Source organism: Balaenoptera physalus (assembly GCF_965194825.1).
Source record: "Balaenoptera physalus genome assembly, chromosome: 19".
NCBI lineage: Eukaryota > Metazoa > Chordata > Mammalia > Artiodactyla > Balaenopteridae > Balaenoptera > Balaenoptera physalus.
Window position 1 is genome coordinate 36,224,748 of NC_138900.1, and position 288,358 is coordinate 36,513,105.

General features: G+C 41.0%; 1 protein-coding gene and 1 long non-coding RNA gene across 4 annotated transcripts; one reads left to right on the top strand and one right to left on the bottom strand.

The window, feature by feature from the left end:
• Positions 1–19,661: 19,661 nt before the first annotated feature.
• On the top strand, positions 19,662–34,279 carry LOC309649193. 2 transcript variants are annotated; one of them, XR_014256979.1, is made up of 3 exons: positions 19,678–22,270; positions 26,507–26,613; positions 27,740–34,279. It is a non-coding gene; the product is annotated as an uncharacterized lncRNA (long non-coding RNA). The 2 variants fall into 2 exon arrangements; XR_014256978.1 differs by having other exon boundaries at positions 19,662–26,613.
• TOX3 (TOX high mobility group box family member 3) lies at positions 33,985–167,947 on the bottom strand. 2 transcript variants are annotated; one of them, XM_082438907.1, is made up of 7 exons: positions 167,662–167,947; positions 92,894–92,959; positions 88,560–88,811; positions 72,367–72,636; positions 68,049–68,276; positions 66,328–66,408; positions 33,985–62,347 (listed from the first exon to the last, which is right to left on the bottom strand). In XM_082438907.1, exons 1-7 carry the CDS (start codon positions 167,746–167,748, stop codon positions 61,616–61,618), a joined length of 1,716 nt encoding a protein of 571 aa, XP_082295033.1. In that variant the 5' UTR covers positions 167,749–167,947; the 3' UTR covers positions 33,985–61,615. The 2 variants fall into 2 exon arrangements, with proteins under 2 accessions (XP_082295033.1, XP_082295032.1); XM_082438906.1 differs by having other exon boundaries at positions 88,560–88,814; positions 167,662–167,945.
• Positions 167,948–288,358: the final 120,411 nt, after the last annotated feature.

Sequence of the window (288,358 nt, forward strand, 5' to 3'; positions counted from 1 at the left end):
AAACACAAACACATGGAGGCTAAACAATACGTTACTAAATAACCAAGAGATAACTGAAGAAATCAAAGAGGAAATCAAAAAATACCTAGAGACAGATGACAATGAAAACACAATACAAAACCTATGGGATACAGCAAAAGCAGTTCTAAGAGGGAAGTTTAGAGCAATACAAGCCTACCTCAAGAAACAAGAAAAATCTCAATTAAACAATCTAACCTTAAACCTAAAGGAACTAGAGAAAGAACAAACAAAACCCAAAGTTAGCAGAAGGAAAGAAATAGTAAAGATTAGAGCAGAAATAAATGAAATAGAAACAAAGAAAACAATAGCAAAGATCAATAAAACTAAAAGCTGGTTCTTTGAGAAGATAAACAAAATTGATAAACTATTAGCCAGACTCATCAAGAAAAAGAGGAAGAGGACTCAAATCAATAAAATTAGAAATGAAAAAGGAAAAGTTACAACAGACACCACAGAAATACAAAGCATCGTAAGAGACTACTACAGCAACTCTATGCCAATAAAATGGACAGCCTGGAAGAAATGGACAAATTCTTAGAAAGGTATAACCTTCCAAGACTGAACCAGGAAGAAATAGAAAATAGGAACAGACCAATCACAAGTAAAGAAATTGAAACTGTGACTAAAAATCTTCCACCAACAAAAGTCCAGGACCAGATGGCTTCACAGGCAAATTCTATCAAACATTTAGAGAAGAGCTAACACTTATCCTTCTCAAACTCTTCCAAAAAACTGCAAAGGAAGGAACACTCCCAACCTCATTCTATGAGGCCACCATCACCCTGATACCAAAACCAGACAAAGATAATACAAAAAGGAAATTACAGACCAGTATCACTGGTGAACACAAATGCAAAAATCCTCAACAAAATACGAGCAAACAATCCAACAACACATTAAAAGGATCATACACCATGATCAAGTGGGATTTATCCCAGGGATGCAAGGATTCTTCAATATATGCAAATCAATGCCATACACCATATTAACAAATTGAAGAATAAAAACCATATGATCATCTCAATAGATGCAGAAAAAGCTTTTGATAAAATTCAACACCCATTTATGATAAAAACACTCCAGAAAGTGGGCACAGAGGGAACCTACCTCAACATAATACAGGCCATATATGACAAACCCACAGCAAACATCATTCTTAATGGTGAAAAACTGAAAGCATTTCCTCTAAGATCAGGAATAAGACAAGGTTGTCCACTCTCGCCACTATTATTCAACATAGTTTTAGCAGTCCTAGCCATGGCAATCAGAGAAGAAAAAGAAAGAAGAGGAATGCAAATTGGAAAAGAAAAAGTAAAACTGTCACTATTTGCAAATGACATGATACTATACATAGAGAATCCTAAAGATGCCACCAGAAAACTACTAGAGCTAATCAATGAATTTGGTAAAGTTGCAGGATACAAAATAAATGCACAGAAATCTCTTGCATTCCTATACACTAATGATGAAAAATCTGAAAGAGAAATTAAGGAAACACTCCCATTTACCATTGCAACAAAAAGAACAAAATACCTAGGAATAAACCTACCTAGGGAGACAAAAGACCTGTATGCAGAAAACTGGAAGACACTGATGAAAGAAACTAAAGAGGATACAAACAGATGGAGTGATATACTGTGTTCTTAGATTGGAAGAATCAATATTGTGAAAATGACTATACTACCCAAAGCAATCTACAGATTCAACGCAATCCCTATCAAATTACCAATGACATTTTTTACAGAACTAGAACAAAAACTCTTAAAATTTGTATGGAGACACAAAAGACCCCAAATAGCCAAAGGAGTCCTGAGGGAAAAAAACAGAGCTGGAGGAATCAGACTCCCTGACTTCAGACTATACTACAAAGCTACAGTAATCAAGACAATATAGTACTGGCACAAAAACAGAAATACAGATCAACGGAACAGGACAGAAATCCCATTAGTGGGAATGTAAATTGATACAGCCGCTATGGAGAACAGTATGGAGGTTCCTTAAAAAACTAAAAATAGAATTACCATATGACCCAGCAATCCCACTACTGGGCATATACCCAGAGAAAATCATAATTCAAAAAGACACATGCACCCCAATGTTCACTGCAGCACTATTTACAATAGCCAGGTCACGGAAGCAACCTAAATGCCCACTGACAGACAAATGGATAAAGAAGTAGTGGTACATATATACAATGGAGTATTACTCAGCCATAAAAAGGAACAAAACCGGGTCATTTGTAGAGACTTGGATGGATCTAGAGACTGTCATACGGAATCAAGTAAGTCAGAAAGAGAAAAACAAATATCGTATATTAACGCATATATGTGGAACCTAGAAAAATGGTACAGATGAACCAGTTTGCAGGGCAGAAGTTGAGACACAGATGTAGAGAACAAACGTATGGACACCAAGGGGGAAAGCGGCAGGGGGGTGATGGAGTGGTGGTGTGATGAATTGGGAGACTGGGATTGACATATATACACTAACATGTATAAAATGGATAACTAATAAGAACCTGCTGTATAAAAAAATAAAATATCAAAAATTCAAATAAAAAAAAAAGGATCCACATTGATACATGAGATTAACACGATTTGCCATCCCTGACCAACCTTTATCTAGAGATAATAAAGGAGAAGTTCAGAGGGGGAAATGAGTTTTCCGGTAGCACAAAAGAAGTAAGCATCAGAGCCAAAGAGAATGAGGCAGAGAGGATTGGAAAAGGAAAAGAAATTCAATTTATTGAGTGTGTTTGTGCCATGTTAATTGAGGCATTGCGCTTGCTGCTCTGCACATATCATCTTAGAACACAACTCAGGCCTTGTGAGTGTACTGTATCAGTTACTCTCTTGATCGATGTCCTTTATGGACAACAGCACAGGTATATAAGACAGAGTACTAAGATGACAGCTCCAACTGTGGCAGTGGGCTGAGCAATGTTAACTAGGTCATGGGTGCAGTGTGATGAAAGCCACGACCTTGCTATCATTACCCCTATGCTCTAATCAAACATTTTCACCTTAGCATTATGACTTTGGACCTATGCCCAGAAAGCATGGCACTCTTAAAGGCAGCTGCCGTGCCTTATCAGGCGACAATCTCAGCTGTGTCCTTAATATGTACAAGAACCAGTTTGCTTGGCACAGAAAAATACTTGCTCCAGAACCACATGCTGTATTCCCACATGGGAAGCACTGTGCTTTCCCACCACAGCCAAGTGTTACCCTTTTTCACGAAATGAGCCAAGTTAAAATATGAAAAACTCAGGCCCTCCCCAACACACACACTACCACCATCACCACTGCTGCCACTGGGCAAGATTATGGTAAAGACATAGGATGACATCTTTGCCAGTGAGGATGATGTTAAAGTTATCTAACTATTAAGACACTACTTCACTGTTCCATAGAATTTAGTTAGCATTTGTCAAATCCTCTGGGATTTCAGAGAAAAAGATTTGGGGAAACACATTCAACAGCACATATTCAAAAACTACATTTTCATATAATGCGGCGCCAACTTTGCAGTCTGACAGACATGGGTTTGTGCCCTGCCTCTGTCACTCAATTATGCGACTTTCGGCAAGTTACTTAACTTCTCTGAGCCTCAGTTTCTTCAACTGTAAAACTGAATGTGAATAATAATGAAATAGAAGATAAAATATCACCATCCTTGGCACATAGTAAACTTTTAATAAATATTTAATGTTATTAAATATTTTAATAATGTGAGTAATAATAATAATGATAATGATACCAACTAGGGTTCTTGGCCTTCCCCAATCAATAGAAATTGACTATAGGCCAGACAAGGCTTTACTGAGGCCCCTGCTGCAGCAGGGGGGAGGGAGAACAACAGGTTCCCCTGCTCACTCCCTGAGGCGTGGGGTGGGGGGGTAGGAAGGAGCTGGTTCCTTATATGGGGTGAGCGTAGGGCTGAGTCCAGGGGTCAGGCCGGAGGGGTGGCTTAGGTGTTTTGCCCACCCTTTAGCTGAGTGCAAGAGGCATGCACAGTATCCCTGCTTTTGCTCCTGACCCCCTGCTGTTGCTCCTAGCTCTTCAGAAGTTGCAGTTGGGTTTTTTGGTCTTTTTTTGTATCTTTTGTCCAGAATTTGCCCCAACTGCACACACACGCAGTGATCTTTAGTCCCTTATAGTTTTTGTATTTTGTTGCTCGGGGCGATGTTTGTCCAGGTGCAAGCACTGCAGCACTGCAGCACAAGGTCCCAGATCCCAGCCTATCTCATTATAGAGGATTACTATCTCTGCAGTCCCCACAATCAACCTCACCCCTCTTTTAACCCATTCTCACACTCTCCCAAATGAGACCCCTTACAGAGAGCTTTTGTTCTTTCCATTTCCCAGGGAAAGGCCATCCCTTGTCCATCTATAAAAAATTTTCATCTTCAGAGTCAAGTTACATATCTCCTTCTTCTGGGAAGCTCATTCTCACTACCTAAAGACCATCCTTTGTCTCTGACCTTCTGAACACCTACACTGTACTAAGATCTTTTAATCACACTGTCTCATATTACATAGGATTGCATTTGGGTCTTTGCATTGGCTAGTCCCTCCATCTGCCATGTTTTCTTATTTCCCCAACAATGTCACATGATTAGATCCTCCCCATTTTACAAGTGTCAAATCAAATACTGTCTCTGCAGAACAGGTTTCATTGTTTTCTAGTCGCATCCTACCCCCACCAGTTACTCTTCAATTTGTTTTCTTCATTCGTTTACACAATTTCCATATTCCTCCCCTGTTGGAAGATAAAATCTATTAGAACAGGAATTCTGTCTCTTGTGTTCATCGCTGAACCCCCAACACAAAGACAATTACCTAGCACATAGTATGTACTCAATAAATATTTACTAGATGAATCAATTTTTCCTTTTTTCTCCAATAACATTAGAAGCGTCAGGGAAATATCTTCTAGAGCAGATATTCCTTTCGTAATCACTTTACTGTGTCTGGGACAGTATTACTCAAGAGTTGAGTAAAATAACTGGCAATACACAAATTCAACAGGAAATAGTATTAGAGTGTGTGTCCTTGTCACATCCTCACTAGAATATAAGCTCCTTGGAGGTAAAAGTCATCTCTTTTTCATCCTGTGCTTCACATAGTGCCTAGCAAGCACCACGAAATGCACATATATAATAAGAGCTTAGCAATGTCAAATGGAATTGAATAGAATAGCACAAGCGTCTGCAGAAATGTTCAAACACACGCAAGAGGCAACAATAAAACTGCAAACTCATACCCGGTTCCTCTGCAGCATTGGCTCAGATCTTAGAAAAGCACTATCTATAATTAGGCATTTTGTTCTTTTTATATCAGAGGGATGAGAAAGGAGCTCTTACTTTCTGGGTGGCTGGGGAAGCAGAAAATAAACTACTGTCTGAAACAGAAATGAGGATGCTTCGATTCTTTCTGTTTTATCACCAGAACCCTGATTAAATGTGCCAGTCGGCATTTCCTCATTCTTAAATGGACCCTCTTTCCAGTCTAAGCCCTGTAATACCTGACCAAATATATCTCTTCCCACTGGAAGTCTGGGCTGATAAAAGATTAGACACATTTTGTGTCTAGGAAACATCATGTAGCTGCTGTGGCTAATGACCTTCTCATTAACTCATATATTAATGAGGAGGAAGGTAGGGGCTACCTTTCATTGAGTGCATATTACGTGGTCAATTATACGTTAAGTGAGTCACATGTGTTATGCTGTGTAGTCTTTATAAAAACCCTATGGCTAGGTGTTACTATTATTGTTGCTGTCGTTTCCTTTTTTTTTTTTTTTTTTTAGCCACACTGTGCAGCTTGTGGGATCTTAGTTCCCCACCCAGGGACCGAACCTGTGCCCTCGTCAACGAAAGTGCAGAGACCTAACCACTGAACCGCCAGGGAATTCCCAATGTTTCCCTTTTTTTTTTAAGCCAAACCTGGGAATGGTGAAATCTGAATGGCCTGTAGTTTGGTCGATAGTATTGTATCAATGTCAACTTCCTGGTATTGATCATGTTGTTTCGAAGCTAAGATACTGTCACTGGGGGAAGCTGGGTGAACAGTGCAAGTGAACTCTCTGAACTATTCTTACAACTTCTTATGGGTCTAAAATTATTTCAAAATAAAAAGTTTTTTTTTAAATAAAGAAGAATGCTGGGACACAGGGAGATTAAATAGCTTGCCCAGATCACAAAGTTTGTATATGAAGAGATGAGTGGAACCCATTTTCTTCCAGTTCTAAAGCCCACGTCTTAACCACCAATTCCATGGCGTATAGTCCATGCTCCTGGTTTCTCACCTGTTTTCCTCTCAGATAACATGAGCCCTTTAGCACCATGTTGTCCTCCTTACCTCAGCTACTGGGAAGCTCAGAGCTAGATGGTGCCAAATTGCAACATCTACTGTTTGGAATATCTACTTCATTCCTCTCAGGTCTATTTCCTTCCAGCATTTATCCACCGTGGTCTTTCATAGACTCTTTTTTTCACTTTTTTTGTCTTTAGGTAAATTACTTAAATCTTTTTGGAAAAGATTCCAGGTTATAAATAAAGTTAAGGCTCTTTCTCCTCAAAATTCAAGAATCCTCTTACCCTCAATTTCCTGAACCTAGAGATCATTTGCTACCACTCAGCCAGCATCCCACAGCAGAGATCCTAAAACTAGGGAGGCACTCAGGCAAGAGATGAGATATAAAACAATGGCTTCAGGTTGCAAAAGGTGAGAGACCTTTCTTATCTGCATTTTATTTTCTGAAAATTAAATACTTGGCAGGGTTTTCCTTCAGCTAATTAGCATCCCTTCTTAACATTTTAAGTAACTGCTCATTTAGAGTAGTGAATGATTGCTCTGAGATTAGAGTATAGGGAAAATCTTTCTGTTGGGAATAATCCACTTATGCGGCTGTTTGTTTGAAGCAGAGATAAACAGAGATTTTTTTTTTCCTTCTTGACATGCCAGGCATAAGAGAGAACAGAGTGATTAATGAAACTCTGCTTTCTGCCAATAAATTTCTGACTTCAGATACAAACTCATAGCTGTTGAGTTTTCTGGGGATGTTTTTTCTTTTTTTTTTTTCTTTCTTTTTAAACCAGAGGAAAAAGAAAATGGCACCACCCAGATTCTAGAGCCTGTTTAAATCTGTAACACTGTGAACTATTTTTGGTTTTTAAAATGGTTTAGGTAATTTTTCATTGGCTCTACTGGGAATGCCACTTTGTGCTCTGTTATTTATAATCTGCAGAAATTAATTATGCTGCTAATCAACAGCTTGCAAACAAATTACTGGTCAAGGAGTTACTTATTCAGTTATGAAAGCACAACTTCAGGGTTCTATGTAGACTCTTTCTGACAGCTCTTTTATTTCTTGCTTTTGTTTCTGAATTTTTCTGCTTCTAAGGTTCAGTGAAGGTCTGCTTGCAAGGGATGACAATTAGTCAAGATATCGGTAGCCTGGAACTGCATCAGCTGCTCTACCTGGGGGAGGAAAAAGGCAGGAGGGTTGCACAGCTTGTTCGGTGTGCACCCAGAAATTGATAGAAACATTCCTTACTGGAGTGGTGGCTCTTGTAACAACCACCACAAAGTTTCACATGCCCATTTTTGCACGTCCAAGACTCTTAACGAGAGCCCTGGAGACAATGCTGACATCAGACAAGGAGGAAGGCAGGAACGTAAACACATGCCATGTATGCTACCATTCTCCATCTCCATGCTCATGGCAGACAACAATAATGGATCACATATCTACTTCAGTCTCTGAAAAATTTTCAGCACAGTCTTCCAAGTAGGCATTGCTAACTGTTGGTATCCCTGGTAGGAGGAAAGGGCTGGCCAAAGTGAGTGCTTTGATATTCCTAACTCATGTAAACAACTCTCCATTGCTAACCAGGCTGTGGGACTGGACAATGGGATGGAAGAAACTGTAGCTAAGAAACCTCTTTCTCCCTTGGCAGGACCTCAGAGGGGCATTCAGGACACAATCTGACTCTAACTGACCCCACCCTGCCCAGGAAGACACCAAAGAACTGCTCATAGGCAAAGCCACAGATTGCCAGCTCTGCATGAAGGGCCACGTTGGACAGTTCCTACACGGCAAGGAGTCCATCACAAAAAGAAAAAAGAACACGGGCAGGGTTTGGTGTACCTGGTTCTGATTCTTTGTATTCCATTCAGTGGCTGTGAGATCCTTAGTGAGTCTCTCTCTCCCTAGTCCTTAGACTTTCATCTGCTAAATGAAGATAGTGCGCTCAGGGTCTCTGAGATCCTTCCAGCTCTGGCTGTCTAATGTTCCAATGCTGCTGTCAGTGTTAGATGCACATGGAGCCTCCCAAAGTCAGGTCTACTCCAATTAGAAAAATGAAGATGCCAAGGGACTCACTAGACCATTCTCACACCCAGCTAAGAGGGCAGAGCTGGGCTTCAGGATCAAACTGAAGAATGTTGAAGAAAATAATAGGAGAAAAACAAGTGTGAAAGTCACCATGTTGGCATTTGATGGCTGGCACACACCAAACAACATTTATCCCTAAGTTCAAAGGAATCGAAACCACCTTGAGGCTCTGGAGACATTCAGGCCCCCAAGCTCCCCGCAGCATTTCAGCACTCCTAGAAGCCCATCTCCCCCTGTCTTAACTCACCACCCCACCTCTCTCACATTCCAGACCCCAAGGCCTAGTCCATTTTCAGCAAATGCAATCACTTTCTTTAAGCCCCTCTTCTTAAGACTAAGAAACAAGGACCCACATTTATCTCATCAGAAAAGCCAAGCCACAGGCCCTAAGTTCTACAGCCCAGAAGTGGCAAAGCTTCGCCCTGACCCCATGACTTGTAATTTATGGTCGTCAATCCTGTACCACCTCCACACCACTGGGTTCCATGTCATGTCTTTGCTTAGTGATCAGCATCAGGAAACTGAAAAGTAAATCTCAGGCCAATCCAATGAGGCACCCATGAAGCTCCCTTCCTCAGATCCCCCTCCAAGCAGTATACCCTTTGTCTGAGAACCCTTTGGCCTTCGGGGGAGGCTAAATGCAGCAAAGGACAGAACATAGGCTGAATCTGAATTCTGGCCCTAACCTGACTAACTCTCTGACATCAGGTAAGTTCCCTAGAGTGCTCTGAGCATCAGTCTCCTCAGCTGAAAAAGGGCAACAATAAACTCTTACCATGCACAGAGACATGTGCAAATATGTTCATCACAGCCTGGTTTACCATAGTAAACACAGGAAAGAACCGATTATCCATCAGTAGGAAAGTGAACAAAGAGACCGATGTTTAGTCATAAAATGGAATACTTCACCACAGTCAAAATGAACAAATTAGATACACCTATATTAAGGTGAATAAATTTCAAAAACTAAGAGTAAAGTAAAATGCAAATGGATGGGAGGTATGTAATACACAATACGGTATGTATTCCCTATTTTTATGTTTGTGTACCTATGTACTAAAAAATAAAAATATACTTGGGAGTGACACTCAGCAACCTCAGAATATTGTTTCCTCTGCGGAGGGATGAAAGGGAAGGCCTGTGAGTACAAACTTCCGTGTTTCTGATATGAGTACTACGTGACTGCCTTTAGGTCCAGTTCCTGTTTCTAGAAAAATTTCAGTAACTTGGGGTTTTCCACAATGAATCCTAGTTTAGGTGTACTATGTAGGCTCAATATTTAAGGGAACCTTTGATAATCTCTGCTTTAGCAAAAGATCCTTCTGTTATGTAACTAGTCAATCCCTAATTCCGTTTATAAAGTAGACTAGAGTTTCGAAGCTGTTTTCTAAAAGACGTTCATTCATTCAACAAAAATTTAGTTTAGGTGCCAGTCACGGTGCTACGTGGAGGTATACAGAGGCAGGCAAAATAAACATGGATCCTCCACTCTGAGAGTTCACAGCATGGGAGAAAACTAAAGAAACAAACAAACTGTGCTAAATTCTGTGTAAGAAATGAACAGCATGTTCTGATAAAAAGTAAGAAAAAAGAGGCAGAGTGTTTCAGTCACCTGTGGGGTGTAACAATCAACCCACAATGCAGTGTCTTAGAATACCAATAACTTACTATTTCTCACAATTCTGTTGACTGACTAGAAGGTTCTTCTGCTTCCCATGGTGTTGCCTGGGGTGCGGCGATGGCTGGAAGGTCCGAAGCGGCCTCACCCAGGTGGCCATAGTGGGTGCTGGCGGGGAGCTCGACTGGGGCTATCAGCCTGGGGATTCGGTTCTCACCCACACAGGCCTTTCCACGAACGTTCTAGAGCTTCATCCACATGGTGGCCGGGTTTCAAGGAGTGTTCCCAAGTAAAAAAGACGGTAACTTCAGAGCAGGGTCACTTCTGCCTCATTCTGTTGGTCGAAACACGTCATGGGGTGATTCCAGATTCAAGAATAGGAAAATTTGACTCCACTTTTGTTTTTTTATTTAATTTATTTTTCTTAGAAAATTTTCAAAATATGAGCATTGGCGGTCAGGGCCAGGGCAAAGCCTGGGCTGCCTTCAGGCTCATCGGTCTGCCTCTCGAGGGGTCTCGTCTGAAGTGTGGCGGCCCCCTCCCACCGCCTGGCCCGCCACCATCGCTCCCATGCCTCCCGCCCCTCCGCCGCGCCACCCTAGCCAAGGGGGAACGCACCGCGCGCGCCCCCGTCACGCTCGCAGTGATGACGACCGCGACGAGCAGGCACCCGGCCCCACGAGGGGGACAGGTGTGCCTCCCTTACCGTCTCGACCCCAACCCCACCACAGCTGCTCACCGGAAGCACAGCCGCAGTGGGACCCGAGGAGGTCGCTGGGAACCGAAAACGACATCACTGCTGGGCCTTGGGCCCTCGAGGGAGGGCCCCCAGCGCTCCGTGGCCACCGCCCAGGGCCTGCGAGGCGTGCTCACGCGACGACGGGCAAGCAGCGCTGAGGCAGGAAGCCCCGAGCACGGCGCGCGTGAGGGGGCGGGACGCCCCGAGCACGGCGCGCGTGAGGGGGCGGGACGCCCCGAGCACGGCGCGCGTGAGGGGGCGGGACGCCCCGAGCTCGCCGCGCGTGTGGGGGCGGGACGCCCGGGGTCTGGCCGGTTGCAGCACCCTTACCTTCCACACACTACACACAACCCACGGGCCGGGAGGAGAGTCTGGGGGCCCGGACAGAACGGGAAGAGCGGCCCGGTTGGCCATGCATGTCGGTCTCTGGTCTGACGCGGCTTAGGCCCAGCCCAGGAAAGTGTGAAATCACCACGTCAGTCTGACCTCACTTCTTTTTTTTTTTTTAGTTTCTTTAAATCTTTTACTTTTTTAAAAAATTGACGTACAGTTGATTTACAGTGTTGTGTTAGTTTCAGGTGTACAGCAAAGTGATTCACTTATACGTACGTTTATATCTATTTTTTTCAGATTCTTTCCTTCTATATGTTGTTATAGAATACTGAGTATAGTTCCCTGTGTTATACAGTAGATCCTTGTGGTTGTTTCTTTTCTATATAGGAGTGTGTATGTTAATCCCAAACTTCTAATTTATCCATGTCCCCCTGGCTCTACTTCTTGATGGGAGGATTGGTGAAGAATTGACTGCTGTCTTTAGTCCACCACGCAGAGGCAGGGACTGACTGCAATTAAGGAACTGCTGTCTACCATGTTTTTTTCATAAACATTCACTGTGCCCATCATCAAAGCAAAGTCTCTAAGAAGTCCTGCAGTAAAGAACATGATTTCACTTACCTCTTAAAAAAATGTATCTTTATTTATGTCTGTGCATATTTTTCATTTATATTAACCCAAGTTTCTTGCAAGTAAGTTGACCACAGGTACTCTTTTTTCAGAGAACTCCTGGAGTTCTCTGAACATCTTTGTGTTCAGTTTGGGAAGTAAGTGTTCTAAAACGAAGTTTTTTTTAATAGATTGGAGTTGCTTAAAGCAGAGTCCAAAATGACAGGTATCTTGTGTTCTTTGGAGAAGTTTTTCGTGTAAATCAGAAAAATTAATAAACACTCTGACACAGTCTTTGAGACACAGCCCAGGCCTGAGTGAGGAAGGGGGTCCAGGAGAGAGGGGAGGAAAGAGATCTGGATTCTGTCACCTGCTCAGGCCTCCCCAGACCTTCAGCATTTCCCTATTAATTCCTCCACTCTAGGAATGGCAAACTCTGAAATTTTAATTTGCATCTAGAATAAAAATCTACAAGTAAAATGCCATCAACCTGTAATACTACAACCACCTGGACAGATATTAGAGATGAACTGCTGTGAATTACATGAAAGACCAAAGTACCCCTCTTGAACACAGTCCAGCATCCAGCAGACAGGCTGTGATGTTCAGCAGCCTTGGCGGTCGTGTTACGATTGAATTACAAGGGGAAAACAGCTCTGTGCTGATTTCATAATTATCATGATCTACTATTAAGATCCATCACCAACAGAGCAGTTGGTGAAACCACAATAAATCACCATTATTTATATTGTAACAAATCACAGGGAAGTATCATTGAGAATCATAATTGACATTCACTTCAGATAGTAATTACCTGTATATGACTGTCTAGGTATGTCACGAAGGTAGCATGGAAAAAAATTATAAACTGCACTGCCTTGAAGCCTTGGCTTCTCTAAACAAACTTTTAAGCTTTGTAAGGAATGAGAAGACATCTTGCTATTTTTTCCCCCCACAATTATCTGTCCTGGGCCTTCTCAGATAATACCAAAAGTGGGCTAAGTTCTAGGGTCCACCTTTAGGGTGAACATTAGCCAACTTTACAACCTTTTGGCTTGACACATGTCCTGTGACATGTTTTAGACAAGATTAAGGATCCAGACAAAAGTTGGATTTAGATAAGCCATACCCATATTTTTGCCATCCATCAAATTCTTAGGATCAGTAAGAGTAATAGACTGTTCCTTTTGGGACCTGAGGCTTTGCTCATCATGGATTGTTTGATTTCATTCTTATTTTTTAAAATATTCCATTAAGGGACTTCCCTGGTGGTGCAATGGTTAAGAATCCATCTGCCAATGCAGGGGACACAGGTTTGAGCCCTGGCCCGGGAAGATCCCACATGCCACGGAGCAGCTAAGCCCGTGCGCCACAACTACTGAGCCTGTGCTCTAGAGCCTGCGAGCCACAACTACTGAAGCCCGTGCACCTAGATCCCGTGCTCCACAAGAGAAGCCACCACGAGTAGCCCACGCACCGCAATGAAGAGTAGCCCCCGCTCGCCGCAACTAGAGAAAGCCCTCACGCAGCAGCTAAGACCCAGCGCGGCCATAAACGAACAAATAAATAAATAAATTTTAAAAAAATATTCCATTAAAATATTATTTATCTCAGTGGCTGAGTATTCTGTATTCTAAGTGCGCTCTTAAATTCTGTGCCCTAGAAGAATGCCTCAACTCCTCATCCTAATCCCACCCTGTGTAATTTTCTCAATTATCCTATGAGGTAGGTACAATTATTTCTGTTTTAGGGATGAAAAAGTAAAGCTCAGTGACTTGGGCAAGTCATGTTCTGGACAGGCTTGAAAGCTCACTGAGAGGAGAATAAGTTACTTCTTTTATCTTCCCCTTCACTCATCCGACACCATAGCATTGAATAAGGAAGCTGAATTAGATTGAGTTCTAGTCCAAAGGCAGATACCTGCAGTAACAACTTTCTGTAACAGAAAGGAGAGTGGCCTTATTGTTAGGGAACCATTGACCGAAACCACCCGGCTTGACCAGTCACGATAATAACCACTTGCATGAGTTGTCTCACAACAGGAGGTCCCGATAAGGAACATGGTGCTGCTGCTGAAAAACTAACCGGGAGAATTCAGGAGGGGCCGAGAGGAGGGAGACGCCAGCCCATGATATGTCCCGCCAACCTCCCAGAAACGCTCATGCTAGAATCGGTCTTGGCTGAGAGATGCACATGCCACCAGGAAGGACCCTGAGTCAGACCAAATATGGGCACAAGCAAGCTGATTGGCCAGAGACAACTAGAAAGCTAACCCCATTACTATAAAACCTGAGACTGCGAGCCACATGGCAGAGCAGTTCTGGGTTCCCTTACCCTGCTGCTCTCCACCCGGGCACCCCTTTGCAATAAAGTCTTTCTCTTTTGTCAGCACGTGTGTCTCCTCGGACAATTCATTTCCGAGTATTAGACAAGAGCCCACTCTTGGACCCTGGAAGGGGTCCCCCTTCCAGTAACATTATGTGCAGCCCACTTTTTTATTCACCTGAGAGCAAGAACTCTTAACAAAGGGACTACAGGGGTCAGCAGGCTTTACAGGGGCCACAAACTCCCTCAAAGTTATGTGAAAAGTTGTGGGTGTGTGTATATACGTGTGTGTTCTGGACAGAGGATCTATAGGTGTTATCAGATTCTCAAAAAGATCTCTGATTCCCCCCAAAATTCAGAACTGCTGCCTTATGACAGCTCAAGAAACTTTTAATGTGAAGTCTTACAGTAAGTGATCCAGACACAATATATTAATTATATTTTTATCACAATCAAAGAGGCTCCATGAAAACAGCATGCAGTTATTGGTACCAAAGGTCCAACAGAAGCCTTACATCACATTGTCCCTCTCCAGAAGCTTGGCTGGGCATAATTTTTTAACAGTCCCCAGTGAAAGAATTTTATAGGTCACCCAGTCCCAAATCCCAAGCTGAACCCCATTTTATTTATATGCTGACAGCAGTGAGGCTCAGAGAAATTGTATGACCTGTCCTTTGTCCCCCTGACCCACAGCTGGGTCACCACAGGCCAGGGGTTAAAGCCAAAGCTTGTCTCCTGAGCCCCTTTCTCCACTGAGCAGTTGGCTTTTGTTGGACGAGCACACCTAGGACCGTCACTTGGCTGGCTGCCAGCACCGGCACACTCTGCTGAGGTCCAAGTTCCTGATACACAGAAGTTAATGCTACATGTATCCTGGCTCCAGCTCATCTGGAACGCAAATCCCAAACGCCCACTTTTTTGCATCTACTTTGAAATACGAACAAAAGAGAACATTTTGTGGTGACCTTCTGTACTAAGCCAGGGACACGCTCTAGTCTGGGATTCAGAATTAACCGGCACCACTCCCCAGAATCTTATGACCTCTCTCTCTCAGGGCCTAATTTCTAAAAGAATTTCTCTCTAAAGACAAACATATTTAATGGTGATCCTTCTTTAAAAATAAAGAGAATCTGGCTTTGGAGAAGTCACGTGACACCTGGCCTCAGAGATGGTAAATGATCCCATTTGGAAATAAAATGGCTTTATAGCATGGTTTTCCAATAATTAAATTAGGGGAAGCAAAGAGAAATGGTGCTAAGGATGGCGGGGCTGGATAGATAAGCTCTATGGGGTGTCAGGCCTCAAGAAAGAGAAAAGACTCAACAAGGTAGAAAGAAGGTATCAAGCGAAATCACTGATGAGTTTCCACCAACAATTTTAAAGTAGTGAAGGTCCCTTACACAACAGCCTGCTGTGTGTTCATGCTCACTGAGAGCCATAAACTGGGCTGGGAACCCTGTGGGACCCAGGGAGAGGGAAAAAATAGCCACTGTCTTCAAGGAGTTTACAGTCTAATTGGGGAGCTAAGCATAAAACATAGCAACCAATCAATGAGTAATGCAAGATAGGGTGTAAACAGGGTGCCATTATTTTGATTTTGGAGAAGAGAGCTGCCAGTGTGAGTTGAAATAGCAAGGGGAGACTTCCCTGGCGGTACAGTGGTTAAGACTCTGCGCTTCCAATGCAGTGGGCAAGGGTTCGACCCCTGGTCGGGGAACTAAGATCCCACATGCCACATAGCGCAGCCAAAACATAAAAAGAAAAAGAAATAGCAAGGGGAGGGAAGGCCTCCAATTAAGTGAGCACCAACTACAATCTGTAGGAAGTATTTACCCCCTCCCCTCTAGCACATGCATCTCGACATTCTAGTGCAGTCAAAAGATGTCTTGTAGCATCAGGTTAATTCAAAGTGACTTTGTTGTATATCCAAAGGACAAATAGGTTATAAGGCTAAGGATACCCTAATAGGTGAGGCTACATAGAGACTCAGGTAGGGCATCAAGCACTCAGAAGTATGTTGAATTTCTTTTTCAGATGCTTCAAGATGATGAAGGAAAAAGAAAGTCAATGGCACATCAGGAATAGGAAATGCCCCCCAACATCCATCTGCCTCTTCTACAGCAGTCGCGGCTTAAAATGTGTCCCCCACCCCACCTAGAAGTAGAAATGTGTAAATGAGTTATAGATACCAGAGGAGGGTTGGGGCTTATGACATCTAGGGGGAAAGGCAGCAAACCAGGAAGGAGGAGATGTTGGAGAAAGTGGAGCATTCTAGAGAGTGAGAGTTAAAAGGCCAGAGGCATTAAGAAGGCAGAGCACGAGTAGTGGGAGGACTCTGAAAGGGGATGCATTAGTCTGAGTTCCTGGTGGTAAGGCCCCTGTGCACTTGGGGAATGCAAACTGACGGCATAGAGAGCTGGTGCACCGTCATGGGCAGTTTTATCTCTTCTCTCCCCTCCCCTCCACCATCCCACCTTGACTCTGTATGATTTGGATTTGTATCCCCAGAAATGCCAAGTGAAGAGCTGGCTGGACCTCTGTTGGTTTTTGTGCCTACTAGCTGAAATCTTTATTGAGTAAGGTAAGTGCTTTCAGTGAAATAACTCATTTAATCCTCACAGAGATCAACAAAGGGAAGAGGCAACTCCCTCCCTCTTCCTCCACCAGTGAAAGGGAATTGAGACCACTTTGGGGGGAAAAGGTTCCACTCCTATAGGAACCTCAACTGGAAAGGAAGAAACAGTAAGGTGATTGCCCTCTCTTCGTTATTCCTTCCTTATCACCTCCCCTAAGCATCCCCACCAATAAAGAAGGACCGCAGAAACCATGGCCCAAACATAAGGAGGCTGGCACCAAGTTAGACTCACAATTCAACCCATCTGCTCCACCCTGAGCCTGAGTAAGTATTTTCCTAGTTTATGGAACAAAGAAACCAGCAAATACCCTTGATCAGGACAAAAATAACTTGTAAAGTGGAAAGAAGCAGGACCCTATGAGGCCTTCCCAGACAGACCCCACCCCCATATCCTCTCCTTTATCTCCTCTCTGAAGCACCTAGATAATAGTATCTGATGCTCATTTCCTGAGTTTTTCAGATGCTAAAGCTACCACCAAATGGAAGAAATTTACTACACGATGATCTTGAGCATTAGCCCCCAGACCTTCTGGCACCTATGGATTGATGATGTTAACCCCTGTGACAACACCTTGTTACCTCACCATCAACCAATCAGAATTGTGCACGAGCTGATCACATACCCAGGGACGCCCCTCCCTCACTTTGCCTTTAAAAATGCTTTGCTGAAACCCTTCCCAGAGTACCAAACCACCTGTTCTCCTCTTATTGGTGCCTTACAATAAAGCTACACTTTCCTTCACCACAACCCGGTGTTAGTAGATTTGCTTCACTGCTCATGCGGAGGTGAACCCAAGTTTGGTTCAGTAACAAAAGTTTCCTTGACACAAACTCAGCTTTGCCTTCCCCATGGGTATAAGAGCTGCTTGTGCATGTACACACACACACACCACACACACACACACACACACACACTCACCTCCCTTATTGGATAGGAGCATCCTTCAGCCCCTAGAAATTCACTCCCACTATAGCTCATCTTTTCTAGTATCTGAACCCTCCCAAAGTGGTCCTTCTCGTTACCTTGCAGATAATTCCAAGACCTTACCAGCCCACTCAAAAGGTAGCATCTCAATCCCCCATCTCTTTTATACATCCCAAGACTCCCAGCTAACACTGGGCACTGCACAGTCACAAATGAGTCCAGTTCATGTTCCTGACCATTGATCCACCATCAATTTTTTCCAAGCCCTAGGCATGCGATTATCTCGACTTACAAGATAAAATCCCCAGGCCTCTCCCCTCCCCCTCCTCCTCCAACAAGCAGACATTGATTTTACACAGAATGTGCATGGCTTTGATGGTGTTATTGCAATCAACATGAAAAATACCACCACAGTGCTTATCCGGATGTCTCAGTTGTTTTGCCTCACAGCACAAGTGATTGTTTAAAGAGGCTTGACACTGTTGGAGTCTTTAGTTTTATGGATTTTGCAAAGCATTGCTCTTTGTCTCCTGGGCTGGCAGGGGAGAAAGCTCTTTTTTCAAGGGAATGGGCAGTGCTTTTAGAAAATAGGATCCAAGGTGAGGGCTGATTCTGGAAGTCCCTTAAGCTCCCGCATTTAGGTGGCCATGGTTCCACAGGAAAGGCCGCACCTAACTGGTCCCCTGCTTTTAACTTGCTTCCTCTGGCCAAGTTACCCCTGATCCGTATCACCATCTCTTTTCCATGGTGTTCTGCCATTCTTATTCCACGCTGATCCTAAGTAACTAAATGGGTTTGCTCCTTCTCTTACCTGCCTGCCTCTCTCTTTCCCCCACATGGCAGCCGAGCAATTATCCAGCTCATCTGATGCCCAGCAAAAGTCAACAAAGAAACTTGAAACACACACCATTTCCTCGATACTCCTCCCACACAAGACAAAGATCCAGACACCACCCCCCACCAACCCCGCTCGCTGCAATCTCTTCTCTCCCTCTGCCTGTAACGACACAGTCATTTGTACCCAGTATGCCCACCTCTCCCATCAAAATGAGACACCCCCCCCAAAAGGCTGGAACTCTTCAAGATGTTTGCTGTACCTACCTATGGCTTATTGTCCAATTTAATGCTGAGTTTTCATTATATTGCGAATTAAAGTGCAGATAAGGATTTAGTTGGATAATAATGAAACCATGTATTTGAGAGTGATTGCTAAATTCTCAAGCAGGTTATCTCAACCTGGGCACTATTGACATTTTGGGCCAGATAATTCTTTGTTTGGGGGGGATGTCCTATGCTTTGTAGGATGTTTAGCAGCATCAAAAGTCTGCAGATGTTGCCGAATAGCCCGTGGGTGGCAAAATCATCCCAGTTGAGAACTATCCTAGGGCATCACAGGATGCTATGAGACTAACCTTAACACAAGTTCATGAAGAGGTGATGAACTGTAGGGCAAAGTGAACTGCAGAATTTAAATTTAGGCTCATTTACTCACCATGCCTTTTCCTACCTCTAGTCTCCTTGGCACCCCCTACCAAACCTACACAATGATATTGTCTGGCAAAATCACTGACCTGTGTCTTCTGAGGGTCAACATGAAACTGTACATTTCTATTGGCCCATCAAATCTCCTGGCTTTAAATCTAATTGCTGAATTTATTAGACAATGTTTATGCCCAAGCTGGGATTCTCAGCTTATTAGAGTACATAGAACAAAACTGAGCAATCGGGCTTCCCCGGTGGCGCAGTGGTTGAGAATCTGCCTGGCAATGCAGGGGACACGGGTTCAAGCCCTGGTCTGGGAAGATCCCACATGCTGTGGAGCGGCTGGGCCCGTGAGCCACAACTGCTGAGCCTGCACGTCTGGAGCCTGTGCTCCGCAACAAGAGAGGCCGCGATAGTGAGAGGCCTGTGCACCGCGATGAAGAGTGGCCCCCACTTGCCACAACTAGAGAAAGCCCTCACGCAGAAATGAAGACCCAACACAGCCATAAATAAATAAATAAATAAATAAATAAATAAATAAATAAATAAATAAATAAAATTAAAAAACAAAAAAACTGAGCAATCCTTGATGACACCCTTAAAGAAAGGGATCTAAGCTTAGAGTTGGGACGAGTGGGTTTGGGGTCCAGGTCAGCTGGGGGCCATTGGGTGACTCCCTTGCCCTCATTGGCTTCCTTGTTTGACTTTCTTTCAGTAGAAGAGCACAAAAAGAAGAGGATGGACCCAATTAAGGATCTTCAAACTGTTGTGTGGATTTCTAAAGTTTAATAAAAGTATTGCAGGAACCACCTTGGGAGACGAGAGAAAATGAGATGAGGGGTGCCAGCCTGCTGCTCAAGTGCTGAGTCAATAAGATCCGTTTTCCTCTTATCTGTTCTTCATACTGGGCTTCTGGGTTAAATTTCCTTCCTGAAAGAATGTTTCAACATCCTGCACACGCATATGTGTGTTTAATGAAAAAAATTCAATGGCACTTGTTAAAGCATGGTAAAGAAGAATTCACTCAAAGGGGGAGAGGCTATCTCAATAGTTATAACCACACTAGTGGGATTTTGCAAGAGGGAGAAAGATTGCGCTCAACTCTGAATATGGCACGGACAAGAGGGAATTTATGGGCAAGTGCATGGGGTCAGTGGATGGAAAATTACTAAGAGAAAACATTAAGGGTAAAGGGGGTTCTGTCTAAACCAAGCTAACATGATTCTTGCTGAAAACTGGCCAGTGTGGTCAGACATCACCTGGAGGGGAGGTGTGGTAGAGAATGAGGAACCTGATCAGATGTCAAAGGTGATCAGATATTGAGGATGGGGGATTCTGATTAAACTGAATCAGTAGTATTCTTGCTAAGACTGGATTTTACCCCCAAAATGCACAGATAGGCCTAGGAGAAGTTTCAGGAGCCTGACTAAAGTTTGATCAAGCAAAGAATCTTCATCAGTGTGTATAATTGTTATTAAAGTTTTAAAATCTCTAGGCTACATAATATCAATGAACCATTCTCGTTCTAACATTCTAGAAAAACCCTTAACATAGACATAATTTTGTGTACAAAAATACTTGAATGGCCACTAGAAGCCAGACTTAAGGAGAGCTAGAATTTGACCCTGTAGGGGTTTCCTCTACCCTTCTCAGTTCTCGGCTGGGGCCCCTGGAACAAAAGACAGATTAATAAGAGAGAAACGTACAGATTTACTGAATATAAGTTTTATGTGACTCAGGAGTTGTCCTAAGGAAATGATCACCTGAAGAAACAGTCAGAGGAGTATTTTTATATTAGGTTTGATGAAGAATGGAAAAGTTGTGGCGAAAAGTGATAGGACAAAATAGGGTATGAGGTCATCCTGGTAAACTGGGGGAAACTTAGCAAGGCCTGTTCGTTCAGATTACTGTTGGTGTCCTTCCACCTCAAGAGATAAGGATGCTTCTGTAGGAGAGCACCTCTCAACTGAGGGTCTTACGATCTGCTTGGGGGGAAGGCCAGGAAGTCCTTCCTGCACCTGCTGTTTCTCAAATTCCTTCAGCTTAAAATATTTGCTATGCCACAGTGCCATATCTTGGGGTAGCATGTTCTGAACCCTGTCAATCCATTCCTCCTTCACTTCGCCGGTACCACATAACCGCCATGGGAAAGGACTAAAGAATAGAGTACATTTAGGAGAGCCTGAATTTAAAGGATATGTGAGATGGTAGCAAAGGAAAGGGGGGAAGTTGGGGTTTAATCATCTCTTCTCTCCTCAACCATCGCCTTCTCCTGCCCAACCCCTTGCCTCTTTGCTCAGGGCTTGCTTGCAGCCGAGATCTACCAGTGCAGGCAACCGTCTCAGCCTCTCCCAGCCCTTCTGAGCCTCTGAGGAGGACTGGAGCCCTCTGACTTTATTTCTGAAGGCTGAGCCTTTGACAGCAGGCCAGCCTGGCAGCCCAGCTCTGCAAAGTTTGCCCTGAGCCCGCAGTGCTCCTGTTTTATTAATACTGCACAGAACCAGAAGAACCAGCCTGAGTGGGAGCTACAAAGACACTCGTCTCCTAAAATGTGATATTTGATCACAAGAGGATTTTGCGGTGGGATAGTTTATAATCCTAAATTTAAATCCTTCCTGAATTTCAGACGTTCCAGTACCAAAATCCTTTTAGGATTTTTCAAAGTGTGTAATCTGTTTATAATTTTTAAAAAACTCTCTGGTCCATTCTTTCTCCAAAAATAGGCTTGCTACATTTTTAACTTCCTTTAAAAGAAAGAAAGAAATGCCTTTTTAAAAAATTAAATTTGCTGTTTATTTGACTTCAGGGGCAACTGTTTCTAAGACATCCAATGAAATATCCTTACTGAAATAAAGTGGGATTTGTTTTTTCAGTGACTGCAAATCAACCCAGAAGAAACATTTATTTTAAAAGGGATTAAGGAGGGAAAGAAACAAGCTGTGTTAAGGGAAAGAAACTAGAAATACACAAGAAAAAACCACAAAACTCTATTCTCTTTCCTCCATACCTCCAGCAACCTAGGAGAAAACAGGCTGGTTGCTTATGCTTATTATAATTTAAATGAGAGGGTGGAGAATAAGTATTCCCTTGAGTGCTGGAGGTGGTGAATGAAAGGGAGGGAAGAGGAAGTGGGGAGGGCAGAGAAGGAAGCTGAAAGGAGGGGGAATGAAAAAGACACTGAAGGTATGTGCCCTGCTCCGCTTCTGAACAAGCCTTACTCTCTGGGTAGACCTGGGACCTTTCTGAGGGTTGAATAAAGGTTGAAGTTAGGAAAGGGTCCCTAAAGACAGTCCACAGGTAGAGATTGACTCAGAATGGCTGAACCTCCTGGACAAATTTTTCCATGTGATTTTCATTCCATTTTCATCATCTGTTATAACATAAAATTTCATCAACTGTAAATGTCAGTTCTTCCCTTTATTATTTGCTAATGTCATAAAAATCTGAATTGTTTGCTTTGTTAAAGGGCTTGCTGGGCATTGACTTTTCCTTATTTGTACTTTACTACCCCAAATGTGTGGGGTTTATTTATTTTTTAAAGAAAATAACGTCCCTTTTGAAATGGGATTTAAATAACAGAGCAAGGTTTGCCATTATCATAAATGTATAAAGTGCTTTGTGAGTAATAAAATGGATCATGGATTCAGGATAATTCAAACTGAAATGTTATGTTCAGTATCAAGATTAGATTACGTTAATGCAGTTCCTTTTAAATGGTTTAAAGGCCATCAGATGCATGTGAAAAGAATCTGTATCATAACTTAGAATAAATAGACTGAGACATTTGTTTATAATGTCAGTGCTAAACAAATCTATTACTACATTTCTGCATGTAGCGTTATATTACCACTGCTATTAAACAAACAGAGCATGAAGATAAATTATAGCTTTAATTATAAACATTACCTTTGCGTATTTATTAATTTAAAATGGAACAATGTTCAATAACCTTAGGTTATTTATATCAGCTAACATTTTAATTAACTTTGTTGTATTTATGCGTCTTGGTAATTGTTGCTACCAGGCACATGGAGCTCCTTGAATAATGGAAGCAATCTAACCTATCCCTGTGCATATTACCCATTAATGGAATGGTAACATTGTAACTCCTGCCAGAGAGTCAGACTTTGCTGCACGAACTTCTGGGGTGAGAGCCTAAGGCTCCAAAATGTGCCTTTCTCCTTGGAAACCACCACTGAGGGGCACCAGGAATTCCTGGACAGGCTGTGGGAAAGGCTGAGCAGCCAGGAATTATCTTGTGAAGTAAATAATCAGCATCTTTCAAGAAGGTTGAGCTAGAGAATCAGCATAGTAGAGCATATGGCCAGAGGCCATGGCCCTTCCTCAATAGTGCTCCAACTGAATACGCCCAGCACAGACATGAATCTCGGTTGTTAAGATTCAGACAGGCAATAACACAATTCTTTATTTTTCATTAATCAACTTAATTTTTTTTTTTTTTAAGTCTCAGTTGCAAGAGGTTGATGGGAAATCCTTTCTCAGTCTTTATTGGAGTTGTACTAAAATTCAGAATGCAGGACAAAAAGAGGGGGAGACCTCTAGATCCCCCTCCCACCACATTTTTTTTTTCTTTTTATTTATTTATTTATTTATTTATTTATTTTTGGCTGTGTTGGGTCTTCGTTTCTGTGAGAGGGTTTTCTCTAGTTGTGGCAAGCGGGGGCCACTCTTCATCGCGGTGCGCGGGCCTCTCACTATCGCGGCCTCTCTTGTTGCGGAGCACAGGCTACAGTCGCGCAGGCTCAGTAGCTGTGGCTCACGGGTCTAGTTGCTCCGCGGCATGTGGGATCTTCCCAGACCAGGGCTCGAATCCGTGTGCCCTGCATTGGCAGGCAGATTCTCAACCACTGTGCCACCAGGGAAGCCCAACTTATGACTTTCTTAAGGGAAGAGATTGTGTCTCATTCACTTTTGCAGCACAACACCTGACCCATTTTTTTTCTAGACACTGAGTAAATATTGTGGAACTGAACTCAGCCTTTGTTTCAAGATCTTCTTTTCTTTAATTAAATAAGTAATACATGTTGCTTACAGAAAATTTAAGTGATGTAGATTTTTTGGATTGTCTGGAAGGATGCTTTCGAACAAAATGTAGACCATATGATATGTTTGTCCCTCTCAACAGTATATCTTGCATAATAAAAAGCTTTCTTCATTGTCATGTTTAATGGCCATACCATGTCCTACTGAATGGATGTCATAATTTATTTAACCTAAAAGCTCAACACTAAGGAAGTGTTTATTTTCAAGTTTTCAGTGTTGGAGATGCAAGTAGAAATAGATAGAAACCTATAATATATGACTTTAACAGTGTCCAGTTGGACCTAAAATAAGTAACAATATAAAAGGCTTGAAAAGCATAAGTGTAAGGAAGATCAGATCTTGAGGGTAAACATTGAACTGTTCTCCCCAGCCACAGAGAATTTTTCTTCCCCCTCAAGCACACAATGAATAATTTATGAACATTGAAGATACATTATTTCACAGGAAAAAAAAAATAGTTTCCATAAGATAAAAGGAATACAGATAACATCCTCAGAACTTCTTTCAATAAAACAAGAAATTGACAATAAAAATAAAAAACAAGTCCTCCTCTCTCAAATTAAAAAACACTCCATTTAACATTCTCAGGTGAAAGTTGAAATATAAACCAAAAGGGCATAAGTCTTCATGTTTTTTTTTTTTGGCCATACTGCACTGCATGTGGGATCTTAGTTTGCCGACCAGGGATCGAACCCATGCCCCCCTGCATTGGAAGGTGGAGTCTTAACCTCTGGACCACTGGGGAAGTCCCAAAAGGTCATAACTCTTTAAAAATTAAATTACAGACAATACTACCTGTCAGAATCTCTGGGGTACAATTAAAGTGGTGATCAGAGAAAAATTTGTAGCCTTAAATATTTATATCAATTAAAATGATGCCATGAATAAATTCCCATCTCAAAAAAGCAAAAAACAAAATGAAAAGAAAGCAGAATAGCATAATAAATGAGATAAAACCCAGAAAAACAATAAGTAAATCAAGTATGATTTCCTTTTTAAAAAAAACAGATACACAAACCACTAGATAAGCAAATCATGATGAAAAGGCTGGTGGGAGGATGTGGGTTGGATCCAAATACATAAAATAAGAAATGACATGTGGGAAATAATGAATTAGTTCTGGGCATGTTAACTTTGAAATACTTGGGGGACATCCAAGTGGAGATGTCTACAAACTGTGGGTATGTGTGTCTGAAGCTCAGGAAAGAGGTCCAGGCTGAAAATAGGAACTTATCAGCCCACATAGGTGAGTGAGTGAGGTAGACTATTGTCTGGCTATTTCCTGTTCACTCTTAGGTCCATTCTTCGCCCCTTACCCTCTAGTTGTAGGACATTTCCTGAGTGTTGTTGACTACTAGCTTCTGCCTGGCTTCACCCAGTGGGATACCCTGGAGGAGACAAGGAGGGCAGAGATGGGAAGAGTCAGGGTATTGGTGCCTCTGCTTATAGTCACTTCTTCCACAGTGGTTGCCTCTCCCTCTGTGGCTCTAGCTCCCAGCTGGGCAGCCTCTGCTATGGCTCCAGCTTCCACGGGCAGCCCTGGCTCTGGGACGTAGGTATTGCCACCTGCTCCCATGATGCCTCTGGCCCTAGGAGTGATGGAGGTTTTCCACTGTTGCAACTCTCTGGGTTGCCTCAGCTCCCCCATTCAGCTTTGCTGTTCTCCCAACCCTTTTATAACCAGTTGCCCTTATTAACTTTTCTTCTGTTGGACTATCTGGTATTGCTTCTGTTTTCTCAGTAGAGCTTCAGTGTCAACTTCCCACTGCTGAGCAAAAAGGGAAGAATTAAGAATCCAAATTGAGGAGCCCCAGCATTCAAGGGTCAGACAATTGTTCTTGTGATTCTTCCTCTTTCCCCCATAACAAAGTTGTATTTTAATTGGTGTCTCCAAGAAACAAAATGTTGAGTGCCAAAGGAGAAATGGCAGGGAGATACTGGGGGGCTGCCTCTCAAACTCCTTCACAGCATCCAGGGCACTAGCTGTCACTTGGAAAAGGGACCCTCAGCCAGACAAAATATTCCACTCAGTGGCTGGACTGGGTTGTATTTATAATCTTAATAACACATCAGCTAAATCAAGTCAGCCCTACTACCTTAGTTATCATTTAATTGCCTGCGGTTTATATCTTGCATATTCAGTGGTTATGTGATTGAAAACTTAACCATTAAGCCACTTAAATAAGAAAGAAGACAAATATTAACACACACTGCATGAGAAACTCGGATTAAATAGAGTGATTTTACATCTCATCAGATTTTTTTCCACAAACTACTGAATAAAGCTTGAGCACACACGCTGAGGGCGAATTCTCTTCAACCTGAGCTTAACTATGATTTTTTTCCCATCGATAGATCTGCTTACAAAATCATCTATCTAAATGTGCCTCATTAACCTGTATTTAACTGTGTTGAGTACCTGGGGATCCCTGATGTTTCTGGAATTGATTATCTCCCTCCAGGTGAGTCTCAAAGAGCTCTGGGCCAAGGAAACTTTAATGGATCTGTTGACGTTTCCGAAGATTTTAAATTCCAGTCCCTCTTCCCTGACCACTAGTGCCCAACCATTTTACTTTTCCTGAGGGAGTTACAAATCACTTTATCTTTGCCTCCAAGCAGAAACTATGACCTAACAGGGAACTTTGACCTCCCCAGAGCTGCCCCAGAGCTCCTGCAGCCCATCAAAGGGGTCTGGTGGTCTCAATGACAGATGACACTTACTGCAGTCAGGAAGTGAGTAAAAATTAATTGTGCTTTCAGGAACTGTGCAATGTGGTCCCTGAAGGATGAGGAGCAGGCCCTTAAAAGGCAGAGACCATAGGACACCCACTGGCTCTGTTCACAGCTGCCCAAGCTTCCTGGGCAGTGCCCACAGGTGCCTTGGTGGTGGACGCTCCATGAGGGCAGCGGCCCATTCTGCTTCAGTGCTTCCAAAGCCTGGCCCATAGCAAGTGCTCAAAAACTATTTATTGAATGGCTGAATGAATGAATCTTGAGCGACACTAATGTTACTTATTTATAATGGCACATAGAGACACAAACTTTCAAATCTGAAGACACTTAGAAATCGTCTCGTTTCCTGCCTTCCCTTTGGAGGCAAATACGGCATCATAACCAGCCTCTGGAATCAGATGACCACTCCACATGTAAAAATGTTGACTCTGAGTGAGTGACAAAACTTCTCTAAGACTCGGTTTCCTCATCTGTGAAATGGGATAATACATGTAAGTACATTACAGGGCTGTTGTAAGAATTAGATGATACACCACACATTATTAACTAAGAAGAGTGGCCAGTCCTCAATATATATTAGCTCTCATTACTTAGGTCAGAGAATTTGGTTTAAGTTTAGTTTATATTTTTTTGGAAAAATGGGAACTTTTTTTCCAGACAAAATATTGATAGAAACCTCACTAATATAGAGCAGATTGGGCCCTGGTAGACTCTGATGGGACTGGGGAGTCACAGATCTCTAGTCAGTTTTCTTCTTGTCCCCGGAGGTGGCCCCAGAGTCATTTCCAGTAAAACCTAAGTTTCTGGAGAAAATCTTATACTGTATTTATCTGGATCGCTCTTCTCATTCCATAGACAAGGACAGTACCCTCAGAGAGGGGAAGTGACTGACCCAAGATCACACAGCAAGTCTCTGACCCAAGTTTCCTGGATTTTCCTCTCTGCTCTTCCACTGCCTCCAGACTCCAGACCGGCAGGACCCTTGAGAGTAAAGCAACTTAATCCTTTCCCTCTATAAATATCCCTTGTTGGTGTTAGACCAGCTCATTTAGGTTTCTCCGTGATTAGGAGTCCTAATGCTATTTGCCTGCCTGCAATGTCCACTCATAGTTAGTTATTATTTCAGTGTATTATACCAAATAACCTCCTGAGATGCATAAAGACAAGGTAATACCTCACATTTGGCATTGAGGACACATCCAGTTTCAGTGTGGTCACCTGCCCTTTTCTGGACTTTGTAGTTTTGAAAATAAGTCAGAAATGTAAGAAATCTTTAGGAAACCTCGCAGTAATGGTGACTTACAGAATGCTTTCCTCTAAGATCACAAATAAAATAAGGATGCCTGATATCACTACTTCTACTCAAAATTGTAATGAAGTGCCTGGGTACTGTAATAAGGCAAGAAAAAAAAGGATAGGAATTTAAAAGGAAGAACTAAAATAGTCACTATTTATAGATGACTTAATTTCACATAAGGGAGATTTTTTTTTTTTAATTGACAAAGCATTAGAATTAATTAGTGAATTTAGCAAGATCTCCGTTCGCAAGGTTGATACACAAAATTCAACTGTATTATTAGCTACCAGCAACAAAGAAAAAGAAAATAAATTATAAAAAATTGACTGAAAACTTCAGGACTTAAGAATAAATCTAATAAAAGATATGTAAGACTCCTGTGGTGACAACTACATGACATTGAGAAATAGTAAAGATAATCTAAAAACAATGACTTAATGAGTACTTTGATATTGTATGCCAGCCACTCTGGTAGACTGAGGATACAGTGGTGAGTGAAAATTAGACAAGTCCGTATGCTCTTGAGCTTGCACTCTGGTGGGATAACCAATAACCATTAGATAACCATGCAAATAAATGTGTCATATTGCAAATGTGGGAAGGGCTACAGAGGAAGGTACATGGTGTTTATGAGAGCTTCAGAGATCTGCCCCAATCAAAGAACTAGGGAAGAATTCTCAAGCTGAGCTCTAAAGGAAGAAAATAAGTTAAATAAGTGAAGAGAAAAGAACATTCCAAACAAAAGGAGCAGCATGTGCAAAAACTTTGTGCAAAGTGCAAATATGAACCATAATTGAATCAACCATTCTTGGTATTGATGGTTATTTAGGTCATGTGGTAGACTGCCAAAGAGATTGCAAAGATTCCCCTCCCTTGGGTAGTACTCTATTATATGGACTCTGGGCTACGCCATGCAACTTGCTTTGGTCAATGGGATGATAGCAAACGCTGATGCAAGTGGAGACTTAAAAAATGTGGTACGTTGGGGCTTTGTCTCTCTTGTTGCACTTAGAACCCTGAGACCACCATACGAACAAGCTCAGGCTAGCCTACTGGAGGTTAAGAGACTGCATGGAGGAAAGAGTAGCTATCTCAGCTGACCATCCAGCCTGCCAACCTCCAGACATATGAGGGAGGCCATTCTAGGCCATCCAGCTGCAAAATGCCAGCTGACCTCAGACATAAGAAAGTCGAAAAAGAGTCAAAAGCCAAGTCAGCTGAGACCAGAAGAACGACCCAGCTAACTCACAGAATCATGAGCTAAATAAAATGGTTATTATTTTAAGCCATTATATTTTAGAGTAGTTGTTAGGCAGTAAAAGCTAACTGATGCAGGTTGCCTGCAGTTTTCTGTTCTGACCAGCAGTGCTTTAGGAAACGTCTTTGCATATACATCTTGGTACACCTGGCACATAGCAAGCCCCTAGTAATTGGTACTATTATTGTTATTTAGATAAATTAGGGAGTTGCACAGATGAAGAAACTGAGATAGAGCTAAAGTAAACTGAAATACCAAACTCATACATGGGGAAGGAGATATTTGAGATTAGTAGCCAGGTCTTCAAATCCAATTCAACATTCATTTAAATCCATCATCGTCTTATCTTGCTAAGTGGAGAAAAAGCAACACAAATTTCAAAGTCAAAGATCAAAAAAGTTTGAATTCAGTTTGCTGGGTTTCAACCAGTCTACATTTTTTAAAACGTGTGCTGTTTAATCCTGACAGCAAACCTTTCTTGTCCGGAAGAGCGTTCCAACAAGAAAGACCATTGGGAAGGTTGGGTTCAGTTTCAACAGAGAAATATTGCTGTGTCCCGGGAAGGAAATGTAGACAAGCATTTTCCCCAACCTGATTGGTCTAATAGTAGCCACAAATCATGAAGGGGTAAACAAAGATAATGAATTCTCTTCTGCAGGGAACGGTAAAGTTTATTTTTTGTCCAGCCTGGGGAATTACAAAAATATTATTTTCCTGGAACTTGGAAGGAGAGTTCGGCAGACAATATGAACTTCAGGAAAATATTTTTGCCATTAATTATGTCATAAGCAAAAGAGTAAAATAAACTGTTTATTATCACATATAAAATGCTTTTGATCAGTCAACTGAAAAACTAATTTCATTTTCTCATTACACTGCCTCAGGCATCCTTTAACATCAATTTTTATTATAGCAAAAGCAAGGAAATTAAAATGATCAGTTAGGGTGCTGAGAGAAACATTTGCTTCAGAATTTTTAAAAGTAAGAATAATAAAGCAATGAACCTCTTTATCCTTCATAATAATCACAACTCATCTGGTGAGGGAGGAATTCTGCTCCAAGGGTCTAGAATACCATCCCACTATAACCCTCTCCTTGAGTCCTTGGAACCCTCAGGGTTGCTCAGCACTGAAAGAGATGGCAGGGGCCCTGTTCATGTATCTTGGAGAGACTGTGTTGAACTTCCAGCCCAACTGGCTTGATGTTTCACAGATGGAACCAGGTGGGAGGGTGCCCTATTTTCACCCAGAGAAGCTATGCCGAGGACTGGGGAAGCACGAGCTTGGTCTCAATCTTTTGGCCCAGAAGCTGATATTATGGAAGAAAAATAACTTGATAAAAAATAAGTTAGGAGACATATTTTCTGAATGTGGCCTTGCCCCTTACAAACTATGTGATCATGGGCACCATTCACGAGCTGAGTGTCCTGACTCACCAAGGTGTTAGAAAGCATTAACAAGGTATGTATGTGAAAGGACTTTGTAAGTAATAATCGAAGCCCATTTTACAATGGTTGTTGAGATAACAAGGCCTTGGCTGGGGTGGACCTGGGACTTGGCTGCTTCTAGTGGAGGATCATTGAATATGTACAGAGCTCTTGCTTTTTGGCTATAGAGGAGGAAGTTATTCTGGTGTAGCAGTGGGGTGAGAAGGGAAGAAAGAAGGCCTTGGCAATGGGGTGATGACAGAACCTCTGGCCCCTCGTCAGCTGAACAATCTGATTGAGGGCCCCACGGAAAGACAGACAGGGAGAAACTAAAAGAGCCATGGCTCCATGAGACTTGTGTGAACGTCCTGGCCCAAGGTCTGGATAACAAAGCTGTTGAGGGGTCTCGTCTCTGACCCACTTCTCCACACACACAGTGCAGCGTCAGCAGTCAGATGCCGTTACATTTCAGGAAACACAGGTGGTGATGCAAGCCTTGACAAGATGGCAAAGGCAGAAGGAAATGAGGAGACTGGCTCTTCAGTACACATAGCCTTCTCTGCCACCCAAACCCCCCAAACCTAATATTTCCCTTATTATAACTGCTGTGGCTGGTAAGAATCTTAGCTAAGGCAAAGCACTCTGGGTACACACAGGCCCAGTGGAGAAGCACTGTCCTCTGAGAGCTGAACAAACATCCCCATTTTCCCAATAGTCAAGGCAGAGATAAATTTTGAGCCTGTACAGCCTAAGCAGCTCTGTATGCCAGGTAGGAGCCAAAAACAGGACAAAACCCTGCCCTCGAGGATAAGTCAATCTACGAGGGAGTCAAAACTGGGGCATGACATGACTTCAAGAGCAAATAGCAAATATATAACTGTGTGTTTCCTGTTAGGAAGGATAGACAATGCAGAGTAGGGGACGGTATCTTCTCAGAGGAGGACAAAGCACGCTCCAATACATGAGACCTTATTATTGATGTCTCCTTTATTTTACTTTTGTCCCACTCACCTCTGAGAAATGTGTGTTGGTTGTACTCCCATTATAAACTCCAAGGAAGGACTTGCTGATGGATCACTATGTCCAGATGCTCAAACAATATGGCCAGTGAGGTGTCCTTATCTCTCAGCTTTGCTTTCCTCAGCACTGGCTCCATTCTCAGACACACGCTCCCATGTGATTGGCTAACCAGGAGTTCCAAACTTACATCCTTCTAGCATCATTCCAAACTTACATCCTTCTAGCATCAAAGAAGACTTCAAAGCAACCCAAGTGCCCATCAACAGAAGATTGGTTTAAGATGTGAGATATATATATATACACACACACATATACATAATGTGGTATATATATATTATATATATATATATATATAAAATGTGGTATATATAATGTGGTATATATAATGGAATGTTACTCAGCTATAAAAAAAGAATGAAATATTGCTATTTGCAGCAACCTGGATGGACCTAGAGAATATTATGCTTAGTGAAATGTCAGACAGAGAAAGACAAATACTATATGACATCACTTATATGTGGAATCTAAAAAATAATACACATTAATCTATATACAAAACAGAAAGAGACTCACAGATATAGAAAACAAACTTATGGTTACCAAAGGGGAAAGGGAGGTAGGGAAGGACAAATGAGGAGTATGGGAGTAACATATACAAACTGCTATACATAAAATATAGAAGCAACAAAGATTTACTGTATAGCACAGGGAATTATACCCAATATCTTGTAATGGAATTTCTATAATGAAGTATAATCTGCAAAAAAGCAAAACAAACAAACAAACAAGCAAGAATCACTATGCTGTACACCTGAAATTAGCATTAACACAGTGTTGTAAATCAACTATGCTTCAATAAAAAAAAAGAAAAGAAAAAGAAAAAAGAGAAAGAAGGCTTCCTTCTTCTCATAGTTTAAACTCAAGTTCTAGAATTGAGTCTTTTTGGCCCTGGATGGCCTGGCTTGGGTCAGGTGCCCATAAGAACCAGGACAATACAGTATTCTGATTGGCCAGGTTTGGATCACATAACCTTTCCTGGGGCTGAGAGAAGGGTGGTTTCTCAAGGTAAATAAGGTGCCCTTACTGGTAGAGGATATCATGAAGGCAAAAATCAGCAGATGGCTCTGTAAGCACCAACAATTATGCTTCACCCTTTCCAAGTTTTCATTAGGGCTCGGTTTAGAGCCTGAAGTTCATTCAACAGGCACAAGCAGGTACGGGGCAAGGACAAAACAATCCTGTTTTTCTCCAGCCAAGATCGCCCAACCTGATGAAAAGGATGATTAATCCAGCTGCCTCCCAGTAATCCACCAGCCCATTTGGTAACCATCTGTCCACAAGGCAGCCCCAATTAAAGAGGCTTGTATTTGTTTTTTTGGAAAATGTTATGATTTTTCAAGTAAACAGTAGAAACTTCATAAAGCCATGAGATTTATTGAAACTGCCAAACTGTCTGGACTTGATCAAACTGGTTTATGCTGGTTTCAATGTGTGCTCCATTCTCTCCATTTTATTATCATAAACAACAATTTCTATTTATTTACATAGGACCAGAACTTCTCTTTATGTTTTTCACATATTATTTCATTTGATCCGCACCAAATCCATGTGTGGGTAAGTACCATTGTCAGGCCTGCTTGACCAAGGGAGACACTGGCAACCTAAGTGATGAAGGGTTTCCAGATCTCAACTTGGTGCCAGGCATGTGCTGTTTGGAGCCCAGTTCGCCCCACTGAAAACCATGTTTGTTCTGGTGTAGTCTGCTGTGCCTTGTAACACCACTCACGTACCCTCTGGCCTCATTCGTCACCAGTACAATATTAAAAAGAAGGAATAAGTGAAAGAAACACGTGCTCAGTTTCCACACTTGGGATTTGTGCTACTTCAGACGTAGACAGCCAAGGTCATCATTATATTTCATTTTAATCAATCAGCAATTTATTGTTTTTATGGAAAAAAAAAAAAAACACTGTCCTAAACACTCTGGTAGGATACACAGATGAATAAGAAATATTACTTATCCTCAGAAAGCTTGATGCCTAGTTGTGGACGCAAGACAAACTTGAGAAACATTTATATATGCTTTTGTAAATTTTATAAAAATGTAGATAGATGATAGATAGATAGATGATAGATAAATAAATAGATACATATGGACAGGTAAAAAAGTTTGAGAAAAAATAAGTGAAAAGATGGCCCTACACAACTCACAATAAAAATTCTACACAAACTGTACAGAGGACAAATGAAAAACGGGTTCAAAGAAAAAATGGCATCCAAAAAATTCACCCTTTAAAGACCCTTCTTGCCAAGTCAAACCTGTTAAATGACAGCAAATTGCTTGAAGTTCAGGGTTTCCCCCAAGACCAGGTCAAGACTTGGGTCCTCCTAAAAGTATCGCAAACCCTATCCCTTAGGCTGTTTATGAACAATTAGACATTGTATTTTAAGCAACGAGTTAATGATGAACTGAAACTGTTCTCAAATTTGGAAGTGCACGGGCTTGTCTTTACTAGTTAGTCATAAGCCTCGGGAAGACATAAACCTTGTTTTCTACCTTTTTCTTCCCTCCTCACCATGCCCAGAAAGAGTCTGTATCCACAGCAAAAGCTAAATTCTATAAGACTGGTATTGAAATAAATCTAATTCAGCTAATGAGCTCTAAGTACACGGCTGCTTTAACCATGCAGTGTTTAGGGAAAACATTCCCTGAGAGGCTGGCAGAGCTCAGAGCTCAATGGGAAGCACACCATCAATTCAGCTACTTCCAGTAGCCTGACTCTCATTTGGTCTCACCTTGAATTTTCCACCTAGCATACCGTGGATTACCTTAAAAGAAAGGGAGAGATGAGTAGCTTGGTTGACGAGAGGCTTACTCTAGACCCTTGGGGTGGGGAGATATCTTTAATCTCGGTGGTCCCCACCCTACCCTTAGACACCTCTCCTTCATGGTCATTTGAATCAAAAAGGGACCTATTTCCCATGGACAGCAAATTCAAACAGATTCGAGCACCAAGGACTATGGGAAGATGCACCTGAATAGTGCACAGAATAAATAAAATAATTGGACTCTTTTTATTAAATTCAATGCTTCAGAAACTTCCATTTTTTTCTCCTCCTGTACCCTGTTAAATGCTTCCACTTGTGCTTGTAAGATCTGTGCTGAAACTGCCTTAATAAATTATATCTCTTCCGAGCAATGAGTTGATCCAGCCTTGTTTGGTACATCTGTTATAACACATCACAGCCTCCCATAATTACTCTTTTATTTAATTCTACACATTCTGATTAGCTGTGTCGGTTCCAGGCGAGCACTAGGAGTGTGGTAAGTGCCCTTCATTCAAAAAGAGTTCTTCAGAACAGTGTGAAGTGAAATTAAAGTAATTATTAAGTCATAGAAACTAAATGCAATTCCACAATCGGCAGCAGGGCTGGCAAATAGCTAGCACGCCACAGTAAGAAGTGTTCAAGGCCTCTTTCTGCAATAACTCCTAGTATCTGGTTCTCGACAATGACATGCAGTGAATGAAGAGGCAGGAAAACATAGAGTTGAGGACTGCTTGAAGATTTAAAAGGAGCCTTCTCCGAAACACTGATGGAAACCAGAAAAGCAGCCGTCTCAGAGATAGAGCTGAAGTGATGTGTGTGATACTGTGGCTGGACAAGCCTGCCTTCTTTAGCCCTTCTCTTTAGTTTCATGAATATTCTGTGCGCCAAGAAGCTTTTAGTATAGAAGAGACAATTAAATTCAAGCTTTTCACCATTGTATCTCTTGCACCAGAGCTAGTAATAGGGCACAGGGCAATAGACTGAAATTAGATTGTAGCAGAACATGTGTACTGACCTTTTCTCAGAGCAGATCTATTTACTTTGTGCTGCAGCTCCACTTGTAGGAACTGATGTACTCCTAGCTGGAGTAAAGGTTAAGAAATATGTGCATCTTAATTCATCTGGATTTCAACTCTGCTCTAGTCATCTGCTTACCTTGTAGACCAGCATGGATTGGCTTCAGTGAAACTGAGCACACAAAATTGTTTTGAACTTAGTCCTCCTCTGATTCTTCTGTTATTGTGTGCAGTGGTTCTCAAAGAGGGGTCTTCAGAGGCAGCGTTAGGGTTACCTGGGATCTTGTCAGAAATGCAAATTTTGAGGCCTTAGGCCAAACCTATTGAGTCAGAAACTTTTAATTCCACAGGCACTGCCGGTGATTTTTTTTTTTTTAATTAATTTATATATATATTTATTTATTTATGTATTTATTTTTGGCTGCGTTGGGTCTTCATTGCTGCGCCCGGGCTCTCTCTAGTTGCAGCGAGCGGGGGCTACTCTTTGTTGCGGTGCGCGGGCTTCTCATTGCGGTGGATCTCTTGTTGCGGAGCACGGGCTTTAGGCGCGCGGGCTTCAGTAGCTGCGGCATACGGGCTTAGTTGCTTCGCGGCATGTGGGATCTTCCCGGACCAGGGATTGAACCCGTGTCCCCTGCATTGGCAGGTGGATTCTTAACCACTGCGCCACCAGGGAAGTGCCGCTGCCAGTGATTTTGATGCACACTATTGTTTGAAGACTCTGTGTGTGTGTGTTTTAACCCTTCAAGTGCTTTTAATGTGCAGCCACTGACGTAGTTCACTGTTTTCTAAAATGTGGAATGCAGCAGGTACCACTGGTGACACACAAATATTAAAGATAAGACGCTTTGGGTGGTCTGGAATATGTGATTTCAAATGACACTGGAATGCAATTTTAAATAATATTGAATCTCTTAGCAAAAAGTTAATCCTTTTCAAGCCTTCTCACTACTCAAGAAGACTCAGTTTAGTACTAATAGGCTCTCTAATATCTCTCTAACACTTGATAATCTCTCTTTTAAATAAAGACGTACCAGGACTCAGGCTCAGAACGTTTAGCATTCAATAGTATCAAGAGAGAATATGATTAATATCATTATATTTTATTTGGGTTATCTGTATAGGTTGCTTTCTATTTATCTCAAATGATACCAGTTTTTATTGTGATATAAATTTCCCTTTCAATTATTTTTTCTGAAAGGAGAGTAAACGAATTTAAAAAGAAATACTAAGTAAATCATTTAAATAATAGAGTACGAATGACTCTCAAGAACTCACTTATAGGACAGGGAGGGCAGGCAATTTCCGGGGCTGTACTCCATCAGTAGAGATTAAGCCTAATTTCCAATACCAGCTCAGCCTGTATCTCCAGGCCTTGACCTTCAGAAAGATGACCTAAAGCCTGAGGCATTTGTCATCAGTAAAGAAAAATTCCATTCTGGTTACTACACAAATTACTAAAGTAGAAAAGTGACTCACATATTTCAGAACAACTTCTAATCACAACATTTGAAATCAAAAGGGTTCTGGATTACCCCAAAAATTAAAGTATCAGCAACAGTCAATTTCTCCAAATTCAGATTAATTGAATTTGGGTTGGTCTTGAAGAGAAAACTTATGTTTTCTAATGTTTATAAAAGCTACAAGTTTTTCAATATACACCTTGGAAAAAAACAGAAAGAAGAAAAGTATCACATCATCTATATAAATACAGATGTCCCTAAAAGGGACTATTAAGATTTTGGTCAATTTCCTTCTAGTCTTTTTTCCTCCATGAGATTATAGGACCAATATACATATAATTCTGTGCATGATAGTGTAACTTTTTCTTTTATATTTTAATGAGGATTGTATTGTGTGAATAATAAAAGAATAAATAAATGACTTTATAATAAGGGTTTCTATGTCTACACTTTCTATATATAAAGTATATCTCTCAGCTTTGCTTTGGGCTACAAATAACAGAAAACCTATCTCAAATTGGCTAAAACAATAAAGACGTTTATCAGGTCACATAACAGAAAGCCCAAAGTAGAGCAGACTGCAGGACTTTGACATCAAGTATCCAGGTTCTTATGTCTTCCTAGCATGGGCTCCATCCTCAGACTCGTAGTAAAAAGTTTCAACAGTTCTAGGTATCAAGGCCAGCTTTCCACGAAGAAGAAAACAATCTCTCCCTTTAGACCTTTCTTAGGAAAAAGAAAACTTTCGGCAGAAATTCCTCCAATAGACTTCTCACTTCTCATGAAATGGAGTTGGATTTCATGCCCACTTTTGACCCAGTCACTCCCTGGTCAAGGAAAAGGGCATACCCTGATTGGCTCACGCCAAGCTTCTTGGGCAGAATGTATTTTGGTGAATCAACTCCCATTCCCTTCAAAAAAGGAAAACAGGTAGGGAGGTCTTTTTAGTATATTGACATAGCAAATAGTGTGGTGCAATGTTTAAAGAAGATATTTAACCTCTCAATGGCTAATTGCTTTTGCAAAGGGCATAAAATTTAACTAGCCTCTAGATAACTTTGAATCCCTCTCTGCTTTGGTCCACTCTGTTTCTCTAGCTTTATTTACTCACCATTTCCAAGATATTTTTACATTCTAATCAATGTTTATTCTCTCTTGTTCCGTGAACACAGCATTTTCTTCCCCGATGATGTCCTAATCAAGTTTTACTTCAACTGCCACTCCATAACCAACCGCTTATACTTACTCATATTTATAGAGCACCTCTTAGTTAAACAGCAACCCCCCCGTCCTGTACATTTGTTGATTTACCTCCTACAGCCATGTCTTACATTTTTCTATCTAATATCTACTCTCCTGTGTGTCTTGCTGATGACACCCTAAATTTCCATGGAGAAATACCCCTACCCAACTGTCAATCCATGTGACTCTAATCTCTGCTCAACAGAGAATAAGGACCAGGCAGCCCCAAAGACTACTTTAAAGAGGGACACATGACCCAATCAGAGTCCATTGGGCTGAATCCCAGAAATTTTAGAACTGTTTAGAAGAGAGAATTTGCTTTTTGTTGGGATTGCTGATGAGATTTAAATCTGGAAATCCTGGCAGATATCTTGCTACCAAAGAGACAGCCTATCTGGGAATGAAGGCAAAGCAGATGTAAATCAAGAGATGGAGAAGATGAGGGACTTCCCTGGCAGTCCAGTGGTTAAGACTCTGTGTTTTCCACTGGAGGGGGCATGGGTTTGATCCCTGGTCGGGGAACTAAGATCCTGCATGCTGCACGGCAGGGCCAAAAAAAAAAAAAAAAGAATAACACTGAACATCCAGGATCCAGCTATGCCTAACACAGTACTACCTCTGGGCTTTCAGCTGTGAATCAAAGCATTCCCTTTTTCACTTACCCCAGTTTGAATTTGATCCCACCACTTGCAAACAAGACAACCATGGCTGATATGGCCCCTTCTTCATCATTCTAATTCTGTTCATCCTTAAAGCCTTAGTTCAAGTACAGTGCCATCTCCTCCAAGAATTCTCCTCCATCCGTTCTAAGCTTCACTTTTCTCTCTTCTGAACGCATAGCACCCAACCCAGAAACAGTTTCAGCTACTTATGGCTTATTGTGCCTTTTATTAAAAAATGAGTTTTAACCCTAAGTAAAATATTGCAGGCAAAAGCCATGTTTCAGTGATGAGCTTTTGTATGCATATCAAGACTTGAAATAGAGCTTAGCACATAGTAGAGGCTCCCTAATTTACTGTATGACATTTTTTTTTAATAAGCTAAAGATGCTTGCTATGCATAGGGTACTTGAGAAGGGACCAAGATGTTATTGGACTTTTCAAATATAATGTGAGTTTCCTGCTATGACCCAAGAGGACACACCTGTTTCAATCTCAGAGGGAGGTCCTTGAAAATAGAGGCCCCAACCACAGCTGGCATCTACGTAAGTTGAAGAAACAAAAAAGATGAAGGCCAAAACATCCCTCTTATGAAATTAATGGAGACCAAGGTGGAAGATGAGCCATCAGGAATGGCAGTCCCATGAGTTCACTAACCCTAAAGCCCACATCAGAAAGAGTTAACTATCTAGTCTTGGCAGCACTGGGCTGGAGACGCTTCCCTTGGAGTGAAAGGAGAAGCAGAGAAATCATGCTCCCTGCGGACAGCTCACTCCCAAGAGGAATAAAGTCAGATTTGAGCCTACCGTAGCCAGTTATTGCCTTCATATTTACAATCAAATATGTCACTCTCCCTCCCCAAGGAAGGGATGGAGAGGAGAAAACCAGAGGTGCCACATCTGAAGCGTTCCCTCCACCTTGAAGGAAACATCAAGGGCAGGAAAGAAGCATTCCCAGCCCCAAAATGTGCTCATAGCCACTTACCTTGCTCAGACCTTTGGGGCACGTGACTGATGGTTGCTAATCTCTCCTCTTATATTCCTAGTGGGTGAAAAAGGTTCTCCAAGTGATTTTGTGGAACTAGTCTAAGAGACCGGGTGATACCGATGAGGAGAAGTAGACACAGTGTCACTTCATATGAAAAATTTCTCCTCTTTCATTATTTCCTGGCTTTTTCTCCTTCAGGGTTTGCTTTCTAAATCTTTCTTTTCCATGTTTTTGGGACTATGCTGAAGTGGAATTTTATGCTTCAAGAAGAGACTTGATGAATCATGGAAAGTGTAATTGACAAAGAATTGGCATGTTTTTCACTCTTCTTTTTTCTGCATCAGCTGAATAAGATTAGTGTCTTACATGGATTATTTTTTCAATAATAGGGAAGGCTATGTTGGCAACAAAAATTGCAAAACAGCAACATCATAAGCTTGCCTAACCATCCAGTGGAAGAGAATTTCAACTTGAAAAGCACTCTTGGTCCAGCAAACCAAGGACCTGAGTAACAATTACAACTGACATCATTAAACATTCACTTTTTTTCCTATGGAAAAATCAGATCCTCTAGGATTCTTAGAGGGAAAAGCAGAAACATTAGGGGAAGACCTTACATAAAAACCTTTCTGTAAAGCTTGGATGGCACACATGATTTTGTGAGACATCCGAGTCACATGTCATTAATCAGAAATGACAGTCTTTATTCACATATATTTGACTGAAGCTGCATAATTTTAGACTCCAATAGGTCCAGATAAATGACCCTAAGTATTGTACTTTTTCAAATTGACAGTGATTGATGATAGAGGAAAAAAATAAATGCTGAAAAGGAACCCTGAAGTAAACATTGAAAATCAGTTACACTACCTTGGGGGAAAAAGTTTGGGGATTTTCTTCACGACTTTTCCTCTTTCTTAGCATCTCTACCTCTTTAATTTTCAATTTCATCATTTGTGCATTGCCAAATGATCCATATTACAACTCAAATCTCAATGAAATACTGTGACTGATTTAGATATGCTTGTTGAAATAGGAAGGAAAGATAATGACTAATAAAAATTCATCCACTCAACAAATATTTCCTGGGACTATTCTATATACTAGGGATTCAGGAGTAACTGAGAAGGATACAGTTTTAGTTCTTTGGGAGCTCACATTTTAGTGGAGAGAGACAGGCAATATCCAAGTAAACAAATAAATAAATGAGATCATTTCAGAGTGCTAAGTTGCATAAAGAAAATAAAATAGAGTGATTTAACAGAAAGTGATGTGAGATTTTGGCTGAATAGGAGCCAGGTTTTTCAAAGAGCATATTATGCAGAGGGAGTAGCAAGTGCAAAGGCCCTGAGGCACAGACAAGCTTAGTACTTGGGAAGACTAGAAAGGAAGCCAGCATGGCTCCTTTAGTGAGTAAGATGAGAATGGTAGTAACTCAGGATGGAGAGGTGGTCAGGGTTCAGATTATATAAAGCCTTTTAGGTCATTATAAGGATTTTGGGTGTTAGGCTATGTGAGTTTTTAATAAAGTGGAAGGAAGACTCAATCCTATTAAAATAATATCTATAAACCATTGGACCTTTATGTGCAAGGCATTGTGCCAGATAACACTACATTTCCATTATTGTATTACCTCCTTGCAAAGAAAGGGTTATCATTGCCTTTTAGAGATAAGGAAATAAGCTCTGAGTAAGATCACAGAGCTAGTAAGTAATGAAGGCAAGATTCATATTCAAACTTCAATCCATCTAGTTCCAGAGTCAAACACTGCACTACCCCACACTGAGTCCCATCATCTCTATTTTCTTATTTTCACAGAAATATTAAGGAACTAATAACACACATATACCATATTGTTGCCCTTAATTAATATATAAGAATGTTTATGGACGTGGATAGAGTTCTCTTTATCCCCTGAAACTAGTTAATAATTATTTACATTAAACCTTCCCATTTCAAATTACTCTATGGCTTCTGTCTCCTGACTGCACCCCGACTAATACCCATACCGTTCATAGCCACATCGCCCATCCTGCCTGCAATGTCATATTGTTCACTGGTGTAATAAAGGCTCTAAAAAGTACCAGTTCAATTTTGTTTAACTATCAATAACTTTCCCAGGTTTATTTGACCATGAGACCTTTTCAATAGCTGAATACTTGTTACTCAAGTACCTTAAAGTGCGCAGTATTCCACAATTCAGTTTCAGAAATGCTGCTTTGGGGACTCATCACTAATCTAATTAATGTTTCCTAAGAAGGTAAAAGTGCTCACAGCCTCCAAAGGTATTAATTTCAATTTAATACGTTACTGAATATCTAAAATGTTCAGGATACAGAAAGCTTAACAATAAATGGAGATGGAAATGTGAAAGGTGAATGTGAAAAATGCCATAGAGAATTTTTGGTGGAAAAAGAGAGGAGTGAGCAATTCATCTTGACTAGAGGAAATATCAGGAAAACATGCTTTTTGGAAGCAGGGATATGTGAATTCAATAATAGAGAATGAGCAGATTTTGACAGAGATGCATACAATGGATTGGGAAAGGGAAGGAAAAGCTGACATATGAAACAGGATGAAAAGAGGTATAAGCATTAGTCAGGACTCTTACGCTACAAATGACAAAACCCAACTCAGTGGCTTCAGGAGAAAAGGGAATTTATTGGCATGAAGACTTGAGAAGTCCAATCTACGATGCAGGCACCTGGATCCAAAGACCTACATCATGTCACCAGACTCAGGTTGACTCCCCCATCTCTTGGCTTTACTTTCCTTGGCTGGACATCATTTTCACCCCTGGAGTGTCTCTCCTAGAGCTAGCTGCAATAAACTTATGTTTGTTCCTGAGCAACCTGAGTTAACAAAGAGATTTTTCCAACCCTAGAGATCTAGACTGTGACTGAGTCACATGCCCATCTCTAGATCTAACCCTGTGACCAGTAACGTGTGATGGTCTGTTTGGTCAGGGCTGCTTCACATGTCCATCTTTGGGGCAAGAATGGAGTCACTAACACCCATACCACATAGAAAAGGGAGAACCAGGATTCAGTTACCAAAAGAAGAGGAATAGCTACTAAGCAAGCAAAAAACCTTACAGAGTCTACTTCACTACAAATATAGGAAAGAATAGATGAAATGATGCTAAATTTGATACTGAGGCTGATGACCCAAAAATTAAGGTGAGTCTTGTCCATACGTGAAATCATGATTTAACACGTGAAAAATAGAAAAGTCATAATTCACTCTAAGGCACACATCAACTTTCTCAAACTACCAACAAAACTGGAGGTGGGAGGTGGGGGAATCCATAAACGTAGATTAAAGACAGTTTCACGACAGCAGAAGAGACATCGAGATTTGAAGCTTTTCAGAAGTCATGGGGTTAATTCCACTCTGGTATTTTTTTGAGCAACTTTGACTGATGACACTTTTATGGGGAGGATGATAGGGACTTAAAAGTAGGACAAGATGATACTGCTTCCTGACAGTAGGTTCATAAAGCTGATATTACATATGCAGGTGCAATACAAAAATAAGGACAGCAAATATTGCCCCATTTGAATGTTCTTTCCTAATTCCTCATTACCCAGGAGCCTTAATATTAGATTAACAAACTAAAGCTGCCACAATGCTGATGGGCCCTGGTGAGGAACTGCTAACAAGATGTGAACACGCTTAATAAAATGACCAACTCTTGCTGATATAGAGCCAACTAATTACCTGCCACATAGCCAGGCTGTGTTCTCCTGGCTGGAATTGATAGCAGGCTGTCAGTGTGAGAGGGGACAAAAAAGCAGTTCAGGGCTAAGGAATAAGAAGAAAGGGTTGATAGATTACAGTGGACACTGTTACTTTATATCAAATTATCTTGGTTTGCCAAGAGCCACACTGTCAGGCAAGTCCAAACTAGTATTTTTAGGGAAATCTAGAGTGACTTAGAATCCCAGCCACACACCAAATATTCGAGAGGGGGTGATGAAAGCTACTTTAAAGTTTGGCTTTCAGGAACAGAGAAAAGAGAAAGTATACTAGTGCTGTAGAACTCAATTCAAGAAACATATCTTTTTGCAGATATTCTGTACTCTGGGATCCTAAAATATGCATACATTACATTCCTGGTATAAAGAGATTCCTTCTTACAAAAATAATGTCCATTTGGGAAACCTCTGCTTGTTGCATTGCTATTAATTTGAAGATCACTGAGTTGCAAATCTTCTGGTGTTTAAGACTGAAGTTTAGCTAGAGATTTCTGCTTAAGTAAAAAAAAAACTAGCCAAGTAACATGACCACTAGAGTTTGCCCTTTGGCAAGAAAATCCATGTGCATTTAGTAGACTCACCTCACTTAAGTAGGCAGAAGCTACCTCCCAGTGCCTGGGAATTAAGAAACTTTGAATGAAAACAGAACAACCCACTGACTATGTGCTCAAGTCAAGGCATTTGGCCTGCTGGCCTTTCTTGACCCAGCTGTCAAACAGGGGACCATGGTGCTTTTTTTCAGCCACATGTTTATCTCATACATCAATGTTACATCCAAAGATGAACGTTCATTCTCACACAAAGGGGATATTGACCAAGAGAGCCTGGGGCATTGGCAACTTTCTGAAAATAAAATGATAGGAAGCAAAATAAGGCAGCAGGCACATAATAATAGTTCACATAGGTCTGCAAAACAATAGCTACAGTTTGTTCATTTGCTTAAAGGGTCAAAGTCCCTCATTTATCATGTTTTTCTCCTTTCCAGGGCAAATGAATGGAGGGCATACTATAGAATGGAACCTTCTTTAACCAACTAGTGGGTTTATTCCATTAGCCCATCTACTTCATATTCATCGGTAACGTCTTTCCTCCTCCAACTTCAGCATGTAATATCCTTTGGCTGGTCCCTCAAGACACGGTATATTTCCATATTAGCAGCCTTTCATTGTAAGTAGTAAAAACTAACTCTGATCAATTAAAAGACAAAGGAGAATGCATTAGGCTTATTTATGGAATGAAGTGTTGAACATTCACAAGACTTTGGCAAGGAAGAACCAAGCCTACTATGGAGATCCCATAGAGGAAGTTCCAAGACCTTCTCTTAACAAGTGTTTTCTAAATCAACGTGATGATAGGAATCACCTAAGATTCCTTGTTAAAACTACGATTCTCGGGTCCAATCTGGACCTCCTATATCAGAATTTTTCAGGGAGTAGCCTGAAATCTGCATACTTAACAGAAAAGACTAAGAAACACTGAAAACTGGTAATATGAATTCCACTCCATTGGCCCTCTGGCTCTGTTCCAATTGGCAGTTCCAGGAAGGGATAATCTGACTGGCTTACCTGGGGACAGGTGTCCCTGATCCATCAGCTATAACCAGAAGGGCTGTGTCAGAGCACTTTGTCCTATGCATCAAGAGGCAGTTCCAAAGAAGGAGAAATCGCGAACAGCAGGGAAACCACCACTAAGTCATTCTACCACCAATAAAATAAGCCAAAGTGTGTAGAAATTCATTATCAGGTCTTTACAATGCATCCAGAGTTCTGAAATATTATATCAACAATTTTTAAAAATTATGAAACAGAACTGTGCTGGAAAGTTGGAGGAAATGTCCCATTTGCAAATCCAATCTGGATTAGGAGTTTGGATAGAGCAAGTGGAAAGAAATCAAAACATAGAGACTTACAGTGACCAATGCAACATCGGGGACATCATTTATGTTATGTAGGACCAACCTCTCTCCCCAGTCCCCAGGCCCACACCCTGAAGTGTTCCCAAATAGGAATGCCTCCCTACTGCGCTGTATGGAAAGCATCAAGTCAGTGGACAAGCCTGGGACAGACCCAACACCCCACTCTCAGCTGGGTTTAGGGATGTTACCTTCCATGTCTTCTGCTCTTCCCCCAGGAGGCCCCACAAAGACTGATTTTGCCAATAATGGCAGCTTTACAGTCTTCTTTGTTCACAAGGTCTTAGTCACAGTGAACATTCAATAGATGGCTTTGCTGCAGGCGTACTTTCAAATGCCAGAAAAGCATCTGACGATGTTGGATGTTTGGAGAGCTATTGTTTGGAAGATTACGTGCTGTCCCATGTTCAATCATTTATTCGACAGCCAAACAGGGAACCTAATGGGAGGAGGCAAGTGAGGCCTGGGTGTTTCAGTGGATGTTGCAGGGAAGAATTTCTCTCCTTATTTTATACGAAAAACCAAGGACAGGGAACCTGAACAATCTGCAGGTTATATGGCCTCACTTTGAGGGACAGGCTACTGGAATAGACTCTAGGCAAAGTCCTCCCTTAAAAGGCAGGCTGAGGGCAAGAGGCTGAGGGCACATTCCCGAAGCCAGAAAACTAATTTTGGCACACAGCAAAAGCAAGTGTACCCTTTCCCTGGACTCCTGCTGGATGCATTGTATCAGCCAACTCTCTGAAAAGAATTTCCTTTGCAGAAAGTATTTCACGTGCACTGTTCATGCCATCCAGTGTGCACTCTCTCCTTCTGGCAACAGTACTCTGATTTTCATAGGGGAACCACCTCTCCCTGTTCTCAGTCCATGTACTGATACTTCTAGGGGAGTTGAATCTATCCTCTCCAGGGATGAACAGGTGACTTGAGCTTAACCATTCAGAGCAGGACATTGCGGTAGTCCACAGTGATTGGTTTATGCTCGGGCACAAGACCCAATCAGAACCAAATTAACGCAGTGAGATTTTCCTGGGATGGTGAGAGGGTACATTTCTTCTATTGAGAATGCCAGCAGTAAGGATATCGTGAGCTGGTACTTCCAAGAGTCAGTGAGTGGAACCTGAGGATGCAGATGGCACAGTAGACGGCAGAGCAAAGGCACAGAGAAAATGAGCCCTGACTTGTCTATGACTTGTTTGTGCTCTTGGCACCAGCTGAGCCTGAAGCCAGTCCTGTCCCTGGACTTTTCATTTACTCAAGCAAATAAATTCCCTTATTTTCCCTTGACCAATTTGATTTTGGGTTTTTATCTCTTACAACTGAGAGTCCTAATTAAAACAGGAATGAAGAGAATAATGCACTTTATTAATCCTGTTTCTTTAAAAACTATCTATTAAGCACCTGTTCTGGGCTTCTAAAGAAGTAGAAGGCATCGTCCTTCCACCAAAATTTGCTTTGTCCCTGAAGGAAAAGACAATGTTCATGTGTGCACAAGGTATGGGGTCATTTCTACTTAAAACAATGAAGAGGGTCACTATACCAAATGATATACCAAGGGGTTGAGGTGCTACAAAGAGAAAGATCAACATGGAAGGTAAAAGGAGGTTGTCTTGGAAGTGAGATAAGCTGGGTTTCTTCCCCCTTACGGGCCTGGCGGAAAGGGCCTAAGTTTGACATAGCATTAAGTGCTTTGCTCAACTCTGTAATCCTCTTTGGTGCCACTGAGAAATCTAACGAATTCAGCTTCCCCTTCTCATGTGCTCTTTGGTAAGTTGGATTTGGGGAACCATTCCAATGCTCCAGAGGCTAGTTCAGATCAGCTGAAGTCATCTTGTCATCCCTCTGCAATAACTGTTAGGGAATGAACTATTCTTAAATGTCTTACTATTGATTTCTCATGAAATTATCTAGAAATCAGTCAATCAACATCTTTAAGTATTTTTTGTGGACCTAGCACTTTCCTTGGTGGTGAGGGTATACAAATGGTCATGTGTAAGACATGACCCGTGTATTCCCTGCGATGTAAAATCACTAGTGACCTACACAACAAATTAAAAGAATCTTTAGGTGCTTATTTCGTATTAACTAAAGAGCAGAGGTTGGTTCAAGGACAGGGAGGTCAAAATGTAAGCTCCCTAAAGACAGGGTTTGCATCTTAGGCAACTTATTCCCACTCAGTACAATTCATGGCCTTACAGAAGGCACACTCAGTGGATGGATGTGGATTGAACAAGGTTTATTGAAGGTTTGCTGAGAGTAATATTTGGAAGATACAAGCCAGGACGATGGGAAATGCTCCACTTCTACTTGTGAGATTCTGTCACATGGGAAAATATGCTAGACTGTCATTGAAAGACTGATTGGCTTGGCTGAACTTCCAAACCATTCTGTACATTCACAAGTGAGTGAAAGATGGTTTATGAGATGCTAGGTTTCTCCATATTGGACTCCAAAAGCATTTCTTCTTTCTAACCTTTAACTTTGCCCTTCTCATTAAAGATCAGAAATAGGGCAAAGATTGGAAAAGTAACTGGGACATAATTGCCTCAGGTAAAGGAAGTCAGAAGTCTTAAAGGACAAGTGACTTTCTCCTGCTGTGGGATTTTCCCTGGGTCATCTTACACTCACGTACTGTATTCTAGCCAATACCTGAATTACCATTACCCTTTCACAGTAAATCATCCTAGCATATTTTGGAATGTCCCTCGTTGTCCAGGAGTGGTTGGGTAGAGTGAGAATATGTGTGCTCAGCCTACCTTTCTATGTGTCCAACATTCTACTACAGCCCTCACCAAACTGTTTCATAATTACTTTTGTCTATAATTGCCTAGATCTCCTTGCTTCTGCCCTTGCTGCCCTATAGTTTATTCTCAACCCAGAATGATCTGTTTCAAACATGTCAGGTTGTGTCATTCTACTGCTCAAAATTCTCACTCCCTTTTTCACTCAGAGGAAAAACCCAAGTCCTAATAATGGCCTAGAAGATCCTGTACCAGTTATTCTCAGGGGAATAGGAAATTAACAAAACCTAGGGAGGCTTAAAATAAACAAACAAAAACAACATCTATGCTGTACGCCAAACCACTTACACCAATCACTGGAGCTGTTATTTGTTTTTAAAGGTTCCCCAGGTGGTTTATTTTTTTGTTATTATTACGGTGAATTTTGAACGTACACAAAATTAGACAGAAAGTATACTGACATCCATAACTCAGCTCCCACATCTCGTAACCCATGGCCAAAGATGTTCCTTCCCCATCCCCATCCACTTCCCCCATCTTGCATTATTATGGAGCAAATCCCAGACATCATCTCATTCTATCTATAAATATTTCAGTAAGTAGCATGAAAAGCCAAGGACTCATTTTTTTCCAACATAAGCACAATACCATGATCACACCTGATATTGTGTGATCAGGAAAGACATTAACAGCTATTGTGATCCACTGTAAGGACTGAGAACCATCACCCTACACGGCCTGACTCCCTGCTCCCCGCTTGGAGTTCATCTGCTTTCTTCCACACTCATTCCCCTGCAGCCATACTGGCCGCCTTGCAGCATCTGAAACACACCAACTGTCTAGAGCCCTTGCACTGGCCATTCTCCCTGCCTGGATGCTTTTCCCCCAGATGGACATCCATTTTTTCCCTTGCCCATCATCACTCTCTCTGTGAGGCTTTCTTTGACTACTCTATTCATAACTGCCGTCCATCCTCTACTCATCCCTTGATACCCTCCCTATCCCCCTTCCCTGCTTCTCTTCATCCACTGCATTTGATACCCAAATTCTTATTGAATTAATAAAACCATATCCCCAACACAATGTAATTCCATGAGAGAAGTCACCATGTAAATATTTGCTGAACAAATGCACGAGTGAATGACTCAATTGGGTAATATTATACCTACCGGTGAACCAATGAGATGGTGGGATAAAAGGTAAGAAGTAAAATAAATACTCTATTTCATAAAGATTAGAGAAAACCCATACAATTTGTAAACATGAAAAGGTAAGACTGATTAATAGGTAACGCATTCACAGAGAGCTATTAATGGAAGGTAGGGTGTTGGAAATAAAATCCTAAGCTCTGAGGTTAACATCAGAAAGGACAGCTGTCTCTTTTACTAACAGTCTCTTGGGCTGCTTATACCAGAGAATTTAGCCAGGTTGGTAAAAAGGGACACCACACAAGACAGTCATAAAGAAACAGTTGGGACTTCCCTGGCCGACCAGTGGTTAAGACTCTACGCTTCCACTGCAGGGATCACGAGTTTGATCCCTGGTCGGGGAACTAAGATTCCTCATGCCGTGCAGCCAAAAAAAAAAAACAACAAAAAAACAGTCGCGATATATTGATCAAGCTTAGCAGTACATATGCACGTGTTGTTATACGTTCTACATAGAAATAAATGGAGTGTGCAAGACCAGGTCCAAGTAGGCAAAACCCCAGCATCCTTGCTCACTAAGCATTCATATTCTCTTTTGCAGGAGAACCTGATCTCAGGGCTCATTGTACGGGCTGCTGCTCTCATGGAATCAGGAGCATTCCTGGTCATCTTCCAGGTGTAGGAAACAGCAAGACGGTTGAGAATTTTTGAAAGGCTGGGGCTGCACACAGGCATAATACAGTACTAAAGCCATACTTCACTACCTTCCTCTTCTAGGGCCAAGGAGGACGATTGGAAGCAGTCCCTTTGGAAACCATACTTAAAACAGGTTGTTTCAATCCAGACTTGGAACATTAAGTATTGGCTGCCGATATAACAAGAGAGGTAACCCTTACTCTCCCTGGCTGCTAAGGCACAGACGTCATGCTTGTTGGTACCTGGCGGGTAAATATTCAAGGGCACCATCATTAGGGCAACAGGTGGTGGATGTGCACGAATAATGGTCTCCCGCCTGGCACCCACTCCTCTGCCTTAGGAATCATGGAAACTAGAGGGGTGTCCAGACAGGAAAGATGCTTCTCACTTCTCAACGATAACATGGTGCACCTTGGAAACCTGTGATCCTACTGTAATAAAGACTCCAGTCATCAAAGCGCAGCAGTTACCTTTGAGAGCCTCAGGCAAAAATTCAGCAGTGGCTGCACACCCATGAGTCGGAGAGAGGGGCAACGGGAGAGCTGTATTCACTTCCATGCCCAATACACGTGTGTTGGAAAACAAGTCTCTCACCAAAGTCTTTTGTTCTGTAATTTACTTTCCATGCTCTACTGTTCCGTGCAAGAAGAGCCGCCGAGTTCTTTGTAAATGCAGGTCTGCTTTGTAAATGCAGTTAAGAGGAAATGAAGTTTCTCTTAAAACCCTAATGAATTTTCTTTTTGGTTGCTTTGCTTAGGGGTGATAGGGACCTAGGCTCATCATTTTTTTCCTTTTAGAAGACATGGGTGTTTATGTGTATAATGATGGGATGTCTGTAGATTCACTAATTCCATCCAGAAACATTAAAATAAGCATTGGGCTGATGTGCAATGGCCACAATTTGGCCCAACAGAACTTTCTTTTGCTGGTTTGGAGAAAGCTGAAGAAATGAGTACTTTCCACAGAATAGACCCATTTTTTTTTTCTCTTCTTTTACCTGCTAAAATAGTTATTTGCGTCTACCCATTCATCTGGGTGGCCTAATGCAGTAAGCTCCTGAAGCCCCGTGGGTGACTAGAAAGTGAACTTACTGCTGGAGGTGAGTTAGGGTAAGTGGGTCTCCCAAGGATGCAAAAAAGAGAACCTGGCCTTTTATATTTGCAATTTTGCCAAACCTTGTATAAGTTTGTAAACATCATAAAATACGTTACAATGTTTATAGCATATGTCTCTTATTGTTAAGAACTATTGTGAAAGTAGGAGCAGAGTCTACTTCTTAAAATATTTTTATATAATAGTTATGGCATCCAATTATACAATAGTAATTGTGAATAATTATACCAAACCCCAGTCTGTTTTATGACTACTTCTCACGCTGAGCTCGTATACTCTATATAAACACCATCTGTATCAAACATAAAACTCTTAGTTGTTCTAAGAACACAGGCTTACAAAACGTAGCTTATTAGTTCTGGAGCCAAGTAGTTTCATGGCTATTGCCTGGGTGCCCACAAACCCCATGAATCCAATGATCTCCTTCTTCTCGGGCTCCGTTCTATTTTTTTGACTCAGAGCCTAGTTACCTATGTGCTCAGGATCCTTGTGGGAATCTTGGCCCACGTGCCCAGACCACTGACACGCTCCCGCAGAGGTTTTGCTTATCATTCAATGTGCTTACTTTGCTCTGCAGAGTTCTGTTCGTTTTCTGTATATGAGGTGGTGATCTAAGCACTTGAAGTGGGTCAAGAGCAGTGCTTCCTGAATTTCTCTTGGTCAAGTGGTATCGAGGTCTTTGGGTGCCAGACTGTTCCTCCAGAAATCTCCAAATGAAGCTTTCCCCTGAAGATGCTCCTCACTATGTAAAAAGTTTTTAACAATGAAAGGGAAGAGCAACTTGAAAAAACATGACTCTGGGCTCTGAACAGTTTTTGGTTCAAGAATTTAAACCATAAGATCCAGCAATCTCACTCGTGGGCATATATCTGGAAAAAATTATAATTCAAAAAGATACATGTACGCCAATGTTCATTGCAGCACTGTTTACAAGCCAAGACATGGAAACAACCTAAATGTCCATCGACAGATGAATGGATAAACAAGATGAGGTATATATATACAATGGAATATTACTCAGCCATAAAAAAGAATGAAATAATGCCATTTGAAGCAACATGGATGGACGTAGAGAGTGTCATACTGAGTGAAGTAAGTCAGACAGAGAAAGACAAATATCATAAGATATCACTTATATGTGGAATCTAAAAAAATGGTACAAATGAACATATTTACAAAACAGAAATAGAGTCACAGATGTAGAAAACAAACCTATGGTTGCCAGAGGTGGAAGGAGGGGGAGGGATAAATTGGGAGACTGGGACTAACATATACACACTGCTAGATATAAAATAGATAACTAATAAGGAACTACTGTATAGCACAGGGAACTCTACGCAATACTCTATAATGACCTCTATGGGAAAAGAAACTAAAAAAGAAAGTGGATATAAGTATAATTGATTCACTTTTCTGTATACCTGAAACTAACACAACATTGTAAATCAACTGTATTCCAATTTTAAAAAATGAATAAAAATAAAATAAAATACTAAATTAAAAAAAAGAGAAAAGATAATGTGCACCCCAGTGTTCATTGCAGCAATGTTCACAATAGCCAAGACATGGAAGTAACTTAAATGTCCATTGACAGAGGAATGGATAAAGAAGTTGTGGTATATATATACAGTGGAATATTACTCAGCTGTAAAAAAGAATGAAATAATGCCATTTGCAGCAACATGGATCGACCTAGAGATTATCATACTAAGTAAGCTAAGTCAGACAGAGAAGGACAAATATCATATATCACTTATATGTGGAATCTAAAAAAAAGTGATACAAATGAACTTATTTGCAAAACAGAAACAGACTCACAGACTTCAAAAACAAACTTATGGTTACCAAAGGGGAACTGTGGGGTGGAGGGAGGGATAAATTAGGAGTTTGGGATTAACATATACACACTACTATATATAAAATAGATAATCAACAAGGACCTACTGTATAGCACAGGGAGCACTAGTCAATATTCTGTAATAACCTATATGGGAAAAGAACCTGAAAAATAATGGATATATGTATATATATAACTGAATCACTTTGCTGTACACCCGAAACTAACACAACATTGTAAATCAACTATACTCCAGTATAAAATAAAAATTAAAAAATTTTAAACCTCTTGTAAATCAAGTATACTTCAATAAAAAAATTAAAGAAAAAAAAGAATTTAAACCTCTATAGACAATTACTTAACCACTTCAAGAATCTGACTTTCATATTTTGTCCAAAATATGAACAATGTATATATTTTGTCCCCAACAGACAAATAAGTTGTTATTTGGCAATAAACAAACTTCAGACATGACCAACAAATAAACAGAAATTTCTTCACAGTAATTAAGCCCAATCCCAAAAAGATCATTTGTTCCCACTCTAAAAAGTCATTCTGCTTTGACTGGTAATTTGTGTCCAGCAGTTAAATCAGCCCCAGATGCACATTTCTGGGCTCTTGAAGATCTAGAAGCAAATATTATTGCCACCTTTTTAACATACTAACGTCTTGCAAATTTTCCCTGATAGAAAGTCCTGATCTTCTTGCTAAGATTATAGAATTTATGCTGCAAGAAAATGTAATAATTTTTTGGTAAGAAGTTTTCTCCAATTAGCATAAACAACGATGATTTTATTTTCTACATGCAAAAGGATAGTGCATTTCCCCCATGGAATTAGGTTCTGCTTTGGAGAGAACTGTAGTTGTACTTACATTCCTTGACCAAAATATTCTGAATATCATTAAAAAGTTCCATGCTAGGTATGCCAGCCTTCGGACACAATTTATGAAAATGGTGCAAGTCTTTCCAGGTAACTGTCCAAATGGCCAAAGATGGATATCTTAATTTGGCATCCAAAAAAGCACACAAGAGGTCAGACTGTATGTAGGTAATTTCCTCAGATGCTATTATTTGTCCCCCGGGATTCAACATACTCAATATGAATTGCAGAGGAGAGGATTAAGAGTGGGCAGAAAGGGTGAGGGTGGAACAGCAGGCCTGAATGATTTGGGCAAAGATCTTGTATCAGATTTGCAAATTACCAATGAGGACAGGTTTACAGCATGACATCATTTTTACTCATTGTGACAAACCGGAAATTAAGGTTCCCTCTGCATGTCAGAGGGATGACATTTAACAAGGAATGTTATCAAAAGACTCTTACTTGGTAACAATAGATCCTTGGAGGCAAGGCAGACTGACCAGAAAGAAAAAGTAGGCCAAAAATCTGAAAATAAACATAAGACCTGGATCTCAAAATAACCATGATCCTGTTGACTCTGTATAAGTCACTCAAACACCTTGTGAATGAAAGCCTCAAAATATTCGTTCACCAGAATGCTGGCGCCTGGTATTATGGTTGAATATGTTAGAACATTATTCATTTTTATTTAACCTTAGCAAGTGATTGTTTTCAAGGTATCTTTAGAACTCTGTTCATCTAAAGTTAAGACAGTAATAAAATCTTGTGGACAGGGGACATAGGATTGGAAGTCCTTACTCCCATATTTCCTTTGACAAGTGGCGGCCTGTAGTAAAACACACCCTACTTAGCAAGGGGCCTTGGAAATGAAGAGGTAACTTATGAAGCAGGGCACAAGGTCACTACCCATAATCCCTAGGGAGACGCGTTCCCTATCCTGTCATTGATTTCCCGTGTTCAATATTGATTCACCAGATTCCTTAAATAATGCGTAACAATGCACACCTACCTGGTGTTTACCCATCTCAATCTTCCCTGAAACCTGCTTTTTCTCCCTTTATAAACACATAGAAAAATATTATGCTTCGGCACTTTTGTGGCACCTCCAGCCCCAACATTCGAAGCCCACAAGTCAAAGCTGTTTGCCCGAATACAAAATAATTACAGAGAGATCTTGGTAGGGAAAACAATCATATTGGAAGGTATTCACACTGAAAAAAGTGCCATGTGGCATTATGCCCCATTGAGAACACAGGCTAGGGGGCATTCACTTTGGTTTACTGCCTGACTAGCCATGAGGAAAACATGGATTAATTATTCTCTTTGGTACTGTGATGGATTTCTGCCATCTATCTATCTATTATCTATTTATATTTATCTATCGCCCATCTATTCACACACACATATTTATTTACACATCCTACATACAAATATATGACAGTTATAAATACATGTCAAATATATACACCATACCTATACAAATATTAGAAGGTAAATGAAATAACAGGTCTAGAAGGAGAAGATTTCCATTTCAGTTCTGACTGTGTCTCTTATAAGCAAAGAGATACTGGAACAAGTCACAACCCTCTCTGTGCCTCAGTTTCCTTTTGTGACATGGGGTTCACTCCTGTCCTATCTAGAGAGGGAACTAAATGAGAGAATACACAGAAAACTGCTTTGAAAAGTACAGAGTGCTATATAAATGCTGGGGATATAATGAGATGTTTTACAAAAGAGCATTATTCCTCTGCTAAGAAGTGCACATCCACATTCACGTTTTCTATCTGTGAACGTTCTTCTTTGAAATTAAATTGGGACCAGAACCAACATCCCTCCCAGTGCTGCCTGAGGTTTTACTCAAGCGAAAAAGCAAGGCCTTCTTTTTATCATTCATTGCATTTGAGTTCAAGCACCGAGAGGTACTTTTTACCAGTGGTGAAAATAGCTTTCTTTTCACAGCAGAAACACAGAAAAGGATCTCCCTCTGGATGTGAATATAAGGATGAGGTTTATTCTGCAGTTGTCACCAAAGATGCCTTGATTCGGATTTGTCGATGGTGTGTTCCTGCACCAGGAAGTTGGGAGTGGTGTGAGAGCGCGCGTGAAGCCATCATTTTATTTATTTATGTGAAAAATTAAAATATTGGGATACATTTTCAAGTGGGTATCTTGTTCCATTTTTCATTTGGCTTTTAGTGCCAACCGGATACCTCCTTCTCAAAAGTGAGTTAAAATAAAATCCTTCGTGCATTCAGTCAACTCTGATCCTACGTTCCTTACTCAGACACCTTCAGTGCTTTTTGAATTAAGCACAAGTCCCCGGCCGGGCGTACAAGAACTTCTACAAATGTAATCCCAAATCTCCTTTCTAGCACTTTCTCCTGCTCACCTACCCCCAAAGCACTGAGTGTCCAATTTGCTGTATTCTCTCTCTCTTTTGTACTTTTGGCCTCACCGTGTGGCTTGCGGGACCTTAGTTTCCCAACGAGCCCCTGCAGTGGAAGCGCAGAGTCCTAACCGCTGGACCACCAGGGAAGTCCCTATTTGCTATATTCTCTACTGCTGTTTTGATGGTGCCTGTGCTTTCAACCCAGGTGGCTCTTCTCCTGTTGCCCCTTGTCTGGAGATGCCTCCTTCTTCTACCAGGATAGGACTTCCATCTCGGCCTGGTGAAATTCTACCTAACCTTTAAGGCACATCTTAAATGCCAGTAATCCCATGCAGCTTTTCCTAATACCCCTAACCAATTGCAGTCTCTTCCCTTTCTAAATAAATTGTGATTTTCTCAGATTACCAAAAAAAAACCCAAAAAAAACAAAAAACCCACATGCGTTCTATACTGGCACACTGATCATCGACTACTGGGTGCTTTCCCTCACCACAATGAAAAAATAAAAGCTCCTAAAGTTAAGGATGGCTTTTATTTTATTTTTTTTAACATGTATTATGGAAAATTTCAAACATATACAAAGTCAACAGAAGGCCCTGTTTATTTTTGCATCTCTTTCGGGACCTACCATAGTGTTTTGCATGTAGCAGAAGTAAATTTAAGTAATTAGGGCCTTAGGCAAAGAGAGCTGTCGGTCTGCATATCTGACTCCATGTTTGCTGGATGGTTAAGCTTTTCCTCGGTAACACACCAGCACATACAACCCGCACACCTGTAGGATCACAGTCAACATGGGTTAAACCCATTCACCAACTTTCGAAATTCAGGGAAAGTGCTTATTCTCAGGGTTACGTCAGAGAGTCAGCAAAGCGAACTGTGTCTGAGAGGATGAGGAGAAACACTTCTACGGTTAAGAATATTTTCTAAGAGAATTCTAATCTGGTTGTGTACCTGTGTGATTTTCCAGGTGAGGCACATTTCTTGTAAATGTGAAATATTTGACAGATAACCTACAAGTGTTAGGGCTCTCTCCACATATCAGTCTTAGCCTTTCTTTACCTTGCATTATTAACTGGCACAAAATATCATCTTGAAGAATCCTCCCTTTTTCCAAACCCTCACCCCAGACCCTTAATTCTACTATTTTAGACAGACTTTTAAAGAAATTTTGTGCCTACTTAGCCCATTAATTTTTGCTATTACTGTGCGTGTGTGTGTTTCGGGGAGCAATGAAATCCTCCAAGCAAACCAGAATTCTAGAGTGATAGCTTACATGCCCATGCTGTGTCATCTCCAGTTAACTCAAATTGACTGTACACTTTGTTCTTCTGTGAGTGCGTGGAAGATCAATAACTACGGTGAAACTCCAGCCCAGCTCCCCACTTCCCCATCCGATGCGAGTAGGTCTGCGGCGGATCACGCTCCTGCGATGTGTGTGCCACAGCTCAGGCAGGCAGGTGGTGCGGGGACACCACTCCAGCTTGGCCTATTCAATCCCGAGTCCTGTACCGCGCATTCATGCATAGCAAAACACCATCTGGTCCTATTTTGCCTTTAGCAATCACAGCTGACCAAGAACGATAATAACAGCTGTTGCAAAACAAAAGCCAGACAAAGGGGGTGGGGACGGGGGCGAAGGAAAGGTTAGATGGAAGTCCAGTGCTGAAAAATGCTCCATGAAGTGAGAAATGGGAAAGAAACCATTCAGATGTCTGAATGGACACAGCAGAGGACTGCTACTTAAACTTGAGATATTAATCCATCTGTCTAGAACGCTTTCAACCCTCCGTCGGGTGGTAATATATTGCAGAAATTATGCTGCACGAAGGCATTTAAGCTTCGGTTCTTTTGAGTCGGGAGCTAATGACCCCGTGTCAGCTAAAAACGAAAACTCCTTATCTTCTTTCATCATAAGGCAGGACAGGTTAATGCAAAAAAGAGAGTCTGTTTAGCCAGAGTAATAAAATAGTGTGCACATGGCAGGGGAGAGAAAAGGTGTGCGGTGGAGGACGGGTTGAGGGGGGGGAGCCTCGTTAATGTCTGTGGACCACTTAAGAGGGAAAGCAGTTAGGCCGTTTAGGTGTCCCGCTAATCAGATACCACATTACTCATGCCTATTTTTCATTACCCTGATTCATTTCTGACCTGTAAAAGTACACCACGTACTTACTTATGTCTCAGAAATAGGAACCAATCCTGTGTACAAAGTGAAATACAAGTTGACTCATAATGTGCTTTATCGGATCCTGAGAATAATATGGTAACAAGGTTGGGGAATTCTTTTCATGATTCAAGCTTTTTGACATTTTCAAGACATAGTTTTGCCTGGTGATTAATTCTTTAAACTGTAGTAATTAAGCTATTTTTTTTTCTTGAAATTGGCCATCAATGGCTTAGCAGTGTTTAATCAGATGTGATAAAACCCAAGATTTATAAAAATCATTTAATAGATGATACAACACCTGCTTCTAACTGCAAACAGTTGAAAACAGACTTCATTTGCAATTCAGTCTTATCACTAGTGACATTTTTTTTCCGAGCAATACTTCATGGGTTTTCAAAATGACAATTACAGAACTAATACACAATTACTGTCACATGTAGTTTAGCAATTAATTTTGAAGACATTTGTCTAAAGGTTTCACAACAGAATATAAAATGGTTCTTATTGTTATGTAATGTTAGTTTCAATTCACAGAAAATCTTTTACCATCAGCTCTGCTTCTGATGGGTTTGATGCAAGCAGCTCATTTCTTTGTGGAATACAATTGCTCCCTTGTAGATGCGATTAGGCATCATTCTTAGACTGTTTGAACACTGGTACCTGTCAACTAATACATCTTATGAAAAGCTTCAATTTAGACATAAATTTTCCTACAGCCAGAAATCTATAAATTTATAATTAGAATCTCTTGCTGTTCAATATTTGTACATAATGCAGGGGACGAGAAGATTATGAAATATTGAAAGCTGAATTCATTATTCATAGCCCACAACATACAGTAAATATTCTTTGAAATACAACAACAACTTTGAGGAATCCATATTCCATTATTTTTTGAATGTCTTGCACACAGTAGCCATGGATACCACTACTCACACCCTCATTTTTTTCCAGATTAGGATTCTGGTCAGGGTTGACACTTGCTGTTTTTAATTTTCATTTTATCATAAGCAGTTGAAGACTGTTGCCAGTGGTAATTTGCAATTTTTATCAAGACCTCTTCATTATAGCTTCTGACAGGACAGATGCTGTAATTAATCATGCAGGACAACTGGGGATAGTGGTCACACTGTTCTCAAAGAGGAGTCACTACAGAGCAGGAAAAGGGGGGAAGAAATGGGCACCGAAATAATTATTTTGGCTTAAGAATTAGCATTCACCATCTATTTTAACAGCAATAAAAACAGTGCCAGCTAGTCCGAGCCCCAAATAGAAGACAAGTGCTTTTTCCTCTATACTTACCTTGCCCTTGCATCTTAACAAAAGGATAATCATAAAAAATTTCTAATGGTTCTATTTCTTTTCCTTTTTTTTTCTTTTTTGGCCGCACTGCTCAGCTTGCGGGATCTTAGTTCCCTGACCAGGGATCGAACCTCCGCCCTCGGCAGTGAAAGCAAGCAGTCCTAACCACTGGGCCGCCAGGGAATTCCACTAATGGTTCTATTTCTAATGGTTTATTTGTTTTTTTACAGGCTCTGGTTAGGGGCCATGCAATCCACATTCTTGGCTATGAATCTCTTATTTCCAGTTGAAAATGGAAGAAGATGCTTGGGCTCAAACACAGGTTGGTACTGGGACCTATTTCCCCCATCTTCTACATACTCAAGGAACCAAAAGTGAAATTTGACATATTTTATTTTGAAAAGTGAACAGTAGTTGCCTGGTTGTTGCATCAAAATACAGTCTGCAGTTTTTACTGAAATGTGTTTATTCTATAGCAAGATAAAAGCATTTTTGTTTTAGTTAAGCAAAATACAAACAACTTAATTGCTGCTATCATAACTCATAAAAAAGTATAAAACAGCATAAAAACACAATAAGCAACGTAGCAATCAATGGTTTATGTCACCAGTGTTTACGTTAAAGCCTCGTTTATGAAAACTTTACAACACATGATATGAAAACTTACAACTTTGAAAGAAAATATTTACATTGATTATTCAGATGCGGTGCGCCTTTTAAATATTCTACCAGTATTACATCATAATAAAAACTCTTGCTCTTTTTTTTTTTTAAATCTTAACTTTTGTAATAACTGTCTCCATTTAAGTGCATTTCCCTTTTAAAAATACAGTGTTTTTCATTTTCGAAACTTGTCACTCAAAACACAGAATATAATATTCACATTCTTTTCTTCTAATTGGAATGAGTATAATGGGCTAACAGTGGTCATAGATATTGTTACAACATATACTGTGGCTTGATTTGGAGAAGTCATGGGTAAAAAGTGAAAAGGAGTCAATAATTGAAACTAATCACTTGCATTTTTTTTTTTTTCTGGAGAGATTTAAGGAAAAAAATAAGAGCTTTGGCAAAAGTCTGTGATTTACATTATTTTTTTCATGACAAAAAAATGCCATCAACGATTGACGTCATACAAATGTTTGTATGAAACTGGATTTTCGTATTTCAGGTAGTTACGACTGTGCTTTTTATTTTTAGGGCTTCGGAAGTTCCAATCGCCTTGAAGTGTGGTTTCTTCACTTCGGGAGAAATAAGGCCATTTGCTATGACTCAGAGAGGCCAGTTTATTATAATCATCAGTATGTCCCAGGATTCATTAAACGGTTTGATTCACATATTGTAGGTAGAGCCTGAATAAATAAAAAAAGGCATCACATAAAAGAGCACAGCTTTTCTTGTTTAAAAACAAAGTGGTTTAGAGTCAGCTAGAAGATGATTTTCAGCTACACTGTAGTTCTTATTGCCTATCTAATAGACACTTGAGAGGACCGCGTGATCTTTTACACATTTCTGCATAACCAACACCGACTCACGAGTTGCAGCCACACATGGTTTACTCTCGGACGCCACTCTCCTCCAGATGCGCAAATCCGCCTGCCACGTGCGTCTTCAGAAAATACTGACCTGCGATAATACTTGAGTCTGTGTCTGAGACTGTATCTGTGACTGGTGCTGCTGAGAGGCTGGCTGGGGGCTCCCGATGGTGGGGATGGGGGATGTAATCTGGGAGGTGACAGGGGAGTGCTGCCGAGGAGAAGGCTGGGATTGATGCTGCATGTGCTGCAGCTGCTGCAGCTGGAGATGCTGCTGCAGCTGCTGCTGCAGCTGCTGTTGGTTGATTTGCTGCTGGAGGTGCTGCTGCTGCTGCAGGTGCTGCTGCATGTGGTGCTGAAAATGCTGCTGCTGCATCTGCTGCTGGATCTGCTGATGCATCTGGTGCTGCTGGAGCTGCTGCTGCTGCATCTGTTGCATCTGTTGTTGTTGTTGCTGCTGCTGCTGCTGCTGCAGCTGCATCTGATGCTGCTGGGTCTGCACTGAAGGGCTCACTTGGGTGGAGGACGCCGAGCCCACCATGGAGCTGATCAGCGGAGCCCCAATGTTCGATGGCATGTTGGCTGCGATGGTGACCGAAGTGACGATCTGGTTCATGGGGAGTCTCATGGTTAAGGGTTTGGGAGCGATTGACCTAGGGAGCGATTGTTGGAGAGTCTGAGGGGAGGCCGACACTGTTCCGTGCTGAGACAGCGGAGGGTTGAGAAGGAGGGAGGAGGTCAAATTGGTGGACGCCAGGGTCTGCTGAACAGAACGAATGGTCTGGGCTTCTGCTGATTCGGCAGCAGCCTGCATTTTGGGGGAGAAGGTTGGGGGTATTTTTAGTATTGTAAATTGATGAAAAATATGGCCACCATTATTCATGCTTCCCTGAACCCAAGCACTTTGTCACGTGGCTTTATAGCTCCTTCCAGAGGTGGAGTGGAACTCCCCACCCTTTGAATCTGGGCTGGCCTGGCACCTTTGCTCTGGTCAACAGAATGTGACGGAAGTGAGGCTTCAAAGTCTGTCTGTCTGTGTCTCTCAGAACCTACCACCTTGTGATGACAGCCATGTGGCCCAGTTACCCGTTCAAGAGCCAGCTCATTGCCAGCCAACTGCCACGTAGGTGTATGAGTCCAGCACCAACCCCCTGATGCTGACTGCACACAGACGAGCAGGACTAGCTGATCCTGCCGAGTCTTGCCCTAGATTTAAAGACCCAGCTAGTTAAATGGCACTTTCTGGGATAAATGCTTATCTTTTTAAGTCATTGGGCTTGGGGCTGGTTGTTACACAGCACTATTGTAGTAAAAGGTGACTGATACATATATTTAAGAGTAACAATTCTTTAGCATTTAAGTCTGAACTAATGTCACCACCAAGAACCATTTTGAAAGACAACAGACTATAGACTGCCTGAGTTCAAATCTAGTTCAACTACTCAACAACTCTGTGGCTTGGGGCAAGTTAATTCACTCATCTGTTCCTCAGTTTCCTCATATATAAAATAGCGTTATATGGTATTCACCTTGTATAGAGGTTGTGAGAATTAAACCAACTCATATTTATTAAGCATTTAGAACAGTGCCTGGCCTACAGAAAGCACTTCGTAAATGTTAGCTATTTTCATTAATTAACAATTACTACTACCAGAAAACAATTGTTACCAGAAAACTTCAAAGCCCTGTATATAATAATCAAAGCCATGATTATTTATAACAGTGCTCACTTGAGTATAAGAAAAACATAACTGAATTCTTTAGAGACACTAAATTGAAGTACTTTACAACTTTAGAAATATTTTTAGTTTACCAAATATTTTCAAAGATTTCCAAAATTCATCAAAGGAGTCATACATAAAGGGAGAAAGTTCAGCACTCATGTGACTGCATAACCTGTTATAAGATAAACAAATGACCTGGGGCTCAACATGGAGAGAAACTGCCTAATATATTTTGTACTAAAAACACATAATTACCTCCACAAAAATAAATTATTTTAAATGCAACTGGGATTAGGAATAATTCCTCTTAAAGACTATTTTTTTCCTCTTATTCTTCATAAAATTTGGGTTTTTTGTAGGGGGGTGTGTACGGGGGGGACCTTGGCGGCATCAAGCTGCCATCCACTCTCTTTAATGATTCTGAATGTTTATTTCTAGATCTTTACTACTCACATTTATAAAATCTACTATTAGAAGAAACCTGAGGAGTGACTTTACATGGAGAATCACTCAAGGTAGGAAAAGCCATGGCCGATGGCTTCTGTTCGAACACCTGATCAGTGTAAAGCTCCGTCCATCGGTGGACAGTTCTCTGGTTTTGTACAAAAGCTCAGGGGGCGCTGCATGTTACTGGAGGGTCGTGTTCTGAAGCCTTTGGGTAAGAAGAAACCTGCAAATACTCATAATTATCTTTTGAAAAAACCATTAAATCACCCACAAAGTAGAATACACACAGTCTTCTACATATAAACATGAGCATTATTTTTATATACTCTAATATTTTAAAATCGCCAAGCCAGTCTTAAGGAAGAAACCACAAGGAAAGTCTATATTTAAACACCTGGGCAATCACACCATTATGCCTATGAGACGCTCCCCTAGTGGAGAATGGAAAAGGGTGGATGGCTGTGAAGAGCTCCTGCTCACCTGCCGGGTCTACTCCCTCACGGTTGAATATTAAGCTTCTATTAATTTTGTTGGTTGTTGTGAGGATTAAAAGTGATAGTAGAGTCACATCTTAAGGGAAAGTCCCGGGCTCTGATTGTAGAGACTTAAGTTAAATGCACATGTGGTGTTTATTATTTCTAATGTTGAGGCTGAAATCTCGCTCCCTTGTAACCTCACTCCTTGGATGAGTTCTTCCATCCAGGGCACAGAGATCAAGCTTAGGCTTCCCTTCCAGGATGGATCTCATATTTGAGGACCAAAATCATATGCTTCCAAATCTTTGCTTCTGTGATTCTTTCAATTATTTAAGTATTATTGGATTTTCGGTCCTTACCATCGTGGAGGCAACCTGCTGGAGGGCCTTCAATTGGTCAACCATTGGGAACCAATTCTTTAGATGTGATCTAATCAGCAAGCTGTACAGTCAGATGCTGCTTCCTGTGAGATCCCATATTAGCAACTATTTCACACTTTGGGTTCAGGCTGAAATTATTCTAAATTTATACCTCAAGGACTATTTTAGTTGCCTGTCGTGCCTCTGGCTATAAATTTAGGGTGCTCTCAACTGCACTTACCTAATGAAAAAAACAAAACAAAGACAGCCCCCCCCAAACAATTTGGATTTATTCTTTTTAAATTCCATCCTATTGAATAGTTTTTTAGAATCGGTGGAATCAATCAATCCATTTGGAAACATTTCCGAGTTGGATTGTAGTATCCAATGAAAAACGTTTAAGTTATCCCTTCTAAGTCAGTCACAGACCTGATCAGCCCAATCATGGATGCTATTTCCAGAATGCCTTTTGAGTTACTGGCTCTTGGCTTAAATCCATGTATGATCAATTATTCATGCTCTAATGCACAAAGATCACCTATACCTGCTTCTAGGTAAATGAATGAATAAACGATCCACGTAAGAAATACATGCACATTGTTACTCTATTCATGTCACTCCGTCTAATTAGCCATCAAGTACACCTCAGTTCTTAACATCTGTGGCCCACACATTCTACCAATGTGCAAATCTGCATCCAGAATAGGTTTTCTACCAATGTTCAAATCCCCATCCAGAATAGGTATATCTCTCAATGTGCACCTTCCAGAGTCTCAGAAAAAGCTTTTGCTATGGACCTGATGAATGTTTTCTCTTTCTAATGAAGTGGGAAGGGTCCTAAGAGCTATACCTACGAGGTATAGGAGTACCTCTCTTGATCTGGTTCTGAGCAGCTGCCGACGGTAGATCTTACAATTCCGGTGAAGACGAGAAAAGAGGGTTAAACCCTTTCTAAATGGCTCTGCCGGCAGCACTGACCATGCCCTGAGGCCCTATGTTGTACTCTTAGGCAACAACAATGACAAGGAAATGGGATCTCTGCTTGCCGGGGGAAATACATCACGAGCAAAAACATTAGTTCACATTATCCACCCCAAAGCCTCTCTAAATTCTAGGAAGGCTAAGGACAAAGTTAATTAAATGTTAAAAATATAAGGTAACAGCTCATGCTCCTTTTGGATCAAGGTAATAATAATCCAGAGTGACATTTGCTTTGGACTACTGTTGCATTTTATAATACATCAGAGCCCATTGTATACTCTGTGTATAATACATGCATACATGTCTTTTTAAAAGTACTTGGAACATAATTTTATTTTAAATAATCGTGAGGCTTATTTATTTATATGATGTGGAAGAGTTTGGTCAAAAACGCAACATTCTCTATTATATTATATCCTCTATCATGCAACCATTGGAGAATTTATGACCTGATGTCCAAAAATGCCTGACAAAAATACTTCTCAGTTTAAATAGAGGACATTAACACAGATCTCAGTCCCCGACGGGAAGAAAGGGGCTGTTTGAAATCTGTCTAAATAGCTTCAACATACATATATAGAGATCAGTGACTCTTGGAAACAATTTGGATTCATCAGCTTGAATAAACACTTATTTTCCATGCCATCCTTGGGGTGACCTCTAATGGGAACAAATATGTTTATGAGTGGTTCGAGATGCTTTTTTTTTTTTTAATCAACTCGAAGAGGAGTTGCATTTATGATTTCAATGCTCCAGGGCTCCTAACTCTCTCAGACACTGGCCGCCCCTGTCCGGGTTTACCTTAGAAACGAGGCTGGCCCTATATGCAGCCAGGGCTTTCAGGTATTCTTTTTTGGCGGCTTCCGTTTTCCTTTTATAGACCTATTAAAAGACCACAATTAGCACCACCTTTAGCACACACATTCTCAGCCATAAAATAACTGCTGGGCAAATTATGTCGCAACAGAACTCACATAAAAAGTTGGTCTCCCTGGCTTTGATTTTTAAATGTAGAAACACACACACAGATATTAAAACAAAATGAAACCCTGCCACCCTCACTGGGGCCCAACTCTGACGTTTACTTTGGCAAACAGAAAAAGATTTCAGGTTGCAGCATGGAATCCATGAGAGTAACAGCTAAGGGCCTCCTGTTCGGGCAGTAAATAAGGTAACAAGGATGAAATTTGTGGCAAATGGTTTAAATTATAGAAAGTTAACGAGCTTCTCCATCCATGTCTTCTTTCCCTCACACCCATCTCTAAGCTGAAACAAACCAGAGGATGAAAAACCAACAATAATAGGGAAAGTGTGTGAAGACAGAAGAGAAAAGATGGAGGCCTTTCAACCTGGGTTTTCTTTTGGAGAAAAAAAAAAGAAAAATCAGAGATAGTGAAAGATGAAAGATTTCCATTAGTGAGACCAGTGAGTTCCATAAATATATTCCAGTATATTAAACCTCATTTGGGCTTCCTTTTCTTAAACCGTGGTGTCTGATGGCTGGCTGTTATACCAAAGTGCAACTATCCTTTTCTCCAGAATTTAAAAGTTAGATGCAGCAGTTTGCCAGCCCCCTTAGGATTACATTTCTAGGGTAGAAAATCAGTCTGCCGCATGGAGCATGAAATTCAGTGCCAACAAACAGGCGGATTCTACAGTTGCACCATCCCAAGGTAACCAGTTGGTAGGAATGAGAAGGAAGAAAGAAAGGAAGCAAGAAAGAAAGAGAGAGAGAGAGAGAGAGGGAGGGAGGGAGAAAGGAAGGAAGGAAGGAAGAAAGAAGAAAATCAAGGGTTTTCCACTCCTTATTCCTGAAACAATTATTCTGGTTTATTACTAATAGGGGTCTATTCTTGTGAGGATATGGAAAATCAACGCCTATGAATGGTCACTGGAGCTTCATGCAAGGAGCCAGGGGAGGACTGAGCCCCAAGGAAACCATTCTTGTCTCCATTTGTGTGGAGGACTTGCATGGGGAAAGATGGGAAGCTGGACCCTAAGGAAGTGTCTCCCACCAGCATGGCTAATCTCTCAATGCCTCTCATACAGCCACGCTTTCAAATGAACTTGGAATAAAATTTCAAATGCCCGATGACAATAATGAGACACGCAGACTCAGCTTCAAAGTTTGGAAACCCCCCAGGAGAGCACAAGAGTTCAGAAAGATGATCAAAAAAAAAGGCAAGCAGGATGGACCTAATCCCTTTGTAGTGCCTTTTTTGAACAAAGGGGGGAAAAATTCCGCATTATTTAAAATGAAAAGATTATCATCAAAAGTTGACGCTTGCAGGATACTGCCTGGATCTCCTCCAACTCTATTCTGAATGGGTTCTGAACACACACCCTTAAGGGAACTGAGAAATCCATATAACTGCAGAGTGGTTTGGGTTTATATGTTCGTGTTTTTTAATTCCATAGCTTAGAAAGGCTTTCATGAGAAGCAATCCTATTAAGTGGATGTATTCACTCAGAAAAGGTGTAAAGAATAATCTTGCAATGACCATGATGGATCTTTGCCTCACCTGCTTTTGCTCTTCTCCAAGGCTGTCCCACATCGATGCTACGATTTTTGAGACCTCTCCAAAGGTTGCGTTAGGGTTTTGACCTTTAATTGCAGCCTGTGTGTCTCTGAAAAACAGGGCATATGCTGACACTGGCTTCTGTGGCTCATTGGGATCTTTCTTTTTCTTTTTCTTTGGAGTCTTGGGCTTCTTGCCAGAATCTGGAGCAGCTCTTTTCTCTCCAATGGCCTGCAAAGCAGGAAGAAAATTCACTGCCTAGAATGTACTTGCAGAGAATGCAGAAAGACTTACTCAGGTCCCCAATCGTTCTTTTGAGGTTTTGTTAAACATCATCAACAGATGAATCACCACCAAATGTGGGGGAGGGGTAAATTTGCTTAGAGTTAACTGGACAGCAGAGATTAGCATTTAGAACATTGATTAATGAGACCCAGAAGTATCTTCAATACATTCGCAACATATGCTCTAAATAGCAATTATGAATAATGAAAAACAGAACGCTCTGTACCAAGTAATGCCATATATATATGGGCTACACATGTACCCATAAACAAAATATTTTACATTTTCAAAGGTTTTAGAAGTAAACCTAAATACTATTCAGGATGTTGATCATATTCAGATATTTTATATAAGGTCCCTTAGCCATAGAGGCATACCATATGTATGATCAGTCTGAATTGATTTTTTTGAGGCTTGGTCTTTTATTTTACCAGAATATGACTTTGCTAATGGTCTCCGGAAACTCAAATGGAAATTAGTTCTAATCCCTAAGCTTGCACAATAAGGGAAAGGTCACTTTTATTTTCTAAAACAATAAAAAAACTTCCTAAAGAATAGGATAACAAGAAATGTAAAAATGTCAAAACTCTAAGTAGAGCTAGAAAGGAAATTGATACTCTTCATAAAATTAAAAACCTGTAAAAGAGCAGCAACAGTAGATACTTAAAATTGCCAAGGCTAAAAAGAAGACTAATAAGACAATGTTTATTATTACATATAGTAAGTAACCCTGCCCACAAGAATTCTGGCCTAGAGACGCTCACACATATTCACAATGAACTCTGAAACTGAAACCATAGAGATGATATGGGTACAGTTCCCCAAATTTATATACCACTGAGCTCCAATACTCACCTGCTACCATCATCTAATTTCAACAATCATATAAAATACTCATCAGAGAAGCAGGGGAAATGATTTATCAACCTTGTTTTATCTCCCCCTAGATTATGATATGACTATATTGGAGATCATTTTGCAGTTAACTTCATCAAGAATGCTGAAGTGTTTGACAAAATCTGTTTTAAAAGCCAGCCTTGGGCAAGATCAACAGAGATAGATTCAAGCAGTAACAGATTGGCTTTTAATGGCCTTGAGTCTTGAATCTTAATTCAAATTTTCCAAGAGTATCATTACTTTCTGAAAGAGGGTCATTGGGAACTTAATCCAATTACTAGCATTCTTAGGGAGGAAACTGATAAGTAACTTTTCTTTGAGAGCTCTGAACCCTCAAGGTGTTAGGAAACCAAGAGCCTACTTGTTGGTGGGCCTGTTGTTTGTACTGAGTGATAACCACACCCATACTTTATACAAGTAGTTTATGCACTTCAGTAGGTGTTAAGCTAGATCTCACCTCTCCTCCAAAATGCCATCTTTCATAACTCACACGATTAATTCAATAAAATTCTGTAGACCTCATAGTCTTTTTTCTAAATCCTCAGAATAAGTGCAACTTGTTTAATCTAGTTAATGAATCTGAACTTGCAAGGGAGTCAGATGTCTTTTCAATTAGAGCTTCAACTGGAGCCAAGTTATCCTTCAATGAAAAAATATTACGTAAGCCACATGAAAAAAATATATATACACAGAGTTTTCTAACTGAGTCAAACAACTCTATTCTTTTCTTGGAAGAGAATTTGGCACTGTTTGCACCAACAATACCCTGTCCAATGGCAAGATGAAAGTTATTTCCAGTTAAAGCTTTTTCCAAATAAGAAGAGTTCTATTTCACTCTTTGTAAAACAACATTCAAGTGTTGACAACCTTTGATGTCTTTCTTGGACAACCATGACTTCCCCTAATCATCATTAGCTTTTAAGAATAAACCCGAAATGAAGAATCTCACAGTGTAAATAAAAGCTCAGAATTAATTCTCCTAAAGAAACTTCTGCATAGTTGACTCAAAGGGCTGTGAAAAAATGGAGAAATAGCTTTACCCAAAAGACATAATCAACAATAATGTTAATCTTCCTTTTTCAGCTAAGTTGCTTAAGAGATATATTGGATTCCTTGTCTTTACACAAAACCTAGACCCTGGCTTAAAATGGAACAAGCTAAGAGTCACATAAAAGGTTCTCTTTAGAGGTGACAATTTCAGATTGATACAGAGGTAAGTATTAAGATCAGTTGGAATGTGAACCAAATGAAAGGACTCCATTTGAACTGTGTAATAGCCAGTTGTAACTCAGCTGTATCTTATACACATCGCTCGAGTTTCTTTATTACTTCCCACTTCATCCCACTGAAGTCCTTGTGAGTGTGAGCAGAGACTGCTAAGTGCATTTCCCCACCTTGTGTCCAGTGGGGAGTTAACATAATGGGATAGACCAAGCCCTCTTTCTTAAAATCCCTGCAACATTTCTCCTCTTTTCAGCTAACCTCCCTCCTCTTTTCATCACCCGCAATCTTTTCCAGCTCCTCTTCTTCCATTTCTATTTAAACATAAATGATGCTCAAGGTAAAAATAAATGATGCTCAATGTTCTGGTCTTGTCTTGCTCCTTATGCACGCTGAGAAATCCTGATTACTTCTATGTGCTTACATCTATGTGCAGATGGTCCCCAAATCTGTAGCTCCATCTCCAACAGACTGAGTTCTAGACTCACATGGAAGCAACTCAAATTCAACCCCCTACCATGTCAAACTCTCATCTTCCCCATGGGGAAAAAAAACAACACTCCTCTCTTCCTAGGTTGAGCCTCTCCATTTACTGATATCCCCGCTGGCTCTCAAACTAAAACCCAGTGTATCTTTTATTCCTTCAAATTCCAGGGGATCACCAAACCTTAATAGATGATTCTTTCTCTTGAATGTCTCACTAATCTGGCACCTCCTGTCCATGCCTTCCTTTGCTAAAATAAAAGCAAACACTTCATAACAAAAGGACGTTCTAATTGAGTTCCTTCTCTCTGGTCCCTCTCTTTATAACACATTCTATATACAGCCCAAGTTATCTTTCTAAAGCATAAATTTGCTTATGCCATTCCTCTATGCAAATAAATAATCAGCTCTCAACTACCAACAGGAGAAAGGCTACCACATTTCAGCCATTTCTTTCTTCAACTCATTTCTTTCTTCCCCCATGTCACACTGCTCACGATACCCATAAATGGACATGTAATTTCATTGCTCTTTCTACCAGAATGCTGGCCTCTCTCTTCTGCCTCACAAACTTTTATGTATCCTCTTAGACCTAATTCAAACATCACCTTCTCAATAAAGACTTCCTCAAATCACTCTCCTAAGCAGAATCGATGACCATCTCAGCACACCAGATACATCAATTATACCTCTAATCACATCTGGAGCTAGTTTTAAACATTGCTATTTGTTCCCAGTGGAAAGTCCCAGGGGCAATAATTCTCTTAGAAATCTTTGTATCACCAGAACGAAGTAAAACGTCAAGCACAGAGTAAGTGTACCACACATAATTAATAAATGAGGAATGAGTAATTGTGTACCACAAGTAAGTTCAGTGAAACAGAATACTTTTCTAGGCATTCAGAAAAGTCATACCTGCAACTAAGTTTTTACTTCACCTTGTGCATATTTGAATCATGTGTCATTTCCCTGACAAAAGCAAAGATGTAAAACGACTGGAACTTATTACGTGATAAACCTCGTTAAAGGTGCAAGACTGTCCAATGGGGCAGCAGTTCAGCCAACTAACCAGATGCAACTTGCCTACCCGGACATTAACTTAGAACCAGAGCAGTTCAGAATTTCTGGAAAGTCTAGTGCAAGCCTTCCCTTTTGCTGATTTAGGAAAATTAAGCCTACAAGAGTTAAGTGACTTACTCAATGCCTTACAACTACTAGGAGAAGCCAGATCTTCCGATTTTCAGTTGAATACACTTTCCACAGAAAATAAGTAAATATAAAAGAGTGAAGAAAAAAATTAAACCACCATAAATTCAAATGCTACTCCAAATCCATGAAGCAAAAGAAGGTACTACTGTGAATGAAATTCAAACACATGCGCATGGGGTGATTCCCAATTCTCTGGTAGGTTATATACTAAAGGCAATTAACTCACTCTGTTGGATTCATCAGCATCCTCTTCGTTGATGGAGCTAGAAGGGGAGGGAGTCGCCGATTTGCTCGCTGGAGGTGAAGGAGACGTGTGGGGCACACTGGCACCTCCCAAATTCAACCCCAACTGGGCGCTGAGCTGAGACTGGTTGATGGTGGTGAGCTGGGCAGGAGGCATGATTCCAGAGCGAGCAGCATCGGTCATGTGGACGATGGACCTCATGATCAGGGAGGGATCCTGACGGTATTGTGAAACTTGTGTGTGGCTCTGATCCTAAAGGGGCAACAGCAAGGGGGGGAATTCTTAGTTTTCCCAAACATCAAGGAGCTTACAGGGGTTGGGAACGAAACGGGGAAAGGGGATCAAAAGGTACCAACTGTCAGTTACAAAATAAGTACATCATAAGGATGTAATACACAGCATGGTGGCTGTAGGTAACGGGACGGTATTGCATATTGGAAAGTTGCTAAGAGAGTAGATCATAAAAGTCCTCTTCACAATAAAAAAAAAAAAACCTTTTTTGTAACTGTATGATGACAAATGTTAACTAGACTTACTGTGGTGATAATTTCGCAATATATACAAATATCCGATCATTACATTGTACACCTGAAACTAATATAATATTAGATGTCAATTATACCTGAATTAAAAAAAACAATGAACTTATAATGTCAGCAGTTCCTTAGATAGGTTTGACTTGTAATTTTGATAGATCTGACTTATCTCAGGATAGCTATGAATTATCTAGTTATTATCTAGTTATTAATTTATTAATGAGAAGGACTTATGCCAGAAAGCTGAAAGGTCAAAAGCACAAAGCCCAAATCATCCAGCCTAGTCTATTGCACCAGAGAACTATCACTGGATGACTTAACTAAGTGATAACAAAACACTACTAGCAAAGGGAAGAGAAACAGCCGCCTCTTGCTTCGTACTGAGGAAACTGATGACAAGGAAAGGGTGGAAACAGAGGTCTAACCCTTGCAGGCTCACCAGTTGGTTTGCCATCCTTCTCCGGCACAGTTCTGGTTCTATCACCCTTTCCCCAGCTCTGCAAAAGGGGAGAATCAGTTCTCTATTTTATCCTCCCAGGCATGCCTGTGCCATATAGAGAGGATGGGCTAGAGAAGCACAGAGCAAGCATCTGTTTGCTTCAGGGCACCCTCTCTGTAAAACCCTCTGTGGTTAACCAGAGGGTCAGTCCGATTCTGAATTACATTGTCAAGGGCATTTGGAAGTCATTCCATGTCCTCAGGATTGGATATCACTTTTTTCATCTTAAACCTGCTTTGTTTTCTTCTGTTCAACCCATCTGATTTAATGTACTAATGAATTTTTAAAAATATGTATAAGGAGGAGGTAAAGACAATCAGAATTAGCTTCTCTGAAATTTACTGCCGTCACTTCAAACGTAGCCTTCTCTATTTTTGGGCAGTCATATAAAAGGCTTTAGAGTTGCTTCTTCTTCTTCTTTTAATTCCAAAGAATCAAAAAATGAAGACATGCTTTTCAAATGACTTACTTTAAGACTTGTCATTTAGAGTGAGTCTGTGATTTTCTTGAAACCAAATTCTCCTGACTCACAGTGACCCAGAATCTAATTTTATACACAAGCCTATGAATTCCTCTTTTGAATCTTTCTGATAAGGCTTATTTTGCTCTTTAAAGAAACAAATGAATTTTAACTTGGAGCGTTTGGTTTCTTAATCTTAAATATTATAATGCCACTAAATAAGAAGCCAGAGCTATCAGTAGGAAACTAGTTGAATAAATCATGATCGACCATACTACAAAGTATTATGAAGCTTTTTAAAATAATGAATTAGATTTATGTGTATTGACCTAGAGAAATGATTCTCAATTTTGGCTCTAAAGACATTTTGGACCAGATAATTCTTTGCTGTGGGAGCTGTCCTTTGCATTGCAGGATGTTAACAGTAACCTTGGCCTCCACCTACTAGATGCCAGTAGCAACCTCCCTCCCCTCACCAGTCATGACAATCAAAAATGTCTCCAGACATTGCCCCCGGAGGGCAAAACTGCTCCCAGTTCTAGAGAACCACTAATCTAGAGTGATATGCAAGATATAGTAAGTGAAAAAGCAAGTTGCAAAATAGAGTACAGCCCCTTTTTGTTTAAAAAAAAACAAGTGTATAAACAATGGTTACATTATCTCGGATTGGATTGGAGGGGTAAGGAGGGGAGCATCTTAACTTTTTCCATTTACAAAAACACAAAACAAAAGAAACAAAAACTAAAACACTCTAGTTAGGAAAAACTAAAAAGGGGGCTTCTCTGGTGGCACAGTGGTTGAGAGTCTGCCTGCCGATGCAGGGGACACGGGTTCAAGCCCTGGTCTGGGAGGATCCCACATGCCGTGGAGCAACTGGGCCTGTGAACCACAGCTACTGAGCCTGCGCGTCTGGAGCCTGTGCTCTGCAACGAGAGAGGCCGCGATAGTGAGAGGCCCGCGCAACGCGATGAAGAGTGGCCCCCGCTTGCCGCAACTAGAGAAAGCCTGCGCACAGAAACGAAGATCCAACACAGCCATAAATAAATAAATAAATAAATAAATTAAAAAAGAAAACTGAAAAGAAGACACAAGTAGTTAAAATAGTCTGTAGCTAATTGCTAGGGTTTAATATTAAACATACAAATTTTCCACTTCTTAATGATTTCTGAGTTACCAAATTCCTGTGGAATCCTGGAGAAATGTGTCACTCATATCAGAACAACCCCAACTCTTCTTTGTCTCACTGACAATATCCTTTTCCACTACTTCTAAAATATTACATTCTCTTGGCAGGCATCCTTCTGCAGACTTGTATGACAAAAGTGGATTTTACACTATCAGTTTGTCCTAATTTCTTTTTATTAGCATTCTTCACACATTTAGCTATTTCTCTTCAAAAATCTGAGCTGACTGTCCACTCTTCTGCATTCTTTTAAAGTTCCACCATTTCTTGCTTACGTCACTTCCAGTCCCCTACTCCTGGGATTTAAGCTATCTTATTCTTTTTTTTTTTTTTTAAACATCTTTATTGGATTATAATTGCTTTACAATGGTGTGTTAGTTTCTGCTTTATAACTAAGTGAATCAGCTATTGTATACATATATCCCCATATCCCCTCCCTCTTGCACCTCCCTCCCACCCTCCCTATCCCACCCCTCTAGGTGGTCACAAAGCACCGAGCTGATCTCCCTGTGCTATGCGGCTGCTTCCCACTAGCTATCTATTTTACATTTGGTAGTGTATATATGTCCATGCCACTCTCTCACTTCTTCCCAGCTTACCCTTCCCCCTCCCCGTGTCCTCAAGTCCATTCTCTATGTCTGCATCTTTACTCCTGTCCTGCCCTTAGGTTCTTCAGAACCATTTTTTTTTCTTTTTTTAGATTCCATGTATATGTGTTAGCATGTGGTATTTGTTTTTCTCTTTCTGACTTACTTCACTCGGTATGACAGTCTCTAGGTCCATCCACCTCACTACAAATAACTCAATTTCGTTTCTTTTTAAGGCTGAGTAATATTCCATTGTATATATGTGCCACATCTTCTTTATCCATTCATCTGTCGATGGACACTTAGGTTGCTTACATGTCCTGGCTATTGTAAACAGAGCTGCAATGAACATTGTGGTACATGACTCTTTTTTGAATTATGGTTTTCTCAGGGTATATGCACAGTAGTGGGATTGCTGGGTCATATGGTAGTTCTATTTTTAGTTTTTTAAGGAACCTTCTTAACTGTTCTCCATAGTGGCTGTATCAATTTACATTCCCACCAACAGTACAAGAGGGTTCCCTTTTCTCCACGCCCTCTCCAGCATTTATTGTTTGCAGATTTTTTTGATGATGGCCATTCTGACTGGTATAAGGTGATACCTCACTGTAGTTCTGATTTGCATTTCTCTAATGATTAGTGATGTTGAGCATCCTTTCATGTGTTTGTTGGCAATCTGTGTATCTTCTTTGGAGAAATGTCTATTTAGGTCTTTTGCCCATTTTTGGATTGGGTTTTTTTTTTTTTTTATATTGAGCTGCATGAGCTTAAGCTATCTTATTCTTAATTTTAGTCTTCAAATACATCTTTCAGAAGGCTTTTTAAAAGTCCTTTCAGACTTCTTTAAATCTAAGTAGTTTAAAATATCTACAGGCCACTCTAGAGTATTTTAATTCTGACTGAATAATAATAAATTAGTTAATTGGCATGGCCATGAAATATGAGGATACGATTTACACAGTTTTCTCATTAACTGAGGAGTCACTTTGTTTTCTTTACTTCTATGCCCATGAACATCAGCACGTATAGGTACTTGACTGATGCATCCCAGACCTACAGTATTTCAGAGGAATCTCATGGTCACACAGAAGGCGAAGGAGTTAGTTTTCTTGGCTTTATCAGCTCTTCCTGAATTCCACCTGCAATTTATGCCTTTATGATGGACCTGGTTGCCTGAGAGTTCCTGTTGACAAACAGCCAAGGTTCACAAACAAGGAACATTGACTGTATGTTTACTCGGGGCCAGGATTTGTGCTAAGCTTAATATGCATTTTCCAATTCAATCCTCTAACTTTCTGAATTAGATACTATTATACCTATTCTTAGCTAAGAGTGATTCCCTAGGCTACCAAGCTGGCTGGTGACTGCTTGATGGAGAAACTATGCTCTAGGGAGCCATGGTGCCACCACAGTGGAAGCACGTACTGACGGAGAGAGAGATGAATGGGGCTCTGAGCTCTGCACTGCCACCATCCATCCCCCTTTAACAAAAGCAACTCAGTTTTCATTTGTTTTATAAATTGAGATTCCTCACAACATTTCACCAAGAAAAAATGGGTTTTCCTGAAGCGGGGACAGTGTGAAAACCACTCCTGAAGCATACTGGTGGTGGGGCTAAGGTCTTGCCAAAACTTAGAGCCATCTACATGGTCTTCAGATCCAAAAACTGCTGGCCCACCTTTTCTAATCTCCCACAGGACAATACACCAAGGACCGTTAAAATATTGTCAAGTAACCTCTGAACCACGTAATCAATGCATCAAATTGTGCTAGCATTTACCACGGTACACAGCTCTCCAATAATAACTTCCTATCTGTAAGGATTACAGTATAAGATTAATGGTGAAAGTATCTCTTTAGAGAGTCAAGTACCTTTAGGGCCACCAATTATTAACAACTTCCTTAGGGAACCTGGAGATCCTGAAAAGCTACAATCATTTTCTATTATAAAAAAAAAAGGTAACCTTTAAAAGACACTTCCTTGGATCTTAGGATTTCTACCTAAAAAGAGAGAGATGTCAGCTCAGTTGAAAAGTGTTTACTGAGCACTTACTATGTGCCAGGCCAGATATCTTTGAAAACTAGAAAATTACCATACGATTCTTTTAAACATGACTCTAATTTAGAAGGGACTGATGAATTTACTATAACAAAGTGTAAGCAAGAATAATTCATATATACTCCTCCAAAATAGCTCACCATTTTTCCTACTAGTACTGACATGAGAAGAAAATGTATAACCATGGATATAGCCCTAAGAAATTTAATGCGTTTTTGAGACTTCCCTGGTGGCACAGTGGTTAAGAATCCGCCTGCCAATGCAGGGGACACGGGTTCAAGCCCTGGTCTGGGAAGATCTCACATACTGCAAAGCAACTAAGCCCGTGTGCCACAACTACTGAGCCTGCACTCTAGAGCCCACGAGCCACAACTACTGAGCCCACGTGCCACAACTACTGAAGCCCGTGCGCCTAGAGTCCGTGCTCCACAACAGGAGAAGCCATCGCAATGAGAAGTCCGTGCACCCCAAAGAAGAGTAGCCCCTGCTCGCTGCAACCAGAGAAAGCCCGTGCGGCAACAAGACCCAACGCAGCCAAAAATGAATAAATTAATTTTAAAAAAAGATATTACATAGATATAGACTGTATTTCCCCACACTGTACATTAAAAAAAAAGAAATTTAATGCATTTTTGTAAATCATTACGTTTCACTTATTAAAATTAAGCCTTGAAAGATTTACCAATGATCACTGAAAGGCAAAGCAACTAGTGGGTTATAAGAGATTGCTATTAGCGCATCCAACAATAAGGACTGAATGCTGGTAGCTTCTTCAACTCCTTTCACAATTATGTTTCATATGGAGAGTTTACTTGTATCACTTCCTAAACTGTTCATCATTTGGAAACAACTCATTCTCTCTTCTTATCTCACTCTGTCTTCTAATTGATGATATTAGATAAGAGTTTCTCAACTTCTGCAGTAATGACATTTTGGTCTGGGTAATTCTTTGTTGGGAGAATGCATCATATTCTTTGCTTACAATGCACCTTGAGCATTGTAAATGCTTAACAGCATCTCTGGTCTCTACCCACTAGGTGCCAATAGCCTCCCCTCCCCCACAGGTTGTGACAACCATATGTCTCCAGACATTGGCAAATGTCCCCTGCTGGGCAAAATCCCCCCCTTCCCGGTTTGAGAATGACTTTATTAGACAAATATAATGGAAATCATCTTCTTGAGGGGGAGGAGGAGGGAGTGTCCAAAGATTAGGTTCTGTCTGTGAAAACAGAACACATATGCATAAACAAGATTCAAACTGTGATACTGTGAAAAAAATAAGCTATACAAAAAAAAAAAAATTATTCTGGGGAGGGTAGCTACATTTGATTAAATCAGCAAGAAAGGCCTCTCCAAGATGACTTTTGAGCCGATATCTAAAGAATGAGGAGAAGCCAATCAGGAAATGAGGAGAAAGTATGTTCCCAGCAGAGGGAAGAGCATATGCAAAGTCTGAGGTGGGAGAGGGCTTGGCACTCTTGAGAAATGGAAAGGAGACCCGTAGAGGTGGGAGCCGGGTAGGGAAGGTGAACAGCGAAATGCAATGGGATTGGAGAGATGGGAATGGGCCAGATCATGCAAGGTGGGGAAATCAGGGGATGCTTCCCTGCAGAGGTGACCCGCTGGGCTGAGGTGTAAAGGAAGAGAAGAAGCTAACTGAGCTAGAAAAGAGGGAAGAGCGTCGTATGCAGAGAAGAAGAACTTGTACAAAGTCACGTGGCATAAGGAAGCACATCACGGATAAGTAAAGGAGAGGTCGGCATTACTGGCCAGGAAAAGCGAGGCTTGCTGTAAAGCTGGAGAGGCAAGTAATGGCCAAAGTAGCAGGCCTTGTAATCCATCCTAGATTTTATTCACGATGTAGAAGGATGCCACTCAAAGTTTAAAGGCTTGGTACCTATCCAGGGATATTACTCATTCCAATAAGTATTAACTGATCAGGGAAATTCCCTGGTGGTCCAGTGGTTACAACCCCGCCTTCCAGTGCAGGGGGTGGGGGTTCCATCCCTGGTCGGGGAGCTAAGATCCCAGATGCCTTGCAGCCAAAACACCAAAACATAAAACAGAAGCAATACTGTAACAAATTCAATTAAGACTTTAAAAATGGTCCACATAAAAAAAAAAAATCTTAAAAAAAATATTATCAACGGACAAAGGACTAATCTCCAAAATATATAAACAGCTCATGCAGCTCAATATTAAAAAAACAAACAACCCAATCCAAAAAAGGGCAGAAGACCTAAATAGATATTTCTCCAAAGAAGACATACCGATGGCCAAGAAGCACATGAAAAGCTGCTCAACATCACTAATGACCAGAGAAATGCAGATCAAAGCTACAATGAGGTATCACCTCACACCAGTTAGAATGGGAATCATCAGAAAATCTACAAACAACAAATGCTGGAGAGGGTGTGGAGAAAAGGGAACCTATTGCACTGTTGGTGGGAATGTAAATTGATACAGCCACTATGGAGAACAGTATGGAGGTTCCTTAAAAAACTAAAAATAGAATTACCATATGATGCAGTAATCCCACTACTGGGCATATACCCAGGAAAAACCATAATTCAAAAAGACACATGCACCCCAGTGTTCACTGCAGCACTATTTACAATAGCCAGGTCATGGAAGCAACCTAAATGCCCATCGACAGATGAATGGATAAAGAAGATGTGGTACATATATACAATGGAATATTACTCAGCCATAAAAAGGAACGAAATTGGGACATTTGTAGAGACGTGGATGGACCTAGAGACTGTCATACAGAGTGAAGTAAGTCAGAAAGAGAAAAACAGATATCGTATATTAACGCATATATGTGGAACCTAGAAAAATGGTACAGATGAACCGGTTTGCAGGGCAGAAATAGAGACACAGATGTAGAGAACAAATGTATGGACACCAAGGGGGGAATGCGGCGGGAGGGGTGGGGTGGTGGTGGGATGAATTGGGAGATTGGGATTGACATGTAAACACTAATATATATAAAATAGATAACTAATGAGAACCTGTTGTATAAAAGATAAATAAAATAAAATTCAAAAAAGAAAGTATTAACTGATCATACTTCATGGGCATCCATCAATTGTGGACAACTTGGATTTAATTATAAATAGTATAAATATATAGCCTAACACCTCAACTTATGTTTTGAAGAGTACTCAAGGATTAATTTTTGCAATCAGAACGGTCATTCAGAATGGGCAGGCCATGGACTTCTAACAGGAAGCACATTGCCTTCTATCTATAAGTACAATTCAACGAAGCCTTTGCGCAACAATGCCTTGATGGTTTGTGTATGTCTTGGTAGGGGCAGTGCTCAGCTGAGGCTTGCCTCTCTCTCTACCTGATGAAAGAGCCTCTTTGTCTTTTGTTTTTTTAAAACAGGAAACCAAGGAATGGGGGATTTGGGGTAGAGGTCCCCCGTTTTCTTAAATTGCCTGAAATCCAGTCTACTATTGAACGTTAATCATTTGAGTGAATGGTTAAATATCTGAATAATTTTATATTAAAAAGGAAACTTTACATCACTAGCATAAATTAAAAACTGGAATCACCATAATCAATGTAATGCCAGATAAATACTAAGTAAAGGAAGTATTGAATAATTCCATTACAGTCCATCTAAATATGCAGATCTGCCTAAGGTTCTGAGCCAGAGTTCTGCTTTCTCTTTTTTAAAAAGGATGAAAGAGAGATGTGAAAGACTCATTAGCCCCAAACTGAAACTTCCTTCTTGACTTAAGATTGAAAGAGAACGGAAAGTTGAAAAAACATCCCTACTGTGTAAATCACTGTGTTATATTACCATGTCCATACTTCATATAAGATATGTGGGGTTTGGGGGGATGGGAATGGGTTGCTCTTATTTCTTTAGCCAAGAAAACTCTCCCTCCTCTACATATTCAAATCTTTTTCACTCCTACTTTCGGCCTGGGAGCAAGGACCTGTCCCTCCACGAAGTCCTCTCAGAGTGAATTTCCCTTTCCTTCTCATGCCTGGAATTTATCTTTGTGGTGCATACTTGGTGATACATAATCACACATCCTCCTGTTTTGCTTATTTGTTTCTTTTACAAATGTAAGATATAAGCTTTCGAATAGATTTTTAAATTTTAAGTATCACACCTTATTCTATTTTATCTATTTATATTTTTACTCAGTTCAATGATGCTTACTTCCATCTGAGTTGATTTTATCACAAAGGATTTTTAAAAATCTAACATGCAAATGTATTTAATGCACCTTCCATCGACATTTACAAGTAAATATTCTCTGTAACACTGCAACATCAGGTTTTCATAATAAAGGGTAACATCTAATTAAGAAGCAGATAACCCAAATATATTAGAAAGTGCGACTAAATACATTTTCACTATGAGCTTTTTAAATCAATATTTCTTGAGAAATGGAGTAATTAATTATCAGTAATAAAAATTGCTTTGTATTAATAAATATCAGAGAACTACAAATAGGAAATCCAGTAATTTTATGCTCAATTATTTAGTTATGTCCTATAGCGGGGTTAAAATTTTATTTCCGAATAAACAATCAATCAACATTTACGCGTAGCAAGTGCATTGCTAACCCAAATAGAAACTGAAACAAACACAGTCGTGCCAAATACACCAATGATAATTACAGACCTGCATACCCTAAACGTTATACTTATCAAAATATCTGCACCGAAATAGATATTTTTACTTAATAACTACTCTCAGGGTTATAATCAAACATACCTACACATGAAAGTTTTGTGACAACCAGTCTTCCCCAAAGTTAATGAATAGTTTCTTAGCAAAATAAAAATTCAAGAGTTTATCATAAAACAATGGTATTTTCTTATGTACCCTCTAACTCCTTTGTTTTACCAAGGAGTCAGCTCTGTGTTGATTTTATTCAATCCTAAATTAAAATTTTAAAGAGGAATTCCATTTTTACAGCTGTTGATACTTTTTTAAAACATTTTTTTTTAAATTTATTTATTTATTTATTTATTTATTTATTTATTTTTAAACTTCAATAGAAGGATAAATTTTTTTTTTTAATTAATTTATTTATTTATTTTTGGCTGTGTTGGGTCTTCGTTTCTGTGCGAGGGCTTTCTCTAGTTGCGGCAAATGGGGGCCTCTCTTCATCACGGTGCGCAGGCCTCTCACTATCGCGGCCTCTCTTGTTGCGGAGCACAAGCTCCAGACGCGCAGGCTCAGTTATTGTGGTTCACGGGCCTAGTTGCTCTGCGGCACGTGGGATCTTCCCAGACCAGAGCTCGAACCCGTGTCCCCTGCATTGGCAGGCAGACTCTCAACCACTGCGCCACCAGGGAAGCCCCAGCTGTTGATACTTTAAACCTCCTCCCCACCTCCATTTTTATTTAGTATTAAGGTACGCTCTTAATAACAAATAAATATTCTTTCATTATCCTTTCATTCATTCATATATTCCACAAATATAATATTTATTGGGAGCCTCGTGTATTCCAGCCCAGACACTGTTCCAGGCCTGAGGATGACAGTAGCAAACAAGACAGATGAGGGGACAGGACAGGCTGTAAACAAGCAAAGGAGACCGTTTCTAAGGGTGACAAGTGAGGCCACAGTACAGGAGTAACTCTCATCCCTCTAAAAACTGTTTGAGCCATCAAGCCAGTTTTATTTGGGAATCTGAGTGATGTAGAATGGTGTGTCTTCTGTCCCTAACCCACAGGGAAATACTGCCAATTCTATAGAAGACTGTAACTGTAGAGTATATATGTTAAAAACAAGATACAGGGAAATAAACCATAGCCTAACTTTTTAATAACACGTTTCCTTGAATGGGATAAATCAACCACGTAATCACGTGTTGCCCTTCACAAGAGCTAATTGAGTTTTGTAGAAGTTTGGAACACGCCCTCCTTTAATACATGATCCTAAAGTTAACTCAACCTTAAAGACAACGTTCATATGTTCCTGGTCAGTAGGCATTTCCAGGCCGAGAATAAAGAATATTTCTTTTAAGCTGTGTATGGTACAAGGCTATTTGCTCTACCGAGAAAGGCAGCTCATAAAATGTCTGTGGCTTGGGTATTTTGGGCAGACGATTGTCCAGGTGTAGCAACAGTTAATTAAAGTCGACTTTGGACAACATGCCTCTTTGAAGCAGTCATCAGACTCCGAATTTTTCTGTTACATGGAAGGGACACTGCTGACCAAGAACTCAGTTTGATAAATGATCAGTCTCTAATGATTAAGAACAATATATAGCACCTAGTAGGTGCTCAGCAAATGTCTGCTAGAGTTAATATGGTTTTAATTATATACTTTGGCCTTGGAACAGATAGGTCCCATTCCACTCAAAGTGAGTTATTTTGCTTATATAAGATGTGCCTTTTCTATTGTTAATTTACAATAAGAATACATTTCGACCATGACCTGACCAAAAATAAACATTACTGAGTTAATCGTTCAATTTGTATGAGAACTTGTTGGTCCCCCCAATGGCTAAATGGTAATCGTCCTGTGGAATTTAGCTCTGCAGCCTCTATTGACAATGGCAATGAACCTGTCCATAACAATAATAAGGGCTTGTTTTAATAGAATGTTCCATGCATTAAACACATTAATGACCCATGAAATAACTGTTTTATCTGTAACACATTAAGCTACATTGCTAAAACGATGTATTAATTGAAAAGTCTGGGATTTCTCTTAACGTAAGATTTTGGATAGTACAAAAGTGGCATGAAAGTTATTTTGTGAAAATAAAAATAATTCAGAATTAGACCCCTACTAAATGACTGTACGAAAAATCAAAACTTCTAAAATAAGCCTGGTAATTTTAGGAGTATTATTTTGATACATTCTTATTTTTCTGATCAAAAATGATGTCTGTCTGGATTATGACATAAGAGCTTTGTGAATATTTTAAAAGCTGGTACTTTTCTTCTCTGTGTGCATACCTTCTGTAGGACTTTTTTCTCTCTTATTCTCTTTCCATAACGGGTACAGAGACTGCCATACCCAAATTTAGCTCCCTTACTTCCATCTTTGTCAATTTTCTAGTACTATGTTTGATATTATCAGAGCACCAGTAGTGTTTTCTATAAATATGTGCTATCGCAATTAAGTCCAAAGCAATATCAAACAGGAAACGTCGCTCTTCCAAACACGAAACATAATGCACGAAGAAAAAGTATGTGAATTATCAGTGTGTTTTATAAATTCTCTTTTGGGGGGCATACAAAATATCAGACTAGAGACAATTATTTTACTGTCTGTTTCTTGGATATCAAAGAGAATTTTGAAATTCATCAAAGCTAACCTTCTGTTATGTACAACAGGCTAAGCTGAAAAGAATGTTAACAAGTTCAATTTTCATTCAATCAGCACTACTGCTCTCTGAAATGTTTCATTGCAGGAAAGAAATAAAAATAATCTATATGGTAATTATGAGGATGAATCCCCCAGTAACTTTCAGCTACATGAAAGGTCAGTTCTATTCAAGATATTTTATCAGTCCCCTGCACATACTCCTGTCCTGTCATTTTAAATCTGAACAGCATTTTATTTTCCCATTTACTGCTACCTGCAGAATTAAGTACTTAAGCCAAATAAGAAAAAAAAAAAAAAAAAAAAGAAATGTTGAATGCTGGCAAAGGCTATAATAGCATAGAGATAAATCGTTCAGCTGCTCTCTCTCAAGCCTCTAGGGCTGCAGATTTTTCTTCTCCTGGTGCACTGTGGGTATTCAAAACTTGTTCAACATGATTTCATTTCATTTCAGGCACTGCCTGAGAAAACTAAATTACAGAATCAATCATACAGAAGGTCAGAGTGAGACTTCATTACAAGTATTGCATGCTTGCATGAATATCTTTCATTTATGACTGACCCAATATGTCACAATAGCTGTCTAGTAAAAATAATCCACTTTCTGAAATTGATGTACTACTGATGTCAATGCTACTCAGCAGACTGGGCAGATTACAGAGAGGTGTTAAAAAAAAAAAAAAAGAAAGAAACCCTTTGGAGCGCACGTTGTAGATTTTTAGGATTGCAATCTTTTGTAGATTAAAATAATTTCCAGATGATCATCTGAACTGACAATAATGCTTAGAGGTAAAGAATTTTTAACCAAACTATGACTGTTGATTTCAACTTGCCAGCGACATCCTGTGTGAAAATACACATATCCACAACAAGCAAATCAAGGTTGTTCTTTGAAGTCACAAATGCATCGACTTTCAATTTTTTCAACAATTCGCTTTTGAATACCAGGGCATTATTTGCATATTTTGAAATGGGAATGCTAATTATTAGACTCTTTTTAATCCCCCCCTTTTCTTTTTTGTTCCTGCTTTCTGTTTTTTAAATATAATGGCAGGAACTTAAGGAAGATAAACATGTTGTGCTGGTTGCCAACAAAAATGCAGCTAATCAGTAATGTGACAAACTGTCACTCTTTCTAAAGGAAAACCAATGAAGCTCTGAAGAAAAGCTGGTTCAATACCCCATAAACAAGCTGGCTTTTCTTCTTATATGAAAGTCTTAATTCACCATAGCAATCCTTAACAGACAGCCATATTCATTTGGATAATAAAACTTCTTACTTGCATAAGGTATGATAGCCGGTGCACACTGGGAAGCCGAGTGCATGATGTATAAAGTATTATTTATTATTTTTCTGGTGACCTTCCTAAGGGAAATCTCCGAGGAGTTGCTGTGGAGCATTATGATGTCGCCAGCCACCTCGGTACCCGGAGGGAAATATAGAAGAACCTTGACATAACCTATTTTTAACCATGCCTCTGGCGATTCTGAATTCAAGTTTATAGGTGAACATGTCAGGTAGTACATAGAACAAAGCCAACGACACATTGTATTCATCATAATTCTGTCCTGGTACATTTTATTTTTTCCAACATTTGTGATTTAAAATCCCATGACATTTCTTCAAGATGAAATTCTACTAGAATTTTCAACAAGATTAGTTTGTTTCCAGCCAAAATAAATATCACTCGGGTTCAGCAAAACTTCAGAAAGGCACCAATAAATGTGATGAGGTCCACGTAAATACCATGACACCAGCTTGCACTTGGCTAAAGTACTCATACTTTTAAAAATCAATGAAATAAATTCAACGGCTTGAGTGATTAGCAATACATTACACAAGAAGCATTAAAAATTGAGTCCTCTCTTCCAATGCCAGTCCGTGAAAGCATTGTTCTTTAAGTGTATGTGAATATCATAATTATTTTATGATTCCATCTTTAGTTCTTTCCAATATAGTAAATTCAATTGACCATGAAATGAAATTTCATAGTCAAAATGCCTCCTTTACACTTTTTTTATAGCAGCAATAACAGTTTTATAGCTTTAAGGCAAGGTAATTCATCAGATGTTTAATTTAAAGGCAGATTCTTATATTATTAATAAATATTTACCAATTTAATAAAGCACACATTTTAGCATGCATTATATGGTCTTTTAACTATTTCCCTAACTTAAATGAGCCTCGCTGAGCATCTATGAATAATGGTGAACCCTGGGCAAACTCTCTTGGTGACTAAACACCCTTTTTATTTTTATTATTTTCCAGGCACAACACTGCAAGGCTGATTATAGAGGAACAGAGGACAGAACCCTCCCTTCCAGTGTCAAAGGGACAAAAGTGTAAGAAAGTCCACAGGAAACAATTATTTGTGATGGCGAGGAACGTTTATGAATACTTAATGACCATTTCCCGACTGTTCCTTGCATTCTTTTCTGACAAAAAAGTAAAAATAAAAACCCTGATGTTCAGCTCAAACACAAAAGATCACAGGCAAAGAAAAGTATGTTGCCGCAATCCTATTTGGGAAAGTAATCTTATATTTCAGAGAGCACACTGAATCTTTGCACTGCTAATCCACTACATATTTGGCAATCATCTGTTGTTAGCTGGGGAATTAACAATGAAACCAATAAACATCGCTGGCATGGTCATAATGTGCACAGAAATATGTAAACAAGCAATAGGAATTGTTTTTTGTTATACCAACACATCTGTTTCATTTTATCAGGGTTAAAAAAAAAAGCCCTATAAACTATTAATCTGGTTTTAAAATGTCTGCCTAGTACCTCACCTAGATAGACACAAATGCATTATATACTATGGTAGGAAAAAAAAAAAAATCCCAGCAGAAGAGTTTAAAATACTTAAGCAGATTTACTCTGGTGATTGCTAACTATAATTGCACACTAAGAAAAACAGAACCAGAATTATTGCATTAGTAACCTTGGCTCTCTGGAGGGCCTTACTTGATGTTTACCACAATAAATACCACAATTAGGTATATTTCACACAATAACCCGCTCTATATTTTTCTCTGCTGGTTATAAGCAATTATTCTTTCTCCCTTTCTCTGTACCACAGTTTGATATTTCATCTCAGGTAGGAGCAAATCATGTATCATAAACGTGATGCTTTAATCCAACAAATGTGAAAGACCCGGGCACTTGATAAGGGCTTCCATTTCTAAAAACTCTCCTGGCCAAACTTTCAACTCAAGTACACCTCTTTGTCAAACCAAAGGCAAGGGAAGATGGGCTGCTTTCAAACCAATGAATCAGACTCCTCAGAAACTCATTTCAAACCAGAAGGATCTTGTTGGGTCCTCCTCTTTCAAGTCAACCAACCCTGAAAGCTCTTGTCCCACACCAGGGATTAATCCACTACCTGCATTTAAATGGCATTGGGAGGAACAATCCACAGGTCCACCGGTGCATAGGCACGAGCATGTTTTAGAACATGGGCTCTCAGATCTTTACCCTGAGAAGTACAAACAATAACTAAAACACTTTCAAGCAGTAAATTTGCTGCCTACCATATGCAACCCACTGCTATGAAGCACGCCATCTTGTTCCACGAGATTTCTTGAGATTGTAATGGAAGGAAGATCCAGGCTTTGAGGGGGAAACTGGGGCGTGAATTCACTTCCCTGGGAAGGCAACGGATCGCTGAGGCCTTGAAAAGGTAGAAGTACATCAGGCATGCCCAGAGCGGGGTCCGACTCTGGAGGCGGCGTGATCGGGGGTATTTCAAACTCCTCATCCCCGAGGCTTGGTGTATGGAACGTCTGCTAAAGGAAACAAAATACAGATATCTTCATATTCTCTTCCTATATCTTATTTCTCCTTGGAGGGAAAAAGAAAAATTTCGCATGAAAATACTACATAGCTAGGCCAAATATTTATTTCTCAAATGAAAATATCTTAAACACAGATTTCCATATATAAAGTTTTGCTGATCATTCTGATTAAAGATTTGAGTCTCATTATCATATGATTTTAATGGAGTATCAGTATTAACAGTTTTTTAATGCGTACTTAATTAGCAACATCTGTCTTTGTTGTTAGTTGCAGCACCAGCGACATTAGATTTGGCTACATAACAAATTGCCACTTTATTGATATGTTAGTGAAACGGCTCAAACGCTTACATTATCCACATGCTTCATCAAATGCTGACGATTTTGTGAAGCACACACACAACATTAATCCAGAAGTGAACATTACACATATTTACTTTCTGCCACAACATATAAAACAAGTGATATTGAATGTATGGTTTGCTTTTTAAATTTCCTTATTGGTATATTCTCAAGTGCAATGAATGCTTCCATGGAAATTGTTACTGTCTGTAATAAAGCATTTCATATAAGGATTATCAGAGTATATATATCTAGGGCTTTTATTTAAATTGTAAGGAGAGTTATTTTCTTTTATAGGAAGATTTCGATATGTATTTATCAGAACACTTTTCTTCCAGTCTTCAGCTTTTAAAGACCATAGAACGAGCATAGAGATATATTGATAGAAATGTTCTAATTCCATGGATGTTGCTCAATTACCTAGACAAGTGTTATTTCTCAAGACCTAAGTAAATAATGCATTGTTTTCTTCATGGCTACTTAGATTCTTAAAGATAGTGTTTTCACACAGGGCCTTGGGATGCAAATCAGGGCTGCCTTGCTGAACCCCATGAATTATCTTTCTTAAAATAGAACTTGGATTTTGTGGGGAGAAGGGTCAAGGTCTAGAATATTTTTTTGGTAGGGTGAAGGGGTTCGGGGACAGCTCAGATACTTTTTATTCCTAGCTCAGAGGGTCAACATTATAGTTCATTTATTATTAATAGTATTTTTTTGAAGAATGAATTGGTGCCAGATAATTTGAATCTGTTGTAACTGGTTAAAAGAACTAATTAAGAGCTGAAAATCATCCTTCTTCAAGCTATCAATGATGATGTAACTTAAGAACCATTTGAGAGAAAATAGAAACAAATGCAAGGGGAAAAAAAAAAAAAACATTTCTTGCCTATAGAACCTGTCAACTACTATTTGTATCTCACCAGAAATAAAGAGGTCACAAGCTATGGGAGTCTATGGCAGGACAATTGAACATCTTGAGGTTCTTAGCAGATTCAATAGATGCAAAACATTAGAGCATAATAACACATTTGAAAGCTAGAATGAAATATTAGATTTTCTGACATATTTATTCTAATAATGACCCCCCAAAGGATGTCAATTTCTGACTGTGGTACCCCAAGTTCTCAAACACAAAGGGATGAATTGGCCACAAGCGTGGTTGGCTAATGAATGTAACCCTATGGCTGCATTTGCCGTTATTTTGGCACTAATGTGGTCTAGTAACAGATGCAACTGTAATTTGTGACTCATTTGCTACCCCATTACTGCTTAATGAAATCTAACATATCACATTAACAATACGGATAAACACTCATTCTTGATATGTGGCATTTGGCTGTTTTCATTACCACTGTAATTAACACTTGAAATATTATTTCAATAAATATTTAAAGTACTTTAAAAATGGTCAGGGTAATCATGACACAGACAGAAAACATAAAGCAAATGTGTGAATTTCAAACTCAGAGCATCCTGGTCCCCGTAGTGTTATCTACAGGGCGATACCTATGGGAAGGGAATCAGTTTCAGGCACAATTTCGACTTTACAGCATCAAATCTAAAGTCTTCCTGAATTAGTCTGTACTCATTAAAATGTTAAAAAAACAAATAAATTTACTTTTAATGCAGTGATTGGGAAATTAGGCACATACTATAACATAGTGCATTAACATTTACTTGGGCTTTATTTTTTGTTCAAGAAAAGATGTACAGTGAAATAATTATAGAAGATTACTTCTTAAATTCTAACATGTCTTAAGTGAGGTAGTTAAAATTAAGGAGGTTGTCATTTTTATTTTTGTTAAGGAATAAAGAGAGATCTTACATATTATGTGTTCCTCCAGTATATTTTTTTAAAGACAAATTAATTTTGAGCTAGAATTTAATATATTACTATTTCATAACCTAATAAAATAATACCATAATATTATATTATATAACTAAGAAAATGCTAAAATCTTAAATGACTTTTAAAGAGGGGTAATCCATTAAATATAAAGCTAAACATTCCTTAGAGAAAAGAGTAATCACAACACTGGTTATCTGAGATAATAAAAATAACCAAGTATGGCAGCAACCAAAGAAAAAGACATTGACTTTTGCAACTATGCCATATGACCAATATCAGATTAATCAGTTAGCGTTTATATGATTACTTTTTACAGATATTGACTTTCCAGTGTTTACCTTGTACATGTTAAAGTAGTATGTACATGATTAAATACCATCTGTACTGAGATGTTCAAAACATTTGTTCCTTTTGATAAAAATGCAAATCTGGAGAACTGTTGTATCAACATATAACAGCCAATGTCTGACACGGTGAATTATCACAGCTGGAATTAAATTGTCTCTGAACAGCTGCTGGCAGTAGAGCTTTCATCAATGTTTGATTCAAATGTAGGGAAAAAAATCCTACAGAATGAAACATCATGTTGTCCTTACAGATGGGGTTTGTGCTCATTATCACAAACAACACAGCAGCCAGTGCCAAACAATATTCCCTTATCTAGGCGGTCTCCTTGGTTAGAGAGATGATGGTCACTGCAAAAATGATTAACCTACGGATACTCTTAGTTCTCGATTCCCCAACTTTTTCTACTAATTTCTCCAAGTTAATTTCTTCCATACCACTTGCTTCCCTGTAACTGAGATCATTTACGAAGCCATTATGATTTTCATTCTCTGGGGTCAAGCTGGTCCAGTTTCCTATATCTGAATGTATTTGGAAAATGAAGACTTTTTATTACAGGAATCACAAGAGGAAATGTTCCATTTGGACAAATTTCACTTCTGCTTGTTCTTGTTTTAAAATCTTAAATCTCACACGGTCTACCATATTTAGGAAACCATTTCTTTTTTAAAAAATTTGTATTGGAGTATAGCTGATTCACAATGTTGTGTTACTTTCTGCTGTACAGCAAAGTGAGGCAGTTATGCATGTACATATATCCACTCTTTCTTGATCTAACCAAGATGGAGGTTGTTCTGGAGGGCAGGCCAATGAGACCAAGACAGCAGCCTTAAGTCACTAAGTAGGGAAGGCAGTGAAAACAGCAACAAAAATATGTTTGTTCCATGGGCACTGGTAAACTGCAGACAAACTCAGAGCCACCAAGGTGTTGCATTTCAAATCCATCGACTTAATTTTCCTAGCTATAGCCGAGTCTTGGAGCATGCCCATTCATTCATTCATTCATTCATTCAATACATATTTATTTAGCATCTACTATGTGCCAGGCACCGTACTCGGGTGTGGGACTCTAACAAAAACACTCATTTTACACCACTCTCACTGAAGACCCCAGAAATTGTAATACTGTTCTGCCACACTGTTCCCAAACCATGTCAACTTAATGAAATTATCCCCAGAGCTGTGTGAAGTTTAAATATTTTCTATTAGGAGTCCCTTCCATCCTAGTTTCCAAATATAGTTTGGATAGATACTCTATCCTTTCTTATATATTTACTTTTGCTTGCATCTATATTCTTTTCATCAAGAGATGTGTATGTGAATTACTAACGTTCCTAACAGCCTATGGACGAATGATAAAGACTTGTCAGGTTATTTTCTCTTCCAATAGGTTTTTCTCGTTTTTCCTCCAAAGTCGTTACCTCGTGCCACGTAATAACAAGGTAAATTCAATACTTGGCTTTTCCCTTCAAGCCTGTTAAATGATCTAAATAACACACAAAACATGAACAGATACATTAAGGCAGACACCTACCTCGCTGGCTGCAAAGAAAGCGTTGTTTGCTTCAGCCATATTCATGTAGTTATTGTTATTTCCAAACTGAAAGAAAACAGATTGTTTTATGTTAATATGCAGGATCATAAAGAATTCTGGGGGTTTACTTACTGCTCAGATGGGATCTGGAAAGAATGTTGGTGTTATGAGATAAAAGGGTGGTTTCACTCGGACCAAATGTGAACTGTGACAGATTGCACTATGCTATATGCTGTCGGCTGGTTCCCTCAGAAAATAAAGCACCGACTTAAGCTAACGCGATAATTCTAGAAAATAGTGTTGTTTCTCATCGAGACTAATAGCAAAAGGAGACAATTGTAAACATTTGGCCAACTGGTCACTAGTGGGTGTTGTTTATCGAACTAGCATTTGTCAGAGGTTAGCAGGAAAAGAGTTTCCAAGAAAATCACCCTGACACATTTTTAAAGCATGTTGGGATTTCATAGCTTACTTTTCAAGAACAGATGTCACAAGTGTGGGTAGGTTAAAATGTGAATTAAAGTGAATAGAATTCAATTCCCAGGACTCAAATTCTATTTTCCCGTGAATGGGGTGTGGCATGAATATAAATAAATAATAAGACTAAAGAATATTTTTTAAATCTCCAGAGTTTAAAATGATATCTGTATCCATCAGAGCTGTTGAAAACAGTGGTATTTAATCTCTCAATGTAACATTAAGTGCAAAGAGGTTTAAAAAATAAGCGGGATCCTATGAACACAGCAATTTTTATTTAATTCCCTAACACAATAGCCCATTCAGGCCATCACAAATAAGACTGTATCAGCATTTCAGACATAAGCTCTTTCCTTCTAGAGACCTGTTATCAAAATGTAAAACTTGGATTTTGGCAGAAACGTATTTTCAGGTTCAGATGGTCTAAGTAGGAACGTTTTGTTGCTTTAAACATTCTCTTATCAGTCTGGCAATGTGGAAAGGCTCTGTGAGCATAATTATCCAGAGCTATATTATTTTCATGATTTTTAAATGGTAAAAGAATGCCCTTCTTTTTATAAAGTGTATTATTTCCTTCCTTTCATGCATCAAATAACACATAGGTTTGGTCTCCACAGGGTGAAATGTATATCCATTCTCTATTATAAATAGAGCTAGTAATTATTTAAAGTAAAAGGCACAATTTTCCCAAAGAGATAGGTACACAGATAGATACAAACACACAGATAAATACAGAGAATCAATATAGATACAGACACATAGATATGAAAGACCCACATAATCCTCCTCCCAATAAACCCACAAGCACTTATTTCTGGGGGGCTCTCATCCTCCGACTCTGAACCTGTAGGATTCCTGCACAGAAGCGGGACTGACACGCTGCCCTTTCTCATGTCAGGGATCCAAGAACTAAGCAGGATTTATACGGAAGGCTCTAAGGGTTCCAGAATGTTGTTATGGTCTACAGAAGCAAAATCCCACCCTGTAAAATCACACCTAAATACATCCTCACACGAGCCCTCAGATTCTTTTGGATAAGTATCTTTATAAGGATTTATGAAAGATGTATTTGTTAGCACTTAAGAAAGCCCTTTATCTAGTTTCTCTGAAGGCATGTGATATCAAAAACACATGGTGATGGCTTCACCAATGTATACTTATCTCCAAACTCATCAAGTTGTATACATGAAATATGTACAGTTTTTTTGTAGGTCCATGATACCTCAATAAAGTGTTTTAAAAATCATTTAAAAAATAAACACGTGAGCAGGAGAGCATGAACACACACACACAGTTTTCCCCCATTTTTTTTTTTTTTACAACGTTAAATATATGCAAGAAAAGGGATAGGTTTCTACCTTGGAATTTTTGATGAATGAATGATTTTAGAATTAAGATCTCGGGCCTCCATTTAGAATGTTCTTTTTGGAGATTTATGAGAACTTGGGCCACGATGTATATTCCACGTACCAATTCCTGACTCAAACCTCCCGAAAGCCTGTATCACAACTTTACTGTTATTTAAATGTAGGTTTTGTTGGGGAATTAGAAATCCATTTAAGGCAAACAGCTCATTATCAGAGAGCATTTTTTTAAAGATTAAACTCACTTATTATCTAATAGCACCTAAAACAACAAAGAAAAATAAAATGGCTATTAAACGAAGGGCCTAAACAATTCAAAAAACAAATTAAGCTTAGAGTGAAATAAGAACTGGGTTAGAAATCCTCTTCTGAACAGTTAGTATGCGAATGTAATTACTGAAGAAACCACAGCTAATCAGCTGTGAATTGTATCCATTAATTAGTATTTGCCCTGGAGAAATGAGAAAATTCAGTAACAACGCTGGCACGGCGGCGTGGTGATGAGCCACGAGACGGCTCCCATCGTGGTTCCTCAAGCAGGTGGCTCCAGTGGTCCACGTAATTTGAAAAGCTCTCACCTGAAGTGCTGAGCTGGAATTACAAAGCACTCCTCGCATATCTTTTGTATCTATAGAAGGCCTTAATTAATGGCTTTTAATTTGGAAACACTCGGCGATCAGGCGGGAACAGCTATAAATCATTTCAAATGGAAGCAAAGGTTCCTATTCTGTTTGGGGTAAAATATCTCCTCTGCACAGATGGATCCAAACGTTGCCTTGTTGCAATCATCTTTCTTCTGTGCAGGGGGCTGGGCCCCTGGTTTAGAGAGGAAGGGTCGTCAGAAAAAAACAAACAAAAAAAAATACAGGATGCCCAGTTAAATTTCATTTTTAAATATACCACTTTTTATTTTAGTATAAGTATGTCCCTTGCAGTATTTGGGATATACTTATAGAAAAAAAATTATTCTTTATTTATGGGGGATTCAAATTTAACTGCATGTTGTATGTTTTTATTTGCTAAATCTGGCCACCCGACTGCCATGGTGGACCTGATCAGGAAGAAAGGGATCCCACGTTTTCCTGGCTTTACCTTATCGAGTAATGCTAGCTTAATTTTATTTATTTTCTTTTAAAACATGACCTCTGAATCTTGTGTTGCTTGTTTCATGTAAGAACAGGTTCAATTCTGAGAGAAAAAGTGATCCTTTGGGGCGGATCTCTAATATAATGACCTCAGAACAGTTAACTTTAACTGAATTGTGTACAATTAAATTTATGTTCTAAGAGACCATGACATGGCTAAACACATTATATTACAAAAACCCTAGGTCCACGAGGGAAGGGGCCTTAACTATGTTCACTGCTGTCTCCCCTAGAACTAAAAACAATGCCTGGCCTGTGAGAAGCCCTCCACTATTTGTTGAAGGAAGGGAGAGAGGGAGAAAGGTCGATCGCATTTTAACTTCAGTGTATCATAATCAACCATCCTAAATGGAGCAATTTTATCCCTCACTTTTTTACAATGATAATGATAATAAGGGTTTACCCAGTGAAGTCCTCTACATAATTTCATTTGACTTTCCAGAGCGGGACCAAATGTAATTTATTTTCCCAAGAACCAGTTAGAGAAATATAATTACTATCCCTATTTTACAGATGGACACACTGAGGCTTTTCGGGGTCAGGCAACTTGCCCAAAATCACAGATACAAGCAATGAAGCCTGACATCCCTCCTGCCGCATAATCTGTATCACTTAGGTTCCAATCGCAGCAAAAAACTTGAATATTTCACTCAGTGATCAATTTCAAAACTTTATTTTTAACGATCTTACTCAAAGCTTTAATTTCCCAGAGAGTATCTCGTTTACTAAGTCTAGTAAAACGTTCCTCAAGAAAAGGGTTCCAAAGTCCAGTAAGTCTGGGAAAGGCTGCGGATCACCGCGCTCTCTTGGATCAATCACAGTGCTCACTGTAAAGTTAAAGGCTCTGAGAAGTCCTGCAGTTCACTCTTCAGCAAATATTTCTATGCCTACAACATGCAAGACACTGGAGGCAAAATGACGCAAAAGATGGCAAGGTTCCTACTTGGACACACCTGACTCTTCTTTAACTGGGAGACGGTAAACTTCCCTCCCAGGTTCGCTGTGGAGCGCTTCCTTTTCATTTCCCTCACGACACCCTGTGGGAACACACTCTGGGAAACCTTGTTCCAAATCCTTTATTGACAGTACTTTCTTACTCTCCCTAGAGCCTTCTTATAAAAGCTGATATCGTAATTTTGCACCATGGTAAAGTTTATGCATTTTGCGAATCAACTAAATGCGAATTTCTAAATTATGAGATTCTAAGTCACCTTAATTTGGCCTATTTCCTAACTTTTTCGATGGTAACTCTCCACTGATGTTCCTTCCAGGATCCCCTACCCAATGATATAAGGTTCTTCTACGCGATTCTAAGTCACCTTAATTTGGCCTATTTCCAAACTTTTTCGATGGTAACTCTCCACTGATGTTCCTTCTAGGATCCCCTACCCAATGATATAAGGTTCTTCTATGCGATTTCAAGAGTCAAAACAAAATATTTCAAATAAATTAAATGAAACTCAGGTGAAACAGAGTTAACCACTCTAAAGAGCATTTAAAAACATTATGAAAGAAACAGGCCAATTCCAACTGTTTTAAAGACCTCATATATATTGGGAAATGGTCACTGTGAGGCAAGGGCATTTATGAGGTGCACTGATGATGATCAGTCCTTTCCAATCTGATAGGCTCTAATAGGTGTGATCCCCAAAGATACATTCCCAAAAGATATAATTATAAAGCAGAGCTAAAAAAATTACTCTGCCTGTCGAACTTCTGTATCTTAATAATTTCACAAAAGAACATCTTCATTGTACTTGGAGGTAGGTTTGCTTTCACTGCTTGATGAGTAATTACAGCTTTGGCAAATACAATTTATGAAGGACATCAATTAAAAAGGAGCATTGCAGGATTTAAAAAAAATTATTAAAGACCATGGTGTTTGTGGCCTGACGAGCCATGTGAAATGCCAAAGTAAATTAATGGAGATTGTTAAGTCTAGCTCGTCCAGCAAAAGGCTTGGAAGACAGTGAAACAGCAGACAATAACCCATCTGTAATCACAAGACGAAGACTTCAGCCTGATGAGTCCACACAACATCATTTTCACTGAAATTATTTTGACACCCATGTGAAGAACTGTATGGGCTTCTAATAAAGCAGCATTAACTACAGGGTATCAAACAGCTAAACGGCACAAATTTAATCCTAAAAAAAAAAAAACGAAAGATAATCCTTTGAATTCTCTTTTCTTTTTTCCCATTAGATTTGTTAGCAGACACCATCCAATTTGATGCCTCAGTAAGGACATCTGTCAAGTTGCTTACACAAATGAACTGTGCCATCGTGGATCAAGTGTGCCAAGCATGGTCACATGATAGAGAAGGCTGCACTGCTAAGTTCACACACTCTCGAAGGCTCTGTTAACTGCCCCGCGGAAAAGAACTTACCAGAGATAATCAAGTTTTAACCATTTTCAGCAGTGGTAATCTGTTTCAAGATAGACAGCCCAAAAGAGTGAACACAAGCCCAATATGGCAAATGATAGTAATACTGATGATAATCAGGGGTAAATCTGGAGTGCCATACCAGGAAACAGAGAATGACTTGGTCAATAAAGTCAGTCTGTACCAAAGGTTAGGGGGTCAACAATAGGCTAGAAACAAAAAACTGCAAACAATGGAGTATGAGGTATAATTAGCAGAAGAACATACATACATATACACACATAATTCTGCTAATTATACAATTATGTATTGAGAGAATTATGCACACACATATATACAATTATACACACACATATATACATATGCACACATACATTAACAGGTTCAAGTACAAAGCAAGATTTTTTTTTAAGGAAATAAACTTTCAAAAATATTATTTACCTTTGCATACGCTAAAAACTCCTAGATTATTATCTCCCGAGCACCAGACTCATATATTCAATTGCCCACAGCACTTCCCCTTGGTTGTCAATAGGCATCTCAATCATGCGAGCAAAACTGAATTCCTCCTCCTCTCCCCAAACCACTCCACCCGCAGCCTTTCCTTGTCTCCTTTGATGGGGAAGTGACTCAGTTCCGGTGACTCAGGCCAAAAATCATCCTTGAATCCAGTCTTTCTCTCTCCCTTCCCTCATCAAATCATCAAAGGACTTTGTTGGCTCATCTTTCCAATTATATCCAAAGCTGACCGCTTGCCACCCCTCCACAGGATTCAGGCAGGCCCCAGCCGTCCGTTCCCTCCTGCATCCCTGCTGCAGCCTCCTGGCAGGTCCCGCTGGCTCTGCCATGCTCCCACCACAGTCTATTCTCAGCACAGAGCCAAAGGAATCCTTTGAAAATCCAAGGCAGATCACATCGCTCCTCTGCTCAAAACTTTGCAATGGCTGCCCATTCACCCAAGGGAAGAAGCCCAAGTCTGCACAATGGCCCCACTTCTTCTCTGACCTTTGCCAATGTTCTCCCCCACTTGCTTATCCTACCCTAGCCCTGCCGGCCTCCTTGCTGTTGCTTCAAGACCCTGGACACATTCCTGTCTCAGGGCCTTTGCACTGGCTGTTTCCTGTGCCCAGACTGTTGTCCCTCCAAGTGTCCCCATGGCTTGCTCACTTCCCTCCTTTTGAGTCTTTTCTCAAATGTCACCTTCTCTCTGACCACTGTATAAAATTTCTTTGCAGCCCTCCTCCACCTCTAGAACTCTACCCTTCTTTCCCTACTCGATTTTTTCCATAACACTTTTCAACATATTTCTTGTCTTTCTCCCCCACTAGATTGTAAACTTAATAAGGATGTGTTATCTGTTGTTTACACTGATGTCCCAGTGCCAGGAAGAGTGTTTGATAAATAGTAGGTGTTCAATAAATCTCAATTGAATGAACAAACAGATGAATTAATTTCTAGATGTGAAATGATGGTATGTAGAATTGTCCTCCAAGCCAAGCAGTGCACAGAATAAGCACTTGAAACTCAAATGAAGAGGAGAAACCAAGCATCTGTCACCACAGGTCCCTCCAAAAACCACGCCTATGGGGAAAAAGTGGTAATAGGAAGAATTATACTTTCTAATAAAATGAATATTTGAAACACTAGAGATACTTAGCTAGAAAAAAATGCTTTATTCTAGCAAATGCACTTACCCTTTTCTAGAAAAGATAAAGAGGCCTAGGTGGGTGGGGTTGGAGTGTTAAGGATGGATGCCTTCAGTGGCCAAAAACAAGCTGCATTGAAAAAAGAGGCAAAAAGAAAAGAGAAAGCCAACCATCTAACATCACTGGGGCAAGAATTTGAGCATTAAATTTGATAGTTAATTTTTTTCTCATTGAAAAAAATCCTGTTTTTTGAAATTTTTGCTTTGTAGTCTAGGTCAGAGTTTCTCAAAGTGTGGTGCTAGGGACCATGGAATAAGCAGATGTCTGGTAATGGTGCCGATGACCTGATCCCCACCGTGGATTTACTGTATCAGAACCTCTAGGCAGCAGGAAACTAAAAATCTGTATTTTTTTTTACCGGCTTCTCAGGAACTCTAAAATACACTCATATTTGAAAATGATGAGCCTGATTAATTTTAGGCTAATGGGTAGAAATTTCTTTTTTTTTTTTTTTTTAATCCTTATAAAAGACTTCTACAGACAAGTTTATTGACCTAAATGGAACATTTTAGAAAAACATTTCCTAAATATTTACTGTAATGTATATTTAAATTTCCAAATGATAGTTAACCCAGGATCTTACAACTAAGCCTAGAATTTTGTTACCAAATGTAATAAAAAGCTTTTAAAACCCTTTAACAATCAATGGTATAAGTTTCACATTCTCCTGAATATATAAATTTGGTATACTTCACTTCTACTGATAACGTTTGTATTGTTTCTAAGAGACCTTAACTTTTAATTTTCTGGAACATATTATCATTTTTAAAAAAACCTTTCCATATAGCGGATGCTGATCTTCCCGAAATGCTGATATAGCACAGGCTGTAGTGTTTACAGTAATAAAATCTTCGTTCAATTATTTACAATCTCTTATTACATTTCTTGCTTAGAGGAAAAAGTAATCACTTGTGAGGTGACCTCTCTCCCCTCCCCTCATGACCAGGAGGAAGGACAGAAACATCCTAACTTGGACCAAGTAGGAAATGCATGTTCCACTGTTAGATTTTTCAACACGTTCTGTGGACCCACACAAGAAACAACAATGCCTAAACATATGGACTCCACCCAAACAGGGAGGCCTTTGGATTTTCATGATCTGGACACATTTGAGTCTGTGAATTGCATAGCCATCTGGACTAGTTAGAAGTAGCAAGAAAAAAAGAAAAAAAGAAAAAAAAGTCCCAACAACTTCTGAAACCCAACTGCACTTGTTTAATATCAGAAAAACAAATACAAGTAGAGGAGAGGGTACTAAGCTTCTCAAATCAAGTTTTCTTTTTAGCAAAAATGGAGCAATCTTTGGGACTGGCCCAGCAACCGAGCAACACCAACGTTCAGAAAATAGGAAAAGGCCTGATTTTCCTTAAATACACACCAACAGGGGCCAAATATGCTGTGGAGTGACCGTGCCTTTTGTGTAATTATAGTTCATCTCACTTGCTCCCGAAAGCCTTACCAACACTTCAGTGAGTACCTATTAGATGCGAATTAAAAGGATATGGTTGGGGCTATATCTACCTTTCTGAAGACGTCAAGAAGTAGAAGTAGAAGGCATGATTGTTGGTTTTAAGGGATGACAATTCAGTTAGGGTGATAGGACAAAAATAGTTAACAACCGAAGGGCCAGGTCAGTGAGTGACACTGACAAATGGTCTGCAAGTTTAGGAGACGGAATCAAGAGGGAATGGCCTTTCCGAGGAACACGTCTTGAACCAAGGAAGAAGGCAGAAGGAGGGGGTGTCCCAGGCAGAGAGGATGGGGTGAGCGAAGCTACAGACCTCAGCGTGTACTGGCTTCTTTCCAGGAAAAACAGAGACCTACCTGGCTGCAGGGGAGGGGCAGGTATGGAGGGAAGGTGAGGTCAGCTGGGAGAGATGGTCGGCAGCCAGGCTCTGGAGGGCCCTGAAGACCCCTGAAGGCCAGTCTAAGTATGTTGAAATGCACTGAACAGGAAGGTCCGGGAAGGATTTTGTTGGAGGGAAGAGGTAGCGAGAGAGATGTAAAGCCCGCCTCTGAGCACATAGCTAGCGGGAGGTACGCAAGATTGGTATCAGGAAAGACAGAAGCTGGGAGACCAGTTAACACGGCAAGCCTGGCGCAAAGTTGCAGATGCCAAGACTGGGCAGAGGCAATAGGAGCAAGAATGAAATACAGACAGCACTTCGAGATCACGAGTCAGACTAAGTGGCTTTGTGCTCCAATCCCGCCGAGCTAGTTACAGGATGGTAGGCAAGTTACTGAACTCATCTTAAGGACAAGTTCAAACCCCAGTTGGGCTACTTGCTAGCCATGTAATTGTGCACAAGCTACTTAGCCTCTGTGGCCTTCAGTTTTTCCATCTCTAATGCTGGGATAAGAATACCATTTGCCTCATCCTGGGGGTTTTGAGAACTAAATGTGTTAAAGCACAAAAAGCCACCTTTTCTATCTGTACTCATGGCTAAGGTGACATTTCAAAGAGTCTTGCAGAAACCAAAACAGACCAAGCATAGCTGTTTTACAAACTGCTGTGGCTTATGTGACAGCACAGGAGGGTGTTACTACCTAAAGAACTCCAGTGGCTTCACAGTGGCCATGGGCTACAAGTTCCCACATGATCTGGCTGCTGGTTCCTTCTCCAAACTCCCGCCTAAGAGAGTCACTCTCGCCCGCTCAGCTCCAGGCGCTCTGCCCAGGCTGTTGCTCACTCCCTTCTCCAGGCCAGCACCCTGCTGCCCTTCCTGCCTGGACTGCCCTCCCCTCTGTCATTATTTTATGTAGGTTTCTGCTTAATGCCCCTCCCCAGGTCAGTTTAGCTACAATGGCATATACACCCCATCCTCGGTCTTTTGTCTATTCCCTTGCTTTATGTCCCTTCACAGGACTTGTCACTGCCTGACTTCTCCCCATTTAGTTGTCTGTCTCTCATCTTACTAGAACGCAGTCCGTGGTGACAAGGAATTCGTCTGGTTCAATGTGGTTTCCTCTGGTCCCAGTGTAAGTATGGCTGCCCACAGTAAGTATGTATGAGTATTACCAGTGGAATGCACGAGTGAATGAATGAGCCAGAAAGATCCAAGTTCAAATCCCAGCTTTACCACTTACATGCTGGGTATCATCAGGTATGTTGCTTCATGTTACCTCTCTGAGCTTCTGTTTCCTCATTTCTAAGGAGGAAAGGATAGAACTTTGTGGGACTGGGCTACGTAAGGAGAAGTAACATAAGACAAAGCCCCCAGCAAAGGGTCTTATATGGAAGAGGTACGAGATTTAAAAAAAAAAAAAAAAAAAAGTTAAGAGTGAGGAGCTTGGAAAGGTAGGAATTTGGTAATGTGGGAAAAATAAATGGATCATTGAAACATTTCATGCAATATTTATTAAGTGCCTACAATATAAAAGACCGTAGGTATTGGGTAAAAAATATGTGAATAAGATTCAGTTTCTACCTGAGAATAGCTCTAATGGAAAAGATAAGTAGGACGCCACATGACAGGTGCTGCACTAGAGATATAAGCAAAGCACTCCCCCTGGAAAGTCAGCAGAAGTTTTCAAATAAGAGGAGCCATTTAAATGGGGGTCTTGAAGGATGTGTAGGAACTTGCCTATGAGACAAGAGCACTCAGGTAGAGAAAACTACTTGTCATAAAGTTGGCCTGGCAGACAAAGAAACGGGGATGCGTGCATTCTTGGCAGAGAGGACAGAGGGAGAGTAGATATGGGAACCAGTAAGTACAGACTGCTCTTTGGAGAGGTTTAGCTCAGACATGCTGTATGGATAAAAAGGACACTTGCAGATGTTTGCAAGTAGAGGAAAGACTAAAGACAGAGGAGAAGGAATATCAGCCGACAATAAGCAGAAGAAAAGATTCAGAGTATAACTTCCAGAAGGTAAGAATAATGTTTTCTCTGTGTGTCTTCCATTGTATTTGGCAAACTGTGGGCATCTTTTATATAATGATAGCAACTTGTAAATTAGATGTGCTTGGTCTGTTTTGGTTTCTTGAAAAGTACTGAAATGGGAGCTAAGAGTAGCCATTAATCTGGAGAGAAAAAGTGGCTACTTTCTTTGATGTCACTGTAAGAACCTGTCCCCAAAAGATCTGACATTCACACGCAAATTTCTGTTACCGGTAGTGCATCACTTGGGTTTAGAAAGGGCTGTGTCTCGTAATAAATTCTAATATCCCTGGGAGGAAAAACAACTTAGTTCTCATCTGTCATGGGCACTTTAGTGTGGATTCGTTTATAATAAGTAGATCCACTGATGCACACAGTAGGTATCATCTACAAGGATGCTCAGGAAACAACACCTTGGAATGCGGAGAAAAGGAAGGGAACCTTTCTGCACTGTTAGTGGGAATGTAAGTTGGTGCAGCCACTATGGAAAACAGTATGGAGATTCCTCAAAAAATTAAAAATAGAACTACCATAAGATCCAGTAATTCCACTCCCGGATATTTATCTGAAGAAAACAAAAACACTAATTTGAAAAAATATATGCACCCTGATGTTCATTGCAGCATTATTCACAATAGCCAAGATATGGAAACAAGCTAAGTGTCCATCAATAGGTGAATGGATAAAGAAGATGAGTATGTAGTAGTATACAATGGAATACTACTCAGCCATAAAAAAGAAAGAAATCTTGCCTTTTGAGACAACATGGATGGACCTAGAGGGTATTGTGATAAGTGCAGTAAGTCAAACAGGGAAAGACAAATACCATATGATTTCATTTATATGTGAATCTAAAAAACAAACAACAAAAAAGAACAAATATAACAAAACAGAAACAGACTCACAGATACAGAGAACAGATGGCTGCTAGAGGGGAGGTGGTGGGGGGAGGATAGAAATAGGTTTCTGAGAGTAAAAGGTACAAACTTCCAGTTGCAAAGCAAAGTAAATGAGTCACAGGTATGAAATGTACAGTGTGGGGAATATAGTCAATAACTATGTAGCATCTTTGTATGGTGACATATTGTAGTGATCATTTTGAAATGCATAGAAATGTCGAATCACTATGCTGTGTAACAGGAACTAACATAGTGTTGTAGGTCAATTATACTTCAAAAACAAACAAATTCATAGAGAAAGAGATCAGATTTGTGGTTACGGGGGGTGGGGAGGGGGAGAAGGAATTGAATAAAGGTGGTCAAAAGGTACAAAATTCCAGTATAAGATAAATAAGTACTAGGGATGTAGCATACAACATGATAAATATAATTAACACTGCTGCATGTTATATATGAAACTCGTTAAGAGAATAAATCTTAAGAGTTCTCATCGCTTGGAAAAAAATTGTTTTCTATTTCTTTAATTTTGTATCTGAATGAGATGATAAATGTTCCCGAAACTTATTGTGATAATCATTTCAAAATGTAAGTCAAATCATTATACTGCACACCTTAAACTTATACCATGCTGTATGTCAATTATATCTCAATAAAACTGAAAGAAAAAAAAAGAAAACACCACCTTGGAAAAGCCTTCCTTGGCACCACGTTGCCCATCCCTGGCTACACTGGATTCTCTTCTTCCAAGCTCTGAGGCAACCTGTACATCACTCTACACTGTGCTAAAATGATCCATTTTCATGACTCCCTCGAGGGCAGAGGCTGTATGTGACCCACTGGCCATTGCAGCACCATGGCCTGGCCCACAGGAAATACTCAACTGTTACGGCCTCAGTATCAACTCAGGGGTCCTTGTAATTGGCAGCTTTGGTGTGTAGCTAAGCCATTTATTTTTTTGGGCACATGACTCAGTCCACTTCAAATTCAGGTGAACCACCGTGAGGGTTTGCCAAAGCACTGCCAAGTCTTAAAACAAAATAGAAATGGAAAGTCATCTAAGATAAAATCTGAGTTATTTTCCTTGTACTGCCAGACTTTGTAGTTCATGCTGCAATCAAAAGACTAAGGACCTCAGAGACTTTCCACTGAAAGCAAACTTTCAGGTCTCTAATGACATGACATATTTATACTGAATATCTTCAATCAGTCTCCTGGGCCTTGCTTCTCACACAACCCTATGAAATTTCAAATGTAAAAACGGAACCACGCATTAAGCAAAATGTTCCTCAGTATTTTTAAATGAAAACATTTCAACTAATTACAGCATTTCTCTAGTTCAGTAACCAAACTCTACCAACCAAAGGTAAAAAACGTATTCTCTAATTTCAATCAATCCCTCTAATTATGAGTTAGTATGAATTCTGTCAAAACATCAATGATTTTCTACATTGTCTTCCACTCTTTGATCGCTAAAGTATAAAATTTAATGCTCCTAAACTGTGTCATGTCATGTTTGGGTGCCTAAAACAAATATGCTCACATAGAGATGCAGATAAAGCTATAGATACACAGATACAAACACAGGTATACAGATCAGTGGTTCCCAACCAGGGGCAATTTTGCCCCCCAGGGGATATTTGATCCTGACTGGAGAGAGTTTTTATTGTCATGACCAGAGAGGTTCTGGCATTTAGTGGGTAAAAGCCAGGGATGTTGCTAAACATCCTGCAATGCACTGAGCAGCTCCCGCATCAAAAAATTATCCCATCCAAAATGCTAATGGTGCCAAGACTGAGAAATCCTGATATAGATCAATTCATACATTAAGCATAAACAAAAGCTATTTAAAGTATTTTAAAATACATATTACAGGATTATTGCTTCTACACTATCCAAACACAATCAGTGTTCTTTCTTCAAGTGGGCATTATGCTGATTTTGGATATATCTACTTATAAGATTATTGACTGCAATTAAGGATTATCTTAAATGTGTTTCAAATATGTATCAACTAGTTGGTTGTCAGCTCCGAAGCTTTCCATTTATATAAATACTCGGTTGCGTGTTTTTTCCCTGTTTAGAATAAGTCAAGAAGTAGAAATAGTTTAAGACGTTATTCTAAGGCTAACATTTTAAAAAGAGCAATAAACCTATAAATTCTTCCCGAAGAATGATAAGTGACTTAATGTGTTTATTTTCCAGTCTCAGTCATATTTGTTACACCAAATACTGGAAGCCCACTTAACTCAAAAATCATCAATGAGAAGAGTTAGCCAGCATATATAATACATAATCATTTAAATCAAACAGGATTACATATGATGTCTATTAATTCACATCTGTCATTTCCAAAAGCTTAAGAACAAGTCTCAGATACTTGATAAGAAATTGTAAGAGTGTACGAGAACCCTGGTTCTGTTCTGGCTACGGAAACATGTCAAGGCTAGTGTTTTACAGTGTAGGGCTGGGAGTTTTTGCTCACACTGCAAGAATATCTTGATTACATACATTTTTCTGTGATTTTATGATTGCTTGAATTCTGCAGGGACAACTTTTTACCAGATGGGCGATCGTATAGCTTTCATTAGTTCTCTGTATCTTACCAGTTATGTTTGCTTATTTATCTAAAACCTTTTACTAGGAAAGGGCTCACACGAGACTCAATCCCACTTCTGATAAGGTCTCGGGGCAGGAGGGAGGGAAATTACATTCCTCCCAAACAGCTATCCCGAAATCCGTGACTTAAGATTTTATATCTTATATTTATTTTTAAAGGAGGTTCCCCCACCACTTCTAGGCCTATATTTCAACTAGTTTGAGTATGAGGCTAATGGTTTTTTAAACATAATCATAAAATAAAATCCCTTCAAAGTAGGAACTGTTGGCTTTCATCTTGAAGACAAATAATGGAATTCAGTCAAGATGTCAGTGTTAATCTGGTACATAGCTCAAACTTATTTTAGCATTTTACATAAAATAACCATGAATTTAAGTATCCCTAAATAAGGGAAGCATTTTATTCTTGGAATCCCAAACAGTCGTTGTATACCAGTACATTCAAGATTACCTTAACATTTCTTTGCATGAATTTAAAAAGATGTGATTATACAGCAATTTATAAGCAGCTATTCTTAAATCATATATCAAATTTTACTCACTTCAGCAAAATCCAAATTCTATTCCAGAAGAGTGACTCAACTATATGAAGGCAAATTATATCAAGTTGTAAATGCAAAAGTTACCCCAATGGAGGTAAGACATGTAAAAATCTTAAAACAATCACAAAGGGCTATTAGCTAGGCTGCATGTTAAACTAAAAACAGTATGTGCATCCTATCTAAAAATGTACTCATTCTCCTGCTAGCCACAGTTAAAATGCAACCTATTAGGGGAGGAAATTTTTGCTCAGAAACTTCTTAAAGAAGACAAACTACTTGGCTTCAAAGTAAAATGTTAGCACCTTATTTACAGTGACTCTTATAAAAATGTACATATTTATCAACCTATACTGACTCCATTTATTCCTAGGAAGAGATTTTTTTTTCTCATTGCTACTAGGAAGAATATATATGGCACAAAGGAAAAATTACTACACATTCTACAGTGCTGGTTAATAACAGAGGAAAAAAGTAAGATCCATCTATAATGCCTATCTATAAATTTCTTTGGCCATGATAAAAATAATGTAGGGTATGAGTTTTTAAAGAACTGCAGCTGTCTTCATATCAAGATTAATATTGAAAATAAACCCTGTATAATAGGGCCCCTGGGATAAGGAACAGATTCCATGAGGGATGTCCATCTGGCACTGGCCACGAGCTGTTCCCTTCACTGTGCTGTCTAAACACGCCATACCCAAAATAAGTGCCCACAGAAAGACCATGCCCTCAAAAACTACACCTACCGCCCAAACTGTTTCACTTTCATCATGTTTTAATGACTTTCATCAGATTATAAAGAGGTGAAGCTGCATATCCTAATGCACAACTAGGGGGGAAAAGGTACATATAAAAGGGAAACTCTCAACATAAAAGATCAGACTTCTACATGGGAAAATAAACCCCCCAGAGATAACAGGAAATGTATTCTATTAAGTCAAAGTTCTTGACCCTTGCACTGACCAGAAAAGAAGGGCTGACAAAACACCAAGTGTTCATCTCATTCTGGCATTGAACAACTATCAACTCCCTGCACGTGCCTTTCGAAAACAAGAGCTACAAGGAAAGCCTCATCTGCTTTCTCTCCACTGTTGGGCAAAAGTTTTTAAAGTTGCTTCCCCTACTAGTCAGGGCAGTTTTTAACACAAGGAAAGTAACTTGACCAAAGAGACAAGATTTAATTTCTAATGGCAGAACCTGAAGTGGATGCTGTAGATGACCATCTGGAACTGTATCAAGTGTTGATTTGGTACCGATATTAACCAGGGAATGCTCACCCTGGTCTTGAGAAATCGGAATGATGGAAGGTCCAGATAACAACATGGAGTTTTACAAAGTAGCAGTTGTACTGAAGTAGAAAACATATCTTTGACAATAAGCAAAACGTCACATATTTTAAATGATGCCTAACAGTCATCAAACCTTAGGAACTCCAACAGTTCATAACTCCATTAGCTAAACAAGGTCTTCCCAAGAATGACACTGCGTCAAATATAAACATTCTAGAAAGGCTGTGTGTCGTGGATTTTATTTTAAACAATTCTAAAGTGGTTTTAATGTCGTAGGAAAATGGTCATGGTTTAATAGAAAACCATGATTCAAAACCATATACAGTGTGAAATCATTTTTTCTTTTTTTAATGCTTTCTAAAGTTAGCACCTACTAGTTCTGTAATCAGAAAAACTAAATATTTTCAATGGAACTGCTCCCAAGAAGGATTTCTTTAATCTCTATCAGCACAAAGCACATAATAAATAAAAATATTGAAAAAAAGAAACAGCAATAATCAATTTTTACTGTTCATTCATTTACTCATTCTTGCAACAAATATATTCTGATAACATCTATGTGCCAGGGAGTTTGCTTAAATACTGAGAATATGACATGAGCCAAAAAAGATGGTCCCTGACTCCATGGAACATATAGTCCAGAGAAGAGAGATAAGATAGCAATTAAATGATTATAGAAATATTTGGTGAGACTTCACCTGGGAAGCATGCCTTGAAGAAGGACAGAGAGTACAGAATGGATTAGAATAGATGCTGGTAGACCAGAAGGAAGATATTGCAGCAGACGAGATGAGAAGTGATAGTAGCATTAACTAAGGTGGGAATGGTGGGGGTAGGGAAGTGAAGATGGGGAAAGTTGAGGAGTGGATGGAATCCAGTGATTTCCCCGGGACTCCATAATGAGTTGAGAGGGGTGAGGGAGAAGGGGCTGCTATCAAGGAAGATGGCTAGGTTTGGGGCTTGTGTAACTGGAGGGTGGCAGTGCCATTCATCCAAACAGAGGAAGCGGAACAGAATCAGACTTGGGGTTGGGGGGTGGGTTGAATCATGGGTGCATTTTAAATGTGCTGAGATTGAGGGACCAAGAAACATCTGTAGTTTTATAATAGGCAAGAACAAGCGACTCCATATTAGATCTGTTCTACTGCCTGGGCTTAGTCATGCTGGCTCTGCACCTTTTGTAAAAAAAAAAAAAAATGTTGCCTACAGCCTGCAATATACAGGGTAGCCTAGTCTCAGGGCTCTGACATTTAAGAGTACATTCATATAGAGATAAAAAGTCGCAGAACAGAGAATAGCATTTGTTCTGTTGGAGGTTTACAGGAACATGTGACCTGACCTGTACGGACAGCTACAAGAACAAAGGATTCCGAAACCAAGAAGTCTGCAACAACAAATCACACCTCTCCCTCACCTTGCCTTGAAAAGTGCTTTGCTAAAACCTTTAGAGGAGTTCAAGGTTTTATGGGCACAAGCCACCCATCTCCTTGCATGGCCCTGCATTAAACCCTTACCTGCTCTAAACTCCGATGTTTAGGTATTGTTTGGCCTCACTGTGCATTGGGCACACGAACTTGTGTTTGGTAACAACTGGGACTGAGGGACCAAGAAACATCTGTAGTTTATGGGAAAGGTCTGGAATAGAGACAATTTTTTTGTGAGAATCTTTGTAAGACTCATGGGTGCAGATGTTCAGTGAAGCCATGAACATGAATGGCACTGGGAAGAGAAGAGGCCTAGAACAGAACCTTGAGCAACTCCAATATTTAAAGTCCAGGATGTTGACTCAGCAAAGGAGCCTGTGAAAGCGTGGCGAGGGTTGTAGAAGTGCGGCCTAGAGAGAGTGGCATTCCCAACGTCAAGAGAAACTACAGTAAGAAGAGAGGAATTGGCCCTGTTAAATACTGCGAAAACTTAAAGTACGATGAAGTATTTCAACGTCTGTTGGATTTAGTGACACCAAGACACTTTGCTGTTCACAAAAGGCACTCAGCAGAAAGATAAGGGAGGGCTAGTACCAGCTGCCCTCAAGGAGTTGTGAAGACAGTATAGACACACAGGCAATGACATGGAACCACGTCCAAAAGAAACTCTAATACTCAACTCCAGTTTTGGTGGGAGAAGAGAAAAGTGGAGAAGCGAGAGGGAAGGTTGTGGCTACAGAAGATTTTACTTATATAAAGAAAATAGGATGAAACTTATTTAATGTTTTAAATCAATGTTGTAATAAATAAATGAACAAACAAACTAAGTAAATAAATGTGATGAATGCCTATCCTGCAATCTTGATTTATTTTGGGAGAAAAAATAATAAGCATTATGTTCTTAGCATATAAATTATCCCTCAATAGATAAACAGAGTCCAAAAACATCTTTAAAGGAAAAACCCTTACAACAAAGGGACAAAACAGATTTTCTTATAATAAAGCAGGAGATGCATTTTCTGGGATTAGTGAAAAAGCCTTGTTTGCCAATGAGCTGGAAGAGCTGTATGGCCCAGGAACTGTTGGTTTCGGGCCATGATAAGCACACGGCAGTGCCATGCTTACCCCTCTACCTCACATCCCTCCCCACCGGAGCAGCTGAGTCATAGATGAAAGAAAAGGAAAAAGGAAGACATCCGCTTCATCACGAGTGGTGGCAAAAGGGAGAAAAATGAGCTTTCCCAATACCCTTTCACAGCTAGGAAATGTCATATGTTAAAAGGTATTGTAGATTGATTTCACCGCAGTACTTAATTCTAAAATAGGGGTAGCTCAAAATTAAACATACATGTAATGGAGCAAGAAATACTTCCCCTTTCCAATTTTATTCACCCACACCCTTTAAATATGAGGAATTATCCAGATGTGTTCAGAAGGAAATGACATCTAGAAGACACAGGGTTAAAAGGATTGCTTCTATCTCTAGGACAACAAATTTGGAAGCCTGAAACTGCCACTGTCACATTATCTTCTCAATATTGTTTTAAAAACAAGAGAATCAGACTAGATTTTGTAGTTAAAGTTAATGCATGAAATATTAACTGGAAATTGGAGGAAATTTCTAATAAATTTGAAACCACTTCTTACAAAGCAATTTGGTTGTGATAAATGTTGATGTTGGGGCCCTTTACAACTCACAGTTTGTCTATGAAGCCATCAATATGAATTCTTACAAGTCTGTAATTTTTGGAATCAAAAATTTAGTGACTAATAGAGAAAAGTAAAATTTCCCCCAGATTCTGATATGTATAAAGAGTGGAATTCAGAAATAATGCCATTTGCAGCAACATGGATGGACCTAGAGATTATCGTATCAAGTGAAGTAAGTCAGATAGAGGAAGACAAATATTATATGATATCACTTATATGTGGAATCTAAAAAATAGTACAAATGAACTTATTTACGAACCAGAAACAGCCTCACAGACATAGAAAACAAACTTATGGCCACCAAAGGGGAAGGAGCGGGGGAGGGATAAATTGGGAGTATGGTATTAACATATGCACACTACCATATATAAAACAGATAAACGATAAGCGTTTACTATAAAGCACAGGGAACTATATTCAATATCTTGTAATAAACTATAATGGAAAAGAATCGAAAAAAATGTAGATATATACGTGTGTGTGTAACTGAATCACTTTGCTATACACCTGAAACTAACACTATACTCCAATAATAAAAAAATAAAGAATGAAATTCATCCACCTTGAATCTTCTGCCTTTCATCTGCGGTCCTGTGAGCTCTATTAAGTAAGCAAAAGATAAATTTCCAGGTCCCCGAACTTGAAAATGAGTAACTAACTGTACTTTCTCCATCTGTAGCCTCCTGGTATATATTTTCTTTCTTGAATACATCCCACTCTTTCCCAGCTTCAGGCCACCTCCTCCATCTGAAACGCTGCTTCTCTCCACCCCCATCCCAACATACTCCTGCCCCCAGCTATTGGCCTCCTGTTGAAATTCCATGCTTTCATCAAGATGCAGTGCAAACACTTCCTCTCCTGCAGGACTCTTCCCAGCTCAGGCTACCAGAGTTTCTGTCTCTTTCTTTGGAATCTTCAAAGCCCTTCCTTCCCATCTCTTTTATGATGCTCAGCATGTGCTGATAATGACGAATTCTTCCTATGCTTTATCCCACCGCCCACATCTCCTACCACACTGGAAGGTCCTTAAGGGCAAGGAAGATCTTGTTCCCTCTGACTCTTTTGCAAGACAAGCTATCTACAATGCGTTATCCATAGAAGAGACACAATAAGTATTTGGATTTACTTTTTCACTCTGACATGAACTTTTTTTTTTTTTTTTTTAGTGGAAGAGAAAATATCAACTGAAGAGAAAGAAAACCAGGGTCACAAAAGTAAAGCATAACAAGGAAAAGGGATTCAAATCTTGACATATGACTTGGGTCCCAAGAAAGAGACTCCCCCAACTTGTCTGCAGATCTACAACGACTGACTCATTTATTCAACAAATGTGTACAGAGCTTTCATTACAGAATACACACACACACACACACAAAGGACTATGGAAACACGAGCACCAAAAATATGTATCTCCCAATAGGAATGATCTCTATATTATTAGGTTTCTGATCTCAGCAGAGCCCCTGCAAACACTCAGCAGTCCCTTGTAACTGTTGATCCATTTCCCAGAGCATTTCTGCTGAACCTCTCCCCTCCCCTCCAGCTCTCAGCCAATCCTCACCTCCTCCTCCACTAGAGGACTTTGTCCCTTACCAAAGAGAGCAGAGGCCATCAACTGAATTCTTCAACTGTCTACCCCAAACCAGCACCACAAATCACCCTTTTCCTTCCTTTGCCAAGGAGAACGTGTTCTTCTGCCTCTACTCTACGTCCCATTCCCATCTAGACTGATTCTATCAATTTACCTCTCGTTTGATTCTTAACTTTTCCCACTTCACTGCTTCCTCCCTAGACTTATAAAAATATTCAAATCCTTGGGGGGAAGGGGAACCAAAGACCACTGAGACCACTGAGCCCCTCTCAAATTAATCTCCTCCCCTCCCCGCCATCCCCACCAACCCAGATTCCACCTCCACAACTTGATCTTTCATTCACTCCTAAGGCTTCAATCTGTCTTCTTCTATTTAATGAACTGCTGTTGTTGAGTCTACCATGGACTCCTAATTACCAAATCCCAGGGACACTTCCCTGTAGTATCTCTGTCTCAAATAATCACTTTCCCTCCTCTGACACTTTCAACCATTCCATTTATGAAAGAGTATTTTTCATTTGGAAACTGTGACTCTCCGCCAGTTTTCTTATCCCCCTGAAGATTTCTCAGTTTCTTCTTAACACATGCTCTGATAATTCATCATGTCCAATGCATCAGCCACCACCAACACTCTCCAGGCTAAATATCTGTCATTGTACTGAGTTGCAATTTTCCAATTCCTACTGAATATTGCAATGGATGTCTTATCAACTCATTCAACACATGCAGTGCAGAACTAATCTTTACCAATCTCAGCCATATTTCTCTCAAGTAACCATCCCAAACAACACCTTTGATCTCCTCTCTCATCTTCCACATAAGGTCTGCAGCTCTGCCAACATCTTTCACATCGCTTCTTCTAATGGCACTGCTAATCCTAACCAACCCTCAGACTCCAGTTTCTCTCTTTCTAATCCATCCCCCACATGACATCTAGAGTTACCTTTCTCTCAATTTATCTTCTAAACAGCATTTTTATTACATTATTAAAAAAATGGAAGATACTGAAAAGCATGACAAACAGAAAAAGCCTTTCTCATAACAACACGATCATTCAATCTTTTGGTGTAATACCTTCCCAATCTTTTCTGGTTTGCCTTTCCACAATATATATAATCTTTAAAACAAGATCAGGATCAAGGTGTATATTTAATACACTTTTTAAACATAAAGATATTCCACAACCGTTTTCCTCACTGTTACCATCTAGGAGGTGATTCTGCACAGCCATGCTGGATGCCAAGTCATGGCTTCAGTATCATTTACTTTATCAATTCTCAGTGGGGTTAGCCTTCCAAAATGGAACTCTGATCGCGCATGCCCCTGTGGGGTTTAAAATCCTTCAAGGCTGCCCACAGCTTACTGATTACAAACTTTCATCAGTAGGGAAAAGAGGCCATTCACAAGTCCACACCACCTTATCTATACAGCCTCATTCCCTTCTGCTCCTCTTCCCTGCTGGCAACCTCACCCCCTTTATTTCTATGATCTTTCACTTCTTTGGTTCTGCCAGTCTCTCTCTTAGAAGTGCCCTTTCCTCTTACCATCCAACTGTCCCATCCATGCCCAGGCTGTCTTTCATACTAAGTATGACTACTTCCTTCATCCTTCTCCCTAATTAGGCTTTAAACCCCTCCAGAAGACATATCATCTTATTGCATAGCTAAAGACTTATAGCAGCCCCTCAAATTTGTGTTAAATACGTGGGGACAAAGGCTTTTCATGGGGGTACGTTACCAGTGTAGGACTTAGTATGTAATATTTATAATAAGAGCTCAATTTACTGAATGCTAAGTATGTGCCATGTCAGCTGTTGTTTGAGCTTCAGAGTTGCAGTTGTATATGTATTTGGATAATTATTTGATGGATGTGCTTCACCCGCCCATTGACTGTAAATGTCACAAAGGAATTGCATCCCTTTTTCCTATTTTGTTTTGAGTACTGGATACACTGTGTGGGACTAGACAGCTGCTAAATAAATATTTCCTGAAAAAATGAATAAATGACTCCATGAGGTCACTGACAGTGTGATCGCCATCCTTAGAGAGTGGAAACTGAAGTACAGACACTTTAATTGAGGTTTCATATCAAAAATCAGAAGATGACACATCAGTATGCTTCAATGTCCCATAATAATTTTTCGGAAGGTTTCTTGTTTCTTGTGAAAGAAGGCACTTTCAGCCATGTGCCAAGCTGCTTTCAGGGCTACATGCCACGTTGCTGGGAGCAAGAGGAAGTTTGGCTTTTGAAGGGCTCCAATCTGAACAGTTCTGCTGGGCCCCCTTGACACGACAAAGGCTGACTTTGAAATATTATTCCCTCAGTTGTTGCAGGCTTTATAAATTACATCTCTTTCTCAAAATGGATCTGTATAATGAATCTTGGTATCAAATTACTTTGGCAATATTTTTAAAACTTTTTAATGGCGCTGCTGTTGTCAGTCACTTTTAAAGCTACACAAAAATTCCTTAATTTTCCTTTTATGTAGAACATTCATGAGCAACTGAATTTTCACACACTGTATCTGGGACCTAAGACAGATGGCCAATCAAAATAAAGTCACTCTTCCCCTTCCCTATTGAGTCAGGGCTCCAAACGTTACCAGGTGTTATCGGATATGACGAGAAAAATGAAAGGCCATATCTTTGCTTCTGATTTGCAGAATGATGAAAAGCGTCTTTATTTTTTTTCCTCAAGAGTAGACTCTTTCAACTCCCAATTTTGTTTTCATGAGAGGCACAAGGTAGATCAGACAACCCAACTAAAAAAAAAAGTTCACCCCAGCTTTCTTTCTGAGAACAGTCAGATGAAAAGAATTTTTCTAAAGGCAAAACAGGTGGCTTTTTCCCCTTTATACTTACAAGTGAAACAAACATGTACTTTGTACTTTCACTGAACACAGAACAAGTGGACAGAAGCAAGCTTCCCTCTGCTTCGTTAATACTCACACCTGCAAAGGACTCCTTTCCTGCAAAAGGCAGAGGCATGTGAAACTAGTGACTTAAAATTGGGGCAAAGGAAACAGGATCTCAGTGCAGTATTCCAGACAACATGTGAAGAATAACGTACAGGGGAGAAATAAATGTGAGGTAATGTTAAGAAATATTTAAACTTGGACACACAGTCCCCTCCCACTCCCACCTCCCAAAAAACACACACTTATACGCCCACATGCACATCCACCCTCTTTTTCTCAGAAATTAGCTCTCTGGAAAAGTGAGAGCTACAGTCTTTATTCAGGTTCCGCATATTCATAAATTGGACCATAACATAAAAGTAGTAACGGTGAGTTCCCAGGAGAGGTTAAAAAATAAATGCACAAATAAACTGCAGGGTGATGAGAAGCCATAAAGCCCATTTTATACCAAATGTCATCTCAAGAGAATTACTTACTGGCAAGAAGAGAGGCAATCGGTTATAAATATTTGACCACCCTGAAGAGTCTCTTTTGTCCTTCCCAACCTCTCTTTTCCTCACGAGAAAATTTCCTCAATTCTTTATTTTCACCCCAGTCCATTTCAGAATCTTCTTAAAAACTGTGTCTTGTTTAGAGAAGATGCCTTTTCATCCAAACACTCAGCACCTTTGCTTCTATCTCTTGAAACCCCACCTTTCCTACAAAGTGTCCCCCTTCATATGGAAGAAAGATGGTAATTATTTCCCAAAGTCCTAGCCATTTAAGCCCACAATCATCCAGACAGCTCTTCTGTCATTGCCACACTCCCTATATTCAATGTCAATACTTCAGATGCTGTTTCAGTGTTTATAACTCTCCCTGTGTTTAAATGCTCTTTAAACATTTATCTTCACCAATATTGAAAGCCTTGAATTTTATACCTTGGGAGAACAGATATTTATTTTCTGACTGATAATCCAAAACTCCCCTACAACCCTTCCACCCACAATTTTAAGAATAATTTTATAATCTCTTCTTCCAACTCCCCAAAGAATCCTCTAATACTAGCAAACAAATCTGCTTGTCATGTGTGGCAGCTCCAGCTAATTATTTTCTAAAAGTCAGGCTCCTCTCTCCATGGTATAGAATTACTGGCTCTTTCTAAACCCCTTTTGGCCGGGCCGTGCAACTAGCTCTCACCACTGCAGAAGGAATGTGTGTCACTTCTGGGAGAAAACAGTTGAGAAGTGTGGCTTCTCCACCTTCTACTTTCCTTTCTATCCCAGCTGGTTGCTAGCACTTAAAAGAAGATGACAGAATCTCCACCAGCCTGGCTTCCCTGCCAACGGGACCAAACTTGAACTGCATGGGTGAACAAGAACTACACCTCTATTATGTGTACCTCGTTACACATTTGGGGCTATTTGTTATAGCTGTTAGGCTATTCTGACTGTATCACCACCTCCTATTTGCTCATTTCTGATCTCGTAACTTTTGAGGCCATCTCAATGGTCCTACATGACTCATTAGGTGTCCATCTTCACCTTCAAAGCTCTGATCAAATCCATCTGTCTAATAAAAAGTTCCACCAAAGACCACCCTCTCAACACTTGTGTATTGTTTGTATTACACTCACTTGCATCTGGTCAAATGACTCTTTCAGTCCCTCCATCAATAAATATTTATTTAGTACTCTTACGTCAGAGGCAAAGTTATCTGTCAACCTGATGATATCATACTGGAGGAGAGAGGAAGTTTTTTTTAGTTTGCTTGCTTTCCTGAGACAAACCGTTTACCTGTGTCATACACCAGCGGGTTCAAGAGTTTGTGTCAAGTGGCCAACAGGGTGTCATTAGCTCGTTGACGACAGTACCCTCCTCAGCACCATACAGGGAGGGCTGGTTAACAGATCTTCCATAAAGAAGTTTTTCTCCTAACAATAGGATGACTGCCTGCTGTAGCTGAAGAGGGCATGGCTTTGCAGCCCGCAGAACCTGGGTTCAAATCCGACCCACCAGCTGGGGTTATATAAGCTCCTTATAAGTTCCTTAAATCCTCTAAGCTCCTGTTTCCTCATCCAGAGGACAGAGATAACACTGACCCAGACCTTGCAGGACTGTCGACCATCTGCTGATAAGAGACGTGAAGAAACCCCTTTTACCTTTAAGACTTTTTTTAATATATATTGTGATTTTAAAAAATTTTTATTGGAGTATAGAGTTGTTTTACAATGTTGTGTTAGTTTCAGGTGTACAGCGAAGTGAATCAGTTATACATATACATATATCCACTTTTTTTTTTTTAAGATTCTTTTCCCATATAGGCCATTACAGAAGTATTGAGTAGAGTTCCCTGTGCTATACAGCAGGTTATTAGTTATCTATTTTCCTTTAAGACATCTTTACCTTTACGTTACCTTCAAAGAAGTCAGGAGTTCAGAAAGTACTTTTGGAAACAGAGATCTTCCTATCTCCTCAAAATGCAATTCCCTGATACCTAATTTTTGTCTTCCAAACACACTTCTTCAGAAGATACGAAGAATCGCCATGTGACCTCCCTAATAATGATCAAATAATTATCAAATACTTGGCTGGTGAAATGAAAGTAAGTACTAAGCACTCTGGACCCACTTTCCCAAATCTCACTAGTTCTAAAACATCTCACAGACAGACCACACTAATAGTAACATTTATTGGCATTGCAGCACATTTCATATGGGTCATAACCCTAAATGAGGGAAGTACTACTGTCTCCTCTGTTTGCAGGTGCAGAAGCTGACGCTCAGAGGAGTTTAGCATCTTGTTCAAAAGTCACACGGTGCGTGCACGTGTGGTGGACACAAGATTTGAAGCCAGGCTGGATCCTGCCAGATGACGTGCTCTCAGCGACCACCACAGTGTTTATACACACCCCTGTCCTTCCACTACACAGCTGGCCCGTTGATAATCTCCAAATTCTTGCAGCAAAGCACTTGATCCTGAAATCCCCCACCCCAAATTCATCTAGAAATGCTCGAACTGACCATGGAGGGAGGGTAAAAGAGGATCTATAAATGACTATTTCAGTAGAGTGATACCTGAGTATTACATTTTCTTCCAGTTATTCTCACTAGAAGTTTGGTCTGAGAAACTTTGAAAACGACCTCCACCACAACAATCAAACCTTATCACCACGAACCGCAGGCCGTAGAAAGAGGTGCTATATCCAGTTTTACTAAATGCTGTTCACAGAAGAGTATGGAATTCTACCCGTGAGATTCTTGCATTCTTTTCTAACTAAAGACTAAAAAGCCTACACAAAATAGTAACTGGGAGCTTTTAAAAAAAAAAAAACCTGTAAAATACCATATAATCAAGATTGTTTAAATGTATAAAACTGTCAAGTAGATTATCCTTTATGCAATTCAAATGAGCCTTTGGGAGACAGAATTAACTGAGGGCAAACAAGAGCTTAACTTTAAAAGACAAAGACTTGGCTTATATCAAGTTGACAATTCCAGATAAGATACTGCATTATACCAGGTTATATACTCGCAATAATAATTTTTGATTGGCATATCATTTGCCACTAACTACTGCTTGGTTTCCACGGAGCACATGCAACATACTATAAACTGTTATGAAAGATGTCTTTGTATTGTTCAATATTTACAGGGTGCATTATTTTATAAATGCTCGAGTTGGCATAAGCAAAAAAAAAAAAAAAAGGCATTAAAACATTTCAGATCAAAATGATCCCCTTCGCCTTACAAAAGAAGTACTTTCTAAAGACAGGTGACAATTCTGTTCAGAAATTTTCACACCAAGGCTAAGTAAATGTTCAGCAGTAAAAACAGAATTGCTTTGTTCAGCTGCACAAACAGATTTCTCTATCGCCTCTATTTGCGTATTCCTGAATATCCTCTTTCAGATCCCACTTTTATGGGAAGCAAAATCAATTTTCTTTTGGACAAAAAAAAAAAAGTGAGATCTGGTCTAATGATCTTAATCTTTTAAATAAACATGAACTGAACTTGGAGCACAAGCTTTTCTCTTAAGAAAAGATGTTTGTTGTCCAGAAAGATCTCTTTCAACCTATGAACGGTTAATGCCAGTGACAATCTAACCTGGGAAAAAAACCGGAAAACACGTATTTATACCCCTGTTCTTTTAAAAGAAATAGCAAACGTTTAAAAACACACACACAAAAACCCTGCAACCAAATTATCCTGCCCCAAATGTAGAATGATGTTAAGTTTAATTTTTGAAACCAATTAGGTTCCCCAATTCAATTTTAAACAAATAGAAAATGAGAAACAGAAAACTATAACATAAAACTTTTATGGCTACTTTGCTAAAAAAGCACACTCATGTTTATGAAATAGAGTCTCCCTCAGCCTCCAAAGGGGAATTATTCTGAAATTCGGCAATACTACAGGATCCTCACAAACACCCGCCCAGAGTAGCTTTTCCAGGCCTGTTTCAGCCCTGCTAATAGTTATTGTTTGTACAACTGTAACTAAGTACATTACCAACCAGTTGTTCAATCTATATAAATTTAAGAAACACACATTGCCAAGGAGTGACTCATATATCAGTCTATTATATGCTACAGGGCTGACTGTTTTAAACAAATCACTCTGCCTACAGCTGAAGAATAGAAGCTATATACAGAGCAGAGGTTATTGTCTAATTTAAATCTTGGCTCGCTTCCCAGTGCTGTACAAGATTCCAATTTGTGGAAATGTGCTCTTTGCTACTGCCAGAAAGGCTGCAGAAAATGGTATTGGGAGCCTTCCAGAAATATGTCTGCAAAATGCCAATCAACAAGTCACTAAAGATTAACAGTATGACTGTACCAAATTAATTTAAATTATAGAAACATATGGCTAGGATGTTTGCTTTGCACTTAAGACAACACCTACCTCACAAAGAGCTAGGTTTGTTCCACAGTATAAAATACTATCCCAATGTTCAGATTCCTGCAAAACATATCAGCTAATAAATCGGGATGTCCCTGCAGAGCCAATCTTTTCGAATGTTTAGGGTTTTATCTTTAATATATTCAAAGCATAGGAGAAAATAATTTGTGTAACAAGGTATTTTTCTCCCACAAAGATAGAAAGAAAAAAATCAACATTATTCAGTGACTGAAAACAATTTGCTCTATAATGTGACGAAAATTCTAGCTTTATTGAGATTCGCCGTAGAACCCAGAGGATGATGCGATCTATTGCACATTATTCCCAATTCTAAAATATGATATTGGGCTAAGAATTTAATATATAGCCAAGAGAAATTCACCAATTATATGACCAAATCAGGAAAATCAAAAGACAACACAATTTATACCCCACCAGCTGCTCTCAATATATATTATATTCATGCCGCTTCCTCATTATTTTCATGGGAATCTCTAATATATACAATCATGTCATCAACCAAAAGGGGGGAAATCAATGGCACTTCAAGCCGTAGTTACACATTAGTGTACGCTGTATTTCAACTGAATAGGAAGGGAACTGTTTTATGATTCTCTCCACTGCTTTTCTATTATTGCCTAGCTAATGGAAATACATCAAACAAATGTTCTACAAGAGCAATAAATATTAACGTTGACCCATCCATCTGGGAGAAATGAGAACAATACTGCTCACTTTTAGCCCAAATATGACACTGATAAATGAAGCGATGAGATTCCATCACACTTTCAACAACCTGGGCCGAGAGCCCCCGCGTGATCCTGGTACCGGCAATTTTCTTCATTCATCTTCATTAGGCAGTCACTTGACCTGCCTCCCAACATCCCTGTCAAATCAGAACCTTTGGGGGGCTTGTTGTACTTTCTAACAATGTAGCCTAAAAGTGTTCTTCAAGTTGGCTTTTTTTTTTTTTTTAAGCCAGAGGAAGGCCTGGAGGAGCATGAAAGAGGGCGCAAACAATTCCTCTGGAAGCAAAGAGACATCAAATGTTACTCATGATTAAACGGGAAGCCGCGGTATAAAACTGGTCATGCAGCCTCCGGCTCGCCAGCCGGAGCATCACCCTGGTGGCAGGAAGGCCTCCGAGTGTGCAGACCAGCCCTCCCTGAGCCATAAAAAGACAATTATGTATTCAAATGAAGAATATATGCGGGACCTTATCACAGATGTAGAAATGCTTTCCATTTCCTTCCTCAATCACAGTTTCAAGTGAGCTGGAACAAGAAAGGAGGACATTCTCACCCTAACACAATGAGCGAGTTTCATCACATTAGCAGTTTTACATTACAGTCCATTATTTTCTATTTCAACAGCATAATAAGAGAGGTGCTGATTTGATTATTCCGTAATAGTGAAAATGAATACCAATGCAATATAAAATTGCTATTATAACACGAAGCTACTAATATGATTCACAAGACCCCCTGGAAATTAGGTTTTATAACTATGATCACAGGGGAAAAATTAGAAAGCCAGTAGGCAAGAAGGGAATTAGGTGCTCCCACACCAGTCTTAGCGATGCAGAGAGCTGCTCAAAGGAAGCCAGGCGGCATTTACTTGGGAACGACACGTAACACCCCATCCTTGTGAATTATTTGAAAGGTATTCCTTCGTTTTTCTTCATGGCGTGTGTTCCAAATGCTCATGATGTTAACTAAAGCTGTGTTCGCCTATACTATTGATGTAAGGTTTCTGATTCAAAAAAAAAAAAAACCCAAAAAACCATAACATAACCAACAAGGGACCTACTGTACAGCACAAGAACTATACTCAACATTTTGTAATAACCTATAAGGGAAAAGAAGCTGAAAAAGAATAGACGTATATATGTATAACTGAATCACTGTGCTGTAACTAACACGATATGGCAAATTGACTATACTTCAATAAAATTTTTAAAAATTAAAAAAATAATTAAAAACCATAAACGAGAGGATTCTAAACGAAGAATGAAGAATCCATCACTTCTGGAATCAGATTTTTTAAGACCAGGGTGATTCTAAAACTCCATGAAAAACAAAATGATGAAGTAAAACTGCCTGAAGGCTTTTGGTCAAAGGCCCTCTTTTCTCCCTGTCCCCCACCCAGCCCAAATAAAAAGGATGTAAACTTCGCTGGATTATTTATTTCTAAACCAATCTCCTCTCTAGCAGTCTGGAAGGATCGAAGACCCACCTCAGGATACTCTTGGTATACGGCAGAGCGCACACCTGGATTAGTGGTTCTAGCGAGCTGAAAATGTGCTTTCCCTATGGTCTCAAATATACACCTGCCCAGACAGGTAGAGGGTGAGCAGAGAAGCACTGAAGAGCAACTCCAGCATCACCCTAGGTATGAGGGAAGGATGCATGGCCCTTCACAAAAGCTTTTTCCAAGTCAGTTCTCTGTCAGTTTCTGAGAGTGTATAAGATGTCTGGGACAAACAGAAAACCATGGGAAGCATCAATCTTTGGTTTAAACATAAAAGTCACTGGCTTCAAAGTGGTAACTATGAATTTCTGCCCTGGCTCCATGCAAGAATGGATACTATAATGTAGGCCAGAAGTTTTCCATCTTTGCAAAGACAGGGCATTCTAGAACTGGAAAAGGGTTTGCTGACCATGGTTTTCCTCTCCAAATAAAAGAGGGTATGCTATATTTAAGAGATTTAAAAGAAGTAACTCACTAGTTGGCCTAGAGAGTCACATTGTGTCAAATTGTACCCTGTATCTGCACATGTCCTTCTTGTGTTTAAACATCTCAGTTATTGGAGGAGGTGGCAATATGACAGGAACAAACACCAAAGAGTATGTAACTAAAACGTGTACATCCCGTGCATATCAACTCCTCAGCATAGGCCGTAACTCCTGACATAGCCTTATATTCAACAAATACCCAGCTAACTGACCAGTACTGGTACTACCTCATCAGCATTTGATCATATGAACCAATAGTATCACACAGGATGTTTCACAAAGATTTCTGGAGAACATTAAAATGCTGCCACATTTCTCAAGCTGGGTACCATAGAAGCATTTCCAAGTGTGTGAAGGCTGAAATCTATACTCCCACTAGGTATCAAGAGCTGATCTCCAAAAACCTTCCAACGACTATCACTGCATTTTGCTTTCTCACCTCCCTTTTAGGATAATTTATATGCCAATGTGTCTTAATAACAACAGTTAATATTTATTGAGCACCTTCTGTATGTTAGGCATTCTGCCAATCACTTCCCATTAATTATCTAATTCATCCTTCACAACATCTTTACGAGGTAAAAAAACTATCATATTTTATAAAATCTAGGACACCACTGATTGTAAAATACAATCCAACTACAGACATGTTAAAATGTGAATAAATGTGTGCCTTAGTCAATAAAATATGGTATTTTTATTTTTACTATCCCCATTTATAGCTAAGGAGACAAAGCTCAGAGAGGTTAAGTAACTTGTCCACAATTGCACAGCAAGAAAAACTGGACTCAAACTAAGAACAGTCTGATTCTGAAACCTTAACTTCTAATTAAGTAGTCTCCAATTATTTTTTATTACACACCTCTACTAAAAATATTCTCATAAATAATAATAGCTAACACTTTCATATTACTTACCAAGTTACCAGGCACAGTTCAAAGCCCTTTCCATATGTTAATTCATTACTTCCTCACAACAACCTCTGAGAAAGGTACCATGACTATACCCATCCTACGAACTGAGGACCTAGACCAAGGCAACCTGGTGATGCAGAAAGCGGGCTCCACACTCTTGAGTCACTGAACTGTCTCCCTAAAACCACTGGCATCCACTGCCAACATAAGCAGGTTTATTTAGTTATAATGTATACACCTAATTACCACCATTCTGACATATTATGCATATTTAAAAACATATCAAAAATTGTAATTAAAAAGGATGAGAGACACAGAATTACTAATATTTTCTTCTCCAATCCTAAAGTCACTCCCTGAGCTACGTGAGATCATACTGGGGAAACTCCTGCTAAACAAATTCTTTTTGACAACCCTCCTTATCTAGAATGATCTATAAGAGACAACCACACCACCAACTAAGGCTCCCTCTGCCTTCCTTCCTGGGGTGGCACGGACTTGTCTCACCATCCTGCAATTACTTGAGGGAAGGAAGCAACAGAAAAGGGAAGGAAGATATCAGTTTCCTGTAATTTGAATACCCACCAAACAAAACGTGGGTATGTCAGTGAGTCCTGTCAGTAAAGTGGCCACATCTTCCCAGGTGGTTATCAATGCATGGTTTTCTGGGACACTGCAACTCCACTTTTTCCTGAAAGTTCCTTCTAACCCAACAATAAGACAAATAGTGAAGCATTTCCTGAGCGCCTACTGTTTGCCAGCCCGTGTGCAGTACCAGGAACACACAAACACACACACACACACACACACACACAGGCTGCAGCCATAAAAAACAGGAAGAAAATCTAACATGTCTAGAAAAAGCTACACTCTTTCATGCTTCAAGTTTAACTCTTACTTCTAAAATGTCTTTTCTTGTATATTGGCCAGAAGGCCAGTTTCCCACAGGATAAGCAGTAGTAAATATTATGCAGATCAAACCTACAAGAATGGGTCTTCAAGAAAAGAAAATAATTTTCAGTTAAAATGTAGAAGCCTATTCTCAACAAAAAGGACAGATTGAGAAACTATTTCAGTAGCAAAGAAGGAAAATTACTATTGATCCTGGCTGCCACGTCTAACGAACACACTAAGGTTTTTAAGGGTAATCTTTAGTAGTGAAGTTCAACCACATAAATTGATTATGCTGTAGTCAAAATGAAGAATTCCAGAATGAGCTCTTAAATATCACTCTTAATAAAACTAAAAGCAGAGGAAGTATTTTACAATTATTACAAAATTTTCTTGAGAGACTAAGATAAGAATTCCATAATATTCTAATGAAGACTGAACCTTGGTAACTCAGTTTCTAGGAATTTCAAAATATTATCAAACAGTACTGCTTCTTGCTTTAAGTATAACATTGGCTTGCTGGTATAATATTAATATGAATAATAACAATTACAATGCATTTTTACATGTTACAGAGATCAGCAAACTTTTTCTTAAAAGACCAGATAGTAAATATTTTAGGCTCTATGAGCCACCTGGTCTGTATTGCAACTACTCAGCTCTGCCTGATGGAGCATGAAAGCAGCCACAGAAGACAGACTTACATAAATGAATGAGTGTGGCTGTGTTCCAATAAAACTTTATTTACAAAAACAGGTGACCAGCCCATGGGCCATAGTTCGCCAACCTCTGGTTTAAGTTATTACTTGTATCTACTTAATTTTTTAAAGCTTGATGTTTATTGGGATCATTCCACCATAAAAATTATGTTTGCTCATTAAAGAAATTTAGAAAGTATAAAAATGCAGAATGAAGAAAGAGCCTTGGGCTATGACGTCAAACAGGGCTGGGTTCCAGGACAGCTGTGTGACTCTGGGCAAGTGACCTACCATAGCAAGGTGTCAGTTTCCTCACCTGTAAAATGGAGTTGATGACAGTCTTGACCTCATACTGTCATTCCTTGTGATGACCAGACAATGAATATACGTAAAGCATATTCCTTCTACCCACCCTATCACAACTGTTGCTATCAACTTTCTTCCAGCTTATCTCTAATGATATTAAAAACCCAGCACAATGCCAACATACCTAGTTACTCATATTGAATGCATGAGCAAAGGAAACAAATGAAAGGGAAGGAAATGGCAAAATGTTACCTTAGTTTCCAAATCAAAGTATAACCTGGATCTTCTAATGTTTTACAAGAGAGAAAGGCAACAGAAAATAATAGTTAATATTTCAACTGTATTGATAGATTTTCCAGAGCAAATTCCATATAATTTGTTTCTCTCCAACTTTCAAAGGATAAGAAATAAAAAGTAAATGAAAAGAGCTGTTATTTTACAACATTACTTGAACCAAGGGATGCATGTATGGGAAAAACACGCATATTGTAAATTGACCAGTTTCAACACTACAAAACAATACTCCAAGGACAAAAGTGTGAGATAATTGCACACCACTCCAAAGCCTGATTTATTGCTGCTTTTGAAATCAAGTAGTCATATTCTGGTATTTGTTCTCTAACAGAATCACTACTTTCATATTCACTACAGCAGGAGATGAGATATTTAATAAATAATAGGTCTTGAAAGTCCAGGGATTAAGTAGTTTCTTTTAGCAAAATTGAACATCAGGGCAGCATATGCCAACGATTCCTAGTTGTGCAACAATTTTTGTGGTTGGGAAAGGACGAAAAGGCCCGGCGTATTCCCTTAAGATGCTCATGTTCTAAAATGAAGAGAATGAGAAATGTCTGTGTGTACGCAGGGCTACACACACACACGCACACGCACATACACACACACACACTGGTTGGAGAGCATAGTCATGGCTACATTCTTTCCCGCTCACATGCCAACACTGCAAAGCACAGGTGAGATTCAAAGGATGGAAGGGATGTTGTTTGTTACACTGTTGGGATAAAGGAGCCTCTTAAAGACCTATTGGGATGGACAAGTAAAGGATCGAGCATGAGAGACAGAAAGGCAAGGCAAGGGACTCGATCTAGGGAAATGGAGAGTGGAGATGAAAGAAGTCCGACAGAACAGCAGTGATATATTAAAAGGAGAGAAACTTTTAAAGAAGCAAGATAATGAAGATCAGGTAAGGAGTCCAATACATGGGAAAGAAAAAGCCTGGCTAGGAATCCTTGAATCTTACCTTTTTGCTACTCTCATTTTAGTCATCAATGCAGTTAAGATGTAATGATTAATTTATGCCACCAATAGTTCTGATTTATTAACTTCCCAAATAACAATAATAACTGGCTAATCCATTTTTTTCAGAGGGATTACTTGTTTGCTTGTATCTTTAGCTATAATAAATTCTGAATGCCAGGGTCTCCAAACTAAACATTAAACAAACTGATTGACAATTTGGAAGCACAGGAATAATTACAGATTATGCTAGACAATGTAACTAAATTGAGTTTTCATAAAGCTGATGACTGGATTTTGCCACAGAAATCACCAACTGCTTTGGCGTCCAGAGAACGGCCTCATGGATAAGCCCCAAGTTCCTTCTGGAGAATGCAAAACAGTCAGAATCACAATCAACTAGCTAATAATTTTATATCACAAGAAGAATTAAGAATCTCTAGGAGAATCTCAATTTTTATCTAAATCTATTTGAGACCTCAACGATGAATTTTATTAACTTAGCCCTGAATTGACACTCCCAGTCAGAATTACAATCACCAGAGGAGAAGGGTCTCAATATTAAATTCCAAGTCTATTTTATCTACATCCAAGAATTATGGGAGCAGTGCAATTAAAACTCTTCTCATGCTAAAAACAATGCACAAAGTGCCTCTTGGTTTCAAGTCTTAGCAGGCACATGCCTGAAACACACAAACTGCTCAAGCTTCATTACCCATGTGCCCAAAGGTCTAACTACCGAAAGACGTGAACAAATACAACAGATAAAGAGGAACATTTTCTCCAACTGCTAGAAGCCAGGTCCAAGGTGAGAAAAGAGGAAAGAACAAGAAGGTAAACAACCTCCCATAGGTAAGAATTCGAAACACATAGTCATCAGAGACTTCATCTCAACCCAACTCACCAAGTGATGCATCAGACTGAGTGGTAGACAGATTAGAGGCATTATGAAAGGGCTACAGTGCATGACTCGAGTCTCGTGGATTCTTGGCCTTTCTTTTGAAGCTCACAGGGTCATGGTAGCCAGCCCCCTACCATAAGTTGTTTATCACAAACGTATCAGTCAGGTTCATAAAGTAATCAGAGACTGAAGGCAAGGTGCAGGTAAGAGAACTTTCATGGGGGGTAAGGGGGATGGAGTTATTGTGGAGGTCTCCAACGATGAGATACCACTTATAATCATTTAAAAGATTCAAAAACATGATTAAATCACACGTTAATATTCTCCTCCTTAGAACTCTGACTTCCCTTAGGATGTCCTTCTAAATCTACTTCATCTAAGAAGTGCTACCATTTATAATGTAGAATTGTTTGTGTCGAGTTCTCAAAGAGGTCATCATGGAGACAAATGGATTTAAGTGGTTGGAACCTGTGATTAGAGTCCTCCACAGAGATCTGAATTCTCCTCACACTGTTCAAAGGCTTCCAACAAAGTGGTCATTGGCTCTCAAGATGATGAGATTCACATAGTTCATATTTAATGCTAAAATGTGTGGCACCCCACTATTTAACTGGGGTACACAGCAGACATGTAGGATATACATAATAGGGTTTTCAGAGTTACAGAATGAAGTTGACAGTTTTCCAGATAATCAATTTTACTCAAAGAATGTGGTGGAGGGGGGAGTCATGACTTTTGCATTATAGCAAACGTGGAGAAATTACGTTAAAAAATTGCAAAAACTGTGTTAAAAATAAAACAAGAGACTTTAAAGAATTGCTGGCAGCTAAGTGACCTTGAAGAACGTGAGTTCTCTGCCTTCTTTGCTATTGGGGGGCTTCTGTGATAAAGTGTTAGGAAGGTGAAACTTAAAGGAGTCATGAAGTCTTCATTTCAACATTTATGCTTAATTGTTTGCACACATTTCAGTAAGCAAAATAAGCCACAAACAAGAAAAGAAATATTTAGGAAAACATTATGTCAAAATTAGAAAATGATGTATATAATTATTTCCGTATTAATAGAGCAAAGAAATGCCATAGGTGACCCAAAGTATCAGTTCATCCAGAACTGGTACTAAAGTCCAGAAGTTACATACTGAGGATTTGATTTATACATTAGATCATTTTTACAGTTTATCTATGATCTTAATTACATTTTACTAGGGCTAATACTATCTTTTTTCCTTTCTTTTTGGTATCTAGATTATATTACTTGAAAATAGTGACTTTCAATCATGTTAGGTGGTAGAAGAAAGCCCAGGAACGAGTGAAAGTAAATCAGAGGACTCAACTCTTATCACAACTAAGCTATGGAATTTGCATAACTATAACAATATTATGAATGAGTTTCAGGCTTGTTTCTGAACGTATTTAATATTTGATCAAAAATACTGAGCACTTTTGACTAAGCACTGTAATCAAAGAATTATGCTAACATAGCAGAACTCCTATAAGTTTCCATTATATAGGAAAAGTTTCCCTTTGATTTAATTAGGTAATTAATTAATCATACAAGTATCTGGAGACATTAATACAAAGGCTGTTTTGGAGGAGACGTCTAACATCTTGGGTGGGAGTGTAAATTAGTACAATCACTCCGGAAAACAGTTCAACATCATCTAGTCAAGCACAAACACTACCCTAAAACCCATGAGTTCCACTTCTAAGCAAACACATGAGAGAAACTCTTGTATGCTGCACTTCGGTACAGATACAAGATGTGTGCAGGGATACTGTTCGTAATAGCAAAATGTTGGTAATAAAGTCGTGTCCACTGACAGAAATTGTATATCCATACAATGGAATAGTGTACAGCAGTGAATACCAAAAAAGTACAGCTACATGCATCAACTTAGATGATGCAGAGTATAATGCACAGTATAATTCCATTTATTTAAAAGATTAGAAATATGCAAAATTAAACAATATGTTGTTGAGAGATAACTAGATGTATGGTAAAACTATAAAGAAAAAACAAGGGAATGATAAATGTAAAATTCAGGAAAGTGACTGCCTCTGGGGGTGGGGATAGAGGGAGTTGCAATTGAGAATGACATGGAGGAGGCTTCAATGTTATTGATAACTTTCAATTAAGTTGGGTGTTGGGCAGATAGGTGATGGCTTTATTATTATTCTTGAAACATACTCATTAATTATACTCTTGTATGTAAAATATATTAACTTAAATTCACACATATAGTCATATATACACACATATATATAACAATTAAGAGGCTTAAAATGCACTAAAAGAGTGAGTAAGTCCAAATCTCTTGCACGCTGACAATCAAGATGATTGTTGGGCTTCCCTGGTGGCGCAGTGGTTGAGAATCTGCCTGCCAATGCAGGGGACACAGGTTCGAGCCATGGTCTGGGAAGGTCCCATATGCCGCGGAGCAGCTGGGCCCGTGAGCCACAACTACTAAGCCTGCGCGTCTGGAGCCTGTGCTTCGCAACAAGAGAGGCCGCTGTAGTGAGAGGCCCCCGCACTGCGATGAAGAGTGGCCCCCGCTTGCCGCAACTGGAGAAAGCCCTCGCACAGAAACGAAGACCCAACACAGCCATAGATAAATAAATAAATAAATAAAATTAAAAAAAAAAAAGATGATTGTTATTGAGGAAGTAATTCAAAAGGAAGCATTAGACTATTTCCAGAAATACTGGTTCTTGTGATGTTCTTTCAACCCAAGATAATAAAGTTTAGGGAAGTTCCACTTCGTGTATCTTTCTTATAAGCTGAAAATATGAATAAATGTTTACTTGGAATTATCTCTATAACTACGCTTGAAGCTAATGTTGCAAGTAAAGCTATTTATATAGCCTCATCATTGGTCTGAATGCTTATCACCGCAGTTTTATTATAAAGAACATCTAATAGACTTCTTTCCAAGCTAAGAAAAAAACAGTACTATAATAAGGTATTGTACATTCGTGGGTAAAAATACTCCTTTTAGAGAACATAACATAATTAGTTTCTATTCCAAGTCTGTCAGTGTGCACTGTTAACCTCTGACAACTATACATGAACCTTTTAATTAGTATGTTATCTTTGGTGCAATTAATAACTTGTACCTCACGTTATAGGCAAATTAATGTTTTCCCACTAAAGCCAAATTCTTCAGTGTAGTTCTAAAAGTGTTTTGCCATTTAAATGAAATTTTACCATTCAGACTTCTTGCTCCCAAAACACATAAGCCATTTTTTTCCGAAGCTAGACAGCTTTTCGCTATCAACGTTCTTTCAAATATTTTACTTAAGACAGAGAATCTCATATTAAATTCAATTTCACACTTGCCAATCACACACACCTACTCACAATTCCTCTAGATGATGCAATGGGGCCTAACGTGTGTGTGTGTGCATGTGTGCACACACAAACACACAATGCTTTAATACGTATAAACACATTAACTGCTAGGTATTGGTTAAAACAGATTTTAGCATATCATCTTATTATATATTGAACATAATGGTTGATGTTAGAAGTTCTACTAATATAATTAACTTTTAAACAGGAATTGGCAAGTCCAAAGTCTAAGATCCACAGCAGTATTTCTCACGCTGGTGCTATAACAGCACAGTCATGATATTTGCGAGATGCATTTAAAAGGATCCCCAGTCCCACCTCCACCCCCAGAAACCAGAGCTATTTCCTGCTGATAATGGTAAGGAGGGAGCATCTAAGTACAAAGTCAGCTATATTCCTCCAATCCCTCGAAATCTATCCCCCCCTTATACTCAAAGGAATATCTGTTGCATTTCCAAGAGAAACAACGAAGACATAAGCCTTGGTAAAAATGATGCCACTTACAAGATAAAATGCAAGGCTCTTTTTCACGTCTTTCCCTTTTCTCTTATGACAAGCATGGATAATCTCAAAATATTTGTGTCAATAAACTGATTACAATAAAGTGATGGCAAGACAGCAAAGATTAAAGAAGAGAAAGGAATAAAATTACATAATACTTGGAGGACAAGGGCCTTAAAAATCTAGACTAGGTCTGCTGAGCAGAAATATATACAAAAATTGTATATTAGAACAAAATAAAGATGGATTTAGTAACGCTGGATTTAAACTGGAAATAGCTATTTGAACTCCTGACCTTGACCTTTTCAGCGCTGACCCTACAATGACCTAACAGGGGAGTCATTTCTTCTTTCCAGAGGCACTTGAATGGCACAGCATCCAAATTTTAGACTCTAATACTATTCTCTACTAAAAGGATTCAGAGCTCCTTGGAGAATAGCTGATTCCATGTGTTGGGATAGAAAAAAAAATCAAGGTCAACTGGAACTCGTGGTTCTCAGAAAATAAAAGTGCTTTCAGGAATGCCTGGGGTGATGTTGAGAGGACCAAGAAGGAAGCTTAAGAAGACTCCCACAGTTCATGCTGCGACCATCTGAGCATCAACCTGAGAATACGCATCATAATTAATTAGAACAAGGACAGCCTATAAAAAGCTCTGAGTTCAGGATGCTGGAATAGAAAAGTTAATGTAAAGTATACCCAAAAGAAAGATATTTGTAATACAAAAGAAGAGTATGTGAAGATATCTTAAAATCAATTGTAATAGGTGGTGAAGTGTTCGCAGATTTGGATGTTCTGTTTCTCCTATTAGGCATGTGCTTCCTTATAAAGTACGGGTCTGCATTTTTCATTATGTGTGTTTGTAGGAAAGAATGAATACGGGAACTCTGAGTAACCCAAATAGTCCTAGAAAAGTACGAACTATTCCAAGGAAACATGAAGAATCCCAGCAACAGTTGGGAGAGTGAGTCTTAAGGTCTCAAGAAGTTTGAGAACTATTAGCCCATACTCCAATGACTCAAAAATTGAGTGTACTTGAAAAAAAACTCTTCAGTGTAAAACTGTGTTTGACTGTATAATTTCAAAGAATGCTCAAAACCAAGCAAGATAGTTAAGGCCTAACTGGATACATTCAGGACTCCTGAGGAAGGCAGCAGAACACACAGAGAAGTGAACTTGGAATCGGAGAGTCCAGGTTCAAGTACCACTTCGCCTATTTTCCATTGTTTTCAAATGTTAATACCTGTCAGACCTCCCTCCAGGGTAAATATGAGGATCAAATGTGAGATAATATATGCAAAGTGACCATCCCTGTATCTTGTATTTGTTTGTTCATATATACAGAACCATCTGTATTTAGTGGTTCATCCTTAAGACAGTTTGACTATGAAAAGAGTAAGATATTTTTTATTACTATATCCCAGAAATCAGGACACATTCTGGAAAAGACACAGAAATATGGGCTCCAATTGATTTTCTTTCAACTGAGTCAAGGGAATAAAAATTTGCCTTAGAAATAGTTGCCAAAACACCATGAAGGTTTTTGAAGGAAAAACTACAAAGCTGATGGATTGTGTTCAACCCTCTCAAAAATGATCCCAACCCCAAATGCTCTATAACCCAGAACTTTACTCCAGGGATATTCCAACCAACATGAGCCTCTGTTTCCTATTTACCCAGAGCATAGTCACTGCTCAGTACATCTATTTATGCATCAAAGGCCATATTTATTATCACTACTCTATGTGCTTAAGATGCAGCTAGCAATGAAAGAGACCAAGGTCCCTGCCCCTGATGAGGGGCGACAGACAAAGATAGGTGACAATCAATAAGAATTTCAGATGAAGAAAATAAAATAAGATTATGTTACTAAAAAGGCCTTGTGGGAAGGATACTTTTGAGAGGGGGAAGAGGAAAGGCTTCTGGGAGGAGGTGACATTTTGTGCTAAGACATCAACAATGAGAAGGAGCCAGCCTTGCCAAGAGCTGGAAGAAGATCCCTTACAGAAGAAAGAACAAGCAGAAAAGCCTTGAATTAGGAATGTGCCTGGCATGACGCTGGAAGGAAGGAGAGAAGAGAAGAGAAAAAGGAAGAAAAGAAAGGGAAAAAGAGATAAGAAAAAAAGAAAGGTAAGATGGCTTAAGCAAAGGGAGTGCCAGGGAGGATTATGACATGAGCTTGGACAGGATGGAAAGGACTGTAGAAAATGGTGTGAGCAAGGTAAGCAAAAAGAGTAAATAGTACCCCTCATAACAGTCAATAGTAGATCAATTCTCTTTCTGCAATTCCGAAAACTATATATGTACATAACGCCATATTGTGCACCATAGCAGTGGATCACAAGGAAAGAAGAGCTATAATGCAAACAGACAGCAACTGATTCTTTGGGGGGCTTAAGAAAAAAAGAAGTGGACACACCAACACAAAAGGCTGAGTCAATCACAGCTTTTCCCAAAGCACAATATTAAGGCTGTATGCTGTAGAAAAGGCAACAGGATCTCCATTTTCATTCCTGCCCACTGAGAGCCATCACTACCGGTAGCACCATCTTCCAAACAACTGGAAATACAATGTTACCTGTGTTCCAGAAACACTTTGTGTTATGATACCTGGTGATGTATGATATATTTATCACAAAGATGATAAATAACCATTTCCTTTGTATATTCAATGTACAGAAATAGCTAGGACCAGGCCCATACTTCACAAACATTCACATAATTAGAACTGTTACAAGGGTAAAGGCATGAGTTAAAATTACAGAAGCCTAGATGAGAGAGAAATTGGAAACATACCGAAAACTATTCCTTTCTTCATTAAAATGGGATAATAAATGCCAAGATCCTAGCAGAGTACCTAGGGTCCTATAAGGGCTCAGTAAATGTTGGTTTCCTCTCCAAAATAAAAGTGACATGATTTTTCTGTGTTGCTTCTATTCTAGTTCTAAAACTAAAATTCTACTGAGTAAAAGCAGAGTGACCTAGAATTGGGATGGAAAGGCCAATCTAAAATTGAAAAATCTAAAATGTAGAACTTTTACAATAAGGGGAAGTTCACTACTCATAAAATACTTAAAAGGAGGGCAGGGAATTTACATATATTTTTCTACACGCTTTACATTCATTAAGACTTACAATGGTCCTGAGGTAGGTATTACTATCCCCTTATTTCTGAAGAAATCATGGTTCAGAGATATAAATAACATAAACAAAGGAACCAAGTTAATAAATGGTACTCATGGGAGTCAAACCGAGGGCTATTAGGCTCCAAATCTCTGTTTTTCCACTATATCAGACTGTTTCTCAAATATAATACAAGTTTAGCAAGTTCCAAATTATTGAGGCCTAAATAGATACCTTTTTAATTAAACATTGTACGTCTTCTGTTTCTGGGTATCATTTCAGCCATAATTCAAGAGCCAATGCTTACAAATTTAACTCCACATGACTGGTTTTGAGCAAGATCCCAACTGGTACTTAACCACTAAACTACTCAGAGCACGCTTCATCCATCTTTAGAAAAGCCATTTAAAACCAAGGAAAATAGGTACTGTTTTCTCAATATGGTTGCAAAAGCTAAGAGCAGTACTCACAAGTTCAATTACGCCAGAAATAGAAGGCTTGCGAAAACCAGGGGAGGGTGAGTATAGTGGACGAAGACCAGTGAGTTGAGAATCTAAGAGGGGGTATTTATATGGAAGATAGGAATTACCTTGGAGGACGAGCTAAGCCCCAGAAGAAAAGGAGCACATAACTTTATAAAAGAGCTAACTTCATAAAAGGACCCAAGAGAATACAAGTTCCATGAGAGTGGGGCTCTGCTCTGTCTTGTCTTGTCACATAGTAGATACTCAATAGGTAATTGCTGAATGAGTAAATGAAGCAAATGGAAATACTTAAAAGCACAGCTATGAAGAGTTTACCAAAAAAAAAAAAAAAAAGTTTTAAGAGGGAAGAAGCATGCCTGTGTCCCTGTCCTTGGTGCTGAATAACTGTGTTTGGCCAGGTATGACAGTATCCTGAACCTAGTTCACTGGTGTCCAAATTCTACTCATCTTTCTTTGAATTTTCAACTTTATTAAATTTTAGAAATAGTCTGATTTTTTGAGCTGCAGAACAAATCATTTCATGACTTCTGTTCGGAGTTGGCATAGCTGACTGCCTGTACTTTCGACAGTTCTACCATGTTTGACACTTATATTTTCCCTACTCCCATTGGGAAGTTAAGCATTATGTGTTTCTCATCCTTCCCTGATGTTATACTTTAGTTTAAAAATAACAGTCATTATCACTCAATTATTCAGTGATCAAGTGTAACACCAGGTGCAAACAAACGTTCTAACAACACTAAAACATGCCCTTGTTACTGCAAAGGATTTGAGAGCTCGGCATTTATGAAGCTAGTGATCATGTTACTCTAAATTTGAAGGAGGTGAAACAGAAGAACAGAATAAGCTGATTTTTTCTTCTTTTTGCCCTTTTAACTTCCTTTTTCTTGATATTAAGGGTACCTATAGCAAAATGTTACTCTTGCAAATCAACTATACTCCAATTAAAAAAAAAAGTTACTCAGCTTTACTTCATCACCGTTCTCATTGGTATAATCAACATATAGAATGTTTATTTTAATGATCTTTACAATCTAGATAGCTCTAAAATAGTTACAGCTCAATCACTTTGGTTTTTCTTTCCATTTATAATCCATGTGTTTGTGAATCTGTATACACACACTTATACAGACACACCTATACACACAAACATAAATCAAACATGCACACATATATTTGTAAAAAAAAAAAACTCAGAGTTATATATTTCAGAACTGAAAAGTCATTTGAGCTCATCTGATTAAAGCCTTGGTACTGCAGATGACCTCAAATAACTTTCAAATTCCACACAGATATCCAACACGGTCATGGATATGATACCTAAGAAAATCAACCAAAGATGAACATTAATGTACTTAGATTTTAAAAATCACCTCATTTAATATTTTTAATCAATTTTCAAATTTCAGGAAGGAAGTCTATATAGCCCTGTGGCTCTAACTAACATTATCAAAGAAAAATTACGATATTTTTCCCATGTAGAAATAGACACAGAAGTGAAAAAATTTAATTGCAGGAGAAAGGGACCTGGATGCACCACTTACATGTTTTTAGAAAAATCTGTCTCATTCATCAGCAACAATGAAGCAGAAAAGTTGGCAACAGAGTCAATTATATTATTTTCTAAGTAACAAATAATTTGGGACTTTTAAAAATCCTTTTTCCTATAATTGATATAAAATTTTTACTCAAATTTCTGAGATTTCCTCTTTCTGGTAATGACTCGACATTACCAAAATGTGGCAAAAGATTGAAAAAACAAAACATTTATGCTAACCATAAAGGTTTGCCAATATGGATATATCTAAACATTTACATACTTATTGATTTAACCTAGTTTTCTTAAACATAAATGCATATCATAAACACCATGCAGACAGAGAGCGGACCAGTGGTTGGGGGTACGTTGTGCTAAAGGGCACGAAGAAACCTTTCTGGTGATGGAAATGTTCTACAATCACGGTGATGGTTGTTCACAACTGCATATATTCGTCAAAATTTAAACTGTGCACTTAAAATTAGCAGATTTTATTGTATGTAAATTACATCTCAGTAAATCTGACAAAATAAGACCCCAAACCCTAAATGTACCATGACGCCTAAAGAATAATTTCTATCGAGTACCTACCAGGTACTGACAAATATTAATTATGACCCAACATAATACCACCAAGAATGCATTAAGTAAATAGTGATTCTCCTATTAAATACACACACACAGATTATATGTTAAGGAATAGTAAGTACAAAAATTAGGTTAGACACTGTTAATACAGAGCAGAAAATGGATTTCCTACCCCCTGCCCTAACTATCCCTTACCAGTGCTCAGTCTAATTTAGGATAGAGATGGCGGAACTTCCAGGAGTGTCTTAACTCACTTCCTCTAGACACCACCACTCAAAGCTTCCCTTGGACACTTCAGTCTAGTCTGATTGACAGTCATCATTATTTTGACCAGGAAAGAAGAGTGGCCCACCTCCAGCTATGCCTCTGCCCCTATACTGAAAGAATTAGAGAAAGAAACTCAAATCCTGCAAAAGGATGTAGTGGCAAGCTAGGGTGGTTTGCTATGGCAAAATCTTCTCCTCTTGCCACGCTGAGAGCTCCCTTCACCTTGGCGGTGCCCTAGCCAGCCCCCGAGAGTGTCTATAAATATGCAGGAGAAGAGAAAAGCACTAATAATGATGAATGTTACATAATTAAATAATTTATGAAGGATAAAATATTGGAGCCACGGGAGCTGTGAAGGAACAGATAGGCTACATGTATCTTATTTGCAAGTTCAGTATTTAAGTCCTAACTGTCCTCTGCCATCACACCAAAAAAAAAAAAAAAAAAAAAATTGGGAACGGCCCAATCTTTTCCATCAGATTAAACACACCAAGACCGCTTTGAAAATATATAGGAAAACATACAATTAAGAACAAAAACGATATTTAAAAAATATAAACTATGAAGAGTATGAAAAAAGTTTCTATTTATTCCATCTGTGATCCTTCTCCCAAACCCCCAAGCAAAGGAGACACAGATTTCTGCTTCCAAAAAATGATTTCTTGCAAACCATATAATACATATGCTTTCAATTTTATTTAATAAAAAGTAGGGCAAAGTAAAAAACAGGTGCTTACAGATGGAGTAGTATGCTAAACACATGTAACACCTCTGATAATGTTGAATCCCACCCTCCCTTTGGAATTTAAAACATCCCTAAAAACCTGCATGTCAAATATTACCAAATATTTAGAGTCTAAGAGGATGAAGTTCGTTATTTTGCACAGTAACGCATCTTCAAATAATATTTCAGTCTCATTTTGAAGAACTGCAATTGATATCTTTTCCATATATATTTAACCTCCTACAGATTTATTTGATTCTCAATAATTACTATTCTCTGGTAAAAGGCATATGTTATTACAGTACACTACGCTCCCACAAGCTGTCCATTCAGTGTATTTTAATAAATCTCTGCCAGAGCTGTATAAATTTGATCCTGTTTAAATTTAATAAGGATCAGAATATATCAAAGCACAAATACCCATGGGAGAAATAGATATTTTGCATAGTTATTGAATGGCCTATTCAGGGATACAATATGTAAGACCCAGACCATCAACCTTGAATTAAAAAGAGAGATTAATGTGCTTAAAGCCGGCTACTTGTTAAATAACATATGAAATTAGTATTTAATAAAACATCTTCTCTATATTGCTGCTAATGGTATCAGTTCTAATACAGCTTTAATATCAATATTCCTGTACAGAATTCTAATATTTACAAGAATTGCCAGCAACATATTTCTTAAATATCTACATTTACTTTTATAAAACACAATACTATGTGGCACAGAGATGGAAAGTACCTTATAGTAACTTAGAATCGGGGGATTTAATGTCCATCTGAAGAATATAAATAAAAAGAACAACTGCTTTACTTGATATATTTCTCACAGATTTCAAGCATGATGAACAATGTACTGCTTTTCCAAACATTCTCTTCTATGGTAGGATGGGATGTTTCTGATTTGAATCATATTTCAATGATCATTAATATCCTGCGGTTAAGTAAATCACTTCAATTCTTTGCTCTACCAAAATTTACACTTGAGTGTAAACACCAAGGACAATGACGAATGAGCCTGGGTTTAGAACCTGGAAGAAGTTAGAGAAGGGCTAAATGTCAGTTATCAGGAAATCCTTCCTCTCAGTGAGGACGATTAGGAGACATCTATTGCCAAGAAGATCAAAGAGAAACAGTATCACTCAAGGCACGTAAAACCAACCTTTTCCAGCACTAAATGTCCTTGGCAGATGGGTGGGCTAAACTGTCTTGAGTCATCTACAAACAGTTTGGAGGCTACAAATTGTTTAAAGCCCATGAAATCTACATCAGCTCATGCATGTTATATTGAAATCTACACCTCCTTATTCCCAAACACTTTCATCTTAGTTAAACTAGAAATGCAAGGATCAGTTCACTCATCAGTCAAAGTGAGAAAAACACTGTCGATTGGCCCACCAAGATCCATTAGCCAACCGTACCAGAAGATTGGGTCTTTCAATGGGACAGGTGGTTATCAGGTAACCAAGGCAATGTGGCCTGCTCCTGAGCCAGGCTGCCCCCAATCGCTTCTCACTGTATCCTCTGTGAGCCCCTGAGTCTTCCTTCTCTACCACTGTTGTCTCTTCTCTGCTGGATTGGGCTGCATGAAAAGAAGTGAATCCTAGCTGAGCCAAATAAAAGGATGTGAAGGTTGGGCAATCAGACATTTTTCACACTGAGAAGACAAGCTTAAACACCAGATATCACTTCTTACCAGAAGTGGTAAAATGACCTACAAATACCATGGCCTAATGGCCGATGGAAACTGGAATATGGGTCTAGATATCACATGACAGATATGCCCAGTTTTATGAAGCACTGGTATATAAGATCCAAACATAAAAAGCAAATCCATAGGAGTAATTAGCACATTAAAAAATCCTGAGAGAGTATCTCTAAATCCATTTAAAAACTGGCTCTTGGATGAACATCTTCAGTTTGCCAATGAAAGTGGTGTCATTTATTACAAGTTTCCTGAAGAGCTTTTATTTTAAAAGATCAGGCTTAGCAGCAGGACTAACACCTTATCTTACGCAAAATAGTTACAACAAATAGAGATGCAACACTACCAACTGTTAATAACAAGCCAAAGCTGAGAAACTCCGTTAAATCTTATGTTTGTTCTGCTGGTGCTAATACACTCATCTCAAATTACAGTTCTTCACCCTAGATCAGTGTCTGTCAAATTTCAATTATTTGTATACCACCTTTATGAATCTTTCCATTTAAAGCAGGTCCACATTCTTCCTTCTCCAAAATCTTGGGGCCAGATGGGTTTTACAGTTGAACGTTTTTAAGGTTTAGAAAAGTAATACAATGCATATTCCATCTATGACATAATACCTCTAGTGGTCTGGGGCGGCATCCCATAATCAAATAGACAAATATTTCTGCAGCAAAATGTCTGAATATTCACACAAAGGGAGATGAATAGAGAATAAAAACAGCCTCGCCTAAGTTCGGTTCAGATTTGCTGCAAATGTGTTGCCATAAATTTTTTACAAAAAACTTTGTTTTTCAGAGCTTTCAGAATTTGGGAATTATAGATACGGCATTGTGAGCCTTCATTTCTCTTTAACTCAGCCATTTGAATAAGAACAATTGTGCTTTTTTGTGAACAAAAGGAAAATTTATATCATAAGTGGAAAACCAGTATTCTTTGCCATAAATAGAACATAACCACCAAAAGTAATACAATAAAAGAACAATGATGAATTTCATTCTAGCAAGCCATTAGCTACAGAAGGTTTGTGACCAAGTCCTGTGTTTCCTCCCTGCCTCCTCTTTCTCTCTGCCTCTCTCTCTCCCTCCTTTATCCCTCCTTCTCTCCCTCCCTCCCTCTGCTTTTGCCTCTCCCTCTTTCAATCTATCTGTTAAAAAAAAAAAAGAAAGAGAGAGTAGCAAGTATTAGGTGTTAAAAACATAGTGGCACCACACTGAGACTTTTCTCATTGATGTAATAAGGAAGACTGAAAGGAAAATGGAAAAGAAACCCTTCCTACGTAATTCAGTGTGGTTTAATGACACATCCTCTTAGCTAAGAATCAGATCACGTCCCACCAATGGTAGAGGCTCACCACCACCTACCTCGCTTTAGTCTTAACACAAACTCATCTCAGTGTTTGCTCCCGTCCCCGGCCAGCCCTACCTTCTCTTGTCAGATGTTTGGAAACACACGGAGGTCTTCAGTACGCAGCTGCAAAGAAACTTAAGTTGTGTAAGACCAGAAGGGTCCAGGAAGCGCTTCATTTTACGTGAAACCCACTTTATACCCGTTAGATGTGTTTTTTGCCTTTGTCTATGGCTGCCTGTGTGGAAGACACTGTAATTACCAGAGTAGGCAAACATGACTGGAGAGATCAACTGTGTGTACACAACTCCGGTGGCTGCGAGTATATTCTCCTCGATGGTCCCTGGTCCCTTCAGAGGCCTCGGGATGGTTCAGAGCAGTGGTTGCTCAGACTGAGATCCTGTGACAGCGGCATTAGCATCACCTGGGAACTTGGTAGACATGCAAATTCTTTGGCCCCAGCCCAGACCAACTGAATCATGAACTCTGGATGTGAGACCCAGCAATCTGGATTCTAACAAGCCCTCTAGGTGATTCTGATGTTCATTAAAGTTTAAGAAGCATGGGAGAAAGGAGTACAGGCTCTGAACCAGCCTGCTGAGTTTGAATCCCAGATCTACCCCCTCCTAACCTGTGACCTTGAATAGGTTATTTAATCTAGCCACGCTCTATTTCCTCATCTGTAAATTGGGACCTTAATAGTACTTACCTTATGAGTTGAGGATTAATTTATTAATAGATGTAAAGTGCTCAGAATAGGTTTTGGAAATATTCCACAAATATTCATATTCCAAATTTCCACATAAAACCTTTACTTACAACTAACAATGATATTGCTTTTCTCCAAACAATAAAGACATTTTTTTTTTAACAAGAAAGCGTGCTATCGGTGTATCCTTTTCTTTTTTTTAAATGGTAAGTTACCTTTTTATTTATTTATTTATTTATTTATTTTTGGCTGTGTTGGGTCTTCGTTTCTGTGCGAGGGCTTTCTCCAGTTGCGGCGAGTGGGGGCCACTCCTCATCGCGGTGCGCGGGCCTCTCACTATCGCGGCCTCTCTTGTTGCGGAGCACAGGCTCCAGACGCGCAGGCTCAGTAGTTGTGGCTCACGGGCCCAGCTGCTCCGTGGCATGTGGGATCTTCCCAGACCAGGGCTCGAACCCGTGTCCCCTGCACTAGCAGGAAGATTCTCAACCACTGCACCACCAGGGAAGCCCCCAATAAAGACATTTAATAACTATGTTTTCATCTCATGCTTAAAATTAAGGTTCACAGGCCTTGTCTTCTAAAGAATTGGGAGCTCAAGTCTACTTCAGCAGAGGCAGCCAAATGACGGCCCACAGGCCATACACAATCCTTAGACGGTTTCAGATTAGTTGCCAACACTTAAAAATTGAAAAATATCACAGAATCAAGATTTCTGGATCCCCTTGAAAACTCTGGAGCTCAGACAACACTGGCGTCTAACTCCCTAGAGCTGTGGTTGGCCTGAGGGGAGCTGCACCCACGCCCTTTAGAGGGGCCCGTACTCTGCTCATCAGGGTCCCCAGCCACACACAGGCAAGTCAGCTGCAGTCACGTGTCATCTTCCTGTTGTCTATGACAGGTGGGTTTGTGAGCCCTGTCCTCCTGCAAACTCCAGAAGCTTCTGGTATGTTCTCTGTGCACACAGTAACCAACCGTCCCAATCTACCTGAGACTGAGGGGGTTCCCAGGACATGGGTCTTTCATGCTAAAACTGGGAGAGTCCCAGGAAACCCACGACGAGTTGGTCACCCTATCCGTGCCGCTCACTCCCAAATCCACATCCCAGGAGCCTTTCCTGATATTCTGGTCCCCATTCCCCACTACCATGGAAAATATCTCCCCTGCAAACTCCACGTTTACCTGAAAACACACTTTCTTCATTCATTTGTGCATTCCACAAATAACTTCTTGAACGTTCCCTCTATAGCAGGCACAGCTCTGGGCAATGGGGATAAAGCAATGAAGAAAAGAGGCAGAAATCTCTGCCCTTACGAGGTTATGTCCTAGCACAGGGGAGACAGGCAATCAGTAAAAGAAATGTGGTGTATGTTATAAGACCAGATGCGTGGAGAAAAATGAAGAGGGGAAGGGGGATGGAGAATATCATGGAAAGGGAAGGGGGTTCATAGAAGGGTTCCCTGAGTAAAGGACATTTGAGAAAAGACCTTAAGAAGATGAGGAAGGGAGACATGAAAATATCTGTTGAAAAGGGGTTCGGGGCAGGGTGAAAGGCCCTGAGATGGGAGTGTGCCTGGAGTTTAAGACTGTGGCAGGACCACAGTGAGCCTCACCTAGGAGATGAGGTCAAGGAGATCACGGCGGCCACCCAGTTAAGACTGTTTAGGCCTTATGTGGACCTTGGCTTTTAGTCTGAGTGAGTCAGAGGGCCACTGGAGAGCTCTGAGCAGGGGAGTAATAGGAGTAATAGGACCTAGCTCAATTATTTTTCTAGAATAGTCATCAATATATAACAGTTGTTTTTTCTTCATATCCAAGTAAGTCAGTTCAAGGAAACTCCTGTAATTTCAGCATCTTTCCTGTTAAAGACAGGAACCCCGTTTAACATCATGGGGTCCTCAGGCAACAAAGATTGATGTAGAACCAGACAGTGAAAAGAAAGACTTACCTCAGTTCATCTACTGAGATTTATGGACTGCAGGCTAATATGCTTTTGCACAGGAATATTTGTGTTTATGAAGACATTCTGATGAATGATACGTTTTTTCCCGTTCATGAAATTTTCAACATAAAAGAACCCAGAATTCCTATTTTGAAATCCATTGTGCCATTTTTATTCTGCCTGTATTTTAATATAGCATCAATATTTAACTACTCATTAAATGAAGTGTGACTTTTATAGTGAAAATGTCAGTCTTTGCAGTTCATTAAATTCATTTAAAGTATAGCTGCTTGATATTTTTTTTCCCCTGGAAGAATAAAAGGACTACGAATTGAAGGCATAAACTTTAAAGTTAAGCATGTGTTTTCTTCAAAATTAACATTCAGGATCTGTAACATTATTCATAAGACCAAGAGAGTGTTTGCATCTTCCTGCGTTTTACTTAGTGACTGTCATCTTTGTAGAGTACGGAGCTGTTTATCACAGTTGGATATGACCAGTGGAATGTCACTGTGGACATTAAGATGTCATAAGCTATTATGAATCTCTGGAATTCTGCATGTAGTATTAAAAAAACATTATCTTGAACTATGGCATCAGAAAAAATACACCCTGGAAGATGTGAAATTTAATAACTTGCTGAATCCAATAGGCCCTAAAAGTAGTCTATTTTAAAAATAATTATGATATGACATTTGATCACCTGAAAGAAAAGGATATATTAGAGGTGGAATCTGAGAAATGAATTCTAATGAATTTTTTAGATGTTTGTGATTCCTTCTTCCTAAAATGACTATACTTTACACGTAGGGGGCAGTAAAATGCAAATGATGTCAGATCACCACGGGTACGTGTTCACGATGACAAAATCTCTTAATGAGATTTCAGAAGACTTCAGCATTTCTGAACAAGACATAAAGGAAATGAACACCCCCAGGTCCACCTCTTCCAACAGAGGCTAAAAGGGACCCAAGTCTTGTGACAAGAACACAGCCACACACAGCCCCCCCCCCCGGCTGCCCTGTTACCCTCCCCTCCCCAGGCCAACCCTCATGCCAGGTCCACCCACCCTCCAAAACAGAAATCTAAGCACAACCCTTGAAGCAAAGTGCCTGAAAGATAAACCTCAAACTCTGAAGCGTGCAGGGAGAGACCTTTCGAAATCCAGCCTCTGTCTTCCCCTCCGGGTGTCCATGAGAACCCCCGTCCTCTGCCTCGTCATGGCCCCATGACTTTGCGTGACGCTGCTTCCTCCCCCCGGATACCCACCCTGAAGTTCTGTTAAGGTAAAATTCCCAAAACAGTTTCCTTACCTGGAATGATCGTTATAAAAGAAAATTTTTACTTTGTTCTATTCTGGTTTCAAAAGTCTAAAAGGTGTTATATTTGAGAAAAAAACAAGGTCTGGGGGGTTGGCTTTTGAAAAAGAAATATGCAGGACCTGACTGCCACTGTATGTGCTGAACTCACTGCACCTAATCAGCTAGAGTAAATAAAATGACTGGAGAATCTTTCTGATGAACCCAAAGGTTGATGGCTGGAGGAGGAGGGCTATCCATGTATTTGTTAAAAATGTAATGATCCGGGCTTCCCTGGTGGCGCAGTGGTTGAGAGTCTGCCTGCCAATGCAGGGGACACGGGTTCGAGCCCTGGTCTGGGAAGATCCCACATGCCGCGGAGCAACTGGGCTCGTGAGCCACAGTTACTGAGCCTGCACGTCTGGAGCCTGTGCTCCGCAACAGGAGAGGCCGCACCGCGATGAAGAGTGGCCCCCACTCACCGCGACTAGAGAAAGCCCTCGCACAGAAACGAAGACCCAACACAGCCATAAATAAATAAATAAATAAATAAATAAATTTATTAAAAAAAAAATGTAATGATCCACTTGAAGAAGTATGTGGGGTTGTTTTCTCTTTTACTTCTGCCCTTTTCCCTGAAGCCCTCCTACTGGAAAGGAAATGGGAAAAAAAAAAAAAAACTTATCTGGAGTCCAGAGCACCTACCTAAATTACTAAGACAGTAGAACACATACAAAATAAAATAATAAATCAAATTCTACTTCAGGCATCTGGCCGCTTGCTAAGAAGCATGCAGCCTGCCATCAGCAACTTTACCAGCTACACCTAGAGGGGCAAACATTAATTTCAAATCAGTGGCTATTGCCAAGCATGTATGAATGTATTTCATTGCTTCTTTGTGATCAGTGACAGTGGACTGGGTGGGTTACAAAGGCAGTAACTAAAGGGAGGGCCTCTTCTCACGCCTCTGCTGCTTTCCACCACTGGGAAGTCCATCCGAGTCCCATGGAGTGTAGTACACATGCGTGTGCGTGCACACACACACACACACACAGACATACAGATGCACACAGACACACACACACCCTTCCAACATTTCCCAAAATTTTTGTATTTTCCCCACTCCCTCCCTTCCCTGTTATAAGCATTAATACTATATTAATTTATAACACAAACCTGCCAGGTAAATCCAAAAGGAAAAGAAAGTGAAAAAATGTACGATACATCCCACTGAAAGATACCCACAACTGAATTATTTGTGCCTCTCTTTAAATAGCAAAAATTTTGGTGTGCCCATAAAGAACTAAACGTTCATTTGTTTTTATTTAGATCTTCCAGGATTGGCTCTCCAGGAACTGCCCATATTGGCCAAAGTAGCTACTTTTTATAAGCTACTGCTGCCTCTAAGACATTCTCCCACATTCCCATTGGCTTAAGTATTCTCGTACTCTTCTCAAATTTGTAGCTGCCCAAGTTTAATTACCCCAGAACAATCCAGTCATCGACAGCTAACTAAAAGAGTGTGGAGTTTTTCTTCCCCCATAAATCTATTCATTGAGATTCCACCAAGCCTGGAATGTCCAGGGAAAGATTCAATAATCAGGGGAGAAATGAGTTGCAGAAACTCAAAGAGAACAGAATAGCCAAGGCAGGAGATTACAAAGCCAAGCGATGAGGACTTACTGAATTAAACATTCTTAAGCAGACTTACATACATAATGAATTGGTCAGTTCTGTCCAATGTTTCTGAAAGAGATTACCCTCCCAACAAGCCAAGCGAGTGTTCAAGGATGGTAGCTCGGATGGATTCCCGAACAAAATAAGTGTTAATCACTTTATCTCCCCCGATCTTTTTTTTTGTGAAGAAGAGCAACTTTTCATTTCCATAAAGCCTTGAACTCGTTGGCTGGTAGGGGATGGGGGTGGAGCTGCGGTTGAGAGAGGGCTGGTTCGAGGATGCGGACAATGAAGTCCCTGAAAAGGGGGATTTCCTGACAATGAAACCCTCCTGATCAGGGCAAGAGAGGGGACATTGTTGTCTGCAGCGCTCCCCCTTTCCTTTGGGAATTCCAAGCGTGGTAGAGAGGGGAGGGTCGTGGTGACAACTGCTCTGGGAAGGATCAGCCAGGTAGGCTTTGCGATTTATTGCTTGCGAAACGCTGGACCACCACAGTACATGTTCTTGGAATTTGTTCTTTTAAACACATTGCTACGGGTTCCTTAAGACATCCTGTCAGTTGTTCAAGGAATGTGTAAAGTAATCAGCCTATAAAATCTTTAAGCAAAGGGATACCGACAATTAGCATAAAACCTTCCAACTAGTTGTGAGTGGAGATTTTTCTGTACACCAGACACAGTGTTGGGTTCTGAGGACAGAGCATCCAATAAGACAGACGTGGTCACTCCTCTCAGGAGCTCACAGTTTAGAAGGCCGACACTATTTCTTAAGCTTCTATGCACGCCATACCATACAGAGTAGCCACTGCAAAATATTTGAGGGACGAATGAAGAAAAGACTTCTGAGCTTGGGGTTCATGTGGCTCAAGACTAAAAAATAATAATAACAACTAGCAAGTAGACTGGGAATGACCAAATATATGAAATAATCAACCTGAGTGTGCCCCCCAAGTTAGAAGAAATGGGATGAGAAACAGAAATCACCCTGACATCCAGATCCTATCTGTTATTTCATGCAATCACTGCACAGAACCAGTCATCGGTGGTGTTTTAACAATTCACTCCAAATAGCTTTGTGACTGACTTACTTCAAGTATCTAGAGACACAGGTGAACCCTAATTGAGCCAAGTCCCAAGTTCATGAACAATTATTCCAATTATTCCCTCTAGTGAACACAGATCTTCTCTTCTCAATCTGCTATATCACACAGCTTTGCAAATTCAAAAGTTATTTCTATTAACCCAGAGAGATCCCCAAACAAAAGAGAGAGAAGGAAAAAGAAAGGAAACAGTTGCCAGAGGTCAAGACAAGTGTTGATTCTTTTACCTGGTCCAGGGACTTCCTTCCCTGGTGACTCCCTCAAAATGGACACTGGCCTTCTTAGCTATTCCAAGGCACACACAGTGAGGGAGCCTCCTTTTAGCTCCATCAGGCCCTAGAGAAATAACTGCCCTATATTTAGATAAATGCCCTTTGTAACGAAGGAGTAATTCATCCCAGTTAGCACTTTCTAAATGACAAAACCAGAAAGTTTTCCAAAATATTCCTCTAGCTCAGTGGTTCCCTACCAGGGGCGATTTTGCCCCCCAAAGGATATTCGGCAATGTCTAGAGATGGTTTTGGTTGTTTTACTGGAGGTGCTACAGGCATCTAGTGGGTAGAGGCCAGGGTTGCTGCTAAACATCCAAAAATGCACAAAAAGCCCCAAAACAAAGAATTATCTGACCCCAAACATCAATAGTGCTGAGGTTGAGAAACCCTGACCTAGTTATATATTAAGCAAAGAACAGAGGGTCCACATATAAATGTTTAAGGTGTAAAGTCCTCCAAATAGTTCTGTTCATGTCGGGATATTCTGGGGCAAGATTCTTTTCCCACTGTCTATGTTCCACAATCTATCCGTATCTTAAGAAATTTACCTGATCTTTGGCTAAAAATAATAACCTAGAATAATAACGATGATAATATGTAATATTAATGAAGTGCTTAGTATATAGAGAGTTACAGTCAATATTTACAACAACCCTACGTTATAGATGCTACCATTATTCTCTACAAAGTAAGCTTATTTATTGCACACAATGATCCCACATAGCAGCTGGGTTTATAAGCCTCTAAAATGTTAGTGCTACGGGGCAGGATTTTCTCTGTTTCGTTCACCAATGTCTATCCACCACCCAGCAGAGTAGAATCACCATTTTAGAGATGTGGACACTGAAAGGCTCAGGAGCAAGCTGGAGATCACAGAGCCCATCCGTGGTGAAAAGTGGCTCAAACCTGGCCTCTGCCCTCACACCCTGCCAGCCTGCCAACTGCTCGATATTTGGAGTCATTAAAATCCATTAGACCTCTTGGGCCAACCTTAGATAAACAACCTAAGGAGGAATGAGTCAGGCTGCTTTCCAAAGTTACCAAAATAAAGTTTTCCACTTTTCAGGAAGCTGATTAAACAAAACAGTGGCCCCAAGACAATGGTAAAGTACATCTGCATTGCCATGAGTCACTTTAAAGCAATCTAAGAGGGTGGCTGGTTTTATGAGAGGTTAACTGCTTCTCTTAATTTGGGCAGGGCTCACGTGGCATCAGGAAGGCTTCCCCGAGCCAAGACAGCAGGGTTTTCTCAAAGATCAAATGCCCTGGGTGTGCGCAGAAACGCTTTCCAGCCCCTAGGAAGCCAATTCGTGGATCCTAGGATGCATGTGTGGACCAGTCTCCACTTGACAACTGGTCCAACGGACCCCCAATGCTGGGGTAATCTTAGCAGTCTTCAGGTAAAATTAAAACTACATCTACTCAATTAAGATAGATGCTAATGATGGCAGGATGTGAACATTTAGGAATTAGTACTTTTTGAATGATAAGAGAGCTCAAACACTGATTTGAAGGCTCAGGGACTATCCCAATTTCCCTGTTTTCATCATTTCAATAGACTCCCTAACTCTGGGGGAAATATCCTAAAGGAGATGAACTCTGGCAAGCGCTATAAATTGAGAGTTATACTCGTCCTTATAAAAAGACCAAAAGGGGAAGGGATACGTTTGTTTTTTATTTTTACAATATTGACACAACCAGTAGACTTTAATTTCCTAAGTGGAAATTTCTCTTGTAGAAAGATACTCAAAGTATTCTTGACACTATGCAAACATGCTCATTGTACTTAGAAGTATTTTAAGTATTTATTCATAAGCTGCTTTTCTCCACAAAAGAACTGGGTGACTTTTAAAAGTACAATTGATTCTAAAGACAGAGGTAATATTTCTAAGAATCAAGGCAAAAAAAAAATTAAGAAAATAATAAAGCCAAGATTACTAGCACTCAGGAATGCATATCCTACTCTTCTGGATAGTTACTAAATAAGTTTCATGCTGGACTCCAAGCTTCTTGACAGCCCATGCAAAGAAATGAGAATAACAAGATTAATAATACCCATTAGATAAAACTAAGTGATTTTTTTTTCCAGCTCTTCCTGATACAGTAACCTAAAAAGATCCTCTGGTAAGTCATCCTAAAAAAAAGACACTATGAATATGTAATGGACTATAATTAAACAGAACCCCAAAAAAAGGATGTTCATGAAACTATTATTCATAATTCCGCTCAATGCAAAGTCCTAGGAGTGTGCAATTAATACCTGAGAGAGACCCAGTGAAGGCAACTGTGGAGAGGGGTGTACAACAGTGTGTCGTCCTAAGCATTCAGCTCTCAGGCTGGCAGAAGCCTCACATTAAGTTAGGTTATCTGGATGAATGGATGCACTGCATCTTTTTCAGGCCATTCTCCATAAATATATTATTTCTTAAAACAGTTTTTAATAGGGACTGAGCACCAGATTTAAGGGACTTCCCTGGTGGCGCAGTGGTTAAGAATCTGCCTGCCAATGCAGGGGACATGCGTTCGATCCCTGGCCCGGGAAGATCCCACAGGCCGCGTAGCAACTAAGCCCGTGTGCCACAACTACTGAGCCTGAGCTCTAGAGCTCGGGAGCCACAACTACTGAGCCTGTGCACCATAACTACTGAAGCCTGTGTGACCAGAGCCCGTGCTCCCCAACATGAGAAGCCACCGGAATGAGAAGCCTGCACACCACAACAAAGAGTAGCCCCTGCTCGACGCAACTAGAGAAAAGCCCGCGTGCAGCAACAAAGACCCAACAGAGCCCAAAATAAATAAATAAATAAATAATTGTTTTCAAAGAAAGGACCATCATTTCTGATAAGAAACTAAAGGACAAGAATTCTGCATCAACCATCGAGTATGATGGCCAAACATCATCAGAAAAAAATTTCCCAGAAAGTTAAATTCTCATATATGGGTTATGCTACGCTGGGAAATTTTAGTAGTCAAGCAATGAGGTGTTGTCTATGGTCCAAAAGTTATCTGTTAACTTAGGGTTGAACTGGCCTCTTTTTTAAAACAAATATCCGTTTCTTTTTCCTCTCCACATCTGGACACTGTTTTTTGTCTCTCTTTCTAGATAAGAATCTTCTCGATCACTCTCAACTATTGTCACTCTTCTTGTCTTCTGTTGTCACTCTTCTTACTTTTCGTATTAGTCTATCAGAATTCCTTTAACCTGACTTGGTTTTCCTTCACTTGGTTTCTGCCCTGGACTTCCACAAGTTTCACCCTAATAAACACACAGGCTCAAGGATCGTAGGGAAGCGGGATGGATGCCAACTACAACCCGCCATCTTGCACCTGCTCGAGGGCCGGTGTTTTCAAAGTGTGTAACCATGAAGAGATGTTCAGATGATCAAAATGGTATACATCACGACTACAGTGTTTCCTAGGACTCTAGGATTAAGACAAGCCATAAAAAAGGGAATGTGTAGTATAAAATTTAGCCCACCGGCAGTTAAAAAACCTGTTAAGCCAAAGCCAGAATTGGAAACAGTATTTGAAACATCATTAATGCAGACAGAGCAAGGCTATTATGCCACCAAGAAAGTTATTTACTGTGAACAACTGGGCTTTGAGGGCCAGCAAAAAGAGCTATTTCAAATTAATATTTTCAAAACAACTGATATGTCTAAGCAATGCACGAAAATATTAAGACAGGCAATCCTACTTTGTGGTGCTGATCTACAACCACTGAAATGACCCTGAGCAGAACTCTAATGTTTAATAAAATTCAACAATCTTTTTCTAAGGAATTTTGTTTTTGCTTAATGTGGTTAACTTTGATACTAGATATGGAGGGTCTTCAATGTCAAGTTGAGGACAAAGCAATTTATCTTGTAGGCCAATACTCCCATATCTATTATGCATACTGGATTAATTTAATTGATATATAAATTTTTTAATTTTAATAGTTTTGCATTTATTGTATGGGTAAATTTTACACGTTGCCAGCAATACAAGCTTCCCTTATGCAATAGTTGTATAAGTTAAAAAGTGAGTCAATGTAAAAAAATTTTTAATAAATAATACTGGTGGTATGTAGATACGGCCAAAAGGAGGTGGCAAGTCTGAGAAAGCATTGGTATAAACAAAGACGAGCCATTGGAAGTGCTTTTAGAAGGAGAATGATGCTTAGACTAATATGCTTCTGAGGATCAAACCGAAGTGGAGTGCAGATTTGATTGCAGGTGGGAGAAATTTAGAAAATACAGAGTCAGTGAGGAGCTTGTGGCTATGGCAGAGGCCTTGGCTAGGACACTGGCAGTGGAAAGAAAGAAGACAGATGCAAAAGAGGTCATGAGAAGAAAAATGAAGACGGCATGAAGAGTTATTGCCTTAAGGGAATGAAAGGGGTCAAGTAATCACAATTAATTTTTTGTATCTGAAAATGATGAGGGCATTGAGAGAAGTGGTGAAAACTTGAAGGGGAGCTCTGGGGCAGAGGGATGCAGGTTGCCATATGGCTTATGTTTGATTTAAATTGATGGCAGGCAGGGAAGTGGCGATAACCTATAGAGAGCTGCCATATAGGGGATGAGAAATGTAGATCAAGCCAGAGATGAAGATTTGAGGCCTTGGGGTAGACTGCAAAAAAGGCCCCAGTTCTTCCACCTCCCTGTATCCATGCCCCTTTGTCATGTGATTTTGCAGCAGCTCCTTTCAAGAAATGGAATCTACCTACTCTCCCCCTGAATCTGGCTTTAGGCAGTAGAACGTGGTAGAAGGAACAGAATTTCTGAGCCTGAGCTCAAGGGCTCTCTGCACTTCTCAGAATGCTACTACCATGCAGGCACTTGTGTACATCTTGGCATGCTGGAGGGGAGAGACTACACGTATATGCAGGAGAAGCAAGGGGCCCCAGTGGACAGTCAGCCAATCTCCAGAAACAAAGCCTCATAGCCAACCTGCTACTGCCCACAAACACATTAGAGAATCCAGCCAAGATGAGAATAACTGCCCCACTGGGCCCAGACTAAATTACTGACTTGCAGAATCACAAGCAAAACATGTTTTTTGTTTTAAGCCACAAGGTCTACTTTGTTACACAGCAATGGATAGCCGATACAAACAACGTCAGAGAGGGAACAGCTAAAGGCAGAAAGCAAGATCCACATACAAAGTGAAAATAATACAGGGGCAAAAGAGCAAGAAGCCAAGCTTTGGGAGGACATTCCCACTGCCTGGGAAGAGGAGGGAAAGCCGCAGACAAGACAACAGAGCAGGAGTACCCAAATATGTCAATACAATATTTGGGAACCAGAGACATGGGAGATCACAGGAGACAGAAGGATAGTCATCAGAAAAGCATGGCCCCAGGGCTTAGAGCAGGATCTAGCTTAAGTAGGCACTCCACATTCTTGCATGAATGAATGAAGTTTGATCGGGCAAGGCAGAGCTCACAGGAGAAGAGGAAAAAGATAGTGTCAGTAATGCAAGAAGGAACAGAAGCAGACTGCAGGGTGTTGAGGTGGGCCTGAGTGGGAAAGACATGGAACCCCAGGGATAGATTTCTTGTTTGCGCCATTGTTCAGAGAGATGTTAAAAAGGGGGTCCACGGAATCAGATGAAAGAGTCGATGTGGATGGTCCTTCCTCTAGGACTCACAGCTACCGGCATAGCCAGGACCAGCAGCAACAACATCACCTGGGAATGGGTTAGCGACGCCAACCCTCCGGCCCACCCAGACCCGCTCATCTGCATTTTATCCTGACCCCCAGCTGACCTGCATGCATATCCCAGTTCGAGAAGCACTGCTCTGCGAGGTCCAGAGACAAGGAAGAAAGAATGTTTAATTACATCTTGAGAAAGTCATTCTGTTTTGAACTCCTTTCAAGCCCCCAGATAAAATCAAAGCCAGAGTCTCAGTCTGGTGCTAACACATCTTCCACACCTCCCTAACACTTGCAAATCCCCCTTTTCAACAAACAGAGAGCAGAGCCTGAGGCCAGCAAGGTCTCCAGTGAGCTCTCCAGAATACTGTTTACTCCCCTGGTATTTATCTTTAGGATTTTCTTCTATGTCTGGGAAGTGATAGGGTTTTCCATTTGTGATGGTCTTCATTTCACATTAATTTATGTAAGGGAAAAAAGTGACTTAAACAAAACCATGACATGTACTATAATGTGGATAGAATGAGGAGACAGCCAAAGCTGTGACAAGTGAGGTGTCCCTCAACAAACTGAAGATTGGAAAATCTGTAGTGGAGGTCAGAGGACATCTGGGCACATTTGAAAGTAGAAAAAGGACTAAGACGGGAAAGGTGGGAGCTGTCCGCAGAACCAATATTCAACAATCAGAAAGGGAACGACGCTGTTGGGGGAATTTCTCCCAAAGAGTAGAAACTGCTCTCCTCTGGGTCTGGATAAAAGAGAGAAGCGGTTCCTACACGAGTGAGGATGGCACATGAGCAATCCCTAGCAGATAATATCAACGTTCCTCATGAAGTGGAAGATGAGAGTTCCCTCCTAAGAGTGAGGGGAGAGCTGGTCCGACTGTGACTTAAAAAGAGTGGAGAGGACTTGGACTCTCCGTTTGGAGAACGTCCAAGAGAATAAACAGATAAACAGAAGGACCCAAGTACACTCAGAGAGCTTTCGTTTTTAGTAAGGGAAACGGACACAGTGTTCAGTTACCCTAAAGTTGAGAAATGAGGCTGACCAAAGGCTGACACAGCCTACACAGCAAAAGGAGAGGGGGCTGAGGAAGCTGCCGTGTCTTTGCAGTCGAGGTTGCATGGTCAAGGGTAAAAGAAAGGGGCCAGAGGGTTAAGTGAGGAGAAAGGGCGCAAAGAACTGCAGGTTTCTGGGGAAGAAGATTTGGTGAATGTGTGGATACGATGAGTCACAGGTAAGCTGGGTTTGATCAAAAAGGAAACGCATCAGTTGAAAAACAATCTAGTTTTAAAAAACGCAACTGAAGATTGACTCGTACGCGAAACTCTACTACCCAGAGTTAGGACTTGAGAAATGGCGGTGTAAAAATTCAAGAGGTATTTTGAAAAGAAGAGAAATTTGGGCTTAAAATACAGGTAATCAATTAATATTAGGACATCGGATTTGCAGTTCCTACAAAGACGCAGATCAATCGTTGGGTATTTTAAGCATGCCCAAAATAAAACCCCAAAGCTGAAGGAAGGATTGAAAAGATAGCACAGTGGATCTCTTTCACCAAAAGAGGACCCTCCAAGGAGCAAATAAAACCTAAAATATTGAATGACGTTTAGCAAAAATACAATATTACAGTTTGTACACAAAATCTCCAACTTTGAGGTACCCGAAAGGGTTCCTTGGACCTCACCCATCACTCACTCATAGGCACTCACCCCTGCTTCTGCAGTAACTGAGTGTTCCCTGGGCACGTGGCCAGCCACCACCTGGCAGTCACAGGTGTGGCCGTGTGTCTCAGTTCTGGCCAGTGAGAAATAAGCAAGTGTCCTGTGGCAGCCTCTGGAGACTTCTCTTGACCACATTTCCTTCCTGCCGGTTGGACCACGATGATGACCGGCACTCTACCTTGGACCATAAGGACAAGGGTCACATGAAAGTTACAGACAGCTTGGGTCCCAGATGTCTATGAAGCCCGCCTAACAGCCCAGTACTACTTACCTCTGGTCTTCATTAGGGACAAGAGAAAATCTATCTCATTTAAGCCACTGCTGCTCAAGTGGTTTGGGGGGGGTGTTTCTGTTTGTTTGGGGTTTTTTTGGTTTGTTTTGCTTTTATTTGGCTGCACTGCACAGCTTGTGGGATTTTAGTTCCCCAACCAGGGATGGAACCTGGGCCCTCGGCAGTGAGAGTGCGGAGCTCTAACCACTGGACCACCAGGGAATTCCCTCAAGTTTTTTTTCTGTTACTTGCAGGTGAACCCTAACTAACAGCCCTTTCTTTGCCTGCATTGAAGTTTCCCCTTCCTGGACCATTTCTGGAACACTTTCACCAAACCAACCATTGGCTTCTGCCTAGAACATCTCCCTATGTACACACATTCACACACACACACATGCACACGAACTTCATGAACACTCACATACGCACACCTGCTCTCCTACCAAACTAGAGGTCTCCTGAAGGCAGACCACATCTAATCTCAGCCCCTCACAGGAAGTGCATTCCTAATAAATGCTTGGTAAATAACAATGATGACATTTGCATTAAATCAGCACAGGCTATTTCTGGTTTCCACAAAGAATAAGAAATATGGACAACTCAAATCCTCAAAAATCGTCAAAATCGTCAAGCTTCACTTCATTTAGCAGCCTAAATGGACTTTTTTTTTTTTTTTTTTTACTACCTCATGCCCACTCCCCTTTGCTGTGACATCAGCGTTTTGCTCTCCCTCTGAGGATCCATTGCTCCCGACTCTTGGCCTATGTGGTTTCCGTGGGGCTGCCAGTATGCACCCCTGATCCTGAGATGGGTATGTGATGTTGGGCCTGGGCACGTGACCCAAGTCTGTCCAATGAGACTCAGTGCAGAGGAGGTACAGAAACAAGCAGGGAAGAGAATCTCCCCTTCTTGGGGAAGCTGAGCCGTGCAGGTGTGACTTGGAGCTGCTACTGAACATCTTCCCACCACCCAAAGATAACCTGACTGAGAAAGAAGCCGAACAGATGAAAACAGAACTAATATAAAGGAGTCTTGACGGCATCCCTTTGTAACACCTGGATCCAGCCATGCCTGAAGCAAAACTTACAACCCCTTTTCTATTTAACTCAGTTTGAGGACTTTTCCCCCCTTGGAGTCCAAAGAATTTTTACTTATACAACAGTTTAACCACTTCTCCATTAAACACTGTTGTTAGAATTTTTTGAGTAAGCCAAATAATGAGTTGAGTTTCTCCCTGGAGACAGGCATAAAGGAGTAGCAAAACAGATCTACTAGTATGCTTTATGAGTACTCAATAGTTCTAAATTTAACTCATCCTTTTTTCGAGAAAAACCAACTTCCAACCAAACATACATATTTCATAAAAGTGTTCTAGCCAGGTCAGCATTTGAGACTTCTCCTTCCTATACCTAGAAAATTTTTAAAAGAAAGTGGAAAAATTTTGTTATTCTGCAGCACACCAAAATCCCCTGCTCATTACAAATTAGCTGTAGAAATTGCTGGAAAAATCTCACAATATAGTAGTTACACTACATCAATTTAAAATATTTTGAAAACTTACTTCCATTACAATATTTAATATAATTCTTCTATATAAACAATTTATAGTCAACGTAGAAAAAACCACATTAAACTCGCAAGATATGGAATAGAAGGGCCCACCTTAAAATCTATCTCCTCCAAGAGAACGAATCTATATCATTCAAATATGTATTTAGAGTGAAATCCAAACACTTCTTGACATTGGCCAATTTCTTTAACTTATGGATTATCAAGACATGACAAGTATTCTTTTATAAACAAAGTAAAATTAAATTAAGATTAAAGATAGAATGTTAGTCATACAAGAAGGGCCATTTTCCAATGGCTAATGTGTTTTACACCAGAGTGGAACATATCTAAAAGAACATGGCCTCCCAAAGGAAGGGATTAGGATACAAACCTAGGAAACAAAGAAAATAAAATGACCTACTACAAAGAGAGAAGATAAAACCTGTCAGAAGCTCATGCAGACCTTGAATAAAAGCCTCTACTCCTTTTATTTTAATAGGGTTTTTTTTAAAGAGTGCTGAATCCACCTTTAAAATACACTGAATTTATAAGCATACTTAGCAGAAATCCTGTCCTTCCTTATTAACCACACTCAAAACAGATTCCCCAAGATACTTATGACATCACGAACATGTCACAAAATCCAGTTTGAAGTTGCATCTCTTACACAAAGAGAAACACATGAAATGTTTTAATTCATAAATGGCTGACGTGGTTGTAAAGTATGGTACTGCAAATTTTGCATTATTCCCACTTGATGATAGCCATTTAAGACTGTTTCTTTCCAAATAACTGTTAAGATAGAAAAGATATATCATCTCACACACACACACACATACACACACACACACACACACACTCCTTTTTTATACCATCCTTGTCATGGTACAGTAAGATTTCCAAATTTTCTGAGTTTCACGTGTTACGTCCTAAAATACTGCCTCCCTAACTGGGAAGTTGGATTACCAAACACCGCACCAGCCAACCCTCAAGACCAAGGATGCGTCCTTGCCACCCCGTCTCCTTACTCTTAGAGAAGTCACTTCTGTTTCCAGCGCTTTATCACTTACAGGAAGCCCCCGACTTTGGTTCTCCAACCCTGAGCTCTCTCTCTGAGTTCCAAGGCACGGGTAGGTTCCAGGGCACCCACTTGACATCTCTGTGGGAATGTTCCACCCAAATATCCCATATCAGCGTTATCTTTCCTTCAACCCCAGCTTCTCCTCTGGCCTCTCTGCTTCTGTTCGAAGTCCTAACATTCATTCAGGTCCCCAGTTCAAACACCCTGAGTCGTCTCCACCTCCTCTTTCTCCTTCTTAAGCTACAGAGATGCTCTGTTCGGTGCCCTCCTCTCCTTCACATCCATATTCACATCTCCTCAGTTCAAATCCTTCTCGCACCTTTATCTCGACTGGCTAGTGGCGTCCTCCCTGGTCCCCCCCGTCCGCCACCTCCTGTCGGGCCCCACGCTAATCTAGTCAAAAAGTCAGATTCATCTTCACAAAATTCAACCCCAACCACATGCTAGCCCACTCAAAATTCTTCAGACGTGCTCAGCAGCAGACACGGGTGTCCTTCCAACAGCCTCCTTCCTTGCTAACAGAGCGTAACATCAATTATGCTCATGTGACAAGTGTCCAGCCCCAGGGGATGACATGGGATTGGTCTATGCTGATCACAGCAATCCCCTTCTTCTTTGCCAATGACTGGCCTAGGGTGGGCATGTGATCCATTTCTGAACAGTAAGACGAAAGAGTCTAGTGGAACTGTTTCCAAGAAAGCTATTCTTTCTTAATAAGAGATGTGTAGAAAGAGAAAGTGTTCCTTTACTACCACTGCCACCCACACCACTACCCTGCTTCTCATTTCGCATGCTATCGTGTGAGGATGTGACGCCTAGAGCTACAGCAGCCAACCTGTGACCATGAGGAGAATGTTGAAATTCCAAGGATGGCAGAATAAAGAGAAAAGTAAAGGGGGTCCTTGAAGACATGATTGAACCATCCAAAACAGCCTGAAATGGCCTACCTAAAGACTTACTAGTAAACAAATGTCCTTAGGGTTTATGCACTGTTTGTTGTTCATTCTGTTACCTGCAGCCCAAAGCATTCTAGCTGATAAACTTACAAAGAACAAACTACTTCCCTTACCACTGAAGGCCCTCTGTGCCATGCTACTCACAGCGTGACATCATCACCTGAGAGCCCCACCCCAGACCTATGATTCAGAAACTCTAGAGGTAAAGTCCAATGCTCTGTGTTACAAAAAGCACTCTGGGTGTTACTCGTCTATGCTAAAGTTTGAGGAGCACGGCTCTATAATATGATCACAAATTATTCTTTTCCATTTCATCTACTATCCTACATACCGCAAGGAACACTGGGTCTGTATTTCTCCGATGACAGTGACCTCATTTCACTAGGTCTGAGCATCATTTGATGTTTCCTTAATTTCATCTCTTTCTAATCAAAGTTTTCAAACTCGAAGCCTCCTGGGACCTGAGAGGTATACAGAGGGCTAAGTATGAGGAAGAGGGAGTGGAGAGGACCACGGTGAACTGTGGAGGACATAGCCATCTGAATCAGGGCAACTGGCAGATGATGCCACGCAAGGGTACAGGTCCAGTATTTATGATGAAAGAAAAACTGGAAATCCAGATTTATATGCAAAGATTTTTAGAAACAGACAACTAATTTATTTTTTTAAATACTGGTGCAAAGTAAACAAAACAAGTCCTCAAGTGGATTCAGTGTCCCCCTGACAGTTTGTGACCTGGAGTAGATAGTTCTTGAAATAACCACACGTACTTTGAATGCTGTGGCCACGTACAACCATTGACTTCACCTGAAATGACTAAAATTAACATTCTTTGGCTAACTGTATATTAGGCTTCACTGAGCACAGGGTTCTCATCAATATTCCACTGGCTGACGTGGCAAAATGGGGAGTTTCTGGACCTCAAGTTTGTGTCAGCAGGACTGCTTTATCCATTAGTCACCATAGACGGGACACCTAGAGCTATAAGCTTCTCAGGAGCCTACAGAAATGTTTAAAATGTAGAAAAACGTAATTGGCCACACAGCACAGAAGCAAGCGTGCGTGCACGCACACACACACACTACAAAATTAAAACTAATAGATGCTCAATTAAATGCCTACAAAATACAAACATAAGCCACCTAATCAACATCAACTCAGATATGGTACCATGTCATATCGTATTAAATGCAGGATGTGGAGGGGACCCCAGATCAATAGGGCTTAGGAATTGCCAAGGGCCTCAAAAGGCCCTGAGTGCCAACCAGGAACCAACCATTCTGTTCTAGGTCTTGTCTTCTTTATAGCAATCACAAACTTCGTACCCAGTTGTACTGCCCCTGGACGTTGCTCACTTCAGGATCCTGAGCCTAAAACAAAGTTTCCAACCATAGCTGCGTGTTGGAATCACCTAGGGAGCTTTTAAACACACTGCTGCCTGGATCCCATCCCCAGAGATTCTTACTGAACTAGTCTGGGGTAAGGCTGAGCTTGAGTATCTTCTACAAGCCTTCTCCTACCCAACCATGGCTGAAGCCAGGGCTGAGACCCCACTGTTCTAGAAGCATTTCCAGAAACATTCTCTGAGATAGTCATCTTTCCAGTTAGGCCATCTTGATTTTCTTTCTACTGCCTTGGCCTGGAACAAAGGAAGATCACGGTACCATCAGTGGACTGATTATCTAGAACAGGGGTTGGCAACCTTTTTCTATAAATAATAAATGTTTTAGGCTTTGCAAGCCATGCAGTCTCTGTCACAATGACTTAACTCCGCCACTGTGGCATGAAAGCAGCCCCAGACAAGATGTAAACAAATGAGTGGGGCTGTGTTCCAATAAAAGTTTATTTATGGACACAAAAGTCAATTTCATGTAGTTTTCACAGTCAGGAAATATTATTCTTCTTTCGAATTCTTTCAACAGTTTAAAAACCAACCTTAACTTGCAGACCATGACCTGTGGGCTACAGTTTGCCAACTCCTGACCTAGAATGACTATTCCATTGGCTTGAGACCATAAAACTAACGAATGATAGAATCCAAATTATTAGATTAGAACTACACTGCAAGTGGTTAAATTATACCTCCTCCACTCACTCAACTGAATTATCCACATAGTCGAACACCGTAGTAGAACTGCCCACATAGTTGAACGTAAACTAGAAATGATTTATTTAAAAATGATTTTTGAATCCTCATCTGCATATGAGTTTGTTAAGACAAAAGTTGCAAAGGAGCAGTACACAGGCATGCTTTGAGGGTCCCACATAATGATTTCAAGTATTTGTTAATTTGCAGCCAATACTTAAAATTCAGGATATTTCCCATGAAAACCCAGATTATCATTTTCTTGAAAAAAAAGAATTGCAGAACGTGGAGATACTGGGTCAAATGTTGGCATGGCAACAATCTACTAATGCTGAGCAAGGCTCCCGCTTTAAATGGGGCACGTTCTCCACTTGACCACAACCTCTAGCTTCATGAAGGTTAACTGGCTGTTCCTACAGACAGAGTTTATGACCCTTGCTCTAAGGTCCCTAGAAAAACCTTTTATTTCTTTCACAATGTGGTTTCCACATCTTGGTTAAACACCTGACATGGAAATCTCTCAATCTGCTCTCAAAATTCAACACCCCCATACTCCGGACCCTAGAAAAAATCATGAGTTCTCATGCTAGTGCAAGATATCAACTAAAGGAGAGTTTCAATCAAATCCCCCTCCCCTCTCAATATGTTCTCAACTTGAACCGTGGTCTCCAATAAGATAGACCAATGACAAACCACCCTTCAGTTCCTCTTATTCTTCAAGCTAGCCAAGGTAGAGGCCCATGAGGTGGAGGGAAAGTGCTCACATCAGAACATCTTAATTAAGCAGAGTGATAAATAACACATATAATAATTAGAAAGCAATGTTTGGGACAGATGGAGTTACAACAGCATAGGACTATTCTACATAGGGTAAGAAGCCAACAGCCATATTTTGAAAGGGGGTGGGGAAGCCCTAAGAGTATGCAGAAAAGCTAGTAACTAGAGTTTAGTCCAAACTCATTATTAACCCAATGCGTGATTTTACCTTGCTTACACCTACATTAAATGTAACAGTGTATTTGGCGGGGGGGGGGGGGGGGGGGGGTGGTGAGGAAGGCAGACTTCTGACCACTACATGCTGATTGATATGTTGCATATTATCTTCTTACTGGTGAAGACAAATTGAACCCAGGGAAAGAAAAGTTCCAGATATATAGACAATGGGTCACTAATTCACTTGAATAACATAAGGCTTTTTTTAAAAAAAAGATATAGGTGTTAGTTTAATTTGTTAGCTGCATCAGAAAAAGAAATGTTCAAACAGTAGATTTTCCACTTGAAATTAAAATGGAAATTAGCCCTGAGGAAATAGAGATGACTTTAAGTTTATACATCAGTGGCTGGTTCATGAATTATTAACTGATTTTAATGATCCTGGCTATATTTTATTTGAAGTTATTCTCCTACTTGCAATGACTTTTGAACCCTCAAAACTCTTTCATCCATTCTCCATAGACAGAGTACACACTTTCATGAGCGCTGACATTTAAAAAGGATCCATATACTCACAGAATGTGAAGATAATACACATGCATATAAGTTATACAAAGGACTCGGGTCATTTGTTAAAGAGAGAAACGAATGAAACCCTATTATTCACGGTTTGTAAATAAATTTAACGATAAGCGCTAACTTTTCCCTTGTTAAGCCTGGAGCGGAGGGTTCTGTATTTCTTCTAAAGTTTCCCAGATGGTCGTTAAAACAAGAAAGGGCAGAAACAGACTTTCTTTGAAAGCCATCACTTCCCATCCGGAAAGATAACGCACATGATCAAAAGTTAAGTCTTAAAAGATTAATGATTACAGGTGTTTTCAAATAAGATACATGCATGTCTTTGTACGCTGGTTTTTACATTTTCAATATAAATCTATATTGAATAACGCCACTTCAGACACACAAGTTAGCTATGAAATGAAATGCTATAAACCTTTAACTAGCACTTGCTGTTTTATACCCATGAAGTTAATACTTCTTCTTCTACTGCATTCTCCCCATAAGGAAAAATTACGGGGAATAAGGTTGGGTTTTTCACTTCGGAGATTAAGAGTAGGAAAATACAGTATCGTGGCTCAATTGAAAGATTATTGTATTTTTATCTGCAAGGAATGAAATGCGAACATCCCTTAAAATAAGTACAATCTGATTTCTACCAATATTAAGCACTAACTTTCATAAGTTGGGTACACAGAGCACTTAAGACGACAGATTGCTGAATAACTAAGAAACCGAGTTATTTCAGGCGAATCGCTGCATTAGGAAAATATGACAGCAATCCAACTTGCATCCTCACTCCTGAAATTGAACAAGCATCTCAATAAATATTGTCTGTTTTTAAGCCATCTAGACGCTCTCAGAAGTAAATGTTCTGAGTTTAAATTGACTCGAAATAGCCTTTCTCAAAAAATAAAAAGAGACACACACAAAACACCCACAATTTCCTCTGGTCCCTTGAAGTACCCTTGGGATCCTAGTGAACAGAGAGATTTGCCACGCATTGCAGTGACTGGATTAGTACAAAAGGTTTCTATTTTGGTGTCATTCGAGTGTTGCTGATCTTAAATCAGAGAAAGAAGTAGTTACATTAGGCAAGGTAATGGCTTCCAAAAATAAGAGCATGCCCAGCTATACAAGGCTTGAATACACAAGGCTAAGTTGTAAGGAGATAAATAATACCCCACTGGAACAATTAGGTGGATTCTCAGAAACACTACATACATAATTAGGCTGCCTAAGTCCCTAACTGAGCATACATGGGAGACTTTTTAAAGCATTTAATAACTTGAGTAAATCCAAAATCAGAGGGCCGAAACTAAACCTTAACTCTGGCTACAGGGATAGGCCTTTTCTTGCTTCTCTTTCAATGCTAAATGTATCACTCTAGGAATTTTGAGAGCATGAACGCTCACCATCACCAAAGGGTTAAAACACACTGAATGATATCCCTTCCTTCTATACTTGTTGGGAGGCCCCTCCGTGCCAGGCGCAGAGCCGGGTGATGATGACACAGGGGAGAGGGGTGAGAAAGAGAGACCCTAATGGTGTTTCACAAACTTCAGCACTGGAGTTGGGAACGGAGTATAAACAAACAGAAAGGAACACGAGCCTCCATCAGCCACGGGGCACAGCAAACTGTTCCTCACGCTTAGATACAAATCCTCCTCTTCCTGCTATGTATTCATTAGTTTTGTATAGCACCTTTCTTTCTGCAGGCTCCTTATTTCCTCCTCTGTTATCCAAGCAATCATAAACAAACTGCGATTTGAAAGAAAAAGGAGGGGAGGAGGGAGGAGCAGGGGGGAAGGAGAAAGAAAAACCACATTCAAAAGGCACAGGCCATCCAGAGCACAGCTCTTTCTCTGAATATCGCCCTCGGGGTGATGTTTCCTCTAAAGCTTGGCCTTGGGGGCTTCAGGAAAGGATAGAGAACGGGAGTCCACGCTGCGCTGGCCCAAGGGCCGCGGTTCTCGCACCGACTCGCCGCTCCGAGCTGCGGCCAGCTGCCCTTCTGAGATCCACCTTTGGCCACCTGAAACGCTGGGTCCTCGAAGTTGGAACAGGGGGAAGTGAAGGAGGTGGGGTGACCCAGGGCGTGGTGTGGAGGTCTCCAACCCTGATCTCCCCGAAATGCCAAACTTACCCCTCCCCCAAAAATGAAAGATAAGAAGCCACTTGTGCTAACCAGGGAGGGGCGGGCACCTCCACTGCATGGTCCAGAGCGCCCCAGCGAGAGGGCAGCAAAGGCCACCTGCGGGGGTCCCACCACTTCGCGGCTCCCCTCTTCCCCCATCCAGGGCACGCTCAAAAGTTAGTTCCTTTCCTTCGCTAAGCGGCCCTGGGTTCAGCTCTCGGGGGCGTGGGGGAGGTGAGATGGGCTGGGAGGGGGGCGGCGAAGTCATCAGACCACGAGATGGGGGACTCCTGCGTTGCCCCCTTCCCCCCAAACTCAGGGGCACTGCGGTCGTGTTTACTAATAACAACAACAAAGAATCACAAGCGAGTCCCCCCTTGCAGTTGTTGGGCTGCTCTTCCCTTCTTTGGGGCAGCCAAAGAGAGTCGGCCGGGGAGGGGGGGGAGAGAGACAGTGGGAGGAGAGGCGGAGGGGAGAGGGGAGCGCCGGCTGAGGGACAAAAAGGGGGGTGGGAAGGGGGCAGAAAGAGTAGAGCGGGAGAGTTGGACAGAAACGAAGGCGCAAAGGGAAAGGAGCGGAGAGGGGAGAGAAAAGTGCAGCAGGCGGAGATCTGGAGCGCGGGGCGCGCCCGGGATGGGGAGGTGGCCCCCGACCCGCCGCCCCCCGGCCCCGGCCCGGCCCGGTCACCTTGCTGTAGCCGTAGTACCCCAGGCACTGCGCGAAGTCCAGGCCGGCGGGGTCCCCGGCCGCCGCGGGGTAGAATCTCACATCCATGCCGGAGCCGGGCCCGGGGCCGGGGGCCGGGACTGGGGCTCGCCGGGACCGGTGCCCGCCTCCTCGAAGCCGCTAGATCCACCGTCGGGGGCGCCCGGCCGGGGTTGTCCGGGGGGCGGCGCGCGGGACTTGGGCCGGAGGGGCGCCGCGACCGGGAGCCAGAGGAGCCCGGGAGCCGCGGCCGCCGCACACAAAGGCGCGGCCACGCGAGCCGCGGGAGAGCGGGAGGCGGCCCGGGGGACGCGCCCCGCCGGGGCACCAAGGCAGCGCTGCGCACCGGCCGGGCGCCCGGGGCGCGGGGCGCGGCGCGGGGGCCCGGGGCGGCGCGGCGAGTTCAGGTGCGCGGGGCGAGGCTGGGACGACGACGGCGGCGGCGGCGGCTGGCCCCGCTCCTCCTCCTCCTCCCCGGGCGGACTGAGGAGAGGAGCCGCGGAGACAAGGGGCCCGGCCCCTCCCCTCCTTCTCCCCCTCCTGCCTCCCTCCGCCGCCGGTCCCCTCCCCGCGCCGCCGCCGCTCCGCCCCTCCCACCGCGGGCAGCTGGCGCGCCGCCCGCCCCGCCGGTGCGCTCTCGGCCCGGACCGCCTCCGGGCGCGCGGACCCCGCCCCGCCGGCCCCTGCCCCGCGCGGCCCCTCGCGGCTCACCCCGCGCCTCGCGCAGCCCTCGACCGCCCCGTCGCCCGCGCCGCGGCCTCCCCCTCTCCGGGGCCCCTCTTCTTCCCACCGCGCCCCCCTTCCCTCTCCGGTCCTCTTTGTCCCCGCTGCCTCGGAGCGCTCCTCGCTCCCCTCCTTCCCTCGGCCGCTTCGGCCAGTCCCGTGCCCGGTGTGGACCCCCGCCCCCTTTCGGACCCTCGCTGCCCTGGGCCCCCGGCCCCTGCCAGCAGCATCCACGCGCCGTCCGCTCCCTTCCCACCACCCCTCTTTCCCTCGGGTTCCACTCCTCGTCCCCATTCCTTCCTCGTGGGTCCCCCGATCCCTCTACTCCACTCCGCCTTCCCCCACGAGTGTCCCCTTCTTGGAGGCACCTAAGCCAGCAGGTAATCTGCACGATTGCCTCCGAAGAGCCGGGAGCTGGGAGCCCCGTGTACACCTGTGGTGTTTTCCAGGAGGGGTATGGGGGCCTGACCTTTCACAGGTAGGCAGACTTGAAGCTCCCCGGGTTAAGCCTCATGTCGCTTCTCTTCGTATTTTCTTTGCTCTTGTTTGTATTCGAAAGGCATTTGAGTAACTGGATCTAGGCGGATCACTCACCGCTCTCTGAGAGAAAATGTCCCTATTTTCCTAAAAGGTTCTGGGTGATTAACTTCTTCACAGTGCACTCACCCACCCCCCTCTTGATTTCTTTCTCTTTCTTTAAGCTACATCTTTCCCCCCACCCCCTTGCTTTGCGTTCATCTGACAGTTTGGCCCTCAGCCTTGGCGAAGGGAAGGGATTTGCTACCAGATGAGAACGTTAAGGAGAGGCTGTGAGATTTGCCCCCCTCCCCAATATGGTTGTCTGGTAACTACTTTAACAGGAAGGGAGAAATTTACAAATATTTTAGCTGACACTCACTCACACTTTCGTCCCTGATCACACTTTGCTGGCCCAAGGCCTGAAGTTTTTCAGACAAGCATCACAGGACTTTCTCTTCATTTCGTCTGTTCTCCAAAATAGGCACCCTGGCTTGGTGACACCTTGCGTATGTACCTTTGCCCAATATTATCGTTCTGGAACCAAGCAGGAAAAATAAACTTCAATTAGGCGAAAGTTTGTGTATTTGCTCTTCTCTTAGCAGAGTCGGGTGTTTGGAGACTGCGTGAGAGAGCGGTGTGTATTCAGGAAAGGAACAACTGCTTACGTTGTCGCTGGGTTGACTCCAATCCCCCCCCCTCCTGAAAAAGCTTTGGCCTCCTCTCCCGAGTCTCCATTTAACGTTGACAACCCAGCGGCGCTCCCTAATGGCCCAGCGGGTTGCACAAATTGGCAGTGAGCTGAGATATTATCAGGACAACACCCCATTGAGCAGGTTCTTGAAACGCAGAAGTGGAGGCCCTTTCTCCGGGCCACTGGGCGCCTGTGGCCTTTCCACCAATCAGAGCTGGAGGTTGCAGTGGCCACCTGTTGTCTCGCAAGAGTACATCTTTTAAGTTTCACTATTAGTATTTAACAATGGCGTAGAGTGCAGCATCTGGCCACAGGCGAGGAGCAGCCTGCTGATCTGAGGTACCAAAACAGAAATTATATATTTTTTCCAGATAGTTGTTAAAAGGAGCCCCCAAAAGGCTGGGAAGCGGAGTTTTTCTTTGCACACTCACATTCCTCACCTTCTTCTCATTCTGTCGTGCATCTGCAGCAATCTGAGCTTGATTACAGAGGATGAAGCAAAGTATAATCAAAGTTACATAGAGACTGAACCTGAAGTTGTAATCAGACCTCGAGGATCAGGAATACAGATATTCACACTGGAAACCCCACTAGCTGCGAGACGGGGAATTGCATGTGGGCGCCTGCGTGGCATTGAACGTTGAGCTGTGGAGACTGGAAACTGAGGGGACAACCTTCTCCCAGGAGGCTCCCAGGAGGCTGGAATGCCCGGTGCTAGGGATACCACCTCCCGGCCATTGTTGTGGGGAAGGCTTGCTCTTAAAATCCCCCTCCTTGTCACAATGCAAATGTCTTGGGGAAGGAAACAATATTCGGTCAGTCAATATTTTAAGATGAGGGTGATTTAGGAAGTAATGTAAGCGAAAGTTCTGAGTGTAGATCTTGATTAAGGAGAGAGGAAAAAAGAAACTGATGAGTCCGAAGATACATATGTTGAGGCACTTTGAATGAAAAAAATCACTAGAACAGAAACAGTCATTTGGGAAGGCTGCGTACCGACCGCGTGATTTTGCCCACAGTCGGTCTCCGTGCACTCAACAGCTACTTTTTGCATGCTTCCTCTGTGCTGGACACTGTTTTAGGTACTTGTGAATGAGAAAGAGGAGTCCAAAGTGACAAACATGGAAGCCCTCAAAGGAGAATTGGACCCATCACACTCCTACACACACACACACACACACACACACACACACACATTCACCTGCATGCATGTACACATGCCCTGTCCCATCCAGGTACCTGGAGATCCCGTCATGACATGGCTACTTCTGCTATGGGGAGAAGCAATCTGACAAGCAAATTTGCATCATGGTATTTGTAAAAGAAAGCTCCAGGGAGGGGGCCAGACACGCTGCTCAAGAGCCCAAGCAGGATCTCTGCTGTATCCCAAGAACCTTGGACCACACTTGGTACTTAGGTGGTTTGCAATAAATAAATATTCATTTAAGGAAGGAAAGTGAGAAGGAAGAAAGGGGGTGGGGGGGAGGGAGAGAGAGGGAGGGAAGAAAAACATGTTTTTGTAGTGGAATATCCCTCCCAGGGAACGCGGTCAAGGTAAGATTTGAAAAGCGTGAACCCAACACTTCTGGTCTGGAGAAGAACAAAAACTACCTGAGGGTTGGGAGAAGAGAGGCTTTTGCACCCTGCTGTTTTAGATCTTTTGTACACATTAAAACTAGAATTATATGTTGTTTCATTTAGAGCTGTTCTGATTAACCATTGCATTCAGAATGCCCCCCAATTATAAGGCTGCCACTGGATTTGAAGCCCATCCATTAAAAACTTTAGAATGATGCTTTTAAAAATTTAATGCAATTGTAACTGTCATGCTATTTGTCATCATAAGGGTGTCACCTTTTTCAGGCTGTCAGCGTTTTGTTTCTGAAATGCCACAGACAAAGGCTTCCTTTGTACTATGTTAGCCTTGAATTTGAAGAAACCTCCAAGAACATATCTTAAATATGCTTTGAATTTATGCTGCACGGTGCTAACGGTCATTGATTTAGAAGAGGGCAGTACGAGAATCAGTTTTGAACCCAAAATACAACTTTTGGGCATAAGAAAATTCCTGTAGGGTTTTTATATGATTTGGGTCAAAAACGTCAGTCTTATTAGCTTGATGTTTGTAACTGGCTAGTTGGTGTCATCCAAGAATCTCTAAAATATGGGGGGGGAAAATACGCAAACTTTACATAATAGGAACGCCATTTTTACATCTTGACAGAACTCAAAAACTTTATTTCTCTACTTTATGTGGCTCCAAATTAAGCAAGAAAGTCCCCATGAGGACTGCATTAAACTTGCTGAGTTTTATAACTAAAGATCTGAGACTCCCACTTTTAGGGATCTATGAACAGTAATTTAACCTGTGTTCTGCTTCCTCAGTTGAGATGAGGATTGTATTAAACATTACATACAGTTTAATTTTCTTGAGTTTTGGTCATGAAAAGTTCTATCCAAATATTATAATCCTTGTTTGCAATATGTAACGCAGCCAAATTAACAGCAGCTCCAAATGGAAATTAACAGGGCCAGAGCTACTCAAGTTTCTTTTCTTTTCCCATAGTAACAGCTAATGTATTGTATTCGTAAAATGTCTTATACTTGGTTTTATATCTGAATTTGGCTTCATGTCATAAAGCAAAGCATTTCTATCTAGCATGGATTCTTAGTGTCTGTATAACTCATCTCCATGAAATTTAAGAGAGTTTCATGCCGAGAATCAACACTTCACGTTCATAGTCTAAATCACATGCAGATAAAATCAAGTCAGGACCTACCAAGGCTCTCACAATAGTGAATGTACACATGGTATAGAGGAAGCATTCTGACCTTGGGGCCCTCATTACACGTCTCCAGCGCAGGCTTGAAAACTAATCACCAGGAGAGAGTTTCACACAGGAATTATAGTGTGAAAAAAATCCCCAAGCACTGTCATTGTTAGTTTCAGTTTTCAGTGAATCCAAACTTTTCTGGTCTGGAAATGTGAATTATTTTGATAGTTTTACTTAGGTCAAGAAATACAGACACATGAGCAAACGGGAAAAAAAAATAAGCAAACTTTTCATTCATGGTAATAAATATATTGTTATGTATATGAGGTGGTTTCTCGTATTACAACCAGTTTTGGCCATATTGGTTTCTGTGCTACCAGGCACAAGAAGAGCTCTAGAAAACAAATCATTTTCCCAGCTGAGTATGACTTTAGCTAAGAATAGATACACCCATAGGTTCTGACAGATACATAGTAATTATAGAATGGTAACCCCCAAAACCTTAGTAGCAAAAAAAGTACTGAGCTGAGAATTCATTCCCGGAAATATGAAATGTAGCAAGTATTTGCTTGTGACCTAAGTAGCTCTTCAATAAAGCTATTTTAAAAACCAATACACTCCACACAATCAGGAGGTGTGCAATTTTCAGTGTGTTTACACCCTGCCTTAAAAAAATATATCCTGTGTTCACAGAAATCCTAAACTGTTGTCCTGCCTGTTTTCTGAAATGTATTCTATTTCTTTTAAAGTGAAAGAATGACCTCTTTTGCAGGAACAATTTTCAGAGACAGCGTGTTTATCGAATGGTTTCTCTGCTTTCATAAAAACAATTTATTTTCACTGAACTCTTCAAGATAAGCATCAAAGCCAGGAAGAATGTACAATGAAGTTTATAATTACACTCCAGAAACAAATACTGGGTAGTTTTTATTTTGCTCGAGTGAAAAAGGTTTTTTTTCCCCCAAAGAGACAAAGGTAGTGATGGGGGAGGAGGCTTATGCAGGAGTGGAAATCAGGAAGCTCAGAGGATTTCCAGCAAGAGGGGCCCTGCAGTGTCGCCCACAAAGCCCACTGGCTGAACAATGAAAGCTGAGGACCCAGAACTCTCTTAGCGATGGGTGGGGGTCAGTACATTTTTTAATTCTTCACCAAAGGACAGCTATTGGGGCCTTAAGGAGAGAAAATCATTAGACAGATATTAATTAACTCCTTCCATGACAGATCTATATACCATTGTACATAAATATCTCCCATAGTTGGAGCCTCTGATGACATCCTTTCTTTGATAAGCACCCATGTTTCTAGGTTTAATTTATAGGGTATGTTATTTTTAATAACCACAGAGCAATAAAATTGTAAAAAAAAAAAAAAAAAAAAAAACCGAGAAAAGAACTGAGTCTAATAAAGCTTCTGTTTCTTACGAATTGGGAAACCATTGCATTTTGATCACAGAACAGCCAAGGACTAGCAACAAAATAACCTCCCCTAATTTACATAGATCTGTGCGTGCCAAACAGACAAGTGTTTGCTTTTCGAGTAATAGTGCAGGTGCATATCCTGCAGTAACGAAATCTCTAACTCATCAAACTGTTTCACCAGAGTGGGACATGCCCTCTTTTCTGGAACTGTTTCAAGCTTTCTCCCCAGCATTCCAGCCACCTGTTTATGGAGTTCATCCTGGGGAGTAGATGCATGGAGTTAGAAACAAGAAAATGAAAATAAATGACCTTGTTTGTTATTTATAACAAAGAAACTCAGCAAAATTAATGCCCTGGAGCTTGACCTCTTGACCTGGGAGAAAGAGCCACCTCATGGCTTTGTGGCCAATGAACAATAGTCCGGCAGCTCCCATTGTCCAGCCAGCCTGACTTTTGGATGGTCATGAAAGCCATATATCCAAAATATTAAATGTTTTACAAGTTAGCTTACAGGATTTGTGTTTTTTTTTTCTTTTTTTTAAAACATGTTTAAAGAAGCGAGGCTAGTTAGCAAAAGAGCTTTTCTGTTTAAGGTGAGCAGGTAAAATCATTTTGTTTTATCTACTCAGTGTGTCCTGTGTCAACAACATGTTTAAAGAAAAGGAAAATATTAAAAATTTCGAACCAGGACTCTGAGAATTGAAGAACGGTTACGTATATAATAGAAATCAAATAGAAAGATGGGCTTGGCAAGTGGTTCAGGGAAAACATCATGTTTCCTCCTTTTACGACTATCAGTGGGAAAGGAGAATGCAACTTCCTTCTGTTACATAAATGCAGTGTGGATGGTGTCCCCTAGAGTTGTTCAGTGAAATAGCACCTCCTTTCCTTTCTTCCACTTACCTCAACCCACACCCCAGAAACCCAGGGCAGGCAGAAAATGAAGGCTCTTCAGAACTGAGGCCTGCTTGAAACATCTTGAAGTAGAATCTCTAGTAAAAATGACACCCTCCTACCTTGTGTAGCTGGTCCTAAGGCTGGCCTCTGCCACCGCCTTCCTTCCTGCTTTTGGTTCCTTCCCTCGTTCACCTACAACACACCCCATGAGTATCTTGGATTCTTCTAGATCTTAAATCACAAAATCCAAATTTAATTTTTCCCCTCATATTGCTTATTTATTGCTCTATCGGTCCAGTGCTACTATGCCTTTAACTGTTTTATTTTTCCCCAGGAGTAAATAGTTGTTTTTTTTAAGGATTCTCTACTGTTCCTCAAATATCTTTTTCACTACAAAATGAAGCCGGTTTCACAAGCTACACAGATCACCATGCAGACACTACCCCAAGTATTATAGGCCATCCCTCCTCACCCATTTTTCTTTTTTGACCCCAAGGGGTGGTTAATCACCTTTCACTGGGGATGCTGCCTTCGTAAATCCAGAGAGAGCCCTACAAACCCTTTTTGTTCTCTCACATACCCACAAAGCAACAACAAAATTATAGCCATAAATGGTCCAACTTTCTGGCTAACATTTGTGGGACTAGCCAATGCTCAGTTCCAGGGAAAGGAGCTTCAGGAAGTTTTTGCATTTAACTGGTCTAAAGAAACCCATTCCACTGTCCAGAGCCACATGTCAGCTCTTGTTTTACTGAAAGACTCTCTTAATCTAGGAACACCACCAAATGAGTTCCCACTGTGTGCTTGAAGTACCAAGTAGCTGCGCTTAGTGGGAGACATAGGGGAGAATGTTATTACTCCATCTTACTCAGAACTGAAACTCACATCATTTATTGTTCAAATTTTTACTATGCCTTTCTACATACCTGGTGCTAAATTTCCAGAAATGGAAACAAGTGTGATCCCTGTTCACACAGTGAAGATTATAAGACACAGGGAAAGTATTATAATGATGAAAAAATTTTTTTCTTACTTTGTTTTGGCCGTGCTGTGCAACGGCATGTGGGATCTTAATTCCCTGACCAGGGATCAAATCTGTGCCCCTTGCATTGGAAGCGTGGAGTCTTAACCACTGGACTGCCAGGGAAGTCCCAGTGATCAAATATTGTCATCAGGGTCATAGGAGAAGCATTCCCTCCCTAATGTAGCCAACAAACATTTATTCACAGATATGATTGCAGATAACATGTTGGGGTGTTGCTTAGAGAAGGGAGAGATTGTTTGAGATCAAGATCATCAGGGGAAGCTTCATGGAGAAAACACTTGAAAGCAGGAAGCATTTGGGGGAGGCAAGAGGGAGGAAAAAGTGTCCTAGGGGAGGGAGCTTTTGAACACACAGTCATTAAAAAGAAGAGCTCATATGTGTGGTGGGGACATGGGGTTGTGTCAACCATCTCTTGGATAGATTATGCTTCAGTAACAAATAACCCCTAATATCTTAGTGGATAACCACTACAAAGGACTGTTTCTCACCCACATTTTTGTCTACCAGCAGCCACATTTTCACTTCAGGGCCAAAGCTGACACAGAAGCTTGTATCTGGTCTTGTGGAAGAGAAAAAAGAGGTAGTGGAAGCATGCTATGCCTCTCGAAGCTTCTTCTCACATCACTTCCACTCACTTTTTACTGGTCAAAGCAAGTCAGATAGTCAGACGGCCAAGCCTGATGTCAACGGGACAGAACGTATGGTACTCCCATAGGGAATGGTCTGATATGGAGGGGCCCCCAATATTTTGAAAAAATGCAATCAGTGACAAGGGAAGAGTTTTAAAGAGACTTATCAAATGTCTCAGGCAGCAAGTAAAATTGTTTAGCCAGAGCGGTGAGTGAATATTGAAGAACTTGGTGAGATAAGACGCTGGGAAGTTGTAGGGGGGAAGAGGCAGGATGAGAAGGTAATGGAGTTTTGAAGCCCAGGCAGCTGAGTTAGATTTCATGCCAGAGTCTACGTGGAAGATGACATGAAAACACGGCTGGGTGCTCTGATCTAAAATTTGCTTTGACTCATATACAGCAGGCTCAGTTAACATTTAATGAGTTTATCCTGTGTGCCAGTTGTGATGCGATGTAGACATTTGCATATGTATATTTAAAATTTTAATCCTCATGACATCTTTCTGAAGTAGATAGTATTATTCCTTTTTTTTTTTTTTAAGTTGAAGAAGTACGCGCCCAGAGGTTAAATGACTTGCTTAAGGACACAGAAGGAGCATGTAGGAGAGCCGTGATGCAAATTGAGGTCTTTTCTTTCTACTGCATCACTGCAGGGCAAAGAAATAAAAATGCCACCTTTCTTTAGTATTGACTTGTTATTCTTTATCTTCTCCTTATACCCACAGTCTGAAAGCAAGGTTAACATGATACTTTTTCTCCTCAAGCAGAAGCTGTCATTAAAATGCTGTTTATATAACCACTCCTTGGCATAGGACAACTTTATAAGTGACTAAAGAAGAAACAAATCTTTACTTGAGTTTGTTTATTATAAAATCCTATGGCAGAGACAGTTACCGTTTTCAGAGTGTTCATGTGCTGCCCCCTCCCCCAACCAAATATTTCCCAACCCTTTTTGTCATGAAACAAGGGGTCATGTGATCAGTTCTGGCCAATGGACTGTGAGGAGACATGTGTCACTTCCAGGCTGAGACAATTAAGAACTGACATGCATCCTCCCTATTTCTCTTGCCCTGCTGTGTTGTCATTGGAGACCAGGTGTTTCAAATGTCGTAGGTGGACGCTAGAGGAGGGCCATTCACGCCTCAGAATTTACATGAACAAAAACACATCTTTATGGTTTTGAGCCAAATCAGTGTTTGTTACTGCAGCATAGCCTAGCCTATCCTGATCAATACAGATCCCCCTGACTTTTAAGTGACACAAGGAAAGGCACCATATCTGTCTCGATTATTCCCTGATCCCTACTGCTGAATACAGGGCCTGCCTGCTACGTAGTATGTGCTCAATAAACCTTGGTGAAGAATAATGAATGAATCCAAAATTGAGTATGGTCCCTATATGCTATTTATTTAAGCCACCTGTGAACTGCTTTTGGAAACAAGCTGTTGATCAGTCTTCCTGAAATACCATTGCATGTTGTCACTCCTCAGATTAAGATCTTACTATGTAGTTAATCAGTTTTAAACTCCTCTCCCCAACATGCAAGGTCCTCATAATGTGACCTAGATTCCTATGATTTTACATCTCTGATTTTATATCTCTAATCTAGTCTATCATTGCTCACTGACATGTGCCCACTAGTCATTTTTCCATTGTTCCAGGAGTAAATACGTTCTTGAGCAAATTATTTGAAGTCTCTGAGCCTCAGTTTCTTATTCTTGTAAAATGTAGCAGATGAGAGAATGCATACAAAATTGTTAAATTATGCAAGATTATGAAAATACGAACATCCAAACTTATTTTTATTTGTTTTTGTTGTACACATTAACAAGATTAATAGATTAGAGGAGAGATATTAAAGAAGTATTTCTATTTCAGCAACATATCTGTCAGATTTTTCTATAATAATCTTGTACATACTGTTGTGATCTAGGGAACACTGGTAAAAGGAACCAGAAAGACAGTCGGTTACCTACTCCAAATTCATTTCCCCTTCTTTTTGCTTAACCCTGCCTCCATTTTATGTAGGCCCTTTCCTCCTCCATGGAGCCAAATTCATTCAGGGTTGATCCTATCACGATGTCCCCATTTTTCACTGCTAGTGATTAGTTTAGGCATTGGCTAGTACGCATTTCTGTTTGATGAGATGTGCAAAAGAGTGCAGGAGGGCTTCTAAGAAGCGTTTCTTTGCTTTTAAAAGGAAACACTCAAAAAGATAAAATAATTTCTTCTTCTGGACTGTGTCATGTCTGGAAATGTTGCAACCATCTTGTCAACGTGAAGGGATCTAGCCTAAGGTCAGAGCTGACATACTGAGATAAGAATGGTGAAGCAGAAACATGCAAAGAACATAGATTCTTGACAATGTCATGAGTCACTGAATTAACCAACCCTGGAGCTCTTTTTCCTCCTGCTTTCTAGTTATGTGAAATAATATATATTCTATCCTTTGAGCCAATTAAGTCTAAGTCTTCTGTTACTGAAAGCAGGGACACCCACCTAACTTGCTGTATTAGTTTGTCAGGATTGCCATATAAAATACCAAAAACTGGGTGGCTTAAACAACAGAAATGTATTTTCTCACAGTTCTGGAGGCTGGAAGCACCAGATCAAGGTGTTGGCAGGTTTGGTTTCTCCTGAGACCTCTGTCCTTGGCTTGCGGATGGCCAGCCTCACGCTGCCTCTTCTCGTGGTCATCGCTCTGTGCTAGTGCATCTCTGCTATCTCCCTGTATGTCCTAATCTCTTCTTACAAGGGCAAAAGTCAGGTGTGTTACAGACCACCCTAAAGGCCTCATTTGACCTTAGTCACCTCTTTAAAGGCCCTATCTCCACATACAATCACATTCTGAGGCACTGAGAGTCGGGGTTTCAACATATGAACTTCGGGGGGAAGCACAGTTATAAGATTTGCTCAAGCCAAACAGGAGTTTATTTTCAAACTATAGAAAAATTCACAGAATCAAAGTGCAGGTTATAAAGTTAGACCTCATGGGAACTGAGAAGCCAACAGACAGCTATTCTTTTCATCTTTTTCCCGCTTTCTGTTCTCAAACTTCTATTTCTCTCAGCATGCATGCTTTGGTTCTTTTTTTTCTCCCTAAACATCAGTCCCCCACTCTTCTGCTTGGCCCATCATAGATGGTCCACAAGGGTGGCCTCAGGCCCCAAGTCACTTGACCCTCCTGTTTGGCTCCTTAGAGCTAACAGACTCAGGCGCCATGCCTCGTTTGAAATTTTTTTAGTTTTATTGAGATACAATTGACAGATAGCATTGTATAAGTTTAAGGTGTACAACATAATGATTATATGTGTGTGTGTGTCTCTGTGTGTGTATATGTACATATATATGTATATATATAGTTGACTCTTGAACAGTGTGTGTGCTAGGGCTCTACTCTCCTGCACCCCTCCCCCAGTCAAAAATCTGCACACTGCTATCTCTGCCTCAAAAGCAAAGGAATTGATAAATGACTCACCCACCCAAAGGCAGGAAGCTGAAACAGTTTGGATAGAATCAGGACTCAAACGCTAGTTCTTTTGAAGCCACATATTGTGATCTCTAATCAAACTCAAACTTTTCCCCACACTTAGTTAACTTAAAAAATCTGTAAAATGAAATTACAGGTACTATATTTGTTGAAAAAAATCTGCGTATAAGTGGACCTGTGCAGTTCAAACCCAAGCTGTTCAGGGGTCAGCTGAAAATACATTGTGAAATAATTACCACAATATATTTACTTAACATCCTTCACCTTACGTAGTTACAATTTTTTTCTTTTGATGAGAACTTTTAAGATCTACTGTCTTATCAATTCTTTACCAAACTCTTGAGATAGAAAATCTGATTGGCCCAGTTTGTTCATCCTTAGTCCAATCTAATGTGGCCAGGTACATGAGGGTTGGGTGTTATGGTCTGTGACTAAGTTAGTTCACCAAGGAGAAGATTTGAATGGGAATAAAATATTTGGTAGCTCTAGTGGAACAAAGGAAATGTGGACAGGTTTATACTGTAGTTAGGTGGATTTTAAGTAGATCAAATGATCATACACAAAGGGTGTTGATTTATTATTGACAACCTGAAGAACCCGTTAGTAAAGTCTCACTTTATTCTGTCCCTGATTCTGATTTAAAAAAATTTTTTTCCAACATTTTCATAAATAACTTAGATTAGGACATAGAACACATGGCTACTGAATTTTCAGTTGACAAAATGATGGAAACGTTAGTTAATATAGTTGGAGGCAAAATTCAGACTCAAAATAATCATAAAGGACTAGAAACCTGGGTAGAATGAATAAGATGAAAATTATCTCAGATGAGTATTCACTTCCAAATATGGATTTCAGTATTCATTTGAAAAGCAATGGAATGGAGTTTTCAGATTGAGCCTTTAAATAAATTGTAGCACCCAATATGGGTCTGTATCTCTCTCTCTCTAAGAAGGAAGTTCTTTTTAATTTAGTTGCACGCTAAAGTTAGTTTGGAAAAGTCAATGTTTTCCTAGAATTGGAAGAGTCCTAAAATTTTGGTTTCCCCTGTTACCAAGTAGATAACAAGAAGCAATAAGTATGTTTGTGTCCCCACAGGTAACACACCAACATAGAAAATCACTGAACTAAGAGGTGCCTCCCTAATGTAACTTAGCAAGGAGAAGCTACTGTAATACAGCATGAGTCTAACCCTAATACACTCTCTCCACATACAACTTGATATTCTGTAATCTTGGCTTTCTTAAATTAAGAAACAGAGATAAAGACAAGCCCACTTTCCAGCTGCTTTGTCTTTTATGCCATTTTTGTTTCTTTAATTTTTTAAATGACCTTATAATTTCCCCTTATATATGAATATACCCTCATTGAAAAGTGAAGCCCAAACATTACAAAAATATCTAGTATAAAAAATGAAATAGGGACTTCCCTGGCGGTCCAGTGGTTAAGACTCCGTGCTTCCACTGCAGGGGACACGGGTTTGATTCCTAGTTGGGGAACTAAGATCCTGCATGCTATGCAACACAGCCACCAAAAAAAAAAAAAAAAAAAGAAAGAAAGAAAGAAAAAAAGAAGAAAAGAAATAGTGCATAATGGGTAACCAATGTAAATGGTTAGGTGACTCCTTTTCCAGATTATATTTCTGTGAATATTCTAACAAATTATTAATATTTTTATTTTATTGAGTATAGGCTCATACTACACATGTTCTTTCATAACTTCCTTTCCCCATGTAACAATATATCTTGAAGCCTGTAATGGTAGTCTTGTTTGCTGTACACTAATCCATCACCCAAGGACAATTAGAAAAGCCAGACAAAATATTTGATTGATTTGGGTTGAAGGCGTCAAAGAGCTACCAAGCCTGCAAGGATTTGAGGTGCTAAGATCCTTGAGAAAAGGCAAGAGCAAAGATGTGAGTTCAATATTCAGTCTGCTTTCCCTCTCAAGGCCTTTATCTGATTCACGAGCAGTGGCTGGGGCAGAGAAGCCGAGCAATACCTCTGGCAGTCTTACAATGCTGAGGAGGAAAATGGGAGTTTTTCCAAATAAGGAAAAGCATCCCATGTTTTCACTTGGCATCAACAAAAGGCTATATCATAGAAACAGGGGTGAACCAGAAATAAACCAGCCCTCACAAAGAGTGAACTCCAGTTTTAATAAACTCAATCCCTGATTGGATTAGGTGATTTGCTTCTACTCAGTTTGCTAGAAATAAAAGCAAATCTTTGTAAGAAAATAAAGTTACCCAGAGTCTCAAATTATCTTAATTTTTAAAAAATAAACAACACCTGGGGACTTCCCTGGCAGTCCAGTGGTTAAGACTTTGCCTTCCAATGCAGGGGGTCGGGGAGCTAAGATCCCACATGCCTGGGGGCCAAAAAACCAAAACATAAAACAGAAGAAATATTGTAACAAACTCAACAAAGACTTTAAAATGGTCCACATCAAAAAAAAGATAACTAAATAAAATAAAATAAATTAAAAAATACAACATCTGGTATCTAATTTGAATCTACCAGTCATTTCAGGAGGCAAAGCCACATGGCTGAATAAACAGGTGATAGAGTGTACAGATACTAGGGTTATTAGACATGAATCTTAAAATAATCATGATTAATACCTAAATGAAATTAGACTTTCAAGAATTATAATTTAAAGAATCAGAATTTCAGCAGAAAACTGGAAATTATAAAAAAGGAAATAAAAACTATAATTTAAAAATAAAATAACTGAAATTAATAAATCAGATAGATTCAACAGTAGTTTAGGCACAGAGAAAGGGAAGATTAGTGAACTGGATGCTATGTGAGACTAAAATAGCTGAACTAAAGCCGAGAAAGGAAAGAAAAAAGATGAATGCAGTTGAGAAGCTAGCAGACACATGGACGTGGTTTTTCTAAAAAGATATTTAAGTATAGTCTCAAAAGATGAGAGAAGAGCAAATGGAGCAGAAATAACACATGAAGAAACAATGGCTAAATTTTTTTCAAAACAAATAAAAGATGCCAATCTACAGATTAAAGGACTTTGGACCTCAAATAAGATAAATATAAAGAAATGAATACTTAGCACATTATAATAAAAGTACTAAAAACCAGGATAAACAGAAAAATCTTAAAAGAAAGAAACGTATTTCCTTTAAAGGAGTAACAATTAGACTTACAGGTGACTTCAAAATGAAATGTCATAAGACAGTGGAATAATATATTCAAAGTGCAGAAAGAAAATAACTGCCAACCTAACGTTTTAAAAAGAAAGCTTCAAAAACAAAAGCACAGTATGTAAAGATATCAGCTCTTCCCAAATATTTATGCAGAATAAATGCAGTACCAATCAAAATCTCAGTAGATACTTCTTGGAAACTGATAAGTTGACTTAAAAATGTCCAAGACTAACAAGACCATCTTGAAAAAGAAAAGGTTGAAGGAGTTACACTACCAGATCACAATATTTATTATAAAGCCATAGTAATTAAGACAGTGTGGTATTGGTGTGAGGATAGACAAATTGACCAAAGAAGATAATTGAGGGTCCAGAAGGAGACCCACACACATATGGACACTCTTTTTATGAAAAAGGTGACACTGCAGAGCAGTGAGAAAGGATGGTCTTTTCAGAAATGGGTTCTGAATTCTTAAAAATCCATATGAAATGAAAAAAAAAACAAGAGTCGTCATTCATACTTCACCCCATATACCCAAAGTGGATTATAGTTGTACATATGAAAGGTGAAACAATATAGTTTCCAGAAAACAATATAGAAGAATATCTTCAGGATCTTGGGATAAGCTAAGATTTCTTAACAGAATATAATAAACACTACAAAGGAAAAGATTAGTAATTTGGGCTTCATTAAAATTAAGAATTTCTCTTCAGTAAAAGGCATTATTAAGAGAGTGGAATTATAGAGTGAGAAAAGCCAATTATAGAGTGAGAAAAAAATTGGCATACTGAAACTAAAAGAGACATATCCAGAATATATAAAAATTCCTACAAATAGATAAGAAAAATGTAGAAAAATAACAGACAAAAGATTTAAACAGTCATCTTTCAAAGGGGTATGCAAATGGCCAATAAGCACATGGAAAGGTATTTAACCTTATTAGTCACAGGGAAAATGTAAAGTAAAGCTACAAGGATTTACCACTGCATACCCACTAGAACAGCTGAAATGAAAAAGACTGTTAATAGTAAATGAGGTAAGGATGTAGAGTAAGCGGGATTCTCATACTTCTGGTGGGGATTATAAACTGGTAAAAACCACTTTCGAAACTCTTTGGCAGTATATGTAAAATTGAACATGCACATAACCTGTGGTCCAGGAATTCCACTCAAAGATATATGCCCAACATAAACAAATACATATGTGCACCAAAAAATATATTCCAGGTTGATGCTAACATGTCTTACACACTATCCTAACACTATTTGATTTTCCTTTTTAACAAAGCAAGGACAGTCCTCAAGCTTGGACCACTCGCAGACTATATCCAGGTATCTCTTCTCTGGGGTTCTTAGGAAAGATGTCATGGCTCCTTTGGAAATCTGGTGAAGCCTATGGACCATATCAAAATAACATTTGTAAATGCCCACAGCAAAATGCCTAGTATCACAAAGAAAAAAATATACTGAAGTAGAGTTCTATCCACCATCCCTTTGGCACTAAGGTTTGGATCACTGTATTTATTTTTATGGTTACTTTCTATGTATGGAAAGTGATACTGGTTTCCATTTACAGTCATGACATGCAGTGTGTGTTTGAAATTTATTAAAAGAGGAGAGATGAATTAGAGAAATATATTAAGTAAATTAGAGGAAGAGATATGACCAAAACTGTGAAAGTGCTGTATCATGATTGAGTGAAGAATGCTGACTTACCCCAAAGAGGTGAGTTTAGTGGTGGGAATTTCAAGCACCACTTCGGGCTAGTGATTGCACTAGACCAGGCTTGGAGCAAATCTTACTCATCTATCAGTCGGTCAGTACCTATTGATTGAGCAGCCCCACCCAGTATAAGACACTCCTCCAGGTGTGGGAATAGGGCAATGAACAAGGCAGATGGATCTCAAGGCGTTTCCATTCTAGTGGAAGGATACAGAGAGCCAGCGGACAAAAACGTTCAATAATAAGATAAGTTCCGATGTTGATATTTGCCCTGAAGGGTCACTAGAGAGGAGTGACTTGGAGTAAAAGTTGGGGAGTGAGGGTGGGAGTCTTGCTCAGGCTGGGTCAGAAAAACACACCAGGCCTCCACTCCAGTAGTGCCTGGAAAAATGCAGAGAGGCAAGCCGGGATTTCTGGGTCATTACCGTGAGGAAAGGAATAAATGTGTGTTCTCTCTCAGAGGCTCCTCTTGACACCTGGGTAAATGGCTGTTTACACAAGCACATCACCCAGCCGCTCCCTCAAAGGTAAATAGCTGCTTCCTGCCTTCCCTGCTAGCACAGATTGGGGCCCTGGAACATTGTGTACCCAGGGGAAAGAATAGGTATCCTCCATTCATGTTTTTGTTAATTCATTCAAGCAAGATTTATGAAGCACCTCCTAAGTACCAGGCACCGTGGTAGATACATGGGATATAGTACGGAACAAGAAAGAGGACATTCCTCCCCTGACCTCTGTCCACTACACTTAGAATCCAGGGTTGTCCAAGCTAGAAGTGCCTCTTAGTCCCCAGGCCAACCCTCTCGTGATACAGACGAGAACATCAAAATCTGAGGCGGAAAAAGGACTTGCCCAAGATGCTGAGCTGGGTCATTGCAGGTTTCAAGCAAGTCCAGTCTCACTACTCCTTTGTCAACTGTGCTTTCGTTACCTACTCCTTCTGAGGTTATCTCAGGTGGTATTTGAATAGACTCTTCCTGTTAGCTCAGTGCGTTCTCTGTTACTAAGCTATCATGACTTAGGGAGAAACCAGAGGTACCTCCAAGTACACTGAAATGTAATCCAATTCTAAGCCTAAATTACCACATGGACTACTTGCATTGGCTGAATTTGTCTTATCTTTACGTACCTTTTCTCCAAGGGATGCTCCTCAATTTCAGTTTCCCATGTTGAAATTAGCACAGCCTATAGCCAGGACAAGCTTACATTACATTTAACTACGCCTTTCATTTTCATAACGCCATGTATTATCCATTGTTTCCTTCATATGTTAAATCAGCAGGTGTTTACTGAGTACCCACTGTGCGCCAGGCCCTGTAGGAGAGGCTGGGATTTAATGTAAGCCAAAGATAAACATATCCCTGAACTGATCCTGCCCTCATGGTCTAGTCTGGGAGGTAAGCATTCATCAGATAATTGCATATATAAATATAAATTTACCATTGTAATAGATGCTTGTGTTATTTCATGGACTCCGAGAAGCAGATGCTAAAACAGGAATAAACATGAAAGAGATTTATTTGTGAGTGAGACTAGGGAGGGGGATGGAGAAGCCTGGGCGAGCCATCAGGCAGTGAAGCAGTTCTGGGAAGGAGAGAGATAGGTAGTCTTGGGCTGCAGTGTAGTTCTAAGGAAGACCTGGCAAGGCCAAAGTTACCCATCAAAAGAGTCTTAAGGTCTCAAAAATGAACCTGCCTTTGTATTCCTGTTGTGCTCAGTCATGGGCTGGGAGCGGCCCATGGGAAGTGTGGCCTCAGCAGAGAGGTGGTGGTGGTGGATTCACAGTCAGCAGTTTGGGATGTCAATTACACTCCCCTCAGTGAGAGATCTAAGAAGTGCATTTTCGTGGCTACCATAAAGCTACAAAGGAGCAGAATATGGCAATAACATAGGATAAATTAGTGAAATTTGATCTGGTCTAGGAGGATGGAGATTCCCTGAGCAAATTACCTTTGTGTTGAGTAAATGAGGTTGAAAGTTCAGTGTTCCAGGGAGAAGGAACAGCAAGTGTAAAGGCCCTGTGGCAGAAAGCATGGGCTGGTCAAGAAACCAAAAGAGGGCCAGTGCAGTTTAGTGACAAGTGGAATGTCAGGCTGGAGAAGTGGGCATTACTGGGGAGCCCCCAAGGGTCTTTAAGCAAAGGACATTATTTTGAACATACATCTCAAACTTATCATGAGAGACATAGTGTAGAAGCTGGGCCTGGATTTCCAGGTGATTTAACCGTAGCAAGACTGGTGGGAATGGAAGATTGGAGAGGCCAGGGCCTTGATGTCATACACTTTTGTTAGGGTTAAAGCAAAGGTTACAAACTGGTGACCTCCATGACAAATATAACTTAAAGATGTGTTTAGTTTGGCCCAGGCAGTAGTTTAAACCTTTTAAAAATTTGTTGCTCACCTTGAAAAATTGGGTCATTCTACACAAAAATCTAGCAAAAAAAATCAGATCTAGCAAAAACTAGGCACACATTCCTGCCTGAAAATAATTGTCTGGAAAAGAGTAGAGGCTGTTTCCTTCAGACAGGGCCTATCACATGGTAGTTGATCAATAAACATTTACTGAATGAGTGAATAAATGAATGAAAATACAGAGACCTATGGATCAGCAGGGCCTGTGGTAAAGGAACCTCTCTCAGCCTGAAAGAGAATGTGATTTAAGACTAAGTCCAGGGTGTGCTGGTAAATGTTTAACAACCAACTCTTTGGGGGAAATAAAAGAGTCCTGATTTGTAACGTTTGCCAGTTTTCAATGCTGTGAATATTCCCACCATGGCCAATTTCAAGCCACCGACATGATGTCACTCAATGTGAATTTGAACATGAGCACCATCCGGGCTCCCGAAATGGTCCAAGCACACCACTCCTGCATGTGAGGCTAGAATTACTGAAATACTGACCTTCTGGAACAGTGCCTGGAACATAACAGGTGCTCAACAAATGTTTGTTAAACCACCAACTGAATGGGTTGAAGCCCATAAATGGAAAATCAGTGGGAAACAGGAAAGCATAAGAAGGGGGATAAAGAATTGGGGTGCTGACCACGAGTCAGGGGAATGTTGTCATTCTTTTGACCATTAATCATCCTCTGAGATTTTCAGATCTCTCATCGGTCAAATGAAGGGGAAGGGTTGGATGATCTCTCTAAATCCTCTTATAACTCCATGCTGTAAATTAGTGATTTTCAGCCATTATTAAAAAGCATAATTATCTTTTCAAATAAAATATCACAAATCCGATAAAAGGGGATATACATCTGTTGGGAGCCCTGATCCCCTAACTAGTTAGTTTCCCCTGAAGTCCCCTGTAATGGTCTATCAGATTGGTGACCTCCAATGAACCCCATCTCCCTAGATCCACACCCCTGTGAAGTCCCTTCCCTTTGAATCTGGGCTGAGCCCATGACCTGGTTCAACAAATAGAAGACAGCAGAGGTAAAGTTAGGCCAGTTTCTGGCCTAACTCTAAGAAGGCTTGGAAGCTTCCAGAACTCTGAGTCACGGCATAACCAGTCCAGGTACTCTGCTGGGGAGACCACATAGAGAGGCAATGGAAGGCTCATGGGGAAAGATAGTGGCCCTGAGACTTAACGGAGTGACAGCAAGTGACCCAGCCATCCCAGTGTGCCAGCCCCCAATCCACCTGCCAGCTGAATGCACCTCCAGGAATGACCGCAGGCAAGACCAGCAAAATTGTCCAACCAAGCCCAGTTCAGATTGCAGAACTGTGAGCAAATAAAACAGCTGGTGTTTTAAGGTTTTAGATTGTTACAGCTTAGATTATGTTAAAGAAGCGAGATTGCCTAAATAGCCATCAACGCAAAACTGATCCTTATAATGGAGAACTTCACAACAATTAAAAGGAGAAGGCAAGTCTAGGTTTACTGGTGTGAAGTGATCACCAAGATTTACTCTCATATGAGAAGGCAAAATTCAGAAGAGTCTGGAGAGTATAGTGCAAGATTCTACCAGTACTACAGAGACATAGGCCTGTGGGCCTGTGTGTGCAGATGTGTGTGCTGTGTGTTTATGTGTGTGTGTGTGTGACTATTAATGCATAGAGTATTTCTGGAAAGGCACTAGTAACAGGATGGTAGACTTAGGATGGGGTGGGGGTGCTTACTTTCATTATCCATCATTGTGCACATATTTTTACCACGTTCCCATTTATTACCCATTCAAATTATAGAAATAACATCTTGACAAAAACAAACAAAAAAGTGAGCTCTACTAACATAATGTTGCAGATGAGAAGCTTCAACACTACGGTAACACGCTATGATACTAACCTTGATGACTGAGGGCTTTGACTAAATTTTGCTCAGAAATAGTATACAAAAATAGAGGAAATTATTAAAAATCTATCTGGTCAACAAATCCCCTTGTCACTCTTTCCATCAGAATGGGAGATGCTATTGAGGGGGGAGTTCTTATCATGGGAGAGGTCTCAAGTTCTCTAGTGCTTTTGGTTCAGTTTTCCAAGAAGCAGGTCCAGAGTCAAGGATTTTAGTGCAAGTAATTTATTTGGGAGGTGATCCCAAGAAGCACCAAAACAGGAGTGGGAAAGAGAAATAAGAAAGGCAAGAGGGTCAATAAGGAGTGTGTCAATGGTTGGTGTTGTGGGCAGCTGGGACTCAGTCCCCCTGGGGACCTCCAAGAGACAGGGTAGAACTTGTTGAGTTGTCCCACCGAAAGAAGAAGGAATATGAGGTATTTATCTTCTGCTCCTGGTGGCATCAATTCTCCAGCATGTCCAGCCTACCCCATGTGCGGGCTGAGAAAGTGTTGGTGGTAGGAAGTCATCCACGAGCAGAGGACGTGAGTGCCAAGGGGATAGGGGTAGGGCACCATGAGCATTGGCTTACCCAGAGGCAAAGCTTGTGGCAAGAGCTTTTGTGCCTAGGAAGCGGGGAAGGAGAGAGAGCCACACAGGGAAGTGCATTGCTTGATGACACACTGATTGCTTAGTTTTACTGGATGTCTTCTTGAAGTCCATAGGAAACCACCTCATCTCCATCCCATCTGTCTGTGAGGAGGAAGGAAGAAGGATGTCCAAGGGACTTCAGCTCCTCTGCACTTCTGGGTCGTAGGCGTGAAGGTGCCTAGTGGACGTCATAGCGTTTTGCACTTCAGTGGCAGTAGGCAAGTCCTGGGGCAGGACATGAGAAGTGCACCTCAGTGAGCCCTTCCACCTGTAACAGGTGATCCAGCTGTAGTGCGATCCAGCTTCATAACTATGGGAGCAATGCATTCCCATGTTGGGGCCGCCTAACTGCCCATGAGGTCAGGATGGATTCGGGATGGCGCACTAATGCCTCTGGTCCAGGAGACAATGTTGGAGACTGAACCAAGTGCAGGGGATGTGTCCTAAGACACATCGTCTTGGAGTGCATTGTACCAAATTATGCTACTACATGAATGAGAAATTTCCTTAAAAATTTTAAAGGTAGATTCTCAAGACTAGAGACATTATTTCAACATTGATTCCTGACAGTTATATGGTAGAGGTTATTAAACAATGTTGATAAGCACATAGAAAAGAAAGAAGTAATTACTAAGACCCAATATCGGTTCTCCAAGAGCAGATCATACTGTACCAACCAATTTCCATTTTTGATAAAATTACTCCACTGATAAACATGGATCTAAGCAAGGCTTTTGATCATGTCACTCATAATGCTCTTGTGGACAACATGCCAAAACACAGGCAGGATGACTGTACAGTTAAAAAGGGATTTGTTGGGAATTCCCTGGCGGTCCAATAGTTAGGACTGCATGCTTTCACTGCCAAGGGCCCGGGTTCAATCCCTGGCGCAGGAACTAAGATCCCACAAGCCACGCAGTGTGGCCAAAAAATAATAAATAATAAGCAGATAAATAAATAAAAAGGGATTTGTTGCTGACTTCAACCCACCATACTTATATTCAACCTAGAAGTCTCTAGAGATATGCCATAAGGTTATTGTCTTTATATCTGTTAATGTTCAATATTCTTTCTTAGGTAGTTTGGATAAAGACATAGCAGGCATACTCACCCAATTTATGGATGGCATAAACAGGGGAGGAATAGTTGGTATGTTTGATGGCAGAATAAGGATTTAAATTGTACTGACAGTTCAGGTTGCTAGGTCAAAATCAACCATACACAATTTAAGTGTAATAGAATCTGTCTTTAACATCAAAAAAAGTCAACTATGTAAATACAGAGTCAGAGAGCTGGATTGACAGCAGTTGACTCAGAAAAAATTGGAGGGTTTTAATTAACCCAAAGCTCAATATGCTCCAACAACGGAACTGCTTTTTTTATTTAATGCAATTTTAAGCAGTAATAAAGTATTATTTTCAGTTGAAGGGCAATGATGATCCTAATGGAATCTGTGAGGGGCATATTACATCTGGAGTATCATTTGCTCAGTTCTGGGTGAAAGAGTGAGCGATTATATATACAGCAGGGATTCGGAATGCACGTCACACAGAAATGGTTATCAGCACTGAGGACAAATGAGAACAAAACGATAATATTTTCGGGGAATAATAATGACCTCCATCTATTTGAAGAGCATTCAGGTGTAAAAGGGAGTAAACCTAATCTTTGTTGCTGTATGTTTTAGTGCATTATTGCCACATTAATGCTGTGGCTTATTACCACATCTATTTGCCTCATAAGTATCTGCAGGTGAGCTGGAGTTTGTCTGATCTGATGTAGGCTTGGCTGGGCTCTGCTTCAGCTCATGGTTTGGGTTCAGTTTTATTCTCCATGTTTCTTTGTCTTTGAGACTCAGTAGGTGCCCTGGGGAATATTTTTCTCATAGTGATGGAAGAAGCACAAAAAGGCAGACAAAAATCAAAGCCTCTCTGGGCAATCACATCCACCAATATTGCCATTGCCCACATCAAGCCAGCCCAAAGTCAAGGGTCAAGAAATTACAATGAGGCCATGGGAAGGGAACTGGATGTATTAGTATTACAAAGTAGTAAAACCAGTAATTCAACTTATCCCACCCCAGACTAGTAGGACAAAACTAAGTTCAGTGGGCTAAAGAACATTGATTCTGGTATAATGTAATAAAAAACTGAATGATCATTGAAACTGTCCAATGATAGATGTAAACTAGCAAAATCCTTGTCCCAGATGAAGTTAGATTCCAGTGGTCCATTTTCCGAAAACATCATAAATGGAATTCCAGTATCATTTAGGAAGTGAGACACTGAACCAGCTGGTAGCTTTCCACCTCTAACATCCTACAATTCCATGATTCTGTTCTACCCCACATGCTTCTCTCCAGACTCTGACATCCTGAGGCTATTACTCCCCAAGCCATCCCCAGGGAAGTTTAATTATATATATATGGCTTTTTTGTGTCCCTGAGGGTTTCACACGAGTATTCCTTATCTTCCCAATTGCTTTGGAAGAATTTCAGTGGTACAGGCTGGATCTTAAACTTCTCTTGCACTGTCTATAGCCACTAGCTCAGTGTCAGGCACCAATTCCTTAGCAATGGCATTGAACAACCACCCAACCCCCAGCCCAGCCCAGACAGTCCTGAACAAAATCCAGACTGAACTGAAAGCTACAAAGAGGGGAGCATGGCAAACAAGAAGAGCAGCTTGTATCCACAGGTGTCCCATGGGACAGTAAGCTTGCTGAGGGCAGGAACGTACATGCACACAGAAACTTTATGAATCTTCAGAGATGCTCCATAGTCCCTTGCTACGTAACTGAACCCTCTCCCTCCAAGCCATTGTGTCTTGAATGCTATTTTTATCCTTTTGTAATGCATGCAGTTGCGTGTCCCACTTATTTTGACTTCTGAGGATGTTCATTTCCCTAGGATCTCCAAATATGTCAGGTTCTCACTGAGGGCTACAGAGCCCTCATAGGTATAGAAAGCATATACATATGTGCTAATGATTTAGATTCCTAGAAAAATGTATATCTATGAAGGAAGCATGGATTAAGCATAGCTAGTATGTAAGATTTTGTCTGCCTATCACCTGCCATGAGGCAGGATGGGAAGTGAATGTGTCAGACAAACCTGGGATCAAATACAAGCTCCAACATTTACTGCCTATGTGACCTTGGGCAAAATATTTAACCTCTCTGAGCCTTAGTTTCCTCACATGTAAAACACGAACCTTCTCCCAGGGATGCTATGTGGATCAATGCTGGTGAAAACTGCAATGATAATAACTATCACTATGAGGGCCCATTCCACAGCTGGCCCTATTCTAGGTATTTTACATACACTATTATTTTTAATCTTCACAAAAGGGCGATGAGGTAGGGGATTGCATTGCTCTTGAGGCTCAGAGAAGTTAAGGAACTTATCCAAAGTCACACAGCTCATGGGTGAGGGTTGAACCCAGATATTTGACTTGAAAGCCCATTCTGGAACATATCAATTGCTCAATATTTCTTGGTTTCCTTTTTCCTTTTCTTCAGTTATTTGATGCTATTGCAAAATCTTCCGTGTGGTTGCTGTAGGCAATCTTTGCCTTAATTCTATAATGCATCATTCCCTTTTTCTCTTTTCTCTGCTTGGTTCCCAGGTAAATGTTTAGTATTTTTTAAATGCCCGTATATTAAATGTCCTTGCGAATATACAATTCTTTTAGACTGCCCTGCCTTGTTTGGATTAGGGGGAAGTGGAAGGGAGGCAGGGAGAAAGGCCCACGAACTCCAATAGCCTTTGTAGCTTTTACTCTCTGTTCTCATTTCAGAATGCCGTGTCATTCCGTGATGCCCTCCTCTCAATCTGCCTTTTCCTGGAGAATGCCAGCCTGATTTCACTTCCCTTTTAAACTATCCACGGCTCTGTGTGGGCCCCGATCACTTCAGCTGTATTGCACTGGGCCTCACTAATGGCACAATATCCTTTTCATCAGAAGGTATCCAAAATGGCACAGTAGACTTTTGTACACAGCCAGAATCGCCGCATTCATCACTGTTCCAACGAATACCCTCATTTTCTCTTTTCAGGAATGGCTGGTGTCAGCTTTCGTCCTGCCTCTTACGAACCAGGAGCTTATTTTCTCTAAGTCTTGTGACTGTTGTTTTCCCATCTCTGCCAGTTTCCATTTCTGCATGACATCAGTTGACCAGGATGCCCTTACCCAGGACCGGGACCTGGGTTCATCAACACTTGGCATTCTCCCCAAAGACTGTTCTGCATAGGTTTCGAAAAACCTGTTGCTCTCCTGTTTACCATCTTTCCTCCATAAGTAGAGTGTAGTGGACACATCATTCTCTTTCTTTGCTGCTTGCATAAGCTTACCTACTCATCATAAGAGAGCCGTTCTTATTGCGAGGGCTGATAGATATCCTGCAATGGCTATTTAGCCTGAATCTGTCGGGGCCGCAAAACATGCTGTAGAAAATTTAAAAGAACAATATAACAAAAAACCCCGCTGTGACCTTTTCTTGAAATATGAGCGTAGCAAAAAACTTGAGAGGAGAGAGCCTGAAAATAGGTTAATTGCAGTTTAATTGTATATAACAAGAGCTCTCATTGATGGAGCCCATAAGAATGCCAGGGCAGTCTCCCAAACATGTTCTATACATTATATCATTTAATCTATATCACAAGTCACAGAGGAATACATTATTATCACCCCAGATTTACCAAAAAAATGAAGGCTAAAAAGGGTTCAGTCATTTGCCCAAAATCATACAGCTAGTGAGTATCAAAGGAGGGATTTGAACCCAGGCTTCGGCTGATTTCCAAGGCCACGAGCTTCACTACTGTTATCCAGTGCCCCTTGCTTTTTGCTCCGTGCACCAACCCTCTGATGTTTCCGTATTTGCCTTCTGGTTAATGTTTAGTCCCTCTTTCCTAGTACCACGTCAAGGGTGTGGCATGGGCTTTCTGCTTCCTGAATAAATGTTTGTTACTCAGTTTAAACGAGCCCTACTCCTTTCCAAAGAGACATTAAAAGTGACAACCCTAAGCTGAATGGAGAACCTGTGCACGATTAGCTACGATGTAGGATTTTGTTTTTCCTTTTACATTGTTGAAGCTTCTTTAGTAGCAAAATGACCCAAACATTACTTAACCTTCAGGCAATCCCAGAGGACCTGGAGGACACCCCCATACACCCAGGAGGGGTCACTGGGGACGCAGGGATCAAGGGAAGACCCTGACATAGGATTGTTGGTGGAGGGGAGAGAATTGTGGGCAATTTTTTTTTCTATTGCAAAAAGCAATGTCGTGGAGGGAATGTGAGCTTTCAGACCCAGGACTGTGGGATGACCTTGGGCAGCATTCTGGGCATTTTGGCCCTCCTCGGCTTCCTTAATGGTGACATGGAGATGGCCATAGGCTGTCCTAGGAACATCCTGTGGATTTATGAGATTCTTGTCTATAAAGTACCCAGCACATACCTGGCACATTGTAGATGCTCCCAAAACCGAAGCAATAATTCGTCTGAGAGACTTAGCTTGGCTCACTCTGAAGTCCCAAGTGACCCAGGGTTTACGCTCAGCCTCGTCTCTAAGCTGCTGAGTGAACCTGGACTTGTTCATCCCATTGCTGACTCAGTATCCTGCTCGGGAAATAGATCTATCTCATCATCCCACTCTGCCTTTTATGGATTTTGACAAGGATAACTGAGAAGTCCATGTAGCATTTTGAAAATCTAAAATACTATTAGATCACTCTTTTGTTCACATAGTAAAAAGAAAGGAAGGAAAGGAAGGGAGAAAAGGAGACAGAATCCAAAAGTGATGTTTCCAAATTTGCAAAGTGAGCAAGATTGGTGTTTGGTACTTTTGGATCTCTCCTTTCCCTGCCCCTGTTTCCTCCCTTAAAAAGGGTGGGGGGAGTGTATTAGGATTCCCCCATGCAGAGAGAGACAGACAGACAGACAGACAGACACACCCTTCCCGTTATCCTTCAAATTATGCCACCAAGAAAACTGCTGACTCTGCTTTTATGCCAATTGACCTCACTGCCTCAGTTTCCTCATCTATTGAAATGTGTTTAGTAACAGCGGCCCTGCACACCTGCCGAGTCATCAGAGGAACCCAATGGATGAGGGGGTGAGGAAAGGTAAGGTAGTATTCAAACTGAGGTGAGAGACTGCCTGGTAGAGAAGGAGCGGTGGGCCAGGAATGAGCAAATCTGAGCTGGAACTCTCATGTTGACAGTCAGCAGCTCTGTGACTTTGGGCGAGTCACTTCACCTCTTCGGGCCTCGGGGTCCTCATCGCGCAGTGAGCAGAGAGCCCAAGTTGGCTGCTGTGCCTCTCCGGCTTGGAGGACCCATGAGCTCCCACGTGTGGGGACACCTTGAAAATTGCGTTTTCAATTTGTTTCCAATCTTTTCTCACACAGTAAAAGCACAGACATGTAAACTCCCTATCCTTGTGCGTTTTTAGGAGCATCTGAAGTCCCTTTGGGCTTCTATCTTTCCCCAGTCTCTTACAAACCTAGAAGTAAGGTGATGGTAAAACCGAGTGGGCTCTGTGTGGGGAGTACACGCCTCACCTAGAAGGGACGGCGGAACTCAGAGCCAACAGACAGGTGGCATTAGATGTCCAGGGTGGCCAGATTTGATTTTTCAAGGAATGACAATGATCTTGAATTTTCTTAAATATAAAATCTACCATTTAAAAATAAATTGTATAAAAACTTTAAAATTTTTTAAAAATAAAACTAAGCATAGGTCACTGACTCTAAAAAAAAAAAACAGGCTCAAAAATAACAGTAAACAGCATAAGAAAAGTTCTCTTGTCTTTTTAAAAGGGCTGCAAACCATAATCTGGTGCACGTGTCCTGTGTTGCAGATTGGGGGCTGAAATCTAAAGAGTGGAAGAAGGCTGCTTGGCTGGCGGGCAGTCAAAGCACTGAGCTGGGACCTCGTAGCTCAGATCAGTGTCCCTCGTTCTTTGCTAGTAACAACCAGGTCTCCTGATTTCCTGGGCAGGTCTTGTTGGACCACATGGGCTTCCTTTTCTGGAAAGGATATGGCAGAAGCGAGAGACAAATGAAGAAGAAAAGGGGAGTAGGAGCTAGTGAAGAAAAGAGAGGGGAAGACCCTGCCTGGCACGCCCTTCAGAGGAGCACAGGCGGGTACCCCCTTCCTCCCGCGGGCTCCAGCAACCCAAAAATGACAGTGCACCCTGGTCAGGTTTGGCTGCTGCCTCCATGCAAGGAGCAGAATGCATGCAACCCCCAAAGTCCACCTTGTGGGGCTTGGTGCTGCTGTGTCGTTAGTCTCAGGTACTGACCAAGAGTTTTCCAAAGCGTTGGAGGCATAGCTTCTGATGGCCTGGCAGGGTTGGCTCCGTTCCCGGAGCCCTGCCACTACACCAGGTGAAGGGGAAGTGGATTGTGAAACACTCTGGATATTATCACAGGTTATGAAAGAAAAGCAGCAACCGCCCGACCTGATTGTGCCACGTTCCTGATAGGAAGCAAAGCGAGGGAGGGGGGTCTTTGATGTTCTTAATGACGCTCTTTTCTTGTCTGACCCTTGACCCACCTGCTTTCTCTGGGGCAAATCAGGGGATGTAACTTGCTTTCTTGATCTCCTTCATCCCTTGCCCACCCCCCACCGCAGGGGCCCAGGTAGGACACTCAGCGTCTTGAAGTCACGGCTTTGGTATCTGTTGTGCAGGTGCCTCTGTCTGAAGCCTGACTCTTCCACTCACCAACTGTGTGATTTAACCTCTCTCTGAACCTTGCCATCCTTAGCTCCAAAATGGGAATGAGAAAATTAAAACAAAAGAATGAATGTAAAGCATTTCCTTTAGGATGAGACACGTGAGAAGTAGTCAAAAAATGGCAGCTATAGCTGGGGGAGCAGTGGTCTCTAGAGCTGCTAGACTCAGATTCCAACCAGAAAGCTGGAGAAGCAGTCTAGCACAGCATCCCAAAGGGTACGCTCTGGGGCCAAGCTGCCCAGGTTTGGCTACCCTGTCTACCACCCTAGTGAGTTACTTTAACTCACTGTACTCCTACAGCCTCAGTTGAGATGGAGGTAATAACAGCCTCACGGGGCTGTTTTGAGGATTGGTAGAGCCAACCCTGGGATGTGCTTAGCATTACACCCACCAGGAGTGCCTAATGGATGAGACATATGATTACCCAGGTGGGCAATATGGAACACGGACCGATGCCTGAGCTCAGCCCTTGTCATTATGGAGCTCACCGTCTGGGAGGAGACAGAATAGACGCACGTGAGACAGTTTACAGTGAAGCTGCTGACACCCACCCATGTCCTCTCAGGCCTTAGCCTTGTGGTTCACATACATTGCAGGGGCCCACCTTCCAATTGCCAGCCTCTGCAACTCACCTGAGATCCTTCTCTGGCATCCAGAGCCTGCTCTGCCCACGTGTTCAGCAGGGCAGAAATCCCTCAGAATCAATGCCCCCCCCAAACCCACCACACCCCAGGGAGCAGTCCTCAAGCAATGGTTGACAGGAGCTGCTATATAAATACCCCGGGTCCCTCATGCCTCAGTGAGGTAACTGCATGCACATTCTATGTTGGCTCTCTGAGTTCCCCCGACAGGATTGAGCCCCAGTTGCCCACTGGCTTGATGACACGTCATTTATTGGCTGTCTTCCTGCCTTGTCCCATTCCCTCCTTCCTCTCCTGGTGCTTCCTGGGATCATCTTCAAATAAGTTACTTGCACTTGAATCCTTGTCTTAGGAACCATAGTATGATAGATACAAACTGTGGAGCCAAGCTGAATATCCCAAAGTGCTATGATGTTTGTATAGGCTGCAGGTGCCAGGAATCCACGGTTGGGACCTGGAGAGGGGCTCTTTGCCGTGGTTTCCCTTGGTGGGAAACTGCTGTCCACCTGAAGACCTGAAACCTGAGCTCCACGAGTCCACCCTCGGGTCCTTGTTTGGGAGCAGGCTTCCTTAGCAATGTTCCTGGAGCCATGGATGGACTGATGCAAGAAGCTGGGATTGTGTCTCTAGGCTGGGACCACATCCCAAGTGTGGGCTTCTCAGCTCTAACACAGCCCCTGTGGACCAGAAGAAGCACACTCCAGCCAGGCAAACCGGAGTTCTCTCTTCATTGGTTTTCTTTTTTTTTTTTACCAGGGGGTAAAATATAAAAATACTTAAGTCTCTTGGCCATTTTTTCTGTAAAAAATAAAAATAAAGAATTAGAGCAGTAAATGCAGCTGAGAGGATTCTATCTCATGACAATGAGACTAAAAGATGTGTTCCCTAAACAAAAAAGGAGACAGTGAGGGAAAAAGTAAAACTCAGAAGTGCTGCTTCTCAACTGGGTAATTGGTGTGTAAGTCAGTCAAGTTCTGGCTTCCCGGGTGGTGCAGTGGTTAAGAATCTGCCTGCCAGTGCAGGGGACACGGGTTCGAGACCTGGTCCGGGAAGATCCCACATGCTGCGGAGCAACTAAGCCCGCGTGCCACAACTACTGAAGCCCGCGCACCTAGAGCCCGTGCTCCGCAACAAGAGAAGCCACCGCAGTGAGAAGCCCGCGCACCGCAACGAAGGGTAGCCCCCGCTCGCTGCAACTAGAGAAAGCCCGTGAGCAGCAATGAAGACCCAATGCAGCCAAAAATAAATAAATTAATTAATTTTTAAAAATAAGTCAAGTTCTGGCTCAATTTTCTATGAAAAATAAAAACATAAAAGAGAAGAGAAAAAAACAAAACGAAACAAGACACTCAGAGCCAGCTCTGACACTCAAGTGTTCACTGGAGAAACTCAGCACATTTACAAGATAAATCTGCCTTCCCCCCAAAGTTGCCTGCTCCAGAGGCATGTGCAGTTTGTTGGGACATTCTCCACACTGACAGATCGTTTGAAAATCTAACAGGAGACTCGAGTGTGGGTGCCCAGGCCTCAGAAAGAGCAAAGAGATTAAGGGACAGGCTTTTCTTCAAAGAAATTAGATTTTTGCAAAAAATCAGGGTCCAGACAGTTTAAAGGAGGACAAAGAACACTCAGAAAATCCCCTCCACGGGCTCTTCCAAAACAAACACAGTCATTTTCAACCACTCACAGGTGGTTTTCCTCCCAAAACAAATACAGAAACAAATATTTACAGAGCTATGAAAATTCAACAGAAGTCACCTGGGCACGAGGTTTCCCACCTGTGCCCAAGATCTCTGGCCTGGGATCATTAAACAGAATCTCACAACGAGTTTCCACTGTGGGACAGGAAACCCCTGGGCCAAAGAGAATTCGTTTCCAGAATGTATTCATAAGGAAAAGCAGCGCATCTTTTCAAGAAAGTGTTTGCAGCTCCAGGGGAAGAAAGGCGATACCAGTGGCTTTCTCCTCATCTGCCAACATTTGCAGAAATGCCCTCAAAGAGGGCGTGACCAGGCTTCCCTGGTGGCGCAGTGGTTAAGAATCCGCCTGCCAATGCAGGGGGACACGGGTTCGAGTCCTGGTCCGGGAAGATCCCACATGCCGCGGAGCAACTAAGCCCGTGCGCCACGACTACTGAGCCTGTGCTCTAGAGCCCGCAAGCCACAACTACTGAGCCTGCATGCCACAACTACTGAAGCCCACGCACCTAGAGCCCATGCTCCGCAACAAGAGAAGCCACTGCAATGAGAAGCCCGCGCACCACAACGAAGAGTAGCCCCCACTCGCCGCAGTTAGAGAAAGCCCGTGCGCAGCGACAAAGACCCAACGCAGCCAAAAATAAATAAATAAAATTTATTTTTAAAAAAGTGCATGACCGCCTTGCACATCAAGCCATTATGATCATCCAAGGCACAAAGTGTGGTTCTGGCTGTCGTGCTGACCACCTTGAATAATATCTCATTTGGTTGTTTGCAGGAAAGGCCTTCGTTGGCTTTTCCCAAATGTCGCAGGGACGTGAATGGGTCTCAAAATTAGGAAATGCAGCTGGGAGGGGTTGCTGTCCACACTCCCCATGTATCCTTTTGCTTTCTTTGATGGACCTGGAGAAAACAGGCAAGACAAAAAAGTGAATGTGGTCGTGGAAGGAGGGAAGAAAGGACAGAGAATGAGAAAAGGATGGAAGGAGGGAGGGAGGGAGAGACAGAGAAGGAAGATGGGAAAAAAGGAAAGGAGGGAGGAAGGAAAAATTACAGAAAAGAGAAGGATGGAGAGGGATGGAGGAAGGAACAGGAAGGAAGGGAATGAAGAGGGGAGGGAGGGAGAGAGATAGAGAGAGACAAAGAGATAGACAGAGAGATAGATAGAGTGAGATCTATGGCTGTCAGACCCTCACTGGTTTACACCGAGGAGCCAGATAGCCTCTCAGTGAAAAGCTGAGATTAAGCTCACAACATAATTTCCATTATGTTAATGTTGCTTTAAAATATATTGCACAGAGTGCTGCAACAATCAAATTATCAATTATAATGTCTACTCAGAGTAGAAAAGTGTTGCAAACAGAGGGCTGATTACTGCTTCAGTACATCCAATCTGCATACTCATTGTTCAGTACAGGGAAAACAAATTATCTTGTGTTGGCCCCAGTTCAAATTTAATTAAATGAGTGCAAAGCAATTATAATAAAGTACAATAGTGTAGTAATGAAAGGAAAATAACTCATTAACCTATTAATCTTTATTTATGTTCCTCTCAAATAACTATGTAATTTCTTTATCACTGCATCCCATAAGAAAAAGTAGGGTCTCACTGCTTGTGGCCTGGTTTAACAGGTCCTATTTGGTGAAGATGCCTTTGCATGGACCGTTTATACCAACTTTCCTTAGCTTGGGGGCCACCCCTCCTGTCAAGCTCCCTGCCTATAGGGACATGTACGTGGTCTAGATTGAAACTTCCTCATTCACAGTTTCCTGACACTTGTCAGTTGTCCAAGGTAGATCTCTCTGGAAGCTGAGACGTGCTTACCACAGCATCTGGGGAAGAGGCACCCTGCACATCTGCTGTGTAAGGCATTGCAGAGCCAGAGAGAGGACAGAGTCACTCAGGTTGAGAGAGAGGCCAGTCCTTTAAGCCTGAGGAGATACTAAGAGCTCACACTTCACAGTGTTTTCTGAGTGACAACGGTTTTCACATGTATGATCTCATGTAAACCTCACAACACCACCGTGAGGTGGTATGATTATTGTTGCCTGCTTTAAAGGTGAGGACACGAGTTTTGAAATAAGGAAATGCCTTGCCCAAACCCGGAAGTTCACCAATGCCAGATCCAGGATTCTAACTTAGAATAACCACTGCTATATCCTCATTTCTTTCCCCTGGAACCCTGTTATACAGTCCAGGGACCAGTATCTTTGGCGTTATCTCAGAGCTCGTCAGAAGTACAGAATCTTGGGACCTACCCTAGACCTAAAGAATCAGAATCTGCATTTTACAAGATCCCCTGGTGATTCAGATACATGTAGAAGTTTGAGAAGCGCTGGCAGGGGCTACTGGGTACCACAGTGCCTTTCCTGGATAGAGGAACAAATCTCTCATAACAACTGCCCTCTGGTTTGCCCTGTGGACCCTCTCTCCACCTGTCTTCACCCTTCTGCACCCTACTGTGTTCCCCAGGAGGTTGATCTTTATGAACCCTATTATCTGGCCCCCTGGCCCTGCACCTTCCAAGTGGATGAAGCCATATGAGGGCTTGGAAGGCAGGAGGAGACTGTGACTTGTGTTCCCCATCTCCATATCTGCAGAGTTGCCATGCACTGATTGAATCTCTGTCCAGAAAGCCACAGCTCCTATCAGGAAGCTGGGAATCAGCAAATCAAGCTGAGACTAGGCTGAGACAAGTGCGGTGGCTAGCATGCAAAATTTAAGGAACTACTGACTCAAAGACCCTTGCCTTGTCCTGGCACTGATGTAAATTTTTTCTGTAAACTGTCAGATAGTAAATACTTTAGGTACTGCAGACCATACAGCCTCTGATGTAACTATTGAACTCCACCTTTGAAATGTGACAGCAGTCACCGGCAATATGTAAACAAATGGTCACGTCTATGTTTAAATAAAACTTTATTTTCATAAACAGGTAGCGAGTCATATTTTGGCCCATGGACCATGTCTTATATAGAGCCAACCCCTGCTCTATGTGAGACAATCCCCCATGGCAGCTAACTCTAGGGTACAATGCTGTCCCTTGTGGTTTCCTTTAACCCTGCTCACATCTTTGCAAACAATCCTTTTCTAAGCTTCCCTCGAATTATCCAAATTGAGTGTGCCATCTGTTTCCTGCTAAGACCCTAATTGATGCACTTGGCTTTGCATTTCTCCATCACAGACTTTAATTGCAAAGTAACAACAACAACAAAACCAACAACAAAAATGGAGGCTATGACCAATTACCATGCAGTGGGGACAGAGTCCTTTACATGTATTCATCCATCTCGGAATATGACGGAATATTTCACAAAGTTGCAATATGCTCTTAAAGTTGGCTGGAGCTGAAATAAATAAATCTTTTTTTCCTTGGGGCCTGGAGTCTCAATCCTGCTGCCCTACTTGTCCTCTTCTAATGGAATGGAGGTCTGTTCTAATTAAACAAGAAAACACATCTTTTCACAAGGGGAGAACGGAGGGCATTGTACTCTGTGCTCAAAGAAATCATGCTTTAATAAGAATCCTTTTATAATCCCTGCTTTTATTTGTTGCTTCCCAAAGCTTTTGCTGGTAATAAAAGGATTGTAAAGTTGACAAATATAAGCAGGGACAAAGAAGTTTGGGGAGATAATGCCTTGGTGAATGGGCAAGTATTTGAAAGTGTATTGATCCCACAACACGTAGAAGATGATCCTGAAAAGCTACAGCTGCCATCAGGGTGATATTTCTATTACAAAGTAAAAGTCCCTCCAGGCAGGACCATATATACCTCATATCATGTAAGAATTATGCTCAGTCTTGAGGAGAAAAATAAAATTCAAGCTGAAATGTAGAATTTGAGATCTGAATACCTGGGCTCAGATCTTGGATGCATTGCACTTCTCCTAACCTACTGTGTTAGTCTAAGTAACCAGCAAATGTGCTGCATTCTGTTATGGGTATGTTATGGATGTCTGTTGTCATTCTACCACTATTACTGTCACTAGCAGCATCCATTATTCCTCTTGGCAAGAGCCAACAATTTTTATTTGAGGTTCGATCACTCCCCTACTCAACCTTTATGCTTCTAGTGGGGCTTCATCTCCAGTGCATGGGTGAAACACGTAGCCAGACCTGGGCTGATCAATGTACTGCATCACCTGGCCACAAAGATTGATTTAGTTATAGGCACACAAGACCCAGTTAGCCAATGAGACTGAAAGCAGTAAGCAATCAGATGGGCTGTCCTTTCCCACTAGACTTGAATGTGAGGGCTGGAACTGCTGCAGCCATTGTGCCAATGTGTGGAGCTGGAGGCTGAAGTCAACAGAGTAGAATGATGACATAGTTCAAGCCCCCAGTATAGCCTTGCCTAAAGCCAACCTTAAGGAGGTCAATTGGAGAAAAATGTAAACAAGTTTTTACACTTCCCTGCGTCCAAACCCTTTGGAATGTGTCTGCAGATTCTCTCATTGAGAACATTAAGAGATGGAGAATTTCCTACCCCATAAATACGAACTGGTCTTGTGACTTGCTTTGGCCAGTGCAATGACAGTGGAGGTCATGGTCTGCACTTACTCTTTCCCTTAGAATCTGGTCAGGATGCAGCAAAGCCTGGGCTAGCCTGCTGAAGGAGATGAGGTAGAGGGGAGCCAAGCATCCTAGCCAACTGCCAGAGGCAGTGCTACCTACCCCATCCACTGCTAACTGCAGATGAATGAGGGAAGCCAGTGGAGACCAGAAGAACCTTCCAACTGAGCCCAGCTTACACTGCTGAACCACAGGTTTTGAGCTAAATAAATAGCTGTTTTAAGCTACTATATGTTGAGGGGATCTATTACTCATCAATAACTAACTCATACACACAACGACACCCCATGATTTTTCACTTATATGAACCAATAATTTATCTTTTTGTTTGAGCCAGTTAGGATCAAGTTTTATGTCACTTGAAATGAAAAGAATCCTAATATAATAAAGATGTGTCTTCATTCCCCATCCAGATAGGGATCCTATCTATCTGATCTGGATCCAAGGTTTGTCTCATTGGGATCCAAGGGTGAGTGAGTGATCAATAAATTCTTAATGATTACATAATATTTGGCAGGTTCTCAAATCACATTTGGATATATTTGCTCTTGAATCTCCAAAGTAATCTCTACAGGGATCATACTTTATTCGGCCTAACTCCTCAACAGGAATTTGGAAGATATAAGGGGCTTCTCCAACCATCACAATAGGTGAAAACAGGTAAGCTTGAATATCTAAGGAACCACCCTGAGCCATCTTCCTCAAGGGAATCCCAAAAAATCCAGAGCTCAATTCTACCCTCCTTGCTATAGAAACCTAAAATTAAGTGTCATCTTTTTCTTTCTAAAATAAAAGGCAGGTACTCTTTTTAGACAAGAAGCCCAGATCCACCTGCCCTTCCTCTCCTCTAGGACTTCAGTCATTCATTGCTATAACTTGCTGCATTATTCCTATAATTTTCCTTTTTTTTAAAAAAAGAAAGAAACTAAAGCAAGGACTCCATAGGTATCATATTCCACCCTAGTGAAAGGTAGAATCCGCCTGACCTATGTCAGAGTGGAATCTAGCAGCAAGTTCTCACCAACTGTTGACAAATTGCGAGTATATGTGTGGGAGCAGGGGAGAGAGAAAAAAAAAAAACACCATTATTTTTTTTCTTCAGTCAGAAGATAACCAGACTTTCTCCACCCTAAGTTAGTTTACATTTTAAGTTCTTAAATGGTTGTTTTTTTCTCAAATCCACAGCCAAAGGTCAGAAGAAAGAAGGCCTTGTTGAAAACTGAAAAGAGAAATACACTCTGAAGACAGAGATAACTTCTCTCAGTCCAGAGGTCAGGTGAGGGAATCACTGGCCGACATTCACCCTTCTCTCTAAACTCTCCCAGGCCTCAACAGCTCCTAATCTTTCTTTCCTTCCTTCTCAATCCTCCTCACTTATAGGCTCACATATTTTTCCCAAAAGGCTCAAAGAAAAGTCCAAGGTAATAAATATACCATTCATGAGAAAAGGAAGATATACGTTCATCTGATTGATCTCTTCCAACCTAAACAACTGATGTGTCTGACAATTGCCAATGACCATAATGAGGTCCAGAGCCATTCAAACTTTCCTTCCTCATCAGATTGCAAGTATACAGCCTAGAGAGAACACCACATTGGGAAATTGGATGCCAGTGAGAAGAAATTCAGAAGGTAAGTAACTGATCAGAGTGGAGGTGGGATAAGTAAGCTCTCAGGAGACAGGGAAAGGGACATGTGATGGAGAATAGTCCGTTGAAACTAGTAAACAGAAAAGTGACAAAGCAAAAGAAGCAGTAATGCAAATTAGGGAGATAAGCGGGGTGGTGGTGGGGTGGGAAAAGCAGTGAAGAGCTTTTTTTTTTTTTTTTAAATTTTTTATTACTTATTTATTTATTTATTTATGGCTCTGTTGGGTCTTCGTTTCTGTGCGAGGGTTTTCTCCAGTTGCGGCGAGCGGGGTCCACTCTTCATCGCGGTGCGCGGGCCTCTCACTATCGCGGCCTCTCTTGTTGCGGAGCACAGGCTCCAGACGCGCAGGCTCAGTAGTTGTGGCTCACGGGCCCAGTTGCTCCGCGGCATGTGGGATCTTCCCAGACCAGGGCTCGAACCCGTGTCCCCTGCATTAGCAGGCAGATTCTCAACCACTGCGCCACCAGGGAAACCCAGCAGTGAAGAGATTTAATTCTCATCACTCACCCCCTTTCTTGAATTATAAAATGCAAACTCCATATCATAGTCATATGACCCTATATGATTGACCCTCCCCCATCTCTTCAGCCTCTTCCCTATAAAGTCTTCCCCTTATTCCAAGAAAACAACCATTCGATAATTATTTAATAAAACAAAATATTAATTGTCTTTACAACAAATGTGTCCTTACTTAGTCTTTGGAGTTTGTGCCTCATGAATCTTCACATCCCAAAGGGCTGATAATGGGTGAGGACAGGAGTGGGCAGTGTGGAATGGGGGACAGGAAACCAACCTCAACCATGGGGCTTAACTCCCCCGATGGTCCCTGCAGGCTCCAAAGGTGTTGTTCAAGGCGCAGCATTAGGGATGGGGACAGCCGTTTAGAAATGCTGGAGTATGGTGACAATTAAAAGCAAAACAACTGTTAGTCAGTTTTATCATTGTTTTTAATTCTCTACAGACTAGGCACCCTTCATTGCCTGGACCCTGGCTGGACTGTTCCTACCTTCACCCCTTCCTACCTTAGCACATCACTTGTTTTTTCTCTGTTCTTGTCTGAGCACGTTTATTGAGAGAGCAGGTGTCCTTGAAATCACCCTGGAAAGCCAGCTCCACGACAGCCTAGATGTTCTCACAAACACACACATAAGTGAACGTGGTAAAAATTAGAATCTTTACCTTGGCTACCGGGCATCCTTGCTCTCAGGCTACTAAAACACCTTGATAATAGATTTTTGCCCGCTACCTCCATCTCCTCCTGCCATGGCAGAAACTCCATCTCTCATTCCAGCCCCTCTCTGGAGAGCAGGAAGAGCTCTGTTTAACCAAGTGCATGAGCTGTGCTAACCAATGGCTCATGGCTTCCTCTTCTCCACTAGGGCCACAAGGACAAAGATGCAAATGGAGTGGGGTGTGGGGAGAAGCAGAACTGGTCTATCCTGGCAATAAGAATGGCATGATGGCAAGAGACCTACGTTTAGTGATGCTTATTTCTCGTCTCTATTCTGGCCCTTTCCACATTCAGTAAACTATGGCTATCAGCACATGAATAGTGCTGAGCTGAGTGACATGCCATCCTAGCTTCTTGCCACTGGACACTCCATGCTGCAACCCCAGTAGGGTGCCTTGGTCACAACAAATATCTACTCTATGTGCTATCTCCTTCTTGATTCCTTTCTTGATCTCTCTTCTTCTTTTATCCCACTTAGCAATTTTGTATTACTACTTTCCTTTTTTGAATTTTTGAATTTTATTTATTTTTTTATACAGCAGGTTCTTATTAGTTATCCATTTTATACATATTAGTGTATACATGTCAATCCCAATCTCCCAATTCATCACAGCACCACCCCATCACCCCCCTGCCGCTTTCCCCCCTTGGTGTCCATATGTTTGTTCTCTACATCTGTGTCTCTATTTCTGCCCTGTAAACCGGTTCATCTGTACCATTTTTCTAGGTTCCACATATAAGCGTTAATATACGATATCTGTTTTTCTCTTTCTGACTTACTTCACGCTGTATGACAGTCTCTAGGTCCATCCACGTCTCTACAAATGACCCAATTTCGTTCCTCTTTATGGCTGAGTAATATTCCATTGTATACATGTACCACATCTTCTTTATTCATTCATCTGTTGATGGGCATTTAGGTTGCTTCCATGACCTGGCTATTGTAAATAGTGCTGCAATGAACATTGGGGTGCAGGTGTCTTTTTGAATTACGGTTTTATCTGGGTCTATGCCCAGTAGTGGGATTGCTGGGTCATATGGTAGTTCTATTTTTAGTTTTTAAGGAACCTCCATACTGTTCTCCATAGTGGCTGTATCAATTTACATTCCCACCAACAGTACAAGAGGGATCCCTTTTCTCCACACTCTTTCCAGCATTCGTTGTTTGTAAATTTTCTGAGGATGCCCATTCTACCTGGTGTGAAGTGATACCTCATTGTAGTTTTGATTTGCATTTCTCTAATAATTAGTGATGTTGAGCAGCTTTTCACATGTTTCTTGGCCATCTGTATGTCTTCTTTGGAGAAATGTCTATTTAGATCTTTGGCTCATTTTTGGATTGGGTTGTTTGTTTTTTTAATATTGAGCTGCATGAGCTGTTTATATATTTTGGAGATTAATCCTTTGTCTGTTGATTCATTTGCAAATATTTTCTCCCATTCTGAGGGTTGTCTATTCGTCTTGTTTGTAGTTTCCTTTTCTGTGCAAAAGCTTTTAAGTTTCATTAGGTGCCATTTGTTTATTTATTTATTTATTTATTTATTATTTTTGGCTGTGTTGGGTCTTTGTTGCTGCGCACAGGTTTTCTTTAGTTGTGGCAGTGGGGGCTACTCCTCCTTGTGGTGCTCGGGCTTCTCACTGTGGTGGCTTCTCTTGTTCCGGAGCACAGCCTCTAGGCGCGTGGGCTTCATTAGTTGTGGCACGCAGGCTCAAGCTGCTCTGTGGCATGTGGGATCTTCCAGGTGCAGGGCTCGAACCCATGTCCCCTGCATTGGCAGGAGGATTCTTAACCACTGTGCCACCAGGGAAGCCCCCCCCCCATTTGTTCATTTTTGTTTTTATTTCCATTATTCAAGGAGGTGGATCAAAAAACATCTTGCTGTGATTTATGTCAAAAAGTGTTCTGCCTATGTTTTCCTCTAAGACTTTTATAGTGTCCGGTCTTACATTTAGTCTCCAATCCATTTTGAGTTTATTTTTATGTATGGTGTTAGGGAGTGTTCTAATTTCATTCTTTTACATGTAGCTGTCCAGTTTTCCCAGCACCACTTATTGAAGAGACTGTCTTTTCTCCAGTGTATATCCTTGCCTCCTTTGTCATAGATTAGTTGACCATAGGCGTGTGGGTTTATCTCTGGGATTTCTATCCTGTTCCATTGATCTATATTTCTATTTTTGTGCCAGGACCATATTGTCTTGATTACTGTAGCTTTGTAGTATAGTCAGAGGTCAGGGAGTCTGATTCCTCCAGCTCCGTTTTTTTCCCTCAAGACTGCTTTGGCTATTCGGGGTCTTTTGTGTCTCCATACAAATTTTAAGATTTTTTGTTCTAGTTCTGTAAAAAATGCCATTGGTAATTTGATAGGGATTGCATTGAATCTGTAGATTGCTTTGGGAAGTATAGTCATCTTCACAATATTGATTCTTCCAATCCAAGAACATGGTATATCTCTCTATCTGTTTGTATCATCTTTAATTTCTTTCATCTGTGTCTTGTAGTTTTCTGCATACAGGTCTTTTGTCTCCCTAGGTAGGTTTATTCCTAGGTATTTTTTTTCTTTCTGTTGCAATGGTAAGTGGGAGTGTTTCCTTAAATTCTCTTTCAGATTTTTCATCATTAGTGTATAGGAGTTCAAGAGATTTCTGTGCATTAATTTTGTATCCTGCAACTTTGCCAAATTCATTGATTAGTTCTAGTAGTTTTCTGGTGGCATCTTTAGGATTCTCCATGTATAGTATCACATCATCTGCAAACAGAGACAGTTTTACTTCTTCTTTTCCAATTTGTATTCCTTGTATTTCTTTTTCTTCTCTGAGTGCTGTGGCTAGGACTTCCAAAACTATGTTGAATAATAGTGGTGAGAGTGGACATCCTTGTCTCGTTCCTGATATTAGAGGATATGCTTTCAGGTTTTCACCATTGAGAATGATGTTTGCTGTGGGTTTGTCGTATATGGCCTTTATTATGTTGAGGTAGGTTCCCTCTATGCCCACTTTCTAGAGAGTTTTTATCATAAATGGGTGTTGAAGTTTGTCAAAAGCTTTTTCTGCATCTATTGAGATGATCATATGGTTTTTATTCTTCAATTTGTTAATATGGTGTATCACAGTGATTGATTTGCGTATATTGAAGAATCCTTGCATCTCTGGGATAAATCCCACTTGATCATGGTGTATGATCCTTTTAATGTGTTGCTGGATTCTGTTTGCTAGTATTTTGCTGAGGGTTTTTGCAACTATATTCATCAGTGATATTGGTCTGTAATTTTCTTTTTTTGTAGTATCTTTGTCTGGTTTTGGTATCAGGGTGATGGTGGTCTCATAGAATGAATTTGGGAGTGTTCCTTCCTCTGCAATTTTTTGAAAAGTTTGAGAAGGATGGGTGTTAGCTCTTCTCTAAATGTTTGATAGAATTCACCTGTGAAGCCATCTGGTCCTGGACTTTTGTCTGTTTTAAGATTTTTAATCACAGTTTCAATTTCAGTGTTTGTGATTGGTCTGTTCCTATTATCTATTTCTTCCTGGTTCAGTCTTGGAAGGTTATACCTTTCTAAGAATCTGTCCATTTCTTCCCAGTTGTCCATTTTATTGGCATAAAGTTGCTTGTAGTAGTCTCTTAGGATACTTTGTATTTCTGCAGTGTCTGTTGTAACTTCTCCTTTTTCATTTCTAATTTTATTGATTTGAGTCCTCTCCCTCTTTTTCTTGATGAGTCTGACTAATGTTTTATCAATTTTGTTTATCTTCTCAAAGAACCAGCTTTTAGTTTTATTGATCGTTGTTATTGTTTTCTTTATTTCTATTTCAATTATTTCTGCTCTGATATTTATGATTTCTTTCCTTCTACTAACTTTGAGTTTTGTTTGTTCTTCTTTCTCTAGTTCCTTTAGGTGTAAGGATAGACTGTTTATTTGAGATTTTTCTTGTTTCTTGAGGTAGGCTTGTATTGCTATAAACTTCCCTCTTAGAACTGCTTTTGCTGCATCCCAAAGGTTTTGGATCGTTGTGTTTTCGTTGTCATCTGTCTCTAGGCATTCTTTGATTTCTTCAGTGATCTCTTGGTTATTTAGTAACATATTGTTTAGCCTCCATGTGTTTGTGTTTTTTACATATTTTTCCCTGTAATTGATTTCCAATCTCATAGCGTTGTGGTCAGAAAAGATGCTTGCTATGATTTCAATGTTCTTAAATTTACTGAGGCTTGATTTGTGACCCAAGATGTGATCTATCCTGGAGAATGTTCCGTGTGCACTTGAGAAGAAAGTGTATCTGCTGGTTTTAGATGGAATGTCCTATAAATATCAATTAAATCTACCTGGTCTATTGTGTCATTTAAAGCTTGTGTTTCCTTATTAATATTCTGTTCGGATGATCTGTCCATTGGTGTCAGTGAGGTGTTAAAGTCCCCCACTACTATTGTGTTACTGTCGATTTCCTCTTTTATAGCTGTTAACAGGTGTCTTATGTATTGAGGTGCTCCTATGTTGGGTGCATATATATTTATAATTGTTACATCTTCTTCTTGGATTGATACCTTGATCATTATGTCATGTCTTTCCTTGTCTCTTGTAACATTCTTTATTTTAAAGTCTATTTTATCTGAAATGAGTATTGCTACTCCAGCTTTCTTTTAATTTCCATTTGCATGGACTATCTTTTTCCATCCCCTCACTTTCAGTCTGTATGTGTCCCTAGGTCTGAAGTGGGTCTCTTGTAGACTACATATATATGGGTCTTTTTTTGGTATCCATTCAGTGAGCCAGTGTCTTTTGATTGGAGCATTTAATCCTTTCACATTTAAGGTAATTATTGATATGTATGTTCCTATTACCATTTTCTTAATTGTTATGGGTTTGTTTTTCTAGGTCCTTTTCTTCTCTTGTGTTTCCCACTTAGAGAAGTTCCTTTAGCATTTGTTGTAGAGCTGCTTTGGTGGCGCTGAATTCTCTTAGCTTTTGCTTGTCTGTAAAGCTTTTGACTTCTCCGTTGAATCTGAATGAGATCCTTGCCGGGTAGAGTAATCTTGGTTGTAGTTTCTTCCCTTTCATCACTTTAAATATATCATGCCACTCCCTTCTGGTTTGTAGAGTTTCTGCTGAGAAATCAGCTGTTAACCTTATGGAGGTTCCCTTGTATGTTATTTGTTGTTTTTCCCTTGTTGCTTTCAGTAATTTTTCTTTGTCTTTAATTTTTTTTTTTTGATTACTATGTGTCTTGGCATGTTTCTCCTTGGGTTTATCCTGCCTGGGGCTCTCTGTGCTTCCTGGACTTGGGTGGCTATTTCCTTTCGCATGTTAGGGAAGTTTTCGACTATAATCTCTTCAAATATTTTCTCGGGTCCTTTATCTCTCTTCTCCTTCTGGGACCCCTATAATGCGAATGCTGTTGTGTTTAATGTTATCCCAGAGGTCTCTCAGGCTCTCTTCATTTCTTTTCATTCTTTTTTCTTCATTCTGTTCCATGGCAGTGAATGCCACCATTTTGTCTTCCAGGTCACTTATCCGTTCTTCTGCCTCAGTTATTCTGCTATTGATTCCCTCTAGTGTATTTTTCATTTCAGTTATTGCATAGTTCATCTCTGTTTGTTTGTTCTTTAAGTCTTCTAGGTCTTTGTTAAACATTTCTTGCATCATCTCGATCTTTGCCTCCATTCTTTTTCCGAGGTCCTGGATCATCTTCACTCTCATTATTCTGAATTCTTTTTCTGGAATGTTTCCTATCTCCACTTCATTTAGTTGTTTTTCTGGGGTTTTATCTTGTTCCTTCATCTGGTACATAGCCCTCTGCCTTTTCATCTTGTGTATCTTTCTCTGAATGTGGTTTTTGTTCCACAGGCTGCAGGATTGTAGTTCTTCTTGCTTCTGCTGTCTGCCCTCTGGTGGATCTGTATTATTACTTTTCACTTCAAAAATATGTTTCTTTGTTCACAAAAAACATGCCCCAGAGACAAGTATGTTAAATACCTTTGTGTGTTCATTTTTTTTTTAACATCTTTATTAGAGTATAATTGCTTTACAATGGTGTGTCAGTTTCTGCTTTATAACAAAGTGAATCAGTTATACATATACATATGTCCCCATATCTCTTCCCTCTTGCATCTCCCTCCCTCCCACCCTCCCTATCCCACCCCTCTAGGTAGTCACAAAGCACCGAGCTGATCTCCCTGTGCTATGCGGCTGCTTCCCACTTGCTATCTATTTTACGTTTGGTAGTGTATATATGTCCATGCCACTCTCTTTGTCCCACTTTGTCCCAGCTTACCCTTCCCCCTCCCCGTATCCTCACGTCCATTCTCTAGTAGGTCTGCATCTTTATTCCCGTCTTGCCCCTACGTTCTTCTGACCATTTTCTTTTTTTTTTAGATTCCATATATATGTGTTAGCATACGGTATTTGTTTTTCTCTTTCTGACTTACTTCACTCTGTATGACAGTCTCTAGGGCCATCCACCTCACTACAAATGACTCAATTTCGTTCCTTTTTATGGCTGAGTAATATTCCATTGTATATATGTGCCACATCTTCTTTATCCATTCATCTGTTGATGGACTCTTAGGTTGCTTCCATGTCCTGGCTATTGTAAATAGAGCTGCAATGAACATTTTGGTACATGACTCTTTTTGAATTATGGTTTCTCAGGGTATATGCCCAGTAGAGGGATTGCTGGGTCGTATGGTAGTTCTATTTTTGTTTTTTTAAGGAACCTCCATACTGTTGTCCATAGTGGCTGTATCAATTTACATTCCCACCAACAGTGCAAGAGGGTTCCCTTTTCTCCACACCCTCTCCAGCATTTATTGTTTGTAGATTTTTTGATGATGGCCATTCTGACCGGTGTGAGATGATATCTCACTGTAGTTTTGATTTGCATTTCTCTAATGATTAATGATGTTGAACATTCTTTCATGTGTCTGTTAGCAATCTGTATATCTTCTTTGGAGAAATGTCTATTTAGGTCTTCTGCCCATTTTTGGATTGGGTTGTTTGTTTTTTTGATATTGAGCTGCATGAGTTGCTTGTATGTTTTGGAGATTAATCCTTTGTCAGTTGCTTCATTTGCAAATATTTTCTCCCATTCTGAGGGTTGTCTTTTCGTCTTGTTTATGGTTTCCATTCCTGTGCAAAAGCTTTTAAGTTTCATTAGGTCCCATTTGTTTATTTTTGTTTTTATTTCCATTTCTCTAGGAGGTGGGTCAAAAAGGATCTTGGTGTGATTTATGTCATAGAGTGTTCTGCCTATGTTTTCCTCTAAGAGTTTTTTTTTTTTTAATTAATTAATTAATTAATTTATGGCTGTGTTGGGTCTTCGTTTCTGTGCGAGGGCTTTCTCTAGTTGTGGCAAGCAGGGGTCACTCTTCATCGCGGTGCACGGGCCTCTCACTATCACGGCCTCTCTTGTTGCGGAGCACAGGCTCCAGATGCGCAGGCTCAGTAATTGTGGCTCACGGGCCCAGTTGCTCCGCGGCATGTGGGATCTTCCCAGACCAGGGCTCGAACCCGTGTCCCCTGCATTGGCAGACAGACTCTCAACCACTGTGCCACCAGGGAAGCCCCCTCTAAGAGTTTGATAGAGTCTGGCCTTACATTTAGGTCTTTAATCCATTATGAGTATTTTTGTGTATGGTGTTCGGGAGTGTTCTAATTTCAGTCTTTTACATATACTTATCCAGTTTTCCCAGCACCACTTATTGTCTTTTCTCCACTGTATATTCTTGCCTCCTTTATCAAAGATAAGGTGACCATATGTGCGTGGGTTTCCCGCTGGGCTTTCTATCCTGTTCCATTGATCTATATTTCTGTTTTTGTGCCAGTACCATATTGTCTTGATTACTGTAGCTTTGTAGTATAGTCTGAAGTCAGGGAGCCTGATTCCTCCAGCTCCGTTTTTCTTTCTCAAGATTGCTTTGGCTATTCGGGGTCTTTTGTTGTGTGTTCATTTTAAAAGACCATTGGTATACAGCATTCTAAGGGTGGCAAATAAGTTCATTCCTATGTCAATTCTAATTGACTAGTAGGGGTTGCCTACAGCATTGTGTTGAGAAAGATTCTGAGGTTGCATCTGAGTTCAGTGTCAAAGAATATGAGGTCAATTAGCAATGCCTGCTATAGGCTTAGAATGGGAAAGGGACAGCCTTTGGGCTGTGTTTTGTCACCACTGAAGTAATTCCCAGGCATTCATGGATTTAAAATTCTTGGGTTCAATTATTGCAGAGGAGTCCCAAATGTTCCAAAACATGTAGCAATTTATATTTTGTGTATGGTTTGGATTTGAATCCTCATACTTGGTGTCTGGGACCAAGTCACTATGTTGGAGAGCTTAGTGGAATTTCCTCACACCCACATTATAAAGCTACTTTGTGATTCTCACCTCTCTTCACATGAACAATATCCTTACAGAAATTTATTTTTTTTAATTATTTTTTAATGGTAAATATTAATGTTTTGTCACATTTGTTTTTTTTTTTCTATTTAAGTATAGTTGATGTACAATATTATGTAAGTTGCAGGTGTAAAATATAGTAATTCACAATTTTTAAGGGTTATACTCCATTTATAGTTATTATAGATTATTGGCTATATTCCCCATGTTGTACAATACAGCCTTCTAATTTATTTCATGCATAATAGCTTGTATCTCTTAATCGCCTACCCCCATATTGCCTCTCCCCCCTAGTAACCGCTAATTTGTTCTCTATATCTGTGAGTCCAGTTCCTTTTTTTTTTTTTAATATTCACTGGTTTGTTTTATTTTTTAGAGTCCATATATAAGTGATATCATACAGTATTTGTCTTTCTCTGTCTGACTTATTTCACTTAGCATAATATTCTCCAAGTCCATCCATGTAGTTGCAAATGGCAAAATCTCCTTCTTGGCCTTCCCTGGTGGCTCAGTGGTTACGAATCCGCCTGCCAATGCAGGGGACATGGGTTCGAGCCCTGGTCCAGGAAGATCCCACATGCCACGGAGCAACTAAGCCCGTGTGCCACAACTACTGAGACTGCACTCTAGAGCCCACGAGCCACAACTACTGAGCCCACGTGCCACAACTACTGAAGCCCGCGAACCCTAGAGCCCGTGCTCCACAATAAGAGAAGCCACCGCAATGAGAAGCCTGCGCACTGCAACAAAGAGTAGCCCCCGCTCACCGCAACTAGAGAAAGCCTGTGCGCAGCAATGAAGACCCAACACAGCCAAAAATAAAATAAAATAAAAAATAAAATAAAATAAATTTAAAAAAAAATCTCCTTCTTTTTATGGCTGAGCAGTATTCCATTGTATTTATATACCACATCCTCTTTATCAAAACCACAAGGAGATATCACCTCACACTTGTCAGAATGGTTATCACCAAAAAGAACACAAATACCAAATGTTGGCAAGGATGGGGAGAAATGGAAACCCTTGTACACTGTTGGTGAGAATGTAAATTGGTGCAGCCACTGTGGAAAACAGTATGGAGATTTCTCAAAAACCTAAAAATAGAACTGCCATATGTCCCAACAATTCCACTACTGGGTATATATCCAAAAGAAATAAAAAACAAAATTCAAAAGGATACACGCACCCCAATGTTGAATGCAGCATTGTTTACAATTGTCCAGATATGGAAGCAACCTAAGTGTCCCTCTTTACAGAAATTTAAATTTGAATTCGTTGTGGAAAACTAAACGTAAGCCCCTTGAAGGGAGAAACCTTGACTCTCTTTGTTACTATTGTATGTCTATTACCAAGTAGGTGCTTAGAAGATATTTATTAAATGAAAAGAAGATAGAGAGTGAGGGAGAGAATGATGGAGGGGTGGATGGAAGAGGACGGTGGGAGGAAGGATGGAGAGAAGGAGGGAGCTTGGGGAAAGGAAAGAGGGAGCAGGGGTGAGGTAGGTAAAGAGAGAAGAACTTAAGCTGGTCCTGAAAGACAAGTGCTAAGATTGGGGTAAAGAGAATATAAGCGGTCATAGAAAAAGACATTACTTACCCAGAAGGCATAAGTTTGGGATAAAACAAAAAAATTAAGTGGCCCATATTCTTAGAATCATTAGGGGCTTGAGGGATCATTTAAATGTTTGTTAAGGGACTTCCCTGGTGGTCCAGTGGTTAAGACTCCGTACTTCCACTGCAGGGGGCACGGGTTCAATCCCTGGTCAGGGAACTAAGATCCCACAAGCTGCACAGCACCGCCAAAACAAACAAACAAACAAACAGACAAAAAACTTCACTGCTTGCAAAGGAGAAAATTATAACCAAAGTGCTATGTGGGACAAAAACATCTATGGTACCAGCCTACCCATTTCTCATCCCAGAGCATGGACTATGTGTTGGTTATGGCTAAAGATACAACAGTGTCTCTCCCCTGCTGGGGTTTACTGTGTATTCATGGAAATGACAGGGGATTTAATGAAGATGCTAAGTTTGTACGTCTCAGTCAGTAGTGGGCACTATTTAAGCCCAAGACAAAAAACGGGGGTGGGGGGAGGGTTGGCCCAACACCAGCCAGAGGAATTTGAAAATGTGAAGGCAGAGAATAGAAAAACTGAGATCACATGACCTAAAGTCAGATGTATTCTGGGTTTGGATCTCAACCACACTATTTACAAGTCATGTGGCTCTAAGGAAATTACTTCAGCCCCCCGAGCCTCAGCTTACTCATCTATAAAATGGGAATAACATTAAATAAGGTCACACACACAAGGCATTTAGCTCAGGGCTCGGCACATGTCAAATGAAAATGTTAGCTATTATTACTATTATTTTTGCTGCTGTTATTATTATAGACAACATGTCTATTGCAAAACTAAGTGTGTATCAGATGTTTTCCCCCTGGGCTCATGGCTCGACTATATTTTCTAGCTTACCTTATAGTTAGATGCAACTACGTGACTGGGTTCTGGACAAGGACCACTTCCCAGCCGGGCTTATAAAATCTCCCTCCACACTCTCATTTCTCTCACCTTCCACCCTGATGGAGATCTCCAAAGTCCTAGGGATGCCAGGCCACTAGATGGAAAGAGCCTGATCCATGAATGACTTGTGGAGCAGAGTTTCCATTCCCACCCCGGGAACCCACATTGCACAGATATGTGAACTAGGAATACACTTTCATTCTCTTCTGTTGTGGCAACTAGGGGTCTTTGTTATAGCAGCTAGTGCTACTTACCCTAGCTGTTATGCCAACAAAGTCCTGCAGATGTGTTGTAAGAAGACCCACATAAACACAGCTTCTCTGAAGTTCCTCTTTCCCACGATTTATGTCTCCTGAGCCTTGGAACATGGTTTCCAGCTGCTCCATCAACCAACGGCTAGCACCGTTTCTAGCACAAAGTCTTCATTCATTGGGTGCCCTCCAAAAACATTCATCCCTCGGTGCTGGTTTCCTGGCCTATAAGCATGTGAGGGGCAGAAGACTCCCTGGATTTTTACGCTCTATTACCTGCATTAGTGAGAACACCAGGCTGCGGCCATTCATCATCGACCAGCCCACCGGACAAAATGATTCACTCTAGACTTAAAGGTTGAAGTCAACTGAGTATCATCTTAACTGGAGGGAGAGGCACTTCCATAAAGTGGAGAGAGCTTTACGGCAGAAAGTTCTATTAATGACCCCACTTCCGTGCTTATCAGGAGGAGGTCATATAATCCCTTCCCGGAATTACATGCTGGCAAGTTCAGATAAATAACACAGATCGCCACCATTCATAATCCAAAATGTTAACAATTAATTTTCGAAATCAATCCTGAAGGGGTCTGGAAGCCCAAATCCCTAGGCCCAGACAGACCTTAGTTGGTGGATTTTTCATGAGTCAAAATTTAAACCTCAAACTCGTAACAAACTGTTGTCAAGACACAGCTGACTTAAGCAATCAAGATAATATTATTCAGCAATAACCTGGGTGAAACATACTCTAAGTGTGAATTAATAAGTCGGCTGACACTAGGCCCCAGATGTTTCCCACTCTGGCAATATGCCCAAAGTGATGATAAGCAGATTTACATACTTAACTAATATGTTTATTTAAAGGAAATTTCCAAATCCAAAATAACATCCAGAGTTTTTATTTGGCTGCAGATCAAAAGACATCCTATCAATAAAGACAGAATCCAGGATAAACCTTTTCAACATCTGCTTAAAACCAAACAACAGATTTGAGGGTTTGGGTAAAACTTAATTGCAGACAAATTTTACTGCCTCTTATATAAATATATATTTTCATGTCCCTGGGGTGGTTCTGACCTCATCGATTCCCCTGTTCACAATACACAACATTGTTCTTTTACCGGCACCAACAGCTCTGCCTTTATGGAACATTCCAGCCTCAAGGTTTTTTTTAAGACTGAAGGACGAACAGACTTTCTCCCTCATCAGGGAAGTCGAGCAAAAGTCAGGGGCATGAGCCAGAGCTCAGAATGTTGTAGAAAAGAAAAATTTGCCCCTCTACCAACAGGAAGCGCTTTGTTTTTCCATAATTACTACAAAGCATTTATTTGGTCTCACTCTCCCTTCCTTTTAGAAGGATATGGTAGAAATAGTGATCCTCTTTGCATATCGACATTTTTCTTTTTGTTATTGTTGTTGATGATGATTCCCCAAGGGCGAGCTCAGTAACTGGATCAAAGTGTTAATAGATCTCTGAGCTTGTGAAGGAGATGGTAACAGAATGGGCGTTGGCACTAATAGCTCACATCCCTTGAATGTGAATTAGTTCACTTTCTGTAGGTGTTAACTGCCTAAAATAGGACCAGGATTGTTGGGCACAGAGATATTTTTTCTACCCACTGGCCAGGGCTGTAATTAAACTAGGGATCTACTTCAGAAAATCCCTTTGCCTAGGGATCTGTTTAGCGTCAGGGCCAATATTAGCCGGTTGACCCTGGCGTGGGGGGACTTAAAGAATCAGAAGTCATCCATCTTCGCTCCCACTCCATCCTTTGAACTTAGTCGTGTTAAACTTCTGGGTCCAATCGCATCGCAGCCGAGATAGGAAGAATAGGTTGGTGAAAGCAACCAAAGAAATGCAAACTAAAACAACAATGACATACCATTTTCCTCCTCTCCATTGGCAAATATATTTCTAAATACCCCCTTTGTCATAGTTCAGATTTCCTCAATTAGACATGATATGTATAACAATTATATATGTATGAAATATAGTTATCAAAAGCCTTAAAATTTGTCTAACCTTTGACCCAGAAATTCTACTTCTAGAATGCATCTTAAGAAAATAATTAGGGATTTGTGCACAGATTTAACTATGAGAATGTACGGCTTTGCTTATGATAAGAAAAAAAAATATTACAAATGACCTAAGTGTCAAACAATTGAGACCAGCTAATTAAATGATGGTCCACAATTTATAAAATTATTCAAAATGACGTAATAGAATAAAATTTAATGACAGTGAATGGTGCTTGTACTATATTACTGAGTGGGACAAAAAGGAGATAGAAAAAAAAAACACCCATGTATTGCATCTTGCCATTAAAAGATATGCATGTACAAATATGTATTATGAATATATCTTAATGACATACAAAAAATTATGACAGTGGTACAATTATGCATATAGCTTGTTTTTGCTAATTTTTATAATTAAGTGTTCTATAGTGAACAAGTATTACTTTTATTACCAAAAATTCTGAAAATATTGTGGTTTTGATTTTTTTTTTTTAATAAATTTATTTATTTATTTATTTTTGGCTGTGTTGGGTCTTCGTTTCTGTGCGAGGGCTTTCTCCAGTTGCGGCGAGCAGGGGCCACTCTTCATCGCGGTGCGCGGGCCTCTCACTGTCGCGGCCTCTCCCGTTGCAGAGCACAGGCTCCAGACGCACAGGCTCAGTAGTTGTGGCTCATAGGCTTAGTTCCTCCGTGGCATGTGGGATCTTCCCAGACCAGGGCACGAACCCGTGTGCCCTGCATTGGCAGGCAGATTCTCAACCACTGCGCCACCAGGGAAGCCCCAAGGTTTTGATTTTAAATCAATTGTATAAAAGTATAATTTACATACAGTAAAATGCACTCATTTTTAAGTATTCATTTCAATGGGTTTTGACAAATGTATGTGCTCCATATCACCAGCAAATTAAGATACAGAACAATTAAATTATAGAATTATCATATAATTTCTACTACCCTAAAAAGTTTCTTCATGCCCCTTTGTAGCCCAACTCCTTCTCACCTCTGGCTTCAAAGCAACTTTCTGTCACTGTTATGGGCTAAATTGTGTCCCTCCCAAAATTTGTATGTAGAAATCCTAACCTTCAGTACCTGAGAATGTGACTGTGTTTGGACATAAGGCTTTTTAAAGAGGTAATTAAGCTAAAATGAGGTCATGTGGGTGGGCCCTACTCCAATATGACTGTTGTCGTTTTAAGAGTAGGAGATTAAGACACAGACGTGCACAGAGGGAAGCATGAGGACACAGGGAGAAGACAGCCAACTACAAGTCAAGGAGAGAGGCCTTCAGAAGATACCAACTCTGCCGGCACTTTGAACTTGGACTTCTAGTTCTTAGAATCATGAGAAAATAAATTTCTGTTGTTTAAGCCATCCGGTCCATAGTATTTGTATGGCAGCTCTAGCAAACTAATAAAGTCACTATGATTTTTTTTTGTTTGTTTCATATGATGGAATTGTACAGTGTATGAGCCTGGTTTCTGTGGCTCAGATTCAGCCTGGGTGTTTTTGAGATTCATCCTTCTTGCTGTGTGTTATCTTGTAGATCGGTAGATTATTGAATCACTTGCTGATTCCTTTTTACTGTTGAGTAGTACTTCATTGTTTGGCTATATCACATTTTTGTTTATTCATTCACCAGATAATGGACATTTAGGCTGTTTCCAGTTTTGGGCTATTATGAATAAAGCTACTGTGAAATTCTTGAACAAGTTTTTTTCATAGACATATGTTTTCATTTGTCTTGCGTAAATATTCATAAGCAGAATAGCTGGATCATAAGGGAAGTGAATGATTAACTTTAAGAAACTGCCAAGCTGGTTTCCAAGGTGGTTATACCATTTTACAGCCCTGCCAGCAATGTATGAAAATTCTGGTTGCTCCACATCCTTCCCAAAGCTTGGTTTCCCAGTCCTTTTTTTTTTTTTTTAAAGTATTTATTTATTTATTTATTTATGGCTGTGTTGGGTCTTCGTTTCTGTGCGAGGGCTTTCTCTAGTTGCGGCAAGTGGGGGCCACTCTGCATCGCGGTGCACGGGCCTCTCACTATCGCGGCCTCTCCCGTTGCGGAGCACAGGCTCCAGAGGCGCAGCCTCAGTAGTTGTGGCGCATGGGCTTAGTTGCTCCGCGGCACGTGGGATCTTCCCCGACCAGGGCTCGAACCCGTGTCCCCTGCATGGGCAGGCAGACTCTCAACCACTGCGCCACCAGGGAAGCCCTCCCAGTCTTTAATGTTAGCCAGTCTAGTGGACATACAGTTTTGTGTCATTGTAGTTTTTACATTTCCCTAATGACTAAGAATGTGAGTATTTTTTATGTGCTTATTGGCCATTTGTATATTTAATTTTGTGAACTGTCTGTTCAAACCTTTTGTCCATTTTCTCTTGGGTAATTTGTCCTTTACTAGGAGTTCTTTATATATTCTAGATACAAGTCTTTGTCAGTTACATGTACTGCAATATTTTCTCCCAGGCTGTGGCTTTTCTTTTTTTTTTTTATTTTCTCCCTTTTCACATTAAAAATTTTTAATACATTTTTTAAAGGTTACATTAATTTACAGTTATTACAAAATATTAACTATATTCCCCGTATAGTACAATGCATCCTTGTAGCCTATCTTACACCCAGTAGTTTGTACCTCTCACTCCCCCAGCCCTATATTGCCCCTCCCCCCCCACTGGTAACCATTAGTTTGTTCTCTATATCTGTGAGTCTGCTTCTTTTTTTTTTGTTATATTCACTAGTTCGTTGTATTTTTTAGATTCCACATATAAGTGATATCATACAGTGTTTTTCTTTCTCTTTCTGACTCATTTCACTTTGTATAATGTCTTCCAAGTCCATCCATGTTGCTGCAAATGGCAAAATTTCATTCTTTTTCATGGCTGAGTAATATACATATATATGTGTTTGTGTGTATATATATATATATATATATGCCACATCTTTATCCATTCTTCTGTTGTTGATGGACACTTAGGTTGCATCCATATCTTGGCAATTGTAAATAATGCTGCTATGAACATTGGGGTGCATGTATCTTTTTGAATTTGTGGTTTTGGTTTTTTTTTGGATATATACCCAGGCGTGGAATTGCTGGATCCTACTGTAGTTCTAATTTTAGTTTTTTTGAGGAACCTCCATACTGTTTTCCACAGTGGCTGCACCAATTTACATTCCCACAAACAGTGTACGAGTGTTCCCTTTTCTCCACATCCTTGACAACATTTGTTATTTGTGGTCTTTTTGATGATAGCCATTCTGACAGGGGTAAGGTGATATCTCATTGTGGTTTTGATTTGTACTTCCCTGGTGATTAGCAATGTTGAGCATCTTTCCATGTGCCTGTTGGCCATCTGCATTTCCTCCTTGGAAAAATGTCTGTTTAGTTCTTCTCTGTGGCTTTTCTTTATACTTTCTTCATGGTATCTTTCAAAGAGCAGAAGTTTTTAATTTATTTGGCTTCTGAGAAAAAGAAATGACCAGTGGTACCTCATGTGAATTCAAGAGCATCTGCCTTTCGATCTCAGCTGAGCCTCTGGTTTTCTTACTTGATTTCTATCTCTTTTTCCACATGGGCTTTTCCTCATTAATCCAACCAACTGGCGCCTACTGGTGGAAGCTGCTAGCAGAAAAGGCAAATGAGGTGTCAGGGAAGCCACAACAAAAACAAAAGCAAAGCAGAACCTGCCCTGGCGCTTCCTCTGACCTCTAGGAAGGGAAGTACCATGTCTGCTGAAGCACCTTCTAGTACTTTCTGTCTTTAAACTGACAGCAAACAGTTCCTTCGTTCACAACCATCACATTTTTTTAAAGGTATGATTTGTTAAGTGCTGTCATGCTGCTTTCCCAAAAGCAGAACTAGAAAACAGAGATCCTTCAAAATTCTATTAAAAAATAGACCTTTCAGGAAATGCAGAACTGGGCTTTCTGAGCTGTAGGGCTAATTCATCCCTCCACTCCTCTAGAATTGCCTGCTTTCTGCTGCTTGCCCCAAATGAAACCCAAGCACACATATCTCACACAATGCAAAGTTTTTAGGGTGCATATTTCTTTACATGTTTATCTCCTGCAATCACACAGGAAGTCCCTTGAAGGCATGGCCACATTTTGCCCATCTTTGTATATATGAGCTGGCACAGAATAAGAGCTCGATGGATACTATCCCAACTTCTAAGATACCTCTTCCTGGTCTATACTCTACTTGGTAAAAGCTTTCACTCTGAAGTTGGACTGACACAGGGTCATGTCTCAGCTCCAACTCTTGTCCTTGACTTACTCAACGTTCTCAGCTTTTGAGCCTCAGTCTCTTCAACTTACCTAAGGAAAATGATGGTTATAGTTACAATAATCACCTTACTGGTTTGTATGGATTAAATGAGCGAACACAGTAACCCATTGCCTGGCTCATAGTAAGTGCTCTGAAAACGTTCTCTCTGACTATTCATATGCAGTATTTAAAAAAAATTTTATTTTATATTGGAGCATAGTTCATTAGCAATGTTGGGTTAGCTTCAGGTGTACAGTATATGCATTATTTTATGTGACTCATCTCATAAAATTACTCTTAATGTTTGCTATGGGTAGAAGATGATGGTAATGGTGATGATGATGATGATAAAATAACTATCAGACTAGCTGCCTTATATGCATTGTACTTTTTAATCTTTACAACACAGATTTGAATCACTGTCATTTCATCACTGTTTTATAGCTGTCACTGAAGTAACTGCATGAGGTCATGAAGCTAGTAAGTGATGAAACTGGGATTCAGACTCAAGCTTATAAGCCTCTAAGCTCTTTCAAAACAGTCATTCTGTCCCTTCACCCAAGAAGGTGTTTTCTGATGTAGAGGAGAGAATGCCTGTGGCCAAGGAGGAGAGAATAAGTTACGGATATGGGGTTGTCAGACTGTTCGGTCCAGAGGAGCAGGGGTCAGCCAGCTTTGGGGACTACTAGTTCTGTCCTTCCCTCCTTTAGACACTATGTCAATTAAGATTAAGTTCTGTAGCATATTACAGACATACAAATAACAGTGGCTAAAATATGATAGCACCTTTTTCCTCTTACTTAAGAGCAGAGATAATCTAAAGCTGGTATGGTAGGTTTCAATCAGCAGAACCAGGTTTCTTCTAACTTTCTGCCCCCCAAAATAATCAGTTGGAAGAAGTGCTCCCCTTCCTCATAGGGCCAGAAACTTCCCAGCCCCACTGAGAGATATCCAGCTTCAAGAAGCAGCCCAGCCCAGAAACCCTCTTTGTCTTGAGGATTTGAGACTCTCCTACCCCACAGAGTGCCACTCTTCCGCTGGCCTGGGGAAATCCCTCTATCCCCTAAGGGGGCTCTACTAGAAGCCAGTGGGAGCCCCAGCAGTACCAGGTTACCAAGCTGACCAAAATCACACCACAAAGGCTCTGAAAATTAAACGGCCATTGGACATGTTCATCCTAGACTCATATCAGCTCCCCCTCACACCAGCCCATGAAAGCATGCCAGGGACTGAGTCTAGTTCACTTGCTAAAACAAGAGATTTAAATAGGACCCACAGTCTCCTACCAATAATAGCCCAAATGTCCAGGATACAATTGAAAATCACCATACCAAGAACCAGGAAAATCACAATCTGAATGAGAAAAGATAATCAACCGGCACCATGACTGAGATGAATCAGATGCTGGATCATCTGACAAGGACTTTGCAGCAGCCATCACAAAAATGCCCCAACAGTCAACCACAGTTCTCCTGAAACAAATGAAAAAATAAAAAATCTCAGCAAAGAGATAGAAGTATTTTAAAAAAAGAACCAAAAGGAAATTATAGACTGAAAAATATAATAACAGAAACAGAAAGAGTATATCTCCCAGCTGGGTCAGCCTCTTCAATGAACCCCAGAAGAACCACTCAGTGATTTCCACTTAATCTCATTGGCTACTTTCTAGCTACAAGGGAGGTTGGAAAATGTAGTCTTTAAGCAGGGCCACCAGGAATAGATTGGCGTTTTGTTTATTGAGTAAAAGGAGAGAATAAGTATTGGGTTATTAACTACCCATGTCTGCCACTGAAACAAAGGGCTCATACAGTGAGAATGAGACCAAGGCTCTGGGAGTGTATTAGAATATAGACTTATTATGGATAAGACCAAGAGAAATCGTGTGCCCATTAATGAGGATGATAAACTTTTAGTTCTGTCTGACGTGACCCACAGTTACCACGATTCCTAAGAATCTGCATAAAGACAATCTGATGTGACCTAATGTCACTAATACCTCAACAGGCTCACCTTCTCAGGGAAGGCCACTTAATTACCTGATTAATTTGCTCATCTTAATTAACTTGTCCATATTGTTGATAACCTTGTATTGATTGCTCTGCTGGTAGTAATTAGAAAAATGGTAGAGAAGTAAATGGAGAAGCCACAAGAAGGAAAAACAGAGCATGCATTCCTTTCTCCCAGGAATCTACCCTCTAGCCTTTGAGCTCAACACTTTTTCTTCTCCTTCTGGGTTTAATATCAATATATTAGAGATGCAAATCATTTCTCTGCTAATCATTTCTACCTGCTCCATATTCCTTCTTAGAAGATCTACCCTTTATATTTTCTCAAAGACTCTGTCCTACCCCTCAACCACAACTGACTGGACAATGAACAAACAAACATATAACCTAAGGTGAACCAATCACATTTTATTTTAGCAGATTTTTGGGACATGAAGAAACAGTATCAGTTAATTTTGGATGATGAAACTGTAGGATTATGTAGACTTGGAGGTGGCCAGGGCAGCCATTTTGTAGCAGCCATCTTTTTTTTCTTTTTCTTTTTTTAATTGAAGTGTAGTTGATTTACAATGTTGTGTTAGTTTCTGATGTACAGCAAAGTGATTCAGTTATACACATATATATATATACATATTCTTTTTCATATTCTTTTCCATTATGGTTTATTACAGGATACTGAATATAGTTCCCTGTGCTATACAGTAGGACCTTGCTGTTTATCTATTTTATATATAGTAGTTTGTATCTCTAGAAGCCATCTTGAACCTTGTACTCCCGCCAGCAATCAGAGACATCTGGTCAGTCAAGCTTACCAGACCCCTGAAAGCTTTACAATTCCTGATCCCAGATTTTTTTCCCCTAGTCATACTTCTTACTTGGGAGCTTATAGGATACCTCTGATTCTTTTACAAAAGTTTCCTTGTACAGAAACTCACTCAAGTTTGTTGCCATTTCTTGCAATCCAATGAGCCCCTCATAGAGTAAAGCACTCTCACCATTGACTTCTTTCCATTTTAGTTTTAAATGCCTCTGGTGAAAATGCACATTTAAGGGACCTACAAAACATCAGTAAAATGGAAGATGCTATCAAAAATATATGAACTGAGAGCAGATTGACGCTTGGCAGGGGCAGGGGGTGGGGGTAGGAGAAATGGGTGAAGGTGGTCAAAAACAAACTTCAGGTTACAAGACAAATGAGTCCTGGGGATGTAATGTACAGCATGATGACTATAGTTAATGATACTGTACTGAATATTTGAAAGTTGCTAAGGGAGTGGCTCTTAAAAGTTCACATCCCAAGGAAAAAAAGTTGTATGTGAGGTGATGGTTGTTAACTAAACTTACTGTGATAACCATTTTGCAATATATACGTGTATCAAATCATTACGTTATACACCTTAAATGAATAAAATTCTGTTATGTTAATAGTATCTTAATAAAACTGGGGAAAATGTATAAACTGATACACTGCTCCCCAACCAGGACCAATGCTGTGTCTAACTCTTTCCTGCCCAGGAAATCAGGGCTCTGCCTGCCGTGAACATGTCACCATTTCACCACTGACTTCAGGGTTCCTTTGGAACCCCCTAAATCTCAGACCTCACCCAGATTCCCAGAAATCTATTGCCTCTCAGAAGTAATCACAGTCAACACTTAGTGCCAGTTATTTTGGCTTGAGGCTATGGGCTTGCGATGCTGGAATTGAAGTCATGCTCTCCTATCTAATTTGATTGAATCGAGTGTTCCAGTAAGACTAGTGATGTTTTCCGTGCTTCAGGGTCCATCCTAATGAACAAATTCTGCCTCCTTTTCATAGAAGCCCACAAATATGGGCTTGTAAAGAAAATCTTTACAAACGCTTCTCGGTGTCTCAGAGATCACCCAACACAATTACACGTGGGGCTACGCTGGGAAAGACTAAAATAAACCTGATTTACCCTCCACAAATGCCTTTTATTATTGTAGCATCAAAGGTGAAAAAACAATGTTTCTCCTAACTTTGACTGTTTATTAATTTAGAATATCATGGAAGTGAAAGAGCCAACAAAAATTAAAAGCAGCTTAATCAGGGAGACAGAGTCATGACCATCTGGAGTCCCACATTCCCAACCCCATGGTCTAGAGTCTTCATTAGCCCTGCCTAAGTTCACACAAGTCACACAAACAAGAAAGCTCCAAACTTTGTTGAGAAGAATAAGGACATCTTTACAAAGAAGGAGAAGTGCAGAGGAAAGCCATGTGCTTTTTACAACTCTCTGATGGCTACTCAGTGCTATGGGTTTTTACCATTCCTGACAGAGCAACAATCTAGAAGCTCATTTCTAGAAGACTGAGGAGTCCCATCACAGCCCTAAACCTTCACATAAGACACTGAAGCAACACCTTTCTTCTTCTCTGTTACCTGAGCCTAACCTAATCCTCATGAATACACAAGCTTCTGTGTTGACAAATATATGTCTACAACACCATTTAAATGGCAGCAGGAAAGGAAAAGACCACAATTTACTCACAACTTACTATTGTAGAATGTTTAAGCTCTTTCCAATGTTTCACTATGTTAAACAAGGCATTGATGAACACCCTAGTAGTTAAACATCTATGTTTATCCTCAGATATCTCTTTAGGATAAATTCCTAAATGAGTTTATGTACACCAGTTTACCTGCGTGCAGCTAAACTATTGAACATATTTAAAAATTTTGAAACTTTTTGCCAACATTCTTCTCCAGAGAGATAGTACCAAAGTATGCTTCTACAAAACTTTCAAGAAGTTGTCTGTTTATTGACACTTTCAACACACTGGTGATGATTATTTTTTATCTTTGACCATTCAATTTATGCTGGCCTTTTGCAACCAGAGCCAAGGAAATGCGTTATCTCTTAGTCTAATAATAACTCTCCTCTCCCCATCACCACTACCAACATGACCAATTTCTCTGCACTAGGGGTACCAGCACCAGTTATACTTCTACCACATTTACTTCATTTGGAGGAAGAAAAAAGTTGCAACCATTCCTTCATTTATTCATTCATCCAATATTATTGAGCACCCACTTTGTACCAGCATTGATGTAGGTGCTGATGATATAGTGATTGATGAGACTGGCAAGGTCCCTGTCTTCAGGTAGCAGATGGCCCCTGCCACCGTTCACATAGCAGACTGCCTGGGGCTCGCCATCTGCTTCCATCTCAGCACACTAGAGGCAGGACTGATCCCAGATCCTCCTCTCTCTCCCATAGGTACTCACTCACCAGCCTTGGAGAGCTTCACAGATACTGTCTTCTTAATCCTGCTGGTCATAATTGGAGATGGTCACCATGACAACACTATAATGGGCAACTCGTGAGTAATTTGCATATTAGACATGTCAGAGTGGTCCAAATACGCTAAAGAGGAGACTCAGTCTTAATCTCATAAAAGATTAAATATTCCTGCGTGCAGTCTCTCAACTGTAGGTGGTATTCTCTCTGACATCCAAATGACTTCGACCATATGGGAAAGCCATAGGTCCCACCATCCTTCCATTCCTGAGCATCTAACCAGCCCAAGGAGGTCAGAGCTTTGGAATATTCCAGGAATCACAGAATCTCTAAGGCAGATGAGATCTTAGATAAAGTAGAGTACAACCCACCTCCTATTTAGGAATCTCTCCACCTTTCACATACCCTCATCCTCCAGGTCTGTAGCTTTCTAGGTTAAATACACAGGGGACGTGACCTAGGAGCCATGATCCTTCCCCAGATGCAGCCAGAGTCAGACACAGGTTTTGGAACTGCAGAGAAATATGCTAAGTGAAATAAGTTAGACGGAGAAAGCCAAATAGTGTCTGCTATCACTTATATGTGGAATCTAAAAAATAAAACGAACTAGTGAATATAACAACAACAACAAAAAGAAGCAGACTCACAGATATAGAGAACAAACTAGTGGTTACCAGCGTGGCGGAGGGGCAATATAGGGCTGGGGGAGTGGGAGACACAAACTATTAGGTGTAAGATAGGCTTAGGGATGTACTGTACAATACAGGGAATATAGTCAATATTTTGTCATAACTGAAAATGGAAAGTAACTTTTAAAAATTATATTTATAAAATTTTTTTTTAATTAAAAGAAAAAAGAAATGCCCAGATGTTCTGATCTGAGGGCCAATGACCCGACAATGGCTCCAAACAAACCAAGATCTCTCTGGATCCTTGACTATATTCTCAGTAAGATCACATGTATCTGTCTCTTGCGGATTTTACAAGAAAAAATAATGTATATTTCAGGAGCATTACAAGTCCAAGAAGATGGTGTGTGTCTGTGCGCACGTGTATATTTATATATATGAGTATGTGTCCATGGAAGGGGAAGTTCTTTGGAAGCCACCCAGCAAATACAGGTGAATGAGCCTGATGATATATGTGCTTACAAGTCACCTCCTTTTTTGCTACTTTCCATAGGAGCAAAAGAAAGAGATCTAAAGTAATTGAGCTCTGCAGCTTTCATTGTGCATTTGTTCGTTTGTTTTTGTCTATTCCCTGATGGAAGATAAGCTCTATGGGGGCCGGGATCTTGTCTATCTTGCTTGCCACTAACTCCCAATAGCCTAGAGTGGTGCCCGGCATATAGAAGGTGCTCAAAAGTTAATGTAAACAAATACATCATCACATTTCACACAACTACGCGGTGAGGGGACCTCTGTTATTCATTCAGTCATTCAACAATTTTGCCTGAGTGTCTACTATGTGCCTCACATCATGTCAGCCACAAGCCATAGTTAATCCACTTCCTCGTCCCTGCCAGGTACACTTTTGGGGCCCAAATGTATCCCAGGAGATGAGAACGTGCCGTCGTTAGCAGGTTGCACAGACACCTAACATGTCATCTGTCCCTTCAAACCCATTTTAGAACAAAAGAAGGGAATAAAGACATTTGATGTATTACTGACGACGTGGATGAATTTAGTCCTCCTGCAACACACATACACATATACACACACATCCACACACACACTCACTCACTCACACATATGAGATTCAATGGAAGGGATGTAGTTCTATCTATTCTACATGAATGTTCCCCTGTGTCCCCAGTGCAGGCAGGCAGGATCCCACCCAGCTCATACACACATCTCAATGTCACCACCTCTCCCCTTCCCCAGCACGGAGTCTCGGCTTACACAGAACCTTGCCCTCCAGAGAACGAGCCTTTCTCATCCCGAGCTGAGCTCTCCAAAGGGGACTATACATCCAGCCAGGTACCAGGTGAGAAAGTCAGAAGCATGCTGGCGGTGGGGGGGGGGGGGGTGTCTCAGTATTCTCAAGGGGAGGTGAGGAGAAGGGTCCCCAGAGGGTGAAGTCTCCTGCAGCCGGCTCGTGGGTGATTGGCACCTAGGTTTAATGGAACTGGCTTTGGGGCACACTGCCATTTCAACAGATGGGCACGTGGGTAGACAGCCAACAGATAATGTGTGAGCAACAAATGTGTTTGTTGAGGGCAGTTTTCCCAGGCAGGAGCATCAAAAGAGGCTCATCCTGAGTCTCCACACCTGGGCTCCTCTTCTGTTTGAAAAATCTAACAGAGGCTGAGATCCCAAACACTGCGCAGGGGCCTCCACAACTGTTATCTAATTCCTGCGGGAGGGAGAAAGGGGTGGCTCCAGAGAGCACAGGGAAGGATGCCCCCAGGGGGCAAAATGATGCCAACTCCTATTCTCAGTGAAGGGAGGGGTGAGGTTGGACACAAAGAAGATCCCCATGGGTTTGTCTATACTGTTCCTCTTATAGCTGAGAAATTGCAAAAACTCATTTATGACACTCATGTAGCCGTGATGGGTTTTTGAGGAAGAATGGGAAATGTGCAAAACATTGGCAACTGCCGTAGGATCTTCTCCCTGGGAAATAAGAAGCTCTATCTTCACGAGGTACAAGTTATGGAAATCATGACCAGTGTCCAGACATAAGAAATGCACAGCTCATGTGCAGACACTGCCTTATCTTGTGTCATGGGAGACCCCACGAATTGATTACAACGTATTTAGTATTTTCTCATGATCCCAAGGTAGGGCTTCAGCTCTTTTAAAGTGTATTCTCCAGTACATTCACAAGGGGAAAATACAGAAGTATATACTTGAGAAATCTCCCTCACAGCCCTGATCCCCAGACACCGAGTTCCCTTCCCCAGACTGGGACCAATGTGCTCAGACTCAGAATCTTTATGAGACAACATTCAAGGCAACCGACAGCTTTGAGAGGATGTGGCACAGGAGATGAAACTGATTTCCCATTCAGAATCTAGTCTTTTGATTTCAGAAAAGTGGCCCAGAAAAATATTCCTAGCTTTAGTCTCTTGTCACCCAGTGGTCAGCTGGGGCAGAGAAGACTTGGCTTAGGGGCAATGATTAAATCTATGATAACAATTTTGGGCACCTCTGTGTCCACAGTACCCCGAGGAAAGTCTGGGCTTCCCGGAGGCTGAGATCCACCAAGCAGGATCAATACCGCTGGGCAAGTCTTCGCTGAATAGACCTTCTCATGGACCATCTGAGTCCTTCTTCTGGGCATGAGGGTCGGATGCCAAGCTGGAACATTTCACTGGGCTGTGGATGTCGACAAAGCCTTGAGAAAGCAAGGGAGAGAAGAGCAAGCACTGGCCTGGGAATCAGAAGAATCGAGGCTCTTCTCCCCATTCTGGTATCTCTTAGTTGTGGGACCTTGGGGATGCCACTTCCCACTTCTGGTATAGAATGAGGGGGCTGCCCTGTTGAAGAGAAGGAAAAAAGTCGTTGCACCCATGGACTTTAGAGCCAGGCCTTCTAGGTGGGAATCTCATCTCTAGCGCTCACCAGCCTTGTGACCCTGTGTGAGGCACATAAGCTCTCCTAACCTTCGTGTTCCCCTAAGTAAAGGGAGGATAATAATAGTACCTCCCTCCTGGGGTTATTACGAGAATTAAATGGGCTCCCAATCCATTTAAACTGTGTGACATAATGCATAACACATGGTATACACTCAATAAATGTTCACTATTATTATTTTATGATGACTTTCAAAGGTAGCCGTAGATAGTAAAGGGAGTAAACTGAGGAATTAACTACCTATTTATATGCCAATACTACTGATGACAACCAGCTACTAAGTTATCTGAAACTTCTCAATTTGCTACTGCTGCCACCCATGCCCTCCAATGGTAGTAACATTCATTTTAAATCAGCGATTCAGTTTAGAGACATTGATGGTAGTAACCTGCTTCCACCAAAATAAAGCTTCAAAATCACTTAGGCTAAAAGAGAAATAAGAAAATGTCCATAGGGAAGCCAGGCATTGGAGTCTTTCATGCTGAAGACGGGGTCATGGCTTTTGCCCTAAGTAGGCAAAATATGGAAGATCTGTCTGGTGGTAGGAGGGTGTGGTCCCCGTGTTATCAAAGTAGCATTAGACCTCCCTTAAGAAATTTCCCTGAGATATGTCATCAGTGCGTCTGCTATGAGTTGAAATGTGTCCCCCCAAAAGATATGTTGAAATCCTCACCCTCAGTACCTGTGACTACGATCTTATTTGGAAATGGGGTCTTTGCACATGTAATCTGGTTAGGATGAAGTCATACTGAACTAGGGTGGGCCCTCATCCAATATAACTGGTATCCTTATAAGAAGAAAAAAGACACAGACACACAAGGAGAATGTCATGTGCTTATGGAGGCAAAGATTAGAGTGATATGTCTTCGAGCCAAAGAATGCCAACGATTGCTGGCAAACACCAGAAGTTAAGAGAAGGGCATGGACATACTTTCACTTAGATTCTTCAGAGAGAGCGTGGCCCCATCAGTGCCTTGTTTTCAGGCTTTGGCCCTTAGAACTGTGGAGAGAATAAATTTTTCTTGTTTAAGCCATCCAAGTTTGTGGTATTTTGATACAGCGGCCCTGGGAAACTAATATAGTCTGATTATGGTCAAGTTGGAGGTTTGGGGAAAAAAATCAAGGAAGGACAGGGAGATTAGATCTTTGGAAACATATATAACTATCCTCATTTGAACATATTGAGATAATTATGCCTGGAAGGATTATGTCACCAGTGTCCCACAATCTCATTCCCATTTCAGGGTCCATCTTGCTGTCCTCACACTGGAAAGCTCCCAGATCTTACCATGTAACCTCTCTTCTTGCACTCAGCTTTCCTTCCTCAGAGAGGCTTTCATGGACCATCCACACTACAGTAACCCAAGCCTCTTGGCATTCTTTATCATTTTTTTCTGTTGAGTCATTTCAAAACACAATACTGTATGCAATTCTTTGCCTATTTGGCTTGCCCCACTCCACTGCGGCAGGATGTGAATACCTCGAGAGAGGGAACAGATTGCCTTGGGCCCCACTCTCTGCAGCACCCAGAGTAGAACCTGGTTTGTAACAGGCACACGATTCCATAATCCATCACATCTAAGATGACCTTGATTGCAAGATGCAGCATTATTGTGTGCCTCTAAGAAAGAAGAAGATGCTGCTAGTGAAACTCTGGCCTGACAATGACTGAGAGGCACATCCCAACCCAGAGATGTTAAATTATGGGGGGAAAAAAAGCATGTTTTGGATGCAAAGACATATGGTAAATGTTTCAATAACAATGACTTCAATAACAATTGGAGAAATCTCTTGATCCCCGTGAAGACCCACACAAGTTACAGCGCTGACCCTGAGTGTGGTTCCAAGGCTATGAAGGTCCCACACATGCAGAGTGGAGGGGGAGAGCAGGATGGGTGTTAGGACCTGTGGGTAGGGACCAATGCGTCTGTAACAAGGGAACTTCTGGCCACTTCCAAAGCTCATGATGACATCCCTGAACTTCAGAATCCCAGCATAAGGTCGTGTGGCCTACTGAATTTCACAACTTATGTTTGATAGCACTTCCCAGCCTACAACACACTTTCACAAGGATTCCCACATTTTCTTCCACCTCACAACAACCCTTTAAGGCAGGTAAGGGAACTGAGGTTAAATGACTCACTCAAGGTCCCACAGATAATTAGTGCCATAGCCAGGACCTGAACAAATTCTCCTAATGCCATGTTGAGACACCCAATTGACTCTAGTGCCTAACCCAAGCTAACTACAGAGCTTGCTAACTACAAATTCTAGTATTCAACAGAATTGAATTGAAATGAATTCAGCCGATGAACATTCTGGAAGATTCCAGAAAAGTATGAACACGCATTTGTGTGCCCTTGAAAGAATCATCTAACCACAGCATTCCTGAGTCACCTGTTAGAGGCCCCCCAGCCATCATGTCCCCCATTTTGGTTCCAAAGTCCTTCATGTAACTGAGCTATTGAGCCAGCGGGAGAAAAAGTCTGAGCTCCTTTGGGGGTGCGTTTTGGAGCAGTTTGCTGTTTTCTTAAAGCTTGGAGGAGAGTCAGCGGTAATCAATAGTGAAATCTGCCCGCATCTCGGAGGCTCAATGAAGGTGCTCTTGAAGCACATCTCAGAGCTTGATTTTCTGTTATTTAGTGCCAAAAGTTATTACCTCAGCTGCAGTGCAATGTCTAATTTATACCAAATTGTTAGCTGAAATCTATTAAAGTTTATTAGCACCGTCTCAGAATACAGTAACATCTCACTGGCTCTGCTCCTGTTTAAATTGACCAGCTGGTTTAACTCTATTAGCTTTGAGGCTGAGATAAACTCAAGTCCATGGGAGCCATCCACGGCACCAGGGGAGAATGAATACAGATGAAGCTCGGGGTATTTGGGGTGTTAGCTGCTACCAAATTGCTACAGGCTTCATATCTCTGGATGCAGCCACGACCCCGTTATTCCATTACCAGTGGAATGGGGAGCCGTTCTCAGAATTCAGAAAGCAGTTGTCAGTGTGATGGAGTTTCCAGCAGAGAGGGAGGCATTCCCGGAACTGAAAGGCTGACAGCCCACAAGAGTGACTTGGAGGAACTTGGATTGCCTGAAACTGATTTTTCAAGACATTTCCCCATTGCCTGCAAATCTGGGGCTTCTAGAAGGGTACTTCCAGTTGGACTGAGGGAAGACAGAATATCTAATGTTACCAGTGGAGAGATGTTCTGACCTTGGGTCCATCCTACCTGTCCTCAGGGTCAAGACCTCAAAGAAATCAGACCATGAACACATGGAAACATTTAACTAGGGGCTGAATGGTACTCTGGAGTGTACTGTAGAACGTAGTCTGGAATGTAATCTAGAATGGCACACAGTGTTTGGTTGTTCTGAACTCCCTGGAGAAATGAGAATCTTAGCCTTAAAAGTCACCCAGATCTGGTGTGAAAACTGACTTCTTTGCTTACTGCCTGCACAATCGTGAACAAGTGACCTAAACATTCTTGGTCCTAGTTTCCTCTTCATAAAATGGTTTGGGGGAGGGTTCGGGCGTTGTACGTTCCGTGTTCAGCACAGGCACCCAGGAAATACATAATCAACATTAGTTTCTTTATCTTTCCCTCTGCTTAGCATTGTACAGCCATTGAGTTCATTATATTTTCATTTTGCTCATAATATTCATCTAAGCTCCCTTATAATTACTTATTACCTTATTCAAGTCCGAAAAGAACCCAAAAAAGTAGGTGGAGCAGGAATTGATAGCCCTGTTTTACTTGAGCGAAAGTCCTTGATTCAGGGAGGTAAAGAGACCCACCCAATGTCATATGGTTAATGTAGAATGAGGTAAGAAGGCGAGGCTCCTAAGTCCTGCTCCAACGTTCCCTGTACCTCCCCATGTGATCACTATGTCCCAGCGTCCTGTAAGGGACATGTGCTTCAGAAAAAAACAACTAGCACACCACACCCCAAGCCTATGTTAGGGCCAGAACTGTGTTGTCTCACATAGAAAACAGATTTATGGTTACCAAGGAAGGGGGATGGAGGAAGAAATTAGGGGTATGGGATTAACAGATAAAAACTACTACACATAAAATAGAGAAGCAACTAGGATTTACTGTATAGCACGGGGAATTATATCCAATATCGTGTAACAACCTATAATGCAATATAATCTGCCAAAAAATTCAATCACTTTGCTGTACCCCTGAAACTAACACAGTGTTGTAAATCATCGATACTTCGATTAAAAAAACAAGAACTGAGTTGTCTCAGAGGCAGCAGAAACAAAGTGCTCAATGGCTTCGAAACACCTAGAACAATGCTCAGAAGATAGCAGGTGCTCATTCCGTGTTCACTGAATGGCTGGACTGATGACCCAAGCTACATTCACTCTATCAGGATCTCCAGAATGAAAGTGGGAAGAGGATACACAAGAAGCTATGTTAAATAAGACGCAGAGTGGGAAGACGGTAGAAAGACCTCAGAGTTTCCTAAGTACATGACCATGGTCATTCAGTGAGCACACATAAAGTACACTCTGTTCTGAATCAAAGGCAGCCAGACCAACAGGAGTGGGGAAGAGAAGGCCCCTGGGGTGCTGGGCTGGTGGTGCCCAAAGGGCAGAGCTCTGGAGGGGCAGAGTGAGTCAGTCCCAAGTCACACACCCTCTACCCAGCCCTCGACACCAAGCCTCCAGCACTTGACCCTCCTCAAGACCCCTTGAACATTTTCAAGATAATGCGTGTCCCTGGTACTTAGCAAGCAGCTTTTCTGTGTTAAGTGAAGGATGTCTAATAAAGCAGATGTTGTTAGCTCCACTTTACAGCTAAGGAAAATGAAACCAAGAAAATGAGCCCAGTGGAAAGACTTCATTCCTTCCCAAATATTAACTAAACAATTTAGCATCTACTCTATGCCAGCACTGCCCTAGGTGTGGGGGGACAGCACGATAAACAGGGCAGACAGTGACTCTGCCCTCCCAGGGGAGGAAGACAGATCCCAAGAGGAAAGTCCACCCACATCACACAACTAAATCGCGGTGTGATGAAGTTTAACAAAAGATGGAGACAGAGAGCAATGTTTAGGGGGAATTTAATCGAAGTAGGGTAATCAGAGATGGTCTACCTGAAAAAGTAAGGATTTAAGCTGAGATCTAAAGGATAATAAGAAAACAGAGAGAGAACACCAGTTGACTGGTGGAAGCAGCAGCAAGAGTGTTCCAGGTAGAGAAAAAGCCCATTCAAAAGCCTGATGTAGAAAAGAGTTGGGGCAGTTTGAAGAACAAAAGTGAAACTCGGGGCCTGGATCATGGGGAAGGAGAGGAAGTGAGGTGGGGATGGAGCTTGAGAGTTAGGTTGAAGCTGGGTCACACACAGCTTGGTTGGTCATCATGGGTTTTATTTTAAGTAAAATTGGAACTCCAGTGGAAGGGTGTTAAACAAGGAATTGACATGATTAATTTACAATGTAAGAAGATCACCCTCTGCTGCAGGGTGAAGAATGAATGGGGAAGGGGTCCAAGAGTGGAAGCAGATTGGCTGGTTGAGATGCCTTTTCAGTTGGGGCAGGAGATGATGGTGGCTTATTTTGGGCTGCTAGAGACCTCAGAGGAGACTTGGCCAGAATCAGAGATAGCTAGGGCTACAACCAGAGCTAGACGCCAGGTCTCCAGAGTGTCCAGTTGGATCCGCTAAACTGACTATGCTCTGCTGGTGCACAGGGCAAAGGGAGAAGACTGGCAGAGAAATGGAAAGGTCATTAGGAGAATTCATCTAGAATACTGTGTTCACACGAGAGTCCACAGCCCCTGAGGGTCCACACACATTATTCTCTCCAAAAAAAATTTTCATTGTCACATGCAACTTCAATGACAAGCGAAAAGTAATCGATAGGAACAGACTGTGGATCGTTTGGATGGCCATCTTCTAATGGAGTTCAACCACACTATTTCAGAAAAGACCTTTGCATTTTTTACTGACCATCAGGCAGGCTCCAAGTACTACTTACTACCTTTTCTCTCTGTAGAAAAGAATACAGGAGAACTCAGTGCATAAATTTTCATATGAGATGGTAAATTCATGCCAAGAGATGAGAAAGAGAAGACAGATAGTATTGTTGGTAGCTTAGGTCTCCTACCCCAGGAGAGCCTGCACAAAAGCCCAAAGTATGACAAACACATTCAAAGACAGGAATCCATTTCAGCCAAACAACATGTTCCATCCTATTTATTGAACAGTTTTGATTTGGATCTGCAATGATGTTTATATTTAATATCTAATTTGTTTTGGCTTCATACTTGACTAAAACAACAAGCACAAGGAGATTGTATTTGATTTTACATTCATGTATATTAACATTTAATAAAAATACTTTATGTTCTCATTGGGATCTATGAAGATTACTTTCCTCTAAAAAGAGTCTACATATCACTCAAGTTTGAGAAATCCTGGTCTCAACCAAATGAAAATTAAGCAACGGTCTGCCCTATTCTAGACTACAAGACATTTTTTTCCTTGGTGGCATGAGAGAGAAGGGGCCCCAGGCAGAGCAATCCTCTGTCCTTCCTGGTACAACTCCCCAAAGGTGCAAAATCTACTGAAAGTTCAGTTTAAAGAATGAGCTTCAATGCTATTAACTTATTATTGTATTCCCCCATTACAGTGGGTATAGGTTCTACCTTTCAGGATGAAAAGCAAGTTATTATCCTCACACCCCGTTAAGAAGTCAAGGGCCATGTTCCATGAAAACTGCATGTCTGTAAACCGAACCCTTGCATTCGGTGTAGAGAGCCATTCATGTTATTGAGAGGCCAGCAGGTACTGAGACTCTCCTTCCCTTTCTCAACCTCCTCTGAAGTCTTCAGCATTCTTTACATCTCTTCTTTTCCTCCTCCTTTTGGTTGCCTGCTTTCTAGTTGAATTCTCCTAAGATAAAAGTGCCTATAATGTAGATAAGCTATGTACACATCGTTAGAACATTAAGAATAAGGTACAGGGGAATGTTAGCTTTTGATGAAGGAGAGAAGGGCAATGATGTTATGTGTCATTCTCTATGTGGCACCCAAGGCATTCAAGGTGAGGTGAGGACCCTGGGGCTCTGGGCTGGATACTTTTAAAAAGAGACACATAATTTTTACCCAAGACTTGCACCAATGGAAAGAACCATTCCTTAGCTGTCTGATTAGGCATAAAGAAATCTTAGCACCAAAAAAATGGAGGCTGCTCATTGGAGGAAACAGACCAGGACAGGGAGGCTGGGATAGAGAGTGCAGATGAGTGCTGATGTCTTGACCATGTCTCTTTTCACCCAGTTCTGGGATGGAATGGTCCCATCAAATTCCAGAGAGGATAAAAGCCAGGTGTGTTAGCCCAGGGAGGGGAATGGCTACTAAAATAGATTTCCTTTGCTTTGCTTCGTGCATCACCACTGACCTCTATCATTCCCCATTTGCAAGGCACACAGAGCACATCCCTGCCCCACTGCTCTTTAGGTAAACATTAAACAGCACTGCGCGTGGAGGACAGCCAAAGTGTTTGATAATTTGTCAGCAGTGGCAAACCTGAGTGTTTCCATGCGATGCAAATTGCTTTGGCTTCCACACTGCTCCTGTCGCGTCAAGTGCTGATGGTAAATAGCCTTCCTTGGGATCACTATCAAGTATTCATTTTAACCACATTAATTTACGACGTGTTATCCCACTTTACGTTGTGCTACCTGACTTATTCACAGAGCTGGCCCTTTGGTGACTGATGTTTATTCATTCTAATCATCGTACTTGCCTGAGATTTTTAGGTTAATGCGACCCGGACTGGAAAAAGATCGTGTGCAGGGTTGTTCATGTGGGACTCATTCATGATAAAGACAGCAACAACTCCTGAAAAATCTATGTCTTTATGGCTGGGTAGTGGAGAGGGAGGAGGCCACTGGAGGGGGCTGAGTCAAATCAATTTCCTCACCTAAGGACTTCCTGAGACCCGCACATTGAGGAAGAAGCAGTAGCAACACCAACAAAAGTGCAGATCTCCTTATGGTAATTTACGTTTTTCAAATCTCTTCCTATCTATTGTTCTCACAATAACCCTGTAAGGTAAACGTGGAGGGTGGCTTAAGAGTATGGGATCTGGGCACTGACTGATGGGGTTGCAACTTGGCTTTCCCACTTACTACCCGAGTGACCTTGGGCAGGTTCCTCAACCTTTCTGGGCCTCAATTTCCTCAACCTTTCTGGGCCTCAATTTCCTCATCTTTAAAATGGGCACAGCAATCATCATTACTACGCAGAGTTGTTACAGTAAAATGCAGAACCGAGTTGGCACGTGGATGATGGTAGTTCACCAACGGTCTCGTTCCTCTTCCTCCACACACCTGGAAGGACTGCCTTTTCCTATGCTGGACCTCAGGTGTGCCCACATGTCTACCTTCGGCCAATGAAATGAAAGTGGAAGAATATGCATCACTGCCGAATGGAAGCACGTGGCTGCTCGTGCAGGACACTATGGTGCCCCCATCCCCTGCTACAGGGACAGTGGAGGCCCACGCCATGATGGAGCCCCTGAGAGCTGAAGTCCTGGAGAAAGGAGATGTGGAGCGGAGCTCCCAGACAACTCATGATGGAGCATGAGTGAGAAATAACACTTTGTGATTATAAGGTTAACTTTTTTTAACTGAAACATAATCCTGCCTACCAAAGTGATCTAACAATGTTAAGTATCATTATCGTCATTATTTTTGTTTTACAGAAGAATCTAATGCTCAGAGTACTGGGCCCAACATCACACAGCAATGATGTGATGGAAGCGTAATGAAGCCCCTGTTCTTCAAGTGGATACTAAGGGGAACACAACAGAAATAGAAATTTCCTGACACAGGGAGTACTTACTACACAAGTGCAAACAACAGGCTTCACTACTTCCTGGCTGTGCCTCAGTTTCCTCATCAGTAAATGGGAATAATAAAATAGTATCTAGTGTAGAATTAAATGAGATAATACATATGAGGTACTCAAAGAATTACCTGGAGCATACTAAGTGATCAATAATGTTAGCTATTATTATTATTACTGTTATTAATAATACAAAGGACCGATTACATTACAATCAATATCACATGGTCTCATCAGTCTGTGGATACAAGCGGTTATATTTCTATAGATATGTAAGTAAGTAATAAAGCCAAACCAGAGGCTCCTAATTGCCTTCATGCCTGCCTCTTCCTTATCCTCGAATTTAGTCCCCTTGTCTGCCTTCACGTGGCCAATTCCTCCTACTATGCAATAGCTCATCGACCTGGAAGCCTTCCCTGCTCATCCCACCCAAGACTGTTAGGTGCTCCCACAGAAGTGGATACAACACTTTCATAGGCTGCATTTGCTTCTTTTTACCATTGTTCAAGGTCTCTCTTCCCTGCTAGACTGCAAGCTCCACGAGGGCAATTTATCTGACAGGTTCACAACAGTAGGGGTTCAACAGTAATTACTGAGAAGAAATAGCAACAACCCAAAACCACAATAGACAAGTGATACATGATATGAGCAGCCATTCACAGAAGAAACACATTCAGCCAGCAAACATGTGAAACGATGCTCAGCCTCGCCACATGTTAAAGAAATGCGTAAAAGCAGCAATGAGATATTATTTTCACTTTATAAAACAGGGGGAAAAAACGACCTTGATAACATTAAGTGCAGGAGAGGGTAAACAGAATAGAGTAGATCCAGACTCTACCTAAATATTGGTACAATATTTTGGATGGTAAATTAACAGTATCTATTAAAATGTTAGATGTGACCTAATAATTCTATTTCTAGGCTTCTATTTCACAGAAATAACAGCATGAGTATGTAAAGATATATATTCAAGAATGTTCATTACAGTAATTTTTATAACAACAAATAAAATTGAAACAATCTAGAATGCCTATCTATGGGTAATTAGTTAAGTGAAATTTGGTACTTCTTTTTTTTTTTAAACTCTTTATTTTATATTGGAGTATAGCCGATTAACAATGTTGTGATAGTGTCAGGTGCACAGCAAAGGGACTCGGCCATACCTACACATGTATCCATTCTCCCCCAAACTCTCCTCCCATCCAGGCTGCCACATAACATTGAGCAGAGTTCCCTGTACTATACAGTAGGTCCTTGTTGGTTATCCATTTTAAATATAACAGTGTGTACATGTCAATCCCAAACTCCCTAACTATCCCTTCCTGCCATGCTTCCTCCCCGGTAACCACAAGTTCATTCTCTAAGTCTGTGAGTCTGTTTCTGTTTTGTAAAGAAGATCATTTGTATAATTTCTTTTTAGATTCTGCATATAACGGATATCATACGATATTTCTCTTTCTCTGTCTGGCTTACTTCACTCAGTATGACAATCTTTAGGTCCATCCATGTTGTTGCAAATGGCATTATTTCATTCTTTTTAATGGCTGAGCAATATTTCATTGTATATATGTACCACATCTTCTTTATCCATTCCTCTGTCAATGGACATTTAGGTTGCTTCCATGTCTTGGCTATTGTAAATAGTGCTGCAATGAACATTGGGGTGCATGAATCTTTTCAAATTATGGTCTTCCCCAAAGTGGGACTGCTGGATCTTATGGTTTAATTCTTTAACCAAAAAACTGTTCAGAGCCCAGAGTCGGGTTTTTTCAAGTTGCTCTTCCCTTTCATTGTTAAAACCTTTTACATAGTGGGGAGCATCTTTGGGGAAAAGCTTCATTTGGAGATTTCTGGAGGAACAGTCTGGCACCCAAAGACCTCAATAGCACTTGACCAAGAGAAATTCAGGAAACACCACTCTTGGCCAGCTTCAAGTGCTTAAATCACCACCACACATATAGGAATTAAACAGAACTCTGCAGAGCAAATTAAACACGTTCAGTGCTAAGCAAAACTTCTACAGAAGCGTGTCAGTGCAAGTTATGTGAATCTTGGTTGAACCTAACACAAACTGTGCGACTAACAGAAAGTTATTTCACGTCCTTGAACTCAATCCTCAGATCTGTAAAAAGAGAGTAATATGTTAGTGAGGGCAATTAGCATTAGCTGCTGTCATAAACAAACCCAGTTTCAATAGCTTACTACAATCACAATTTATTTCTTGTTCACACAAAATTCGACATTGATGTTCCTGGTTGAGTGGCTCTCCCAGAAAGCTCTCTATGCAGCTGGGTGTCTTAAATGGGGTCCCACAGAAAGCAGAGCCTGGGGAAAGGATTTATGTGCCGGCACTTTATTGGGGAGCATGATACCGGGCAGCAGGAGTGAGAACAAGGAGTGTGAAGCAGGTTAAAAGGAAGAGTGAACACAAGGATGCCTCATCAAGTTGTTGGCCCCTGAGAATGATGGGGTGTGTGATGCCACAGACTCTGAGAAAGTGCACGAAATGGGCCTCATGACTATGTATCTGATAGAAAAAGGGTGAAGCATTTATCCACTGGCTCCCACCCCCATGGATCAAAAGTTTACTCCAAGAACCTAAACAGACATTTTGCAGAGAAGATGTATGAAAGGACAACAGGTACATGAAAAGATGCTCAAACCACAATGAGATATCACCTCACACCTGTTAGAATGGTCCTCCTCAAAAGATAAGAGATAACAAATGCTGGTGTGGATATGGGAAAAAGGGAACCCTTGTGCACTGTTGGTGGGATTGTAAATTGGTACAGTCACTAAGGAAAACAGTATGGAGGAGCCCCCCAGAAAAGAAGTATGACTACCATATAATCCAGCAATTTCACTTCTGGGAATATATCCAAAGGAAATGAAAACACCAACTCGAAAAGATACCTGTACTGCCATGTTCATAGCAGCATTATTTACCACAGCCAAGAAGTAAAAACAACCCAAGTGTCCATCAAAGGATAAGTGGATAAAGAAGCTGGCCATATATATATATATATATACACACACACACACACACACAATGGAATATTATTCAGCTATAAAAAATGAGATAATCCTCTCATTTGCAACAACATAGGTGGGCATTGAAGGCATTATGCTAAGTGAAATAAGTCAGAGAGAAAAAGACAAATATTGTAGGATCTCACTTACATGTGGAATCTAAAAACCACAAACAAAAAAAAACCAAACTCATAGAAAAAGAGATCAGACATTTGGTTACCAGAGGTGAAGGGCTGGGGGAGGGGAAATTTGCAGAAGGTGGTCAAAAGGTACAAATATTCAGTTATAAGATAAATAAGTACTAGGGATGTAATGTACAACATGATGACTGTAGTTAACGCTGCTGTGTAATATATAGAAAAGTTGTTAAGAGGGTAAATCTTAAGAGTTCTCATCACAAGGAGAAAAATTCTTTAGTTCTTTTCTTTTCTTTTCTTTATATTGTATCTGTATGAAATGATGGATGTTAGCTGGACCTACTGTGATAATCATTCTACAGTAGTATATGTAAGTCAAATCATCACACTGTATGCTTCAAACTTATACAATGACGTAGACAATTATTTCTCAATAAAACTGGAAAAACAAATAAACAAACAAAAAATTTTCCCCAATGGAGACTTCACACCTCCACACTTTTGAATTATCTATATATTCACCATCAACAATGAAGCTTTGGTGTAAGTAAGACTTGCAGGCTTGAACCTTTGTCAAGCTGGTAATCAGAGCATGACTTGAATAACGTACAAGGGAATCTGAAGAGGTGCTCCTGGGATGTCACACACAGAGACCCAGGGATTAAGGGGCATAGCCTTCTTCCATATTGTAGCTTGACCATCTTCACACATGGCCACCACACCACGGAAGGGGAGGATAGAGAAGAAGAAGGAGCCTGGCCTGGAGATAGCATATGTTGTTTCTGCCCACATTCCACTGACCAGATCTGATTACGTACCCTTCCCTGCCACCCGCCCTCCCATCAAAGAGGAGATAAGAAATGTAACCTTCCTGTGAGCTCAAGAGGAAAAAGAAATGGTTTGGTGAACACAGGACATTGTTTCTTCCACTGGTTAAACTGACAATCTCCCATAGCAGTTGAGTGCTTTGATTGGCGGTGTACGTTCCAGAGACTGGGTGTTCCAGGCACATAGTAGACAGTTGAGAAATGACGTCTCTACTTAGCACTCTGCAAAATGAAAAATCTAAATGATTACAGAAGATATTTCTCTATGAGAAAGCTATAAAAATGATCTTGGCTAGTAGAGATCTCACTCAAGAGTATGAGGGTTGGTGTTAATTGTGCTCAAATAATGGACCCATGGTTACATCCCTGTTGTCTGGGGCTCATGAAATGACACCGCTAAGCATGACTCTGGCAGTGGGCTGTGCACAGGAGACCAGCCCTCTTGCTACTGAGCTAAGCCTTTGCTGTTGACCTGTGCATGTGTTCATCATATCACATTCTCACTGGGTGTCTTTCTCATCAAGTGGGCAATCACTCATCAGACAATATAACTTTACCCAGAGGGTCAGGAATAGATCACCCACCTGTATACTCTCTGCCTGGAATTCTCTTATCTTGTAGCTTAACAAAGATAAGGTGGCCTTTACCTACACCTTGGCTTAGAGCTGGGGAAAGTGGCTGAGAGCTTGGCGTCCTGAGTTCCATGCCTGACTCTGCTTGTCATCCATTCAAAAAATACTGAGCAGCTAGCAACAACAGGCCAGGCTCTCTGCTCAGTGCTGGGGACACAGCAGAAAAGGGTCAGAAGGTCTTAGTTTTAGCCTAGTGAGAGAAAAAGACGTTCAAAAATACTAACAAATAAAGATCTAACTACAAGTTGGAGAAGGAAAAGTACAAGGTTCTATGGCAGTAGTCTTTTCACGCCCATTCCCCCCTTCTCACTCATCACCAGAACTCTCTATTTTTTAGCTGGGCATAAAGCCTTCTAGAAAAAGGATTAGTTGTCCCAAACTCCCTTGCAGCTAGCTGTGGCCATCTGACCAAATCCTGGCCAATGCAAGGTGAGCAAAAGAGGCAAGTTGTTCTACTTTCTCTTCCTCCTTCTGGCTGACTGGAAGTCAAATGTGATGGCAGGAGCTAGAGCAATGTTTTTGGACTCCAAGACAGCAGCCATGTTGAAGAAGGAGCCTGGTCCTTCGTGATTATGGAGCTGCCTACCAGCCTTTAATGTCTGCACACACTTTTGCTTGAGCAAGAAATAAATACTGCTATTTGGAGATGTCTTTGTGAGAGGGCAGGACCTATTTTTTGTTAAGATCACCTCATCTGAGAGATGTAAAGGAGCCAGGTACATGAAGAGTGTAGTTCTTCATGGGAACCTCATAGGCAAGAACTTTGAAGTAAACCTGAAAGAAAATGAGGGTGACTTACAGGCAAAAGGCAAGAAGAGGGTGGCGTGGAGTGAAGTTAGGCAGGGGATGGCAGAGTATGAGTGGCTTTGCAACGAAATAGGTGTTCATCCTTGGATCATTTTACCTCTTAGGTTCTCAGTTTCCATATCTGTTAGGTGGGAATAGCAGGCACATTTCTGTTCCCACAGGATTGCTCTAAAGATCAAATGACCTGTTGGAAAAGCAAAAACAGCATGGTGCTTTGGTGCCGAGGGCATTCCAACCAAGTTCAACCAAGTTCAAAACCTGTCTCTGCCCCTGACTAGTTGCATGACTGGGAGTTAGTTGCTAAACCTGAGTGTGTGCCTCAGTTTCCCCATCTGTAAAATGGGGGTAGTAATAGTATTTACTTCATAGGGTGGCTGAGAGAATTAAATGAATTCATATGTGTCAAACACTTAGAAGAGGACCTGCCACATACTGAATGCTGTAGACATGGGTGTTAAATAAATAAATGAAAGAACAGTGTTTTATAACTTAAAAGAATTATACCAACTACATATAACAGGCTCCCACCTTAGACTGAAACTCTTCTGAGTCAGTGACTCTGCCTGTTACTCTCTACTATTCCCGGACACCTAAGAAATGCCTCTTTTTAAAAGAAATTTCATCAAAAGTGACTTTTAAAGAAGGAAATCATGCCAAGTGCCTGGGGACAATGACTTCCCTCCCCCCACCCCAGTCCCTCTCCATTGGCAACAACTATCCTCGTCCCTACTGTGGAAAGGCTGTTGTAGGAAAGAGATGTCGTATATCAATGAGGGTAGGCAAACTTGTTCTGTAGAGGGCCAGAGAGTCAATGTTTTAGGCTTTGTGGATCATACAATTTCTGCTGCAACCGCTTAACTCAGCCATTGTAGCCCCAAAGCAGCCATAGATAACATGTCAATGAATGGACACACCTACGTGCCAATAAAACTTTACTTATGGACATCGTCATTTGATTTTCATGAAATTTTCCATGAGTCATGAAATATTCTTCTTTTGATTGTTTTTAACCATTTAAAAACTGTCAAAACCATTCTGAGCTCAGAGGCTATACAAAAAGGAGCAATGGAATGGACACGGTCCATGGGCCATAGTTTGCTGAGCCCTGTCCGTAAATATTTGGCACAATGCGTGGCATATAGTGCGTGCCCAGTAACTGATGTTAACGCGTTTGTTATTCATATTAGCAAGCGAGCATCAGGGAGTGGCTTCCTAGTCCTGCAATCCATCATTCCACAGACACCTGGAAATCAGCCCTCGTCTGGGACTTTGCTTTTTCTTCTTCTCCTTCTAGCAACTGGAGTTGACCTGGGTCGGGGCTGGGATTTGGGGTGGAGGTGGGGGGAGGCGGGTTGCATGAAGTCAATGCCTTGGTTTCACAGCTTCCTAAACATCCTGACTGCTTGGGCCCAAAACTGCCAGCTTGAAAGGGGCTTTATAAATGAAAAGCCTGTAAAGCAATTCAGAATCTGATTTTGCTGCAGAAGCATGATTTTAAAAGATCTGTAGCTGTTCCCAACATTTTAACACTGTCTCCTGTGAGTCAAGAGATTTTGATCTTGTAACTAAATTGACTCTGCCGCAGGTTTGCCATCCTCCTGGGTAAATTCTCTGACATGCACGGCTTCAGACCCAACCCCCTCTCAAAAAAGAGAAAGAAAGAAAGAAAAAGAAAAAGAAAAAAACCCAACTCTCTCCTCTACCCAGTTATCCTCTACCTCATTTTCTCCAGATTGAAATATTTTTTTAAAAACATCGTAACCAATGTCAGAATCAACTCCCTTCAGCCCTAAACCTCATGTTCTTTTATTTGGGGTAGGAGACATTTCTATTTAATCCTAATGCTAATATTTAGAAAAGTGGCAGCAGATTTAAAATAGTTATTTGCATCATGCCAGAGATCTATCGTGTTCCCGGGCCAGTTGATCAGTGTGTGGCGATCAGGCCATTTCATTTTATGTTTTGTTTTGTTTTTTTTTTAAATTTTGAGACTGATTGTTGCAGAATCCAACAAGAAATGATTTCAAAATAAAGAGCTCAAAGAGGAGCTTGGCTGGGGCCCAAAAGCAGCAGCTCTGGAAGTGCAGGCTTTTCTGGATGGAGCGCGAGGCAAGAGGCTGCCGGGCAGAGTTTCGGGGCTAGAATCCCTCCGGGCATGTGCCTGCCCACAAAAGCTGTGCTCAAGCGTGATGAACACAGTCCTGGGGCTGATTTTGTGGAGGTGGAAATGGGTCCCATCTCTTAGTGTTGAGAACAGAATTATGACCAGGAATGAATAGGCTCCTCCAATGATGGGGGTGGAGAGAGAAGTAGGAGGAGGAAAAGACAGGAGAGGGGAGAGGGGAGAAATACAGAGAGGAAAAGAGATGAAAGAATGGACGAAACAATGAGCCAGTATAGGAGTGGCCTGGAGAAAGCATGACAAGGTGGGTAAGTGTGCAGAGATGCTCCAAGCCTTTGGTCCTTGTGCCTTCGAGGATGTGGGCACACTTCAAGACGGGTCACCCTCCAGTGAGATCCAGAAAGTAGAGCTGTCACCAGCAGACTTAACAAAAAGCTGTATTTTCTTATAAATTCAAAAATCCTATAGCTCACATACAGAGCAGGGTTTGTATGTACAAGAGAGAGAGAGAGAGATTTTTTTTTTCTTTTCCTTTGCTCTTTTCCCCCAATCTCTGTTTTCTCTTTCAGAATAAGAGGGTATTCCCCCTGGAGTTCTGGTTGAGAAGCTCTGAGTTCTAGAACTTTCCAGAAACTCCTCTGTTGTTTCAAGTTGGACACTCTTCTGGGATGAATTGAACACAGGCTTGGCTGGTAAGCAGGGAGAAGGATGAGAGAGCTCTGGAAGGACATTTCATCCCAGCAGTCTCGTGGCTGTTGAAGAGAATCCCTAGGTGCAAAATCAAAGCTCAGCCTGTATTTCCAATTCTTACCCATCTAGGAAAAAGGAAAATGAATCAAAGCTAAAAAGCGTGCAGCAGGTGAAACTGAATTTATTGACCAGAACCTTCTGGTAACCAGCACTTTAGCCCATCTAATGGACAATGGTTTATCATTGTTTTTAGGAAGGATCCCCAAGGTACACAAGATTTGTCGTTGTTGTTGAGATAGAGTCCCTTCCAAGTCATCAAACCACAGAGAAATTCTGTTCAGAAGATTTTTTATAATAATATCTAACATTTGTTGAAGGCTTTCTATATTACACATATTATCTCATTAAATCACCACATTATAACCCTTACAGGTAAGTCTTAAGATTATTCCTATTTTATAGGTGTGAACACAGACTGAGAGATTGAGATACCTTGCACAGGGTTACAGCTAAGAGTTGGAAAAGCTACGATTTGAACAAAGATGGGTCCATCTGACCATCTGTCCAGAGTTTTTGTGCTTAATCTCCAAGCTACACTACTTTCCTGTCCAAAGACGTGTTTACAGGGGAATACACATGAAGATAAATAAAACAAAGAGGTCCTAAGGAGTTTAGGGTCACATCTAATATATGTGACTAATTCATGAATGAAGAAAAAGTGAAGGGTTAGAGGTGGCGCTTTGCATGGAGGCCCCCAGCCTCAGGGTGCCACTTTGTGTTGGGTTCGGCCACTTTGTCATCCCATTCAGTGGTGTGTGTGTGTGTGTGTGTGTGTGTGTAAGTCTCAAGGAGAACTTCCTGGAGGGGGATATATTTGAGTCAGCTTTAACAGGTGATTAGGAGTTTGTGATATGGACAGGTGACGAGAAGGAGGTTCCAGAAAGAGGGAATAGGATGTCCAGAGGCATGGAGTCACAAACAGTATGCATTGTTTCAGGAATTACATGCAGTTCTAAATGTCTGCAACATAAATTGCAAGATCAGAGGTGATCATAGTTGAGACTGGAGAAGGAGAAAAGGCCTTGAGAGTCTAAAAGGCCTTGTGTTTGATACCAAAGAGTTTGGACTTCCTAGGGCCTTCATGACCCTGCCTTGTTTGGGAGCGTCATACACACATCTGTAAGGCAGAATGATGTACCTGGTGGAAAATGAAGTTATTGTATGCCCTGTAGGAACATCCAGAAACACAACCTTGATATGGCCAAAGCTTGAGTTCACAAAGATTAGGTTCACATCACTGTTATTCTGAAGGATGGCATCTCAAATTAGTAATGCTCTTTTTTCTTGTTTCTCCCTATACACGAGCTTTCCCTAACCTGGCCATTTGTGATTCTCCTGCAGCACTGGCCCTTGGAAAGGGATAGATCGTATATACTTTTCAGAGATGAGGTGGGAGGGAGTGATCTGCCCAGTGTCTGAGCAATACTTCTTTTTTTAAAGAATTTCTTTCTGTCACAGGAATGGGACACTGACAGTTGTGTTTATACTCTTTGACCCAGCCTATGGACAAAGTCGATCGGTGTGATATTGTGATTTGTAAAAAGAAATACACGGTTGACCCTTGAACGACATTGGTTTGAACAGCGTGGGTCTAATTATACGTGATTTTTTTCCCCCAATAAATATAATGCCTGTATTTTCATTTTACATATCTTTAACTAAATGTGGGGAAGAGTTTGTGTTCAATTAGAGGTCAAAATAGGTGGAATCAAAATTGAGTCCTGATTCTATCCAAAGTGTTTCAGTTTCCTGTCCCTGGGTAAGTCATTTATCAATTCCTTTGTTTCTGAGGCAGAGAGAGCTATACTCTCAGATTTTTGACTCCACAGGAATTGGCACCCATAAGCCCTGAGTACTTCGAGAGAGTCAAATGTATATTTGGTTTTCATCCCCATTTCTGTCACAGAGCTCCTAAAACCCTTGGAATTTCTGATGCTAAGAGCAATAAAGGTGTCTCTTGTTATGTTAATGGGGTGACTGTTGGACCATACCTAAGGAGGGGGGCTGGTTGCCAGGAGAACCAACTTTGTGATTAGAGGGTTGGAATTTTCAGTCCCACCTCCGACTTCTGGGGAGGGGAGAGGGACTGGAGTTTGAGGTCAAACACCAATGGTCAATGATTTAATCAACCGTGCCTATAGAATGGAACCTCCACGAAACCCAAAAAGACTAGGTTTAGAGAGCTTCCAGGTGGATGAACGGGTGGAGATTCAAGGACAGTGGCACTACGGGAGAGGGCATGGGAGCTCCGCCCCCTTTCCCCATACCTTGCCTCATGTATCTCTTCCATCTGGCTGTTCCTGAGTTATATCCTTTTATAATAAACCAGTAATCTATGTATAACTGAACCACTTTGCTGTACACCTGAAACTAACACAACATTGTAAATCAACTCTACTCCAATATAAAATTTTTAAAAAGGAAAGGAAGCCTAGGAGAAGGCGACAGAGAGACATCGTCTGCACACTGTGATGCTGTCCCGGCCTGAGCGCACGGCCCACGGATTGCTGAGCAAGTAGGAAAAAAAGGAAGGGAAGGGCTGAGGTCAGTTAAAATAGCATGCATACGTGGATCCCCGATTGCCTTCAGTAGGAAGGAAATCCTGCACTTCACTGACGGTGCAAAGCGTCCACCAGCTCCCCGACACGTGACCCCCGCAGCACAAGGCTGTGCCCAACCTGTCCGCCTACAATGTCAGGCTGGCCTGGCAAGGACCCCATCTCAGGTCCCATCCGTGACCCTGCCTCCGTCTCCCACCTCCAGGATGACCCCTTGCACGTGGTGGGCCTGAAGAGCCCAGGACCTCGGCATTTCTCCAGCCCGAGTCTCTCTGTGGAAAGTTCTAGAGGCCTCGAGGCAGGCTCCGTGTCCGAGAGTCGAGTGGGGCCTGCAGAGGCAGCTGCCTGGTGATCCCGGTTCCGCGCTCGGCTGGAGTTTCCCAGATTCTCTAGGCGGACTCCACCCTGGGTTTTCCGGGCAGAGCAATATTGGAAGGGGGGCCTCGACACCCTCCACCACCTGTACCTTCACGAGAAGTGACTGGCTCTTCCAGGAAAGTACCTTAAGGGATCCCGGGAGCCCGACGCGGGCACCTTACTCCCCGCGTGCGCGCGCGCTGGGGGCACCTGGCCTGGCCTGCTGCGTGCAGATGTCGCGGGGAGCCCAGACCACCAGTGAGGGCGCTCCAAGACCAGGGACCCCGAGCTGCTGGCGGCCTCCGGGCTGACCCCGCGCACCCAGCCCTCCTCGCAGGAGATCCAGCAGTTGGCCACCGTGGGGTGCCAGTACCGCAAAGGACCTCAGTCCACGCGTTCGCCGTCCACGCGCGGCAGCTCTATGTGGACAGCCGTGAGTTCCAGCAGCTGGGGCTGAGGCCCCTCATCCCACAGGCGGACAGCCAGCACTTGGAGGGCTCCCTGGAGACCATGGGGGGGACGAATGGCTGCCACATCACTGTAAGGGCAAGGCCTTGGGCGCTTTGCCGTCCCCACCCACCGCCTTAGTCTTTGTGCATCCCAGGAAGAGGGGTCCACCTTTCCTGACCCTGGGCTGGGGGCTCCGCGAGAGGCTCCAGGCACAGGTATCCCTCTGCTGTAAAGGAGCACTTATATATGAAGAAACACAAAATGATAACTCATTTTATGATCATATTAAACGAAACTTTCCAGATATTTCCATTCCTTGCTAAAAATAATGATAATGGTAATAATAAACCAGTAATCTAGTAAGTAAAATGTTTCTCTGAGTTCTGTGAGACACTCCAGCAAATTAATCAAACCCAAAGAGGAGATCGTGGGAATCTTTGATTTGTAGCCAGCTGGTCAGAAGCCTAGGTGACTACCTGGGCTTGCAATGTGAAGGAGGGGAGCAGTCTCACAGCACTGAGCCCTTAACCTATAACCCAGGGAGGAGGTCACTGGAACCTACAATCTATAGCCAGTCGGTCATGTAGCACAGGTAACAGCCTGGGCTTCAGATTGGCATCTGAAGTGGAGGTCAGTCTTGTGGGACTGAGCCCTGAACCTGTGGGATCTGATGCTCTCTCCAGGTAAATAGTGTCAGAACTGGGTTGAATTGTAGGACCCCCAGCTGCTGTCAGAGAATAGCTTGAATGTGTTGGGAACCCCACACCCACTGCAGTTAGAATTGGGTGTTAGATGCTTAACTGGACCAAAGGGAGACACATGGCTCAAGTTAGTTTAAACAGATTCTCCCAGACAAAACTATATTTCGAAAAGATACATGCACCCCTATGTTCATAGCAGCACTATTTACAATAGCCAAAACATGGAAACACCTAAACGTCCATTGAGAGATGAATGGATAAAGAAGATGTGGTATGTATATACAATGGAATACTACTCGGTCATAAAAAGGAATGAAATAATGCCATTTGCAGCAACATGGATGGACCTAGAGATTATCATACTAAGTGAAATAAGTCAGAAAGACAAAGACAAATACCGTATGATATCACTTATATGTGGACTCTAAAATGTGACACAAATGAACATATCTATGAAACAGAAACAGACTCACAGACATAGAGAACAGACTTGTGGTTGCCAAGGGGCAGGGGAGGTGGGGGAAGGAAGGATTGGGATTTTGGGATTAGCAGATGCAAAGTATGATATATATAGGATGGATAAGCAATAAGGTCCTTCTGTATAGCACAGGGAACTATAGTCAATATCCTGTGATAAACCATAATGGAAAAGAATATGAAAAAATATATATATATTATACATATATATGTATATATATGTATAATATATATATGTATAATTGAATCCCTTTGCTGTACAGCAGAAATTAACACAATATAGTAAATCAACTACACTTCAATAAAATTAAAAATAAAACCTGAAAAGAAAAAAATAGGTTATCTTTACATGGAATGTGAAATAGGAATTCAGAGATAACCAGTTAATTCATGTGAATGATAGAATATGACGGACACATTAAAAACTTGACATCTGGGACAGCCATCTCTTTTTTATATGGACTGAGAAGCAGTATGAACAGATATATAAAGAGAAGGATGAAAAAGATGCTCAGAGAGAAGCAGAAATGAGAGTGAGGGAGATATGCCTGGATCCCTAGCAGCTTTTCCAGTTTCTGATAGCAATTCTGTTCTGAGGCTCAACTATATTCCTCCCTTTGGGTTTCATAAGGCATTCGCATTTTTAGCAAATTCATTTTTTTTTTGCTGGAGCTCTCTTGAGTTGGCTTATGTTACTTGAAACTCAAATAGTTTTGACAGTACCTAGATCAGAGCCCCCGCATGCTAGTGGCCAACGAGAATCATAAAGACCAAAAAGATATACAGGAGGAGATGAGAAAAATCTCAAAGGCTAATAGTGCTGAACCAAATCCCGTATCTAAAGACTGAACATGATTTCTAGGACCTTTTCTCCAACATGGCATGTCAAATACTCCTCAGAGGCCTCTTTGATCAATCTGGTGCCGAAGCCTTGTGAAGCGAAAGTGTAGTGGCTGAAGATATTGGTTTGATCCCCATGGATAGCCCTTGCTAGATTGTCTTCTTCCTCCAAGGAGCTTGCTTTACTCCCTCAGCCCACACAGATGGCTTCCTCCCGGCTCTTTCAATGAATTCTTGCACATGTATTACAACACTTAACAATAGTCTAGCGCCATCATTGCCTCTGTACAGCTCTGGCTCCCCCAGCAGATAGGGAGTTATCGCGAAGAGGATCATATCTTACTTATTTCCATTTATTCCACAGTTTTCTCACAAAATCTTGAACCGACAAGCCTTTCAATGAATGCCTTTAAAATGTCTTTAAAGGGAAATTTTCATCACTGAATGAGGTGCACACTGAGATATGGTTTCCTCGATCCTCTCTAAACAGCATTTGAAGGAGAATAGAGTGCTTCTGATGGATGGGGCCTCAGTTTGGAGCCTGCAGCTCGCCCCACACCAGTTTGATGTTTAGATACGTGTCCATTCATTGGAACAGGGGAAGAGGGACAGGGTTGCTTCAGTCAGGGTGCGGAGCCCAGGATCTCTGTTGGGTGCTGTAAATCCTGACGCTGTCTCCCCTATTTGGGACAGTGCACACTTAGTTTTTATTCCATCACGGTGAGATAGAGATTGTAGAACTCCTAGAAGGAGAGGCTGACTGAAAGGATTCACCTGTTCTTTACTCACTATCTTTTTCTTTTTTCATTTTTATTTTTTTATTGAAGAATAGTTGATTTTACCCACTATCTTAATAGCCAAACCATATGCACAAATATCACACATTCGTTTCAGGCCTCAGCCTGAAGGTGAATTCTTCAAGTATCTGAGTGGCTTGGAGCCTCAGGGTTAAAACTAAGTCCCCCTCCACCCCCAGGCCACTAGTGCAACAAAAGAAAGGAGTGTACTCATTCTGGACCTCAGTCAAGTCCATCACCATCTTCAGAATTCAAGGGAAAGTTTATTTGTGGAGAAATACCAAGTAGCAAGCTAACCAAATTCTTAATCAAATGGGCTCTCACCAAGAGCGTAGGTATTTCTCTCTTTCCCTTAGTATAAGCATGAATCTATTTTACAGGAAATAATATAGTGACCTCTGACCTATTAAATAATGATCCTAATTTGTTAGTATTCTGTTCCTGAAAGAAGGAAAGAAATTATCTCACAGTGTGTGCTAAACTCTCAGGCTTCTGCCATCATCTTCCCAGAAAATCCTCTACAACAAAGCTCTCAAGCCAGCTTCCTAGAAAATTGTAGAGGAGAATCTAAACTTAGCTTTTCAAATACTTGTGTAAAGAACAGACAGGGCCCGCAAATCATTTTCATCCTCATTAAGTCTTGCTTTGTGCTTTGTAGTAGACCTTCCAGAAGCTGGAACCTGTAAAGGTTACCCTGGGGCAAAAAGAGACATTCTATGTAATCAATGTTTGTTGGTTCCCTACTGTGTGTTCAACACTCTTCTAGCCGCTGTGGGAAGGTGGAAGCAAATGGAAGACAAGAAGTTCAATATTATTGATACTCCTTATATGTTCCAGGATTTTCAGTTTATGAAGTGCTTTTGCTTCATTAGTTCACTTACTATTACAGTTAGTATTACAACTTTTTTATGTGACAAGCAATGTGAGTAACACCTCCATTTGATACACAAGGAAACTGAAGCTCCAAATGGTTGAGGTGCTTGCCTGATGTTCACATGATGAATACATGATGCTGTAGAGATGAGAGCCCCTTGTTTATTTACCTTAGTGCATTGGTCTGTCCATCCCCCCGTGCCTCCACTTAACATACAGGGGAAGGCAAGGGGGTGAAGCAAGGCAAGGCCATGTGTGATTGAGTGTTAAACTACAGGGTTCCATAAATTGCCCGAGAGGATAAAGAGGGAAAGATTGGTGTGAACCAAAGGGTCATGGAAGGCTTCAGGGAGGACATGTGTCTTGGGTGGGACCATCAAGAAGAAAGACAACATTCCCATGAAAGGAATGGAACCTGTGAGTAGAAGAAGGTACCTCAAGGAGGTACCTCAAGGAGAGGTAGATCCTCTCCTTGAGGATCTGGTAGATCCCCAGAGTGTGAGACTTAGAAGAAAACAAAAATGAAAAATGCTAAAGTCCATTTTTTTTGGAGAATAAATATGTTTTTATTTTTGTTATTAAAATAGAATAGAAATTGATCTCAAATCTATCCCCGTACTTGACTTCTAGCTTCAATTATGCATGTAACTTAATGGGCGAAGACCATATTTCATCATAAGCATACAATATAAGGCCAGTGAAGACCATTAGACATATCTTCATTTTACATATGTGCCAACTGAGATCTAGCCTGTCCAATTGGTTCCCAAGATTTTCTGGCTCTTTCCATCAAAATATCTTGATGAAATCTGGATGTTTAAAAAAATCTGGATTTTTTTTTCTTTTTTTGGCCTCTTCAGATTTTTGGAAGAATGTTTTCACTTTTAATTTGCATGTTAGTTCCCATGCAGTTAAGCCTTTGTCCTCTTCAACAAGAAACTATGATGTAACTCTCTGTAACAGAGAGTTTGGAGTCGAAAACTGTGAAGCCCATTTTTTAAAAAAAAGTCCAAGAAAGCTGAGCAGAGACAGTAGAAAAATGTCATTCTTCATTCGTTGCCAAATCAAGAGGGCAGGAGAGAGAGAGCCTGAGAGCCAGAAGAGAGGTCTAAAATTCATCCAAGGAAATGAGAAGCAGTGGAACGAAGGGGCTTGCTCTATACAAAGAACAGCAAGGCCCTCTTGCAGGCTTCCTCCAGAGCTTCAGTCTCTGAGAGGAGAGACCCTCCGAATGCAGAGCTTGGCAAGTCTTCCAGAACTCCATCCTCCAAGATGTAGATAATGCACAACTTCCACCAGCTCTGCCTTGACTTTCATGCAGACTTTGCTGTGTGGAGATGCCGAGAGGATGGGCAGTGATGGCTGAGAGATGAGTTGATCTTTGGCACTGGAGAGAGAATTCTGGCACCCTCTTTTTCTCCTCTCCTGAATTTCCATACTGGCCAAGTTAGCTCTCCCAGCAACACGCTAAAATCTCCAGGCCAAGGTGAACTTTGAGAGCCTGGGCTTTTCACTGGGTTGGTGGAGGAACCATCCATTGGGTTGGTGGAGGAACGATCCTGCAGGCCTCCTCTCTGCTCTGTATGTTCTAGAACTGATATCCATTGAACCAAGGGAGCAGTTGACTTGACCTTGAGGCAGAAGGGTTTGGACCACCTCACGTGGAGCCGCCCAGCTGGAAGAACCCATTTCTGTAGTCAGGGTGGCAAAGAAAAGTCAAGGCCAGTAAAGCAGGCAAGCGTAGGGCGTGCTTTTCCCTGCCTGCCCCACCTGACCCACTTCTCCACAATTCACCTGCTTCAGCCACCTCAGGCCCAGTCCCAGCTGCCAGGTTCTAACTGAGGCAGTTCCTCAAATTGCCAGGAGATTGCTCTCCAAACTGTCACCCCCTGATCAGAAATGAAGGAGTCATGGAAAGTAACTGACAGCACCTGAGAGATCTCTCATTTGAATTAAATCAGGACCTTTAAATATTTATAAAGTTCTGGTTTCTAAAATAGCCAGCCCTTGCCTTGCACACAGGCTGTTGAAATATGGGCCTACTGCATTCTAAACTGAATACTTGTCTGAAGAGTCATATATTTCGTTTGTGTGTGAGAGCGTGTGTAACAGTGTGTATGACTGTGTGAGAGGGAGTGTCTGTGTGTGTGTGTTGAAAAACTTACTGCGTTATGTTAAATATCCCAAGGGCTCCATATAGAACATGACCGGAATGAATATAGGACAAGAATAACTTTTTTCTATCTCATTAGATGGTCTGAGTTTTGAAATCTACTCTGAAAGTGTGGTAAAGTGTGCAGTGTTGTAGATTAATGCACTGAATACATTTCTACAGTTCTTGATGTGTTTCATAAAAGGTCCATTTCAAAAGTGTGCTGTATTATAGGTGAACACTCGCAGTAAATAATCTTGTTACAGAAACCTAAGCAATTTTTACAAGGCGTATTTCTGGCTGACTGAACAATTTATTCTCCAGATGTCACATTGTATTTTTCCAATATAAAATGAAACAGCTTTTTTTTTTTCTTTTAAGGCCGACTGGGCTGCTTTGTCTGAGTCTAGAACAAAGGATCTCTCCTTAAGGAGGCTGATGCAGTGTTAAAGCCCATTGCTTTAAAATTAACACCACACCTGGGAAGAGCAGGCAGCGCCATCGCTGGCTTTATTTTCAGGAATGGTACTTGACAATCCAGCAAGACATTCCCCTGGGTCATCCAGTCAGAGAAAACTCTCTGGGCTTCTTGAAAAGCCAGAGAGAGTGAGAAAAAGAGGGTGAAGAGAGTGAACAGGAGAGGGGGGGAGAAGAGGAGACAATGGGGGTTGGAAGGGGATGGGAGAGGAAAGAAGAAAGAAGAGAAGGAGGAAGGGAAGAAGGAGAAATAGGAAGCAAAGGTAGAATGATGAAAGGAGATGGAGGAGCAGGTCACAAAAGAAGACAAGGCAAAACAAAGGCGAGAGTGAAGACAAACAGTGAAATAGATCGGTGGCTGGAAGAGATGGGAAATTTCGGAGAAATATGCAAATTCTGCTGTCACCAAAGGCAGCATTTGCTGAGTTTTTTTGCAGAGCATTAAGCCCATGTAATAGTCTATGAAAAAAAAAATCCCATGATCAAACAACTTTGGAAAACAATGAATTCTGTATCACCCTCTTCCCTAGGAGACTCACAATGCACCTCAGCATATTAAAAACTCTGAGAAATCTTGCTGGAAAGAATCCTGTTTAACTTCATTTAACCCAGTGTTTCCAAACATATTTGAAGTCCAAGTCTCTTTTTTTTTCCACAAAACACCTATGATCATGTGGTTTGGACACATTCTTCTAAAGTTTCTGGCACTTCTATCATAGGTTGTGCCTAGAAAGGCTGGATGGTCTTACACCCTCCACACCATTGATACCAACAGCTTATGTAAACCAAAAGCTCCATAGCTATATGACACTTACCCTGGGCAAGCCCTGGGAAAGTTATTTCTTAACATGGTATTTAATGCTGACAAAGTGTATTAGTCAGCCTTGGCCAGGTACAGCTACAGTAACAAATAACTCCCAACATTTCAGTGGCTTTCAAAGGTTTATTTCTCACTCACTCTATATATTGCTACAGAAAAGCTGAGGCTTTACAATTCTGCTCCATGTGTCTTCCAAACCCAATATCCAGGACTCATAGCAGAAGGAAAAGAAGCACCATGACTGAACCATGCAGTGTCTTTGAAAGCTTCTGCCTAGAGTACCATACATCACATTCCATTGGCCAAAACAAGTCACATGACCAAGTCTGAAGTCAAGGGGGCAGGAACTACACGTCTCTCACAGGGAAGCACTGCAAGTTGGCAATGCATGAGGAAACTATAAACCTCTTACAGGGAGGGAGTGAATGAATGAGAACAATAACACAAGCTACCACATAGAGGTTAGAGGGAAAATGATGGCTTATTGGCATGTCTTTGGGGGGCTCTTTATTTTAGGTTCAGCCACCTCATGGTCCCAGAAGGTGAAAAAAAATTAGACAAAGGCTGGAAATGAAGCTGGTTCCAAGGTAGTTGTGTTAGGATATTAATCAATACAGCTGGGTCCCACTTTAAGAATATTTAATGTATGAAAAGTTGCAGGTATATTCAGGTTGAAGTGTTCACAGAGAGCAAGAAATCTTTGCTTAGCAAAAGATTTCTCAACAAACGTCCATTGAACAGAGCTGTATTTAATTCAGTGGACTAGATTGAACCACATGAAATTGTCATTTTTTAAAAAAAGTTACCTAATAGCAATTTCATATGGTTTGACCTAATACAAAAATTCCATTTATATGCATATTATCAGAAACCATCATCAAAGATGATGGACAGGTTTCATTTTGAGTGCTATTATGACTAACTTGGAGTGTTAAGAAGGATTCTGAAGTGGCATCTAATCTCAGCAAGAAAGAGCACCATGATCAACAAGTACTACCTGCCATGGGATCGGGGCACTTGTGGTATGTATTTGTTTTCCTTAGTCTCCTGCAGTGGAGTATGGGGTACATCCTTCCTTCCAAGCCTCCATCATACCAGCAGCAATCCCTGAAACTAGGATAAGTGTCAGACACCTCTCAAAACTCAAAGGATTTCTGCTAGAATGCAAGCAGCATCTTATTGACGGAGACATCATGGACCGACTCAAAATTTCCTCTCCTGGGGGGAAAAAACCCTCTATTTCTGGGAATTAGAGAAAACCCTCCAAAAATTATCCTATGGCGTAGGCTAGGCTTGAGGCAGAAAGAGGTACCCTGGTGACAGCCAGCTCTGTGGAGTTTCCCACTTAAGCTGTCTTCTACAGAAAACAGGCTTGTTTCTGCAAATGGAATAGGGCCTTTGCACTGGCTATTCCCTCTGCTAGAAGGTTCTTCCCCTAGATAGCCACATCTCTTGCTCCCTTAATTTCTTCGGGACTCTGCTCAAATATTGCCTTTGCGGAGAGGCCTTCCCTGACAATGCTATAAACAATAGCTACCCCTGCCACTCTCAGTTCCCCAACACCCTGCTATATTTTCCTTTCCTATGACCATCTGATGTGATGAATGATATAGGTATATAGTAGACACTCAATGACTCTTGAGTGAATGAATGAATGAAATCAGACCAGTAACATTGTGGCCCAGCAGAACAGGGACACCTTGGAGAAACAGCTTTTCTCACATAGATTTATTGCTGAAAACTGAAAAAAAAAAATTAAAAGAATTCTGAAGAGTGATTTCAAAAATATTTAATATAACATTGCATCTGTAGAATTAGACTAGATTGTCATAAAAGAATAATTTAAAAGTAGGAGCCATTTCAGAGGAGTGTACCATAGAATGAATACTGAAGAAAAATATCAAATGAGTGAGGTGGAAGACAAACTTGATTATTTCAGCCTGATCTCAAAGGACAATAGACCTTAGAAATGAAAAGAGGAGGGAAGGAAAGTGGGCAGGCATACTCAGGAGACCCAATTTACAAGTCAAAAAAAATATCAAAAGGAAAGAATAAGAGGAACAGAAGCAAAAGTCCAGGAAAATGACAGTAGAAAACTTGTTTGAACTAAAGGAAAGAACAAATCTGAAAACAGAAGGGGTTTTCTGAACACCAGGCAAATTAGAAAAGTGAGTCTTTTGAAAAATTTAACTTAATTTGAGGAGTTACTTGAGTGAGTACGCCAATCACTCTGTTCAGTGTTTGTAATACACCCTCTCATTGAATCCTTACAACCGCAGACGAGGTGGTACTTGTATTCTATGCATTTCACAGATGAGGAAATGGAGGCCTGGAGAGACCCAGTGAGAAGTCCAGGGTCACACTGACACTGTCAGGGGTCAAACCTTTCTGGCTTCCAGGCCTCATTCAACTAACTGTCCCACCCTGCCTTTTGGTGAATGTGAAGTGCTCAGTACATACTGATAGGTAGCACGCCAAAGGTCACTTACTGGTGCCTATGATGTTAGCAACGAGTAAGATGTGCCCCCTTCCTGCAGAGAGCTCTGAGCACTTTGCCTTGATTTTCCAGAGGTGGGGATGTCTTTCACTGAGACATCCCCTCTCTCCCCCGCCACTGCCCCTCTTCCACGCTCATTGCCAGTATTGATAGGCAAAATCAGGAGGGCGGTACCTGTTCCTGGAGCAAAGCACAATGCAGTGGTAAAGCTCGGCGTCCAAAGCCAGGCAGCCTGAGGGTCTGAATCCCGATTCTGCCCCTCACTAGCTGTGTGACTTTTGCAAGTTGATTAACTTCTCTGTGCCTCAGTTTCTTTATCAGAAAAAAAAACAATAGCTGCCTCATAGAGTTCATGTAAGGAATTAATAAACTGAGACACATCAAACCCCAAGCACACAGGCACACAGGAAGCACTCAATGGAAGTGAGATTTCATTAGCTTTCTGGCCCTGATGGAGCTCTGGCTTCACTGTCATGCATCCTCCCCTCCGGCTCTCAGACCCCTGCGACAAGGCGCTGCGGCCGGCCTGCAGATGCTGCTCCACTGAAGAGATTCCACCTCCCGTTTAACTGGTTTCTGGTCAACTCCACTTGCCACCTATCTGTAGTGGGCTGTGGCAGACCCTCTGCAGCCTGGCTCTCTCTCCTCGGGCCTTCTGCATGGTCTCTCCCCCTTTACACCATTTAGTCAATGCCATTAATCAAAATCCTATAGTAGAAAACGCATGCATAAGTCCGACACATTTATTGCTATGGCAACAATTCAGGCACTTGTCCCAGTGTCAAGCTATATCAGTGGAGATAAATTCTATTGTTTTCGCAGTGACAGTCTTCTCTGTGTTGGACTTAATCCATGGAAAAATATAGCCTTTCTCCTTATTTAAGAGAGTGAGAGAGAGCTCGAAAGAAAGAGAAAGTGACCTCTGGGTTTCTTACCCTGTGCTTTCAGAACTGAAACCAAATTTTTTCCTTTCTTTTAAATGGAGGAAGACATTCCGTGATTTGCAGCAGCGTCAGACTGATAATCGATCAGTGGGACCCCTAGAAGCAAGATTTCCTGTTTGGAACCTGGACTCCCAGGAGGGCCCAAGTGCATGAAGGAAATTTGCAAAATCCGGCTCTGCAATGGCCTTCCCTGTCTTTGCCTGCACCAGGGCTTGGCTCTTTGGATACCCTGGGTGAATTCAGCCTCATGCCTCAGCAAACAGTGTTGTAAATAGAAACGGGCTTGCTCATAATGAGCATTTCTACCCGATGAATAGCATCTCTCATCCAGAGAAACAGCCTCTTCTGTGTCTTGGAGATGAGTTAAGAGTCCTCTCTCCCATATTCTCCAGCATCTTCGCCTGGAGCCTCCCAGCAAGGTGGCGTTAAAACCTGGCTTCTGTGTTATGTGCTTTTGGAGGTAACCTGCGCTCACCACCCCAACACTTCAGGCAAGAAGTCAATTTGCCTTTTATAAGCTCCTACATCCTCTTCTGTGCTGAGTCTCTATCCCATCTCTTCTTCTGGCATAGCTCAATCCCCAAAGGTGAAATTCAGGCTGAGTCTAGAAGCCTTTTTGAGCGTTGGTGTGTGTGCAATACTCTGTTAGATGCTGGGTGGAATATAAGAGAAGAAACACTCACCTCACTTTGCTGATAGTCTAGTGGGAAACACTAATATTCATTCATTCAGTCAGTGAGTCATTCTCTGATGTCAGCCATTAAAGTACCCAGTGTGTGCCAGGGACTTTACACACAACCCCTGTGCATTAGTTTCCTCTTGCTGCTGTAACAAATTACCACACAGTGGCTTAAAGCAACATATTCTCTTACAGTGCTGGAGATCAGCAATCTGAAATGGGTCTCGCTGGCTTAAAAGCAAGGCATCCACAGGTTGCATTCCTCCTGGGTGCTCTAGGGGAAGGAGAATCCATTTCCTTGCTTTTTTACAATTTCTAGTGGTTGCCTGCATTCCTGGGCTCTTAGCCTCTTCCTCCATCTCCAAAGCCTGCGACCTGAGGCTGAGTATTTCTCTCAGCACCATCTCTTTGGTTCACGTCTGCATCCCTCTTCCATTATTAAAGACCCTTGTGATTACATTGGGCCCATCCAGATAATCCAAGATAATCTCCTTATTTTAAGATCAGCTGATTAACATCCTTAATTCCATCTGCAGGTTTGATTCCCCTTCGTTGTATAACATAACATATTCACAAGTTCCAGGGGTTAGAATGTAGACATCTTTGTGGGGGGAGACATAATTCTGCCTACCACAACCTGTAAATGTTGAACTTCTTTGTAAGGTAGGTATTATTATCCCCATTTTACACATGAGGAAACTCTGGGTCAGAGAATTGGAGAGACTTGCCCAGAGCCATACAGATAAATTAATGGTGCAGCTGGAAATGGATTCAGAATTCCAAAGATTCCTGCATTCTTTCCTACCTGGACCACAGTACATCACTCACTTATTCACTCAACAAGTAGTAATTACTGAGCACCTCCTATGTGCATCTCTGTGAGACACAATTTGGAGGGCAGGGTTGAAAAACAAGAAGGGAAGGAAAACAAGGCAATGCCCCTAACAGAAAGACAGAATAGTAATCCAGGAAGGCTTCCAGGAGGTGGTGGGGCTAGGGCTGCATCACAAGGAGATACAGAAAAATAGCTCCATTCCTTTGAGACTTTTGGGTGTATAAGTATGGAGGAGAGGGGGCGTTGCCCCCAACTCTTGCCCTCATCTCTTTGAGGAGCCCATCCCAGGACAGGAAGTCTTGATTCTTTCCAAACCTGGAGTTCAAGGTTGCTGTTCTAATTTCCACAGAGGCCTCAGCAAATTTCCACCGAGGTCATTTCCCCTTGAGTTTAAGGTAGAATTTGATGCCATGTTCCCTCAATCCCTAGAGGCAGTGGGGGTAGAGACAGAGCTCTACTTTGTTGCACGTTAGATCCAAGACCTGCCTTTCACATACTCAGCACCAAGCTCAAAGCCTCCTTTACTTTTTCTGCTCTTTCTTCCCCTCCCACCCTCCCTTCCTGCTTCCTTTCTTTTCTCTCTTTTCCTTTCCTTTCTTTTCTCTCTTGAGTTATTTTTCACAAAAGGAGGTTGGGAGAGGGGGGCCCAGCACGGGAGCTCTATGTCCTCAGGACTCTCCTGGGAACCTCCTCCAAATGATGAACAAGGCCTGTGGCTCTTAGCTGCGCATCCCCACTGTGGATCACCTTAACTCCTTCTGTGTTGAGAGCTGGCTGGACCACGGGTCTAGGGAGGCCTCAGTCCTGAGAGCACAGGAGCAGAAAACGAGACTGCACTGCCCTCCTGACCGCAGTCCTCTCCTGGTTCTGACATAGAAAGAATTGCTTGAGGGTAAAGGTCCTGTGCTCCTGGGCCCTTTGTCCTAGAAATGAATACCAAATTGCAAAGGGGAACTCCGTGTCTGGTTCAATGTGTGAGTGCCAGGAGAAGAGGGTGATGGGTTCTAGAGAGGGGACTTGGTGTCTTGCAATGGCATTTCCTAAACCTTGAGAAACTTCTCTCCATGAATTATGGAAGAAGGGTGACATTTAAACACTGCGTTTTCAGTGAGTAAGCCTGAAAGGAGGCCCAGAGAACATAAAAGAAGAAAACCAAGTGATAGAAGCCTGGAATGGGAGAGGGAGGGAAGAGAAAGAAACAAGAAATGGCAGGCAGTGAAGATGAGCTATAGCAACTAAGCTACAAAGGAGGAAGGGAAGAATTCCGTGGAAACAGCAAGAATTTCTAGACAGGAGGGTACTAGGAGAAGCAAGCTGGCAGGAGGGCAAACTTGAAGTTAGATAGGTATAGTATAGTTATATAAGTAATAGGTATACCATTGCCATTTCAAACAATGGGGGGCAACGGAGATTATGGGAACATAATGGCATTCTTTGGTGCCAAGACTAGGTGTATTAAACTGGAATGCAGATGATGAGTGGCTTCCAGAAACTCTTGCAGTTTGAGCCAAGAGATGATAAGGCTGGGGCCACAGCAGCAACCAGACCAGGTTTAGAGACCTCACTGTGGTTGGGGGGATGAAAGGATGGGTCTCATGGGTGGATCTGGGGGGTTCTTTTTTCTTTGGCATTCTTGTTATTCATGTCCGTGCCTTTAGTTATAGACAGCAGGAAGTAGGAATCTTATTGCTGCACTGAATCAAACACAGTTGCCAAAATCCACTTGAAGACTAGGAGACCTCTATACCCTGGGGAAGAAAGGGGCTATAGAGCATAAGAGGATCTCAGGGAAATGCTAGCAAGGACCAAAGAGGATTTTGAAATTGAGGTTGAGACAGGTTTTTGTTGCCCCCATAGTGCCAAGCAAAAGCCTTTGCTACAAGGCAGTTTCCCAAATTTCAGCTGACCATGTTCCATTTTCATCATTTGGGCCAAATCCCTGTGCTATGTACCATGTGTGTGCTTCTCCTCTATCTCAGATCACCTCCTTGTTTTATCTGCTTATTTATTTTTAATTGACTTCTTCTGTTCATTTTATTTAAAAGGGAAATGTATATCACTAGTGTAATTGGAAAATGAGTGTCATTTACCATAAAGAGAAACTAAACAGAATAAATACACTGGATATGAAATGATGTGATTACAATTTCTGCTGAAGATTTTGTGCCTTCAATCTGGTCTCTGCTGAGAGGGAATGTATTGAATTGTGGAGAGTTATTTAAGAAAAGTCACTCCAAATAGAAATTTTCTCCATGGGGTAATTAAAAGGACTGAAAGCAAATTGATAGAGAAGTAACTGTCTCATCAAAGGATTCAGTGTTGTATCTGTGGGGGACCCCTAAAATAATCTCCCAAATGCAAGTGCTGATTGTCCGGTATTGGGGGAAATGCTGTTGAAAGATGTTGTCTTAGCACAGTTCCTTAGAGAACAGCCTGAGGCAAAGTTTGCCCACCAGGGCTTTATGAGAATGTACAATACCAGGGCATCAAGAGTGAGGGAAAAAAGATGCAAGGCAGTGATGAAGGAGAAGCAAATACAAGTGGGTGCATCACTGAGCTGGCCACAGCCTCAAAAGAAACACAATTTCTTGGTCATGTCGGACATCCCTGGAGAAACTATGAAATCATTGCAACTCGGAACTATCTATTGGAAGAAGGAAAGATGAGGAATTTATCCACAGATTCTTCGCCATCCTTTTTCTCTCATTGGATGGAGTTTGCTTCACAAACTCATCAACCCTTCTGGTTTGGGCTGCATCTTTGGACACTGTGGGTCCAATCTGGTTAGACCTGGGCACTGCAGCTACTAGAGTGAGCACGATGGAGGCCACGCTGAAAGGCAGCTTCATTCTCAGGAGAGCATGAGGTCACCAACGTTAAGAGATAAGGGGATGGTGGTGGTGGCTGAGACATCTCTACTTCTTCTTCTCTATAGTGACAAGTTGAGGTAAGCAATGCAGGAGACCCCATTGCATGCTGAAGTTCTGTGGATCCGAGCAGATGCTTCACGTCTGTTCCTTCTTTTGGAGAGTGAGAAACCATACAGGTAGTGCTGGAGATCCCGTCTCATGATGAGGATCTTGGACCAGATAGGCAGGTAGGGCCAAGCAAATCTAATGAGGTGCATCAATTTGTTGCTGCACTAACGTCAATGATAGTCTACCTGATATCATTGAGTTAATAGGAAGACTCATGGCAAGAGGAAATGAAGAGAGATGTAAGTAAGTTTATGTGGAAAGTTATGATTTGGAAGAAGGACAATATACTTGCTTTTCCACAGTTTGTAACTGGAAGGGGCTGCCAAAATCATCTCTTTTAACCCCTTCATTTAATGAAAGGAGGGGGGACGGTGGACTAAGGAGCCCTGGACCCTCCTCCCCACTACACACACACCAAGTCAACAACAATTTACAGCCAAATTCCCTTGTGAGAAATCCAGAAGTCAGTTGGAGGCTCCTGCACCCTGGGAGAGCATGAAACTATCCACATAGAGGCTGGTAGGGAAATTCAAGATGCCCTCTTGCCATAATCCTTACCTCCGGCACAGTGCTACAGTGTTGAGAGAAAACTCTTCAGTTCTCAGCTTCTCCCTGGGGAGGGAAAGAGGTAGACACATCCAACACCCCCAACTTTTCCAGGGGTTACTCGGAGGACTTGCTTCCATCAAGCCTCTCTCGGGGTGTTGACAGAGCCCAGAATAATCTAGCCTCCTGGGGGCCAGTGAGAACAGATATGGTACTAGCACACAACTAGTTACCATAGCCTCTTCCCTGGTTAAGCATAGTGCAAATAGGTGAATAACTCCAGACCCCAGCTTCTTCTTGGGGAGAGAAAGAGTTGAAAAGAGCATCTAATGATCCAACTTTTGTGGGGGCTGCCTGAGGAATGGGCTTTAGTCTCATTTGTCTTGGAGAGCTGACAAGATCTAGTATACTCCCGATGTCTGGGGGCAGCTAAGAACAAAGAAACAGATTAGACTAGCACTAAATTTAGAGAAGTCCCCAGAATCTGGTGTCATACAGGGATGGCTGTTTGTTGTCTAGGACACAGACACCAACACAGAGAGTCAAAGAAAATGAAGAAGCAGGGAAATATGTTCCAAATAAAAAACAAGATAAATCCCCAGAAATCCCCCTAATGAAATGGAGTTATATGATTTACTTGAAAGAGAATTCAAAATAACCATAATAAAGATGCTCACCAGAAACAATACATGAGCAAAGTGAGAATTTCAACAAAGAAATAGAAATATGAGAAAGTACCAAACAGAAATTAGGGAGCAAAGAATACAATACCTAACCTGAAAAATTCACTAGAGGGGTTCAAGAGCACATGGGAAGATCAGTGCCCACAGTCCCAAGCAAAGCTCTGGCTTGACCCCAGCTCTTCCAACCTTAAACCTAAGGCAGAACCCACTCTAGTACAATGTAGCCTCAAGATGAATGACCTTCCCCACCTCACCATGAAATGACACAGCATTGATCAGAATTACATCTCTAGCTTATTACTTTGCTTAAAAGTGTATTTAATGTGAATTTAATGCTAAAGACCCATGATACAGAAGCAAGAAATTAAGGTAGTAAAGCTGTGTTTACTGATGCCAGTCTACTCTTTTAACCAATATACTGCGTTGGTTTAAATTATATATATTATTATATTATATTATATTATATTATATTATATTATATTATATTATATTATATTATATTATACACTCACATACACACACTTCTAAAATTGTCAAAAAATTCCTGTTCCTAAGCCAGTCACTTTCACTTACCTTAATGACATGGGAAAACTCTTCAGGCAACTTGGCATTATATTGCATCTTTTCCCTGGTAGGTTTACATTCTTTTTCATTTTTTTCCATTTCTTTAACTGACATTTTGAAATGTGCATTTATTTTTCTTTTTTGAAATGCTCTTTTGTGGAAATGAGACTGTGTTTGCATAACAACTAAGATCTTTGTTTTAAAATACTTAGGGTTGTTGTAAGAAACTTTCATCTCTGAGAAAAAATAAACCTGTGAAACAAGCCCAAACAGAGAATTGAATTGGGGAGTTGGATTAAATGGGGGCTAAGTGGAGAGGAAAATGAGGGAGGGTTTGTTTACTTCAAGGTATGAAAAGTACACAGCAACCTTTTACATCAGAGTGGAGAATAGGGTTTAGTTTCGGTTCCAATGTTAGTATGGAACTTCCTGTTTTGCTCAAGGAAACAACAAGATGTCAACATACTATGGATACAAGGTTGTGTAGTGAAAGGATCATTTTCTGAGGAGTCAAAAAGCACTAAATGCAAGCTCTTATTTTCCTTAATTCTCAAATTTCCCAGTTGCAAAATTGAGATAGCAATACCTTTCCAGTCTCACTAGGAACTTTTAGATCAGAAACCAATTATGGGGGGAAAAGGTATAGTGGCAAAACTAGAAAAAGTCTCACCTCTGCAATCAGTCATGCTCAAATTAAAGAAAGCTAACACCTGCCCAAACTCAAGAGTGGATCTTTATCTATTGGGGGAGGCTGTCCCTCATTTCCCCTTCCATGGTAAAGGCTTCTCTCTATCCTCCAAAGGTTTATGCTTTCCTTCCATGGTGCAGAGCACTGCTGGGAAGTAATTACCTTGCTGGGATTTATATTTTCCAACTCCCCTTAGAAATTCAGTGGGACCATAAGACTGACTTCTAGCCAATGGAGTCTGAGCAGAAATGATGCCCACTACTCCCCAATGTGGCCCATTAAAAAGGGGTAGGGCAATCTTCCATACTCTTTTTCTCTGAAATATAGAACACCTACAGAGTGAGTTTAGGGGCCACATATTGAAGATACAGGGCTACAAGATGGAAGGAACCTAGATCCCTGAATCCCTCCTTAGAAGTGAGCCTCTCAGTTGGGAACAACCAGAGGATATCAATCAGATGGCCAAATAGGAGATTCTAGCCCTCATACCCCAATAGAAATATTGATTTTAACAATCATCTGTGAAGAAGAATAACTTTATGGGAGCCCAGGAGTATAGCTAAGAGGTTCCAGCACCTCGATGTAGCAAAAAATCCAAGAATAGATGCATTGAAGCAGTTAAGACCAGTTTCACTTTACCCTTGTTGTTCCTCCCCCAAGGCGGCACAGCTCAGAGCCAAAGAGACCCTCCAGGTCCACAATTTCTCCCACCAGGGAAAGTGAGAGTGAAGTGAGCACCTGGCTTCCCCAGCCTTGCAGAACATGCCCAAGAGGCCTATTTCTCTCTTGCCCTACCCAGAGCATTAAGGGGATTGGCATGGCTGAATAGTCTGGGGACAACTAGGAACAGAGAAAAGAGGTGATGGTTCAGAGCAGCCAGAATGTGGATCTCAACAACTGACCATAGGCCCACTAACCAGCTAGGGAACTCCCACAGCTAGCCAATTCATGCTCCCAGCAGTCCCCAATGTCCACCCACCTTGTGGCCAGTGCACCATGCTCCCCTGAAGAATGCATACATGCAAACTCCTCTAGATACCACAGAGATATCATTCATTATAAACGAAAAGGAGGACATTACAGCTGATACCACAGAAATATAGAGGATCATAAGAGACCATTATGAACAACTATATACCAACAAAATGAACAACCTAGAAGGAATGGAAAAATTCTTAGAAACATACAGGTTACCAAGACTGAATCAGGAAGAAATAGAAAATCTGAATAGACCAATTACTAGTAAGGAGATTGCATCAGTATCAAAAATCTCCCAATGAAGAAAAGCCCAGGACCAAATGGCTTCATTGGTGAATTTTACCAAATATTTAAAGAATTAACACCAATCCTTCTCATACTCTTCCAAAAATTCAAAGCAGAGGGAACACTCCCAAGCTCTTTTTACAAGGCTAACTAGCATTATCCTGATCCCAATACCAGAAAAGGGCACTGTTAAAAAAGGAAACTACAGGCTTGTATCCCTGATGAATATAGATACAAAAATTCTCAGTAATACACTAACAAACTGAATTCAGCAGCACATTAAAAGGATCATTCACCGTGATCAAGTGGGATTTATCCCTGAGTTGCAAGGATGGTTCAACATACACAAATCAATCAGTGTAATACATCATATTAACAGAGTGAAAGAAAAGAATCGTGTGATCATCTTAATAGGTACAGAAAAGCATTTGACAAAAGTTAACATCAATTCATGATTAAAAACTATTAACAAATTAGACATAAAAGGAACATATGTCAACATAATAAAGACTATATATAACAAGCCCATAGCTAACATCATACTCAAGGGTGAGAGGTTGAAAGATTTTCCTCTAAGATCAGGAACAAGACAAGTGTGCCCACTCTCAGCCCTCCCATTCAGCATAGTACTGGAAGTCCTAGCTAGAGCAATCAGGCAAGAAAAAGAAATAAAAGTTGTCAGAATTGTAAAGGAAGAAGTAAAATTTTCTCTATTTGCAGATGACATGATTTCCTACATAGAAAATCCTAAAGACTCAACAAGAAAACTGTGAGATCTAATCAATAAACTGAGTAAAGTGGCAAGATAGAAAATTCACATACAAAAATCATTAGCATTTGTATACACTAACAATGAAAGATATCAGAGAAGACATAAATAAATGGAAAGGTATCCCATCTTCATGGATTGGAATAATTAATATTGTTGAAATGTCAATAGTACCAAAAGCCATCTATAGATTCTGTGCAATCTCTATCAAAAATCCAATGCAGTTTTTACAGAAGTAGAAAAAACACTCTTAAAATTTATATGGAACCACAGAAACACCAAATAGTCAAAGAAATCCTGAGAAAAAGGAACAAAACAGGATACATCACATTCCCTGATTTCAAGCTATACTATAAAGCTATGGTAATCAATACAGTATGGTACTAGAATAAAAATAGACAAATAGACCAATAGAACAGAATCCAAATGCCCAGAAATAAACCCAAGCATATATGACCAAATAATATTTGACAAGGGAGCCAGGAATACTCAATGGAGAAAAGACAAGTCTCTTCAATAAGTGGTGCCGGAATAATCGGATATTCACATGTAAAAGAATGAAACTGGACCCCTATCTTACACCACTCACAAGAATTAACTCAAACTGGATTAAAGAATTAAATGTAAGACCTGAAACCATGAAACTTCTAGAAGAAAACATAGGAATAAAGCTCTTTCACATGGGCCTTGGAAATGATTTTTTTTTTTTTTTTGGATATGACACCTAAAACACAAGCAACAAAATAAAAAGTAAACTAGTGGGACAACTTGACAAACATCAAACTAAAAAAATATTTGCAGCCCCTTATCTGATAAGGGGTTACCATCCAAAATTTCTAAAGATATTTGAAAGGCCAACAGGTACATGAAAAAATGCTCAACATCACTAATCATTAAAGAAATATAAACTAAAACCACAATGAGAGGGCTTCCCTGGTGGAGCAGTGGTTAAGAATCTGCCTGCCAATGCAGGTGACACGGGTTCAAGCCCTGGTCCGGGAAGATTCCACATGCTGCAGAGCAACTAAACCCATGCACCGCAACTACTGAGCTTGTGCTCTAGAGCCCGCGAGCCACAACTACTGAGCCCACGTGCCACAACTACTGAAGCCTGCATGCCTAGAGCTCAACAAGAGAAGCCACCACAATGAGAAGCCCACGCACCACAACAAAGAGTAGCCCCCGCTGGCCACAACAAGAGAAAGCCCATGCGCAGCAACAAAGACCCAACACGGCCAAAAATAAATAAAAATAAAATAAAATAAATTAAATATCACCTAGTGCTGTTAGAATGGCCATGATAAAAAGACAAGAGATAACAGATGCTGGTGTGGCTGTGGGAAAAAAGGGAACCCTTTATGAACTGCTGATGGGATTTTAAATTGGCATAGTCACTATGGCAAACAGCAAACGATGATTCCTCAAAAAATTAAAAATAGAACTACCATGTGATCCAGCAATTCCACTTCTGGAAATATATCCAAAGGAAGTGAAAACACTAACTCAAAAAGATATCTGCACCCTCATGTTCATTGCAGTATTATTTATCATAGCCAAGACATAGAAACTGAGTGTTCACTGATGGATAAATGGATAAAGAAGTTGTATATATTTATACAATGGAATATTATTCAATCTTTTAAAAATGAGGAAATCCTACTATATGCAACAACATGGATGGACCTTGAAGGCATTATGTTAAGTGAAATAAGTCAGACACTTACATGTGGAATCTAAAAAAAAAAAAAACTCTCATAGAAAAAGAAATAAAACATATGGTTACCATATTTGAAGTGCTGGGGAAGGGGGAACTGGAGGAATGTGGTCAAAAGGTACAAATTTCCAGTTATAAGATAAATAAGTACTAGGGATATAAATGTACAACATAGTGACTATAGTTAACACTGCTGTATGATATATAGGAAAGTTGTTAAGAAAGTAAATCCTAAGAGTTCTCATCACAAGGATAAATTATTTTTTCTTTTTTTCTCTTTTCTTCTTTCTTTTCTTTATATTGTACCTGTATGAGATGATGAGTGTTATTCGAACCTATTATGATAATCATTACACAATATACGTAAATCAGATCATCATGCTGTACACTTTAAACTTATTCAGTGATGTATGTCAATTATTTCTCAGTAAAACTGGGAAGAAAAAAAGAGTTGGAAACAACCTAAGTGTTTGTTGATGGATGAATGGGTAAAGAAAATGTGGTATAGACATACAATGGAATATCATTCAGCCTTAAAAAAGGAAATCCTGTCATTTACAACAACATGGATGAACCTAGAGGGTGTTATGCTAAGTGAAATAAGCCAAACACAGAAAGATAAATACTGTATGATCTCACATATATGTGGAATCTGAAAAAGTTGAACTCATAGAAGCAGAGAGTGGAATAGTGGTTACCAGAGACTAGGAGGAGGGAGAAATAGAGAGGTGATGGTTAAAGGACACATAGTTTCAGTAATGCAAGGTAAATAAGTTCTGTAGATCTACTATACAGCATAGTGCCTATAGTTAATGATTCTGTGTTGTACACTTGAGAGTTGCTAAGAGGGTAGATCTTATGTTGCGTATTTACTGCTACTACTACTACTAATAATAATAATAATAAGAGGAAGAGGAAACTTTGGGAGGTGATGGATATGTTTATGATGTTGATGGTAGTGATGTCTTCATGGGTGTGTATTATGTCCAAACTCGAGTTGTATACATTAAATATGTACAGCTTTTTAAAGGTCAATCATACTTCAATAAAATACCTTAAAAAAGAAAAATCCAATTAGGAAAACTAAAGTGGACTATTATGTAATGGAGAAATAAACTTTTACTGTGTTAAGCCAATAAACAGAATTAGGAATATTATCTGTTATAGCAGCTGGCATTATCCCAATGAATATCACTTTTGAACAGCTTAATGATTTCCTTTCGGGAAATTACTTCTTCCATTATGTGTCACCTGGATGGCACAGCAAATTGGGTGCCCATTCCCCACTACGGAAAGTCTGAAGAGACTACCTTTTCTCTCTCCTCCTTAGTACAGCCAGGGAACAGAGACATGGCTTAATCTCAGTTAGTCAGATGTCCTGTCCTTGGAAAGAGTGAAATAAAGGGAGAGGTACTTTCATGGTTGGAGGTGGTGGCAGCACTCTGGCCACACTCTTCTGCTACAAGAGACTTACTCTAAGTCCTATTTTCCAGCCCTTCAGAGTTGCCCTGGCTCCTGCCCATTCTCATTCAAACTCAAGGCTCTCAATTCTGAGAGCTCCTGATATCCTTCCAATGAATTTCCTCTTCTTCAGTTAACTGGAGTCAGCTTCTGTTGCCTACAATCAAGGAACCCTAACTAAAACCATCCCCTCAAAGGAAGAAACTTTGAAAATAAAATTTAAAAGAGCCCATGTTCCAGTAAATACTTGGAAGTGTAGATTTGGTAGGAGTTTGGGATTAACATATACACACTACTATATATAAAACAGATAACAAGGACCTACTCAATATCCTGTAATAACCTATGTGGGAAAAGAATCTGAAAAAGAATGGACATATTATATATATATAACTGAACCACTTTGCTGTACACCTGAGACTAACGCAACATTGTAAATCAACTATACTCCAATATAAAATAAAAATTAAATTAAAAAATAATACTAAAAGCAAATATAGGTCTCTTAAAATATAAATATGCTCTACTTAGATGCCTCCTTAAGTTTTGCCAGGGTCGGGGGTGGGGAATGCAGGAAAGAATTAAGTGTGGTTTTCCATATGCTGCAATAAATATGAAGACAGTGTAGTCAAGTCAGAGGGACCACGATTGATTTATTACATTATAGTTCCTTAACAGTGTTTCATTGCCTTTTTAAAAACCATCCAGTCATTAAAAAAAAATCTTTGTGAATACAGTTTCCAATATCATTATAAGGGATTCTTGACAGCTCTTCATTTTTAATGGCACTGTTATAAACAGGCCCCATAATGGTTCTGTTTAGTGGGCGATTGGCTTGGGGCCAATGACTAAAGGAGTCTGGGCTTACGTGGTGGCCCTGTGCAAAGACTAATCTGAAGTTAATTTGTGCAGAGTAATTGAAGAACTTTGGTTTTGCAGTGTGATGCTGACAGTACTTTTTCAAAGGGGCTAGGCTACCAACCAGGGCTGTAAAATGTGTTTTCTCTTTTAAGTCTGAAAGATGAGGAAAAACTACTGAAGTGTCAGATTGTCCTTAAACATCCAACAGGAGGAAATCGTACTTATATATGCAATTCAAATTGGAAGGGAAAGCTTGTGCCTCAGGCCAACTGAAAGGAAAATGCTGGTTTTCTAATTTGTAGCAAATGGAGATGAGCTCTCATCTGGGTTGGCCAGGGTCTCCAAGAGACCTGGCAGCAGGGAAAAGATTCCAGGATGAGAGTAGGGCTGCATTTGGACCAGCAGTGCTCCCCTCTATTCTGCCTATCACCCACCCACCACAGAGAAAATACAGGAAATCCAGTCTGCCCCACCCCTGCACCCAGGGTATGGAAAATGCCCATTGTGCTCTAGAAATAAATGCATAATGCAAGTGCTTATACCTCAATCCAATTCCATAAACATTTACTGAGCGCTTACTTGGTCCCCGGTACCATGACAGACATTGTTGGGATATAGAGATGAATAAGGCATAACATTTGCCTGAATAGTAGGGACACAGGGAACTAGGAATAAGGCAGATGGTAGAAGTGCTGGAAGGGTTCAAGGAGACATCGATTATTTATGCCCACCCAGCATCCCCTCTTTTGGAGACAAGCACCATAATTTAAGCAAATTGTCCCTGCCTTACTCATCCAACTTGGTTTCCTGCCTCCACTGATGGACACCTTGATGGACACGACCAGAATATTCCACTTTCCTGGCCCTAGAGGTCAGTGCAGTCATGGACATTTGACCCAAGCCAGGCCAATGAAACTCCACTCTGGAACTTTGGCTGGAAGGGTTGAGAAAGAGGTGCTGAGTTTTCACTAGGGCTACTTGGCCAATGGATGCAAGTCCAGAGCTGCCCCTGAGAATAAAGACAGAAGAGCAGAGAGTTGAGAGATGGACAGAGGAAATCAGCTGAATTCAACACGGTTGAATATCTGCACCCATCTGGGCCTGAAGCCTTTTCACCCTGGACATTTCAGGAAAGTGAATCACTTGCAACTGATAAGGGTCCTGTTTGCTACTAGTACAATGTGGAAAGGATTAAGTCAGACCTAGAGGAATCAGGGATGGCTACAGGGCCGGTGGCATATGAACTGGTTGAAGGGCAATCTGTGACACTTCATGTGCCTTTCATGCCCTCAATTCCATTCTGAGCCACATGGTCACAGCAGTTCCTTGGAAGTACTTTGCCTTGGTTTGTGTCACGTGACCCTGAGTGCTGGTCACGTGACCCTGAGTGCTGGTCACTTGCCTCATTTATGCTTAGACGCCCTGTCCTGCCCTCTTCTGTATCCCAGGGGACTGACCCCTGCAAATTATGGCACTCATGCTTCCTTAGCAACAGGATTCTGGTAAGAGTCTCATGAGAAGCCCCATCAGGAGATTGGATGATGGGAGCAGGGAAGAAGCTAAAATATTTATACCGCCCCCCACTTTGGACTCTGTCTTTGGCAGTAGCTAAAGTTCCCTCTCCCACCAGATATCTCCACCATGGCTCCAGCTCCTGCCAGGTGGCCCTGGCTCCTGGACACAAGTAACACCTCCTACCCTCTGGGTCCCTCCAGTCCTATGAGCAGAAGTGACTTCCTGCCATTGCTAACTCTGGGTGGCTGTACCATTCCTTATCAGCCCTTTGAGCTCTTCCAACATTTTTCTAATTGGTTCTCTACGTTAGTTGCCCTCTACTGAGTTATCTGGCATGGATTCTGTTCCCATTATCTATTGCTGTGTAACAAACCACCTCTAAACTTACTGGCTTTAAACAACAGCAGTCTTTCTAATATCTCTCACAGCTTTGTGAGTCTGAATGAGGGCAATGGAAAAGTAAGATCACCTGCCATAAAAGAAGGCAACCTAAAACTAAATGCAAGATAATATTATTAAATTCTACCAAGATAACGTTGATTGCTGAAGGCTCTTAGCTTAAGTCCTATCCTCTCTTAGTTGAAATAGGAAATTAACAAGTCTTAGGTGTTAAAGACAAGCACAGAACTGAGATAATCAAAAGGGCTGAAAGGGAATTTCCTCCTCATGATGGAAATCGATGGTGATGTTTTAAAAGTCTGTAACAGTGCACCACGGAAAATCATCTCTCCTGCCACATAAATAGCAGCTTGTGCACCACGGAGGTAGACATCCCAGATTTGGGGGAGCCGTTTGGGTCAGGACAAGGTTGCTGGCAGAGAACGGAAGCCCAGTTAAGCTAGCTGGAATGACAAGGGCTTTATTTTAAGAAAGCAGAGCCAAAGCCTCCACCACACCCTTCTCCAGAAGGCTGCTCTGCTCTGCCTGCAAGCAGCCCATCCCAATTGCCTGGAACTCTTACCCCTCGCATCTAAATGCCCTGCTAGGTCCAATGATATCTACTAGAGATCCATGAATTTAATTCTAAAAGTGGGGAAAGAAAATCCTATTGGCCCATCTTGGGTGAGAAAACTAGCTGACTCAGCCAGCCATGGCCAGGTGGGGTGTGGACCTTTGTGTGCAGGCACCCCGAAGATACTGAGCCCAAGCCTTGGAGGGAGTTTGCTAGTGGCCTAGAAGCCACTGGGGAACCTAGGCAATTATCTCTGTCCAGTGGACTCAGCAAAGCCACCGGCAAGGTGGGGAGAGCCTGAGGTAATGGAGTTGCTATGGGCCTGTGACTTGCTCCCTGAAGCTTCAGGCCCCTGCCTAGAGGCCACTTGTGTCTTCTAATCAGTTGTTGATGGAACTATGGTTTTGTGTAAGGTTGCTCACTTCTGGATAAACCTACCAACAGGAATACAAATGCTGCTCTCTGCAACTACTCAAAAGTTATTTTTAAGTGAATCTTTTGTTCATTTTTTTTTCTGTTCTTATATCCTCACATTCTTAAACTCCCAGAAGCAAAAAGTAATAATGACTTACTTACGCTGTGTCCTGTTTTGACTTGTCAAATTGTTCAGTTTTAGGCTCACAGCCTGGCATGCTGCGGGGAAGTAATTAGAGTGATTTTGGCTAACCTTCCTGCTCTCTGTTATTAATGATAACAAAGATGTTTAACTAACTAAGACAACAATCCCTTTCTCCTAACCCCCAAATTCCTGTTTATGTTTTTCTAACAGTTACACCATTTTGTCCTTTTCAAAATGGTGGTAAAATATTGTTATATCTTTATCCCTCCCCCATGATTAGGTGGGACATTGATCCCCAGCTTGCAACCCTAGTATCAGCCCATTCAAGAACCTAGATCAGAAACCACAAAGGGGTTTCATTTTACACGCCAACTCTGATCAGTCTTGGAGGCTGCATGGAGAGTTGTGTTGAAAAAAGATTGTAGAGTCATATCTGGGTTGAGCCAGAAAGAGTGCTAGGACCAATTGGTGATGTCTGCCACAGGCAGAGAAAGAGAGCATTGACATCACTCGTGCATGTTTGCCATCTCAGACCAATACAGGTCAACATAGGTCCAGATACAACTCCTGGGAGTGTACAAACAACATTTAATTTTAAAGATTTCATTGGGTCCTCACAACCCCTGGATGAAGTAGGTAGGGCTGAAATTATTATGACCATTTGATAGATGGGGGAGAATGAGGGGGAAATGAAAAGCTGTAGAACCAGAATTCCTGTGCATCTGACTCCTCTTAAGAAGGAAGACCACAGAGGTGTGGGGAAAGGCCCAACACTGAGTATCCCATGATATCCTGTCATTCTTTTCTGTTCCATGGTGATCTTGTGAATTAAGTAATCATTTAAATATCCCCTCCCCTTGCAGATGGATTTTTGCCCTATGGTGGAGATCATGGCTGAATCCTCACACCATCACCCAGAGAGGGAAGTGAGCTCTTTCCTCCCAGCTGAATTGGAAAACTCCCAGGGAAGGACTCTAATTAGCCCAGCCCAGGTCAGGTGCCCACCTCTTAGGTCACTCACTGTGACCAGGATGGTGATGGATGGTTTAACTACGCCCCACTCTCTTTGAGGGCTCTGTCATCAAAGGAGGGAGTGACCTCTCCAAGGATTGTTTTAAGCCAGGCAGCCACCCCCAAATCTACCTATAACGGACCCTTTCCTCCAAAAACGCACATACTCATATACTTGCAGTTTTTCACATAAAATTTCAAGGAGTTTCTAGACCCTTCCGGCCCATTCCAGTCCCCTAATTTAACCCTGTTTACCAAAGAATTTGAATAGCTAGTGAAAGTGTTCCAAATGGCTGATGAGAATCTGTGGGGCAGAATCCTCCCAGTAGCCCCTCACATCTAATCCAGCTCCATTCTCCTAATCTGCCCCCTTGTCAGTCTGCCCTGGATTTGCATGCCCCATCCTCTCTTCCTTCCCCCTTCCTATCACTCAGTACTCCAACCCCACTGGGAAGATGGGAGGCCATTTCTGTACAGGAACACCTGGAAAGAACTACATGGTTTCATCAACTTTGAACATCACCAGGGAGTTCAAACAATGACACTGAACTATGAATTGAAGAAGTACAGAGATAGAGTTTTGTTCTCAGAAAAGAGGGTGGTGGGTTCTCTAAAGAAAAAAGTAAAGGACTATTTTCTCAACGTGTCATAAGCGGTCATTTGAAAACTGCCCTAGAAGAAACTGGAAACCAGTACAATGTCCAGACTTCACTTGTTGGAGCTGGAAGCAATGTGCACACACACACTGTAGTCTCTTTACATACATATTTACACACAATATACATAAAGAATGACCTCCTTTCCCATTCCGCCCTTCCACTGCCTGCAATGGTAACATGTACTGGAGATTTTATTACAAAAGCCACAAAATGAAATTCTAATCAATAAGAGTTTGCAGGATGGTGAAAAAAAAAAAGGGAATTGAATACATTCATAGGTAAAAGATGTTATTATCTCAGTTCAGTAAGTATGAAAGAGAAATAGATGAAAAAATCTGGGTTTTATATTAAAAACCAGCACAGCTGTAGAGTTACATAATAAAGTATTGCCTGTATCCATGGAAATGGAGAGTAATTGATGCACCACAAGTTATTTTTATAAACCCAAACAAAAAAATTCAATCAGAAATGTCTTTCCCCGTTTTGGGGGCATTGTATATTTTGTATCTGTACATAATGCACACATTTAGAGTGTGAATGCACTCATTATTGATCAGCCGTGTTGAATAGGACATACTGCTTTCCCTGAATATTCAAGATTAGAATCCTGCGGCCTAGCTCCCACTCCTTCTTGAAAGACTTCCTCTGAATAAATCGTGCCATGCTTTAAAATTCAGGCAGTTCCAACTCAGGGGAATAAAGGAGCCCATTCCTGGTGCTGAAGGGAGCAAGTTTGCAAGATGGGGATTCTGCAAAAGGCATACAGTTGACTCCCCGCAAAATACCTGCTGTTCCCTCTCCCTCTCTCCCAACACATACACAAAGTGCTAAGCACAGAGCAGGTCCTCCAAAAAAGCCAGGATGCACAGCCCATTGCAGTTTCCCCAGTTAAAATTCAGATTCCAGGGCTCCACCCCAAACCCATGTATTGGATTCTTCAGGGGAGAGTCAGAAAAATCTGTAAAATCTATATACCTCCCCAAGGTAATTCTCATCATTAGGCAAATTGGAGAAACATAAATGCAAGGCTGGCTTCATAGGTGTGTGACATGGACAGTCGAACGGGGCCCTGTGCTCAGTCACAATCACCCTTCCATCCAGAGATGTGCTAAACTTCAATCCATGCCACTTACTTAACACTCGCTTCCTCTGACTTCGTCATGAACTCCATTTTCCTGCGTCTTTAGTGACTCTTTAAGTCATCCGCCATCTCATTGCGATCCTAGGCTCCGCTAAAGTCTCTTTCCATGGTCTCAGCACACTCATGCCTGCAGTCACCAGATTCGAAATATAGAAATTCCCACACCCACCATGCAATTCCCGAATTATGCCATTGCTCAGACTTCACTTCTAGAATATCTAGGCTCAGCTTCCCATCATCCCCACTAGACCTCCTCTTACATTGACTTTTCTCGATCCACACCTTCCTTGACTTTAAACCTTGTCCCTTTTTCTGTTCTAGCTCTAGCTAAGTGGGTAACCCTGGCTCTGACCTATCACGTCCTATGGATATTAGCACCGCACATCACAGTAACAAGACAGAATGGCCCTGCCCAAGTTCTCTGTATATTATACTCTCCTCCTCCTCCTATCAGAAGAACAATATCAGACAGCATGAAGTAGCTCTTAGTCACATTGAGTGCCCCATAGTCCCTGGCAAAGTGCCTTGTGTGCTGTAGGGTCCCAAAATGGATATCAGAGTGTTAATTCTAAAGTGTTTAGTGTCAGAGTATTAATTTAAAGAAGGAAGACAGTATGAAAAGAGTGTACTACAAAATAAAGTTGGAAATGTTTTCTTTGTATAGATATAGCCTATATGACTAGGGTCTATTTATGCTTGGAAAATTAGGACATGTTCTACCCTGGTCTCTTCATGCATATTATGAAATACCATTATTGAGGGAGAGACAGAGTGCAGAGTGAGCTCCAGTCAACAAAGGAAGAAATTCCAACTCGATCATAAAGCTTTAGTTTAGGATTTGTTGTTGTTATTTCCTCAAAATAGAGGCTCCCAAATTCTAGATGAGCAAACATTTCCTGGAAAACCAGCACTCAACAAAACAAAACAAAACCCTGATTTGTTGTGTTGGTCAATTTCCATGGAGTAAATATTCCCACTACAGCCAATTTCAATCTACCCTGGGTTTTACAATTGACTCGCAAAATTTCCAAAGCTTGCATAAACCAGGACAAATCAGCTCCAGCACCCCATTTTGCAAACCACTGTGCCTTGTGCTGTGAAAGATACAAAGCCCCTCTCCCTGACCTCAGTGAGCCTATAATCTAGTGGAGACACAGACATATTAACTTTGATCAATTCAAAAGAAATATGCATCAGCCTTGGTGTTTACTGTTACTTGGAGCCCATCAAGGTAAATACAATGATCTTCCCATAAAGGTTTAATTCTCAGAGATTGCTAGGCTGCCAATTTGTAATAATGCAGCTATAATATCATCTACTCTAAATGTTCTACCTTACTACATTTTCAAGACTCACATTCTAATAGAGTTCTTGGTTAATTTTTTTTTTCAACATGAGGGCATTTGTGCTAGACACAACTAGTCTTTCAAGACATTTAAAGACCATTAGCAAAAAAAAAAAAAAAAAAAAATTTCCCCACTCCAACAGAAATTCTTTTAATGGAAGAAGATAAAATTCCTCTATTTGTTCTCAGATTTTGTATTATTTGTGAACAAATCACAAATCACAGGGGTAGGGGGCAGCAAACAGAGATGAAAGCATGTTACAGGAACACACGCTGATGTTATGTATAACACGTACTGAAAATATTCCCCTATTCCCTAGTCGAACATGTAAAATGATATCTCTGGTAATACAGTTCACTCAGTAGTGAAACTAGTAATCTTCAGAACCTGCAGAGATTTCTGTCTCCGGTAATAGGTGAAGTCTTTAAGGTTCGGGTTTGTCTTGCAAGAAAATTTTAGGAGAAAATCAAGACTAAAAGTCAGGATGAAGAGAGGCTTCCTTTAATAAGTTTCCTTAAGAGGGAGCCATTCTCTGATGACACATCCTATAAAGATTCAAAGGTCTAAACAATGAAAACGAGAGAATACCATATTCCGTGTAGCTCATTTTGAATTTGGCCACTAAATTTTTTTCTTTCAAGCTGTGCTCAGCTTTCTGGATGTGGCCACCATATTCTCTCTCTCTTTCTCTCTCTCTCTCTGAGCTACCGCATCGCTTTCCCACTGGGAATAGATTCTCCAGAGAGCCTCGAATTCCGGGACAAAAAGGTCATACGTTCACTGTTATGCAGCTTTCTTACAGATGATGGTCTGCAAATCTTTTGCTACCCTTGTTCCGTCACCCTTCTATAACTTCTCTCTCCATCTGAGAAATCTCTCAACACCCTTTAGTATGAGCCTGGGGAAGTAGACAAGTTCATGGGGCTCTGTTGCCAGACATCTATGCGTGGATTCAAGTTCCTTCTGCATCTTCCCTCCATCTACTGCATTCCACTTGGGTAAATTTCTCAGCCTTCTGAAGGATTTTCCCCATCTCTAAAATGGGTACATTGTAATTCTTAATAAATGTTGTTTTTAGTTATCCGGTTCAAATGCATTCATGAAGATTGGTATAATCTTCCCAGCCAGAGGGAATCTCTCCCTTCTTGTTTTCTGATAGACTCCATTAGGTAAGTGTCTCATTGTCCTCATTAAACTGAGCTTACCTGAGGCAACCTCCATTCATTATATTCATATTCATTCATCATGGTCAACTTTGAGTGCCCAACAATGCCTAGCAGAGTGCCTTGCATTCTGGAACCTCCTTAAGGAGTGGTAGCCCGTCTGTCTTTCTCACCGCTCTGTGCTTCAGCATAGAGCTAACAAAACTACACATGCAAAAAGTATTCATGAGATGAAGAATAAGCATGTAAGTAATAGCTTAATTAATACAGTTTGTACGAAATGATGCATAAATCAATGGTGGCCAATTGCAAGTTCTTAAATGTTCTTGTTCACCATTGTACGCCTGGTGTTTAGTATGATCATGCTCAGTAAATGATTAGCAGGTGAATTAATCAATGGATCAATCAATTGATCCAGTGACCTAGTGTCTTCTATTGCTCCGTGGAAGGCAAAAAATACTGCTGGAAAGTCTGAGTAACATTTTGCTGTTAGAACCAATGAAACATAGATCACACAAAAACAGATGAGTTTTCCCTAAATCAGTGATTCCCAACTACGGTGTTTTGCTCTCCTAGGGGATATTTGACAATGTCTGGAAATATTTCTGGTTATCACACTGGGATATTGCTCCTGGCGTCTGTGGGTAGAGTTTAAGGGTGCTGCTAAACATCCTACAATGCATAGGGCAGTCGCCACAACAGGGAATTATTTTGCTTCAAATGTCAATAATGCAGCATTTGAGAAACCCTGCTGTCAATGATCAGCTACGGAGATATTTTTTTTCATAGCAACATACTGAAATGTGAATCAAAATTATCAAGACTTTATCGTGCCTGCCTCATTCACAGAGTCATAGAAAGTCAGGGTTGAAGGGAACACTAGAGATGATCAAGTCCAAACTCTTCATTTTACCATGGGGACCCTGCAAGTCCTGAAAGGGAAGAGAACGCTCCAAGCCGTACAGTTGGTAAGTGGCCAACCCAGGACAAGAAGCCAGGATTCCAATGCCCAGGTCATTCTCAAGACCTTTCCCCCTCCCTTTCCAATGTGTCAGCAACTGAGCCTCCGTTTAACTCTTCCCTGCAGGTTCAGTCCCAGCCCAGATGCTGCAACCCGTTTTACCCCTGGAATAGAGCACTGAATCTCCAACTCCCATCATTCACATCCTTCACTGATGACTTCTGCCGTATCCATGAACAACCTGCACTATTATTTATATAATAATTTCATTTAAATGGACACTGACTTTTTTCTTTAAAAAAAGTTTAATAAGGAAATCTTTCATCAGCACTATAAGTAAAAGCTGGTATCATTTGCCATAATTAAAGGGACCCAAAATCGGCACAATACAAACAAAAATGTTCAGTGCTAGGTGGATACTGTTGCATCTGTAAGTCTCTGAGCCTGAGACCCTTTGTTATAAAGAGAGATTCGCAAGCATAGGAGGTGTTAAGGTTATGCTGGCAGCAAACTGAGACTTTCTCCTTAATGTAATGGGGTATTGGAAAAGAACTGAAAAGGGAATGCATTTCTCAGCATTTGCTTCAATATAATTTATTACTGTGACCATGCACCCCTTAAAATCATCTTGTTTTCCCTCAGCGATATATTTATTTTTGGAAATACTGGATTCGAAGAATGAGTGACCAAAATCACTTCTGCCCTCTTTGATGTAAGTTTCTTCTTTTGTCTCCCAGACTGAAAGACTGCGGGCATCCTGAGTTTTTCTGTGCTCACATGCCAAGTGCAATGAGCTAGGAAAATGAGAGTGACTCGGTGGGGAATCATTCACTGCACTGCCAACTTTCACAGGATACATCTTAGGTGGTAGAAGCGTGTACAGGAGAATTCTAAGATAATCCCCAGAGACCTTCCCCTTTGTATAATCCCCTCCCCTTTGACTGTGGGTTGAACCCGTGAATATGATTATATCGCATAGCACACCTGTGATTGTTACCTTCTATTTCCAGAGGGAGATGACCCTGGGTGGGCCTGACCTAGTCACGTGAGTGCTTGAAAATCAGAGTTTTCTTCAGCTGGTTGCAAGAAAGAGCTGACCTGGAAAAAAATAAACATCCATGTTGGGAACTGCCTATGGGGACCACATGGCCAAGGAACTGGTGGGGGAAGACTGGAAACTGAGAGCAGTTCCCAGCTGACAACTAACAGGAAAACGGGGCCTCAATCCTATATCTGAGAAGAAATGAATTCAACCAATAACCAGTGTGCTTACAAGAGGACCCCAAGGTCGGACTTCTGACCTACAGAAGCTGTGAGATAGTCACCTTGTGTTGTTTTAAGCTGCTAAGTTTGTGGGACTTTGTTGCCTCGAAAGAGAAAACTAATATGAAGTGATACAGAGATGAATATG

What these genes read in the sequence shown, in the direction of transcription:
- TOX3 (XM_082438906.1), bottom strand. Translation starts at nt 167,748, where the DNA reads ATGGATGTGAGATTCTACCCCGCGGCGGCCGGGGACCCCGCCGGCCTG. An exon ending in GGTACTACGGCTACAGCAAG is followed by an intron (nt 92,960 to 167,661) that starts GTGACCGGGCCG and finishes GTTTTCTTTCAG; the next exon opens with TTTGGAAATAACAATAACTA. An exon ending in CTTTCTTTGCAGCCAGCGAG is followed by an intron (nt 88,815 to 92,893) that starts GTAGGTGTCTGC and finishes TGTTTCCTTTAG; the next exon opens with CAGACGTTCCATACACCAAG.